The sequence below is a fragment of the Nyctibius grandis genome, chromosome 3 (genome assembly GCF_013368605.1).
Source record: "Nyctibius grandis isolate bNycGra1 chromosome 3, bNycGra1.pri, whole genome shotgun sequence".
Classification (NCBI taxonomy): domain Eukaryota; kingdom Metazoa; phylum Chordata; class Aves; order Nyctibiiformes; family Nyctibiidae; genus Nyctibius; species Nyctibius grandis.
Genome location: NC_090660.1, coordinates 43,976,044 through 44,249,165, shown reverse-complemented (window position 1 = coordinate 44,249,165; position 273,122 = coordinate 43,976,044). Strand labels below are relative to the sequence as shown.

The 273,122-nt window shown below is 43.2% G+C and overlaps 6 protein-coding genes across 11 annotated transcripts; 4 read left to right on the top strand and 2 right to left on the bottom strand.

Annotated features, from left to right (window-relative positions):
* The first annotated feature begins 53,298 nt into the window (after nucleotides 1–53,298).
* Nucleotides 53,299–121,274, top strand: PARD6G (par-6 family cell polarity regulator gamma). The gene is made up of 3 exons (XM_068396692.1): nucleotides 53,299–53,374; nucleotides 67,806–68,028; nucleotides 118,452–121,274. The coding sequence occupies exons 1-3, from the start codon at nucleotides 53,303–53,305 to the stop codon at nucleotides 119,309–119,311; spliced, it is 1,155 nt and encodes a 384-aa protein (XP_068252793.1). The 5' UTR covers nucleotides 53,299–53,302; the 3' UTR covers nucleotides 119,312–121,274.
* A 2,585-nt stretch (nucleotides 121,275–123,859) lies between these two features.
* Nucleotides 123,860–134,783, top strand: BLOC1S4 (biogenesis of lysosomal organelles complex 1 subunit 4). Of its 2 annotated transcripts, XR_011047867.1 has the most exons (6): nucleotides 123,860–124,121; nucleotides 124,554–124,625; nucleotides 125,637–125,738; nucleotides 126,449–126,583; nucleotides 130,400–130,650; nucleotides 131,295–134,783. XR_011047867.1 is itself a non-coding variant. In XM_068397039.1 (5 exons), exons 1-5 carry the CDS (start codon nucleotides 123,909–123,911, stop codon nucleotides 130,493–130,495), a joined length of 618 nt encoding a protein of 205 aa, XP_068253140.1. In that variant the 5' UTR covers nucleotides 123,860–123,908; the 3' UTR covers nucleotides 130,496–134,783. The 2 variants fall into 2 exon arrangements, 1 of the variants encoding a protein (XP_068253140.1); XM_068397039.1 differs by having other exon boundaries at nucleotides 130,400–134,783.
* Nucleotides 134,784–144,355: 9,572 nt separating this feature from the next.
* GLIPR2 (GLI pathogenesis related 2) lies at nucleotides 144,356–174,000 on the top strand. Of its 5 annotated transcripts, none has more exons than XR_011047842.1 (6): nucleotides 144,356–144,503; nucleotides 158,908–159,016; nucleotides 162,817–162,920; nucleotides 170,793–170,870; nucleotides 171,921–172,583; nucleotides 173,559–174,000. XR_011047842.1 is itself a non-coding variant. In XM_068396707.1 (6 exons), the coding sequence occupies exons 1-5, from the start codon at nucleotides 144,491–144,493 to the stop codon at nucleotides 172,079–172,081; spliced, it is 465 nt and encodes a 154-aa protein (XP_068252808.1). In that variant the 5' UTR covers nucleotides 144,356–144,490; the 3' UTR covers nucleotides 172,082–172,098; nucleotides 173,559–174,000. The 5 variants fall into 5 exon arrangements, 3 of the variants coding, with proteins under 3 accessions (XP_068252808.1, XP_068252807.1, XP_068252806.1); XR_011047841.1 differs by having other exon boundaries at nucleotides 171,921–173,240; XM_068396707.1 differs by having other exon boundaries at nucleotides 171,921–172,098.
* A 27,119-nt stretch (nucleotides 174,001–201,119) lies between these two features.
* Nucleotides 201,120–205,290, bottom strand: LOC137661438 (interferon alpha-inducible protein 27-like protein 2). The gene is made up of 3 exons (XM_068396979.1): nucleotides 205,058–205,290; nucleotides 202,158–202,304; nucleotides 201,120–201,306 (listed from the first exon to the last, which is right to left on the bottom strand). The coding sequence occupies exons 1-3, from the start codon at nucleotides 205,203–205,205 to the stop codon at nucleotides 201,278–201,280; spliced, it is 324 nt and encodes a 107-aa protein (XP_068253080.1). The 5' UTR covers nucleotides 205,206–205,290; the 3' UTR covers nucleotides 201,120–201,277.
* A 27,103-nt stretch (nucleotides 205,291–232,393) lies between these two features.
* On the bottom strand, nucleotides 232,394–235,252 carry ALG2 (ALG2 alpha-1,3/1,6-mannosyltransferase). Its single transcript, XM_068396845.1, has 2 exons — nucleotides 234,892–235,252; nucleotides 232,394–234,123 (listed from the first exon to the last, which is right to left on the bottom strand). Exons 1-2 carry the CDS (start codon nucleotides 235,216–235,218, stop codon nucleotides 233,221–233,223), a joined length of 1,230 nt encoding a protein of 409 aa, XP_068252946.1. The 5' UTR covers nucleotides 235,219–235,252; the 3' UTR covers nucleotides 232,394–233,220.
* Nucleotides 235,253–235,589: 337 nt separating this feature from the next.
* Nucleotides 235,590–240,499, top strand: SEC61B (SEC61 translocon subunit beta). The gene is made up of 4 exons (XM_068396789.1): nucleotides 235,590–235,674; nucleotides 235,769–235,866; nucleotides 236,204–236,305; nucleotides 240,166–240,499. Exons 1-4 carry the CDS (start codon nucleotides 235,672–235,674, stop codon nucleotides 240,251–240,253), a joined length of 291 nt encoding a protein of 96 aa, XP_068252890.1. The 5' UTR covers nucleotides 235,590–235,671; the 3' UTR covers nucleotides 240,254–240,499.
* Nucleotides 240,500–273,122: the final 32,623 nt, after the last annotated feature.

The window sequence follows — 273,122 nt, the reverse complement described above, 5'->3', positions numbered from 1 at the left end:
ACTTGGTAGCGTTAGGCTAATGGTTGGACTCGATGATCTTAAAGATCCTTTCCAACCAAAACGATTCTATGATTCTATGAAATAATACATAAGGTTTCCATAAACTGAAAAACTGGAAGGACAGAAACCTAATGACAGCAAAGCTCTTAAGCACATGCTTATTTTTTTAAATCCATAAGAGTTGGTAAATACTTGTAACCTTTATTGAACTTAAAGCTTCCCATCACTCCTGGGCCATGAGTGTAATCCTGGAGCCTAATGGCAGCAGCAGCATCTGTGCCATGTATTTCCCTATGCCAAAGGCTTTGACTGCATATTCAGGAAGTGCTACACCTACACTATCATGCCCAAATAATTCTTAATTTCCGAGGAGAAAACTGCGGAGGAAGGGTTGTTGGCAAAACTCCTGCACTTTTCAGCATTTCTGTCTCCTACAGATGAGAGACCCAGATTTGACACTACAAGTGTCTTTCTGGTTATGTTCTTTGCACGAGGCAGCACAATGAAACACTCCCTTTATACTCGGTTTTAGAAAAATTAATCAGAAATTACCTTCAGTCAACACAAATAGATATGGAGGAGCTGATTCAATAAAGCACTTAAGCACACACACAGCTTTAGAGATATTCTCATTTTCTATTTTCACTGATGATAAGCTCACAGACCAAACACGTGCTAAGTTCATGTTTCACCCCAGCACAGAACTAGGGCTTTAAACTCCAAATCTGCTTTTTATCACCCTGGCAGCAACACAAATCATAACTGCAATAACAGAGCTTTGCAATGGTTCAGAAAAACTATAAACAAGGAATCAGGCCTTAGCGGCAGCTCCCCAAGCTGTCAGGGATGAACTTTTACTAACGGACGCTCGCTTCCACCTGAGGGAAGAGCTGTGGCCAGGAGTGCATGACAACAGATAGGAAGCCAGCAGAGAAATCCCACACACTGATGTTTATCAGACATGCTTTATCTCCAGCCTGAACAATTTGCAACAAATATAGTGGGGCACATCACCAACCACCTTTTCATTGTACCTTCAATAGGATGTGACTTAAGAGCCTAAATAATTATGCCTTTAAGTATATTCTTCTGTTTCTCTCTCTTCTTTCACCCTTTGTATTGTTCTCATTGTTATTATCACTTTCTTAAACTACAGTTTCCATTACTTTGGACATGGGAGCAATTTCTGTACCATCCCCCACAATGTATTTCCACCTGTAGCTATATGTTCTTTATACTATTTGTATTTTTCAATTGTAACAGATCCATTCTGTTTCACCCCTGTTTAAGCCTATTGATATCAGTAGAACTTTTTCTCATTTATTGAAGTATAAATTCAAGAATACCCTGACTTGCCTCACCAAAAATACAGCAATGTTAAACTTAAAATCAAAATAATCTTTTAATGACCGTACACAATCACAGCTCTTATTTCAAGAATTATACACCACTTCATCCATCTTTATTGAAACCCTATGTTTTTCACATCCTCTACAGCCAATAGTTTTTTCCAACAGACACTAAGCAATAATGAATTTGATATTTTTGTGTCACAATATATTTTACTTCTTTTGTACAAATTTGTGATTTTTTTTTTCAATACTGAGTTTGCTGAAGCCTTCCTCTCTGCAAGTTCATGCAATTAGTTTTATTAGCTTGAAATAAGTGAGTGCATAGCCTTCAGTAAGTGAGTTTACAAGAGCATTTTTACAAAACATTAGCAAAAACTTATTGGGGATAGCAGACAAAAAGTTTACATACAGAACTCAGAAGATGGGTTTTTATGTTTTGTTTAAATCTAGTTCTGTATTCCCATGAGGATATTTTTTGTGTCCGGAGCACTGACTAGAGAGCAGGAAAACAAGCATGCACACTGCCTTGTTTGCAAGGACCATAGAGGAGAGCCATATTCCAGTGGGACACCAGCCCAAGTGAGATGCAGGTCCCCCTATAAGCAAAACAAAATGTCAGGAGATGCAGTGGGTTTTGAGCCCACGTTACAAAGGTCAGCAAGGCAATTATTAACGAGCCATGGCCTTATAACCCCCGAGCCTCTAAAAGTCAATGTTATTACAGGCTGCAGGCATTTTGAGACTTCCCGTAGAGAAGACATGTTCCTTGCTTGAAGAGGGTTTTTTAAAATTATTATTATTATTATTTTCACTTCAATAATGAATGACCTGTAACGCCCTTTGGTCTCAGGCTCTGGTGATTTCATCCCTTTAAGCTGCTATAGGTATATAGATAGGCAATACATTTTGATGAAACATAGCTATTGGCCATTTGGCAAATTCAAGGCATACTTTAATGTGCAGTGTGGAGTCTCTTATGTACCAAAACATGAGATGGTATTTCACACTTGAATGGTTACATGAAAATGCCTGTTTTGCGTTAATTATATGAAAACATCTTGCCTACAAAACCAAACACATTTATACACCATGATGCCTTCTGTGCTGTAAATATATTGAAGATCTGCACGGAAGGTTTGGGGCTGTTCAATCAATGCATCTTCTGCCAACAAAATTCTGTGGATATAACATTATTTAGGAGTCTGCATCTTGGTAACCAGAATTTGAATGCAGAAAGTGAATGAAAATGTTTGCCAAGATATTTTCCCTTGGTATTTTCATGGTTTTCTCTAGAAAACTGGGATTAAGTGATTCACGGTTTGCTATTTCTTCATAGTATGCAAATTTACTGAAATCAATTTTAACTGACTTCTATCACCATATTTAACAGGTATATTTCCAAAAGACATGTAGCTACCACAAGCATAGTGGTCAGGATGCACAGTGCTCCTAAAGTGTCATTATAAGGTGTTTTTTTTTCCTTTGTTTGCGTAACTGGCAAACTGCTGGATCTGCAAATCAGTGTGTGAATTTCCTCAAAACAAAGTTGTTCCTTTTTCTCACTTTTCACTGTGAGTTATATGGGATTATGCCTTGCATTCCCATCACGCTCCCTGTTCATCTTGGTCCTTCTCATTTTTGGCACTTGACATATATTTTTTTTCTGGATGACTTGCCATGACAACTTCATTCAGGAGAAGCTGCCTCTGACAGCTTCAGTTGACTGTGTAGAATTGGTACCCATGAAAAATGAACATTCATAGGGCTTTTTAACTCAAATCCATCCCTTGTTTAACTTCATTGGTTTCACTGGAAATGATGGTATAGAGACACAGTCTTTTCTCCCATCATTTTGAACCTCAACAAGCTGCTTGCTCATCCCAAGCCATCACCACCACGATCTGCCACTGGAGACCCCCAATTTCCTGAGCCAGCCTCACAATCCCAAATTGCTCACGTGCCAGCTTGTCCCTTGGTCTGCACAATTTTTTCTCTAGAATAATGAACCCAAATACACACGCTCACCTCATTCCTCAGTCTGAACACACTCCATCAGTCTCGCATCACTGACACCCAAACTAGAACCAGATGAGATGTTTACAAAGCATAACATTTAAGTTTCATTGGTGCTTTCAGATTTTCAGTAAAAGACTTCTATCCGTTTACTCTCCCGAAACTGCTTTAAACAACACTGGTGAACCTGCCTGCACGTCTTACAAAAACTGCTTTTTATTCCTACTGAAACCTGAGAATTGAGCATCAGCCCCAAAGAAGGGCTCAGAGCATAGGAAACCAGCACAATATTTTGATTAATCTGCTTTTCTGTTTGTGTGGCAAGAGAATAATGTCAATATTAATGAAAACTATTGTGACTAATGCAGCTAACAAGACTAACAGGGAATCATCTGCCACATTATAATAGGAACCCATCATGAGAAACACCTTAATTACAGCTATTATCTCTTAAAATGGCTGGGTAACTCTTACATTAATCTGATTTGAAACAGAAAGTTGCTGTTATGTAGTGAGATGTTAAACGGGGCTTTGCTGTGTAATTACATGGGTTAAAGCAACTATGAAAGTCATTTTTGTATGAGGGCTACACTGACTGCTAATGAAAAGCTCTCATTTTCTGGCACCTGCATTTTCAGCAATTCCATGGAGAATAGTGTCTCATTTTAAGGAACATTTGCACATGGGAAAAGGGGGAGAAAAGAGTGCCAGTTACGACCATTATGAGAGAAAATAAGGGAACAATTTGCCTAATGCCAAGAGACACCTACAGGGAGCTCCCACTGAGTCCCAGAGGTAAAACCATTTCCCTGCCCAATCTTGCTTAGCTGGGAACCACCAATTTTCACAAGCTCGTCCCACGGCGACATGTCCTGCTGCCTGCCTGCTGTACACTCAGCCTCTACGCCAGCTTCAGGTGTTGCCCTTCCTCTTGGGTTTGCTCCTTCACATTTGCTGTCATCCATAAAAAATGGAAAAATGGTTGGCGCAACGGCACTCACAGTGCAGACAAATGCTCAGGCTGCACCTCTGGCATCATCTGGCATCTCTTTAGATGAGCTGTTTCATTAAAAAATGAATTCACTTGGACTTGATGGAGACACCACAGCCCACGAGAGATGTTATTATTAGGCAACGTGTCTGGAGAATGGGCATCTGCCCCAGGCTTGGACAGACGTGGTTTGGGGTCTCTGCTCTCCCCGGCATCGTGGCTGTGAAGCTCAAATGATTTCAACCTGCTCAGTCTTACGGGGGGAAGGTGTCTGTTGTGGGTGATAAGAGCACAAAACTGCATGTTGAAAATTAGCCATCTCAGTTTGGAAGTGTACTTTATGTTAACAATAATGGCCATCATGTTGCCAAATAAAGGAGAGCTAAAGGTGCTGGTGCCCACATGCAGTGTGAGGGACTGCATGGGCTGCATATATGGTGAACCTGGTCACCCCTTTGAGGTCCTCCTGCACCAGACCCTGGTAACACAGCCCAGGGAAAGATCTTGAGGAGTTATGGGTGAATACAGGGAATTTAAGCCCTAAATTAATTTTAAATCTAGCTGTGGCTCACATCCCTGTACAATAATGTTTGTACCAACTCTTCATGGTTCTGATTTGTACAGTAATTAACACCAGCGCGTAAAGAGAGAAATGGGCCACCACTGAAGAAATCACCCTCCCTGCGTTTCTCTGTGAGGTGGGAGATGGGTTTTAATGCTGCTGCACAGACAGAAGCTGCACGAGGCAGCCACAAGGCTGAGTCCTCTGCCCCTAAGCTGCTGCCAGCCAGCAGAGCTCACTTGGGTCTGATGGAGCTGGGCCAGCTCAGGACAGCAGGAGATGTGGCTGTGGCTCCATTACCAGACATATTTTAAAGCTTTTAAAGGTGGGGGTTTTTAAATTAAGTAGTGCCAGTGCTAGAAAGTGGCAGGCAGCATCAAGGCTTGCTCAAGTCGACACCACAGTTGAATACCTCTAGCTCTGAGGGAGGCTGTTATTAGAACTGTCTCCTTTATATGAATAAAGGGGTGTAACGCAGTTGTCAAGGGGTTTCTTTCAGCTAGTAGAGCTAAGGAGAACATGTTCTCATTTTTTGACTCCCTGCAAATTCTCGTGTAAGATATCACTCCCAGTGCCTCGTGGTGAGGAAGATGGAGAAGAGATGCACTCAGAAATCCCGTTTGGGTGGCTCTTTGAACAGATGGCTATCATCTGTCACTTTGGCAAACATGTCTCTAACTTTGATGGTGAAGCCAAACACAGTTTTTATTTACTGTTGTTAATCCTTAGGAAAAGGGTTCATTTCTCCAGCGCATAAGAACTAGGAGCCAGCAGACTGCCAGGGTTTTCTGTGCCAGCAGGGGTGAGGATGTGCCTGGAGAAGTCTCGGTTTTAGGTGAGGATCCAGGTGGGAGCTGGGCAGCAGAGCCTGGAGGAATGTAGCACCTGTGGTTTAGGTGAGCCCTGCTACAGCTGGCAGCCGGAGCGAAGGCAGCCGGCTGCTGCGGCTTAGGGGAAGGGCAGCGACTTCTTCAGACACGCTAACCAGATCGTTGGGAAACCCATAAACACACATGAAGTTCAGGCCAACCCATTTTTTTATGTCTTCCTGCAAGTGGAGAGCATGCATGCGATGGCTCAAACAACACGGGGTGCTTACCAAGGCACAACAATAACTTGATTGTTTGCTTAAGACCTAATTAATGAGATCGTTAAAGGCAACTGTTTCCTCCTTCCTGATGAGTAAATGTGCACAGGAGCATGTGCATGAGTCTGGGATGTTTCCTGATCATTACTCTGAGCGTGATCTGCTTGGATTTGGGCTATGTAGAGGATCATAAACAGATCAATTGATACTTCCATTTTTATCATAAGGCATAAAATGCTAATAAGCATGGCATATTACAAGGACCTGAAGTGATACAATGACAGGATGGCATTTAGAGACTCATTCTAGAATTTCTATAACCATCTCTGTATAATGCAGAAATGGTACATTTTCAGCGAGGATTTCTTTTTTACATCTAAAGAATGGAAGATCCCATGGGCTTACCATTAATGACATTCACATTAAACACAGCTGTGTTTTAATTTTTAAGAGCTAGAAATTGCTTCATTTTAAAAGTGTCTTGAAAGTGTTATTTTTAGGTTCGAATAAATTATAGCGCATTTATGCCTCCTCCCTGTTTGCTGACTATGAAATTTAGCATGTGCTTTCCCTGGCTACCTTTTCCACCCTCCTCCTGGTGGGATCCAGAAGTGCTACTGCCAACACCTGGTATGCAGCAGTTATGAATCAGGCCACAAAAGATCAAGCAGCTGGCTTTAAAATCTATGAAAGCTCTATTTTTCCCCTCTCCTCTCCCTGCCTCCCACCATCTTGTCCTTGCTTTTCCTTTTTAAAGAAACCTGTGTGATTCTTTCTTTCATGCCTTCTGGGTCTAAAGCCTCTAGGCTGCCACATCTCCAAGTTTTGGTCTGCAATGCAAACCACTACATCTGCTTATTACTGTTATTATTTTTCCGGAAAGCTGAGACTCTCCTTCAGTGTTTCTGTTTCAGGCTCTGGGGTGATCCCCTGCATCATAAGCCTGATGAGAAAGTGGGAAGAAGTAACAACAGAGGCTGTACTTGCCAGCCTGCTGCCAGACGGCAACGGTACATGCCATACCATCACCAAACACACACACCTTCAGGCACCTCTGTCGACTCTGCCGGAGGTGCAGCTCTCCTTCCCTTGCACTTGGGAGATGCCTCTGGGGTGCTGGTTAAAATCTCACTAGGCTCCCATCAGAGCTTGAGCTCAGTGAAGCATGGAGGTGTATGGCTTTTCAGGTCCACGCGGAGAGGGCTGTGAGGGATGGTGAAGGGCACGGCCCTGAGGGATGCCTGAGGCTTTCCCCTCAGCTTCTTCTTTCCACTGCCTCTTAGGTTTCTGGTGCTGAGGGTATCCTCTGCTGCAACCTTAAATATAGATTTTGTTGGCCACATGCCTAGTTTTTAAGAGTCCTCATGATCCTGCTGGGTTTTTGGAGGCAGGGGCAGCCACCGCTTGGGCTCGAGCAGGGGAAACCGCATTGCCGACCACGTGAAACCCCCAAAAGCTGTGTGCAAGGGGCTGCAGCAGAGGAGCTGAGGAAATTCCTTGTACCTCTGACATTTCAAAGTAACCCAGGGAAAGTACCCCAAGAGCAGCGAGGACATTGCCTCTCTGCGGGAGGGCATTTGAAAAGGAAGCTGCAAAATGCCTCTTCCCCGAGCACGGAGCCTCTCAGTGCTGCCTGGAGAGATGCTGTGGCCACAGCAGGAGCAGTAGCTGAGGAGCCAAAAGTCCCTGGCATCTGCCACACAGCTTTTCTCTTATACATTTTCTGTCAAGTACCTTACAGAGGAGCACCAGCAGTGCATGACTGATGGCTCAGCACCACACGCCTCCCAAGGGAGGGGGCAGCTCACACCAGTGGGGTGATTTTTATGCTCTCTTGAACTTCAAGATTTTCCTGTAGTTCATTTTTTTCTTTAAAAAATGCAACAAAAATTCATTCACAATGGATCTTTTTGCTGATGCTGGTTTTTGCCACTTCATTAGCTTTTAAAAAAACCCAACCATTAAAATTCAGCTCTAATGCCATAATAAACACACAGAAATGTGTACCACTTCAGCATTGGACAATTATCAAATAGATAACAGCAATCTTCCTAAAGTGATAAATTTGGGAAGGAAGCAGCAACTGAGACAAAGTCCCATAACCTTGTAGAGTAGCTTTAGTGACCACAGGCAGCAGCAACGCAGTTCCTCTCCCCCGATCATCCCACTGTGTCAGGGGCACCTGACAGGGCTCACACCTTTGTGTCCAAGCGATCACAAGCCCCAAAGCGTTTGCAGGTTCAGAGCTCCTCTGTTCTTGGGACTCATTATCACCTTACCAGTCCTGTGCCTGTGTCTGGTAATGCCTCCAGTTGCCTCTCAGCTGTTGCTCTTCCCGCCCCAACTATAGGATGCCTTTCTTTAGCTTTGCAAATAGACTTTCCTCTGCTTTTCTGATCTCTTGCTGCTCTGCTTAAGGAGTCTTAAATCACTCCGTGGCAGCTACCATTTCTGGGGGATTTGGGGTTCAGCTGTTAATTTGAGTTTTCAGTAGGGAAGGATCCACACAATAGCCATCAGCTCCAAACTTCGGCAAGCTCCTCTATCTCTGTATTTGAACCATCACCACAGCTAACTTAGTGTCCACAGAAAAATAATAGGAAACTCAGCTTATTTTAACAGACATAGATAGGCCTCTCAATCTCCTGGACATAAAAGACTTCTTGCAAATAATTGGTGGTGAATAATTGATACAATTTAAAATATCCACTTTTCCTACCCATGGGAGCAAATCATCCATTCTGATTGCCTCAGCACTTTCTGAGGGATCTTTGATCACCTTTGTAAAGCACACTGGACATTTCCATTTTCTGCTTCAGATAAGGTTTATCATTGGGCAAAGGGCTTAAGGAAGTAACTTAGCCCATGAGTCTGTCAGGCTTAGATTTCAATCTTAGAAGAAATGGAAATTTTTTTAAATGTCAAAGCCTTCCCTTTAAGGTGCACATAAGCCTGCCATAGGAATGCTCCTTCGAAAAATGAGTGCCCTATAAAATGCAGTGCTTGGGTGCAGGGCCGACGAAGCCCATCATGGGTGCAACGGCACCGTTCATCTGTTCTTGGTCCTGTTTAATGGTCGTGTTTGAGACTTTTAGGTCCAGACACTAAACGAAGAGGCATGTGGACATGCATTTTTATGAAGTATTATTACAGTAAAGGGACTTCTTTGAAAGAGAGGGAAATTAGTGATTGGTTAGCTTAAATTGCTGCACATTTCATTTGAGAGTTGTGTTAAGGGTACTTAGAGCATCCAAATCTCGATTCTGCTAACATTCCCATAAACTGCAACACTACATCCATACAAAATCATCACAATGCATAACATCAGCTTTGAAAAATCTAATCTGGCTTTGAAAAATCATCTTTGTCTGGCTTATTTGAGTCCTCAGTGCAATTTTCCAGTGTGGACTATTTCACAGTCTTAAAATTCACTTACCGCGAGCAAATGTGAAAAGCAGACTTCAGCCAGTCATAAGTGTACAAGAAAAGAAAGAACTGAGACCAGTGGCCAAAGCTCTTTTAAATTTCAGCCAGTCCTCATGGAAGTATTTTCACGTCTTCATGTCTACAGAAAATTGTGCGTGGGTCAATATTAAGATGAATTAATAGCTCTGGGCAGGCTCTGTCTCATGTATATCAGTGCTGTTTCCTTCTTGTCATCATAGAATCTATATGTCTTGTAGTTGTACATTAAGAAACGCAACCAGTACCTGTCCTGCATAGCCCATCCTCTCCCTGCTCCTTTCCCAGGGGAGCAATTAGATGTGTAGCATTACAATGTGGTGGGATTTTGTAATTGATATAAAGGATTGTCGAGAAAAACAGCCAAAGTTCACAGGTTAAAATGGTCCTGTGGATCTCTGCAACAGATGTGAGCTAATTAAAATTAACATGAAATGAAAATAACTTTAAATGAACTACATTATATTTGAGAATCAACTCAAATTAAATGACTCTCCATTTCCTTCCCTTTATGTTTTCTGTTGGCAATGCTGCCACTTAAAGGTCATGCTATTTTTTGAAGCCTTTTCATGAGGTTTGTTATTTTGCTGGTGTTCTTTAAATCCCGCAGTCCAGATGCGGTCTCTGCTTGCATGGTTGAGCCCCCTTGCCCATAGACATGACTCCTCGTGCAAATAAGCATTTAAAACTACAAATTAGAAAATTAGATGTGATTGCCTCATGGCACTCAAGGAAATGGCCATTTCATGCACAAATTAGAGGTTTTGCAAAGGTGAACACATGGAGCAACACGGAGGGATGTGTGCTGAAAATGCCACCTGTAGAACATATGCCTGCAGCACTGCAGTGGGGACAGATTTGGGACATTTGCTCCTGGCTGGAATATATTTCTGTGCCTGCAGTGGGCTGCACAGCCGCCCCTTTACGATCTGCAATTGCAATGAAACCTGGTATATTTAAATCACTGTGTGCCATAGTCAGGCTTCTACACTGGCCTGTGGGGCTGATAGAGCTTTTCATAACTTTGCAAGGACTTTTTCTGTGTTTCTCTTCGAATACAGAAAAGCAGCATCATTGCGCTGCATTTGGCCAGCTAGAGCTACATCGATCAGAGTACAGCTTTTTCCAAGGAGGATATGGCTGATAACACTTTTAAAATATCAGCTTAAGTTTGTCCTAGCCTTTATTTCACAAGCTATGCACTTGTTTGCTAGTAGCAGCCTAGGAAGATTTCTATCCAACACGGCAGAGCCAGGGGTGATGCTTGTATGATTTTGACTACAGTGCAAGATGCCTCTTGCTCCTCCACCCCATGGCACGTGGCTGAGCATCTCCTGGCTGGACGTGGTGGTAGCGCAAGGCTGGCATCTCGCAGGGCCTAGCCTGTGCCAAGCTGGGCTCTTCCCTCATGTCAGTCCAACATGCCAGTCTCCCACTGGTGTGGGAATCCTCCCACCCCATCCTCAGTTTCATTTTCCAGGAGATGACTGGTCCCTTTGCATCCCTCTCCTTTTTATTCTGTGTTTCTCTTCTTTAAGAATAGGCAATTTGGTTCCTCTGTTTCCTACTTATAAATGATGCTGAAGGATAATAAAGCTGCATTTATGGCATCTATGCTGAGCAGCCATAATGAGGGGCTACTTTTTTCATAACTGGAGATGAAAGAGCAGTGAAAGCCAGCAGACTAGTTCAGGTAATTACGATGGGCGAGGAACTGGTTCTTAATCATGACGCTTTCATTGTTCTTGTCCCACCTTGTATGAACACTGACAGTTGGTATTAAAACCAACAGAAGAGCTCGCAAAGAATCAGCAAGGTTTGCTATTTTCACCTGCTTTCCCCCCTCTCCACAAAGCTCTTCTCCAGGGCACTCCCAAATGACTCTTGCCTGGCAGGAAAGGGAGATGCACAGGGGCTTGCAGGCAGTGGGGAAGCAAGCAGGCACGGTGGCAGCATTTGTGCTGCATCCACAGCTCGGAGGCTGCTCAGCCACTGTTTGGCACAGCACAAGTAAAAAACCTTTTTATCTTGCTGGCCAGAGATCACAGCTCAGTGGCGCAAGCTTTAAGCTTTTTTCTGGACTGGGGCTAGACTGTTCAGTTAATGCTACAAATGCCATGTTAATACTTTCCAGTTACTCATGACTGATTGAACTTGGAGTAAATATTTTACAGGAGACACTTGAGCATCACTATAAGTGAGCTCCGAATTTGTAGTCCAGCAGTGTACGTGGAAAAGTCAGGACAGAGGTTCTGAAAGGCTGATGGTTAGCAGTAATGAGAAATGCTTTACTCTTACCCTGACGTCAAAATAAATCATGCATTCCAGAATTTTTCATGGTTTCTTATCTATCTTATTTAGCCTGTTTTTGCTAAAGCAGATTAATACTTCTGCTTACGTCTGTACAAGGACAGAGCCACAGCCTGCACATTTGCCAGACTCTACTGGCTCAGGAACACTTTCCAGCTGGTACAGTTTGCGCTGAGAGCACCTGTCTCTGACTTTTGAGGCCACGTGTATCAAGGAGGCATTAGTGCCGGTAACACCTGGGGTGTGCAACAGGGCTTGACGGGCAGGAATCCAAAATTCAGTTGTAACTTGAATTAGACAACCCCAAATTTCTGGGGGAAACTTACATCAGTCACACATTGCTACACAGAGTGGCTGTGTATATGCAAATATATTAACACACATGCACAGATTAAATGCCAGAATTTCTGTAGAGTATCTAAGCACAAGCATATTTATTTTATTTTGAGGTTGCATGCACTCTTCAATCAAACAAAAACCACAGGGATGTCTTATTGGGACAACCACGATGGAAGCATGCACAGGATGCCAGAGACACAGTAAAATTACCCTCTAAGCAATTCAAGTCTTCTGGAGGTTGCTTTCATTGTAATTTAGCATTACTGATGTAAGCAACTCAGTCAGACCGACATTTAATTTCGATGGTTTGGAACTATGGAGCCACTGCGGAGCTGGGAATAGCTGGCTGCCACCGAGTCTGGTCCAGCCCGCTCCAACAGCCAATTTCTGCTGTTGGCAGGGGGTGAAGGCTCTGACATCCCTTCTCCCCAGCTGCACGACTAAGCAGCATGCATCCACCGGCCACGTGGCCGGGGAGCTCCGCAGCGCTGCCAGGTAGAGTTCCTGAGTAAACAAGGTGCCTGGCATTAACAGCACCTTTCGGGCTAAGCGATTGTTAAAGCTATCCTACATAACTATTAGTGCACAGGTGGTAATTATTAGTAGCAAGTAATTATTAAATTAGGCCTGAAAACCCTGTTGTGCCAGCTCCTGGATCAATACACCCAAGGCAAGATGTCCCTGCCCCGAGTTCTCACAGCTTTGTTCAGTGATTGCTCCCAGGGTGTGGCCAGAAAAATACAAAATATGTTTTCAGCTTTACAATTCAGGGAAATTCTGTAATAAGCACTTGCAAATCCCATGTGTCCCTCAGCCACTGGGTACCATGACTCAAAAAGGTGAGCTGGTGGAGGGGGAGTTTGCAAAAAGCCTTGCAAACAAATTTTGGGAGAGCATCCCACCTTAAACAGACATATAACAACAAAGGGGTTCCAAAAACAACCTGACATGAACAATTTCATCTCAGCTCTAGGCTCCTCCTTGGTCTCTGTAACCAGCAGATTGCTGAGCCAGCCTCCATTACTCTCCCTGGAGAGGGATATGCACGTCCAACATTTTGAAAGAACATGTGTAAAGCATCAAATAACTGCAAAATATAGCAAGGCTAGGTGATGACATATAAATGAAAAGCATCCTTTCACTGTGTTTGGCCTGATTGGAATTGTTTCTGTGAGGTGGCAGGGTGGACTAAGGACAGGGTTTGGATTACATAGCTTCATGGTCCCAGGGGACTACTTGTCCAAAGTTATCTTCGTATAATCATTGCAGTGTACAGCGTAAAACAAGAGAAGGATTTCAGTCCATTTCTGTCTGGTTACGATTTCTCATCACAGAAATCACCACTAAAATTTTTAAGTAAAAAAAGTATCCTACCACCATGGGGACAGACAGCAGCTTTTTCTCAGGCTATAATTAAAGTCTATTGACAGGCTAAGAGGGGCTAAACCATCTTGCATGATGGCTTAGCGTGGCACATATAAAGGCTCAGAAAGTCAGCCTGAGGAGGGTAACCCCAGTTAAGATTCATTTTGGGGGGCTGGAGTGGTCCGCACTCTGCTTAGGCTCCTGCACTGCTGGCCCTTTGCAGAGAGGTTGGCCCTTTCCTTTTGGGGTCAGGAACTCCTTCTCTTCTGAGTCCTGCATTTCAAATGAAGATCATAAAAAGGCAAATCCTCTTGAGGTGTGTTTGTTGGCCAGTTGTGAAAACCCGCCTGAGCAGAAGCAAACCAGACGCATGGCGTCCCAGTATAAATCCTGGAAAGACGTCGCTGTGAGGTCATTTTGCAGGTCTGCTCGGTCAGAAAAACGGTTTATCCTCTGCTCTGAAGAAACACTCGTGTCCAGCTTGTTCCCTTAAAGCTTTGCCTTAGTTTATGAAATTGACTATATTATTTTGCCTGGGATCATTTGTCCATTAAGCATCAACATCATTATTGCTGAAGTAATAGCATATAAAAGGTATTGCCCCAGGGATGCCAAATTAGATTAGGGTCACTGCCGTGCCAGACACTGTACGTGTGCAGAGATAGCTGCCTGGCTGGGAGCATTTCAGACTCTTTTTCTCTTAACCTCTTCCTACCAGACCTTCAGATGCTTGTTGAAGACTGATGATGACTGTGGAGGTACTATCAGCACCTGGCTGATCACAGAGTGGGTTGGAAATTGCGTGCAGCCATGAGGAGGTAGAAACTCCCTTGCAGCCACTTACAGCTCATTGCATGTTGCTTTAAAAATTCAACCTCGGCCCGATCAGAGCTACAGGCAGGAAGGTCAAGTAAACGTGTTTCAAGGCCACGACTAAAGCACCATGGAGAGCCCTGTCTGATGGGGTGAGAAGACAGACCCCAGAGTGAAGCGCTGAAGCTGTGACAGTGCTGTGCGACAGCTTCAGCCACAGCGCCTGGAATTCAATGTTACAATGCAACTGTTCTTCATAAAATATGAAGGGGAAATTCGCTTGGCCTGTGGAAGCATCCTCTGTCCCACTAACCACAGAACACCTTTCTCCTCTGAGCAAATGCTTTTTTTTACTCTTTTCTTATGCTGCTCTCCTTCATGCTAGCAAACATATTAATGCACCGAGGTCCTTTTTCACAGTATTATGGAAGACTGTTATTCCTGAATTGGCAAGAGGAGGCACCAAGGACATAGGCAGGCATAATTTCTACAGCATCCACAGACTGATCTGTTATCTGTTACTGGTGATAAGGCTGGTGGAAACAAGTTGACCTGCTTCCTTCACCTCACACTGAGATGACTTTTCTCTGATAGAAGGGCATACCCACTGCAGCATACAAAAGCCAAAATATGAAATCTCTTCCACTTCATCTGAACCCTCTCTGTGCTAAGAGATTTCCCAAAGGCCACAGATTGACCACTGACTTTGAATACCTTCTGACTTCTATTAATCCTTATAGGGTAATGGTGGGGGGAGCTCCTCAATAATCACATGCAGCTGTGAAGTTAAATCCCTGCAGAGGGGAGCCTGGAGAAGCAGTCACAATATTCCACCTCCTGCAAAGACCATAATAGGGGAAGGAGAGAGCTAGGCAGACAAAATTGTTATACTTCAAAATGGTTCCCAAAGGATGCCCTGAGTCAAGGCACTCTGTGGCAGGTAAGTAAGTGGCCCTGAAGGGCCAAAGTCTAGTTGACAAAATTTGTTTCCTCTCTTCAACAAAGCTGCACTGAGCAGAAAGCTCAGAGGAGGAACATATGTCAGATGTTAACAGCAATTACCATTTTTCCCATTAACAGTGCTCACTGGTCCTAAGCCAGACTTTTAGACGGTGTGAGCTAGTCTTTTGTAATATTTTATAATATTAGTACCCTACCTTAAATCCCAGTTTGTGGTAATGCTGTAAGATAATTTATTACTAATTTACATCCTGTTACTTTTATTTAATTTTGGGATTCATGAATGTACCTTTTCTACATTCTTAGAGGAGCTGAGGTGCTCTTGCTGCTGTGTGTTGTTAGCTGAAAAGCCAGGATCATCTCAGGTTTCAGTTACTCACATCTCTGAGTTAGTCTACACTGTAAAACTGCCCTGCCATCAGTAACGTATTTAGATGTACAAAAGTAAGAGTGAAGGCATATGGGGAAATTCAGACTCCTTCAAAGTCCTTAACCATTGCCTTTCACAGGAAGGGCTGTATCCAGGCCTCCTGTGAGAAATGCCTCACCCTGATGTCCCAGATCCGGCAACTAAAGCCAAGGCAGCAATAAGCTGTTCAGATCATCTGCTCTCAAACTTCCAGTCCAAAGCTACGTACAGTGTTCATAGCAAAAAGTTGGTATCCCGATAAGATGAAAACCTGTAATAGAAAGTCTCCATATTTGTCCATAGCTTTGCTCACAAAGTGCATAGTTGCATGTGGACTTCTGTAGGGCCCAATTCCCTGGGCCCCATATATTTGCTTAGCTATGAACTCACAGAAAAGGCTAACGAAGCCAGCACTGCTTTTCTAACTATAAACTCCAGCTATTCAGCGCAAACATCCCGTAGCTGCAATATCACAGACTTAATGTGCTAGTTCAGTTAGCTGAGTCCTCTCAAGGCAGAGCAACGAGAATGGTGTTTAAAGAACAAAATTTGCCTTCAGAGCTATTTAAATGCTTCTCTGCCGTGTAGCCTTCAAGAACAGCACACACATGGCAAAACTCACTAAGCAAACCAGGAAAGCTCATTGCAGCAACTGAGGCAGATGTCTGTGAGGCCTTTGCTTTCCTGGGGCCATTTGCCCTGGCACCTGAGCAGAAGCACATGCGTCCTTGTGTCTATCGCTGCCTACAACTACCTGAAAGGAGGTTGTAGCAAGGCGGGTTTTAGTCTCTTCTCCCAAGTAACAAGTGATAGGATGAGAGGAAATGGCCTCAAGTTGCACCAGGGGAGGTTTAGATTGGATATCAGGAAAAATTTCTTCACCGAAAGGGTTGTCAAACATTGGAACAGGCTGCCCAGGGAAGTGGTGGAGTCTTTGTCCCTGGAGGTATTTAAAAGACGTGGTGCTTAGGGACATGGTTTAGTGGTGGACTTGGCAGTGCTAGGTTAATGGTTGTACTCGATGGTCTTAAGGGTCCTTTCCAACCAAAATGGTTCTATGATTCTATGATAAGCATAGGCTTGCTGTGTAACCTAGTTACTCTACTCAGGCTCAGTGTGGCTTCTAGGCAACTCCTGTCTCTGGTGCATATGAGCTCTCCCTGGCAGCATTAATACACCTTGTATGTAAATGACTGCAATACACTCTTGGAAATAATTATTTGCTTACTTTAATGAGGCATACCAATAAATAAGCAGATGCTAGTGTTGTTAACATAATGATGATGTGAATGTTTAACTAACTCACTTAAGTGTAATTAACTGGTGTCAGCTGGGTGAAGAAACTTTCAGTATCCCTTTTAAACACAAAGATTTTAAACCAGATATGAGCAGTAAAGGTAGCGATAATCTAGGCTTGCTCAACTGACTACACACACTCATGGCCAGGACAGCCGCTCGGAAAGGCAGCGTGGTCTTGAGGCGCTCCTGGGAAGGAGGGCAGCCTGGAGCGTGCCACTTCCCAAGGAACCCCTCGCAAGGCTGCAAACACCCTGTGGGGATATCGGTTGAACATTGCTGGCCTAGAAGTCACTAAACCTCTTCACTTGATTTCTTGCCTGTAACCTAGAAATAAGGTTCTTGCTGTTACAAATGCATAGGAGATGCATAATCAGGCCTCCAATGGCACACGGACGATGCTGTTTTGGTTAGTATATAAGATTGAGGTTGACTGAACTCAGCCTTTGCCAACCAGTATCTCAGCCTAGGGGCACCCCTTAATCATGCCTTGGATGCCGTAGTCTAACTGCTGATGTTATATTTGTACTATTTGATTCTCACATTGTGTACACAGAAAACAAGGCATTTCAAACCAGAAAGCACACCTGATGTAAATAAGGTAATATATTTGCTACCAGCAAACAGCTGAACAATATGCAGTGCAACAGGAGCACATGGAGAGCAGAATAAACCCAGACTATAATAATGGGCTAGCAGGAGCCATGCACAGGGTCCTTTTTTATGGAAAAAGATCCATTAAAGGAAAGGTTATAGATAAGAGCTTTTTCTACAAAATGTCCTGGTTTGGACCTTTCAGTTATATTTCTTCTAAGTGACTGTGCTTTCTGAAGGCGACTACATGTGCTTGTTCCTGTGGAAACCAAGGTCCCTGCTGGTCTCTTCATTCCACAAGTGAAAGGGCATAAAAGTGTCACACCTGTGGGGAGAAGCAGACAGGACAAGTGACCCAAAACTGACCAACGAAGTATTCCATACCATACATGTGATTCTCAGTTTAAAGCTGAGGGATCATGAGGGTCGCCCTCTCTTCCTCTATGGCCAGTGTCTGGGGAGGACTCTGCCCGTCCTTCTGCCTTTGATCCTGAATCTGGTTCCTGTCTGGTGCTGAGTCCAGTTTGGGACTTGCCGGTGCCTGCCCTGCAGCGTCAGTGGTGACATGATCATCATCAGTGGAAAGCTCAATATTGGGTTTGTATATAGTTCATTACTTATTGTTTACTAAAACTGTTTTAACTTTCCAACCCATGAGCCCTTTTCTCTTTTCCTTTTCCCCTCTGGGCAAGGAAAGGGTTAATAGAGAGCATCTGTCATCCAATTAACAGTCAGCCCAGCCTTAAACGGTGACAAAAAGCAAGGCTTCTACTGGCCTACAATGGATGAAGTTCAAAATGGGTTAACTGGACAACATGGACCTCTCAAGTAGTTTGGAGATTAGCCATCAGAACAGACCCAGATGCAGCTGCTGATGATTAAAGGCTGATGACCTCAAAGTAGCAGGAGGCCATCAGGTGTCCTCAGCTATATCACATGAAAAATTTGGGCAGTGATAGTGGCCGTCTTTGCTTGAAGGTTTGATTAGATGGCAAAGCTTGCAGGAATGCCCCTTCTGATTATCCTTTTCTGCTCTTGATTTACTGTCATCGGGAGAGCAACAATTGTCCTAGGTTAAAGCAAAAGTGACCCTGTTATTCTGTCTTGTGAAAAAACTTTTCCATCTTTACAACTTTTAACATCTGGTGAAGACACTGAAAAGCTGGAAGTCATGTTGTCTGTCTCCCTGGGTTTTTTTGGCAGAGTTACTCTTTACTATCTCATATCCTTAGTGTTACATGTGGTCATTGCAGGGCTGAGAAAAAGAATTTTGTTGCAGACCTTTTCCCTTTCCTTGGCTATATATCTCCTTTGCTAACTCATCTCTCTTCCAGAAAACTAACTGGGACCATCTAATTGAGTAAATAGTAGGTATTTGAAAGAAAGGAGGTTTATATCACTCATTATATGCTTCTGTCATCTTTCGTACTGTGTAATGAGGTATTTTATAGAAGCATTAGGCCACTGTTCTAGAACAGGAAAGATCCTCGAAAAATTCAATTCGCAAATGGCTGTGGTAGCTTACACAGACTGCGTTGGCACCAGAGTCTGTGCCAAGCTTCAAACTCCAAACAGGGGAAGTATCCCTATGGGAAATGAATCTATCATTTCTGGGTTGGTTTTTTTTGTATATATAAGTTCCCGCATGGTCCTTCTTTTATGTTATTTATATTGGAAAAGCATTTTGATCAACCTGTGCTGGTGGGAATTCTTTTTACCCTTATATACTGTACCCCTTGCAGAGACTGAGAGAAGCCAGCAGTGGAAGAGGAGAATCTGGAGGGTAAAATAAACCTAGATTACAATAAAAGGACTAACAGGACCCATGCACACGGGCCTCTGCATCTGAGAGAGAGGAAAATTATCCAAAAGGGAAAGAATGAATTCCACCTCTTGGATGGAAAATGTCTTCATTTTATCAATATTCTCTTGTTTGTGCAGACATCTTCACGCTAATTAACCTGTCAAAAGGTTTGCTGTGCAGGATGAGCAGAAATTTAGTCAATCCTGAGTCTAGAAAATCACTGTGATCTTTATCATTTTCTCAGTTAATTCTGTGCTGTTAATGGCTTGTGTCTCACTGCACAAAAACTTTATCTTGTATTGAACCATTGCTCAATTCTGCCTGCCTTCCCTGCAAGACTAATGCAAATATTTCCTTCTAGGTGGAACAACCCATTGCTTGCTTAAGGTCTAAGCCCTGCAAACATGTAAGCTTGTATTTAACTGTGATCTGGTTTCCCATCCCATTGACGTCAGGAGAGCTGTTCAGACAGGGAAAATGAAGTATTTGTGTGTACTGTAGCAATACGAAGTTTTGCCCTTGCTTTTGCTATCAGTCCTGGCTCTCCAGAGAGCCTGTGAAGGCAGGAGACGGTCCAAGCACAGATGAGCCATGAAATAAGCTCTGAACAATTAAGGGAAAGTCCAACTGTGCGTTCATGGCGTCTGCTTTCAAATGCTGCTTTAAACAGTGTAGATAGAGCTGTTTAAAAAAGCAAAAGTTTTCTTTGCAAGAGGAAGGATTTGTGTCAGAAAGATTAAATCACTCCTCAAAGAGGCAGGAGCAAGCTTGGTTATGGGGGGTTTTCATTCCTCCTTTCCTCCTGGTGCACAACTGCTGCAGAGAGACAAACACTTTAATGCTGGCTGCTGACAGGAGAAGGTCAAAGCCTTTGGCTCTGGAGGGAAGGCTCCCATCTGCACTGCCTGCAGCATAACAGGGAGGCAAAGGCCACTGAAGTTGGTTGTTTCTGGCATGATTTATTTCATATAACAGAAACTTAGCTGGAAAACACATGACACGGTCACAGGCCATGTTAATACAAGTGGGGGGAAATAGAAAGATGTGAAGGCTGTCGACCATCGGGGTATCCCTGTGCATGTCTGCAAGTGGATCATGGTGGAGCTGACTTTGCTTTGGTTAGTCTCAGGCATATCAACAGACTGCCAGAGGGTGGGGTCTAGGGATAAACTTGGAATCAGCCTTAATTCCTATAGAGAGGCTGGTGTCCCTTAATCTTTGGGGACCTCTTGTTTTCGTCTTATGTCAGCTGTTTTGCCAAATCAGGTAACGCAGTGGGCTTCTCTCACTTGGAGGTTTTACTTATTCATTCAGCATAAGACTCCCTGGAGCAGAAGTCTTCCTCCTCCGGACAAAGGAGCTGCTACTAAGCTCCAAGGTGGGCGACTGCATGGTCCATCCTCAGAAACAACTACTCCGGCAGTTCAGCTTTAATCTCTTTAATCCTTTCCTCAGCTGCCTGTTGGAATCACAGAGAACAAAGAACCTTTTATTTTTGCTAGGGGATGATGAAGAATGGTGTCTTAATTACAAACATCTACCCTAGAGGGAGACAGATTACCTTTTCAGCCACACTTTGGCACCGAAGAACTAGCTGTGCTCCAACCACATTGATCCCTGTATAAGAACCACATTCAGCTGTATTGCCTTCTGTTTTCTGCTTGCCTTTTAAACTTAAGAATACATAGATACAGATGTTCATTTAAAAAAAAACAAACCACAACATAACAAAACTGATTGTGTAAATGTTATTGAAAATCTGTATTTGATATTTTTCCTGTGGCCATACCTTTTCTCTCATTTCCTTCAATACTCCATTCAATTATTTACATACTGCGTGTAAGTCTGTCAATCAGTATGGTACCTGCTGATATGGATATGGATTATGTTTCAAACTGCTCATTCATAGTGGATGCAGCTTGCTTGAAAAACAGTCCCATTAAATTGCTTTTGGACAGTGGATGATAAGAGAGTATTCAGTTCAGGCTCAAGTATGCCGTGAGCAGGGGCACTGTCTCTCAAAAATCACATTTAGGAAGTTGAAGGCCTTCTAGGGCTTTTTTTATACAAGCTGTTGGGCAATTCAGTTCTTTACACTGACTGTGTGACTCAAGACACAGTGGAGCAATGTGGTACCTGAGCCTGGGATCTGCTCCGAAGGGCAGGAGGTGGAGGAGGGCTTGCAGGCATTGGACCCAGGTCTCTGCAGTGACCTGTCTGTAACAGCTTAAAGTGCAATTCAGACATCTTTTTTTAGAGTTCAAAAAAAGGAAATATGCAGACTGGCCTAATAAGATAATCCTGATTTTGAAATAAAGTTAAATGAGCCCAGATATTCCATGTACTAAATCAGTTGAAAGGGAAATAAGGCTCTAAGTTTACCTTTCTGTTTATTATAAGACCACATGCAAAGATGAGTGACAGGCAGTGGCCCCATGCTGTCAGTTCAATAAACCAAGGATTTGTGTGTCTTATCACGTTTAATTAAGGCCTGAAAAACTTGTGGCCAACACCACTTGTCATGGCTGTGTTCATTTGTAATTAGCATGTCAATCCTTTCTGCTTAACTGGCTGCCAGTCTGAAAGTCTATAGCAAAACACAGACTTTTGGATGCTGTTGGCTGTTAAGTCTTTTATGCCCCTGCTGAAAGAAGAGGTGCCCTCCCCGGCGTTCTTCATAAATATCCTGACACTTCTTGCCTCTGCTATTGTGTCTTGCTCATGCAGGATTTGATTATTCATTTCTGAAGGCAATTTTAAAACATCTGGAAGCAATTACATCACTTTCAGGGTTTTTTTATACCTTACTTTTTTTTGGACTTCAATCAATTTCATTCAGGCACTGGGGACTCCGAAGAACCCCTTGCTGCGTATACCCCAGCACATGTGAAATAAAACATCAGACTTTGCTTGCTGCCATAGGACAGGGTTTATTTCAGCTTAAACCTTAACTGACTTTCTCAGGCCTAATCCTGCCTCCCCTTTGGGCTCCTGTTCGGGGAGTACTGGCCAGGGCAGGTTGTGAAAGCCTGGTGGGCCTCCGTGCACTCGTCCAACAAGACCCATGGGTCCTGAACCAAAAAGGATTGTATTAATTCACTGTTTTCTTCAGACCTCCTGCCGAGTAGGTGGCTTTGGGGCTTCTGTGGGGACCTCTCCCACAGGACTGATGGGGACATCTCCATTACAGCCCCCTGTCCCAGCATGACATCTCCCATTTTATCAATAAGGGGGTCTTTTCAGCTGCATCTGTGCAGATTCACACATAGTTTCTCTCCTGGTTTCCAGGAGCTGGTGCTAATAATAGCCAAGGTAAAAAATGCCACCAGCCGCTCATACCCTCAAACAACCAGTTACCCCGAGATGGTTGTCTGCGGCTCCTGGGTACCACAACAGTGCAGCCAGTTCAAGGCCCCATGCTTCTTTTCCTGGCTGTAACCACCATCAGAAGTTGCAGATGAAAGTGGAGGACATGCCACCGCTCCCCATGAGAGGAAGTTTCTGAAGGTGCTGAGCATTTTGGGTTGTACCCTAATACAGGAGCGCTTGTAGCCCTTCTCACACAACTCCTCATCCTTGGCTGCTTGGTTCATCAAATGTCCTCTTCTGTGAGCCCAGCCTGGCCAATAGATCCTGCTTGCAAAACCTCTGGTCCTGAGTGACTCCTTGTGCACCATGGAAATGTAACAGCACATTGTGCTGGAGCCCCAAATGCTGTAGGGAGCATTTCTGACACCTGTATGTGTCCTCAGTAACTATTCTCATTCTTATTGTTCTCTTATGTTTTGATTTTTATTTTAACTACTAGTTAACACGTCCAACAGAAATTATGATTTAATGCAGGAAATTTACATAAAATTGATGTATTGCTGGAACACATAGTTTCTTCCTATTGAACAGACTAGGCTAAAGAAAGGGAAGAGTATTTTCATTTTAAAGATTGCAAACACTTCTAACTTTTAACCATATAAATGGCAGAAAAAGAATAATGTACGACACACAACTCATTCTCTGAAAAAGCCACTTCTCTTTGAAAAATATCTGATGTTGCATAGTTTGGGATTCTTACTTAGTTTTTCTATTAATCTAATTCAATGGGGCTTTCTTCCCCTTATCAAAAATTTTTGAAAGTTTTAAAATATACTTATTCTGACTCATGGAAAAAAAGGCATCTCAGAGCACTGTATCTTTACATATACATGTATATGTACACATACTCATATACCAATAAGTGAATATGTTATAACACACATGTATATGTATACATTTCAATGTACTTCTAGATGCAAAACCACAAGGAAAATCCTCTCATCTCCTTATCACCTCTTTGTGTCTTTGACAGATGTTTCTAATAAAGCAGAACCATGCAAAAGGTTAAACAACAGTTCTGTGGGAGTCAGTGCCATTAATTTCTTCTAAGGCCAGAACTGCCCTCCAATCTCTGCCCAGACTGAATTAACAGAAATGTTACAGGCTTTCCATGTGGGTTTGGATTCAGTGCTGATACCAAATAATCTGTGGACACCCGCCTCCCCATCCCTTTCTGAATACTGTTAACATCTTGAAAGGATCATCACTAATGTTATTAGAAAAAGAAAATATATTTGAACGAATAATGTAATTTGCCATTGGTTATGTCTTTGTCTTGTATTTTATGCTATTGCAATATATATAAAAAAAGATACATTTACTTATTTGCATATTATGTCAATTTAACACTTTTATACAACATATTAAATATGACTCCCTAGCTTTATCTCTAGGAGACAGAGAAAATATCCCCAGATTGAGGGTGACATAGGGCACTTTGCGAAGTGTCCGAATCCAGAAGCAATTTGGAAAAGTGCTGCTGTCTACCCAAGAGCATAATTCTTTCTCTGCCTGCTTTTTGCTCCTCTCCTTCAATGGGGAACGTTTGGAGGTTTTATTAGAAACGTTTCTGCTACTCATCCTAGTTTCTGAAACGGTTCTGTGTTAAACCTGAAGGGAGACAGGAGAAGTTTCCCTCCTCGTTTTCAGCACAGCTTTGGCATCAGTTTTGCCTGTGGAATGCAGGGGTACATCTGCTCCACATCAAAGCTCATTCCACATTTCCCTGCCCTCTGTCATCCTGTGTTTGCAATACATCCCCCTCTCTTTCCTAAATTTTCCTTTCCTTTTCCCCATTCTTGGCAGGCTTCAAGGACACTGGAAAATTCACCATCACGTCTGTTACAAAAACAAAGAAGAATAAGGCTTTGTTATTTGAGGATCATCAGAACAATTTCTGATGAATTCTCAGCACCCTTGCATGTGGCCTGCTTTGCTAATGCTGTTATTGATATAATTTCCAATATAAACTCTCTCCATCCACTGTTTATTTTATTAGGTTTTGGTGAGCTTTGCAGCAGATCTCCAGATGGATTGCAGTTTAGATTACAAAGGTATCTTTAGCCCTGCAACAGCAAACTTTGCTCTGTAAAACACAAGTTTTTCTTTTGTTTACAGTGCAGAAGGTGCCAAAATCCACAAAAAAAAGTGTGACAAACCTCAATAAAGGTTGACTCATCAGCATAGCACACGTTTACTAAAATGACATGCTGCTGAGCTCTCTGCTAGCATAGTATGTTCCTCATAGAAGAAGCATATGGGCAGATCTCTGCAGTATTTTCTTCACAAGGATGGAGCCAAAGGGTTATTTGACTCTGGCCTAACTAACCTATCAACCAGCAAGTGGTCAGAGTACATTTAAAATGCCAGATAAATTTTTTGGCTGGTCTGCTGCTGGGCTGTAGTCCTTCAGCCATCCACATGCATAGGGGATACTGAGCTCCAAGGGTTGCCTTTGGAACAAACTCTCTGATTTCCCCTAGGACAATGTCTCATCTCCTAAAGGACTAAAGGATTCATGTTCTAGAGAACAACACTGGGACTGCTCTAGGTTTCAGTCCCACTCACCACCACAGCATTTTGTACTCTTAGGCTGCTCCTCACGCCACGTGTTAGAGCATGCAATGCATTAACTTCAGCATCCTGCTGTTAAAACCCCATCTCTGGCTGTAATACACACATTTCAGAAGTGCTGAAATGAAAAATAAAGTTATTTTTGGGGTGCCACATTGGGTGCAATAGAGCCAGGCCACGTACTTTGCAGGGCAGGTGTCACCAGCCTGCACTGGGGATGGCTACCATGAGTGGCATGGATGAGCCCTTCTCTGTGCCAGTTGGCCTGGGCACCGGGGATTGTGTCCTGCCATAGATGCTGTTGTGGCTGCAGAGATGTATCTGAAGACATTGAAAACTGCCCCACAAGTGATGACAGCTAGCATTATTCCTTCCTGTTGCACAGTGAAATATGTAACAGCGCTGAGCATCAATTTTGCTGAGCTAGGAGTGAACCTGGCTTCTGTGGTGGGCACACAGGTAATTAGAAAATCTCTGAGCATCCTCCCTAACAGGTTACCCCTGCTGAAGGCTGCGCTGTGCTGGGTTCATTTGTTCCCTGTGTTTCCATGTGAGACTATCTGTACCAGAACGCAGCACTGATGGTCACAGCAGGCCAATAATTAGGTCTGCTTGTAAAATGCTCTGAGAACATAAGATCTTTTTCTTCTTTTCACACAAACCAGCTTGCTCATCCATAACTAATTCCTAAATGACTTTGCTATTTGTCCTCAGCTCCCTTACCCTTTATACAGATTCTGCATGCATAATTTGAGTGAATTTGAGATGGGAGAAGAAGATACAATTTTAGTTTTGTGCAAACTCTTGGATTAGACTTTGGCACAGGAAGCCCAAGACCAAAGGCCCAGAAGGGTCAGCTGGGTCTTACTTCATCTTGCCCATCTTTTATCCACTTCAGGCTTTTTAATAGCTAGCTCTCTCAGAGAACAGACTTGAACCCTGGTCCATTTTCTTTCCCTTCTGTTGCTTTTCTTGTCCAGGAAGGCCACTCCCCGGTGTAACACTTGATCAGCCTTCAACAGCTTAGCCAGTGTGACAAGGACTGTTGCAGCGCTGAGGCTGCTGTAAAGCTAGCAGGGAAGGGAGTCTGTGGTTCTTCCAGGATTCATCGGTGGTGTGCTTTTTTGTAATTCCCACCTGCATTACATTTTGTGCCTCATTTTCCAATCAGCTTTTGTTTTCAGGAAAACATATCCACTTTGTGCCATCACATTGCTTTTCTTGTCTATTGTTAGATGAGAGGTAACTGGTGAGAATCCACTGTGCACGTTCACTGAGTCTCCTCTGAGCTCCTCACTTCTCTGCCTTTGAATTTCAGGGAATAAAACCCTCCCATTCCCTTGTGCCTGTGAAGAAACACTTCAGTTTTAACCTTGCCTTTTAGGTTGTTCTGCTCTCCATCCCGCTGCTGGTTTCACAGAACACAAATAGTTGGAATATGCCATCTATGGGCCTTAGGAAGGCTTGCAAGCTTGAATAATTGGTTATACAGGGCCATTCTGCTATTTAAAGAGGGAGGCAAGCTGTATATTCAATTAAAGAAGTACTGGCAACGTTTGGAGGCAACTCCCAGAACACATCTTAAACCACTCCCATCCTAAATATAAACCTGCCTGGTCACACAAGTGCTTCCTGTTAAGAGGGAAATATTGATTGTGTCCTATTCGACAGCACTTCATAGCGGGGAAAGAAAGGAGGAATGGAGGAAACAAAACTCTCCTGATGGTTTGGTGTTTTGTTTTTTTTTTTTGCTAAAGTATCAATGTGTTATTCACATGGATTAACAGCTGATTGCACACAGCTCCTACCTGACTCCTGAGCCAGTCTAAGCTCGCTTAAGACCAGAGTTGGACTTTCTGTTACTCCTCTCAAAGTCATATTTGGGGTTAAATAAGGCTCATTTGGCTGGCTGCACCTTTTTAAGTGAAACAGCATTTTGTCTGATAAAAGGCTGCAAGGTGAAAACCTCAGATACAGCTAACAGGGGTCTGCACAAAGAAAGCTTTTCCTGAAAGCACACAGCACAAAGAATAGTGAGAAATCTCAGTAACTGTGTGTAACCATGTGAGAGGTATTTAGGTGGGGACAGACTAATATTCTTGTGCATGAGGCTGGATTTATTGCCTTTCACACTCGAGTTTCCCAAGGATCAGCAGAGCCAGAATCCAGCTTGACCCATGGTGTGCACTTCAGGGACAGACCAGAGGAGAAGAGAGGATTTTAGGCACACGAAATAGTCAGTGCTCCATGTGATTTGTGGTAATTACCCATGTGCATGCTTTTAGCCCAAAATAATTTGAGTTAACCCTCAATGAGAGACGGTTAGCTGATCACCTCAAATCACTTGAAATTTGTCTTGAGCTTAGAGCATGTACAGGGACACTCATTATGTACAAGCATGACCCGTGGTCAGCTCTTAACATCTTTGGGCCTGCACTTCCCCACACCACCCAGGGGCCCAAATTCTGCTCTCAGTTACATGTGTCCATAAAAACAGACACGTCATGGACTGAGATCAGCAGAAAGTGGTTCATCTCCCAGTTTATGTCATGGCCACCAGGAACTGACCCAGCGGGACAGCAAGAATATCAGCCAGCACTTTCAGATTTGGAGTCATCGGTGCAGGCCCTGAGGTCTATATTTAGCACATTTTGACAAATGAAGGGACATTGTCTGTCCAGCACCTCTCAAGAGAAAGCAACTTACTTAGGTTTTTAAATATTCTAGGCATTCAAGTCAAAGAGGACAGCTGTTACTGTCTCCTCAGAGGTTGCCTATCAACAGTATGTCAGGCAAAGTCTTTCCTGGAATGAGCCTGTTGCTTTGCGTTAGAGTTTGCCTTAAGCCTCTGCGGTTTGTTCAACAATGCTGAAAAGGTTGTTCCCAGAATGAAAACAAACATAAAAGCCCCCAAATCCTCACGGGGAACAATAATGCTCAGAATCTATTTCTTAAAAAATACCACAAAGGCACACAGTAGAAAATGCAACATAGTTAAGAGCTGATAGCCACTAGCAGACACTTTACAGTGGACACGACACACCAAGAATAAGCAAAGGAAGAGGCCCTGGGCCAGAGACACTCAACCTGCTCACGCCACGGGCATAAGCAACCTCTGAATTAAATCTGCTGCCACCTCCTCGACTAAGGCGCACTTTCACTGACATGCTGGTGTGGCTCACTGGATGCTCCCTCAGAGCAGAGGTGAGGCAAAGCCCAGACATCCTCCTCAGCCAGCCTCCAGGTGGTTCTCGGTTATCCCTCCCAGTGATGCTATCTTGAGGTTAGTAGCCTTGAGAAATACTGACCAAGTCAATTATACTCACTAAAGAGAAGGACAAGGCTGAAAGGAGAAGGTTTTAATGGTTTTTGAGACGTTTTTATAAATAGTGAGCTAATCTACAGGGGGCAGCCGCTCTGCACTCTCATTTCATTGTTTCTGAATAAACATGTTTCTCAGCAAAGTGTGATATTGATTCTCCCGAAGTCGCCCTTTGTACCTGCTCACTTGCTTGCCACAGACACCACCGCCATTAGGCTCCTCTCATACACCGACAGCTTATCCATGATTTTTGATATTGATTCTCCCGAAGTCGCCCTTTGTACCTGCTCACTTGCTTGCCACAGACACCACCACCATTAGGCTCCTCTCATACACCGACAGCTTATCCATGATTTTTGACCTACTACTCTCCCCCTTCACATCCTCAGACACTGTCAGTGTCTAAATCATGCCGACTTTTTGCTCAGCTCATACGCATATCCCAATATTCAGTTTTCTCTAATCTTCCAGACAGCTGAAAGCTCTCCTCCAGGCTCATATTACTTTCTTTGCATCCCTAACATGGCTCCCACTTTGCAACAGCATCCAATATATGCATTTTCAAAGCCCTTTCATAAATGAATTAAGGATCTGGTCTCCCTTTCTGGATACAGATAGGACTCTCAAAGATCTTTAGTGATGGGCAGTGATGCCCACTGAGAGGACTGTGAGTGTCCACTGTTTGTAAATTAAAAACCTAAAAGACTATAATGGTAGTTACTAGCTGTACTAAAATGAGTGCCAGCGCTCTTCCTCATCACATAGCTCCACAAGGAGCTCCAGCAATAACCACGAGGAGACTCCTCTGAACAGCACAAGCTGCACGTCTTCCCTCCCTCTTGCCTTTCCCCAATGACCGTAACTCATAAAAGAAGGGAAGCGAGAACAAGGAGGATGTCAGGATCTCTCACAGCAGTTGCTAGTGCTCGTTTGGTGGGTCTCAGACCCGTGTCTTGACGGCTGTGCATTTGGCTTGAAACAACATGGACACACCACCACCGGCACAGCCGTAAGGGACAAATGCTGTGCCGTCGCACCACTACAAGATTTGTGCTCCAGTGAAGCACCAGCCTGTTCTCCTGCAGAGGTCCAAAGTTAAGTGGGGAAAAAGGTTCCCCATGAATCAGTTCCAGCTTCCCTTTTGTTATTCACAATTTGTTAGACGGTGCAGGTAGTTTACTGTGGAGCTCTGCTTTTCAAATCTGTGTAGTTGCTGGAAGTGATGGTTACATTATTATACCAGGTGCAGTGGGGTAAATAGGAGTACTTGGCTTTTTATCCACAAATAAACAGTTTTGTGGCACATGTGTTTCAAGTAGCGATCTCAGCACTTATGTTTCCTTATGCTTAATTCCAGTATTTTTCCTGTAGGTTAGTTTAGGAACACTGAGGAGAGAAGGTTCGTAATTTAGCAATTACTGTAACTTTTCCAGGGACAGAAATGAGGTATGATCCTACATGTGTGCTTTTGCGTGGGATACAGGAAGGCAAAAAAATAGAACAGAATAGAATAGAATAGAATAGAATAGAATAGAATAGAATAGAATAGAGCTCAGGTTTGAGACATTGAAGATTTTTCCACAACAGCCCACATTTATCCACTATAAATGCATTCTTCCAGACGCATACCCTAAGTCTGATATGTGTAAAACATAAATCTAAACCATATGCTGTGAACTGCTGGGCCTGACAGCCTAAAATATCCAAGAGACCACAGGACAGAAATCTCATTACGGCCTGATGGCTGTTGTGCAAACACTTTAAGTTCATATTTTATTCTTACTCTAATGATAGCGGACGTCGGATGGAGAGTAGAATGCTCATGTTTCATTCACTTGGCATGAGACGGCCATATATCCCAGCCCGTTCAGTGCTTACATGTTTTGCTGCTCGATTTGTGGCTGGCTCTCTTCTCCTCTTGCACTGGCACAAACACCAGCGAAACCCAACATCTCCAGCCAGCTGGGCATACAGTGGATGAAGCTGCAGCTTATTAAAAGAACAGCCTTTGGAAGCACGAAGCAATTAACACCTTCGTGCAGGTTATTCATAAAAGGAACAATGCCGGTGGGGACACGGAGGCTTTCCGAGGTCACAGCAGGGCCAGGGTGATGCCAGCAGTGAAGCCCACAGCTCTGTCTTCCAGGGGCTTGGCTCTGGGCACCTCTGTCCCAGCCCAGCACTGCACCCACTGGCTGGAGCATGGGGCCGGCGCTGCTCTTGGGTGACACAGCTCACCCTGGTTCAGAAACAAGCGCTTTAGGGTTTAATCCTGCTTTCTGTGACTGGTTCAGATTCACGCAGACGCACCAACCCAGCAATCCTGTAAATGAAAAGGAGATGTGAAATTGTAGGGGCTTTAGGGTGCTACCACAAATGATTATTTATTTTCCTTTATTTTGTGGTCTCACTGGCATGCTGCCTGTCTCATTTTACAATTGAGAAATATGGACCTCCATCACATGGTGCTAGTCACCTAACTCCGGACAAGCTCTGATGTCTCCTTTTGTTATTTCTAGATGAATAAAACAGCAGAAACACTGGTGAATATGGAGGAATTACACCCATCTTGTGATTTCAAAAGAACTACATCTTCATCTGGTCTTTATGGAGGAGAAGTTTTACTGCTTCAGGAGCCCTTGGACATCTTCTGCTTGAGGCTTGGAGGATCCAGGTGATACCCAGTGCCTCCCTGCACCTCTGTGCTGGGCTCTCCATCTGTTCTGTAAGTTCTACCAGTGCCAGAATCTCAGAAACTAATTTATGCTTACTCATGAAAACTGGCAGCGCCTGCAACAAGAGTACCTCCTTCAGAGTAAGAAACTTTTCACTTTGCAAGGTCGTCAGTCCTGCCCACCCTTCCCTCCTGCACTGTGGTGCCTGATTTGGAGTTGCCCCAGAGAGCTCGGTTTAAAAGCTTGCACTGCACGTGGTGATGGACCACCCCGAGCCCTTCAACGCATTGGTACAAGCCCAGCCGCAGGGCAAAGGATTAAGGCTTGTGCTTCAGGTGTGCAATAATGCTCGACTCAGCAGAGGCTGTAAGTCCCAACAAAGTCAAGGAGAGATGTGCTGAAAGTTAGTTAGGTGCTTCCATACGTTATGGAGTGAAATACCAGTCTTCACCGTCACGTAACAAAGTGCAGCAAGTGCTTCATGGACATAACTTGGGGATCGGTGAGAATGTGGATAGAAAGCACTGGAGCAGGCAAAACAGAGTAATATCAGTCTCAGAGAAAAAATCATAAGGAAGAGGAAGTAGAATAACAGTAGGTTATTTTTTAAGTTATTATTTACCAGATGATAGGCTAAGTGCCTACTTGAAATGAACAGCAAAATCGATCAAAATATCTCCTTAAATCCACTGGAGTTAACAGAAAAGAGGGTCTGGCATTGAAATGTCTGCATATCAGATTTCATGTCTGAATAGGAAGGTTGATTTGGGATTTAAAAGGATAGTCCATACCAAAACAGGGTAGCCCAAATGCCATGTCAAAATAGAGAATTATTTTTTTGTCCCTGTTTCCACTCTTACAAAAAATTGGTAGGTGGGGTAAATGATGTATGGCTCTTTCCTCCCTTGGATGCCTCCACTGCTGGCTGGAGACAGCACAGCGTTCCTCGGAGCTGGCAAAGGCAGAAGGAATTCCTTTCGTAACATCTGCCTACGGGAGGGTCCTGGAATTTGCATCTTCCCCAGCCTGCTTTAGCTCACCTCACTGCCTTCTTGGCATTCCCCTCTTGTTCAGGAGATAAGAGCACATTTCCAGAACCAGTTTTGCAATTACCCATCTTCTAAGTTTTCTTTCCTGACCTTTAAAGGGGATGCACCGAATAAATGCCTTTGTACGAAAGCCAGACTTTCTGCTGGGTGGCTATTTCAAAGGAGCAAATATGATCTTTTCATAAATACCATGTCAGGCCCATGTAACTCGAAACTTATTTATAACAGTCCTAATGCACACCGTGGAAGCCAGGGCTAGTGTTGCGCAAGAACGTTCACCTAAAGCATTTCAGAACTGTGAAGCAAGGTAGACAGTTAAATTTTTGAGCAAGCTGCTTAGTAGTTGTTGCATTTAGCTTTTACTTGAGTTTCATGAAGCATTTAAAACTATTCAGAGTTCAGAAGAAAAATATAAAAATATTGCAGCCTGTGAATTGTTTGTTAAGCATTTGGTCTTGGCATTCAAAAACCAAACCAGTCACCTAGGTACGAGGACAGAAAACTCTTCTGTGACATTGAGTGTATCAGTTTATCGCCATTGACCAAATATTTCAAGCCTCCTTCAAAGCCTTTACGGGGTTCACACATCCCCACAGGGCTGACCTGAACTGGACAGAAAACAGCTTTAATGAAAGGCTCACACAGATTTCCCATGCTTTGCCGGCTGTCATGATATCCTCAGGAGGAAAAAATGGCCCCTTTCCTTTCTTTGGTGAGTATCAGCTCCACGCTTGTGTCACCAAACCTAGGCAGTGGGAGGCCAAAAGCAGCCCCTTGTTTTACTGAGCAGCTCAGCATGGACCTGGGGTGCTCTTACCTACATAGTGGTCAAAAAGCAGTATTTGTTGGGAAGCACAGCAGGGTCACAAGCATCATTGCTTAAGTTAACCCCTTCCTTTCCCAAATACGGCAGTGTATGGGAGGATATTGGCCAGGGTGGAAGAGCCATGACTTCAGAGCATCATGTCCCATAGCTGGCTTCTCTGCTATAGATGAATCTTGAGGTGGTGGTGGGTCCCTATGCTTCAATGTGGTCGTGTTCAATGCTTTTGCTCACAGTTTCTTCAATGGGAGCTTAGCGTGTAGCTCTAACAAATTAGGGCTGAATATTTTATACTTAGTAGAAGCAAAGAAACCAGCTCAGCTTTTTTTTAAGCCCCCTTGGGTGTCTCTTGGCATTTTTGCAGGGCTGGATGCTTCTCATAAATGTGGCGCGAAGACCTTTGGTGGAAGCGATAGAGATTCCTGCTATATGTGCTTAAAATGTGAAAATGATCAAGGTCCTTTCTGTCTGCTGTCGTCCCACACAAAATCGATAGCATTTGCTACATCCTGAGACAAAGGCTGGCATACCAATACCAAATGCATGAGGAAAATATAGTTAATGAGCAAACTGTGTAGTACTTGCTTCACTCTGTGCTTTAGGGATAAGCGAACATAGACAGATCATAGTCTAAAAAGCTCTGATGTAACATACATCGCCGCTGAGGCTGGAAACACCTGTGTACTCTTCATCTCACGTGGCCTGATTTTGTTTACAGGGACACAGTAGGTGCTGGCTCTTGATGCATAGATTTCACCTGTAAATCTTCTGACTTCCATAACTAGTGGCCAGACAATCTCCATTACTTCGGCTAGATTTAAACATCAATTCTTTGTGGTGGTGGAAGTGTTTTAAAAGAAGGAACTCTTCCAAGAGATTTTGGGGGGCTAGAGAGCCAGCTTGCTTGAGAGCAAGTATAATAAAATTGTGAATAACTGCTTTTCTTCTGCAATTTTCAGAAGGGCAGAATAAATCAGAGCCACAAAAGGGATGTTACAGAGTCAGCAGAGCCAAAATCATTTAGAGTTTAGCCTTCATTGAGCCATTCCTTTTCTCTGGCAAGATAAACTCTTTTGTGGCTCTATACCGACCCTCCCACAAATAATCCAGCAAGCTGTACTATCTGTTGAGCCCGGGGGTAACTTCATTAGTACTCACCACATCTTATTTGAATTACACATACAGTTGAGTGTTTAAATTACAGGAAGACTTTGTGTTTAAGAGTTTCCGCCTCATGCTGAGGCTAGGGAAAAAAAAAGTCAGGTTTGACACATAATAGGGATTGATGTGCTACTTCAAATGCTGGTGTTACTGGAAAGGAAGGAACTTCCACAGGAAGAGCAAGGGAAATTATACAGGAATCAATAAAGGATGCTAAAAATAGTGTTTGACTTATCTTCCATGTGAGTCAAAATACCCTACTCAAGGGAGGCACATACTATGTCTTGGCTGGTATATTCAGACTGCTCTTACTGGTGTGCAGGTTGTCAGGATTTCCTCATAAGTCAGTGGATAGAAGCAAGCGTCTCTAGAGAACAGTTCATCCCACCTACCTAAGGAATTGCCAGGAAAAAAAGAGTTCTGTAGAGCCTGCCCTTTTCCTAATTGCCATCAGCTTCACATACTTAAAGTCAAGCATGTGCTTAATTACTTTCCTGGAGAAAGCTTGGAGGGCCGAGTGCCTGGCAGGACTGAACAGCTAGCTTGGAGGAAAATAAAGAAATTAGCAAACATTCTGGATGAACCTGATGAACAAAACTGGGAAATGAGGAGCGCTTGCCTGCAAGGATGACTAAGTTGCAGGCTCGGAAGCGTAATAGGTCCCAAGAGAGAGAATATGATTAGTCAGGTAATTTACAGGTAATATGCTTTCATCATTTTCTACTTAGCATTAATTTTCTAAAATGTCGGGCAGGAGCTTGCTCAGAGGGGAGGAGGGAAGCAGCAGCAGGGGACGAAGCTGGGGTGGTGTGGCCCTGGGAGCTGCCATGCTTTGTGCGGCAGGGAACAGAGTCCCACCACCCCCAGGCTCACACTGGCTGTGCTTTTGCCTAGAGAGATGCTCTCCGAGTTGCTCCCCCTCCGTCCACCCATGAGGCCCTTCTGTCTGTACCAGCACAGGGTGGTCGCACTCATGACATCTGTGATTAGGGAAAGGGGAGCCACCATGGCTGCAGTCATTTGCCCACACGTTGGAAAAGACTCGATCCTTTGGGATTCCAAGTGGGAGCTTCAGCTCAGAAGTTTGCTGGGATTTTGGCTGAGCAAGCAGAAGTAAAACTGGGCAAGGCAAGTTCAGAGATGCTGCTGCTGTTAACAAAGACACTGAAAAACAGTGGAGCATGTGGCAGGGTAAATGATGGGTGTACGGCTAATTTTGGGGGGAAGGAAGGGTGTCACTCCACTTTCTTCATATGTGGGATGTTCTTAATATTTCTACACTGCAGTTGCTGTTATATCTGACTAGTCAACTGATCAGATCTATTAATTACATCTGCTTTAAGCCTATATTTACATGAATACTCTTAAAGAACAACAGATTATATGATTGCAAAATACATTAGTACCCAAGGTCCTTCTGCAAAATGTGAGAAAAGACTGTTTGGGCACAATTAAGAAAGAGATTTTTATTTCTTAGACACTATTAAAACCTATTACACAAACTCCTCAGGGTTTTCTACACTCCTTAATGGGGATTGTGTGACTAGATTGAGAGCGGTACAAGGCTCTAAATTTGAAGATTATAGCCTGTAACAAGTCACAGAAAGTTTTTAATATTGCCCCTGTTAATCAGCACCAGGCAAACATGTGCAAGAAATAATACTCTCCCCGAATGCCCCCCACCTTCAACCTTCCCGTCTTGCAAACAAAAAAACTGCAAGAGCCAACAGATGTGTTCTGGCTTGTTTTATTTCACTTTGTGTTTATTAAAATGCTGTGTTTGCAGTTTATATTTCTTGGCACACTGTTATTTCAACGACATTTAAACAAGAACAGCACAAGCAGCAGGCAGACTGAGAGAGTAGCTCATTTCATTCTGTGTTTTGGAAGGATTCCGTGTAGTCTTATAATCATCAGTTACGTTATCTGTGCTATTTATTTGCTTTTGATTTACTTACTTCAGAGGGCGAACACAAGCTCAGCTGTTTCCCTTTGTTTTCTACTCATTTCCGCTTTCAGTTTCTCAAGTACCAGCACGACAAATAAGGCAACAACCAGGTTAATCTACCAGAAGCGAATGTTTACAACCCAGAAGAATTGTCTGCCTGGATGTTTTAACTCAAGAGCAAAAAAATCTTTACTAAAAACAGGGTTTGTAATGTGTGATTTCACTTCCTTCTCCTCCACAAAGCCAGCACTTGGTATCCAAACTCCCTGTCACAGAGTGAGTACCGCTTCGGTGGCTGGCCATCCCCAAACTGATAGCTGCTCTCTTATTTCTATGAGTTTTTGACAGGGCAGGAGTGAAGAGTGCCTGCAGCCCTTTGTGGGTTAGTATCATCCAGAGCATCGCTGCTGTCATTTGTCTTGGCTTGGTAAAACCTCTTTTTAAAAATCATCACTGCTTTCCAAATAGGTTGTTCAGGAGCACTCAAATCAAGCTCCTTACCTTCTCCTCTGTACAAGTTGTAGCTATGCCTGTATGAGTAAATTCATTGTACCCAGCCCCACTCCTTGGCACTAAGTGTCCCATGACCATATATTTAACCTCTCCTACCCACCAAAGAGTGTGCCTATACCGAATCTGCCTTCTGGGAATGGTCCCTAGGCCAGGAGTTCTTTGGAAGATGCTCTGTGGCAGGAGCTATGCTAACAATTTAACAATTCTTGCAATTGTTCAACAATTTGAACAAATTTATTTAACAACAGAACAAGCAAGTTCTGTCTCCTGGGAACGGTCCCTGGCATCGTTAGTGGTTGTGTGCCTGGACTAGTAAACTGACGTTCGCTTGTGACTGCTCTTTCTGCTGCTTGCTGAAGCTCGGCTTGCGAGTCCCACCCTGAGTCCCAGCTTCATGCTCTTTGCTCCCAGAGCTGGGTGTTCATAGCCAGGCAGCACAAACTTGGTGTCATCCACAAACTGTATAAACTTCATCCCCTTGTTCTGCCTTTCAATCAGTCAGCCTATCACAGGACTCTACTTTGAATGTCCTTAATAAATGAGTCCTTTTTATGAAGTGCTGAGCATACACAATTCATGGACAATACATAAAACTTTTTCCTGAACTCAGGAACCAAAGTTCAATGGACTTCAATGGTACACAGCTAGCATCACAGCTCTGTGGATGCTCTGCTTCCCTGGATACACGGGTGCCTTCATATGCTCAGGATCAGGCTCCAGTTGGAAAACATCAGTTTTAAGATAAGCAAACTCATCTTCTGTGAGCTGTGCAAGGCAGCTTTAGCTCTGCCTATCTGCCGAAACCCAGCTGAGATGAGAAGGCAAAATGCTTCCTTTCCCATGGCCCAGCAATGATAACATTTTTCATATCAGGTTCTTTTTGGGGAAAAATAGCAATGATAACATTTTTCATATCAGGTTCTTTTTGGGGGAAAATATACTATGCCTGTGTATTTTATTTCGATGGGAAACAAGTTTTTCTGACTACTTCATCTCCATAATTTCTCCCCTCCCTTGTCAGCTTCCTTTTTTCCATAAGCTCTGAGAAATGAGGAGTTCTTCCCTCTTTGTCACTGGAAATAAACAGCTATTCCACGTGAGCTTGCGCTTCAGGAAGCAAAGCTGAATCTAGTACTCCCCTACACACTGAATAGTGAATGTTGGGTCTCTTGGGTCTAAGGGTGCTTTCTCTGCCCTGTCAAGGGTGGAATCAATGGTGAAATGTCTGACAAAGGTTAGTGAAGATTTTAATCCTGTTATATATAAAACCTGGCATAATTCCAGGGCAGGCTTCACTGTCTACCAAGAGCTCCCTCATCCTCACTGGGAGCCCTGGATGTCTTTCCTGTTCTCCACTGGGAAATACAGGCTAGCCATCTTCTAATGGTCAGGGCAGCTGGACTGACAGCTAATCACTCCACAGTGGGTCTAATGTAGGTTAGCGTAAAAGTCCTAAAACAAGGCAACATGTTAACCGCAGGAGAGCTTTGCCTTCCTCTTAAAAGCAGAATTGGGAATGCTTTATACCAGATTGCCCAAATAGGTAGGGAAACGGGAAAGACAGCCAGAAATTATTAGGACTTGGTGAAATGAACGCAAGGCATTTGGACAGTAAGCTGTCTATGGCCTGAAGGAAAAAAAAATCTTGTGTCAGGCAATGACAAGATGATGTGTAAATGCAGATGGAGAAGGGATGATGAAGTTTGGGGTACTATATTCTTAAAGGCCAGAGGAAAATTTTTATCATGGCATGGGGCCTGGTATCAAAGGCTCAGTCTGAAATCTGAGGAGGTGAATACAGTCCAGTCTAATGTTCTACCACTGATCCTGAGTAGGAATTGGAAAAGCTGAACAACAGGTTGCAGTCAGTCATGAACAAAATACCAACACAGACACGCTACTAATAGCGCTACAAAAAGCTCAGTCCTAAACTGGCAGTCTGATGCCATTAATCCAGAAGCTGTGAACACACATTGTCAGTGAAAAGGGGAAGAAAAAAAATTCCCTGTGGCTTTCTTTTCTAGGAGGAAGCATATTCATACGCCAAGAAAAGGCTCATACTCATATGCTAAGAGAAGGCTCCGGGGAGACCTCATAGCAACCTTCCAGTCCCTGAAGGGGGCCTACAGAAAAGCGGGAGAGGGGCTTTTTACAAGGCGAAGTAGTGACAGGACAAGAGGTAATGTTTTTAAATTGAAAGAGGGTAGATTTAGATTAGGTATTAGGAAGAAATTCTTTCCTGTGAGGGTGGTGAGACACTGGAACAGGTTGCCCAGAGAAGGTATGGCTGCCCCCTCCCTGGCAGTGTTTATGGCCAGATTGGATGGGGCTTTGAGCAACCTGGTCTAGTGGAAAGGTGTCCCTGCCCATGGCAGGGGGGTTGGAATTAGATGATCTTTAAGGTACCTTCCAACCCAAACAATTCTATGATTCTATGATATCACAAAGTCATGGGGTTATCCCAGCTGGGGAAACAAGGAGGTGAATCGAAATTGCCTAGGCTGCCATGCAGAGAATGACAGTGGGGGATGCCGAGGTAAAAGCGGGGAGCTGCGCCGTGCTGTGTCAGAAGGTGCCCAGACATGGTGGTCACTTCAGCGCCATCAGCAACCTCACAACGAAGTGAGAGTGGACGGCAGAGGAGGCAGAATGTGGGGGATCTGAAAGGTGCAGTTGTCTAAAGCTGCCCATTTCCATCAGCAGCAGATCTGAGATCCTTTATTCAAAGGTGGGATGATACTGGATGAAACCTGAAGGCGTCAGACAGCAGTGTACTAAGAAGCTTCAGACAAATTCCTATAGGAAGAAATAAACAAATGAGGAGGACTCCTGCCCTGGATTTGATGTTCTTTCATTCATACAGGTTCATTAGCAGCCAAAATTGTCCTGCAGGCAGCACAGGCTCTTCTTCCTCACACTGCTTTTCCAGCTTCTCTGACAGGAGATAATGACTTGCCAATTGTCTCAGGCTCATTAGCAGCATAATTTCACATGTTTTAACTTTCCTACTGCTATGTCTGAGGCCCAAATGCTGGCTTTCTATTCCCTGTGAACTAACCCTTCCTGTTGTAAGAAAACCCTTGGCAGTGTATTAAAGGGAAAAGATACCTATGGAGATTTTTTTTTCTTTTTTTTTTTTTCCCAGGAACATTCTTCACTCATCCACCTTGAAGCAGATTTAAGATGGGAGGCCTGCTCCTGTAATTTGGTGGCTGGCTTAAAAACTAACAGGTTGTAAGGTACTGCTCATCTTCTCAGGAGTATTCAAATCACACATGACAAGCTCAGTGACACAGGGTTCACTGAACTTGTTTTATATGCATGCCTGTCACCTACTCCTTCACTTAATCTATTTCCAAAACACATACAACTGGTAACACATTTTCCAAAAATAATTGAAAATAGCAAAACTAGACGTTTCCCATTAGAACACACAGGAAGAAAAATGTAGGTTTTATCAGTTTTAATTCTTAGCTGGCACTTCTTCCCAAGAATTATTGTTCCCCTAAGAAGTGGTTTTGAGGAAACTTTACAACATAACTTAAAACATGCTGCACATTACTCCAATCTCATACTTTTTATAAAAAGAGAAGACTAGCATCCAGCCAAAGCATAGTTTCTCCTTGTCTTGCTTATGGCTATTTTATAGACTGTAACCTTTCTACAGAAGCACAATCCACCAAACCTAGCTGGAAAGGACTAGTGTTCCAAGTAGTTATTTGTAGTTGAAAATGAGCAGTAAAAATTAATCCCTGATGTAGCTCTGCTGGTGCCACGTTAATGAACTTCCAGCCCAGAGAACCTCGTCTCAACCATGTTGCTTTCCCGGTTGCCTCAAATGATGGTTGGTGCATTTCCACTGTTGTTGCACTGTAAGTAGAAGAACAACCATACGTGTAACACCACTCAACCTGTAGTCTCTGAAAAAGGTTAGGAATAAAAACAAAAGGAAAAGAAAAATCAAGGACTAGGACCAGCATGCAGTGCTGCTCCTCCTGGTATGCTCTTCTGGCTTCTAGCAACTGGCAACACAGAAGTTTTGAGTCAAAGGACGTATCCGCAGCTCTGTGTTTATTAGCCTTGATAGCCTTTCTTCCATGAGTCTAAGTGCTTTTGAACTAATTTAATCTTTTAACCTTCACAGCATCCTACGGCATCCCACTGTTTAATCGCATGCTGTGGGAGAAAAATATTTTCTCTTCTTTGCTTTAAACCTGCTATCTAATAACGCCATCTGAAGCTTCCTAATTCTTATGTTATGATAAAGTGTTAATAATTACTCCTTGTTCACCTTCTTCATTCACTTATTGATTTTATAACCTCTTCAGTTTCTCCTCTTTTTTGCCAGCCTGTGGAGCTCCAGTTCATCTGTAGTAGAGAAGCTGTATAACACCTCCAGCCAGCTTGGTTGTCCCTTTTTGCACCTTTTCTAATTCTGCTATGCCACCTTTGAGAGATGGGACTAGAACCACACACCAGAAATTCAAGATAGATACTCACAGTGTGTTTATAAGGGCATTGGTGAAGCTTTGCCCATCCCAAGAGTCTATTTGTCTTTTCAATTACTACTGAGTGCCCAGGAGACCATTGACAGTACTAAGTCTCTGTGCCCAAACTGCCTCACATAGTCCTTACTGCCTCATATATTTTGTACTGCTTTGCATTAAAATAAAAAAGTCGCTGGAGCTGCTTTTCAGGTGCAAGCTTGCCAGCAGGAATACCTAATAGAGACTACCTGCCATACGCAACCAACGCACCCAAAATGAGGTGCTGAGTGTCCAGGCCAGCTGTGGTAGGCAAGACGGGCAGTCTGCCTCAGGTTCAGGTTGCCTGGCATTTGCTGGCACGATATCCTGCCTCCGCTTTCTTACGGCATTGCCAAAAGTGTGCGAGCTGAAATCTTCCCCGGGTGCCTACCTCAGGCTAGTTTAGTCTTGTTGGGAGTTGATTTTGGTTTGGAATTTTTGTGGTTTGCAGGGGGTTGTTTGGGATTATTTTGTATTGTTTGTCTCAGGCAAAACAGCTCCACCATTGCCAAGGAAGAGACTAGGGAATGTACCTCTTAACCGTATTTAAAAGAAATAAATTGTGTGATCTTTCATTTGGAAATTACTAATGTTAGCAGGATTTGAGGAAAAAGATTGTACTCACGCAGATGGTATTTGCACAGCTTTTTGTTGAGTAGGAGACTTCCAGCATCACCACAGACATGCATCTAATTTTTCCAAAGCCGTAGCCTGTGAGGAGTCCTAGTTTGTATGACCTTCTTAGATTTGAATAGTTAAATTTGCAGAAAACCCTCCCTGGGTTAGTCATGCTTAGCTCCTGCAGGTCATGCTGGGCCTGGACACACAAATGGGGTAGGAGGGCTGTCACTCCTGTGAACAGCAGGAACCCCAGGCTTGGTGGGAAACAGCTCCAGGTTGCACCAGAAGAAATGAGCGTCAGGCTGAGGAGGAGAAACAAAGTGAAGGAAAGGAACCTGAGGAAATTAAGGGAAGCAGCAGGGCAAGAGCAGGAGAACCAAGATTCACTCTGATGCAAAGGACTGACCTGCTTTGCAGAGGAAAGAGAGCAATGAGGGAAGTTGTTATTTATAGGATCCTGTTTTATTTCTGTCTTTCAGTATGTCATGAGCTCATCACTGCCTGACTCCAGTCCAGTGAGCTTCCAGCCCTTACCTAGAGTACTTGACTATGTGTGTCACTACCTCCAGCACCTCAAATACCAACAAGCTGGATCCCTGTTCTGCAGGCAAGCATTTTCCTAACAAGTTACAAGTTTGAAATATGGAGCAGGCCAAAACCAAATACCATGACTCCCCCCAACAGACAAAAAACCAACCAGGACCCGTCAGCGTTTTGCTGACTCCTCCCAATCACCCACTCTCCAGAGACTGCTTTCTCCTGGCACCCAGCATCACAAATAATGTCAGATCCCAGCCAGTTGTGTGGCGCCAGTGCAAAGTGAACAAGAGCCAAGGCAGTTGTGGGAAAAAGGCCATTGTTCCAAAACATTTAAATGATGTCACTCTACTCCTTAACAGCATCACTAAAACATCCTTTCCAATGGCAAGTGCCTCTCCCCACAGTTGCCTGCAGTGACGGTAGAAGGCATGGAATGGATTAGTCTGCTTTTTAGAGGCTAGATGTTTATCATAAAACACCATGTTTCAGCATAGACTCCCTTCTCCCCTGGACACTGAGCCAAGTGGCAATGTGGTGTAGGGCCGGGTCCCTCAAAGGGACCTCACCCGATGTGAGGGTGTGTGGACAGCAGTGACGAATTGAGTGTGCCTGTTCTCAGAGGAAGGAGGGCTGCTCGTGCTCCTCGTTACTGTACTCCCACTTACTAGTCGTCATCATTTGTATTGTGACATCTGCTAGAAATCTTAGTCATAGGTTGTGGCCCCAATGGAGTAGGCATGAACAGATGTAAGAGTTACATTTCTAATTATCCTAACACCTTTCTGGCAGGGTGTCATAAACACAAGTTAATTAAGCCTCGTGCTAACCCTGTGATGCAGAAATACAGCTATTTTTTTCATTCTGATTTACAAATGTAGAAGCTGAGGGACCAGCTTACACCTGCTACTCAGTCCTGAAGCCCAAGCCCTCCCCTGGCTTCTCCTCCTTAGCCACTAGCTGCCTTCCCACCTGCCAGAAGATCAACACATTTTGACCTGTTGCTGATAAAATTAACAGATGATGTCCTGTGCCCCTGCAAAATCCTAAGAAAGTTATCTTACAAAGATGAAAATCATGAGGAGCTTCAATGTTCAGTACTTCTCCCTACCTCGGTGCCCTGGAAGCACCTCCAGCCCAGACTGCCCCCTTTCAAAATCCCAAGGGCCAGCCATGGCCTTACCATGGATGCACTCCCGAAGGCATCCATACCCATATGAGTCACTAGTCAAGCAAGTGATGACTCTTAATTGCCTCTCAGTTGTATCTCTCTGTCATTGCCCATCACTTGGCCCTCATGATGGCGGCAGCTATGGATGAACCCAAGGAGTGAAAGGCAGACCTGTCTCCCTTGTGCCTCACAGGCCACCCATGCTGAACAGTCTGCACCGTGGTAGATCCCAGCCAGCACGGAAATCTAGGCAATGGATGACAGCTGTAATACCTACCCCTTGTGAGAAACACCCTGGGAGATCAGGGAAGCTTCTGACACCCTCCAGTGATGCATCCCAGAGCTATGTATATAGGATGACTACAGGAAAGAGCTGGCAGAGCTGCAGAGCCATGCTGGTGCACAAGACGTGCTCAGGTGGACTTTGGGCAGGAAAAGGTAGAATAAGGCTTGCTAGATATCCTGCCATCCCTCCAAACCTTCACAGGAAAGGAGAAAACAACTTCAGCCCCTGTCTTGGAAGACATCTCCCTTCCAGCCCTCTTGCCACTACCCATGAGCTGGGTTCTTTGAGAGCCAGACAAAATGCTGTGGGGAAGGGGCTGGAAACAGGGAGGCTGAGGCAAACCAGGCTTGGTGGGCAGCACTCCGGGTCCGCAGGCAAAGCATGCATACTGGCAAGGCTGACTTCCCAGCTGAACAACCATCTCTTTCCATGGGCAAGCATCCTCTGAAATTGCATTTTATTTTTCAGATCGGTTTCTGAAAGAAAAAGCACAAGCATGAAACTTTAGGTTTTCCAGAGCTGTGAGAGGAATCTCGAGCAGTCAGATGGAGAGATCATTAAAAAGACTTTAAGGTGACTCAAAGCAGACACTTAGAAATTGAGATATGCAGAATTAAGCAATTATAAAACCCTTACCTAGAGTTTCCAGAAGTCCTTCATTGTACTTGCTAAGCAAAACTTGCTGATATTCGTGGTGATTATAAAAATCCCAGGCACCAGCCTTCAGTTAGAGCAATCTCATAAATGAAATTCTCTTTCTTTTATTTCATAATCTTTTTTTTTGCAGGATCACTCTGGTAAACTGGCCTAACCCTAGAGTGCGGTATTCAAGCACCCTTTGTTCAAAACTCTTCAAGCTGTCAGGGGAAAAGGAAAAAAGGAAGTCTATTTCAGCCCAATTTTAATCCATCAGTTTTGAGGTTAATGTTTTTATTATTTATTCATTTATTGCGAATTTAGAGGAATTGGTAAAACTGCTCGCAGAGAAGGCTTAATTTAGGAGCAACTGCTGTAGCACTATACTATGCAGTGGCCTTACCAGTCAAAACAGTATTTAAGAAAATACACCTTGAAAAATGTACAAATTATTATGAAGGCCTTTTTACTGGTGTCTTGTATTTTGAAGAAAACCTTATCACTGAAAACTGAGGCTCCTTTGTTGAACTGCTGACGGTGGTGAGCTACAGGCAGAACCGTACTTAGCAGGAATGCTGTTGAACAGATGGGATCCCTGTTTTGCACATGATTCTGGAATGCAATAAAATTTTTTGGTTCTGGGAAACAGTTTTTCCTCCCATGACACTATCAAAATGGCCAAAAAGGCCCAATTCTGAAATCCATACTCCCACGAGTAATCCTCATTCATGCTTCAGGAAGATGCAAGTTATGAAGGAAAATAAAAAGTACAGGAACATCACCTTTGCATAGAAATATTCTCACTTCCTGATCTTAAGAAGGTGCAAAAGGGAACATGCTTTGGGAGGAAACAGATATAAAGAACCTGTGCACGTTGCTAGAAGCAGAGACACAGGTAATATGTAAATACACCACAACCGAAAACCTGTGATGACTTCAGCAAACTGACTTGGAGAAGCGATGTCAGGAATTTTCTGAGAGATTTCTCTCTTCAGCACCTTGAGCCAGCAATCCTGAACACTGCCTATCCCTTCTCACCTCACAGAGGATGTCGGTGCAGGATGGAGGTTAGACCACAGATTACAAAACCAGGCCCTTCAGCAGAAGTCGGGCAAGTCACTTGGCTGAAACACTTACAGCCAGATTCTTGGCTGATATAAATCACTGTGGCCCCAAAAAAAAAGTCACACTGAGGCTCTGCCGCTTTACACCCACTGAACATCTGGCCCTCAGCCTGTGGGAAGAGGATATAATGTGCCTCATGCTTCACGCATTTCTAAACAGCTGCTTTGAAGGCCTCCTTCAAGCCTCACATGGGACTGCTTGCCCTCGCTGAAAGCTCTGGAAAGGATTAATTACGCACAAACGATCTAAAACTTCAGTGTTTGCAGGGCACAAAGACATGCTGAAGGACGTCTCTAATGTAGTAAGCCACTTCTTGGCAAATCTCTTTGCAAATCAGGTGAGTGAGGAAGAGATTATGTCCAGTCCCAGGCAATTAGAGCTTCACAGTGCCTTTCCATACAGGAGTTTGCTTCAGTAGTTCTGACAGGATCAGGTGATTTCAGCCTGCTACAGCTATGTGCAATGGTTTGGCAAACATCGGATGGATTTTGCTATGTGAATATACGTGACCTTTCCCTCTAACCTTTTTTAATTATTATTATTAACCAGGAACTACATCTTTGAATCTGTCTTTATCTTAACACTGCCACTGGTCTAGCAGATCTGCCAAAAAAATCTTGCAAAGAGCAGACTTAAAAAGTCATCTGACAATTTTTTTTTTTTTTTACTAAGAAGCTTTCAGCTGCTGTGTGTTACATTTTTTTAGGGATTCAAGTTAGTAAGTGAACAGTCAAGATTTGTATGTTGTATGACTCACACGGCTAGGACAGTTTCTTATTATTTTCCCTTATTAGCAGGTGAGACCACAAACCACCACTTCTGAGAGGGTTTGACTTAATAGCTAGACATAGTACCTTACAAATTGCTTAAAGCTGAAATTCAGGAATATTGGGGTCATTTATTTAAAGTGACATTTAGTCACTTCCCAAATGGAAGCTCTCAATAAATTATATTCTCATGAAGCTTCTGGTTGCTCCTTCCAGTTAATTGCATCCTATGCCAAGCTAAAAATCTCTCTGTGCTTTTCATGAGGGACTGAGTTAGGCTGGGCAAAAGTACTCTCCTACCTTGTTACCAAACCCCACGCTTCAGCTGCCAGGTCTAACAAAGATGGTAGATGGCATTCATGAGTTAGATGTTTACCCAAAAGAGATTAAACCCAGTTTTTGATTGAGAAGAACTGCAGAGGGGTGCCACAGGCAGGTTTCTCTGTTCAGTAAGCAAGTTGGATGAGCACTTGGACCAGAAGCAGAAGGAAGACATGATTGTATCTTCATGATAGCAGCTTGCTTGTATAGACACTAACTTTGAAAATTTGCAGTACTACTTTTCTTTCCATTTTACTAATTTAAGGAAGATCTGGTCAGCTTAACTCCATTAGAAAATTTGGTAACTACTGCAGAAAAATTACTCCAGTGTCATAGTGTGTGTTTCAATAGCCCATTCACAGTTCCACACAGAAAAGGTGCTTGGGAAGATAAAGATGATGCCAACTGCATAAATTATTTGATAGCACTGGACTAATTAGAAGATGTATCCTGCACTTGCCAACTTACAATTATGCTTCAATTTTCTGTAGAAATAGGACCAACAATAAAGGGACAAAGTGAAGCACAGCTTTCTCCCAGTGGAAGAGACCCAGGCAGATGCTCCCACACACCAGGCCTGTGATCAGCAGTGCTGCCTTTAAATCAATTACATTTTAAAAGTAATCGCAATTGTCATTCTAACATCATAAGTAGCTGCTATCTGCACAGCAGCTTTCATCTAGAGACTTAAAGAACTTTCTAAAAATTAACTCAGTGCTTCTTGAACAGCCATCGAATGTCCCAAATCCATACTACCAACCAGTAAAACCATCTTCTTTGCCAGGACCTCTGCTTTCTCCCTTTTTTATTCTCCCTACTTTTTTTTTTTTTTTAATTCATCTCTGTTACACTTACTATCAAGCCATAACAGCATGCAGCAGACACGGAAACCTTGCTGCGCTATGTGAGGTCTATGAGCTACCGCAGGTAAAGTTTGTGTTGATTACAGTGCTCCATGGCAAGAAATCACACTGTAAACAACATTTTTACCCCATGTGGAAATAGAAGGACCTACTTCTGGACAACTGGTGGAGGATGAGATCTATTTTTCTGCTAAGTGAATGACATCTGGGAAACATTATTGCTTTCTCATGTTTTTCTCCTTAGTTAAGAACAGAAAACAAAGAATCAAAGCAATTGAAAGGAAGAAAAAAATAATGAAATTCAGCAAATACATGTGCAGAACAAATATAGTTTGAATATTTCTATATTTTGTGGGCAATGTTCTTATCCTGGCGATTCATATAGCCAGTGCATACTTTGGGGGCAGAATAAAGAGCACGATCTTCTTTCCTCCTTCCTCCCACCCCCAAACTCACCTCTGTAAATCGAACTCACCTTTGCCATCCTTGTAAAGCACTGTTGCTTTTAACCCCAATTTAGGTGTAATTTGGAAAGAGGACAATCGGCCTGATAACCCACCCTACTCCCTATCTGGTGATGTTCAAGAGTTTGTCTGCTGGGATTGTGGCATCCCAGAGCTTTGGTTCCTGAATTATTTGCACGCTGATACATGTCAATATGTAACCGGTTACATAATATTCACCAGTTAAGCCAAAGGGGCAAATTTTCAGCTGACACGAGAGCATGTTGATCTGATCCGCTGAAGCCAGGGTACCTGTGTGCAGTCAGCGTGAGGACCTCCGCCCACTCCCCCCAGCACATCGGCAGCACTCACGCTGCTCCCTTCACGGTGTTGTTTCAAAACAGAAGAAAATTGAGCTCTAAAGTACAGCGCTCCTGGCATCCTTTCATGGCCAAGTTCTCGCCTCCAGTGCTTCGTCAGGCCTTTTTGAGCATGCACGCCTGTTCCGAGGGGGAAGGTAAACATGGCTTTCCCCTCTGATTCTGGGAAGAGCTGCCACGCACGCCATCCTGAGACCTCTTGAGACATGGCCAGCCATCAAGGGGTGATGGCAAAGCCAAGCGGTGGGGTGGGGAGCAGTATTCTGGAGAAACAAAAAAGAGAAAGGGCTTCATAGCGTGGAGCGGTTCTCTGGAGAAATCTTGGGAGCTGCAAGGGCAAACGCCCGTCTCTGTGCTCGCTTGTGAGCTCTGCAGTGCAGCTCAGCAGCTGCCGTTCCCTCAGCTACGGCTCTGGCCTCTCTTCTAGGAGTGTTTTGTAGTAAAGTCATGCAAGAGGTTTCCTTGATGCTTCATCATGCTGGTAGAAAAGAAGCGCGAGGTTTCCCCACGCCTTGAAAACAAACAACCGTCTCTCCTTGCTCTTTTTCCTATGAAATGCACATACATCTCTTGAAGGCCTGAAGGCGAAAGCTCTTAAAAGGAAAGGAAAAGAAGACATTTCACCACCATCAGGGATGGGACAATGGAAAAGCACTGAAGCATCTGGTCTCCTGTCCTGGAGCATCCATTATTGCTGTGGCTGGTGGCATTATCCTTCCTGCTCCCCTCTAGGTAGGCTCCTGCACTGGGGCAACTGATGTTCCCTGGCATTGTCCTCTGCTCTTGATGAAGTAGAAACAATCCTCACTGTGGCAGGAACACCGCTCGCTACAAGCAAAACAATAGCTGTCATCCCCGCTCTCCCCTGCTTTGTGCTATGCTTCATTTTGGTTTATATTTAAAGAAACCAAAACCAAACTGTCATTGCAGCAGCTCCCCCAAGCCCTTAGGACTTGCTATTTGTTAACCCTTGCAAATTCAGCACGGGGAGGGGTGGAGAAAAAGAAATCCTTGGATGTGAGTCTGGGGTATTTTTTCACCTCTCAGAGCATGCAGACGACTTGTTAATACTAATGAGGCGTGCAGCTAGTTGGAGGGAAGCCCCTTGCATGCTGAAAAAGAGCATTGCAGGAGTGCGCATCAGGCACATGTTGCAGCACCTTTCATTGATCTGGTAAACAAAAAGCTTTGAAAACAGGAATCGATATTTTTTAAATGGCCTGTTAGGATCCCTGGGCTGTGGCTTCCCTGACACATTTAGGGTAAGAGTATTTAGCGGCAGTGCTGTACACAGGAAGGGGCTATGGGGCTGGGCAAGAGCAAATGTGCCCCCAATGCTCCGGAAGCATCTGGGGACAAGGCTGCAAGGAAGGGCTGAGAGACAGGCACATGGGAAGAAACAGTGATCTAAAAGCTCTACAGGTCAGAAACAGGGTAAACTAGCTACAGATTACCAAGACAGATGAAGATTTATAGAAATTGTCAAAGGAATGTGGTGCCCTTGGCAAGCGATGAGAAAAAAAAACCTTGAAAGGTGCCTGAGCAAAGGCAGTTAAATTAAAACCATCTTCGTGACTGAGTTTGAGGAGGAAAACAGCTGGTAGGGGCTGCGGCGCCTGGTGCAACCTGGGGCCAGGGCAGCCTGGGAGCACACACAGTGTTTTGGTTCCTGCTGGTACATGGAGCTGAAGTCACTGCTCATTACAGCACAGCACGGGTATGGGAAGGGGAGGCAAGAGAAGAAGGAGTTTTGTCAAGCTGTCAGTCATGCCTCAGCTCTGCTCTGGAGGAAAGGGATTAAACCTGGAAGTAATTTGGAAATGGAAAACAAAAAATGTATGTTAGCAAATTTACAAAAATGGACTGAACTGGATTTCAGTGAAGCTTCATTGAGAAGCATTCACTTTTAATAAATTCTTATATATTATTAATAAATAATATATCAGTTCTATAATATTATTGTATTTTTCTATTAATTATACAGCCAGTTTTTCATACTGTGACCCTCTACCATGCTTGCACCTATTTTAGCCTAATCAATGAGCTACCCAGAATCTGATCATTGCCTAGATCAGAGTGGGTAAAAATAATTATTATTAATTTACAAAAGAAGGATATGCTGCAGAAAAGCAGCTCCTCTTATAGGTGAATGAAAAAAAAAAGGAGAAGCAGTGATCTACCACTTCTAAATTCCTGTAGGATGGAAGAAACAGAAACAACATTAGCTCCACTCCCCAAATACAGTAATTTGTGTCCTTAATACACCTGTTAGCTTCAAAGACAGGGCAGATGAGAAGATTGTGTATTCATGTGGTGGTGGAAATACGAACAGGATGTTCAATGGCTGCTGCCGCTGACAGGGATTGGACAGCGGAAGTCCCATTAGCCCTGCTGGTAAATCAACCCGTCTTACACTTTGAAAAATGTATCTTTATTCTTTATGAATCCAGCATGGCTTACCAGCTTTTATCTCACCCAAAAATATGTAATTTCGGTTCATTTTCATTTAATTCCCATTCTGGTTACACACAGCTCGGTAGGCATTATTACTTTGAAGAGCCTTTATTAATACAAAAGAGATGGTAATGAAGCATATGCACTCCCTGAAGGAAGTATAAAATAAAAAAAAAAGACAAATGAGTTTAATCTGTACTTCTCAAATGAACATCACAAATACAAGAAGTACCAAATTTAAAATTAAGACTAAAATTAAATTGCTTATTGATTGCCAACTGTTGAGAACTTTTTCTTAGAAAAAATAAACAAGCTAAAAATTTGAAACAAAAATTAATACAGATCTTTCCTTCTCTGTGGTTGTGATTTTGAATTCAACCACATCACCACGTGCCTGAAATGTGTAAGAGCACTCCTGGGGCTCTTTCCTGACCCAGGAGGTAATGCAAACAGCAGGGTCCCTTTCTCAGGGTCAGCTGGAGGCCAGGTGGGCTGGAATAACATCCCACCTGAAGTCCCTGTTAATGCTCCCAGCGATGCAAGTAATACCAGTATTTCCCCCGCTGGAGGTTACATGGCTAGACAGGTCCTTCAGCTACTGATTAACTTCACTCCCGTGAACTGGCCTTGTTGCTCCAGATGTTGAACTACTAAACCATGTGGATCCAGCTGTTGGATTTCAAGGTCCATCTTTAAATGGAAACATCCCAAAAGGGATGTTCAGCCCCTGAGCACCCCAGGAATGCTGTATCTCCACAGCTCGGCCTTCGTCATCACGGCAGGAAAGCGAAACCGCTGCATTGCTCATGCTAAGATAAAAAAGGGAAAGATCGAGTTCATACAAACATTTCCTTTCTCAGCTCTCTAGACTTTGTTTTTCCAGTTTAACTTACAGCAAGCCTTCCAAACACACTGCAAGGACAGAACATGCGGCAAATGTTCATTTCAGATCCATTTTCCAATAAGCTGGAGCTGGTTTGTAGCTGGGGCACATGCTTTGATCCTCCCACTTGGAGTCACATGAAAAGTCAACTTAGTTCTTCTTTTTTCCCCTAAATTCATGGGTATTCCCCATCACTGCCATTGACACCTGCCCAGTGGGTCTGGAGAAGGGGAGATGGGTGACCTGCCACGTCTGCTAAGACTTTATGCTCCTTCTTTATACAGCAGACGATCCTAGGAGATGTTGAGCAGTAGAAAACTGGTTGCACACGTCTGTGCCTTGTCCTCAGCTTCTTTACATCACGACTGGTGTTTTGGGCAGGACTGTGTAGGAAAAAATACCACTGTCAAAGACTCTCAGTGACTAAAAGAAATTGAAGGGAAAAAAGTCTGTTAGAACTATAAAGGTCCTTGGCAGAAGATGGAAAGAAATAAGTTCCTTGGAGATTCTCAAATTAATAACCTACCTAGTTAATAAAGGCTGCTAGCAGAGGGAGGCAGTCCACTGGTTTATTTCAAGGAAGGAGTGGTGCAAACTCTCCTCCCAAACCTGATGATCCGTGGTCTCAAATCAACGACTTGCAGCACTGTCCAGATCCCAACACTCTTTATGAATAACCAGCGCTGTCTGGGAAGGTCGCGCGGGTCTCCGTGGTGCACAGTGCTCCTCGCACCCTGCGCTCGCGGGGAACGCGGCGCATCGCTGTCCGGCGCGGGCTGTGCGTGTACTTTCTGCATCGCACGTGATTTCGGGAGCAGGACCGCTCACCGCCCGTGAGACCGGGCAGGCGCACAAGCCTGCCATGCACCGGGGCCTAACACCGCCCCAGAATAAAACCATTTTATTTTGCGCCTGCACCGCCGCCAGCCTTTGGGGCCGCGGTTTAAAGCGGTGCCCCAGCGGCGCCGCCAGCCCCAGCTACCGCCCGTCCTCGGGGGGGCGCGCACGGCAGCCCGACCCCGCACCCACCTGACCGCCCGCACGCCCTTTAACCACCCCGGGGGCAATGCCCGCAGCAGTCCCTGCGGCACGGCGGCCGCCCTGCTCCCCGCCGCCCCCCGCACACGCGCGGGGCCGCGGCGCGCCGGAGCCCCGCGGCGGCCGAGGGCGTGGCGCCGCCGGGCGGGGCGTGGCCAGGCAGTGAGGATAGGCGTGGCCGTGGGCGTGGCCTGCCGGCCTAGGCGCCCGTCCGCCGCCGAGCCGCGGGCGCGCGGCTGTCGGGAGCCGGAGCGCGAGCCCAGCGGAGGGGCCGATCTCATTGGCGCGCCGGGAGAAAGTGGCCGGAGCGGTAGCGGGGCGCCGCGTGCCGCCTGCCGTGCGCGGGGAGATCGGCTCGCGGGGGCGTCCCGGGGGCACGCGGCCCGCGGCGGGCGGGCGGGCGGGCGGGAGGCGGCGGCGGCGGCGGCGGCGGGGGAAGGAAGGCAGCGGGGCCGGGAAGATGAACCGGAGTTTCAACAAATCTCAGAGTCTGCGGTATCTGGAGTGCAGCGCGGTGGAAGTGAAGAGTAAGGTGAGGAGAGCGCGGCGCGGCCTCGACCGGCGGCGGCGGGGTGAGCCCCTGTCCGGCCCGCTCCCGGCGGCTCTCCCGAAAATGAATGGAGCCCCCCTCCGGCATCCCTCACCGCCCCCGCCTTCCCGCCCGCTGCTGCCGGAGCCGTGCCCTAGCCGCAGCCTGGAGAGCGGTGAGCGGCTGACGGCAGTCTGCGGAGAGGCGGGATCCCCGCTCTGGGCGCAGCTCCCGGCCTCGCCCCCGGCGAGCCGCCCCTGCCCAGCGTGAGGCGGCGGCGGCGCCGCGACCCTTCCCCGCCCGCCCCTGGGGGCGGTGGCGGGGCGCGGGGGGCCCTGCGCCCGCCGCTCCCGCTCGATCTTTTGTTTCGCCGCGGGGACTTCGGCGCAAACTTTGTGGGGCAGCTCGGAAATCGCCGGTCGCCTGGTCTGGCGGGAGGGCTGGGGCTCGGGCCGGGGGCGCCGGTGGGAGGCCGGAAGCGGTGCCTGCCACCCCCGTGGTGCGCCTGCCGCCCGCAGCCGCGAGAGCACGCCGCCCGGGTGCTTCGGCCGTCTCCCGGGTGGTGGGTCGAGTCCCCCAGCGCGGTTCGGCAAGAGGAGCGGCGGACTGGGAGGGAGGAGGCCGCGTCCCTCCAGCTGGTGCTGGCAGCCCCGAAACCCTGCTGTAGATCCGAGCCGGAGGAGCCAGAGCGAGGCCTGCGGGAAGAAGCTTCACCCTCCTGCGGCGGCTTCACCAGGTGCTACCTGGGGGTGCCGGCACCCGCCATAAGCCAGCCAGCTCCAGCCTTTGCATGCTCATGTTGTTGGGAAGGGGTGGGGGTCTGCAGGGCTGTCATGTACAGAAACAGATGTCTACCAGAGCTTGGCTTCTTAAAATGATGATATCAGTTGGCTGTGTCTATGGTTGGTCTTGCTGAGCTCTCCCCAAGAGGCTCTGGTTGCTCTTGGTTGAACCAGCACATCAAAATCTTGCCTGCCACCTCTGTGTGCAAAAATAAGTAGCACTTAAGCAAAACTGGGAAATCCCCCTGGAAACCTGTGTTTTATATGCATATAATAGAAAAGGCGTAGGCAGTGCACAAGTTGAAAAGAGTGCGGAGTAACATGAGCGTGCCCTGGAATTGTGCACAGCCCTGATCACCTGCTGAGATGGTATTGGAGGTGATGTCTTTGGGACTTTGTGCTCAGTGCTCCCTGTTTTGTCCCTTGCTGTTGTTAATATTTGCTTTCAGATCAAACAGCCTTGTGCAACATGTAGAACTGAGGAGGGTCGGATGGCTTCAGTGGGAGAACTGCTTTACGTCCAAGGGACTAATTTCTAAATGTGGCACCTGAAATGTAGGTTGAGTCCCATATTTCCTAACCCCCTGTTGCCACTTGAAGGGGCACAGCTGGCCTGGAAAGTTCCATCCTGCTTCCATTGCTGGAAAGTTGTGGTTCGGTTTGTACTGGTTCTAAGATGTAACCCACCCACAACATTCGTTGTGGCCCCCAAATGCTCCAGATACTGTTTTCTAGTTACTGAGTTATACCCCATGCACTGTATGAGCTTCAAACTAAAACCTTGACCAGAGATAAGATTTTTTTTTTTTTTTTCATCCTCTCTCTTCTACTTTAATATTGCCATAGCTTGAGTTTGTTCTATTAACAATTAAAAAGCAACCTTACAATGAACACCTCATAGCTTCCTTTACAATTGCAGGAATCCTGTAAGTGAATCCTATGTAGTTGTATTGACACACGGTGATTTAGGGAGGTTATAAGTGTATGAATGACTGTGGACTTCTGGAGAGAAGGAAAATAAACTTCTGTGGGTGAGAGGGGTTTGTTTACTGGAGGTCTTCGGTAGATCAGGGTTGTAGCTGCTCATGGCCCAGAGGTTACTTCAGAGAACTGTACTGCATTGGAAGGAAACTTAAAATAGCAGCTAAATTCAAAATGCCCTGCTGAGGGTCTATACCCAGTGATAATCCATTAATGTGCAGCATGGGTCAGTGGAGGCTACGTTGTTGAATTTCCTAGTGCTGGTGGGGTTGTGCTGTTAGTGTGACTTGTGCGCAGTAACATCTAGACTGTTTATGTAGCAGGCTGTTACAGGTTGTTGGCAAACAGAGGTTGGTCCTGACATTGCAAGACGGTTTTCTTTTGTCTGTAAAGCTCATAGGTTCCCTCTCATGGAGTTACTCTTCAATGGTTAGAAGTCGATCCAGTGAAAAGCTCTGGCCAATGGTACCTGGCAAGGTACTGTATAAAGACCTTATACCTCTTATTAAAATATGGTAATCTTGTAGGGTCGGTTATGGCGCTGTCTGTCTTGTCCCTGTGGATCACTGGGTTGTCCTGCTGTGTTAATCTAGAAATATGGATTGTTTTTTCTTTTGGATTGGGTGGACTATCTAAGGCTGGGAAAACAAAAAGATTCAATGCTGCTGCTTTTGGTAGCCGTATGTAGTCAGCCTTTTAAACATTTAGTTGCCTGTGTTTTGTAAGTACGAGGCCTGTCCGGACCTGCCTGAGAACTCGAAAGTTGAGTCTGAGAACTCATGATTTTGCAGCTATCGCCTGAGAGCGCAGGCTGCCAGGTGAGCAGAGGTGGGTGCAGCTCAGCCTCTGCGCCGGGGCATGCTGCTGGCCGGGGATCAAGGGATTCTCAGGTGGCTTTTCAAAGGCTGGGGAAGTGGCGGGCCATGGGCAGGTGGAATCCCTTTTAGCAGAGGAGCTGGGTGTGAGAGAGCACTGCTTTTACACAACGCTGTGAAATAGCTTTTCTCCTTCCCTGAAGATGGAGTTGGACGTGAAGGAGCTCTGGAAAAAATAGCTGTGGGGAGTCGGATGGGCGATAGTCTGCAAACATTGGGTTTTTGATATCCCTGCCTCTGTTATGATAACCAGGTGCTTCCTTCCTTAAGGATAAACCACCATCCAGCTGGTGTGTTGCATTAGTCATGATTCAGAAATGGCTCCTGTGAGAACTGACCGAGATTTTCCTGGATTTCTTGACTTTCTTTCCTTTTCTCCAAAAGAAAGTTCTTGACAGTTGGTTTGTGCCCTTGATTATTGGAAGGGGAGAGTTTGTCAGATCCTTAGTGCCATATCGGGTAAAACACTTCTCTGGCAATCCCCAAGTGTCCTTAAATTTTAAGGTTCCTGATGTGTGTCAGAGGATTATTGAACAAAGGAAAAAAGTGGAGGGCAGAAGGAGGGAGGGAGAGAGCATCTTAGTGGCTGAACTCCCTCCAGTTTTTCAACATCCTTCTTGTGCTGAAGGGCCAAAAACTGCAGGTGGTATTCCTCTTTTCTTGTCCAGTAGACGCATCAGCTTTGTCGATGATTGGATTTCAGCTGGTCTAAACCAGCCTGTACCTTCCCTGGACCTAGCCTGACCCATCACCCCCGCTGGGAATGTGGCCCAGAAGCATGCTTCAGCTCCTGATGCTTGCGTCCGTGGATATTTTAACGCCTTGTGGCTACCTGGTGGGAACATTGGCAGTGATGTGTTCTCTGGCTACATGTCTTTGTAGGAGGATGAGCTTTGTGGTGCTGTGTAATGCCTCTTGGTGTACATCAGGTCAGTTTTTCTCTGGGCGACTGCAAGGTGCTGCAGAAGCCTCTTGGATCACTATGTGGCAGAAAATACTGAAGGGGAAGACAGAGATCATCCATCTGTGCGCACCTCTGTTTTCATACATGGCAGTGATGGGAATTGCTGTAGCCTTCTGCTTTAAGAAGTCCTCTTCCTTCGGGCCCAGTGCTTCCTCCCTTCCTCTGTCTCCTCCCCTGAGAGCTGGCCTTATAATCAAAACACTTAAAAGCTTATTGCTAGATAGGAAAGTGGAAGGATAAAGAGAAACCTGCTTAGAAATTGGCACGTCATAGGAAAATATTAATTGAATTGTAATTACACCTTATCCCTCTTCCCCCATCTTTCATGTCAGAATACATTAGAAGCTCAATTCTTATCTAGGTGTTGTCTGTGTAGCTCAGGATTAATGTTTCAGCCCTTTTAGACAGGATCTGAAAACACGTTATCTTGCTGGCTTAAAACAACTGTGTATTCTCATGTGTCTAGTACTCACTGGCTTCTTTCCCCCATTGGGTGACAAGTGAAGTATCTGTCCCCTCTGAAGAAATCGCCTCTAATCTCCGAAAAAGGTTTCCAGATGACCCTCCTCTCTCTCTCTCTCTCTCTCTCTCTTCTCCATTTTACCAAGAGCTCCAGTGCATGCGATGTGTGGGGCTTTTTTTTGTTTGTTTTGTTAAGAATCCTGCCTGTGGCCACGAGATCTCAAACCTATTTTTCATTTTCTCTCCTTAGCTTTACTGAGAGGTTGCAGGCCTCTTTCCCCATGAGTGTAAGTCTACAGAAGAACAAATCCTTTTAAAATAGGAATTCCTGCATTAATGGTGAGACTTATCTTTAATTATAGCTCCATGTAGCCTATCTTCTCGTCCTGCTCTGAGTGAAAACAGGTTGTTTTTTTTTTTCCTCTTGATTTGTATATACAGCTTTTCAAATAGGAGGGTAGCTGTCAGCCCAAGTGTATATTTCTTTTCCAGTCACTTGGATATTCTGGACTAGTAGAAGTATAAGGTTGCCGCAGGCCTTTAAGTTGTAGCCCTTTGAATTGTTTGTGAAAGTATGTTTTTTTTGCAGTTTGAAACTGACAGTTTTATGTTTTTGGCTTAAAAGCAGCAGAAAAGTATTTCTCTACTACTACTATATTATTTCCCACAAGCTGTATATACAAGTAAGAATTAATTTCCATGTTTCAAAAGTGGGTAAATGCACTCGTGGTTCCGTGAAAAATATTCCTTTGGAAAAGAGCCCTTTTTGTTGCTGAACGACAGGAACTTTTGATGATGGCTGAAGATTATGACAACGCAGCTACCTGACTCAAGTGCTGACTGTGACATTTCTGCCTTATTAATAGTGTCATGTTTTCTTGCATTACAAACTGATTTACAAATTAACAATAACGTGACTAACATCCTACTACTATAAACAAGCCCATTAAGTATATCCAGTTAACTATAACCATATTTTTTTCCCTCTTCTCCCATCCTGTTTTGACGTTGTTCCAGTAAATGTTGGTGTTCAGATGGATGCTGCAAATGGATTTTTAATAAATTTCCAGTCATGTTTTGATGTATCCAGAGTATAGACGTGCTACTGTTCTGGACCTTGAAGACAGAGAGCATGTTTGGGATCAGCTATGCTCTGTGCTCTTATGAAGTCACTAGCAGATAAAATGATGTGTTTTGGTCTTGGGCAAGTGTAGAAGTCAGTGCTTTGGCAAGCCTGCCCGACCGCTTGATTGATGTAATACCCAAACAGCTTGTGGGTGGTTTGTCCTGCTCATGTGCCATCTCCTTCTGTTCTTAGGAGGAGTGTACCTGTGCTTCTTACATTAGGATAGCTGTTTTAAACCTTTCACATCGCCTTTTTTTTAACCCCTCCAAACGTTGCTGATACTGCTCAGACACCTTAGCAGTATTGCGTGTCCACATGACTGTTCAGCTATTACAGTATATGTACACACATTGTGTATTTGAAAGGTATAAAGTATAACATCAAGCAGTGTTACAACTGTAGCAGTAGCAGTAAGAGCAATCTTGCTTTTACCAGTCCCCCCGTAAAGAGATTTTAAAGGTCTGGTTCTTCTCTGTCTGCTGTTAACTAAGTGAGAGAGGTCTAAAAATTGTGTTTTCCAGCTTTTTGTACTTTGATTTCGCTCTAACCCTGAAGCCTTACAGGCCTTCTGAAGTTTTAAGAAATGTTTTCCATGTGTAGCACACTTCAAAATTGATCAAAAAGCATCACTCTCTTTAAACCTACAGGATGTTAAAACAGACTTTGTCTGCTTTAAGTTTTTAAGCAGTACTTTAGATTCTTCCAAGTGAAGGTCATACCTAGAATAAAACTAAAATAAGTGCAGCGAAAAGCCCTGTAACCAGCTGATTTAACTTCTGGTTTTGAGCTTCAAAACATATTTGATTATATGCAAACCAAATGTGGCACAGACTCTGAAGAACGCAGTGCTTCCCTCTCTTAAACGAAGACAGTGTGCTACAGCAATAGCAACTTGAGATGGTCTGGATTGTTGCAAAATATGTCAAGAGAAGGAGACTGTAAACGTTAATCTCTTAAGAAATCTTGCCTCTGTTCCTTTCCCTCCCAGTTTGCTGAGGTCCTGACAGCAGGTATTGTATTTATTCTGATGTGCTAAATAGCATCTCCTAAACTCCTGGTTCCTTTGTTATTGCAAATCTTTGGGTTTTTTTGTAGTAGGATGACTTTCTGAAGTTGTCACACCTAGTAAACTGAAGTTTGTCTTTAAATGGTTAGGTGACTTGAGAGAAAGTGACCACAGCTTAACGAGTTACCCTGCAGCAGCTGCCCCACAACAGTTGGTCCTGTGCATGCTTCCTTCCCTTCACAGATGAGAGGCCAAACTTTTCAGCTGAAAAGGTGTTGCACAGGCAAGTCATTTTGCGATAGTTCTGTTCTGGCGGCAGCTGCAATAAGCACCAGCACAGTGTAATTATCTTCTCTGACCCATACTCTGGCACTACTAGAGCAGTAGTGCTTGTAGGAGGTACAGGGAAGACTGGGACATGTGCTTGGAGCTACCTGGCTTTGCAGAGCATGGGATGGAGGAGGATATGCTCTGGTGCTAGAGTTATAGTCTCAGGTCCTGCATAACAAAAAAAAAAAGTCAAAATCTAGTTACTGAAAGATGGTGGTTCCTCTGACAATGGTCCCAAAGTTAGTGTACTGTTACAGGCTTGGGTGCTAGCTGTGCTAACCGGATGGTTATCAACATCCTTACCATGCATCCACCAGAAGGCTAGGGCTGCTACCTTGTGTTTCAGCACCTCCCATACTTTTCTGTTCTTGATCCTGCCTCCAGGTTCTCACCTTTGCTTTCATAATCATTTTTAGCCTATAACTTGGGAATTTCTGATCTGCTTAAAACTTTGTCCAGCCAGTCTGTCTTACATGAGTAGTCTTCTGAATTTTAGTCTCGCCACACTGAAACAGTCCAAAAGGACACTGAACAATGGACCTTTAATTTGCGGAGGTGCTCTTTAAAGTTGAAAAGTTGTTTACAGCCAAGTCAGAAAGGAATGTCTCCCATGTGAGGTTAAAATACCTGTGGAGGCTCCCTCTGGCAGGCTGCAGGACTAGCCAACTCCAAGGAGTTCTTCAGGGGTGCAGTTAATAGTGCTTTCCTCAGTAGTTCCTTATCATTCCCTTTGTAAGAGACTTTGTGCATGCTTAATCTGAGCTTTCAGTAACCAAGAAACGCTCTTCCAAGGATTGATTGCTTGCCACTAATCACCTTTACAATGCAGGGCAGAAGTTAAACATGAAATGTACCTTTAGATACATTCCCTCCCTCTAAGCAAAGGTAAAATCTCCCAGTACAGAGGGAGTCTGGTTCCCATTGGAAATTCCTGAAGTTAATTGAGGCAGAAGTGTCTGGGGCAGGGTGTGTGGCACCAGCCCCAGGGCCACCCGGCATGGGGCCATCCCTCCTGCTTCTGCCCTGCACAGCTGCTCCCAGTGCCCTGTCAGGTCTGGCCAGGGGTCTGTGTGTGCATCAAATTACTTCTCTGCAGCTGTTGTTGGCCCTGAGCTCATGGGGAAACCTCTGGCGGAAACTAAAAGGGTTTTAAATAAGTCTGCAATCAGCCAGAGCCCTTACTGGTTACAGGTGTCTTGTAACCTCTCTTAGTAAATGCTCAGAATGGCTTGCTATTGCTAGAGACCCGTACTAGTGCAGAGCTGCCTTCCTGCAGGAAGCTAGGCTTGCGGGTTTGTCTGCTATTGGTGGTGTTGACCAGACCTCCTGATTCAGTGGTCCTTTGTCCCTCTGGGTGGCAAGGTGGCAAACGCTCCTTTCCCCCTCATGCTGATGGTGACATGCATCCCGTGCTGTATTTGTGCTAAAGCTGTGTGGTGTGATAGTGTGTGTGGTGCTCAGTGTTCTCTTGAAAATACAGGATGAGTTTGGTCTACATCCTTTGCAAACAGACTTTGGTTTGTTCCCAGATATGTAGGGGACTGGAAGAAAAAAGGCAGAGATTTGCTTTTGGAAAGGTAGATCAACCACTTAAGGCAAAGATTTATTTTAAAGGCTTTCTGTGAATGACTGCTTCTCGAAGGAGAACAGCATTGTGGGTTTAAATATCAAGAGCTGAGGCAGTGAGGAAGGCTGGCACTGTGTGCTGCTTGGAGGCAGTGCTGACAGAGAGAGGGTATGGAGAAAGCAGCTACATGGGTGACCTGGTAGAAGAGGAGCTACTGGAGAAGGGGTGGCAAAGAAAGGGATGATGAGTTCAGAAGAACGGGCTGGGAAAATAGCTTTTGTGAATAGCTATTTTCACAGCTACCACCAACTAAGAAATAGTTGGGTGATGGTAAAGCAAAATAGTGTTTAGGAAAGCTAGGGAAAAGTACAGAGCAGCAATAAAGGCAAAGTCCAGCTGTGCAGATGAGTAGCTGAATGGTGTCCATGGATTTAAGATATAGGAAAGAAAAGATCTGGGTAATTAGCACACAGATATATGCAGCTGCCTGGATGAAGGGTGGTACTGGAGTTACAGGTGCTGGGCAAGGCAGTGTAATGGTCTTGTGCCCAATAATCATGAAAGAAGGAGGAAAAAGGATAAGTGAAGGAGGGAAAAGGGTAAGCTTAGCTTTAAGTTGACCTTGAGCTGGCAGCTGAGCATCTGTGAGGAGATCAGTAAGAGATTGCATGGGAGGCATATCTCATGAACAGAAGTTGATCTGAGAGTGATGGGGACAGAGAAGAAGTTGAATTTGTCTTCTGAGTAGATGCAGAAGAGAGAAAAGTGTTGTCATGGACTGAGCATCACGGACCGATGGAAAGGGTTGGAGGGGTTGCAAAGGCTGTTCTTCAAATGAAAAGCAGAGACATGAAGCATTGTGTCCAAGAAGGATGAAAAGGAAGGGGAACCACTGGGTTTCTTTGGGGGGAGAAACTATTCTAAGAATTGAAGATGTTAAAGCATGGCTGTATTTTTATGGGGGCATGAAAAGGGAGAATACAAGGGAGAAGCGTAGGAGTATGGCACGATGCCAATCAGGAAAGAAGTTTGGGGGAAAAGGTAGTTAAATTGTCTGTGACGGGGTTCCTATGCAGGGCAAATAGAAGAGAGGCTGTCTTGCTCTTGTGACTGTCTCTTGGAAGAAATAGCAAGAGGTAGCAGGGGACTGAGCAGAACATGAAATCCCACAGTTCCCATCAGCTTGATCATTGGGATGAAGCAGAGCTGCTATGGGGCAGGCAGTTGAAGGGGAGAAGAGAGAATTTGTCGCAGAGAACATCTGCTTGGTTGGTGGTGTCTTGCCACTAGTGACAACCGCTATGAGACTGGGAGCAGAGCAAGAGAGTGCTGGGTGAGCTGGGAAAAACATGGCTGGGGGAGAAAGAGGGTACAGAGAAAGAGACATGAATGGGACAGCAGAGCTCTGAAGTCCCAGACGAAGTCAGCCACCACAAAACCATTTACATTCAGTCTTCCCTCCTCCTTCAGCTTGGCCTTTGCTCCTCTTCATTGATAAAGCAGCCCTGATCAGGTCTTCCCCATTTTGAAAATCTTGTGGGTAAGCAGAAATTACAGTCTATGCAAGGATGAAAGAGTTTGGTTTTCTTTCTGTTCCTGATACTTACTTCATGGGAGAAGTAGGTGGCTAACGTAATTCATGTTTATTGCTAAATGTTGCTCTTTGATGTTTTCTTATTACAATAGCCTGAACTCAAAGCCAGCAATAAACTCGAGGGATGGCACCTCATAAACATAGGGCTTCATTTTTGACCCTGTAAACTTTTTGAAACTTAAAATTTAAAGAAAAAAAAAGTTGGTCTCTTTTGCTTGCAAATAACTCTTCCATTTCATTTCACAAAATAGCAGCCCTCCCAAGTAAACAAACCTCAAAATCCTGCTCCCCCCTCTCCTTTGACCTCTGGTCCACCCTAGCCAGAAAACAAAAAAAAAAAAGGCAAGCAGTTGATTGCTCTTGATCAGCTTGTGTAAGTTTTGGTCAGCTAGCTGTGACTTCTTCTTTAACACAACTTCTATCAGAATACTTTGCTTTTTCTTTTTTGCTTATTTTTCTTGGCATCTGTTTTTGCTCAGGGTTCCTGCTTGATGTATAGCATTTTGTTGGGTGCTTTTTTTTGTTCTCTAACTGCAGACAGCAAGTATAGTGACTGGCTGATACTTCAGAGGATCTTGGGTAGAGCTTATTCTTTGTGGAACAAAATGTACAACTCTTTCTCGTTTTTTTTCCAGTCATAATTAGGCTCTATCAGACTAAATTCTTTTAAGTTCCCTTGGACCCTTCTGTCTTCTGACTTCTGCAATAGTAGATGCTGTATTTGCATTAGATAAATAGGTCAGAATCATTTACTTCATTATGGAAAACTAATCTGCTTGTTAAAACTGTTAGTTTAGCACACAGTGTAATACAGTATTGTTCTGGCTGAGACTCTGCTGTCAGACACCAGTCCTTGTGTCTCTTTCTGTGGAGGGATATACTAAAAAAGAACTTTGTTTGTAGCTTAGAAAAGCAGATAGTCATCTTGGCTATCTGTGCAAAGCCCTCAGAATTTGTAGTTTCTGGAAGATACGTGGTGGACGTTATCTCAAAATCCTGGCTGAATACAATGCAGAGCACCCAGTCTCCAAGCTGTGTGGTACTGCAAAACCTATTATTACTGTGATACTCTCTATCAGCCTCATTAGGGATGATGAATGAACGTCGCTGCTGAAGCATTTTTTTCCCCCTCTTCTGAAAAGACTCAGTGACAATGGTTGCTGCCTGTGTATGTGCACAGGGTGAATTAATCAGCTGAACTACTACTACTACAGTAGTACAAACCTTTAAACAACAAAACGTATCTGCATTATCTGCTTAAATCTCTTCTGAAGGGAGTTTTCCCTCCTCACAACTCTCTCTGCAGAATTGCCTTCCAGCTCCCTTGTCGTAAAGGGCTGTGTCATGCAAAAAGCACAAGTGAAATTGCTTGCACTTGTTTATTGTTGTCCCATTGCTAGGTGAAGGAAATTGTCTCTTGGGCTTTCCTGAAGCTCTGAGTCCAGAGGAGGGCCACAAAGATGATCAGAGGGCTGGAGCACCTCTCCTATGAAGACAGGCTGAGAGAGTTGGGCTTGTTCAGCCTGGAGAAGAGAAGGCTCTGGGGAGACCTTCTAGCAGTCTTCCAGTACCTGAAGGGGGCCTACAGGAAAGCGGGAGAGGGACTTTTTACAAGGGCAAGTAGTGACAGGGTGAGGGGTAACAGTTTTAAACTGAAAGAGGGTAGATTTAGATTAGATATTAGGAAGAAACTCTTTCCTGTGAGGGTGGTGAGACACTGGAACAGGTTGCCCAGAGAGGTTGTGGCTGCCCCCTCCCTGGCAGTGTTCAAGGCCAGGTTGGATGGGGCTTTGAGCAACCTGGTCTAGTGGAAGGTGTCCCTGCCCATGGCAGAGGGGTTGGAACTAGATGATCTTTAAGGTGCCTTCCAACCCAAACCATTCTGTGAGTCTCTGATTCTATGAACGTGTGAACAAGTTCATTTGACTATACAGCGTTCGCACCAGACCTCAGCGCCCCAAGTCTGCAGTTGCACCCCTGCGGGTGGACTGTTACCCGCATGTCACGCTCCGCTGATGCAGTCGTGTCGAGCATACCCGCGGGGGTTAGGCTGGGAGGCCTGGCCCTTTTACCAGCTGTCCTCCGTTCATGTGGCAGCTTAAGCTGAACTTTGGGTCATACCAAGGTGTAAATATCCATCCTTGCTTCTTTCCTCTCTCCTTTCCCATGTTGCTTTCCCACCGAGTGCGATGCCCCAGCACGGGAACTGGCCTGTGCCTTGGTGCCTGTGTTGGGCAGAGCAGGACTGATGGGCTCCCCTGGCAGACCATGCAGGGCAGGTGGCTGTGAGGGAGGGGTGTTGTACTGGTAGGGGTGAGACTGCAAAGCATCCTCTTCCTTGCAAGGACCGTGCATGGTAATGGTCCTGAACAAGTTGTCTGTCCAGTAAACACGTGGTTACTGGGATTGGCATCTGAATACCCTGGCCTGGCGCTTTTTCAGCTGAAGGAATCACAGAATGGTTAAGGGTTGGAAGGGACCTCTGGAGATCATCTAGTCCAACCCCCTGCCAAAGCAGGTTCCCCTAGAGCACGTTGCTCAGGGTCGCATCCAGGCGGGTTTTGAATATCTCCACAGAAGGAGACTCCACAACTTCCCTGGGCAGCCTGTTCCAGTGCTTTGTCACCATCAAAGTAAAGAAGTGGTTCCCCATATTCAGATGGAACTTCCCATGTTTCAGCTTGTGCCCATTGCCCCTCGTCCTGTCACTGGGCACCACTGAGAAGAGTCTGGCCCCATCCTCTTGACACCCGCCCCTAAGGTATTTGTAAGCATTGCTAAGATCCCCCCTCAGTCTTCTCTCCTCCAGGCTAAACAGACTCACCTCCCTCGGCCTCTCCTCATAGGAGAGATGCTCCAGTCCTCTGATCGTCAGTCCTGTGTTCCTGTTCAGGTGTGCAGAGCAGGAGATGCAGCTCTAAACAAAGCCTACAAAGATCTTGTTCTTGCCCCTTTAGTTTACCATGTAGATGTTAAACTTGTCACTTGAAGATGGTTCCTTCTTGTTTGAATCTCGGAAAAAGAAAACTTTAAGATACTTTGCAAATAAAAACACTTGAGCTTTTTTTCAGTTTGAAATGTGTCAACAGAAGCAAGTTGCCACTTGGATTTTTCTGGAGAGGAGCGCAGACTGGAGGACAAAGGAGGACCATTTTTCTTCCATTGGAACCAGCTGTGGTTTGTTCGGCTTTTGTGCATTTGGATGGGCACTCTGAATTGAAATCCAAACTGGAACTAGCAGTTAATAGTACAAACAAGCAGCATAATTTGACTAAACAAGCTTTCAGATGATCACAACTAGGCTTTGATGCTGAAGAGTGGGATTTTCTTAACTGCAGAAGTAATTTGAGAACATGCTTGCACCCAGAGCCGGTAGGGTTGGTGTGTTTTGTTTTTGGGTTTTTTGTTTTGGTTTGGTTTGTGTTTTTGTTTTGTTTTGTTTTTTGTTGTTGTTGTTTTTCTTCTTGAAGATGATTATGGTGATGATGCATACTTTTGTTAGTCTCAGCAAGAGTGGCTTGCATGTATAAGTTGATTTAACATCTGAGAACCTCTAAGCAAGTCATTCTTCATTTTGGGAAGAATTTATCTACAGAAAATTCTTGTTGTGTTGGGTTTTTTTTTCCCCTTTGTTTGCTAGTTAGTTTTTTGTCTTTGGTTTCTTGCCCTGGAATTGACTGACTTTGCAAATGAGAACATCCACGAGATCCTAGTCACAGCCTTCCTTGTTCTTGGATTTGTGGATGTGGTTCCATGCTTTCAGGAATAAGTTAGCATGGTTTAGAGGTTCAGTCGATGAACAGTAGTTTACTAGTACTGTACAGTCTGAGTTATGAAATCAAATGTACCAGAAAGATGATTGAAGCTACTTAGTTTAACTAGATGCCTGTTTTTTTCACTCTCTATTTCCTTGATTAGAGAATCTAATTTTTCTCCTCCTGTTCCTAATAGCATATTTGGTTTCTAATATCATAAGTAAGGTCCATTGAAATCTTGTCCTCAATCACTTCCTGACTTATTTTAAATAACTTCATGGATTTATAACACTTCTAATTGTCTTGTGCCAAATCACCCCTCCCCCTTTTTTTAACAGCCATTTACTGGTCTGTAAAGCTTCAAAAAAAAAAACCGGTGGAGTGACAGAAAAATTAAACCCATGAAAACTAACTTAAAATAAGAACTTTCCTCCCCCTGTATGGATACCAGGAAATTCAAGGGGGCATGTAGAGTGAGTGTGTTTCCTAATAACAAGCTGTACGCTCGCATACCACGCTTCTTTAAAGGTCTTGTTGGGATCCCAGTGGTATTGATGGGAAACGTGCAAAGAATTTTTATAAGGTTGTTTGAATAGCTGAGTAACTTCTTTTGAAAGCAGTAGAGTGAACACTTTGCTTTGAGAAGAATGGTTCTGTGGATGCGCAAGGTGATGATAATGAATGATGGAGCTTCAAAGTTAAATCTTACAAATGTAATTGCCATCTAGAGGATTTAATGAAAATTTAATATTTAAAAAATATACTTTCTTTTAAGGTGGCACACTTGAGCATATCTGTTTTCAAGCAGGGTTGTGACTTGGTAGCCATGGTTATGTTCTAATGTGAGGACCTAGAAGGCCATTTGTACACTTGAAAAAACTGATACGTGACTATAAAGAGAGAGGTGATGTACACCATGTTCAAATGCCAAGCTAGAGCATTGGGCTGTGGTGACATTTGACAGCAGACGCTCTGTTATTTTTCTCTTGCAGTTTGGGGCAGAGTTCAGAAGGTTCTCCCTGGATCGCTACAAGCCAGGAAAGTTTGAAGACTTCTACAAACTAATTCTTCACATTCATCACATAGCCAACCTAGAAGTGATGATCGGATATGCTGACGTGCATGGAGACCTTCTCCCTATTAATAACGATGACAACTTCTTCAAGGCTGTTTCAAGTGCTCATCCACTGCTCAGGGTTTTTATACAAAGACAAGGTAAGATGCAATTTCATTTTGGTGCCTCGAAGTGTGCTGGAGCAAGGTGAAGAGTGGATTTGCAGCCCTCATTTAAAGGCTGAAATGATGTAAGAGGGACCTAGGAGCCCTCTCACTCCTCCTCTCAGGCACTTCAATAGAACTTGCAGGAATGGCGTGACTTCAGGGCAAGTAGAGGGACTGCATTGCTGCCTGTAAGGTGTTTGAAGGATAACATGCTGAGAATCACCACAAGCCCCTTCTTTTCCAAGGGGAGCGTACCTTGTGCTGCTGGTACTGTGTCATCACTTGAGCAGTCAACTGCACCACTCCAGTTGTTTGAGGGAGCTGTGAGGATGGAGGGGATCCTAGTGTTGTACTACTACTTCACATTTAGAAATCTTATCTATCCATCTTGATAGTGTCATACCCAAATGATTCATGCCTGTATAGTGTGTGAATGCACACAGGTATATATTAAAAAAAAAAAAAAAAGTTCTGTCACAAATGAGGTCTTGTTTGACTATGTTGACCTGGCAGACAGACAAATGATGATTCTCCCCTCTGTCCTTACACTAAGGAGTGTTGAATCTTCCCATTTTGAATTGTCAAGCAAAACTTGGGCAGAATTGCCCAAATGTCAAGATGACATCAGGTTTATGTGTCTGTGTGTTGTTCTTGTCAAGCTTTTATTGCAGATATCTGAAACCTTCTCCTTAAAGATCATGTTTGACAGTTGCTTCAGATGAGGACTGGTTTTTATAACAAGGTGTCTTGCCCACAGAACTTAAATCCTGGGGGAACCTAACACTGCATTAACACTACCTCCGCATTTTTTTTCAGTCATGTAGCTATTTTTAGCAGAGGGGTTTTGGAATTAAAATCTTGTCAGTAGCAGAGTCAGGAATGAGACTTGATGTGAGACTTTGAGCAGTCATTTAGCTTTTTTGGCCTGAACTCTCTGCTGTGTGGGCGTTTTTACTGATAAGGATTTAGCAGGAGGTTCCAGCCTGCTCATTGGTATGAGCTGGTATAGTGTGTGGTTTGATTCGGTGTTGTCAGATACATCCAGGGCTGTGTGGCCCACCCCATTCACAGCATGTTGTCTGCCACCTTCTTTTAGATGGGAATAAGTGCTCAAGAAGGCAATGGAGAAGAGGATCTACAGCAGTTTTTGTTTGTGTGTCTGTCAGATGAGTGGAAATGTCTGTGGGAGAGGACTTGGGTTGCTAGTGCTCTCTTTTTGTGTAAAAAATGCAAAGGTGGATGACAAGTGCTATTAAGTCTCCTTCCTGCAATGTCTGTTAGGGTTTGTGAATGTTCATGGTGGGTCAGGTCATGAGAAATCGCTTGCATGACTTTGTCATGCCTGCATCAGTTCGAGTTTATTCATGTCTCTGGATAAATCCTGTTCAAAATGCATCTGTCCTTGCTCTGGTTGGACAGATTGCTGAAGCCACTGAGTATCCCTAACTCAGCGTTGGGAGGGGGGTTGCCACCGAAACGCTGATTGCAGAACTAGGCAAATGAGAAAAAACTGTTCACTACATGTGGAAACAATGCTCCCTCCTCTTCAGTAGAAGTATGCTAGTTGTGGAGGTTTATAGCTTGTAACCATAATGGAAAAGTGCAGTATTTCCTTTTTAAGAAGTTTTTCTTTTACCTGTTGCCTTCCTCAGTGGGAAGAACCATGCTGCCACGTAAGGAAGCCCATACGAGGGGGAAGACAAGCCCATGCCTCTTCATGTGTGGCAAAGCCTAAAAACTTTCCCAACACACATTCTCCTGTGCTCCTTCTATAAAACTGAAGGGAACAGTAAATTCTGGCCCATCCCTTTGACTAATGGCACCTTTAATAAGGGACTCCTGGGGTTAACATTTGGGATTCATACTTGTGTATGCTCCCAAACAATCACGTCCATTTCCTTTTCTGCAAAGAAACCTTTAGAAATTGTTCCCTTCAACAATAATAGGAGTTACTGAAAACTTGTTTGTTTCTTCTTCCTTTGCTCCATCATACCCCCACTGTTTTCCCTGTCTTCAGAGTGAGATGACGGAGCAATGCTGGTCCTTCTGATGGAGACTTGCACAAGAACAAGGGGACTAGCACCAGGAAATCATTGTGCCATCCAGGGGAGCGTGGTGTGCCTGCAGTGCTTCAGCTCACACCCTAAACTCTGACTTCAGAGGCAGGAAATTAAGCTGACAGGGATGCTAGTAAAACATGAAGCCAGTCCTCTTCTGTGACTTTGAAGGAGACCGCAGAGCATGGGCTCTCTAGCCTGTTGGGTCAGGGATCACTGCCCTTCGGTGGGAGAAGTCCTGGGAGGCGGCTGCCAAAGGTTGTTCTTGCAGTATTGTAGAGTAGGGAGGGTTTGAGAGAACTGGGCAGAAATATGGAAGGAATGGAACAGTTGAAGTTCAAGTCTTTTTCTAGCAGAGCAAACTGTTTATTAACTGCATGATTAGTCATCCTATCTGCTCTCCCAGTTTATAGCTGGGTTATCCCTTCTCATGTCAAGTGAATTATGCAATCATGTTAAAACAGCTTAACTATTTGTTCCCAGAGTGGCAAAATAGGTAACTTACTCTTTGAACAATAATCAAATAACAAGTTGCTAGTTTGATATTTTTTTTTTTTTTTTTTTTTTTTTTTATTTCATAGTTTTTTATCTGAGCTTAGTCTTGCACTATTTCAATTCAAATGCGCTTCCCTCACTTGTTCCCAGAGGCAAGCCATCTGTTTATGCTGCTTGGACTCTTAAATGCTAGGTTGGTGTCCAAGTGTGGGATGGCTGTTTTATTCCACTTCCTCCTTTTTGTTCAAGTGTCCTGAGCCCCAGATTTTTCAGGATGACAGTAGCTGTTCCGTCCCCAGGAGGGGATTGTCAGTGCTTCTTAGCCAGCGTTTTTACTAAGGACCTGAATGGCCATTCCCAGTGTGTTTGCAACAATTACTGTTCATAGTTTTTGGGGTCTTGAAGGCTCTGGGACGTTTGCAGGTTATGTTTGAGTAAACTCAGCTAGGACAAGGTTTTTATAGCTCATAGTGATCCATCTGTTGAAAGTATGTGATGCTCTTTCCTTCTTTTTTTTTCTCCAATACCAAATTACAGTGCAGACAGAAATTGTAATTAGAGAACCAGGCTATGAAAAGAAAAGGCAGTTTTCCTTTGACTTGCTTTCCCAGGCTGCAAGTATGGGTCATGTCCTGTGTTGTAAACTGATGTGGCTCTTTTGACTTCATTAGCACAGTAGTGATTTATATCAGCTGATGCTTTGAGCCCAAGAATTTATTCACTTGGCTGTAATCACTATCAGGCATATCCAGAACTCTCTATGGAAGGTGCCTGCTGCTGGGGAAGGGACGGATGTCCCAAAGACCTTAGAACAATGCAAGGAATTATGGATGTGTTTGACTTGCTCCATAATAACTGAAATCCTGTACTCTAGCCAAGACCTGCATGAAGGAAAAGCTTGTCTGATGATGCAGTTGGTCATCGTTTTTTCAAGACTTTTTGTTCTGTGTCTGATTTAAACTACAGCACTTGAGACAGTCTCTTGAATACTGCAAAAATATTTAAGTGCAAGCTATGAATTCAAGGAGAAACAAAGAACAGAAAAACTGAAAGGAGTTAGTATTACATACTGTGAATGCATTACATTTTTCCTTGTACGATTAAATGGAATGATGTTATTATCAAATCTTGCTTTAATGTCTGTCTCCCAGAGGCGGAGTATGTGTTCAAACCAGGGTGTATTGGAGGCTGTTAAATAGAATGGAATAAATAGCAGAATTATAGTGACTTCATTGTAAACCTGCCTGAAACGATTCCTTGAACTTTGCAAGTGGGGCATAAGGATGGAAGTGGAGGTCTACCAGGTAACAAGAGATTTCAAGGTTTCTCCTGTTTTGTTTGGGTTACCTACTATGGTGTGTTTAACCTAGGAAGTTCAGAAACTCAGGGAAGTGTTGCAAAATGAACATGCTGATCACCCTGTAAGTACTCAGTGCAGCAGTTTTTTCCAAGGAAGAGAGGTAGATCCAGGACCAAGATGCTGAAGTACAACAAGCATCATAAATGGAGCGATATTTGGCTCTAATTCTAACTGAGCACACCACTGTAAATGCAGACTAATGATTCTGATTCTGGGAGAAGTGATGGAGGCTGCTGATGAACAGACCTTCACTTTGTACCACTCTTCAGGGTTTATAGAGTTTGCATGGCCAGTAACAAAAAATCTGCTGTAGCTCAAGTAGCAAAGGAGATGAGAGAGGTGGTGAGCAGCTTGTCCAGCCTCATCTTGATCCCAGACTGAAGTCAAATGAACTCTTCTTCTGGGATGCCTTCTTGTTTTGTCCCAATCACAACTGGAGGCGTGTCCTGATGGTGGTTTGAGGTTCTGGACCTCTGCTCGCTTGGCCTGAGTTTCAGCAAGTGGCCTTGTTCCTATGAATCTGTAGTGCTGATGAAAACGTATCCCTCAGCAGAACAATTCTCAAGGAAAACTTGAAGAAATTGGGGTGTGGAGAAATAACGAACTTAAATATTCAGGCAGTCTTGACAAGATATGTAGAGTGTCAGTGGGGACTGTGACTGTCCATGTGGCTGTTGCTTGAGTACAGCTGCTGTTCCTGTGAATCAGCAGGTGTATTACTATTGCTCTTAAGCAACTTCCATAAAAATAACAGTAAATTAATGAATGTGGGGGGCACTTTGTCAACCCTAAAGCAGATTCTAGATCAAATTCACAATCTTTCCATCAATAAAATTAATTTTAAAGCTTTCTAAAGGTTTAAGTGGTTTCATGGTAAGTGTCCTCACAAGTAGGAGACAGGTGAAGTGCTGGAGTGTCAAACACTGGACCTGTATTTCAGTGTGTCTTTGTCAAATATCACACTCCTTGCAGGAGCGTAAAAGGCAAAAAAACTGAAGAAGCTGAAGAGCATTCTAACAGCAAATAACCCTAAAACACTCTCTACAGCTAAGTAGGGGTAGCTGGGTCTTACATAATAACTTAGTAAATGCCACAAACGGACTGCAGCTGTTAATTGAGGTGGCCTGAAGGTGGAGAAGGCTGATGTTTTCTGATACCTGTGTTGTCCTGCATTTTGTGATCTGGAAAATTGATAGTCTGTAAAAAGCCATTTAAGTGTCATCTTCAGAAACTTGCTATAAGCGTCTTTTCTTTTGTAGTTATATTTTAATAGTCCGTTACTGTAACAGTACACCAGTGCTGAACACCAGTTGTTGCTTTTCTGCTTGAGTGGTTAGAGCTGCTGTCTACCATCAGTTCTCACTTAAAGCTTGATCCAAAATCAACAGGGGGAAAAAATGTGCATTTACCTGGTTGGGTTTTGGATTTGGCTTGCTTTAATTTACATTAAATTAAAGATTGGAAGATGCTGTTTTTCTTCAACTGCATGTAGTGCATAATGTATTTAAACTGCTGTGTCATGCAACGTATTTCTGTATGTTCAGAAGCAGTTCATAACTCTGTGATCTGTTATTTACCTGGCAAAGTTTGTTCTGCTCGAAGTACCAACATCTGTGCTTAGCTTTCTTGTGTTATAAAATCCGAGAAATCACAGTCAGTTTTAAAATAAAAATGTGCTGATGGGAATCATGCCCAGTTCTGACTGAAAAACCAATGGTGGGTTGTTTTATTGTCTTTTATACTCTAAGCAGATAATCCCCAGGAATGGTGGTTGGCTGTCTAACCACGTGTGTTAAACACAAAAACTGGCTTTGAGGCAGCAACTAAAATGAAACCTGTTTCCAGCTACCTAAAACCTTTAACTCTGTGCTCAGCCTTCTAGAGTGGGTACAGTTGGAAAAGTTTGAGTTGAAATCTTTCACATCTTCTTTTTGTTTCTTCAGTAATCTTCCTGTTTATTTTACAGTATAGGCATTGACTTCACCTTCTCAAAATGTTGTATTTCCGAACAACAGTGTGATTTTACTGCTCTTGTTAAAGGCATCTGACATATTAAATAATAAGGCAGGATGCAGCACATGTTGAGGGAAAATACTGAACTGCTCTGGTCTTGCACTTGTGAAAATCTATGCAGCTCAACCAATGGTCTTATATGAGTCTGAGGCCGTAAGATAAGAGTGCAGAGAAGGTAACTTGAGGTCTTCAGTTTATTTGCTCCTGTATGAGAGGAGGGGGAAGGAGCTGAAACTCTTCTGACACTTGGTGTAGCTCATAGGCGCACTGGAGGATGCAGCTTTGCTGTTGGTCAGACTGTCCCAGGGCTGCTACCCTGTCTCCTCTGCCCTGGCACTGGTGTAGGCCGGGGCTGAGCTCTCTGAGCCAGCTCTTCAGCAGAAAACTAGTTGTTTGAGTGAGGAGCTAGCATGGGATGGGCAGGACCACAGCAGATTTAAAGCAACTTAACACTGCCGTGAAGTCTCTGCTTCCTGCGAGGAAGAACTCGTCTGCTTGTAGCCTTTGGAAATGTGCCGCGCCACTGTATTTGGAAAGGAGGCAAAGCGTCTTGTGCTAGCTTTGACGAGATTAGGGGATGGTGGTAGATTTCATGCTAGTATAATAGGAATTGCTGCTAGGCTTAAATTAAATCCTTTCATGATTTTCCTCAGAAACATCTCTGTTTTTGAGCTGGAGGGGTCTTTGAATGCTTGTCAAGCCAAGTAATCTTTGTCCCACTCAAGCCCTTTGATATCTGAAGATAAGTAAAATGCAGCTGTTTGTTCCAGTGAAGTCTGGCAACAAATTACTGTAACTTCTCTGTACCATCTTTCATGTGCAAATGATAAGACTGGGTAATCATTATCTTTCAACTACTTTATTAAGCATCTTTAAAAACATTGTTTTATCTGGCTTGTCAGACATAAACACAAACAGCCTTGGATTTTGTTGCTGGCAGGTTTAGAGATACCTGGTGGCTGAGCAGAGCCAGCACGAGGCTGCTTCTCTCCTTCTCCTTGAAAACTCCATTTTTAAGAATATGAGGATATTTTATTTGCATCACTGGTTACTTTAATTGCAGCCAGAACACCTGGTAAGCAAGAATTTTCAGTGAAAGGAGGGGAAAGCGTGTGGAAATAGCATAGCCTACAGATAGGCTTTGTAGAGTCAGTTGATAACTGCTCTTGGGAACTGTTGCAGAAATATGTACTGTGTAAATATTGGTAGTTGCAGTGTACAGTAAGCATGGAACAGAAGCCTGGCAAAAAGGCCACTGCTGCGGCTGTTCTGTCATTGGCAGCAAATGTTTGTTGCACTTCTGTGTTAAAGCTACATGGGATTTGGTTTCAGTTTCAAAGTTTAATAACTTCATAATAAAAACACATTATCAAATACATTAATGATAAAAATAGACTTCAACAGTTGATGCTTCTTAAAAATTGCATCAAGCTGGTACCAGCACCACATGTTCTGATGAATTTAGACTAAAGGAACTTGTTTACAGTGGGAACTTATGCAGCCTTTAATAGAAACCTCTATTCAACTCCATGCTTTGCTTTAGCTGGTAACCCACATAAGAACAAGCAAATAACTACTCTTTTCTGTCCCTCCAAACTCTTGTTTGTTGTTTTACAGTTGCAAACTGCTGCTCTGACAGTACTTAAAAAAGCAAAATAGAAGAACCCCCCAATTATGTCTACTTAAAGGTAGTCTCAAGTAAAACTGTTTCTTGTTTTCTTCCTTGGTCTGACTCTTTTTATCTCAGATAGTGAAGCTGCTCTAACAGGTGGCTTGACTGGATAAAAAACAGTGGTGAGGAAGACTTGTCAAATGATCCACCTCTGTTAAGGTCCCCGTGAGGGAATTTTCCACTATTTATCTTTCCTTACCTTAGTAGTCAAAACAAGAGATTCTGTTTCCTGCTCATGGCTCAGGTTTTTTCCTGTTGTGCCTAGCTGTCATTTCCCTTCTGTTAGTGATGGAAACAAGTACAATGTGCAGATAATAATGAAATGCACTTGACAGTCTCTTCTTTGACACCAGATGTTACCTGAAGAGACCTCACAAGCTCAAAGTAGCTTTTATGTAGTGAGGGAGGGTAGATAGCACAATGCAAATACAAACATTAACTCAAGATTCAGGCCTTCAGGAATAGGCTTTCTGCTAAATTTCTGAAGTACTCTATACTTCCTAAGTACACTAAAGGGCTTACTACAACTTAATAAGTGGACTCCTACACTGAAAGCAAGCATACAGTGAAGGATGTTTCTGCTAGGTGTTTGTAGTAGGCATTGAAAAATTAACTAGAAATATAACTCAACAAATATATTTCAACTCAAACCTTTTTTTTAAGTGACTGAAAGCTCCTCTTTTGTCTTTAGACTGCCTGTATTGCTGGGATTGCATGCTCCAAATTTAAATGTGAGAGTTAGAATTAATCCTGCATAAGAACTCTGGATATTTTTCAACTCCAAGAGAGAAAGCGGTTTGGGGAAGGCTGAAAGAAGTCTTTCTTGAACCTGACCCTGGTGATGATCTACTCAAATCTTATTTTTTCCTCTATGCTATGTTTAGAGTAGCAAAGAATCCTGTGGGAATATTAAGGAAAGTATTAACCTAGAAAACTTCACTGTTGTTCTTGCTCTTCAGTCCCCTGCCATATGCTGACATTAAGTAACCTCTAAAAACTTCATATGAACAACTTCTACACCACTCATCTCCACCTGCCCCCCCCCGCCCCCCAATTTTCTTGTATATTTTCTGTTCTGCTGCTTTCTCCCATTTATGGCTTTTTCTTCCTCTCAGCTCTCAGCTTTCTACTCCTTGCCTTAGCTTTTTAATTGCTCTGCAAGGCTGTCGCTCACTGGGCAGGAGAGCATGTGTTGGGTGAAAGCACACAGGTGCTGGTGCCTGTTTTACTCGAAGCACTAGAAGAAGGCTTGGAGAACACTGACATCAGTGGGGTGGAGCAGCAGTGACAGAGCAGGTATGGAAATAGCAATTAGTGAGAGAAAAACTGTCTGTTATCCTGGGTCTTAGACCAATTTGTTCTCTGATTACCCCTTTGCATTAGAAATAATAGAGGAGTTGAGAATTAAAAAAAAATAAACATTGTGAAATTTTGCAGGAGAACATTTATTTAATTTGAATTTATGTACGAATAAGAAATCATGCACTGCCTGGTGTCTGTGGAAGTTGGAGAGCTGGAATCCAGTGGAGTTGGTGGAAGGCTCCGGCTTAGCATGGCGAGGGCATTGCGAGGCTACCCAGCTGCTGGCAGCAGCGAGCTCCAAGACAGGGTTTCTGCCTCTTCAGCCACTGTAGGTGAACACGACTGTATCCTTTAAAGCTGAGGTACCAGCTGAGGATGTAAAAAGGCCGAAAGCTGTTTTTCTCATCTGCGAATGCCACTGAGGTGTGGTAAGAGGTGGTCTGTCGGTTGTGACCTCAGGTTGGACACTTGATAGCAACCGGTTTGTTCACCTTATTAGCCTGCTTTACTGCTGCTTCGTTTTCATTCTGCCAATCAATTTGGTAGTTTTAGTAAAATAATGTAATCTTTACAGTTTTGCTTTCGTGTACTTACTAAGGTCTAGTTTTAAATGCAGCTGGCATGAGTAAAGGGGAGGAAAAAACATATTGTGTTAACCAGAAAACTATAAAGTTTCAGAAAGAATTCCCCCCAAACTGTAAGATTCTGAATGAATGAATGAGTGCTTTATAATAGAGCGCATAAATAAGTCCAGGGGTAGTGTCTGTGTGGCTAGCAACAAGAAAAAATGGAGTTCCCTAAGCTTGCATTCCTTGAAGCTGCATAATTCTAACATGCCTTATCCTTTGTAGAGGGGAAAAAATAAAAGCATAGCACATTTGGAGTACAGTATGCAACAAGACATTTTAAAAATTTTGTTTCAGAGCAATTCTTAGCTGAGACAAAGAGTATCAATAGCAGGAGGAGCGACAATGTCTGCTGTACCTGCATTACTCCTCAGTCACTTAACAGTGCACTGGACGCTTGTGCAATGTACTCATTGCTTTTAAAACTTCTGCCTGAGTATTAGAGAGAGGAGAGGGTAGTGTACAGGGAGCCAACTTAACATTTATGCATCAAGCCCTGGTATAGAATCTCTCCTCAAGCCTGAATTGTCTTTAAAGCTAGAAGCGACCTCTTCATGGTGGGTTTTACCTGTACCTCTCACAAAATGTGAGATTCTTGTTTCCAGTGTTGAACTGAGCTTGGATCCTGCAGTGCTACAGTTGAAAAATTGCTTCTTCATCCATTAAGTTGCTTCATGAGGGAGTTACTTTTCCATGTGGGTAACCACATGATGTCTCTTTATATCAGCTTATTGTACCTGAAAGGTTGTATCTTAAGGGTTTCCTCTGGACAGACAATAATTGAGGTGAAGGCAGTGCTGCTGATGATTTACTAGTGAGCTTTACATTTGCAAGGGGGACTGAAAATGCTAATTCTGGTCATGATTTTCACTAGATGCGGCTAACACCTCTTCTTGTGTAAATAGGCCAAGCCCAGAGGCACATCAGATTCTTTTTTTGGTTTAGTTATTTCAGTAATTGTGTGGCTGGTGCCTTTCTGACCTCTTCAAGGCTTGCACTGGGCCGTGACTATGAAAAACAGGAAACTTTTTGTTTAACTTCAGTCTTCTGTTCAGGTCTCTTGCGTTTTGCTTGTGGATGCAAAGGTGCTGGTGAGAGTATTGCAGAATTTCACCTTCCCTGTTTTTTTGGCCGACTTCAAAGGCTGTGTGACAGTATTACCTGTCGGCTCTTGTCACAATGTAGAGTTTCGTGTGTTAACATTTCTTGCACTGAAAGAGAGGAATTTAATAGCTGTCTTCAGGCTGCCCTGAGGGTCCCAGCCTACCCCCTACAAGAGCACTGGCCTGTGCTGTATTTTGCTTTAAGCAGGATTTAATTTCTCCTTCCTTGATCTATTTGGCTACCATACCATAGCACACCTCCTGCCACACACACAGTTTCCGAGTCACCTTACAGGGGATGTAAGGTGTAACGAAGAAGTATGTACCTGTGGGTTGTAATAGAGGTTCTGTGTTAGAGGCCGTTCATTGCTGTATGCCGGTCTCTGTTGAACAAGCACTGCAGGGCACTCTGGGGTAGGGGGAGGTATTTAGGCTCATCTTGGGCATGCCATGTCATTCAGAAGGGATGGAGAGGAGAGAGCGAGCGCTGGGAGAACCTGCAGACTGGGCATCCATTGTGATTTGACATGTGCTGCTGCAGGCAAAGTGGCTTGGCAGAACTTCAAAACCCACCTCCCCTCCCTGAAACATTCACAGAAGTAGCTGGCCACAGGAGCCAGCTCATGGGTTGCAGATCACAGGAAACAGCTTGCCGCAACAAACTTGGCTTCCTCTGCTCGGATGACCCTCAGCAAAGGTACGTGTCATCTACATCAGCTCTGGGAAGCATAGTGGTGGCGAGCAAGAGGAAGGGTGTTGTTGGAGGTACACACAAAACCCTGTCTTACAGTGGGCTTCACTAGTGTTGAACCCCAGACCATGTGGAGAGCATCCCTGCAACTAACTTGTCCTACCTCTGGATGCCTGGAGTAAGGCTGCACTGCAGTATTTCCCTGAGTGGTTTTTTTTCAGTGCTGTACCTCAGTTGGTCCCAGTTCAGTTGGTAAGTGGTGGCTACACCCTTCCTCTCAACAGCTGCATCCTGAGTTCCCAGAGCCATATTGCATCATGAGGAAGTACTGGAGCTGCAGAGTGTGGTGCGGGTACCTTTCCACCCTGATGGGTGTCATATAGTGTGTGGGTAGCATGCTCCTGAGTCTTGTTGGTCTGGTTTATGGGTGTATCTTGGAAAATTGGAGTCACTAGCTCCATCTGTCTTCAGAAATGTTACTGCCTCTGTCTCAGACCACTTCAATTCCATGTGGATGTCCCAGAAGAGCTGAAGGAGAAAAGTAGGAAGAAGGTACTTCTGTATGTGCATCAGCAGCAATGGTCAGAGAAAATGGTTTCCCTGCTAGTGTAAACCTGGTTAGCTAGGTTGCTTGCTAGCACTTGCTGAATGGTACCCTTCCGTGGTGGCTCTCTTGCAACTGGTGTGGACTGAGCAATTGCAGCAGACCAGGTATCCCTGCCTTAAAGACCTCCTGGAACTACAAGTCATGTCAGTGTCGGCGGCATGTATTGCTGGATAGCTGCTTGCACATAGAAATAACAAGGAGGGAATGCTGCAAGAGGTATTTCTGGGGTTGTGTAGAGGTCTGAAGGTTCGTAAAGGCAGCTTGCTATAGTCTTGTGTCTGCAAGGTGCACAAAGGCTCTGGCATGGCCTCACATCCCTCTTGCATGATGGGGCTATGTCAGCTCATGTGGACTGGCGTGGCTTACAGAGCAGGGCATGTTCACGCTCTGATGTGCATTTGTGGAGTCTGTTACTCAGAATTGGTTCCTGCTGTCTTGCTGAGACATGGTTCCTGACTCTTAGTGTTGTGCTGTTTCAAGGAAAACGTAAGATTTGCTTATGTTACTAGCTTTCGTGCAGCCTAAAATAAATCTGGAATGCTTGTTACTCAGTGCAGTGAATGAACCCCTCTCCTCTTGAATGTGGCGCTTGGCCACAGTGCATGCGGATGGGCTTTGCGAGCTGATCCAATGGATGAATACCAGAAGTGGTGTGCTTTGGTGCAGAGCACTAGGGCAGAATTCGGGATCGAAGGGGAAGTCTTGTCCCTGTGCAGATGCAGTCTGGGTCTGCTTGGGCTCACATTGCACGTAACTTTTTACTGTGCACTTGGCTGCTTCATTAGCTTGCAGGAGGAGGTCTTATGGTTCTGAGATTGCAGGCTTCATATCGCTGAGGCTTCTTCCAGAACCTACCTACCCACAAACAGAAAGATTTAGTACAATTCAAAAAGCAGAGGAAGAGAGAATGCACAGGGAATTATAAACATCTATGGGAAAGATGGGTAAAGAACTGAAAAAAGTGAAATCCCACTGGTTTTAAAAAAGAACCCAGGAAGGACTTGGGTTCCAAATTCGCATACTCTGTCTGCAAAACCTCAGTTCCTAGATCTTTTGCCTCAGGACTTTTTTTTTTTTTAATGTAGTTAAAACATGAATCATTTTAAAACAAATAATCAGCTTAACTATTTCTTATAGCACTTGGCGTTTGCAACCAGCTGTCTTGAAAATGCATGTGCAGAAACACTAGCTGTTCACAGTAATTTGAGAGGCCTAAGGAGCTCATACCTTACTATCAGGCTAGAATGGCTTTTGGAGACACCCCACCTGGGAGGACATCACAAGGAGGCGGGATGTTGAATTTGTGTACTAAAGTACAAAATATGGTTCAAGCTTTTTTTCTGCGTCAATGGCACCGAGAATATTGGCACTTGGAAGAAACAGAGTGGTTGCATGTAATTTTTATCTATACTTGATATGTTTATCTAAATCTCAACATCAGTTCTTGGCAGCTTGGATGTCAGTAAATTAAGTCAAGTTCTCCTGTAAGGTGTGGAAGAGCAGAGCAACTGAAATACAGCCCCTGAATTTGCTTGCATTGTAGTGCTTCTATGGGGAGCTTTTCTTCTCACTGTTCAGAGTGGTGTTTCTTTTGGAGATAGAGGGTGGGAGGCTGATGATTACCAAGCTACTTGTTCACACAAGTGGTGTGTCTACCAGTGTGGTGGCACAGTCACTGCCACTAGCCACTCCTGAATAATGTAATCATTTCCGTGATAAAGCATGTGAGCTTTTGCAACTTGCAGAATTCTGCTTTCCTAATAGCCGAAGGTGGGTAAGCTTTCATTTTTTTAAAATTTTTTTTTCTTTTGTGATGGGCGAGTTATATGCCTAACTCTTTGTCATCCTCTAAGAGCTGGATGAACAGCTTTTGTACTGGCCTGATAAGCTTTTCTTGATGGAAAAAAAAAATCATCAAGTGTTTTTAAGACACTTAGATCCAATGACACTTAGTTCTTTTTAATGATAAAATGAGGAAAAAAAGAACTAAAGAGTTTGGGTGTGTTGTCTAGAGCATCTTCAACTGGGAATCTACATCAGCTGGGAAATAGTTGCCAGCTAATGGCTTTAAAATAGTTATGATGAGTAATCTGCTCAGAACACATGTATACATTTCTGAATGGTTTGCTTCGATTAAAAAAACTGTCAAATGCACAGTTCCACTGTTTGTTTTTTTTTTTTTTTCAAAGTTGTTTCCTGTCTATTGTTTTCTCTCTCTGTCTCTCCATGCACCAGCACGATACAGCTGCTATGCTCTGTTGCTTATTATTTGTACCCCGATTCCTAGCCCTCCCAAGAGGTCAATGACGAGTAACAACCTGAATAGGCAGCAGCCCAGGACCTTTGGAGGACAATGAGATTCAAAGCTGAGGTGCCTTGTTCAATTCAAACCCTATAAAGGCTCCAAGGAGCAGAATTGTTCCTCCAAATTGGTTTAGAAGATTCTGAGTCGTCCTACATGAAGGTGGTTGTGTCTGACACCTCAGAGGATCTGACATGACCAGTGCAAGACAAAAACCCTCACGTCTGTGGGGGCTCACTTGCCCAATGGATGTATAAATTGGGAGCTGGTAAACATCATCTTTTCAGACATAGTGTGCTTGTCTGTCTTCAAATCAAAAGATGTTTAAAGGGAAGTCTGCAACCACAGCCATCTTCCTTGTGGTCATCTCTGTGTGCATCCCTCTGGAAATGCTAAATATGGTACCTTGTGCCTGAAGTTTAAGCACGGGTTTATAGGAAGGAAGGGAGTTCTATTTTGACTGCTCTGAAACTGTGGCTTACAACCTTTTTTATTGATATATATTTACAAGAAGTCTAGGGTGTACATTACTCCCTGCTGCTCTCTGTGTGGCAAAATTTGGAGAGTAATGTCGCCTCATATAGCTGTTCAATAACTTTTTCAGCCATGCTCTGAGATGAAGGATTTTCATTTTGAATTATCTTAATTCATTTAAAAAAAAAAAAACAACCAAAACCAACAGCTTTTTTGTACCTTCACTATCTTCTGCAACTGCTGGGAGGTGTTACATGTCCAGCTTTATTATCTCAGCAGAAATTGGGTAAACAACCGCTTTGCTAGCGTGACACATTTAAAACAGTCAAAGAAAAGCTGCTTCAGAGCACATCACTTCTGTAGGTAAAGAGATTAGCCATGGTCTGGGTGTGTTGTCTCATGTACCTGTATTATCTCTGTGTGGCAGGTGAGATACTGGCTCCTTAAATAACAACTCTGGTCTTAAGCAAGTGTTTCATAACGAAGTTATTTGACTCATCAGCTGCTGCAAATAGCAGCCCAGGTCCGTTTTGCTTGTGGGGGAAAAGGCTACCTGGGAGAGGCTTTGTGAAGGCTTGGCACAATTCTCTCTCTGCAACTGCAGTAGTCTGTATTTTCTCTTGTGGTTGGGATGCAGCGTGGTGGTAAATTGGTTAAGCTTAGGGCATGAGGTCCTCTCCTTGGCTGCTTTGTGCAGCTCCGTGGTCCTTTTGCAGAAAAAGGAGAAAGAGACCTTATTTTGGAGCGTTGCCACCGTGTCTGCTGAATCATGACCATGAAAACTGCTGAAGGGGGTCTGTGCTAAATCACAAGTGTCATATGCCAATGGTTATTTTTGGTGGTTTCAATTACAATCCTCCTTTCTCAGAGAACCGCACTGGTGTTTGTGTAAATGGATGCTGAATCGCAACAGCAAAGCCACTGAGTACCTAAGCCAAATCCAAAGCAGAGTGGACACATTTGCAGCAATGTGCCTGCTCTTCTCAGCTGTTCCAGCCCATGACCCTCAGCCTCTTCCTTGTGTAAACATGGATGGAAGCAGTCAGGGACTTTTTTGTTTGGGAGCAATATCAGGAGGCTTAACTGGGAAGAGGCAGCCCAGAGGATGGAGCAGTGGTTTGGTTTTTCAGGCTTTGTCTCAGTGGGAAAGTATGAATGCATTTAATACTGTATTTGCACTCTTGGCTGGCTGGGACACGGCCCTGACCACAGTGTCTGCTGATGCTGCAGGGATTGCTTTGGCTTTTAGCACACAGATGAAGGAAAAGCACTTTTGGGAGCTTATTAGTAGGTTGAGAAGAGCAACCTCCTTTGCCTCCTTTCACTTTCCTCTTCCCCCCACCCCTCCTCCTCTTTCCAGCGAGACTCACTGTTTAGACATCTTGTGAATGAATGGCGGAAAGTCTTTGACTTCTGTTTTGAGGGGAAGCCAGGAGTGACTAACATTCCTTAATCTGATTTTATTGCACATTCTTGTCTTGGATATGTTTTCTCTTTTTCCCCCAACCAGAAGAAGAAAACAATCCCTGATGCAAGTGGCTTCTAAGCTCTGTCTTCCTGTAGCTCCACATGTAGCTCTCTGTATCCATTTGGGAACTGACTTTGTGTATTGTTTTGTTTTCATGCAAAAGATCTTTCTGCAAACTGTGACTTAAATAAAAGCAGGAGGGAGTTCAGATGCTGGGAGGTCCCCAGTGTCAGCTGAGGCAGGCGGCAGATAATCCCTGCTCTGTTCTGTACATTCATTAGCATTCTAGAAATACCTGACGTGTCTGTTTCCTGATTAGGAGGTCTCTAGTCAAATGCTCATGTTCTCACAGGAAACAAAGTATTCAGAATTTCTCTGGAAAAATTTAGGAATGCCTTTCTGTGTACATAATTGTGGCTTTTTTTCATTTGCACATGTTGCTGGCCCCTGTTTGTTAGGGACTTCTCTGCATCCTGGTAAAGCTTTTGGCACAGAAACAAAGCGCACTAGCTCCCTCCCTGTATCCCCATTAATTCCAATTTCTGCCTCTTCCTTTAATCGGCAGATGTGGGAGATGAGCTTGACGGGAGTTGAGAGAGTTGAAAATGGTTTGAAGGGGAGGATAGTCTAAAGAAACATGATCAAAGCCAGCTATTATCACTGAAATACGAGTGTTGCTATTGATGCTTGTTTATAGCTTGTCAAGTCTTACGTGCATGTACAGTTTCATTTTATAGGCAGATGGCTCTTAAGTAAAATAACGACTTCTCAGCGTGCTCTCCTAAAGTGGAGCACCGCTTCCTTCCTTCCCCACTGCCTGCCCAAAGTAAAGTTTAAAGTCTACAGCTACCAGGAGTGCTCGATTCTAACAAAGGCAAAATGTATCCTGTTTGTTTAATAAATAATCAGCTGGCTTTGATTTTTGGCTTAATTTAGTCCAAGTGCTTGGGGGTGGGTAGATGGGAATGCAGTGTTGGGGGTGAAGACTTTCAAGGAAAAACTCAAGAAGTAGAAAATTAAAGTAGCAGAGGATACATCCTCCATCCAGGCTGGGGAGACAGCCTTGTGGTGCATGCTGTAGCTCGTAGCTTCAAAGAACGAAACAGTGATTTCCGAGAAAGTATGTTATAGTTAACATACTCCTAGTTAGGTGAACTTCAGCTGCTTGCTTTAGCTCTGGCAGTGCTGGGTGGTTTTATTTGCAAAGGCCTTACTTCTAGAGCCTGTGGTCGACTTCTGAGGCTCTTCTGCAAGTTGTCTAGTTTTCATAGTTACCAAGGAAAAAAACTTTGACCTGAAAACACAAGCAGAACAAGTATCTAAGGGCCTAGTTGCACAGACAGTGGTACAGGCAGTTGCATTTTGGCTGCTTCTGTGCTCTCTTGGCTGGACATGAACTGGTTTGGCTCCAGAAGCCACATAGTTGGGTTAGCGTGGTGCCAAGCTCAGATTCCTGTGCCTGGTGTCCGTCCATACAGCTGTCCGCTGTGGATGGGAGAGCAGCGCCCTTGGCCTTGGTGCTTCTAACAGAAATACGTGTATTTATTTTCCTTTCCCCTGTGCTATGCCCTCTTCTTGGGGGAGGAAGTGGACGAAGGGAATTACAATGTGTGACTAGCACCAGATACTCACTATACTGCAAACAGATATTTGCTCTACTACAACTGGATTTTTCTAGCATATGTACTGTGAACAGTTCTCTAGCAGCGTTAATACTGGCGTCTGCACCAAAATGTGTTGCCAGACAACAGCCAGCAAATGCATGCCCTCTGGGGTCAGATTTTTCTTTAAAACTTCATATGGGCTCTATTGCGAAGTATTACAAGAAGGAAGAAAATCGGTGGTTTCCAGAGGCTAACCTCAGTCCTTTGATGATGACTCACAACCATGGGGACTAAAAGGAAAGGTGGCCTCATTGAAAACTGAGTGCTTCTATGTGAGGAGTGGTGGTGTTTGAGGGCAGAGAAGCAAACCCCTCCTGAAAGCACGGGGGTCTGGCTGTGTTACTCACACCGTTTTCCTAGCTTGATTTCAATTCCCCTTTGCATGCACTGAGCTCCCCTGGTCATTGCCTTCTGAACCAGCTGGGGAGAATGATGCAGGTGATTGCCATCAGCCCTGAGAGCATCAGTGACTGGGGTGCTGGAGGGAGGAAATGAAATGCCAGTGTTTTGAGGTAAAACTCCTTCTGAAGAGGAGGAAAACGTATTTGCTGAAGTTTTCCCACTTATACCTAGTTTTCTGCAGCACAGCAGTTCTTTGCTTGTCAACATCTTTCATATTGCTATTGCACTGAGGCTTGTAAGACTTTGAATTATAGTATGCATGCTAATAAGAATTTATTGGGTTTTGCCCTTGAAATGAACAAAACCACTCCCACTCAGTATCTTCAATGTGTAGAAAAATACACTGTTCCCCTTGTGCCGTCCTCTCCCCTTTCCCAAGCACTCTTCTGTGCAGTGAGGAGATGCCGCAGATCCACTGTGTGGTTTGTGCAGCCTGTTCCCTCTGCTGCCAGAAGTGTAACCTGTGCCTGTCTTCATGCTGGCAAAGGTAGATCTTTGGAAAACTGGGGAGGGAGGATATGCATGTGGGAGAGGAAAAAGTATACAGTCCTGTATTAAGCTGAGACAGCAACTGGAAGTCTTGGGAGTGTTTTGACTATTGCTTGAAGCTCTTAGAGGCATATAAAAGGGCAGGGGGGGGAGGAATTTACATTCTCTGCCAAAGCTTCCCACAAGTTACGATCTCTTTTTAAAAAAGAGTTCATAATAAAGGGCTAAATTGTGCTTTCAGACCCTGTAGTCTAGCAAAGCATCCAACTTTTCTTGTCCCATGGCCCTGCACAGCAACGTCACAAAAGCCTGGTGGAAGCTGCTGATAGGGCCCATTTTTGGGAGGAGGTTCCTCAACTGGGGAGCTCTGAGTTAGCAGATCGGCTGGGCAGCTGCCGCCTTTGCCACTCCACCAGTAAGTGGCCTTGCTGGACCCTCTGTGCCAGTGTCCTTGCCCTGGCTGCTGCTTCCCAGCCACCAATTCCCTCCCTGCTCCAGCAGCAGCCCAGCACCTAGCTGGTGTGATGGACGTCTCTGTGCAGCGTCGTCCTTCTCCCTCACCACTCCCAGGCTTGAGCCACTTTGTAAGCAACACTGCAAGTGGGAGAGGCCGCTTCAAATATAGCGGTAAAAGCTGCTCTTAATAGTTTCATCCAGCATGGTCTATGGTAAACTAGAGAACACCTCAGAAAAACATGCCGCAACAACAAACATAGCAGGGATGTATTAATAAAATTAGCACAATGGTATCTGAGAAGCAATTTGGCCCAGGGGGAGCCTCTAGTTAATGTGCTCTGCCCTTTTTTGGCTGTTAACCCATCATCTCAGGAAAGAACAGTTCAGAGGTGAGCAGTGAGAAGGTGAAGAGGCTTAGGAAACTTTTCCTTCTGTTTTTCCTCAAATTAAACAGATTAATTGAGGGAGGAGAAAATAGGTCTGACACTGGTAAAGGCATTGGAAGATAGCTATGTCTGCTTTTCACGTTTTGATTTGGATCAGGAGGGCACTTCTGAAGTAAACCTTCTGATCCCCCCACTCCGTGCCTTGTGTGCTGGCTGGCATTGCAGAGCAGTGTCAGGGTGTGCAAGCTGGGTTCCTTCTACCTAAAACAAAACCAGAGGCTGCATTCCCAAAGCCTGTCTGGCTCACCTGATGTGCTGGGTGTTTGGTCTGTGGCAGGAGACCTGGTCTCCTCACACTTTCACAGAATCACAGAATGTTAGGGATTGGAAGGGACCTCGAAAGATCATCTAGTCCAATCCCCCTGCCGGAGCAGGATTACCTAGACCATATCACACAGGAACGCGTCCAGGCGGGTTTTGAATGTCTCCAGAGAAGGAGACTCCACAACCTCTCTGGGCAGCCTGTTCCAGTGTTCAGTCACCCTCACTGTAAAGAAGTTTTTCCTCATATTTATGTGTCTGTATGACTTTGTTTTCAAATATGCTTGATCTAAAGAGATGTCTTATTCTGACCCTCTGAAGTCGAAGTCTACTGGAAAATGCAAGTAAACTTGTCCAATGCTGTTTTTCTTGGATGGTGATCTCGCCACTGCAATTCCCAACACCATCCGTATAACTACTTGCTTACTGTTAAAACTGAAACCCCAAAGCTGCAAGCCATTTTTTTTAAGAGAATGGAAGAAAGAAGAGCATATTGCTTCCTCTTCCCTCTCCCCCCAACATTTGAAATTCCCTAAGATGGGAGAGGAGGGAGCATTATTGACTGATGTGAATAGTCAATAAAACAAACCTAATCTGAATTAAGGATGCTGTGTCCTAAACGGCACGTGCCTCACATAAGCTCATCATGCTGTACGTTTGGCTTTGGCCAGCTTGGGAAGCAATTCTGGCCATTAACCAGCCATTAATTGCTCTGTGTCTGTGTGGTTGGAATGTACTCCTGACACAGGAGAGAGCGATGCATTGAAGACTTGCTAGTCGTCTTGTTTTGAAGCTCCTAGGGGGATGTGTGTCAGTGTTCCTTAAACCCTTGGGGGTGTTGATGCCGTGATGCAGTTGCACAGCTCAGCAACTTGGTCTTTCACAGGGTTCTCTGTTACTGAGTTTGTAGCTTGTACTCTTTATCTTGCCTCTTCTTGGGGAGCCTGCTGCCTTGCGGTGGTGGTTGGCCATGCTCTGCTCTGTTCAGGTACATCAGATATTTGCTGTGAAGCAGCTGAGTGGGAGAAAAGCCTCTGTCTTTGGTGGCTAGACTGGTTTTTGCACTGATGATGACTTCATCTTTTGACTATGCAATGTGTCTGAGACTAGGTCTGCTGGAGACACACCTGAGTAACTTCAGTTGTGGAGATTATTAAAGAAAAATGCTCCCCCTCTAGTTATAATAAAACTTCTGCCATCCATTTCCTGAGTCTTAGTGTAAAGGTAGTCTCCGAGTGAACTATTATGTTACTTTTTTTTTTTTTAATTTCTCCCTTGTTGTTTGACCAGCACTCAATGCCAGCATTGCTGGATCAAGTTAAGTTCAGAAGACCTAGTTTTGCTGCCTTTATTTGAGGGAAGGAAATAGTATGCTACTCTGTCCTAGAAAAGGAAATCCTCCCTGGATCGAGGCATAAAAACTTGATTCCATTTAGACATGGCATGTTATAGCAGGAAAGGGCTGGAGTGCCTTGAACCTGCTTGGGTTTAGACTTTTTGTTGTCCAGCCCAGTTTCTGTTAACTTCTTAAAATGCTCTCTGCTGGAGTTCACTGATGCTGGAAACTGCCTTTCACCTCCTTGATCTTTGTATCTAAGTCGGTGGTTGTAAGGCATAAGGAATTCACAGTAGACTCTTGACTGCTTAATCTCTTCTATTTAGTAAGCAGAAGAGACCTCAACAAAATACTATGAATCTCTGGGTTTAGGATTAATTCTATCTGAAATTAAGGTTGCTTTGCATTACAACCTTGTGGCCACCTGCACTGGGCTGTACCTAATTTATAGCGTATGCTTCTACCCCCACTTTTAAAGAAGCATTTCCTGGCTGTCGCCTCTGTCTCGGGGCCTGTGGGATCTGGCATCAGACGTTGTTTGTGTTCATTTACGGGGATAGAAAGGAAAGGTGTGGAGCTCATCCTGCTTAACAGCATCTCTTTTTCTGCTCCTGAGCCAGATGCTTTTGCATGTGGCCTTGGGTGCAAAATCGTGTTTCAGCAGGTTGAATGGAAGGATTAGTAAGAGCCAGCTGTTGGCAGGAAGGCGTCTTACTGTCAGTGTCATGGCATGAAATCGATTGGATAAGAACAGCTCTTGCATCTTACCAGGGAACTTCTTTAAACTGTGTTAATCACTGTGGGAAATCTGGAATCAAATACTTATACTTTTTTTTTTTTCCCCTGAACTGCAGCTAAAGTCCTGGGATTCTTGGTTTTGTTGCTAATGACTGCTGTATGGGATAAATAAGGATCCTGCCTTTAAAAATGTGGTGGGCTTTGTCCTGGTATGTCTTGACTGGGGCTGCCCAAAATTTCTTTGTTCAAACTCGGAAAGTTGTGATCTTGCTGCAGAAAAATCAAGCACCTCATGGACAGCAAGATGTTCAGGAATCTGAGATGTCCCCAGGGAACTGCTTACGGTTAGAAAATTCATCTTCCTTGTTCACTTGGTGTACGCCAGTTTTCACTGCAAGTGTTGTGGGGTGGCTGCTGGCACATGTGAGGAGTTCTGCATTTCTCATGCCCGATAAAATTGTACAGCAACGCATTGCAGAACTCTTGACCTTGGCTAGTAGGCAACATGACTGCGATTCATTCAGTACTGGCAAGTTTTTTCAAGTTAAGAGATTAAAGGACTTTTAAGATGGCTCTTCAGATGCCATTTCAGTAGAGTAGGTAACAGTCATTTGTCCTGGTGCTTTTAGACTATAAATCTGGCAGCGTGCTTTCCAGGATAACTTGTTCTTAGTCTATGTATGCTCTGTAAGCCAAATATTTTTATATCCTCCATAGGAGTAAAATGAGCTCAAATAGGCTGATACCAAGATATGACTACGGTAGAGGCAGTGACTAAGGTGGAAAAGCAATGGGCTGTTAATATGTGGGCTCTCTTTAAAAGAGCATATTGTTTTTTAGAGTTCTTCCATTGTGCATGTTGGGGTGTTTATCTTGGTTTGCAGTCATCAGTGATTTTCTCGTTAGGTAAGTGACCAGTAGCTGAGCTGTTGGACAAATGATTTCATGCCTGCACAGCCTGGGCTGGACACCTAAAAGAGAACCAAAACCACAAACCTAGGGCTGCATATTGTGCAGCTGCTGAATTTCATAACTGCCGTAAAACAATCACAGTGGGGCTCTTCCTTTCCAAAATGTCAAGACAATAGCAACATTTCTTCTAAAGAAAGAACAAATGGAGGAGGAAGGCTCTAATTGCTCTTTAAAAAACAAAATCCCTATCTTGCTGTGCTGCTTCTGGTCTAAAATTAAAATATTAGATTAATCTTTGAAGCAATGCAAGAATCTCCAAGTGGTTTTCCTCTCTCCACCCAGCATGTGCCTGGGTTTCCCACTCTTGTTAGGAGCAGACCTCTCCTAGGGATGAGCTGAATTTTGTTTGTTGTTGCCAGGAGCAATGAGATGTATTCAAAATTGGGGAGGTGAGGGGAGCAGCACACTGATCACCCTTCTCCTCCTCCAAAACAAATGAGTTGGATTTTTATTAAAACCATGACTAAGTTTGTTTCTTAAATGAAAACACACGCTTTATTGACTTTTTAAATCAGGTCTAGCCCTTCCAGTCATGTTCTATTATTAAGTGTGCCCTTCTCCCAGTCTCTCTGAAATCACTTGCAAGTGGAGTTTAATAGAGAGTATGTTTTTATAGTAAGGAGGAAGGCTCTAGTTGCTCTGCTAATGAGACTCTTTGAGGAAGTCTATCCCCAGTGTTCATCTATCAGTTACTTTTATGACGACTCACCTACCCCTGTGCCTTGGCAGAAGGGGAGCTGCTGTGCCAGCAGGCAGGGGATGAGATGCTGAAGCTATTCTGACATTTTGTGTTGCTGATTTTGGCAATACCTCTCCTTCTGCCCCAGACGGCCCTCTGCCTTCCTTCGGCAGCTGCCTCTGCTGAACTAGGAAAGCAACTTTCCCCTGTCCTGCTATGTATGAAGAGGGGAGAATTCATTTGTTTGTTTTTATCTTATTTCTGGCTTCACTGAAAATGCTTTTGCTGTCTGATGGCGGAGTAGAAATGAACAGGTTTTCATGCTTGAAACATCCAAAATGAATGGTTTCCTATTCTTGCTGTAGGACTTGGTTAAATCCTGTATGTGCCTTTGACAAGCTGTTCACTGGAACCTTGCTGGCTTGCAAGTCTGACTTAGAGCAGCAGGTGTTAACCCCTGTTTTCCCTCTGATGCTAGTGCCAGTTTGGTTTGCTGGTTTTGGCCACTGTTTCTGCTTGCCAGCGTAACGTAGGTCTCGGCACATTGAGCCAAGCTGTGACTTCCACAGATGCGTAGGTGGCCATGCAGTGGGTTTCTCAAGCTGCTTTAATTTCCTCATAAAAATGTCTGTGCTGGCAAGATGCAAGCTGACCATTGCAGTGGTCTCATGGGACCATGACTGTATGGGACAGCTGACTCCTTAGCCCCTCGCCCCTGTGAAGTAAGGGGCTTTCCACTGCCTAGAAAGGCTGCAATTGTTGGAGGCCAGTGGCAGATCACATGAAATGTCTTCTCCATGCTGCCAGCTGCAGAAGAAACATTGGGTTCTGCTGATGTGTAGCGGGGACTTGGGTTTTTTTTGTTTTTTTCTCTCATGCCTGGAGTTTCAGCAGACCATCCTTGCTGAGGATCCACAGGAAAGTGAGTGGCTGGAGGTGTCTCACTGACTTATGAAAACATGTCTGTTGTGTGATCTCTGCTCTTTCAGCAGGTGGTGCTTATACAATGAATAGCTTTAGCTGGGGTGTGGGAGGGCAGACTGGGTGAGGGGTGGTAATGCTGATTTGACATACTTGAAAATGCTCAAGCAATTTGTTGGGGTCTTTCACGGTCAGGTCTGGTGTGCCAAGGAATATCAGGGGAGCTGAGGGGGGAGAAACAGATGCCAAAGCCTGGATTTTTCTCTTCCCCCCCCCCCACCCCCAAGAAAAGGGCAACATAAGCAAATGCAATAAACAAAGGACTTAATTATATTCTGTTAACTCCTGTGAAAGTGAAGGGTGAAGTTTTAAATATAGCCAGAAAACATGAATGTTTTCTCAAAAAGTTGCTGGTAAAAATCAGAAAACTGTACATTTCTTTTACTTGCCATTGCCCTCCACTCACATTTTCAAGCCCCAACTTGTCAAAACAAAGATGCCCGTTCTTATTCTGTTCCTGTAAACTCTTGACTTCATCGTAGGTGAAATAATGGAACAGCAGCTCTGAAAGTCATCTCCTTGCAGCGAGGTGCCTTGAAATCATCCAGAGACTGAAAGATAGAAACTGGGAGCTTGTTAAATGGCAAGGACCTGGCTGTACCAGTCCAACCTTGTGAGACAATCATGTAAAGAGGAGTTGTACAGATGTCAATCTATGAGGCACTGATGGGTGAGACTGTGGAAGGGGAAGGAGGTGAAGAAGCTGAAGGCTTGTTTTGGCATGAGAATAAATGCCTATGAACTGACCAGAAATACACCTGTGCTGCAGCTCAAATGGTCTCTAATCAATGGAGCATCGATGCTTTCGGTGAGCCTCCCAGGATGCAAAGTGGAAAAAGGCATCTAACTGGCTTCAGGAGACCATCCTATGATATTGGGTGTGGTAGTGGGGTTTTGGACACATGTACTCAGTGAAATTCCTTCCAAACCTGAAAGCTTACAAATACCTTACTCTACCCTTCTAGTGCTGCTGCTTCTGAGTTCAGGAGGAGCTGTATGAGAGAGGCTTGTACTGCTGCTGGGTGTGCTGTGCTTGTCTGGAGAGTTGTTAGAGAATTATATGTGCAAACAGGAATGAACTATAACAAGCACTAAATGTGTTTAGTATCTTGTCTACTTTATTCACTTCCTGCAGCACTGAATACTCACGTACAGCTACAGCTACGTCTTTACAGACATGTTCCTCTATGCCATAGTGTTGGGGTTATAACACGTGGGAAATCCTGCTCTGGTGAGGATAGAGCAGTTTTGCCAGCAATAAGAGTTGGAGCGTGTACTTGTGGAGTAATGTGGCTGGGCTTGGGCAGACACCCACTGCAGGAGGTGGGTCAGTCTGGTGGTGCTGACTCAGGAAAGGCTTGTTGGGAATCTTAAGGCATGACCATATTTATCGTGCGACAAAGCTTTATAAATTTAGTGACTTTTATAGTGAATGCTTTCAGCCCTTGGCTACAAAGATAGTGGGAGAGGAGTGAAATGGCTGATTAATCCTAATCAACCAGCTGTTAATGAAGTGTATATGCTCAGTTTTTCAAATTATGCAGAAGAATTTTTAAGTGGGTTGAATCCAGTATCCAAACTTGAATGGGCATGTTTTGAGGCTAAGTGTTGGGTACAGTTGTACTGGAATACATTATAGCAAAGGTAGGGTGGAAGATCTTTTGTCTTAATTACCTAAACAAGCTCAGGCTGGAAAATGTTTTCACAAGGCGGTGTCATTTTTTGCAGGATTAAGTCTGTAACCTAGTGTTAGCTGGCTTGCTTCTTTCCCTAGGAAGTGAGTTCACCACGTCTTCTGGATTGCTAGAGTTGTGGACAAAGCGGATCCCAATGTGCATAGTAAACTAATGGTGATAGTTGAGCATCTAATTCTTGTTCTCCTGTTCCACATAATGGCTCTGTGAATTATTCTCTTTTGACTGAGTTACATGACTTGTAAGTCAACTGATGACAGTGCATCCTTCCTTCAGCAGCTGCTTGTTTCATAGGTTGCAGCTTAGCAGTCACCACTCCTGAAGAAGAAAGGATGTTTTGGGAGAGTCTGATCTAAGTGGGAATGTGAAAGGAGTCAGCAATGTGGCGTTGGTTATTCAGAGGAAAGGGAGATAAGAATCATTCCAGGCAGCAGTATGGCATATGGGCATTTTGTACGTCGTGGCTTTTTCCAAACACAGTGTTCTCGACACTTTCTATGCTGTCCCCTCTGCCCATATCTGTTCTCCTTCTATCTATTGAGAGCCTGTTAGAGTCATCCTTCGATTCCTGTCTTTTAAATCACTTTCTTCAGGAGTTCAGTAAAGTGCACACACACACGTGATTGATAAGCCTTTAGTTGCAGAACTGCTTTTACTTCCACTGCTCCCAAGAGACTGCAGTGTGGTTTTGGGCCAGCCCTGTTCCTGTTCAGACATCTCTTAACGTGTCTGTCAGGTGTGCTTTCTTTCCTCTCCCTCCCTTCTGTTTTTCTTGATAGCTGCGTGAGATCATCTATTACCACCACCCCCATGACCCTTTATCCCTCCTCCCAACGCCTAACATTACTGTGCAGACTTAGAGATTTTTCTCTGTGGTCTCGTTGCATAGAGCAAGAATTCTCTACTGGGTGCAGTGCAGCTGCTGGCCCAACCTCCTGTCTCCTCTGCCTTTAGTACTGTTTTTATGCTCTATTGTAGAAGGGGAGCAGTACAACTCAGTGACTTACGTGGCTGAGAGGAGAAGCATGGGGAATTGGCATGAATGGCTTTAGGGTAGGATCAAAGTTTATTTTGCATACTGTGTTGCTGGGTTGGAGATGCCATGTCTTTTCCTGGTTTTAAGCAATGCTCCTGTCTTTCAGCAGCACTGAGGTGGGACGGTGTACCTCCTGCCCACTTGTAAGTTACGTTTAGTCTTCATAGAGAAGCCGCCCAGACATGATGTGATAGATCTACCCCTGTAGACTAAAGAGCTTACAAAGTGCTGTTCCTTGAACACCTATACAGACTTTGGGCCATGTGATCCACCTGTCTGCATGTTGCCAGGAGTAAATCTTCATTGTAGGGACTACTGCCTAGCTGATGGTGGGGATTGTTCAGAGAGGACATCTCAACACTTGCTTCTGCAAAGGGTAAAAAGAGTAAAAACCTGTAAGGTTGCAAGGGGGGTGGTTGGTGCCAAATTGTGAACAGTGGAGATGGGTGCCACCTTTGAAGGCTTCCAGATGGGCCAGAAGCAAGCAGCATTGTGGTGCCCTGAGGTACTTTGTTGAAAGATGAGAAGAAAGGTGTCTCGAGCAGAAAGCATTTTGGGCCATCCTTGTTACCTCAAGCAACCCATCTTCATGGAGTGGGGAAGCTTGAAATAACTGCTGCATGGAAGTAATTGTCTCTGCTGTTTAGGAAGCTGATTCCTGAGAGGCAGAAGGGATTGTGAAGTCCAGTGAGCTTCATGATGTTGTGGAGTTCCACCAAGTAATGTGAGTTAATGGGCCCAAACTGGCCCTAACAAGTAGAATTCCATGATAAATCCAAGTGCTGTATTTCAAACCTGGCTTAGTGAAAGGGCTGCAACTCCATTGAGGCATGCTGAGAGACAAAGCAGGAAGAGGATCACAAAAGACTAGGCCCAGACCTTGAAAACTTGACCAAAACCAAAAGCCAGGATTCACTGTCTTGGTAGAAAAATAGATAAATCTCTGAAAGATAAATAATATTTTTTTTCTGCAATTTAACAGCACATCAGACTGTGATGTTTAAACAGTGAAGCTCATGAAGCAGATACAGCTGCAGCTACAATGACTTCAGTGAAGTGATGATGATATATGACAGCTGATGATGTGGCCCAGTAAATCTAGTCACAGTAGATGAATGCCTTTACAAATTAGAATTCTTAATGTATCGTTTAAAGATAAAAGCTAAAGCTTTCTTTTTCTAGGGGAGAAAATAAAAGGTTTTGGTGTCAGGTTGGAATAGGGTTTTCTGCCTGAACACTGTCTTCAGTGGAAAGAGAGGAAGATACAAATAAATTAGCAATTTGTGTCTACATGGTGTGAATTATGAACTTTTTCTTCATATACTTCCTGGAACCTACATTAAGGAAAGCATATCTTAGACTGAAGTGAGATGACTGAGGAAACTTAGTTCGGTCTGTTTACAGAGGTCTTCTCAGTCTTTAGCAATGGTTTCAGTTTCTTCTTCTCCCAAATAAAGAATTTCAGCTTTCCTCAGTGCTGGCCACAGTGCTCTTTCTACTGCACGATCTGAAGCCTGATCTGCTTGTTTTCTTATCTTCTTCCCCTGTGGCCAGCCTTCTAGGACTATACAGACTTTGACTCTTTTAAATACTCTTAGTGCTTCTTTTTGGTAGTCAGTGCTCCTTGTAATGTAGTCAGCAGCTCAACACTAACCCTTCCTTTTTTTTTTCCCCTCCCTCCTCTTTTCTTGCTCATTTTGATTCTTTCTCTTTTTCCCCTTTGTACTGCTTTAAATATCTCTGTGACTGAGTGTCCATGACAGCCTTTGGCTTACCATGTGTACACTGGACTACTGCCTTGCATGCCTCTGCTGTGAAATCCAGATTCTTTGAGTGAATATCTGTAAGCTTGACAGTCTGAAGAACAAGCTGTTCTTGCTTCTGTTTTTCTGGAAGACTTTTCTTTTACTTAAGTAGCCACTGTTTTAGTGAGGTCAGCAGATGCTCAGATGCTTTCTGCTCCCTACACGGTAGCACTTAACACTGCTTTCATCTGCTGGCACATCACCATGGCTCTGCTGGCCTCCGTCAGTGACGCTGGCCAGAGCATAAGCATTGCTTTAAGCTCCTGTCAGAACCTCCTAGGACAAACAACCCTGTCTTTTATCTGCTTTTACTCCAGATCTCACTTGATGTCAGATGCAAACCTTTCCTTTCTTTACAAGGTGCAACTTCAAAATTTGACCAGATTGACAAAGCGAGCTGTGGCACTGTCCCCTCTGCAGGTCCCTCTGCTCGTACTGAAGTAACTTGCAGTCAGTTCTCTGTGGATTGGACTGGGAGGGTTATAGCCCTGTATTTGGGTACTTGAGAATTACATGCATGAGTATCCACAGGCTGGCTTCCCTTTCATGCTAGAAGGCTACAAGCAGCCATACACACAGCAGTCATCTTTTGGAGCAAGTTGCTGGCCAGTAACAGTAGGAGCAGTGCATGTCATGCAGTCAGCAATCTTTAAAGCCCTTTTTCTGTGCGGATATATTCACACAGAGTTTACTGCTCCTCTGATGTTAGCCACATGGCCTAGCTTCAGGGAGTACTCTGCAGAGCTTTTCATTATCTGTGCCCCAGCGTGTGCATGTACACGTACATTTCTTTTCCCAGGAGGAGTTGATGAGAGTAGAGATTCTTCACTGCCCTTTGGATTTGGGGCTTCTCAAGGATCGGTAGAGAAGTTTCAAAGATTTATTCTGAAGCCAGGACAGATGGACAGCCAATTACTAGCTCACTATCATTGAGATTTTTGTTAATGATCCTTCAAGTGTTTCTCCTTAAGTCCCTTATCTCCGAAGCAAAAGTCATTACTTTATTTCCTGCCTCCTTTCCTCAGTAGCTTCTTTAGAGTTGGTGTCTGTATAGTCAGGTGATAACATCCATAAGATTACTGATTACTGTAAAGGCATACAGTAATAGTTGATATAGAGCTATCATACATATTTGACTTTATTTAACAGGCCTCGCTTGACTTGAAAAGAATCCTTTCCAAAACAAAGTCTGCAAAATCAGACTTGGAGCAGGCTAGGCGCAGGCTTTTGAGCTAAGACAACACAGGAAGTATTTATCTCTAAGGACCAGTGTTTTCAACCTGCACTATAACTTGTTGGTCCTGAATTGGTAGCCTTCTGCTAAAAACTTGCACATAAACTGCTTGACATAATCCTCTACTCCTGGAATATTTATGGGATTTTTTTTTTTTTTTTGTCATCCCAGGAACTTCTTTGGAAGGGAGTGGGAGGACAGTGAAGTGGGGACTTTATGGTAGTAATTTTGAGAGAGGGCTGGCTGAATTGACTTGGCCTGGAAACTGCTCCTTGGTTAGCCAGAAGAACTGAAATTTGATGTCCCACAGTCAAGAAAACGTTAAGGTGAAAATAATTTTGTTAGTATTTGTCTGTGGAACTGCTGGCAGCGTTACTGCTATTTCATTAATCTGATGAAACCCAACCTCTCCAACAGAGAGAGGCTCAAAGCCATAGTCAGTGACCTGCAGGAACTAGCGGTGACTTCCTCCTGATTGCTCAGAGGCTGTCAAGGAGGAAGTGCTTCTACCTGGCCACAAAAACCACTCTCTGAACTGGAGAAAGATACAGCAGTGGGTCTGGCTTGCTGTAGCAATCCTGAGATCAAGCTAGGGTCATGCCATGGCACATCCACTGCAGCCTGAGAAGATAGTCAGGGACTGATTGAATTAGCCACAAGAGCTAGATGAAAGAATGGACAAGAAGTCTGCCCAAATTCAAGCTTGGGTACAGCAGGTGTGTAAAGTTTTCAATCTGAGACCTGAACTTGTAGCACGACGCATGGAGATGCGTGCTGGAATCGCTCATGTATAGGATCTGTCCTTCCAGCAAAACTACCAACAGGCTGGACATGGTCCTCGTAACTCACATGTCTGGTTCTAGCCTTTCTTCAGAACTTAACGATATCGATATTTCTTTCCTACTGCCTCTCAAGTGTGTTTTCCGTACTGCTTTTCTGCTCTTGGTGGTGGAAACGGAGCAAAGCTTTCACACTGGAAGTCTCTCTGCAGCCGAAGTGGAACATAAAGCTGGGGTGGGCCTTCCCTTCTCTTAGGTTGCCTCTTCACAAGCAGAATCACCAGTAAAGTTCAGTTGAGGCAAAGTTGCTTTTTGAATTAAATCTAGATTGTCTTTAGGCCTGTTCTGCCTGTATTTGGAAACTATGAAATGTTGATATAGTGTGGCAGTCTTCCAGACAGCAGTGGGCCAAAGCAAATGAAAATATGTGATTGAAAATTGTGAAATGCATGTTCATATGTATGTATGAACATGTAGATATATATATTTCATTCATATATATATATATATAAAAAAAATATTGCACTCTTTTTACAGGAAAATTTTGAAGATTATTTACAAACCAGTGCTTTCTTTGCAAGCATCCTCTCTTCCACAGGCTTGAACGATCTCTATGTTGTGTTTAGAATTTGAAGATTCAATGTACCAAAAATGTGGATGCAGTCCCTGCCCTGAAGATGTCTGTAGGGAGAGAGTTAGACAGAAAGGGTTGCTGCATGAGCAGAGTGAATCAGCCCAATAGCTGGCAAATTATTTGCTTCTCCAGGTTGGTCACATATCAATGGCACTGTTTTTTATTGGTGTGTTTTTGTTTTGGTCCCCCCCCAACCTTTCTGTGTTGTGTGGAGCCAGCTGCTGAAGTGCTGCTTGTATTAATACAATCAGCAGTAATCAAAAGGAGTTTCCTTAACAGCCTGGAGCATCCTGGACAATCTAGTCACTTGTCAGGATGAAAGAGCGAAGGGTGGAGTTTAGTTAGCAAAGATCAGGTATGTCCATGGGAAGCTGGCAGCGTTGGAGGGTTCAAACGGAGCCTGTTGGGTGGGTTTAGCAAAGGTGTGCTATCAGTGAAAATCAGCCGTCCGTGTATAACCAGAATTCAAATCTACTGTACAGCTGTGTTACAGCTCTGTAATGAGCCAGTTAACTGTTCTGAGGGTCTTGCTGCCCTTGCTTGTGAGGGGTGTGATGACAGTCTGAGCAGGTATGCTCATCTCTCCCAACACTGGGTAGGAAACTGGCTTTTATTTGGGGATGGGAGTGCTCATGAGAAGACCCACAGTGTGTCTACTTCCCCTTCTGCAGTGATGAATTGGCTGAGAGTAGGACAGAGCTGTACTCAACCCTGGCTGAGCCCTGACAGTGACATTTGGGAGTGCAATAGCATGACATAGCATACACCTTTCTGCATGAGTGTCCTCTGAGATGACAGGACCACATCTCTCCTCTGGTATCACTTCCTACCCTAAACAAGCATTGATCAATATTATCCTGCATGTCCCATTCCTCTCACGTTAGTCTCTGCTCACCTTCTGCAACGATTCTTCATCAACAAACTTTAGGTTGGTCTTCTAGATAAACATATGTGTTAGTGACGCACAAATTGGTGTGGTATTTCAGGTGTTAGCTTTTAATTGGAAGTTTTCAAGTTTACTGACAGGAATTCCTCCATTTTCTCCACCCCACTGACAGCATGACTTCCTCTGATGGCAATTACTTGAAGGGTACGATCTAGCATATTTACATCAGAGGTGGTGACAGGTTATAACACAGGTGGTAAATTTTAGAGCTAGAATCTCTTGGCTGTGTTGCTGGCACAGAAAGTGACAGCGGATAAGACAGAGCAACAGCTTTCATGCTCCATTAGAGATGTGAGTAGGGCAAATTAAAATGTTTGAGGAGGGAAGAAGCCTGATACAGTCTTCTTTCTTCCTTTTTTTTTTTTTTTTCCTAAAGTGGCCTTCCCTACTACAGCAATTGAGAGAAATTATCAGTATTGATCTTGTGTAAATTCATAGAAATGAAAGAACTTCTCCTCCTTTCTGCATCATTGTGCTCCACAGTGCAAGAAGTCTGAACTTTCTTGCTGTGCTTGGCTGCCTTACCTTGCCCCTAAACTGCGAGGCTCGATACAGATGTTGAATTTGGAAGCGGTTTGTCAGGTGGTGGTGGCCACTGCTGAGCTGGTGAAAACTGGCAGTAGGCAGCAGAGCTGGCAAAACCCCCCATGAGAGGCATTGTGGTTCACAGTTTCAGCCCGTTTGAGCGGCAGCTTAGTCATCTAAAGAGAACTTGCTGTGCAAACGTTTTGCCTACACCAAGTTCTCAAACTTTATAAGCTACTTTTAGTGTAAATGCTTTAGCAAGATGGTCATTTAAATCCATTTATCTCCACTGTAATGCGAGTGATTTCTTGAAATGGGAATAGTGAGAACACTGTTGTACAAGGGCAGGCTTTTTTTTGAAGAGTCTGCAAATAATTGTGGTTGGTGATATGTGTGTGCTGACAGCTGTAATATCTGCATGAGCAACTCTGCAATAACTACAGATGCCGATTAGAGACATTTTCTGTGTGCTGCCCCATGCACTGATACCTCTAAAATGCGAATTTTAAAGCAAATTTCAAAAAGCTGTTTCCTCACGAGAACAAATGAACACAAGTCTTGTACTGATGCCTTGTGTTTGCAAAGACACGGTTTCTGTCTGGTTAGAAAATAAGGATGTTTAAAGTGCCCTACTAAGTGGGCAGCAGAGACCTAGTATTTTATTAAAAGAAAATGAGGCTCTTGCAAGGCTTTCATTTTGTAGTTTTGGGGTCATAGTGTTAAAAACACACTTTGCTTCTGCCTCTTAACCACTGGCAGCTGATAGGGCACAGACTGTACACTGTGCAGGAGATAGATAAAACCTGAGGATTGAAGCATCTTAGTCAAACTGTTCTACCTTATTTTATTGCTTGTTTAAGGCATCTATAAATTCTGGAGGAGACAAAGGAAGAGTATGTGCTCACAGTTACTTTCTTCCATTTGAGGCCTTAATGAAAGCATCCTAAATTGCAATGATATGCGCAAATAAAAAGGCTAGAAAAGATATCTCCTGCTTTCTGAATCAATGTAGTAGGAGGGATTTGTGTCCTCAGTTTTTGCAAGCCACTTGTTTGAAAACATGAAGTTGTTGTATGTGATCCTTGCTTATACAAATGTCCAGCTTTTACTGTTTATAAAGCATTTCTAGTAATGAAGGCAGTTGGCATGCTCTGGAAAGAATAAATCCTCTGAGGATAATAGAGCAGTTAGTAGGCAGAGGAAAACCAGCTTAAGGACCCTGCTTAATTAATATACTTTTTCTCAAGTGACTGCTTAGTGGTATTCTCACAGCTTCTTAGCCAGCCCTTGGTCTGACATTTGTCTTAACTCTAACATGCCATGAGTCTGGCTCTGTGCTGGTCCCCTTACTGTCTGTTTCAAAGGTGAAGCTGGTGCATCTCCATTAGCCCTTCTCAAAAGTAAACTTTTAGCTCAAAATGTGAGTAAGCCACATTAAGAGTTTCTTTGCAGTGAAGTGAGGAAGACTTCCTTAACCACACTGCCATGCTCCTTTAGTGCTGTGCATCAGACAGGTAACAAATATGTAAATTGCTAGAGGTTATATAGTAAACAGATGTGTTGAGAGCCCTTAATTCCTCAGTTTATTCTTAGATTTAGCTAGTGAATAGTTATCGTCTTGTACAGTATTAAGCATCTCATTTGGCACATAAGCAGTCCTCTTAATTATTCAGTGTCTCATTTATTGGTGTCTCACTCAAAACTTAATTTGACCAGTACAGAATGGGTTGGGGTGGGTTTTTTATTTGCTTTTTATTTCTAACTAGCTTGTTCACACCTTGCAGTTTCTTGATGATGGTCAGCTTCAGATTCAGAAAGCTAAATCTTCCTCAGGCTGTCAAAGTCTCTCAGGCTGGCGGCTCCCCGCCCTGTTCCTGTCTCTGCTCAGCAGCTCTGGTTAGTGTCCCCATGGGTGCCCTGTGCCACCACTCCTGGCTCCCATTTGTGACGGCTTCCTTCGGCCAGCTCTTCCCCACATTCCTTCCGCTGCCCAGAGAGAGTGCAGGGTGGCAGCTGCTCTGGTTTCCCACCAAATGCATCTCCAGTGTCCAAACCGCTCACTCTGCTAAAGCCCTTGCAGAGATCAGGCAAGGGCAATACCAGTATTCAAAAGAACTCAGCACTTTGTGTGATCCTAATATCTAGTATTTTTCTTCAGCAATGGGGATAAGTTTTAAAGATCTCTAATTTTCAAGCATATTAAGTTGTAAATAACTTCTGAATTGAAAGTTTTACAGCTTGTGAATTGGAGATTCGCTGTTGGCCATACTTAACGAGAGGTACTGAGACACAAACTTGTTTAAGCTGGTAAACATAGCTGCTGCCTCACCAATTGGTGACATTATTTCCTTCTGGATATTCCCTGTTGGCGTGCAAATCACTGCCAAGGTATATAGAGTGACTCACTTCTTGTAGTGCTTCCAAGATGGAAATTCTTAAGTCTAAGCTTGGAGGTGACAATAGTAATATTTTTTACTTACTTGCTAGGTTAGGGGTTGGGTGAGCCCAAAGATGACACATCCATATCCAGTAACTCGCCAGCTAGCAACTGCATTTTGTTTATCATCAAGTGAATTTTTGCGGCGCTGGCTCTCTGGGAAATTTGCTCAGATGGTCCTGTAGTTTTAGGGAGGTTTTTATGTTGCGCTGCTGCAGAAAGCTCCCATTGTGAAGGAGCTCAGGCTGACTCTGCATAACGTGACGAGTCTCCTACGCAGCATCCTCCCACAGCCTGTCAAACCGACAGCGCAACGCTGGCTCTGTATAGCAGTGGTGAGAGCGCTGGGAGCTATTGACTAACGTGATTATAAACCTAGGCATCTCCTCCTCACTTCCTGTGGGCTGTGTAACACGAGAGCGAGACTTTTTAATTAACGCAACAATCCGAAGCCAGCGAAAGAGCAGAGCTCAGCTAAAACACGTTTTCCGAGTTGTTTGGGCAAGCAGTTGATGTGCAACCTGGCATGTTAACTTTACATTGGCCTTTCACTGATCTGACAGGAGAGGCATAAAACCAAACAGGATGGTGGTGTTTTCCCAGGAGATGTGTATTACAAATGAGACTCTCCCTTCCATTGACTGACTTTGATATCCATACAGCCTAGCTGGTCTTGAATGCCTCACCACTCTTTCAGTATACTTCAGGTACTCTTAGGATCAGGATTTTCCAGATTTCTTTTCTTGCCCAGACAAGCAGGTGATTCATAGCCACAGCCTTTTTCCTCATTTTCTTTCTTAAACTTTCAGCACTGTATCTGTGTATTAAAAGGTGGAGACTAAGGGTTTGAGGTGATTCCTTTCAACTAACCTATGATTTGACTTGCTGTGGCCACAGGCCTGACTTGTGTGAAATGAACGGATACAGACAAAGCCAAGATGAGCTGTGTTGTGTAGAGTTTTAGCGTGGTGATCTGGATGTTAAATTGCATCCACCCAGAAGGGAAAAGTGGAGCTGAGCAGGTAAATACGATCTGGATGGGTAAAGGGAAAAGCAGCCCGGAAAAAATGTTTGTACCTCTCTATTTCCTGACTGCAGCTCCCAGGATTAATGTGGTGTTAGCTGCTAAACCAAGGGCAGGTGTTGTTAACTTTGAAACCTGTTTAACCCATCTCCTTGATGCTCAATCTGTCCCTCAGCATGGGAGGAAGCACTTGGATCTTTTCAGTTTCTGCAGGAGGTGCCCGGTGTTCATGCTGTGCCTCTGAATGCTGTATCAAACACAAAGGTTCTGCTCTTCCATTCCTGTCCACCTTTAAACCTGTCCATCAGGCTTAATATAAGCACAACACAAACCTCCTCCCCGCTCCCTGACAGTGATTTTTAATGTTGATCTCTACGCTGCAGCCACAGAACTTGGAGTTGGTAGACTTCGAATAAGCTGATTTTTCAGCTAGTGTGTTAATAAGTGCATGTTAAAATACAGCACACCTTAGCGCTGAGTGTTAGTATTCCCCCCTGCCAAGAGCATCTTAGCAAGACATATTGATCACATCAACCTGTGAGACAGTGGTTTTGTTTTATGTAACTATTTGTCTTTGCTTTTCATGTCCTGGAACTGTTTTTTTCTGAAGATAGGATGCATCATTAAATAAAAATTCTTGTCTTGGTCACCATTTGGCTCCGGTTGTGGGAATTCAGTATGGATTTAGTAATACTGCCTGATCTTGTTATTAAAAGTCTTGCCAATTCCTGATGCTGTCTAGCAATTTAAGAGAATGAGGTGAGGAAAGACATGGAAAAGGAACACTGGGCTTTTGTCTAAAGAAAGCAGAGAGGTCTTACTCATTATTGTATCATATGGTGGAGGGGATGAAGACATGGGCTGGCTGCTCATAGTAGTAGCCCAGGAGGGACTGAAGGTGGAGGAAGGTCTCACAACTAGAGGTGAGAAGTAAGTGGTGAGACGAGGTTCATGGTAGCAGTTCAGTCTCTGGGCTGGGACGCAGCTTATATCGAAGCTTGTCCGAGTCAGCTTAGCTAGCACTTGCCTTTTGTATTGGGAGGATGCTTCTGTTGAAAGCATTCTTGGAAGCAAGCTATGCAGTATAATGAAAATAAGTCCTAACGTACTGCATCTGTTCTTTCCTGCCTTTGAACCGTGCAAATCCCTCCTCCTTCCTTTGAAGCTGCTGGACTTTGCATAACCTCTGATGTATTCTCCAGGTTTTTAGCTGAACCATTCTAATGGGAGCTTAGTCTCTTGTGAACAGTAAATTTTTATTTTTAGCACTTTGGGATCCACAGATGAAAAGTGCTTTATGTATTTAACCGTCTTGTGCGGGATGCTCTTCTTTAAGGTGACTTTTCTGGAACTTACAATGGTAGTAAATCATTCAGTGCACACTAAGGAGTTGCACATCTGTGGTCTGGCCACAACTTAATTTTTTCAGGCACAGGAAAAGCCATGTCCCAGCATAGTTCGTGTGCTTCACTCAGAGCAGGAATCAGGCTGTGAATACTGTCTGCCCCTAGCCCCCAACAGTGTCACTTGACAAGCAAATGTGGCAATGACTCAGTGTTATCTCCTGTGTAACAGGAAAACTGAGATCATGAAGGGAATTCCCAGTGGCAGGAATACTGGGCGTACCCAAGCATGGCACTGGGAACCTCCGCTCTGTTCTTAGTGGCAGGAGATTGCCATTAGCGGAGATGAGGGCTGAACTTGAGCAGTGTCTGCGTTTAGCACCTCTGGAGCACCCGTGCCAGTCAAACCACGAGCAGCAGTGCCATCAGAGACTTGCTGCTACTACTGGCAGAGCTATAAAAAAAAACTGGAGGGCTCTACTGCAGCATTTGGTATAACTTTCCTGGTGAAATACATGGAGTTACTTGTGCTCCTCAGGACGCATATCGATGCTTGCAGCTGCCTACACTGATGTTCATTAAGGAGACGAAATGCCTGTGTGAGTCCTGAATTAGGTTTAGTGAAGAAAGAGTTTTCTTACATTTGAGCCAGTAAATGTCAGCTTCACTTGCCATGTGTCATGTTTTGTTCAGATATCATGAAACCTGATCTAATTCTTTAATTTCTGAATAATCACTTCCTGTCTGCCACTCCCTTGTTTGTATCATGTGCTCACAGGAAGAAACACTTTTTTAAAGAAAAAGTACACCAGCCACTAGTTTACCACACTTAAATAATGATGGGGTGTCTCAAAAATTGTTTCAAGGAAGAAGCCAGGGTTTTTAAGTGGTGTAAACATTGGTGGTGTATTTTGGGGTGGTTTTTTTTGATTGTTTTTTCAGTCTTGCAGATCAGTGCTTGATACTCTAGGAAAAGAGAAGCTTCACAATACAGTTAGTAGTCATCTGGGGGCTGGACCCCTCAAGTACACAGGTGCTGCTAATGTCTGCAGCTCTTGGAGAATCCCCTCAGGTGCAAAGTTTGCCCAGGCTGCAGCCTTTAATTAGTTTGTCTGCACAGTAGTTGGGCATGGAGCTAGTGATGGAGAAAGGAATATAGCATTATAAAAATAAAGTTGGGGAAATGACTTAGCCAATAACTCTACACAGCTGATCCTTCTGCCAGAATCGCCATGATCCTTTAAGCTGCTTTTAAGTAAATCATGCAGTTTTTACTGACAGAGGAGGGATGAGAGTTAAGTGCTTCTTGCTTTCTGGTGCTGGCCAGGAAAGGATATTGCTAGTCTAACATTAAAAGTAACAACTTTATTTTGTTCTCAGCTGGAGAAGGCATGGTAGTTGTATATTAGGCAAGGCTTTTTTTCTGTTTTGAGGAAGAGGGGTGAGGACATGGCTCTGCCCCTCTTGCTTCATGCTTTTATGGCTGCTAAGGAAACAAGATGGTAACAAGGTGCTGTAGCCCAGGTAAGTGCCACCATCGCAGAGAAGGTTATGGGTACCATGTGGTAATGTGCCATACAAGAGGGGGAAGACCACAGGGATGATGATAAACTTCACATTGAGAATTTGGGCAGTATGGTTTTAATCTTTAAATATCCACTGTTTTGCTGCAAAAAAAGGTTTATTGTGGAGCTTCTCCCTCCACCGAGATGACGAGCATGTGCTTGGCTCTGTAGGGAGGACGTGCATGGGGCAAAACCCAGACAGGCAGCCATCCTCGGACTGACTTTTTTGAGCCCTTCCTTACCCTGTGGGCAGGGGCTGGGGGTACACCAGTAGCAGGGTTCAGCTGGGGGCACCCGTGTGCTAGGGATGGGGTCAGTGTTTTGTTCCCCAAGCGGAGGAGTTCTTCCCAGCCCTTCTCCATAGGGTAGGGCCGCAATGCGCTACTGGGCACAGGGCTGGGCCTCCGCAGGGGCAGCTGAGCTCTCAAGAAAAGCAGCATTTGCTTGTGCCCTTGTGTTTGATCAGGAAAAATCTTATTTTGCACTCTGCAGGCAGCTTTTACTACTTTGTGACCTGTCCTCAGGAAAGAGGGCTGCCTGGCTTGCTTTGTTTGTATCTAGAAGCAGCAATGATTTCCATTTGTGTGGTGAGCAGCCTTGTCCTCCGAAGGGGGAAGGGTGCCGGAGGGGCACCTTGGGGAAGTCAAGCGTTACCGACGCAATCTGAATTGTAATCAGTAGATTGGGATCTTGACCTTGCTTCTCCTCCACATTAGAAAACAGACCATTAAATAGATTTATCTAAAAAGCATTTGTAACTCTTCTGCTTTGTACTAGCAGCACTTTGAGGTTACTCCTCCCTTGTCCCCCGCAACCTGAGGGGCCCTCATTTTTCCTTCGCTTCTTGGTGCTCCTTTTCCATCCCGTCATTCCCACGTTTGAAGAAGGGGGTTGCATGGGCTGTACTCCCTTGGTGCGGAGGACGACTGGCTCCCACTCCCTTCTGCCACGGCTTGGTCCTGCTCCTTCTCCTCCCGCCTGCGGGCTTGCTCCTGCCCGCCCTGGCCTGCTCCAGCCTGGGAAGCAGGGGACTGGAAAGCATGTCTACGCTGGGGCAGTGCTGCCTTGTTCCTGTCCCACCAGGATGCAGGACATAAACCAGGTGGGATTCCTGCAGCTCCCCTGCCCCAGGGCAGCGGCTTCGTGGGGCTGGTGAGAGGGTGCAGCTGTGCGGAGGCCTGTGCAGGGCTGGCCCAGGAGGGGTGTTCATCTTGTGACTCATCTGACTTCAGCCAGCAAAGTTTGGGAGAACTCCCAGAGGTCGCAACTTGAAAGACAAGTGTTGTAATTAATTTCTTATGCCACGCTTGTTTTGAAACCCTTTTTAATTCTGTGATAAGAGGCAGAATCTGGACTTTGTTTACAATCTGCTGGCTTGGAGGCAGGAACCAGAAAAGTGCTTTGTAAAGCACTGTAAATGTTTTTCTCTCCCCCCTCCCTCATTGCAGGATGTATGTGGTATTATCACACCACAACAGTGAAGCTATAAAAACATTATTGCGTCCTTTTTTTTGAAGAGAGAAAATGCATCCTAGAAGAATTTTAACTGTGTAAAAACACATCTTTCTCTGAGAAGCTGTGGTAGCAACTTTTTAGAACAATCCAGGGTAAAGAGCGTGGAAGAGACGGCCATTTATTTCTTTGAGACATAAATCTTCATTAAATATCAACTTCTCCACAGCGTAGGGATTTTTTTTTTTAGTTATTTTTACAGGGAATTTAGAAGTATAAGCAAAAAGGCGCTTCCTAGCTTGCCTGTCTGAACGAGTTTGGGATGAATAAGGTGTTACTCAGCAAAAGAATGCATGAGAGAATTACTTCAGAACAGAAAACAGTCTTTATAGTACCCTTGTATCTCACAGATTTAATGTTTGCAACAATCACATGTCCCCACTGCTATGGTTGTGAAATATCTCAGTCTTTTAATGTGCATGTCCTGGAAACACTGCCTTTTTCTTGAAAGTGGGAAAGAATCATAAGGAGGTGCAGGGCATAAAGTCTACTGAATTTAGTAGCTCAGACACAGTCACCAAGGAGGTCTGCAGGTATACCTCATCCAAAGCTACTGGTTCTCCCAGCTCTGGGATATTTTTTCCATGCAAATAGAAAAACCACTTGCATGCTACAGAAATGTGATTAGAAGGTATCTGAACACAGGGTAACAGACAATTCTTGATAACTATCAGTTTTGCTTTTAGCTGGGGAGGGAGGATCACTCTGGGTTAGAGAAGAGGAAAGCACCTGACAGAGAAGGCGAGGGTACGTGGCAGAAAGCAGCAGGAGGGAGTGTGAAATACCAGGTGAGATTCAGTTTCCCTTGGGTGAGCTACAGGCTGTGTTAGCTGGGTAATACAGGTTATGCCTTCCTGATGTGGCTCACCTCTCCTGCCTGTTGAGCAGAGCCCTGAAATGGCCTTTGATGCTGAGGAAGTTTCTTCTGAAAGGAGGAAGAGGCTCCGTTTTAATATCAGGATCTATAGGATGATGGTTCTGATCAGGTTCAGTACTGCAGTTCTTCAAAACCTTCTCCTTTGACCCATGGCTGTGTGAATAGTCTAGTACAAATACGTTACCTGTATTTTGTGCTGCCTTTCCAAGCTTCATTTGCAGCTTCGTCTGAGACTACTATGAGACAAAACTTTTTGTTTCTTGTCAGTGGTATAAAATTCGTATTCTGAATGAATATGATCCTGAGGTGAATTTGGGGTTTTTTTACTTGTGGTGTTTTTTCCAGATATTGCAGCTGTGGAAAACAAAATGGTATTTTCCCAGATTTGCTCTTTGGTTCAGTCTACTCTGTTTGCCTTTCTTATCTTCCAAACTTTTAGTCTTGTGCAAAAAGTAACTATTTTTCTACTACCAGCTGGGAAACAGTTACATTTAGACTCACAGAATACTTGATAAAATCCACCACTTTTTTGTGTCATTAATAAGATTTTTACTGTATCTGCAGTGTGTAGTAAGAGTTATAGTTTGGTCTCTCATTTTGCTTCATTTTGTTTTGCTTTGTGTAACACATACACATTTTCTTTTGGAAAGAAGAGATTCCCTTTGTGCCTGTATGGGGAGCAGATGGTGCTCCCCTCAATTGCCTGATCTCCTGAGTGAACAGAAGAGGCACCGTATGTTTGTTGCAGGTCAAAAACGGAGTGGGTGAAATAAAATAATTAAAGTGTTGCTTTTTAATAACTAAACTGTAAGTTTATAATGATGACTTGCTGAAGAGATTGCAGGTAATTATAGGTTAGAGAGTGGTGGTTGTTGGGATTTTGGAGGGGGGAGGGTGTTCTTCCCAGGCATCTTTGATAGCTGTCCTGTTTTGATACCATCAGCTGAGTGAATACAGTTTTGGATGGCTGCTGGGAGTTGTTTGGTGCATGGTGCTAGGCTTCATTTGTCAGGCTCTAGCAAGCAGGAGAGGTGCTTACAGGTGGTGCTGTGACTCTGTATGCATCAGCCACCCATTACTGCTGCTGGGTGTCCCCTCAGCACTGACTGGCTGGGGAAACCATCTCCCCAATAAAGCCTCCATAGCAGCACCTGCGACCTTGGGATGAACACAGTAATGACTGATGGCTGAGATGTGCAAGAGAAACATGACTTCCCCCAACTTCCCACCCGTTCCCTGCAGGAGTAGGGAAATATTAACTAATACTTTTAAAAAAAAACAAAAAAAAAAACAAAAAAAAAAAACCAACCCCCAAAAAAACCAACAACGAAGCCAAAGCTCAAAACCCACAATTTTCTAATGCTGCAATAACATAACCTTGGCATAATGTGGTTTGTGGAAGGAAACAAGGGGAGAAGGGCTGTTTCTGTCATGTTTTAGAGTAGAAGTCACGTATGAAACTTAGGGGAAGAAGATCCTGACAATCCTAGTAAACACCATCCACAACTTCACCTGTAAAATTTGGAGTTTGGTAGCTAGCTTTTGGGCTAGTTTGGGGAGCTGGATTTGGATGTTTCTGAGGGCAAGGATAGCTTTGGGAGGTACAGGCCTGGGTGCTTGCTTACATTTGGTAGCACCCTTCTCCTCCAAAGGCCTCACTTGTTTCATGGGGCAAACTTGCAGGTTGAGCAACAGCCTCTGCTCCTTTGGAGCAGTGCAGCGAGTCAAAAATCAAGGGCCTTCTGCTGAGAAGGGACGAGGTTCAGCGAGGGAACAGTGGCCTCTGATGACAAGCAGTGAGAAGTGCAGGAGGCCACACCAGCAGTGCAGGCTAAATTCCTCAGGGGTTGTCCCCATCCTCAAGGCAAGTGGCCTAAAAAGGTTTCTTTTGCGTGTCTGACACCGTAAAGAGAGCCTGAGCCTAATGCAATTATAGTTTTGCTTGCTGTAACGTGTGCTAAACCAAGGAACAAAATAACATTCACTTTCTTGAAAGAGGGTGGGATATTTTAAGTTTATAAACGTGTGTTGGGAGTAGAGATGCACATTTGTGTTCCTCAGATTTTAATCCTAACCTACTAATGAACACTTCCTAAGCAGAAAGGCAAATTTGTCTTTTTCATACTGAATCACTATAGAAGGAAGGTTGCCTTTTGCAAAACTGCAGTTTACTAGATTTAGTAGACTAGACTAGAGTAGGATGGTGTTCTCAAATTTTCTTTCTAGTGCAGTTATTTGGTGAAATTTCTTTTCAGAAATATGTCATTGAATTTACAGTTGACAAGTGTTTGGAAAGCTTTGTTTTAGAAACTAAAGGACTGAGATTGAAGATATCAAGGATAATGTGCTCTCTTGTTAACTTGAACTTGTCCCTTTTGATCTTGTTCGTGCTTTAAAAGCCCTTTTGAATGCCATAGATAAACTATAACATTTAGGTAGTCTTCTAAATATTGATGAGATTGTGTCCAGTTTCTTGTGATACGGTGATAAGAAGAGTGAGTGTCTGTGTGTGTGAGGGATACATTACTTGACTTTCAATGGAATAGCAGCTACAACTACTTTACCTACTGTGTGTTTTTCAGATTGGTTCACCCAGAGGTTGCTGGCAGCAGCAATAGCTGGATGTTTTAATATTCCTGTAACACACAGAATGCAATGTTAGCATTCAGATAACCTTATTTTTTCCCTATTAAATATTCCTTGATGAGTGATATTGGCACTGGACCTCCCCCCAAGCCATAGTTCACTTTGTATCTGTTTCCTCTTAAATCCCTTTGCATGTGGTCAGCCTTATAGGTGACAAATGAGAGACTGCCAGCTCATCTGTTGTCTGATTGCTTTCACAAATGCTTCTGGTTTTGATCTTTCTCAGAAAACAGACACTGAATGCAACTTGTGTCAAACATGGGCCGTGTTTTGTAGCTGGGACACAGAAAGGTAACGTTCCCTTGAAACAGTTTTATGACTGCTGCTAATCTGAATGCTCAGTAATAGAGATCTGTTGGATGGAGGGGTTACCCTTCGCTATTAATGACTCATTGGCTTCCTTCCCAAGCTGCCTGAAGTGCTGCTCTCCCTAGTGGAAGTAACTTTGTCTTTGAAGTACTTTCCAGAGCTGTCAACTAATGTTCCACAGTTCCCAGAGGAAATAATAAGCCATGAGTGCATGTACACTGAAAAAGTAGAGTCTGAAACGAACTGTTCCTATAGGAGCCTGGCAGTCTGCTTCTCTGTGGAATTCAGCTTGTTTATACAATCTTATCTGGCTAAGCTTTGGTATTTCATCTGGCAGGCAGTTCCATGAAAAGCAGCTGTCCAAGCAGTGGGAGTGGTGCTCCTGGTGTTTTTTTCAGAAGGTCTATAATTTCTTGTTTCATGTAAATTAAAGAAATACAATACTTTTGGCTACAACCAGATGCTCTAAGCACTTTTCTTTCCCTTATAAATAGCCCTTTAAGTATGCTCTGCTGTTATGTACTGTATGACTTAACGATAGGATTCATGATGCCCACCAGTAAGGTATAATGTATTCTGTAAAGTCACAGGCTGACTACAGAATTGTTAGAAATACCTCAAAGGTGTTACCATCTATACCTTTCCAGATATGTTTTTAAGAAATTAGTATTCTGATAGTAAAATATCCATGCTTAGAAGTGAAAACCTCCTTTAATGGGTTTTTATGGTTGCTGGACAAGTAGAGGTAGTTCCACCAGTTAAAAAAAAACAAAATAAAACAAAACAAAAAAACACAAACAAAAAACCCCCCCAAAAAAACAAAAAAAAAACACATCACCACCATTGTTGTCAAGAAAGTGTGCACAGGTATATCTCTGTATGAAGAGATCTGTAGCATCTGTCTTCTCTAACAGAAAGGTCCTCATGGGTAAGTAGGTAGTGAGAACTCTATTAATTAAAAAAGCACATATTAACAGAAAGGATGCAGCCAGAATACATAAGGTTTTATGTAACTCATTGCCAGATAACAAAATGTTTCTTAAAATGTACCAAAAACTGAGGCTTTTGGGGAAAAGAGTTGCAATAATATTCAGTGCCTACAGAAGATTTTGAGGTATTTTTTGTGTAGCTTTGGGTTGTGGTTTCAAGTAGGAGAGGACTGGAAAGCTGAGGAGTCCTTTTCCAGCTGTGGTAAATGTTCTTCTTCACCTCCTTTTACAGGAACAGTATTTTCAGTAGGAAGCAAATTATGGGCACAAGTAAAATTCAGGTCCAAGTCTTCCAAAGTTTTGTGGTTATGCAGGATTAACCATCCAGTTCATAGTGCATCTTTGTCTGAAAGCACCACATCTTATACATGAAAACGCTCCATGTAATCAGCCCCATTCTAGGAAATGGGGGTCATATTCAGCACCTAAAAGACTAATTGTCCCTCTGTCACCTGCATGTAACATTTCACTCCAGCCTCATTCAAGACATAGGAAAACTTGACACCCTGTAAAATACAAGGCTTTAAGCACTGTTCAGATGTGCTATTCGATGGCACTTCTCCTGCCAGTATGCATGCAGATTTCTATAGACTTTTTGCTCTGCAAAAGGAGAATTTGATATTGCAACAAATGAAACATGACAAATGAGCTCTGTCTCCTTCCATATGGTATGTACTGGTCTTCCCTGAGACCTGGCATCAAGCATAGTCCGTTTCATTAGTTGAAGTGGCATTCCTGCTTGAAATCCTATATGGTGAGAAACTCAAAACTTAACAAGAAGTTGCTGACCTTCATTAAAAGTCTGTCATTGTAAATTATGCAATGGTACAGTTTTTATTTCAGTCTGACATATGCCACCTGAGCAGTTTATTACTGGCAATAGGGTGGTCACACAGTGGTGTATTACCTGTAGTGATAAAAATGAGTGATGTTGGCTGACTTCTCCCAGTTCCCTCATGAGGAAGGAAATTTTTTTTCATTGTGATAAGGATTGATGACTTTGTGCTGCCACTGCAACAGCTGATGTTAAACTTCAGACATACTTTGTTTTATTCCTGTGGCAAGAGTAGTGGCTCTAAATAGCATCAGGGGGTAGCTGTTTTGTTCTGTTGGTTTTTTTTTTTCATTTATTTTAATTTTTTTTTTATTTTAAGGTGATGTCCCAAGCAAGTATTATTGCTACTGATGCAGGTCATCTTGAATACAAGTAATGTAATAATCCCTGTATTGTCAAGGAACATGTATTCTGTACTTGAACTTTTTCTAGAAAACAGTTAATTAGTATTTTTTCTTAAAAGCTCTCCAAATTAGCTCTCATTTCTCAAACCTGTAATAGGTTTTAACAGTTCTACCTGTTAAAATTGGAACCTGTCTTCCTTGTATGTGATCCTGTTTAGGGTCAGAGTTGGAAACTAATGCCTGGCACTGTTTTAAAAACAAAAAATCCAGTCATCAACAGTCATCAACAGGACATGGACTTCATTTTTTAACATGCTCCAGCCCTGAAATACTAAATCCAAGAATGGTCAGTGGTCCAACACTGAAAGTAGCCTATATCACTTGTAATGTAATCCCTGCTTCTGCCTGTTCATGTTTGGAGGAAAAAGACAGCATTTTTGTGGTAAGCTGGGCTTTTTGTTATTAAAGGAGGTGGTGGTTTTGAAGCTGCTCAGAGGTTAGGAATGCTGGCAGTTGTCTGGGGAGACAGATCAGTGGGCTGAGCGCAGGTGAGGAGGTCACAGGCGCAAAACAACCACTACTTTTGTGCCATTGCCCTGGTAGTTGTTCAGCCAAAGCAAGCTGCTTCAGAAATGACCTATGCACGTCAGGAGAACCATCGTACTCCTCCTGTGACATTACTACTTGATTATCACAAAGTTGCATGTTGTGAGAATTAACTGTCTGGGTTGTTGTTAATTTAAGGAGAAGAAAACAGTGTTGTTAACAAATCACCCCAGGTGAATTATTTGGTAAAGCTTTTGCGAGTCTGCCTTAAAATAATTCAGTATTAATGTACTAACATACAGGGAGAAGAAGAGAACAGTTACCAAGGTGCTTTCAGGGAACAGATGGATAACAAGGGCATGTGTTTCATTTTACCTGCAGTGCGATAAACTGCCCTCGACAACTTAACTTTCTGAGTCTTTAAGGGATGCAGCTTTTGGTTTGAGTTTGGTTTGCCAGTACTGCAAGAGACAGTCTTAAACACATAAACCCACATGTAATTTTAATTGCCATCTTAAACTGAAATTTTGGGATAAAGGTTGTCTCGGGCTTTAAGGTACAGCACTACTATTCTACAGCGCTATGTTTCAAGTGAGGAAGAATTTTGATTCTAAATCTGAATCTCCAAGTTGTTTTCACAGGACTGTCAACAGAAATTTATCACTGAATTGTGAGGATGAGCAGAGCGCAGTGTTTGAGACTCTGGTGATGAAAGACATCTCTTGTGGACCCGTGCTTTACAAGGAAAAAATATTTGTTGCCAGCCTTCAAAACCATCCATCAAAACTTAAAGTCTAGGTGAATGTAGATGGTGATCCTATTGATGAAAGAAAAGGAATAATCCCTGGCTTTAGCTGCCGCAGGTGTCTTGTGCATTCAGAAGTGTAGACACTGCACTGACTCTGCTCACCAGGTGGACTTGAGAAGGTGGCTGTGAATATGCTTCCAGGAACCAGCTGGGAGCTTCTCGTGTTTGGGTGATTATAAGAACTTCCAGTCCTGTGCCTCACCAGTCGAAGTAACACAGTAGGGCCTGTGCAGTTGGTATGGCTCTGAACAGCCTGGGAGGAGAGAGAAGCAGCAAGCGTGAAGTTAAACACGACAAACTTGTCCGAGGAGTATCTTTATTTCACAGAAGCGTTTCTGTCAGGATGACCTTCTAGATGCCTTGTGATGTCCTCAGTGTTAGTATAGCCAATGTAAATAAGTTATAGGAGAACACAGAAATAGTCTTTCTGAAGTCTTCAAATGATTTTTATTTTCCAGCTATGTAGGACTGTGTAGGATCACAGAATAATTTAGGCTGGAAGGGACCTCTGGAGGCCAGCTAATCCAACACCCTGCTCCAAGCAAGCTCAGTTAGATCAGGTTGCTGCTTAGCACTTTTTTTAGTGCCCTTGAGGTTGTGTAACGTAATGTCACTTAATTGAAGTCTGTCAGTGATATGCCTTCAAAGCTGACTTTAAAATGAGACCTTGAAAGAAAGAAAAATGTAATTATAAGCTTGTTTTTACTAACTTTTTTTTCCCAACCTTTATCAGGTAGAGGTATTGTCTTACTTTCTCAAACATTACTATGCAAGGTTAATTTATTGGAGAGAAAATTTTCTTAGTGGCAGTTCTTAAATTGTATTTTCTTATTTTACTGCTCATCCTCAACAGTAGAATAAACTGAAAGTCTGTTAGTTTATCTGAAAAATGTTAGCATGCTTAAACTCCCAGTGATATAATTTTCCAGCTAGTGCATGCTTCATGTTTAAAATATGCACAGTATTTTTAATGTGAAATGCAGTGACGCATTTTGTGCAGTAACAACTTCATGACTAAGTATTTTTTATGCAAAGCGCATGAGCTTCTTATATCGAATAACTTGTCATATTACTTGGCTGATTTAAAGTTGATCACCTTGAGCATGCCCTTGAGATACCACTACAGAGAATGAAATATTTAAACAATTCCATAAACAGTAGACCCTAAAAAAAACTGCTTTTCTGTGAATCTTCCTCTCAAGGGCAGGAGTGCATCTGTGAGTCCGTGTCTGTTCTGTGATCCTTAGCATATGGACTAGGCAGCAGAGCAGTTTCTTTCTCCCTGTTTCTCTTTCTACCTTGCTTGCTTACAGCGAACTTTTTTGGTACTTGTAACTTCTGGCACTTTTTATTGATGTCAAATTCAGCTGAAATGAAGTAAAATATTCCAAAGAGAAAAGTGCTGTAGTGAGAGATGCATATTAACATAAATCCCTTACTAGAAAAGGCTAGGCTAAAAACACATATCCAACTGCTCTCTCACACCCTGCTTTCTTGTTTGTACCTAAGGTCTGCTAGCAGTTAAGGCTGTGTATTGGATATTAAAATACTCCCCAATTCAGACTTTTAGGTTAGGAATGTGTATGCACTCCTTGCCCACTTGAGATGTATGTGTAAAATTACAATCCAACTCTGAAAATATGGTCTCACAGGCCTGCAGCTGCAAGTAATTGCATTCTGCACAGCTGACAACAGGAGTTGAAAATCAGAAGTATTTTTCCCTTAAAATATGGAAGAAATATGGATACTCATTGAAAACAACTCATTCTGAATGATGTGCTGATGGACATAAAATGAAACAAAGTGGAAGAATTCATTTGATTTTTTCCATATTATTAGGAGTGTGGCTTCACTGAACTAGATTTAAGAGGAAAATGCCCTGTAGATTGAATTATTCTCTGTTTGATTGATACATTGGTACTGTTTCTTTTTCAGATGAAGTGGACTACAGTAATTTTGGGACCAACACACTGTCGAGGAAGAAGAAGGCTCTGGTGACACTACGCAATGACAACCTCCGCCGGCGTCCTCACATTAACATTAGCATGCCTCACGATTTTAGACCAGTGTCTTCCATAATCGATGTGGACATTCTTCCTGAAACACACAGGAGAGTGAGGCTGTATCGACACGGGTGTGAGAAACCCTTAGGATTTTACATTCGCGATGGCACCAGCGTAAGGGTTACTCCTCATGGACTAGAAAAAGTACCCGGTATCTTCATCTCTCGTATGGTTCCTGGAGGCTTAGCGGAGAGCACGGGATTGCTGGCTGTAAATGATGAAGTCCTGGAAGTTAATGGCATTGAAGTAGCAGGAAAGACTCTTGACCAAGTCACAGACATGATGATTGCCAACAGCCATAATCTTATTATCACGGTCAAGCCAGCAAACCAGAGGAACAATATTATTCGAAGCAGTAGGATGTCTGGTAGCTCTGGCCAGTCTACAGACAGCACTGCTAGCCACCACAGCTTGCCCACATCCCACGTGCTGCAGAACTTCCACCCTGATGAAATGGAGAGTGACGAAGAGGCTGACATTGTCATCGAGGGTGGTCTGGAGCCACAGCACATTCCCAAACTGCACAGCCTTACTTCCAGTAGCCTCTCTCGAATCAATGGCAGCAGCCTTAGCCACAGACTTCAAAGGGACCTGGTGCTCAACAACAACTCTGGCCGAGAAAGCAACGGCAACATCCACAAATTACTCAGTTCTTTAAAAACTGATCCCCGACACAGTCTGGTTATCCCCAGAGGGGGTATCGAGGAGGATGGGACAGTCATTACACTTTAGTAGCAATTCCCACAACTCTCCTTTCAGTCTTAAGTGCCAATTGAGACAATTGACTCTTGCAACATGTTATGCGCAAAACAGAGAGCTGATATTCTCATAGACCTCACAAGTGCAGAAAATTGTTGCTTTCTAGGAAACGTGGCATCTGGAGTTAGACATAAAACTGTCATGCACTGCAAAATTTGTCAGGAGAAAGCCAGAGTGTAAAACCTGGTTTATGTCCCAGCCCTAAAGTGAGAACACAAATTTGGTTTAGTTGGTATAAATCTAAGCAGTCTTACAGGCTTCCAAAGGCAGTGCTACATACTTGGGTTTGAATGCATGGGTGGATGTATTTATACATGCATGTATATGAATTAGATTTTAATAGTAACAGACATGTCTATTTGAAGTGGAATCTGGTTTTCTTCTAATACCAGTTTAAAGAGAGTGCTTCTTAATAGCCATCCAATCTTCTACCATTACATACAGACCTTCCACTAATTTGTTTACACCGTATTTGCAACCTTATGTCTAATCCAGCCAAGCCCTATAAAAGTAGCGGTTTCCTACTCTGCTGGTAACAACGTTAGGGAGATGCTGCAAATACATTTTTCCAAATGAAAAAATATATATATTTTTTTAAGAGCCTGAGGAGGCTACGTAGGAGGATGTTGCTGTTACCGCTGTGAGATCAGCACCACCTGCTGGCCAGAGGCAGGCCTGCCTGCAGCACAGATGTGTGCTGCGCAGGGAAAGAAAAACGTGACTATAAGGGCTTAAAACTAGGTTCAGCACCATTCTGTGTAAATGTATTCTTTTCCAATATTTATTAGATAATACCTCTCATTCAATTTTTTTTCCCCGTCACCTCTGGTTTTTTGATATCATGGTTCGTGTGAATTGTAGGGATGCAAGCGAGAAGGCAGCAAAAGGGGAAGACTGTGCTAGGGCTGTCCCTTCACCTTAGAGCTGACACAGGTCCTTGCTGTACATTCAGGGCAACCTAAATCTGCAAGGTGTTTCCTTACAAAAGATTGGCTGATTGCTGTGCAGAGGAGGGATGCTGACTGACTGACAAACCTAACTTAGAATAGTTCTGTTATTTTTGGACTCTTCTAGTAATCAGAAAGCTTAATGTCTACACGGGATTTCTAGAAACTTAAAATATACTGGATGTTTGCGATGGTCAGACATCTTTACTGGATGTTGGCTAGTGGGTAAACAGTGACTGTTGAGTCGATAACTGTCTGCTTCTGAAAATGCCATGAACTTATGAAAGTGGTCTAATCTAAAATATTTTGTTATATCTTGATCAGTGTAAGGAACAAAATATAAATGTTTTACAATGTATTTTTCTACTTTTAGCTTGTCATTTTCCTTTTGTTTTTAACTTTGTAGTACATTAAAGCTTTTTTATATGGTGGAATAGACATTTCTTAAATATTGTACGGATATGAAAATTCAGAAGTCTTGGTTTGAAAAAGTTACATTCCATTTTGGAATCTGTAATGGCTGGACAAAGGATGTGTGCACTAATTCATTGTCACTAATTTAGAATACCTGTGGAACAACCAGTCTTCTGCTCATCGTTAAATATGTTTGGGACATTGAACTTAGTTAATTTCTTTTAGATTTGCTTTAAAAGTTTATTTTTAAATTCTTTCACTTACTCTGATTAAACCTCTTCTAGGTATCACAGCAGTTACAGAGCTGTACTTATTTTTCCCAGCACAGTAAGAATAGAACATTGATCCTGTTCATCTTAAAACTGTGTTTGTCCTTTACCAAAGGTTTTGATTTTTTTTTTTTTTTTAAAATCTGATTATTGGTGCAGTAAAAAAAGAATGAATAGCTGGATGTGCTTCAGTCAATCAGACCATCTTATCCGGAAGATGTTGTTACAGCTTAAATAAGACAACTTATTCATAAAAGTGGATTTCTCTGGCTGAAGTTACTCATTTTACCTTATTTAATTGATGAAAATGTGACCTGTCTGCAATAAAATGCGCACTGTCTTACTTCTACGCTATATCCTTTCCCCTATGTTCAAGCACATGTTTCTGTAGAAGCAGCTCCCTTCCCTGTGGAAACAAGATACCTCATTTTGATGACCCTTCAAATATGTAACCATTTTAGTAATGCTTTTCTCTCTACCACTGCAGACTTCGATTCCTCCCATTGTTGTTACCAAGGTTCTTTTCATAATGTTTTTTCCCAGTACTGCTTTTACCAAAGGGTACTGTCATACAGATTCCCGCAGGAACCATTTAATTTGCTACCCTCCTCATAGCACAGCTTGCTTCAAACCTCGTGGCTTTGAGGACTTGGTGTAGTTCTGGCTCCTCACAAAAAAGCCCACGACGCCTCTGCCTTAGTGATATGCTCCCACGCTGCGCACCTTTCCCTGGAGACCACTTGGTGGCTGTCCAAATAAAGCATGCTAGTACAGAATATCCAAACTCTTCCACCTAATTCATCCCAGGATGTAGGAAACAAGCTGAATTTAACACATCAGCATGAAAGTGTTATACCTGAGACTTCAATTAGAAGCTGAGAATAGCAAAGCACTGATCACAGAATCACAGAATCAATCAGGTTCGAAGAGACCTCTGGGATCATCGAGTCCAACCATTGCCCTGACACCACCCTGTCAACTAGACCAGGGCACTAAGTGCCATGTCCAGTCTTTTCTTAAACACATCCAGAGATGGTGACTCCACCACCTCCCTGGGCAGCCCATTCCAATGTCTAATAACCCTTTCTGAAAAGAAATTCTTCCTAATGTCCAACCTGAACCTCCCCTGGCGAAGCTTGAGGCTATGTCCTCTTGTCCTATCGCTAGTTGCCCAGGAGAAGAGGCCAACTCCCACTTCACTACAACCTCCCTTCAGGTAGTTGTAGACTGCAATAAGGTCACCTCTGAGCCTCCTCTTCTCCAGGCTAAACAGCCTCAGCTCCCTCAGCTGTTCCTCATAGGTCATACCCTCCAGACCCTTCACCAGCTTGGTCGCCCTCCTCTGGACTCGCTCCAACACCTCAACATCTTTCTTGAAGTGCGGGGCCCAGAACTGGACACAGTATTCAAGGTGCGGCCTCACCAGGGCCGAGTACAGAGGGACGATCACTTCCCTAGACCAACTGGCTACACTATTCCTAGTAGAGGCCAGGATGCCATTGGTCTTTTTGGCCACCTGGGCACACTGCTGGCTCATGTTTAGCCGTCTGTCGATCAGCACCCCCAGGTCTCTTTCCACCGGGCCGCTTTCTAACCACTCTTCCCCCAGCCTGTAGAGCTGCATGGGGTGGTTGTGGCCGAAGTGTAAGACCCAGCACTTGTTCTTGTTGAACCTCATGCCGTTGGTCTCCGCCCATCTATCTAACCTGTCCAGATCCCTCTGTAGGGCCTTCCTACCCTCCAGCAGATGGACACTCCCACCCAGCTTGGTGTCATCTGCAAATTTACTGAGGGTGCACTCAATCCCTACGTCTAGATCATCTATAAAGATATTGAACAGCACCAGCCCCAGAACTGAGCCCTGGGGAACACCGCTAGTGACCGGCCGCCAGTTGGACTTTGCCCCATTCACCACCACTCTCTGGGCTCGGCCATCCAGCCAGTTTTTAACCCATCGAAGAGTCCACCCATCCAAGCCCCGGGCAGCCAGTTTGTCTAGGAGGATGCTGTGGGAGACAGTGTCAAATGCCTTACTGAAGTCTAGATAGACTACATCCACAGCCCTGCCCTCATCTGCTAAGCGGGTCACTTGGTCCTAGAAGATCAGGTTGGTCAAGCAGGACCTGCCTTTCATGAATCCATGTTGGCTGGCCCCAATGCCCCGATTGTCCTGCACGTGCCATGTAATGGCACTCAGGATGATCTGTTCCATCACCTTGCCATACATTGATGTATCAGCTTTAGAGCTAACACTTTGTGAAATAACTTTAAAGGCTTGCAAGCATTTTGTGCTCATGCGCATCTACTAGGAAAAAAAAAAGCTTATATTTTTGCATGCACCATACTTATAACTAAAGTTGTCTTATACTAGTTGTCTTTTTAAGATGAACCCCTTTTCCAGTTCAGACTGGGTGGGAACAGGACTGAGCTGTGTGGTTTCGCGCATCGAGGCCCCGTTGGGTACGAGATTTAAACCCTTGAAGGGGGCTTTAAAAGCGAGTGGCTGAGGGAAGGCAGGCACACCAGCCCTCTTCAGAGGACCGCTCCTCCATAACCGCGCCCGCAGAAGGAGCCGCGTTCCCGTCTTTCTCTCTCTGCGCGCAGGGTAGGAACTGGCCGAGAGGCGGCAGGGGCAGCTCGGAGGCGACAGCCCGGGCTCCCGCCCCGGGGCCGGTGAGAGGCAGCGGCCCGTGCCCACCCTGCGGAGCCTGACGCTCGAACACCTCCGTGCCCACACACCGGCGCTGGTGCGCCCGATGCCGCAGCTGCCGCTTTCCCCACTGCCAGGGCGCGGGGCCGGGCCAAGCCGCGGGGCCGGGCCGCTCCCAGCCCCGCCTGTCGGGAGTGCGCCTGCGCCGGCCCCGCCCCGCTCACGTGAGCGGCGGCGGTGGCACCGCCTGACGCGCGGAGGGAGAGGCGGGGCGGGCGGCTGGCGGGAGCATGGCGGCCGCCGCGGGGCCGGGTGAGGGGGCTGGGGACGACCCGCCGGGCGCCTGCCCCGGCGTGGACAGCGGGAACGTCTCCCAGAGCCACAGCAGTGCCTCAGGCCTCGGGGAGCCGGAGGACGAGGACGCCTCGGAGGCGTCGCTCAGCGCCACCGCCGCCGCCTATTCCGCGTACCTGCTCGCCGATCGCAGCCTCTTCAGCGAGCAGGTGAGGGGATGGGGCGCCTCGGGGGTCTCCGCACCGCCTCGGCTGCCGGACCTGCCGGGCTCCCCGGCGAGAGGGGAGCAACGGCGGGCCCTTACCCGCGAGCGGCCCGGCCCCACCGCCGGGTGTGGGGCGCACGGGGCGAGGCTGCCCCGGCCGTGCCGGGGAAAGGGGTGTCACGGGAGGGCAGCGCTGTGGGGCGAGCGGCTCAGCACGGCGCGCCGGTCCCACGGCCCCGGTGGAGCTTTGTGCGAGACGGGACACACCGGTGTGTCTGCTCACCTGCGCCTCGTGCAGCCAAGGGACGGCAGCGCTGCGGGGTTTGTGTTCAGCTGGTCTCAGCCTGGCTGATGTCTGTACTCGGAGGGTTTGTTCGGGAGAGTCTGGGGATTTTTTTGTGTTTTCAAGTACCTTTAAAGGATTTCTGTTTTGCAGATAGAAAGCTTAGACAAGAGTCTAGAAGATTTGCTGACCCGAGTGGATGAGTTTGTGGGAATGTTGGACATGGTATGTATAACTTTCATGTAGTTGTGCCTTTGAAGTCAGAATGCAGTTTAATATGTACTCTGTCTCATTTAAAAACACGGGATGGGAAGCAGCCTTTGGTCTAAGCAGACAAGTTCAAGTATGAAAACACACTTGATAAGATAGCTCATGGATGGAAACTACTGAACTTTAATGTCAGAGCAAAATATGCCCGTATAGCTATATAACTGCGTATTTACATAATTATGTGTATTTGTCCAGGTACATACGTGGAATCCAATTTTGAATGGCACAATGATAGATGCTTGAAAGGACAATACAATATTCTGCTTCTCTTTTAAAATACAAAGACGTCATCTCTGGGTTTCGTAATCAAAGTATCTAATCAGAGTTGCCAAACCTCCAAAAGCTACATTTGTCTTTAGGAGATGCTTTCTTACCCTTTCATCAGAAAGGCAGCTTTGTTTTCACTTTTGCATGGGAGGAGACGGGGAACTGACTGGAAAGTTTCTGTAAGCTGACACTGGTATACAGGCTGTCTTTTAAACATAGCACATGTGGTTCTCCTGCACTACTCTAAGGTGAACTTTACTGTATTTTTTTTTTTAATCAATAGAAAAGAAAGATTCTGTGGTCTGGCTTTTTTTTCAGTAAAGTTGAAGTGTACAGAAGTGTACAGGTAGTAAAATTTAAGTAAAAATTTTAGTTTAATAGATTTGATTCTTTAGTATGTCTTGGGAAGTGTTCCATCTCGTAGTTCTGACAAGGCTGAGGCAGCCTATTTTTAATATAACTATAAAGGTAAATATTTCCCTATGCAAAATAAATTTTGTTCAAAGGCGCACTTACTAAACTGTAGAAAGAAGCTAGTTTATTAGTTTTAATCTAGTATTTTTATACTAATCTAGTATTTTTAAACTATGAGTTTTAATCTGTTAATTGGAGCGCGGTTCTAGTTTCCAGAATAAAATCTACGACTTAACATTTTGTTTTGTTCATTGACTTTTGTATTGGTTTTTTGAATCATTTTAGATTCGAAGTGATTCCTCTCAAATTTTCAATGAAAGTATACCTCAAATTTACACAAAAGCTACAGAAATGAGACAGATATACAGGAAGATTGACAAACTAGAGGTATGTATTTTGATATCTTCAAGATGTATTACATTTCTCAATAAGGAGAGGAATCAATGATACGCTGTAGCTGCGTGTCTGCTGCACATGCGTGCCTGTGGAGTGGGTTGAGATTTGTTTTGCTCTCCTTGTCCAATCTGGGTTCAATACTTCAAGGTTAATGAAGAGAACACAATTTATTAAGCATTTCTGGAGGCTGGGCATTCTAAAACAAAATGCCCTTTTTAAAGGAAATGATTATTATTTACTGCTTGAAGCAAGGCAGCCATCTTTCTTTTATCAGAAAGTAATAGTACTACTTTTTTTTTTTGGATAGTATCTTTCAGAGTTACTGTCTTGGGAGCTATTCAGAGACTAGTAGAATGAGAGGTCTGTTGATCCCTGGTAAAGGTTCAAAACTGTGATGCAGATCCTTGGTCCCACTTTTAGTAGAAAGGCAGATAGATAGAAGTCTAAATTAGTTGTTTGAAAGGCAGGTAGGAAAAGGAAGACTGATTGTTTTATTAGATTTAACCAGGTTTTGCAGCCTTTTAAGTATCTCAAGTAATTTTTAGCAGTAAAGTGGATTTGTTGTATTTGGAAGGGAAATAGAGCATGGAGTTTTTGACTTCTCATTTAGGTAATGGGACTTTTGCCACTGTTGTGAAATACATTATCCTGTTTTAATTTGTTAGTGAAAAAGTTGGATTTCTTTGTTTTTTTCACACTAGGCTTTTGTGAAGATGGTTGGAAACAGCGTAGCTGGACTGGAAGAACGGGTCATAAAGGCAGAAACAGACCTTGGAGCTTTTCCGAGCACATTCAAGAAAATCTTGCACACAATCAGCATACCATCCTTCCTTAATGTAAGTAAGCTTTCATTACTGTGTGACCAGCTTAGTTACTCTGCTTACCAGAGTGGATGATTAAAATAATAATGTTTGTTACACATATATCTGAACTTAACTGTAAAACTTTTATATATCATATTAGGATTTTTGCAAAGTTCTCAGACTTAATAAAAAAAAAAAAACAAAACCCTAAACTTTAAAAATCACAAATTCTTGCAAGGATTTGTGTAACTTTCCCGAATAAGGCTGAGTACACAAAGAAGGGAACATGAAGGGTGCAAACAAGCACATAATGCACAGGCCTATGTATTAAAGCATCCCTGATCTCTGATGGTATGCAAAGCAAGTAGGAATCATAGAATGGTTGGGGTTGGAAGGGACCTTAAAGATCATCTAGTTCCAACCCCCCTGCTACGGTCAGGGACATGTTTCCACTAGACCAGGTTGCTCAAAGCCTCATCCAGTCTGGCCTTAAACACTGCCAGGGAGGGGACATCCACAACTTCTCTGGGCAACCTGTTCCAGTGTCTCACCACCCTCACAGGAAAGAATTTCTTCCTAATATCTAACCTAAATCTACCCTCTTTCAGTTTAAAACCATTCCTCCTCGTCCTGTCACTACTTGCCCTTGTAAAAAGCCCCTCTCCAGCTTTCCTGTAGGCCCCCTTCAGGGACTGGAAGGCTGCTATAAGGAAGAGACTGTACAGACAACATCGTTAAAGGATTATACTGCATTCATAATATCACTGCAGAAATGTTACCAAAAAAAAGGAAATGAAAGCTACAGTGCACAATATTTTTAAATTAAAGGTTCTGTTTATACTCAATCCACACAGTTCAGTAATCACGTAAGCACCTTGTTAAACTTTCTAAGGATGCAGTTTTCTCTGTCTTTCCGTGTTACTACATGTGGACTGTTTTTCTGCAAAAGAGTTGAAATGCTCTCTTCTAGTATGTTTCAGAGAGATGCCTTACCTAGCCTTAAACTGGCACTATGCCTCGTTTTAAAATAACCTTCTGGTTTTAAAAAAAAATCTGAACACCTGATGCTTCTCGGCATCACCTGCCAATACACTATTTTATAAGTACTCTTCCTTGCATCTTGTCAGCTCCCAGATTCTTTTCTTTATCTTTTCCTATATTCATCCCGTACTAGCTCAGGTTTTTGTATCATAATACTGGTAATGCTGAAATTAAGTAGGTTTGCAGAGAGGGAGAGGAAGATGGTTGTGACTGTTTGAGATATGTGTTCTTACATACTGCAAGCATGTGTAGCAGCAGGGAAAAATAAATGTAAAAAGAATACGTATTGTCTTGGTAAGACTCAGTTCAGGAAACCTGTTGTTCACTGCTATTTTCTGTGCAGTCTTTAAGTTAGTTAACTTCTCATTCCTTCATTTTCTTTCATGTTTAAGTTTAGAGTGATGTCATTTTTTCTTTTTAAAAAACAACACAAAGCTGCTATTTATGGACCAATTACAAAAACAAACAACTGCAGCAGTTGCTGTGAAGAATATTCAACAGTATTTTCCATTTTGTTGCTAAAAACAATTGTTAACCACAGAATTCTGATCTTTAATTGAAAAGTTTGAAAATTCTAAGAAAGTGCTTTTTTTGGTGTTGTGTGGGAACGCTTTTTCACCTTAGCAGTTTTTTCACAATTAATAAGGTGGAAGGTCTTTGAACGTGTCAGCAAACTGGACCTGACATGTCCAATGGTTTCTTGGTTTGAGTATGGATGGCCATAAAATCAACCCTCAGAACTTACTGGTATTGATTAACTAGAAGGCAGGTCACTGTTCCAGAGTGGTACTGAGTACTGCATAGTAAAATACCTATTTTCACTAGTAAATGCAAGCATGTCTGAATGGAAATGCCTATAGAGCTTTTTCCTTATGTCTAGCATTTAAGTAGCTCACTCAATGTATCAATCCTTTGGAAAAGGTGGCTATACTGATGTCATGATTTTCACTGTAGCTGTAGTTCAAGTTTTCCTGCTACAATTTTAATTTAGTCAGGTCCCCTCACTCTCTTCCCATTTAAATGTATCTGTTTCTTTACACAAAGGATATAATTTTTATTTCTGAAGCTGTGTATGTGTAATCTCCCTTTCAGATTTTGCCCCAAGTTCTTCCCTTGTGAATACCAGGCAGTGTAAAGTACAGTACTAAGGATGTAGACTCTCTCAAAAGTTAAGTGTCTGCTAAGCAGCTGCAAAAATAACTATTCATAAATGTGTACTTAGGCAACTGTGGGTACTGTGTCTGCCTGTGAATTTCCTCACTGGATTGAAATTAATCCCCTTCTTGCAGATATGCAAATATGGTGCCTTATAAATCAGTGTCATGAGTTGCAGAATATCTGTGACCTTAGTTTCCCTTGCTTGCAAGGTGTTTTCTCATAGGGCAGTACAGGATAGGAAATAATGTTTAAAAACAGAACTTCGATTTCCAAGATTGTTTTTACATTTGGCAAAATTTCTGATATAGAGAACATTGAAAATATCCACTATTTATAGATCCAATCTTTATATTTGTTTATTTCATTACAGCTTGAATAACAAAACAAATTTAGTTCAGATAACTTAATGGTATCGTAAAGTTAAAGACAAATATAAATTAAATGTCATAAATCAGCAATTTTGCATATAACGGGAGATTCCATATGGAGTACAAGTATACAGCTCGACTGAATACTGGAAAAATTGCACTTAGCTGTTTTGTAGGTATGCTTAATTATATCCTCATTTTGGTACTCTAAAAGCATCCCAAACTCAAAGTATACTAATGATGTTTGGTATGCTTTTAACTTTACTATTGGTGAAGACTCTTAATTTCCTCATCCCAGACAGGTAAGAAAGTACCTGAAGAGCTCTGCAGACAAACTGACTGAGAGCTCTGCAAAATAGATCATCAAAACAGTTTCATGAGTTGAAAAGAATTTTCAATTAATGAAGTCTTGATTTCAAGCCTTCTATTTAAGACCATGTATTGAAAACATACACTGTCTGCAAAACATGCAGTTAGTTTCAGAAAAGTGCAGTTTCTTAGAAGAGATTTAGCTGAAAGGAAAAATCATTGAAAGGAAAATTAGTTGTGTTTTAGTCCAAACCAGGACAGTTGCAGTGCTGCATTATTTATATGCAGGAAGGCTGACAGGATAGTCAGTAGTGGTCCTTGCTGTTGTCTCTTGAAATGAGCCATTTGGTATCACAAAACAATGTACTGTTAATATTTAAAAGAAACGTTTACACTTTTCCTGAAAAACAGCGTAACAGGTCTTTTCCAGTCCACTGCCATATTATTTTTAACAGTATGTCATAGTACATATGTTCTAACGTATACTTGATGAAGAAGCTCATCAGGGGCAGCAACCTTCTCGAAAGAAGCATTTGCTAGGTGTGTTTCCATATGAAGACTTTTTTAACTAAGTAAATGAGAACACAAGCCAGGGTTAACTCAAAGGAAGCGGCTGAGGAGGACTCAAAGGCCGGAGCAGGAAAGGTAAGGGTATATGGCTTTGGAAGGATGAAGGTTACAATGACTACACCATCAGCTGGAAAAGATTACCCACTTGGCTCCTGCAAAGCTGGCGTATCTTATACTTTCCAGGACTGAGTCTGTTCAGGTGATAGAATGGCAAAAGTCAAAGGCTGCTTTTTCTTCACTAATGTTAAGAGTATGCCAAACCCGTCTGAGCTATAATTAAAACTTCACCTGACTAACGAGATAGGCCTTTAAAACTTTTGTTGTTTTGCATTTTACCCTGTGTAGGCTTTGTTTTAAAACTTGCTTTTTTAAGAATGCGAAAATAAACTTATCTAATTTGCAGAAATCGTCTTCCTCACGACAACAGACCCTCTATGAGCCTCCAGTCCTCTTCAAGACTGAAGACTATTTTCCATGTCTTAATGAAGCACCTTATTGATGATTTTTGCTTTCGGATTGATATGAATCTGCCAGTATAGAGACAGCCAAATGAACAAAAGAAATGGTAACCTCAAACTAGCTGCATTTCTGAGCATTATTGATGGCATATTGCCGTTCTGATTCTCAGTGTCTTCCTTCAGGCAGTATTTTCAGGTAAACTTTGTGTATATTATTTCAAAAGTCTTCCTAAAACACAGTATAAATTTTCAGATCATATTGGGAAAGGAACTTAAGAACACTTCTGCATTAGATTTTTTTTTTTTTTAAGTAGGGAAATAATAGGAAACATACTTTTATATATACATCTTTTAACAGATAAATATCTGTGCTGCTGCAAGTGTAAATAGCTGTACCACAAGGATGTCTCTTGGTTTTGTTTGTATTTTTTTTTTTTCTAATACTGATTGAGGTGAAAGAAAAATTATGCATAAAAACATCTACTCCAAGTTTTGGAACCTGGCCCCTGCAGTTTGTACAGAGAAATGTACCACATTGGGACGTGCATGTTGCACGGGGAGGACTTGGAAGATTGGCGAGGAGTCAAGGACGTAGCTTGATGCGTGTGATCTAGTCCCAGTTCACAAAGCAAACATCCTGCCCCCACTGATGATGATCAGGTCACAGTGACCTGAGCTTCTAATTATTGCACCATTGTATTGTTTGATGTGTAACCAGGTGGGCAGGATATATATATAACCTGCTGTCAAAATAAAGAAGTATCTTAAGTTGAGGCAGGAATGTCCCTGGACTGAGCCTCGATCGGACGCCTGACCAGACTGTCCGCTTTTCCCTCGCAGCCCTCCGTGAGGTTACTGGGGCTCCCCGCGCTGATTACAGTGTGAGTATATTACCAATAAACTAATAGCTGCCTAACCCCTGTTGTGGTCTTGCATTTCACCTGACAGTGTGGAACTGGAGCATTGTTTCTGAGAACCTTTTTGTGTACAGCCTTGTATATCTAGCAGGTGTTAATCCTAAATTGTTGTATTCCTCTGAACAGCAATTTTACCACTGCTGTTTTACTGCCAATATCACTCACTACAAATATCCAAAATTCAAATTTCAGAGGAATAAGGAATGCATTAAGGAAACAGCAACGTCTGCTGATTTTATTTTTTTTTTTTTGTTTTGTTGCAAGCACAGAAAAAGGTAGGTGGTTGTAGAGCAAGGATTATATATTAATAGACAAAGCTTTGAAAACCATATGGTCTTGTCTCCCAACAACAGCAGGCACCAGGACCTAAACAGTGTCTGAAGCAACATTTAGTAAAAATTAAAACAAAGATTGTGAAGTCAGAATAAGTAGGCTCCAAAAGCAGTTCTAATGTAAAACTTACCTGAATTTTAACATAAAGAGTCTAGAAAAATAATTACATGCAAACATGCAGAAAGGAACAGACATGTAACTTTGAAGAAGGGCTCCCCCTTGCCCCTCACACTCCCTGCTTTAATCAATATCTAAATATTTCACTATTTAGGTGTTCCACTGCAGCAACAGTTGCATTTCCAAAAGGTGTGGTACCTTCTAGTTTATGCATAAATAATCCTTGAAGGCTTATCACTCCCCAGTGAAATCTAATGAAATAACATACCTATAACTTTGTGTAACAACATAAGGCTACAGCCAAATACTCTTAAACACACTAATACTGACATTACAAAAAAATTTTAAAGTAACTTTAGAACAGCTTTGCCCTCTGCTGAATGGAAGTAAAATGCAGTTATTTTTAAACAGATGATATAATTTAAAATATTAAAATAACAAAGATCTTGGCAAACTTACGCAGCTGACTATCGTTCATATTAGTAAGAGGAAAAAAATCACATATTCTGAAGTGGGCATTTATATTAAAACAATTGTATGGAAAATGTAAGATATCCTCAAAGCACACCACAAACAAAAATCATGCAATTCCTATAACTAGTATAGTTCTACATTGTAAATGCTCCAAAATATTGTTATTGCTGAAAATAATAAACAGTACATGGAAGATTTATTAAGGAAATGCTATAAAAGTACAGACAATAAATAAACTGTGGCTTTTTCTAATAAATGATAGAGAATAACAAGGTCACAGTTCATCTGTGAACTATAGTCTAGAAAAGTTACAAAATTAAGGCATTATCATAATACTGACAAGATCCACACAAGCACTCTGCTGTTGAATTTGTACTACCTTGGCTGTCTCCTTGTTCATGGTCAGTTTCACCAAGCAGGGATAGCATTAAAAAAATCACAAGTGTTCACACTCAGTAAAGAAAGACTCATAGAATATTCCTTATGCTCTCTGCTGTTGTTACCTGGTATTAGTGTAAAACCACTAATAACTGTATTATGAATTAGGCTCAATATTTGCTATTTTTGCCAGATGCAAATAAAATCTGAATCTCAAAATCCACTGATAATGATATTCACATATCCAGAAAGCTGTACTTGTATCTTTGTACAATGTTTATCTTTCTCCTATTGCTTGAGTTCCAAGATAAGAAACCAGTAACAATGGCATTACATTACCTGTTCTTCACCTGAAGAGGTCTTCAGATAGAACTGATGTAAAGCCAGACATTATGTTGAATGGAGCTGAGCTGCTAAAGGTTGGTTATCGAGTGTATAAAACAAGCTAAGGTTTAATATCAACAAAAGAATCTACACACAAATCTGACTTTTCTTCTATGACATGAAGCAAAAATTTTGAAGTTATCCTACCAGAGATAATGCTAAAATTTTTTATATTCTTATAGTTAGGTACATTTTAGGCAACTGTCTAATTCAGACTAATTCTGCAGCTTGCTGAAAGATACGTGTTTACTGTAAGATGGATGTATATATATAACAAAAGCTCCATTCACAAGATACACAGGATGGACTGAATGTTAGAGGTCCACATTTTTCATAGCTCCGGGACAAAAATCAATATGGTCTGTGTTACCTAAATATTTAGTTATATAATAAGCTATGCCTGAAGTAGACATATAAAGATCAATATTTGTGTTTAATTATTTTTGGACCTGCATATTTTGTTCCACTCTTGAGCGATTCTACTGCAGGTGCTACAAAGCATAAAAAAATTATAGAAGGATGCACATTACTGACATGAAAAGAAACATTAAATTATTTATCTGGCCAAATAAAATAAATTGTGTTTGAAGATTTAAAGATGCACTGTATTAACTGATGTTTTCAAAATCCATAGCAGTTCATGACTTATACTGACAATAACCTTCAAGGTTAAGTAGTTTTATCTGCAGTACTAAGAAATTAGTAGCAAGCTTAATTTGGATTCTGTCCTGCACAGGAACTGTTTCCAAATAAGTTCCTGAGCTGTAGAGACTGATCCTGAGTGAAACACCTTCCAGAATTAGGAAGAAGAGCAAGATAACTTGCATCTACATCTATGAAGAGAACTTTACATTTGAAAATGGTAAATATTTTCGAGTTCCCTTACAAGAAAAAAGAAATATATACACTTTAAACTTCCTTAGATTTTGTAGAAAAAAAAATCTAGCCTTGGACCAAGGAAATCCCATACACCCAGACAGAAGCCCTGCCTTGAAAAGCCAAATTCCCTGTTAGATTTAGCTATGGTCAAAGAGGATACTTTTTTCATAAGGGGAGTTGGTAATGTTTCTAGTCACTGCAGCTAAATCCATCAGGAATGTCGAGTCTTCGACTATTGGGATTCACAGCCTTGTAGGAGCTAGGTTACTGTGGTGGGCTGTGCTGCAACAGTGGAGCAGAGGCTTTGTCCACTCCGCTGCCTTTGTCGATTCTACTTTAAACCGATGGGTGGTAGTACAGCCTAAAGGTCGTAGTACAGGCTCAAGCTCCAGCTGATCTTGGAGAATTAGAGAACTTTCTTTGCCTTCTAGCTTGAGGTTATCTACTTACAAACTTTTAATGCTGGTCATTTTTATGATTTTGCAAAACAGTATAAGTATTCAAATTATGCATGATGATCAATGTCTTAGAAGTGCTAAGTAACACGCAAAGAAGAAAAAAAGGGAAACAGAGGTGCTGGTCATGAGCAGTACTGAACACCACTGGTGAGACTGAATGCAGTCAGCTGTAGATACACAGTTTGAAAAAGAAAAATTGAAATTATGGCTTTAGAATTATATCAGACAAAATGATAAGATAGGAAAACCAAACTATCCTGTCTAAAATGCACATGAAAGACTCAAAACGTAATTTAATTTTTGTCAACTTTAGTATTGGCTGTACATTATTTGATGGACTATTATTTTAATAGAAAAATGACATTAAAATTACATAAATAATCATAAAATATGATGTTTTCTGTCAAATGTGCTATCTGTAGAGGATCTTCAACAGTCTTAAAAAAACCCATATGTTGAAAATACAGGTATATAAATAAGCTGACAGAACTAAGAAAATGAACTGAATGTTAGCGAGGATTCTGTTACGGAGTTCTGAGTCAAAAGACAAAGGGACAGAATTCATGGAGAAAAAAAAGCACTTGCTGAGCATCAATGAAGAAAGAAAAGAAAGATAAGTTTCCACTTGGAGTTATCATCTCCCGCTGTTTAGAAACTGTAGGTTTCTTGAGAATAGCTTTATGCCTACATTATTTAAAAATAAATTAATTGCCATCTGTTTCTTACAAGTGATGCTGTCAGGATTTTCTTTACGAGCAAGTGAGCTAGAAAGCAGCCTTTAAAAACAGAAAAAGCAATAGCTGAAATTCCCGCAATCCTAGGACTTTAAAGCTGAGAGCTGGCACTAAGCATGACGAGCATCTGAAATGTTTATCTGAACGTGAGTCAATCTAAAAGTTTTGCAGAGAACTGCAAGTTGGCAGAAAAGTTGGTTCAGATTGATTCATACAAAAAAAAAGAAAAAAATAAGGAGTGATAAGAGCCTCGTGCAGGAATGGAAGAGGCAGAAAATAGCATAACCAGGAGATAAGCCAGGGCAAATGCTGTGGCGTAAACTTGTGGTGACAGAGCTTTGAGCAACATGAACAGATGAGGACAAGATCCCTGAACTGGGAGGTATGAATGAAGAGCGACAACAGACCTGACATACACATGGAATTTTGTTATTTGTTCACAGTTTTCTTTTGCCTCAGGGTGCACTACTTCCAAGGACACAGTTTTAGGAGGGGCTTTAGCCATAGTAGAAGAACTGTGAAAGCACATGCTGGACCAGGTCACCATTACTGCTTCTTTCACAAAAGCAGCAGGATTTGTAGGTGGAGTTAGACCATTAGACTGCTCTGGCTATAAATCAGTCCTGCCAAGCCAAACAGTCCAGCCCCAGCATTGATGTCCAGACACAAAGGTGAGGGGTGACACCTTGAGAAGGCAAGCAAAGCTGCATGTCGATGGGACCCGTTTCTCCTGGTGGTGTCACTGGGGAGATGTGCAGCCAGGGAAATGCCATAGGCCTTCACCTCACTGAGCTGAGTAGTGGACTCCTTTTTGCATGAGTTGTCCGATGGAATTAGCATCTGTTTTCCTCACGCTTCTTTGATTAGCCCTTTCCTCCACAGAGAGGGCTTTGCAATTTCTTCGGAAGTGTAGAGGGAAAGAAGAACAAAAAATTAGGTATTGGGAATAGCTTTCTCATTGTCATTGCAGAGCGTCTGTGGGCTGTGCATCCTGCTCAGATGCCTACTTCCAGCAACGTTTTATCAACTGTCCTGGTTTGGCCCAAACCAGGCCAATTAGTCTTAGAGAAACCAAGGTCACTGCTAAATTCCTCACTGCTTATGAGTGAAGAGCCGAAGGGGGCTCGCACCTGCAGGGAGGAGCGGACAGGGCAGGTGACCCAGGATTGACCAGCAAGGTATTCCATCCCATACACGTCATTCTCACTTTCCTATTTATCACTAACCCACTGCCTCCTGGAGGTGGGGCCCAGGAGGGAGGGGCCCTCCTGTCTCCCACTGATTGGTACCAGCTTTGCCAATTTTCCAGTTAAAAGCCTGCAGGTGTGATGGCAGGGGAGCTATTGCATTTTGCCCTCTGCCTGTGCTGGGGGAAGCTACTGCCTTTTCCCCTCTGCCTGTGCTGGGGGGAGGTACTGCCTTTTCCCCTCTGCTTGTGCTGGGGGGAGCAACTCTGCCTGAGGAGGATTTCCAAGCTCTTGATCTTGGTTTTGTACATATTTGTATATATTTGATTATTTCTATTATTATTGTTATTATACTCTTTTTCATTATTATAGTTTATTAAAACTGTTTTAACTTTTCAACCCATAAGTCTCTCTCCCTTTTCCCTTTCCCTTTCCCTTAGCGGGGGGGGGGAGAGGGTTAACAGAGAGCATCTGCCACCTGGTTAATAGCTAGCCCAGCTTTAAACCGTGACATCAACTCTGATAACAATGGTTCAGCTGCTGGTGATAAGCAGTGTCCTTGTTCTTGGTGTTAGTGGTTGCTGGGAATTTTTTTGGAAGCGTGCCTGTTACATCTAAAATCCAGTTTATTGGAAGACTGTTAAGGGAAAAAATATTTATTGAGGGGAAAAAATACTAAACAATATAATTGGACAAACATCGTGTTTTCTTTCTGGATTTATTAGCTTGACTTTTCCTGGATTTAATTGTGTTTCCGTAGTCAAAGGAAGGAAAACACAAAGCAGTAATGCCAGAGAAATCTTGCCTAAGGAAAATCAACTATGATGTTGTTAGCTAGCAAGGTAGATGAGCAGTGCCATTGCAAGCTCAGTGCATGTACCGGTGAGATAGATAAGTCAAGACTCTGCCAAGTGAGTTGGAGGAAATTATGAGAAGGACACAGAACCAACAATAGATCAGCAAAAGCAGGGCTAGATGATATTCCAGTACCCATCTCAGTTAGCATTTTGGCACTCATTAGTTTACACCATGGAACTGTCTCCGGGTGTGAAAAGGATTCTTCTTGGATCGAATATAGCCAGAGACTTCCTCCAGGAGTCTATTTGACATGCTACAGCTGCTGTTGGGTATTCATTCCATGCTGCTTGCCTTGAGCTAGTCTTAGGTCAAGATGAAACTCGATGAAACATTCAGCTTGAACATCAGGTTTCTCCTTACAGATCTGTCTCTGCTGTGCTGAACTACTTGCTAAGACAGGCATAGTCCCAGGGTGATAAACAGCACTCTTCAGGAGTACAAAGACTGAACCAAAGCTGTGTGATGAACGCAGATGTGATGGTGCTGGAGTTTGTGTTTGAGGAATTGAATGGGTCACTAATATGGAAATGGAATTCATGCAGGGAAATTGTGAAGAGAAGAGCCTGATGGTCTGGTAGGAAAGCTGCTGGAGAGGAGATGATGGAGGAGTGACATGGAGGTACAGACATAGATCTTCTAACTGAACTTAGACATCATAAGGAAGTGTACAGGAGGTGGAAGCAGAGGCAGGTGACCCAGCAGGATGATAGAGCTGCTGTTTGATCTTGCAGGGATAGGGTTAGGAAAGCCAAGGCCGACTTGGACTTGAATCTGGTGAGGGATGTGAAGGGCAACAAGAAAGGCCTCTACAAGTACATAAATAGCACAAGGAAGACCAGGGAAAATGTGTCCTACTGCTGAATGCAGCAGGGGCCTGGTGATGCAGGACACAGAAGAGGCTGAGGTACTCGATGCCTTCTGTGCCTCAGTCTTTACTGGTAAGTCTTTACTGGGCTTGCCAGTACAAGATAAGACCACACTGGAGTGAGTCCAGTGCAGGGCCACAAAGACAGTTACAGGACTGGAGAATCTTTCCTATGAGGAGAGGTTGAGAGAGCTGGGACTGTTCAGCCTGGAGGAGAGAAGGCTCAGCGGGGCTCTCATCAGCGTGTATAAATACTTGAAGGGCGGGAATGGAGGAGAGGGAGACAGACACTTCTCAGCAGTGCCTGCTGGTAGGACAAGAGGCAATGTGCACAAAAATAAAAACTCCTTGCCAAAGCACCTTCTCTGCTGCATCCCACATCTATTTTTTTAACCTTGTTCCCACAAGCTTCTTTTAATATCCCCTAATTCTTGTATTGGAGGAAACTATCAACAGTCATTAGCTATCTGTGTTGCTCATCATCTTGTAATAATGTCTGTAATTTTCCTTTCCATGATCTCTTGCATTGGCTGAAGAATCTTAGAATCATAGAATGGTTTGGGTTGGAAGGGACCTTAAAGATCATCTAGTTCCAGCCCCCCTGCCGTGGGCAGGGACACCTTTCCACTAGACCAGGTTGCTCAAAGCCCTGTTGTTTTGTGTATGAAGCTTCCATGCCCTTTTTGGTTTTCTCTGACCTTTTTCCACTTCTGCTGTACCCTTTTTGAGATCTGGAAGCCAGGACTGCCTGTGTAATTCAAGGCGCAAGCAAATCGGAGGTACCACAAGTACATTGTCTGCCTTTTTTGTTTCTTCTCTAGTTATTCCCAATATCAGATGTGCTTTCTTGTCTTCTGAACATTTAAATTGATGTTTTCAGGACATATAATAATTGTGTGATCTCATTCATGAGTAACTGCTCAAATTTACTTTCTGACTCATAAAGTTGTTCATACACAAGGATATTTTAATGTAATGGCTAAATATGTGGCTGTTAAGCAGGAGGTGCTTCCAGTCAGTAGGATGATGGTTTTGCTAAAACAAAGGTTACTGCGTGTGTGGATCCGATATAAAAAGTAGCGGATTGTAGGGCTATACACAAGAAGGCAAAACCACAGATGCTGTGGAGTCAGCATGTTTATGTATGGATATACCACTACTGGAGGTCAGCAGCTGGCCTAGTCATCTGACTCCTGTGTGTATTTGTGCTCCTCTGGGCTGTCGTTGGACTTTTCTTATCATTGCCGCACAGCAGTGGTCCTGGAAGAATGGTGTTTGACATCAGCCCGAGGTACTGTGCTGAAGCAGAGAGTGCATAAAGTGTCCTAACGCCATGCACCTGTTCAGCCCACTGCAGCCTTGGAGGAGAGAGGTAACGCTTTGTAGCACTGACAGAAGCCCTCTTCCTTTTGAAAGTCCTCAAATCCTTTTTTGTGCAAGAAGTCCTTCCAGGGTACCTTCTCTTCCCTTTCCTTACCTTAACTCCTCTGTACCCTGAGGCTGAGCTCGCCCCTGCCTCTTACAGAATAATAGGGGCTACATGTCTTTCTTCATGGCAGGGTACAGGGAAAGCACCCTGAGAATTTGCAGAGGTGAAAAGTGACACTTCTTATTGAGGTTGTGCTATATCGTTTTTTCTCCTGCTTGGAGGTAGTTGAGAACAACCATGCTGAGGGTTTTCCTCAGGTTTTTTTTCTGAAGATAGAACCCGAATAGTTTGGCCTGTGTTGAGGAACATCCTGAGGCTGAAGTGGGCATTTCACTGCCCTGCTCTGGTGAGATTTGTGTACTTGTGCTCTCAGATATTTAGATGGTCAAGGACTGAGCCTGAAGAATGTCAGCTGGGGAGGGTGCTGGGCCTCTCTAGAGAAGGTCAGTGCCTGTGCCACGCTCTCCTTTGGGCAGCAGTATTCCTACATTTTGTCCCCAAAATCTTTGCTTTGAATCCAGCCCCTAAGACTGTTGTTGGTGATAAATCATGTGCTGCTTTTATCTTGCAATGCGTAGGAAGAAGTTAAAGTCAATGACTGCTCTGCCGTGACTATCTTCAGTTTTCTGTGAGGGTTTTGTGGATGTGGCCACCTCATAACAGCACAGTGCTGAGAAAAGCGGAATAGTCTTGCTTTTGTACTGTCGCTCTTTTCAGCTCAGTTCCTTTCAGTCTCTTCAGAATCTGAGAGTTACGGTCAAACTAGAAAGCAGAGGTTAATATCTCCTCTTGCAATAAAAGTTAACATCTCCAACTGTGTTGAAGTTGAATTTTTGTGACCTGCTACACAGCCTGAATTACTTCACAGGTGAAATGGCAATACCAATTTGGGTCCTACAAGCAAAGCCTGGCAAAACTGGAACAGGAGGAATATTCTCAAATATTCTACCATCATTTTTGCCCTGTTTTCCTTTTACCTCAATATGTGGTTTTCTTGTTGATTGACAGTCTGGTGCATAATTTTATTGTTCAGTCATGGTTCTTGTCACCGTATATGATGTTATTCATATGTGATGTATTTATATTCATATGAATACTGTTGGTCCTTAGGGTCACTTGTTAAGAGTCTCTGGGGAGAACAGATTTGTTACATTTAGTATTGCTCACAAACTTTTCCTGTGCATAGTTTGACTTGTGGAGAAACTGCTCAGTGTTGTGTTTAAAAGAAGGCAGGGAGGCATACACACCTCTGTGGCAGGGTTTACGTATGACGGTCTTGTCATATGTCTGTCCCAGTCCGTGCGGGCACCTAATTGTACCTGATTCATACCAATTGATGTTATGAATTAATGATTCAAAACACTAATGGTGACAGGCATTTGCATCAACTGGACCCATCAGAGCATGCACATGTGAAAAGGTTCATCTCAGGCCTCCTTAAATGTGTCTGAACCTGCCTGCAAGCAGTTGGGGATCTGCATAGGCAGCAGCTGGCCAGCTGTTACTTCATCACTTGCACTGCTGCTGGATCAGAAGCTGCAGGCTGAAATCCGTGATGGTACTGGGGCTGTCACAACAGACACATAGCTGACACGGAGTCCTGCTTAGGTGGGTTCCTTGCTGGATGGAGATGGGTACTCAGCTGTGTGGAGGCAGACCTCTGGGAAGACAATGGGTAACCTGGGGTCTGCCTGGGGTTTCCTGTTCTGTCAAAAAGACATGTTTAGTCCTGAGTTTCTACAGATTTAGCCATGTATGGCTGGCTGTTGGAAGCTGCTGGATGTATATAGGAGGCTGTCAGCATGTGGCTGTGAAGACTAAGGTTTGTGAGACAACAGCCAGCAGCACAGTCCCAGCTGGGCCTGGAAATTCACACTGTCAGTTCTACCACACTGGCCTTGCTGAGTCCACATGCCCTCAGGCAGTCTGTGGGGTACCCTAAGAGTGCCTGTGGCTACCCAGGGCTGGTCACAATGCAAACAGCAGGTCGCACAGGGCAGGTTGGGGGACAGTGAAGAGAAACCGCTGGTGGGAAGGGGTGCAGGAAGCTTCCAGAGGAGACAGGAAAGAAAAGCAAGGGAAGGAGGTGGGTTTAGGCATGGTAGCGCCGGAGGAAGTTATGCGACTGTGAGCATTAGGGTCAGTCACATCAAGGTAAAGAGAAGGGGTTGATGCAGATGGGGGAAATGGATTTGCTTTGGTGGGAGAAAAGGGAAGATAGGGTAGAAGGAGGAATCCATTTTGTCATCTGAATGTCACATATTCAGTTTGATGCCAAAATTTTAGCCACAGATTTTCAGGATGCAGATGAAATAGCTCTACTGCAGATGAATTATCTCTAACTCCCTGATTGTTATGATTCAAGCACTTCCTTTCAAATTTCATTTTTCCTTCTTATGTGCTCTATAACCTATTTCCAGAAAGAATATTTATTACACCAGTCTTTAGTAGTTAAGTGTTACTTTTTCTAGCCAGCTGTTTTTGTTCTGTTTTCCTTTTAGCATAAAGATGGAACAATGAAAAATGAGTCAATCCACATTGTACTTTTTTTTGCATCTTTTCCAGAAATGTTTAGTAGGTGTTGCTATAGGAGGCAAAATGCTGGGCTCACATCTGGTTGTGTCAGGGCATTTCTGTTTCTGTAAGATAGTTTCCAATGCCCACTATTGGGTGATACCAATGTCATCTTACTATTTTCTTTATGTAAGGGAATCATGCAGTAATTAAACAAGCACGCATTTGGAGATGCTCTGATCCATCATCGAGCAACTGGGAAATCCCATTTGTTTCCACTCGGATACCAGTATGTTTGATACTACCTGAAACTGGTAAAAGGGTATTAATGATTTACGGTTTGCAAATTTCCCTAGCAGTGGCTCTTATTTAATCACTTCCATTATTTTCAAAGACTTCATTACATTCTTAATTATTAGTGTACGTACTTCCTCCAAATTTCCATCTGATGAGATCAGCAATATTCATTAGTGTGGAAATTTCATCAGGTAATATTCAAATGCTAAAAAATCCCAGCTCCCCGCTTCCTCTTTGTTTTTGTGTAGCTCGGCTTACATTGCTTTCCAGTCTCTGATGAGTCATTGCATTTACTTTGTACTGATACTTTTCACTTTTCATGCCTCAGCAGTGGTTTTGATTTCCTTGTTTTCTGATTAGAAAAAGCACCTTTTTTTCCCTGTAGGTAACACTGGATTTTTGCCAGATCAGAGAAACCCTCTTTTCCGAGTTACTTGCACAAGCTGTTGTGAAAATCACGTGCAGGTGTTGCTGATCACTTTTGAAGATCTTGATGCTGTTTTCTTAGTAACAGTCCAGGTCCCGAGGGGATGTCGCTTTATAATGCAGCTGAATATTATAAAGATCTAAAACATAAACAGTGTAAAATATAACAGTCACCTATGAGGACATAAATGAACATTTCAAATACAAGAGACTCCCAACTATGCAAATTTGAATTCCCTTCTACTCGTTGTCATGGCCAGAGGGTGGCACAGGGTATTGCTGAGCGTTGATGTATGTCCTAGTAGTAGTACAACCCAGTATTTCAAGTTTAGCAGAGCATTTTTAGAGGCTGGGGTTCACAGACAGGCCCATGGTTTGTTCACTCCTTCAAGCAAGTGAAACAGCAGCTTTCGCCTCCAGATGAAGGGCTCTGATAGTATCAGCTCCAGCTCTCCACCCTGCTTCTGAGCCAGCAGCCACCACTTTCACAGCAAGGGAGTGCAAAGAGATTTCCTTCTGCACCTTCACTGACCTCTTCCTCCTGCTCTGCTGCCTGCCTTGCTACCAGAGTAGGGAAGATGAGTGTGATCTCACGCCCTGCGGTTTCCTCCTCTGGGTGATGATCAGTTACCCCCATACTTCTTCTCAGTGATCCCATCAGCGATTAGATAGCGACACCCCCTTGCCAGTGAAGCAACCTCAGGAGGAGCAGTGTGTTAGTGAAGGGATGTTGTCTTCCCCACCTGCTGCTGCTACTTGTTTGAAAAAGAAAAAAAAAATCATCTTTTTATTTCTGAGTTCTCATTGTGGAGCTCAGTCTCCAGAGGTAGATAAAGGATAATTAAAACCTGCTAAGCCAGCAGACTTGGCGCAAAACCAAGTAGAATCTCAAAATTTTGAAAGGCATTGCAAAAATTTGGGAAGCGTTAACCTCAGGTGATTTTTTGTGATGATGAAAAGATGAAAGTTGGAAACACGTAACTGAATTATTGTTTGGAGAGATGCAGCACTTCTGAAGTTAAACCAAGGTATCGTGTTCACCATAGTTGAAGTAGTTAATATTTGCCAGATTAGCTCGAGGTATTTTGATGTAGTGTGAAGATAACAGTGGCACAGCCTGCAGTGTGCTTGCACTGGCAAAATGAGGTGTACATACATCCAAGTCTTTTTACAAAAATACACCATCAGCACAGTTCCTGTTTAACCTGCAAAATCTTATGCTGCATTTTACCTTCTACAGATGATGTTGTAACAGTGCAGAAACATAGTTATACTTTGAACTTCTTTATCACTTGCCTGTTTCAACTTTACGTGCGGTAACTGGGTAAAACTTTAAGAAGTATTTAGCTGCATGAATTAACCTCATGGATTATGCCCTCTGTGGCAGCAGAATTATTTGTCAGCAGAATTTCTTTTCGCAGCCTCCTCTTATCAGAAGACAGCCACGATTACTAAGCTAAATTGGTATGTGAAACCATATGGTGTTTTGGAGCTGCTTGGTTACTGTGGAGGATAAATAGCTCCTGACCCTAAACAGGATCTTTTCAAGTAAAAAAAAAGCGGTGTCCCTATGCCTTATAAGGCATGGGCAGGCTCACTCCAGTGCTGAAGAAGGGGCGGTAACGGGTTCATGCTGCTGAGTTCTCTCCAGCAGCGGTCGCAGGCGACTGAAGAAGTTGTGCTGAAATTGCGAACGCTTTGTTCCCCGACATTTAGAGGCAAAACTCAGTGAAGAGAGGAGGCATCAGGTGAAATTAAAAAAAAAACCATACACCACCACTTGATCATGGGAAAATCAGGTGAGCAAATGCCTTCATGCAGTTGGCTGTCTATTCTTACAATGTCCGTGCCTGGTTTTGTGCTCGGAAAGCATTGCTGAAGCGTTAGTAGCTTTCCTCCGAGAAAGCTGCTTTCATTTGTGCATGGTACAGCCTGGGAGGAGCTTTCTGTCTGACACAGGGTTAGATTGAAAAAGCAAGAAAAACGACCCTCACTCCCCAACCTGCACAATGCAGAGGCAGTTGTATTTTATACACAGCTTACATTTTGTAACTTACAGTAGCTTTGCTTTGCAGTGTGAAATACTTATGAGCCCTATAGCTTTAAAATTATCTTGTGACTAGCTGTCTGGCAAAACTTACCTGCCTTGCAGATAGGCAGCAGGATGCTTTGACTGGGGGAAGCTTTTTATCAGCCTTCCTGTTGGGAGGATTTAGATGTCAGATTGGTTTACCATTTAAGCAAGTATAGCGTTACTCAGCTCCTAAGTCTCTCCCCAGCTGTGCAGATATTTGTGAAGCCTCTCCCTGCTGCTGGCTGTGTTGTTGGTCCTTTCTCCACCGCCACCAGCTCTCTGCGTGCCCTGCTCTGGCAATCTCGGCTGGGGGAGACTCCTCCGAAGCTGCCAAGGAGCCAGAGACTTTAAGAAGAGAGAGCTCATGCCTGGGGCTTTCTCCATCTTTGTCCTGTTAGAGTCATGAGCGAAAATCTGTGCCAATCGTCTGAAACGGCTGTGAAACTGGATGGTTTATTTTTGTTCTTGTGGTTAGGATGTTATTTCTGTGACAAATCAGAGCCTGGCGGTATATTGTCTGTATGTCCTGTGCGTGAACAGCACGTATGGGACACTCTCAGCAAACGTAGTACTCGGTTCACTCAAAACCGTAGGCCTCTTCCAGAGAAATTGAGGAAAATCTTTGTGCGGGTAACACTTTAATGGGCCTCAGCATGGGTGTGTTGAGTTTTTTTCCTTTTTAAAGGTCATCATCCTAGATGAGATCAGAGCTGTCTGTAAATGTGACTGTAAAAGGCTTACTGGTGTGACACCCAGTCCAGTGAAGCACGATATAGCTGCTAGTGGGTGGTATTGGCCCCGTGTCCTGGAAGCTGCATGGGTTTTCAAGTAGATTGGGATTTAGTAAATAACCTCACAACAATTTAAATAACTGTAGTCCCTCAGAAGTGTGATGTTCAGCACTTCCTTGCTAATAGCATGTAAGTACAAATACCAGATAAGTCTAGCAGCTGTACGTTACATTAGCAAAGCTAATTGGGCAAAAGCAGTAGAGATACTCCACTGTGCACCTCCCAATCCCAAAATTATTAAAATCTCCTCTTGGTTTAATATATACACAGTCTCTGTTTGCAGATTGCTAATACAGTCATAAAGCAATTACTGTCTTTGCTATTTCCTGCACATTTATTACTTCACATTAGTTGGTTGTTCCAAGCTTAGAGGCAACGACAGGCCAGAAACTGCTTTTGCCAAGACTTGGGTATTGTTTGCATCCCTAAGTAGTTACACAAATAGAGCTTGAGATCTAAGTACTTGTTAAAAATGTTTTGTCACTTTTGTCATGCTTTTCAAATCAATGCTAAACTGGGTCCAGGTTACTGTCTTTGAGCTGCGTGTGGTATTTTTAGATGAATCATGAAATTGAGATCCTGTCCTGACAATGGGTTTATTGACTAAATCCCATCTGCCCTTTCCAGTGCATTGGAGTCTTTAAAAAAATTTGCCTCTGAGATCATTCAGTGTGGTTTGCCTTTGAATGGGTGAGAGCAGCTGTTTTACAGAGCACCACTTCCTCTGCGTTTTGTGTAAAATACCTCATGTTCCTGCTGTAGTACTCCTGAGAACACAACGCGGGCAGGTTTCTCTATATTAGGGTGTATGGAAACGTAACAGGTTGGGATCTGCCTGACTTCCAAACAGAGCGCTCGCTTCTCTGCTGGGTCAGAAAGACTACGGTGGAGTTTACCTGCAGGTGTAAATTTAAGGGTGCTCTAATTCATGTAAAGTGAGGCCACTCTTTTAGAATAAATATCTTCTGTTTCATTAATTTTTTGTCTTTCGTAAATCTATCTTGAGGCCTAAATATCCCCAGGCAAAGAAATCCTGCTGCTGAAAATCTCAGTTCTTTGATAAAAGCTCCCTAATAGTGTGTAGTTACTAGCTGTTGGATTATATTTGAAGCAGTGTTCTTTGCAAGTATCAGAGCTAGAGACTTAGCATTGGTTTTGCTTCATTGAATAGAGCTGAGTGTTGGAAGACATCGGTACCTCTGACTCAGCTTTCTTCCTTGGAAGCTGCAGGCTGCTCAAACCACATTCATACTGAAACTCCCTCATCTGGTTTAGAAAAACACCTCCCATGGCCATAACTCCTGCAAATACTTAAGCCAAACACGGGGGGCCCTCTCTGCCCTCCCTCTGGTCTTCTCTTTTTGGACAGCATTTGGATTAGTGGATGGTGCAGGTTCCGCTTCCCACAGATCCCAAAGATCTTGAACCGAAAAGACAGGGGTATTTTTTTTTTCAGGAAATGAGACGAGGGTGAGCTGGCTGCTCTTTGTTGCCCCGTTGCTAAGAGGGCCGTGTCGGCAGGGCTCTGAGCCCCCCGCAGCTGGGGTCCTGTGGGCAGCCCTGGCCCCAGAGGGGATACCCATGCGAGCAGCTGCGGGCGATGCTCGGGGAAGCAGCTGGCTGCCAGCTCCACTCCTCCGCTCTGGACCGCGGGGGTTTCTGCTGCGCAGTGGGAGTCTCCGAAAAGACTGGGGTGGTGGCAGAAAAAGGCTGCTAAAAGTCTCATTTCTTCCGCTTCCCCCTCCAGCCCTGCCTGGTGGGGGAAGGGAGCTCACCCCGCTTGCTCCCTAAAAACCAGGCGGAGGTGACAGCAGGGGAGTCGCCCTGTGACTTCTGGCTGGTGGGTTCAGATGCTATCAGACAAAGACAAGGACGGCCTCCGTAAATATTGGCTATCTTTTTACAGTGTTTGATTTTCCTTTTGTTTTCTTTTCTTTTTTTTTTTTCCTCTTCTGCGAATGTGGGTGGGACTCCAGAGAAAGGGCTGGGAGTTACCCACTGCACTGCTTGTTGAGTCAGTACAAAAATAAGGGCCGAGAAAGAGTTTTGACAAAAAGAAAAAAGACAGGAACCAAACTCGGTGCAGTTTTCCATGCTGGTTTTAATCTTCCTTAGAAGCATGTGCTGGTTTTTAACTCTTCAGATGCACCTTCGGAGCACAGTACAAAGGACTGCCGTGTTTTCTGTGGAGCGAGCTACAACAGCTGATCTGAAGTGCAAACTTGTACTTTAGCATCTCGGTAGGAGACAGCTGTAGCAGGTCGTGACAAAAGTACGAGCGTACTAGAGAAGTGACCTGTTTGCTTTCTGAGAAATGTGATACTCGCAAGCTGCCAAAATGACAAGGCGTTTCACACTGGCTGGTTTTACAGGACCGGTGGGGATAGAGGAAATGAATTAGTCTAAACTGCTTGCAACCGAGCATTCGCGTTTGGTAACAGCGGGGCATTTGTAGAGCTTGTCGTCAATACGAGTTACCAGCTGTTTCTCTTTACGCCAGAACTGAACTGGAGGTGTGGTGGGAAAAGGGCCTTTCAAAAATCAAGTTAATTCAATCAAAAACCCCACTCGTCTCCAGTTTTTGTGTGTAGAAGACACTGATTACTTGGTTCAAGTTTAATAAATTGCAAATAGAGAAAAATCTGCCAGGAAGGCATCAGGCTTTGGCAAACAATATTCTGGGCCCAATTTTTGCCTTTCTATGGAATCATCAGGGTTTCAGTGGGGGAGAGGAGGAGAATGCATCAGCCATCCATGCAACAGGGGTTTCTTCTGTTGACTGTTTGATTAACAGCCTTAGCTCCTCATGCTCAAGGCAGATAAATACCAAAAGTATCAAGGGCTCACAAAGAACAAGACAGAATGTGATGGTCTGTAGTAACTGAGATACGTACCAAGGTTTCCCATGCCATAGAGTTGCACATCAAAAACCATCAGCTCTCCTTTCTGAATCCTCCAAGAAATCTTTCTCAAAAAAAAAAAAAAAGTATGAAGAAAGCTTTTATTACTGGAAACATGCAGACTCTTACTTTTCTATCAGTACAGTTGGTAGTGTCCATCTTGCCTGGATTTGAATTTGCCTCAGTTGCTGCACTATGTGCAGGAACAAAAAGTGTGAGAAAATGGGTCTCTTGATTTTAACTTCCTTGTTGTTTACTACATATCTCAACAGGCCAGAAGGCTATTTCAGAGCACTGTTTTGGTAGAGGCCGTGCTGTTCTCTGAAAGATTAGCTGGAGCATATCTATGTTATGTTTTTACAGGCAGATGTAAGCAAGTTCTGCCCAGTCTGTGAAGGTCTGAACAGCAGCTCTGCCAGACCTGGGCTGGGTGGCCCTGCAGAGGGGCGAGGTGAGGCCAGATGGGTGGCCAACTGCTCTGGTTCAGAACTGGCTCCTGTGCAAGCAGGTATGAGGAGACAGTAGTAGTCTGGGGTGTTGTGGAGGAAGACAATATGGGACTGTTTAAGGCCACTACAAACATTATTTAATATCATTTAAAGTGGACTGAACTGAGTTCCCAGAGTGAATCTTGGCTTTGAACAGAAATCACGTGGGCTTTGCTTGATCTCAGCTTTAAGCATGATCGTTGCAGAGCTGCCTGAAATGGTAACTGTCCTTATGAAGCTTTGCAATGCCACTGTTGTAGTGGCAGGATTTGGGAGCCATCTTCTAATTTAGATTGAGAGCTGTCCCTGCATGTATACCTGTGCATCATAAAGCTGAAATGGGGTGGCACGTGTTGCTGAAGTCTTCATACCCTGTTGTAAATGCAGATATGGGGGTGGGGGGGACAGGGGGACTTTTTTCCATGAGACAGCTCTGATGATAGTTGGTGATAGGCAGATGTTAAGAAGTTATTGAATGCATGCTTAATTATACCCTATGTGTTTGTTTGTCACACTTGTAAATTCTGTGGGCCTTTGGCACATGTTGGGCACTTAGTAAGTGATCCTCAAAACATGATTCGGGGTGAACTGTGGTAGGGTATAACCTGTTCTTGAATTTTCCCTTATGAAGACCTATTACTAAAACAGACCTCTCAGCTTGGAATCACAGAATGCTTGAGGTAGGAAGGGACCTCTGGAGGTCATCTCGTCCAACTCTCCTGCTCAAGCAGGGCCACCTAGAGCTGGTTGCCCAGGACCATGTCCAGATGGCTTTTGAATATCTCCAAGAATGGAGACTCCACAACCTCTCTGGTCAACCTGTGCCAGTGCTCTGTCACCCTAACAATGAAAAAGTGTTCCCTGATGTTCAGACTCTGATAGTTCTTCTATAGCTTCTACAGCTCCACTGTATGAGGACTCATGACCATGAGGAGTATATTCCGCTGAACTGCCCCCATGGCAGGTCACAGGAGGGGATGTCCATGACACAGTATTGTAGGTGTGGCACTGGCTTTCTGGAGAGATGCAAAGGGCTTCCTTTTGGACCTGCAGTCCCTGGATGTAGGCATGCATGCACATTCCTTGCATATACTGCGGTCTCTTTTTTCTTTGTCTACCAAGCGCGAGGCCAGTGCGTAAGCAACAGGAGCTGCAGAAGGAACATTGAAATAAAGAGGTTTAAAGATTTTGGGGTTTAGATGGAATTTTGCCTTCCAGTGGGTGATGTGAGGGCAATATGCCTGTTTGACCCTTTAAATATATTATATTCAGACGAGATATAAGGAGGGAACTTTTTATGATTAGGGTGGTGAAACACTGGAACAGGTTGCCCAGAGAGGTGGTAGATGCCCCATCCCTGGTAATAGTCAAGGTCAAGTTGGACGGGGCTCTGAGCAACCCGATCTAGTTGAAGATGTCCCTGCTCATTGCAGAGGGGTTGGACTGGATGACCTTTAAAGGTCCCTTCCAACCCAAACCGTTCTATGATTCTATGAAATAAAGATTATGTTTTTCAAGCTTTTGAGTTATGAAAACTGGGGTTTAGCCTGTTGAGCAGGGGGATGAGAATGAGATGATGTAATTGATAGTAAATATGGGTAAAGAAAGCTTCCTGTGTCTCCCTGCCTGGACTGGGCTACTGGATAGGTGAGTTTACACATCAGTGATCAGAAGAAATGTGCATGTCCGTAATTCCATGCCTCAGGAAGATGCATAAATAAGCATACTTTGAGCATTGCCCCAGCTAGCTTGGATGTCCTTGGCAGAAAAGCAAGGTGGGAGGGTATTTGAGCTAATGAGATGAAAGCTAGTTCAGGTGTGGCTACCTCAAGCAATGGTAGAACATAAATGGTAGAGGTATAAAATGGCGGAGCATATCCCAGGAGAAGTGGGATAGTTCTTCTACCTTTCTTCAGTTCTTCTTCTTTGCAAAATCCTTCACTTTGCAAAGACTTGGGTTGGCACCAGACAGGTAGCAGTGCTATGTAAAATGAACTTGGCATTGGGTACCAACAAGGTTCTTTCTGTTGCTGCCCTTAGAAGCATCACATCCACAGAGCACAAGAATATGCAGCATCCAAAATATGAATGTGACCAGCAAAAATTACTCAAGTTAGATATACAAATGACTTACAGAGGGCTTAGAAGCGTTGTTATTTTCTGAATAGTGTCATGCTGCTGTCATGCAAACATTGTTATAAGGTGGAATCACAACCTAATGGCTGAAGCTCAGATTTGGTAGTAGGGAAGTTCTGATTTCTGGTGTTACTCATTAGTGAATACAGTTGCACCTCATTTTCTTCATAAATAATTGTAATTAGAAACTCTTAAGCAGATATGATGCTGGGAAGGGAGGAAGAGAAGAAATAGAGAAGATATTGGTTCACTTTCTTCTCCTGCATAGTGTGGTCAGCTCTAACACATGGAGGCTGCTTGGGGCTTTGTATTGTGAAGTGTATGTACCCTAGGAACTGTGTGGCCATTAGATTTAAGAATACAAGGCCTTACTAATGAGAGAGTATCCTTAGCCTTTTTAAAAGGGTTAGCAGCTTACTCATTAACTGTCTGCCAGAGTTGTCTGTGTGGGTGTGTGGCATGATTACAATTTTTAGGTGTCCTCCATGGCAGAATAGTAATAAAAATAATACTTTTGATTGTCTCTCATGCAAAGCCAACACTGGCTTCTCTAGATATGACGAGCAGTCATTTCCAACCGTATGCAAGATGACCAACTCCAGGGTAGTGACTACTTCTTGACAGGCATGTTGGTCTGATTGATTGTTTGGAGGAGAGACGGGCTGCAGGCAGAGGACTTCTCCCCTCACCCTTGCCTCCAATAAAAGTGAGAAGTTGGTTCTATCAGTGCTCAAGACTGCTGATTAGTGTTGCTTTTTTTTTAAACTCTTGTATCACAGAAGGCTCTGCTGCCTCTCAGAGCTGTGCAGTTTCCAGTTTACCAGGTGTTCCTTTTTAATCAGGGCAGTCAATTGCTTAACAGTTTATAAAAGGTCTTAAGTGAGGAAGTAATCAACACTGTCTATTATAGCAAGAATAGGATTTGCAATCAGATAGTGACATGACTAATGTCACTGAAACATTATTACACCGGCGGCTTCATATTCTCAGGCAATATGCTTCAAATTGGGTGTGGGTGAAAAGAGAGTGTTACGTCATATGGCACAGGTAATGCAAGGCTATTAAGTTGCCAGTTTGCTGTAGAGGAAACACAGGTAATAAAATGAGTAGGGACTTCGTCCATCAGATTCAATTAACTCAGATGTCTTATTGTTGTCCTGAAACTCACCCCAGTGGTAAGCAGGTGTGTAAGAAAAGTTCAGACAAAAATGAATGCTGAAAGACATCAGAGAATCTCCTCCCTAAGACAGATCTCCAGAGCTAAAGGGAAAGCTATTTTGAGCAGCGTGATGAACACAAGAACATTCCAGGAACGTGCAAACTGCATGAAGTTCAACAAGGCCAAGTACAAGGTCCTGCTTGTGGGTCCGGGCAATCCCAAGCACAAATACAGGCTGGGTGGAGAATGGATTGAGAGCAGCCCTGAGGAGAAAGACTTGGGGGTGATGGTTGACGAGAAGCTCAACATGAGCCGGCAATGTGCGCTTGCAGCCCAGAAGGCCAACTGCATCCTGGGCTGCATCAAAAGAAGCGTGGCCAGCAGGTCAAGGGAGGTGATACTGCCCCTTTACTCTGCTCTCGTGAGACCCCACCTGGAGTACTGCGTTCAGCTTTGGGGCCCCCGATATAAAAGGATATGGAGCTGTTGGATTGAGTCTAGAGGAGGACCACGAAGATGATCAGAGGGCTGGAGCACCTCTCCTATGAAGACAGGCTGAGAGAGTTGGGGCTGTTCAGCCTGGAGAAGAGAAGGCTCTGGGGAGACCTTCTAGCAGCCTTCCAGTCCCTGAAAGGGGCCTACAGGAAAGCGGGAGAGGGGCTTTTTACAAGGGCATGTAGTGACAGGACGAGGGGGAATGGTTTTAAACTGAAAGAGGGTAGATTTAGATTAGATCTTAGGAAGAAATTCTTGACTGTGAGGGTGGTGAGACACTGGAACAGGTTGCCCAGAGAAGCTGTGGATGCCCCCTCCCTGGCAGTGTTCCAGGCCAGATTGGATGGGGCTTTGAGCAACTTGGTCTAGAGGAAAGGTGTCCCTGCCTGTGGCAGGGGGTTTGGAACCAGATGATCTTTAAGGTCCCTTCCAACCCCAACCATTCTGTGATTCTATGATTCTATGATTCTATGATTCTAGTTATAACCCCCAATTCCTTTCATTCCCATAAGCAATACTTTCTCTTCTAACTACTAGTAGGATCATAGAATAATTCAGGTCGGAAGGGAAATTGTGTACCAACAATTATGGTATCTCCCATAAATGCCTATTGTGTAGGGAGGAGATATTGTCCCTTTATTGAATTCTTGGTTCAAAGGTGTAAAAGAAGACAAGGAAACCCCACCCAGGATATAATGCTTTCTGAATATAGTATCATTTTGTCTTCCCTTACCTCCACGATGTATATATGATTTCATTTCTTCTGTATGTTTCCAAGCAATCAGCCAGTTTTGTTAGAATACAGGGGAGTTTAGCACTGAAGGAAGTCAGTTTTTACGGCTGGAAGTGATTCATGAATTGGAGCATCAGATCCATGCTCCCAAATGACATATTTAGGAATAGCATTAAGGGTTAGTCTTTGAAGACATTACTGTCCCAAATGGGGAGCAGGAAGGTGCAGTCAAATACATGGAGAAAGACACATGGAATATTCACTCCTTGTGGCACTGCAGAGGCCAGCCAGTATAAGACCATCCTGGAGTGTTTGTGACTTAAAACCAAAGTGCTGAGTCAAAATGCAGTAGAGGCATAACTGTCCTCTTAACATTTCTCATATCGGTTAAATATCTCTCACTTCTCCGTTGCAGCAACATTGTTCTCAGAGTGTGAAAGATTCAGCTGGGATTAGTTTCCAGGGAATTACATATCAAGTGAGGATAAAGATTATTAATAAAGATTATTAATAATAAATATGTCAGGTCTCTTAGAAAGGTCTAGATGAAAATGTGGCCATTAGAAGCTGGGATGCCTTTTCCTCAAGAATTTTGTTTATTTCCAATCGGTTAATAAACTTTGAGAAGTTTGTCAAAATAGAGGCATCTTCAGTTATCTGGAACAGTAATAAAGGACTTCTTGATGTAATTACTTTGCAATTCCCTGAAGCCTTTAATTAATTTTTTCACAAAGCTGTTGGGCATATTAAAAGTTGTATTTGCTGCATTCTCATTCCAGGCCCCATTGCTGCTATCAGAGTAGGGTAGAGCAATTCTGCAGAGTCAAGGGAGACTGAGGGAATTTCAGTATTAAAGCACAGCTATACTGAGTGTTTAAAGAGTTACCTGGTTACCTTTTTATGTGTTTTCTGTCCACTCTGCACTTGTGTCCTCTCCATGTATTCTGGCGCTTGGCTTCTTTCTGCCTGGGTAACTAATGTTCCTCCCTGTGTTCTGGGCAGGAAAGAGTGTGGAAGTAGCATGCAGTATCCTGGGTAATGTGAGTCACATTGCCAAGGTTGTTGATATCAGGCTTTTGCATTTACCTCATTCCAAAAGGGTGGGTCCTTTGAAGTGTATTTTGTAGCTTTCTTCAGATATGTTGCTCTAGCCATTATATGAGCACATTTTTAATGATTTATTTTGGGGCAGAATTGAAAGGTGAGGTCATTATCTCCATTTACCTGTAATGCACACATTGGGTGAAGAGTTGAAGCCTGTGTCATGGTTCAAAGAGGGATTGAGACAAACATAATGATACACTTCTGCATAGGATTCTAAATCAGGTCCATTTCTTGTTAACTGCATTATATGTTAACTATCTGAAGGCTGAACAGAAAAGAATAGTATGTATGGAAAGTACAAAATTGGCAGTGAAGATTAATCCATAAACAATAGGACAGAGAACACTGAGAAGACAATGATACTTCTAGAAATAGATACTATGCTCTTTCATGAGTCACTGGAGTGGATGCTTAGTCATAAAAAAGTATGCCTTTTTTGCTAGTCGAGTATATGCCTGGTATAATGTTGTGCATCCTGAGTGCCGACATAAGGGCTGCCCACAGCATTTCTGTTGTGTAGGTATTGGGTGGAGAGGTTTCCTGTTCACTTTTTGTGGAATATTTTACTGTTACTCTTTCCACACATCATCTTGCAGCTCTGCAAGACCAGTGGAGTAGGTCCAGTTGATGGCTGCAAAGATAATGCAGAGCAGCTAGTATTGTGGAAAAATCTTCAGATAACTTGCTTCTGTTTTGATGTCCAAACTAAGGAAAGAACAGAGAAGGAGAAGACAGGGTTCACAGAAGAGGCAGGAAGGATTCAGGCATGAAGTGCTCTTCACTTGAGAAAGACTGAATAGATTGGCACTGTTTAGAGAGAGTAAGAGAATGGAGAAATAGAATACTCATAAAAATAAATCTGATGGGAAAAGGCAACCTAGATGCCTCTGCTTACTTTTCCGTGGTCACACAAAGTTGATCAATGAAACTGAAAGTCCAAAAACATAACAAATGTAAGGTGTGGTCTGTACCACATCATAGCCTGGAAATTCGTTGTCACGTGCTGTCATTATCTTAGCCAATGTTCCAGAAGAATCATAGAATCATTTTAGTTGGAAAGGACCTTTAAGATCATCGAGTCCAACCATTAACCTAACGCTACCAAGTCCACCACTAAACCATGTCCCTAAGCACCACATCTACTCGTCTTTCAAATACCTCCAGGGTTGGTGACTCCACCACTTCCCTGGGCAGCCTGTTCCAATGCTTGACAACCCTTTCAGTGAAGAAATTTTTCCTGATATCCAATCTAAACCCCCCCTGGCGCAACTTGAGGCCTTTTCCTCTCATCCTATAACTTGTTACCTGGGAGAAGAGACCAACAACCTCCTCGCTACAACCTCCTTTCAGGTAGTTGAATCCAAAATAGAGTTAAATAATTGAATAATGAGAAGCAAGCAACTGTATCTAATACCTTCAGTTGTTTTACTTATTAAGCTGTGTAATGATTCATGACCAAACCTAACTTCCTGGCAGTAGGAAATAATTTTTTCTAACAGCTTAAGCAGCTTACATGAACGGAAAAAAGTATGTCTCCAAAGCTGTTTGGGAAGCTGTTCCCATTTGGGTGGGAGCCTGAAAACTCCAGTTAACTCTCACTTTTAATGTCGCACTTCTCAGTGTATGCATTTGGGTGGGAGCCTGAAAACTCCAGTTAACTCTCACTTTTAATGTCGCACTTCTCAGCGTATGGAACATTGGTAAAATGGAAAAACTTAACATGTCTTCCAAAACAAATCTGAAATACATTTGGCAGTTAGGCGTCCCTCTCCACACATCAGCATGCACGGGAGAAGCCGTGCAGAGGGAGGCGGTTAGCGCATGAGCTTGACTCATGGTAGATAAGTGTTTCTATAGCAGCCACCTTTGAGGGAAGGGGAGGATGGAGGTTCTCTAGGGACAGCATAGTGGTGCCTGCCGCAGCTAGAAGAAACTCAGTTTTGTCCATATCTTGTTGGTCTTTGTAAGTCAAAATGTTAGTACAGAGCTGGATTATGCAATTCTTCTGTTAATAGGTGGACTGACAATTGATAAGGACCGTATTTCAGTTGACTTAATTTTTTTTAGAATTTCAATTTGTTATTGTCATTGAGAGCAAATAATTTGAATAGAAACTTTCACACTTGGAGGTCAGGTGATTGTTTATCTACTATTTAATGCTGAGTGGATGAGATATTAAGTCTAGGTGATAACAGCCACAAGCTTTCAGATGGTCTTATGCAGAAGAATACAGCCTGGAGTAGGTGATGCAACTTCCAAAGCTGTGTATTGCAACTTCCAAAGCTGTGTATTTCAACTTCTTTGATTTGCAGGCTCTCTTAACATTTCCCTGCTGGAAGCATGGACCCCTGCATCAGTGAAGTTAAGTGAACTGGCCGTACTCTTGCTTTCTTCAGTAACCTGTGACAGATGCCTTAGAAATAGGCTGTGACCCCACATGATGCAGCAGATGAGATGTTTAGGACTCTGGCCTGATAGAATCAGTGGGCTGTGAGCAATGGTAATAAGAGTGATGGGACAAATGGTAATAAGAGTGATGGGACAGATTTGTTAGCAAAAGGGTGTGTGGGTGCTTAAACACCAGCCTGGAGATGCCTGTTTTGTTTGATGATATGCAACTTGTGACACATAAAATTGAAGGAAAAACTAAGAGGAGGAAGGTGGTGGGCAGATCTCATCTCACTCAACAGGGTTCCTGTTGCTGTCTTGTGCCAACAATATTATACCAAAAAAATGGAGCCTGAAAGCATGTTGATGGAGAATATATTAGATATATGTCCACAGTGACACTTTGGTCCGGAAAAGGTCAACCCAATTTCAGACTGTGTTCAGAACGTTTAAGGTACTGCATGAAATAGTAATGGCTTTCTATGTGCATTGGATATTGAGATTATCTTAGGCTGCCGTACTGTCCTAAAGCTGTTGGGGAAACTGAGAGAGAACTCTTGAGAACATCTTCAAGCATGAGTGTGAGTTGGGAAATCACCTTAGGAAAAAGTTACAAGAGCAGTATGTGCAAACTGACAGCTCTACTGTGGGAAAATGCGTATGAACAGCAGAATAGTGTACACGCTACTAAAGGAGAGAATGATTGATTATAGTTGTTAGGATCAAGCAGTGAGAGGACATTGAAAAAGCTAAGCTTAATAACAGGAAACACTTTCTAGTCATGAGGTCTATTTGGGCTTCAAAAGTGTCTTACAAGGAAAATTATGGTAGTCATGCTAATTAGGATATTCAGAAATAAAGCTGATGAATCATTAATAAATGTAGAAACCTGTGTCATGGTAAAAGTGGAATAAATACTCAAAGATATCTTGGCCTGTTCAGAAGCTTCAGCAATATAGAGAAAGTGAAAACTCTCTCTCTGTTTTGAAGATGCTGTCTATACCTCTCTAACTGCCCCAGTACCCTATTTCAGATTCCAAATTTCTCTTAAAGAAGCAGATTCCACAGGGTGACCAGTGCCAGGGAAGATTTTTTTTCTCTGAATCTTGGGGAAAAAAAATCATCAAAGTTGTAAAAGGAGGTAACATGAAATTGCCATCAAGGTGAATTGCACTGTGACTTGTCACTTGTCCTCTGCCTTGTGCTGCTGAAAGTCCCAAGTTTATCAGGGTACAAACAGGAGCTTTTCCAAAGCTTTGCAGTAGCTTTGGAATTCAGATATTTACCAAATGCACTCTAGCACAGGGGAAAAAAATCATCCCCAGCAGTCGTTTCTTTCCTTGCCACTTGCTGTTTGTGAACAATTATTTGTCTTGAGCCAAATAAAGGTGCATTTTGAGATTTCTATGAATTTGTACTATATAGTGAATAAAAAGAATGATGCGTGTTTCAAAGTATTTGCATAGTTCTACACATTTTAGTACCTCCATTTTCTTTAGGTGGTGTCTTGAGTAGTACAGAAAATTCTTGCATGCAGTGACAATAATTTGCATTTTTAGTCCATCTCCTCAAGGGACCTATTTGTCGCTTACTCTGAGACTTCTTTGCAATGATGATGCAGTGCACTGAAATCTTAAAATGAAAGTCAGTCAAACTAACCTTAAATCACTTTGCTATTCAGGAAAGGAAAAAGGTTCACATTTTTTTTTCAACCTTTAGTGAGTCTGTACCATCCCAATGGGAGAGTCTCTTAGAATCAGTTCCTGGATGGAAGGCATTAACAGTTCATTTCATCCTACTCCCAGGTAATGAGGGTGGTATTCTTCTGTTCTTCAGTCCAACCTGCACCGGTGTCTTAGCTACAGGGTATACTTTTCTGTCTTCACTAATGTCTGTATTTGACAGACCTTTCCAATTTTTTTGATGTGATTTCAGCTTCCAAACAATTTGCTGAAGAAGTCTTGAAAGCACACAATGACTACAGGAAGAAACACGGAGTCCCCCCATTAAAACTCTGCAAGAAGTTAAACAGAGGAGCCCAACAGTGAGTTCAGTCCTTTCTTTTCTCTAATGAGATTTCTGACACTTTTATCATTATGTTTGACTGTGAATACTGCAAAAAAAATATTTGCCTTTTGACGTGCTGATATTCAATGAAGACTTACTGGGTGGAAAGTGAGGGACTCTACTCTTTCTGTCTCCCTACCCATCCCTTTTCATCCCTTCTTTCTCCCTCACATAGCACCAGCTGGTCACATGGACACTTCTGTGGTCACAACTGTATAAATCTTTCTTGCACCCTTTCCCAGTTGTGGGCTACATCTGTCTACACTGGTATGTCTCCTCTGCAGAGGGTAGTTGCCTAAAACATGTTTCACCACCACCTCTGTTAGATGATGGATTGTCATCTGCAGGAGAATACCCACTGATGCTGAAATAGTGAGAAAAGAACTTTTTCATGGAAGGAAGTGATGACTGGTCTAAGATCAATGGAATCTAAAGGAAGTAATTTCAGATCAAATTGTCTATCTCCCTGCTCCAAAAGCAAAATCAGTGTATGTTATTCTCTCATCTGTCAGGAGAGACACATCTTACCTCTTCTCTAGTGCTGAAGACGGCACAACTTCATGTCAGTCTAACATACACTGTATCCATCTTCCTGCTGTCTGACTTAAGTCTTCTGTACAGAAATTTGAGTCCAATACTGCTTGTCCTCTTTGCTGTAGACACAGCAACCAGATTATTTCCTTTCCCTTTACAGCAACCTTTTTCAAAGTAGATTTGAAAATCTTCAATTTTTTCAGGCTCATCCTCACAGTGCAAAGGAGATACCTGAAGGAGTAAATGCTGATTAAACTATTCAGAATATAAATGTTTTTCCATAATAGCTAAATAGTGGCCAGTTTGATCTTTCAAATGTGACATGAGATCTTTCTACCATAACCATGCAGATTTCTCCGTGCCGGCTGGCTGGGAGCCAGAGAGGCTGTAGCCTTTTGAGAACCTGATTTACTGTCCCAGCGTGGTGCTGCACTGTCACAGAGATGCACCAGCTCCCACACTCCTAGACCAGAGATCTCTGCCAGGTGTTGTGCTGTACAACACACCATGTACGTGGCATGTGGACATGCCCTCTGGCAGCAAGCAAAATCTGATTCTGTCTTTATTTTTTCACATTGTTTTTTTTCTCAAGACACCATGATAACTGGATACAGCATTTCTAAGAGATGGAAAGCCAGTGACTCATTCACATGCCTTTGTAATCTGCTGGGGTTTTCCTTCTGTTCTTCAAAGGGCGTTTTTTTTTCTGTTTTACATGATGGCTCACAATGAGGAAGAAATTTCATTGACTTGTCAATAACACTTGTTGTGTCTCCAAAGTGCTACAGTTGGTTTGAACAAGTCAACTTGCATGAATAGTTCAGATTATTCTGTCAAATATGCATTGCTCCACATTTATCTCTAAGTGTGCTGTTGACATTGCTGGGTATTTTTAGGTCCTTCTGGAATTCCTCACAGTCCTCTCTGATCTCAGCTGACTTTCCCCACTGTGATGAATAACAATAGGAAACCTTTGGTTGCGGTCTGTAACTTAACTTGTAAGAAGGGAGGTTGTAGTGAAGTGGGAGTCGGCCTCTTCTCCTGGGCAACTAGCGATAGGACAAGAGGACACAGCCTCAAGCTTTGCCAGGGGAGGTTCAGGTTGGACATTAGGAAGAATTTCTTTACAGAAAGGGTTATTAGACATTGGAATGGGCTGCCCAGGGAGGTGGTGGAGTCACCATCTCTGGATGTATTTAAGAAAAGACTGGACATGGCACTTAGTGCCATGGTCTAGTTGACAGGGTGTGTCAGGGCAATGGTTGGACTCGATGATCCCTGAGGTCTCTTCCAACCTGATTGATTCTGTGGTTCTGTGAATTAAAAAACACATGTTCAGAGACTCGTGAAACTGGTTGCTAGCAAGAACGAGAAATGGTTTGATCTGAATGGAAGACATGAAATATAAGAAATCTCTTACTTGTCAAGACAGATGTTGCATAATCTTAAATTCAAAGAAGAACTTCACCTTTTCTTTAGGTATATCTGATATTTTTGTTGGTATATTTCTGGTGTATCACAGTATCTCTGGGTACTTCTTCATGCTTCTCTGTCTGTGTTGAAAATGGTCTGTTTCCTACTATTTTCAGTTCCAATAATTGCAACAGGTTAGATGAACTGACTATTGGATCCCTGCTTGAGCATGAGATGAGTCACCCTCAGCAGGTGTCTGTTTATCTCTGACCGTAAGGAAGCATAGGGTGATGATCTCAGTTGCAAATCTCATGCTTTCAACTGCCTGAGCTAGAGCGAATTAAACACCCTTTGTCTCAAATCCTTGGCAACTTTATCCATGTGCAATGTGTACTTTGTTCCAGTCTTGTCTCTTGCTTGGGATGGGGTAATCCTTGAAGAGAAAAATTACAGGATTGTAGTGATATTGGCATGAAGGAGCATCTACAGATCCTCTAGTTCAGGATCTAGCAGACTGACAACTGTCAAGTTTTGGGGATTTCTAAATTAATGGAGGTAATTAAATGCCTTCTTTTTTTTTTTTTTTTGAGAGGAGTAGGACAGAAGGAAATGAAAACCTCATGACTGAAGTACTAGCTTGGGCCAAAATGTTCAGCTGGACAAATTTCCTGTCTGGCAGATGCCAGTAATTCATGATTAGGGAAGGAGTAGCAGGACAAAACAAATGTGGTGATCCTTCCCCCATTATCTTCTCCTGGAAATTACAGCTTTTTCCTGGACATTATGTTTTTCCTAAGCAGTAGGTTGTATCTTCCTTTTTTTGTTGCTGTTGTTTAATAACTCCTGAAGATTCCCCACACACACTGTAAATTTGTCTATCTCTTTGTCTATCTCAAACCCACATGCACTTTGGTGTCTCCATCGTCCTGTGGTGATGACTTCTGCTGCTACACTGCTGCACAGTGTGGAAAAAGTGCTTTGTCTTACTTGACTTTTAAATCTATGACCTGATGATTTTGTGTGTTGCCTCGTATTTCTTGTGCCATGAGAAATAACAACTAGTCTTTCCAATTTCACTGTCTCTGTACTGAAGCCTCTCCAATGGTGAATAATGAGAATAATTGTTTTACACATGATGTTCTTCTTAACCGTATTGTTGTAAGACAATAAAATACATCCCATGCTCTCACACATGTCAACTTCTATAGAAACAGTGCTGCTTATCCCTTTGTTGTTATACACAGTTGTTACCTCAGATTCTCTATGTAGTCCCCTTCTCCTGTGTACCGTTGCCTGGCACATTGCTCTTGTTTTGCATTTGGCTTTTTTCATGTTTGTAAATGTAGGTTTTTTACATTTGCTTTAACTGAATCCCCACTTCAGTCTTTTTTCCATCTCATTGAGAACATTTAAGTTAGTTACTCCCATGAGGGGCCTAGAAGTGTCAGGTGACACCTGTAGCAATTGCTGCAGGCACTTCCCTTTCCACCAGCAGCTGCAGCTAAGGATGCCCAGTGGATTTCCAGGTGCTGGGCAGAACATAGTGGGGGGAGATCTGCCCTTTGATTTCTTCTAGGTCCTTCAGTGACACAGATGCTCATGAAACACATGGAAAATCGCCTCTAGCCCTTCCCTTTGCCTAACTCCTAGATCTATGTAAGCTTAAAACATCCCTGTCTTCAGGGCTTTCCAGCTGAGTAACTCGGCTTAAACCATCATCTTCCAGCAAAATTCCTTACTTGCATCTCCTCCTCTTCCTCCTGCTCCTCCTCCTCCTCTCTGCTCACCGTGGCTATGGTCTGTGACTCTATGTGTGGATTCCTTTGCTAGGTATGCAGAAGAACTGGCTACCACAAGGGTCCTCAAACACAGCTCCGAGTCTGCTAATGGAAGATGTGGAGAAAACCTAGCATGGGCATCCTATGACCAACCAGGTAAGCTTTCTTCTCTTGTCATTTATCCAGACACTGGATAAATGACTTGTCTTGTGTACTTTGGGCTCAGAGCGTCTGGTTGCAAGAGTACTGGCATTTCCTCTGCTTCGAAAATGCGTCCACCACGGTCCAGCCAAGCCCAGCCCAGCCCAGCCCAGGCTCCACGGGGACAGGATGGTGGTTTGCAGTCACCTACGTGTACTGAGAGCAGGAAGCACATGCAGGCACAGAGGGGATAAGGGACTGTAGTAGTGTGCTACGTCCCTTTGGAGGTAGGACTTGGCAGCTAGGCTGCTCCATATGTGCCAGCTGTAGAGCTGTCTTGAGTGCTACTTGTGTGTCCATAGGAGAGAAGGAAGCCATCAATGCCCTGTACTTCACCTTTATCCTTAGCTTGCCTGAGCCCAAGAAAGGGCTGACCACAGGCCAGCTGTGGTGAGGAAGGTGGAAAAATGGCCGTTGCATGCTACACAGCAGTTCCTGTTTGTGGGGGCAAAAACAGGGGGAGCAGACACCAAAGTGCCAGAGGCTAATGTGTTAGACGTCTACTCTCTTCTGCTCTGTCAGCAAACAGGGCTTTGAGCCCTTTTCCATGCCTTCACTTTTTAAGACAAAAATACCCCATATATTTTCTGATCGTAAATGTAACACGTAACTGGCAGCCTTTGGTTTGGATGCCCGAGGAGCTGAATTTTGGCCAGGCTGACAGCCTGCGGTGAGCCCTCAGTCGGAGCAATGTTCAGCAGCTCTCCCTCCTGCCTCCTCCAGCAGGCAGGGCTCATGCCTTAGCCTGAGGAGAGAGCAGGTGGGATGTATTAAAAGTGACCACTTGGATGCTTTATTCCCATCTACCCCTGGAATTTCCAGCACAGTCTCGGGGAGATAGAAGCTCATTTCTGCAGGCTGGAGGTCCTGTTTGAAGGACCTGGAAATTTTAGTAAGTGACTTTTAGACTCAGGGACACTGCTCGATTCTTCTGCAAGTGCCAACTCTACTCCCTAATGGGTACTTCTTTATGTTGAAAAAGAAACCCAGGGTGGAAAAATACAATTTGATCTACTCATATTTGGCATTCTGTCCATTGCAAGAGTCTGAGGCAAGGGTTCAGAGCAGCATGGGAAAACACAGATGTACGGCAAAGTTTGCGTAGGGGCTATGACTCACTGACTGAGCTTACTTCTTCCTTCTCTTTTATGTTAATGGCCTGTGCTCCTTCTCCAGAGGTTGAAGTCACAGAATTCCCATTTAGAGAGCTGGAAACAAAACACGAATGCCTGTCTTTTTCTGGATCCCATTTGTTGTCTTCAATGCACTGTTTCCATACATAGCTTGCCAGATTTGAGCAACTTTGTTGCTATTTTTTTATCCACAGGATTGAACCTCTTGCTGAGAAAATTAAGCTACACCCTCTTTTGTTCTGGAAAACACTTCTACATTTCCTATGTAGCAGGATCATTCAAAGTGCCAGAATGAGAAAACTAGTTCTTCAAAGAAAGTTGTTCTCTCATCTGGGCTTAGTCTTCATCTCTGTGGAACTGGTTCATTCTTCCTTTTTCTCATATAGTTCCCTTTGGATAGTTAATTTGTATCCTGCTCAATGAGGCTGAAATTTGTATTAGGGCATCCATTTAAGGGCTTAAGAAAGGCAGGCAGTGTCTTCCGGTTTCTTTCCCAGATAAAGCAGAACTCAATAAACCTCCAGCATACACTGTATTATGTCTGAAAAAAAGTGGTGCTGCTGTTTATTTTTCTCTTACTGAGTTCTGTAATAATGCCAGAAGATATATTTCTTGCTTCAGAGATTTAAGCTTTCAAGTATAGGAGCCTTCTAGTTTGACCCCTCTCCTGGTTCAAGAATACCTTGAATTGTATTCAGGATTTGAGAGTTATATAGCCTAATGCTGTCACTGGAAATATGTTTATCCCTGTAATCCAAGAAATAGTTGTCAGCTGTTTCCTCCCTCCAGTCCTGCAAGAACTGCTCTGTGGCAGACTTCTCTTTGTCTGTGTTCAAATAAGTGAGCTGTCATCTGCCACTAATGCGAGAGACCGCAGCTTGCCTTGGCAGCTGTAGTATGTCAGGCTTCTCAGGATGCCTCATCTCATTTCTCATGTGTCAGGAGGCTGACAGCGAGCACTGGATGACTAAATTCTGGTTGGGACGGCTGGTGTGGTCATGAAGAACGTGCCATGGTGCCTGTGAAAACCCTGCAGCTTATGAACTCTAGAGAGATCATACTAGAAGTTCGCTGTATGTTATCACCCAAATCTGTTATGGGAGGAACCTGGGTCTGCCTGCAGATCAGGACTGATGGGCAGAGTGGCACAGACACCCTCTGCCCTGGAGAAGTGTGCTCTGACTGAGAGCCTGCCTCGATGCATCTCTTGGTGTCCAACACCAGGCTTATACAGTACTGTTAAATAAAATAAAGTAAAATAAAATAAGGACCTGCATGAGGAACGCTGGAAGTAGAGGATTACTTCCTAAAACCATTAGTATGACTTCAGTCTAGGTACATCTTTTATTTCTGAGGCAAATTTAAATCTGCCTCTACATTCTTTCCCCTTAGGCTGGTGGAAGGAAGGTTGTGATACTAAAAGCTAGAAAAACATTTGAGGAAAATTCTGAGGTTTGGGGTACCTAGTTTTTAAGTAGATCGTTATGGTGCTGCCCATCCTTGCACAGAAATATGTCCTGTGTGATTTTATTAGAATGTTTTTAGCAACTTACTCAGTGGGATTGCTTGAAGATTTAAGGATTCTCTAGTATGAGGAGAAACAGTAAAGCCGGGCCCAGAGAAATTAAATGTTAGGGGGAGCCGAATACAGTAGTAGGACTGCCACAGCTTTGTGCCCCCTGTAGTGAGGCTGAGAGTGTATTACCAGGCTTGCACACACAAGCACACATACACAGCATGTACATGTGTATATGTGCAGGTGACCACGCAGATCAGCACAGACAGATGCAGTTAGCATTCACATAAACAGTACCAGTGGCCTCATCCTGTTCCCCTTTCTGGCTGATCATCATGAAGTCTGTTATTGCAATGTATATAAATAAAATAATATAATATATACATATAAAATATTTTTTCCAGTAATGTATTCATATATAAAAATGTATATTTTTATAACATAGTATATCTAATACAGGTATTTCAGTAATGGAAGTAAAATTCCAGTGTGGATCCCTGCAGCAGCTGGGCTCAGACATTCACTCTGCCCAGTAGCTGCCCCTGCATCCCAGTCTCCCCAGCTGCTGGCACCTGGACATACAAACCCCTGAGGCTGCATTTCCACTCCAGTTGCTGGTACAGCGCGTCTCACACACACGCACGTGCAGCTCCCTGGCCATTGGCCAGGACGCCCCTTGTCCCTGCGGTGGCCATACACTTCTGTAGCGACTCCTCCCAGACCACTTCACCTGCTCGCCAGCTAGTCCAGCTTGTGCTTTGCTAGTGCTCACACACTCGCACCCACACCCGTGCTCCAGGTGCTGGCACCACAGACACACAGGTCCCTGCAACCCTTAGTCTGATATCAGTCGTTGACACTCAGACCCGTACCCCCTCTGCCCCCCATCCACACAGAACAGAGCTCCTCACCCAGGAGAATAGTTAGAAATGAAATTTAATGAGATAATAGGATAACTGATGAGATGCAGGGCATGGCCAGGTGAGAGTACTGGCACCTGTTTGATGCAGTGGCCCCTTTTTATCTCTGTACCCTTCAGAGAGTGTTATCAGCAGAAGAACTTTACACCAGGATTGTTAGTCCTGTGTACGGACTGACATCGTATGGTCAATCCTCTGACCACATGAGGCAGCTTGAGGCACAGTCAGTGTGGCCATGTTACTAGCTCATAGCTTGGGTAAATAAAATCAAATCAAATCACTATGCTGATTCTGGACCTAGTCTTGTGCAGAACTCTACTTGGATACTACTTCAAGAATTGTTTTAACAAGTTTTTATACGATGTAGATGTGTCCAGAGAGTCATGGTACTGATGAAACCGATTAGAGCAAGATTCAGCCTGTTCCGAAATGAATATCTAGTAAGTCCAACCAAGCAGGTCATCAGTTAGCTATCCCTAGGAGAAGGGTGGAGTCAAACTATGTTTCCATAGAGAAAATGTTGAAACTGTGAATGTGGTTTACAGCAGTGCGAACAGGAAGGATATTTTAAAAAAGCAGCAATCTACTAATTGGTTCTGCAAGGGGAGCAACAGAAGAGAAGCTGCAGCGCTGACTGTAGGACAGATCGGCATGCTTTTTGATAAAAGTAAACTTCAATCATTTCTGCTGTAATTGGAAATGAGGGGTGGGAGTGAGATTTCTTTTTTCTCCTTCTGATTGAACTGCATTTTGAACAATAACCAACTCCAGTTTTGGGGGGACTTTGGGGGGGAGTGGGAACTGTTTTCAATGAAAACATTCAAATGCAAGGGAAATGGACACTAAACATAACTGCATCACTTATTCTGTAATAATTTGAAATGGAAATACTGTGGTCAGTTCTCTGAACCAGCAAGTCTGAGCATGCAAGTTGCTGCTAAAGCAGGCAGGCTCAGTGCTCTGCTGACCCCTCTGCTGTTCTGTCTTGGGTCATTTTCTGTGGGTCTTGGGAAGCCCAGGGCTCACTGGGCTCAAAACAGAATTTTCCCTTAGCCCCCTGTGTATCAGCTGTCACTTTCAACACTGGTTTGGCTTGTGTCCGACCACTGCATTGTTTACTGCTCCCCAAGGGGCAAAGAATTAGAAGAAAAGTATTTCAGAGGAAAGAGAGCATGTTTAATCACTGGGTGCCTACCTGTCTCCTCGAATAAGTTCCACATAGGAACCCCCTCATCTCCTGCAGCATGTGACAGATGCAATTAATTCCCTTCACTTCCAGGACACTTTAACATGATTTCAAGAGAGAGTCTGAAGTTGCCTAGTCCTTTGGTCACCTTCTCTTTTGCCAGGAACAAGCCAGTCTTTCATTTCTCACAGCCTATGATGCAATGACTCTTAATTCAATGAGGATAACAGCAGTGCCATATAATGATAACCTGATCCTGCACATGAATAAATGGAGTGTAGCTATCATCTTCTAGGCTTTCACTGCCTGGATGCAATAAGTTGCAAGCTTTCATTCCTGAAGGATGGGAATTAACACATCATAGGTTGTGCTACCCAACTATGCCCGTTGTCTTTCATGTACAGGGTTGAGGTATTCTTACTTGATGCCATTGCCATCTCCCTTGAATTAAAATGTTACGAAATTTTCACATGATGGTCATCTTTAAGTTAAAAAAAATTATGAAGAGATACTGTGTTTGTCAAAACTTCCATGTGTCTTGCAACATTTCCATTATGGAGGTTTTAAGTTCTTGTCACGTGGAGCCTAAGTACACTTCTTAGAGCTACAGAGAGCAGAGTGGGGATGACTTTCTCTCGAACTGCTCTTTATGCTATGTCACACTGATATGTTAATGGAGGGAATGAAGTGCTGGTAGCAGTGGGAATGCAGTCCTACATCTGTAAAAGTACTACTTACATAGTATAGTCACTTAAGCACACAAAATACATGTGCTTCATAAGATCTGACATGTCTGCAGTCGCATTCTGTACTTCTGTTTCACCCAGCTTGCCACAAACACATCTAAATCCTTCATAGCTTTGAAGTCTAGGGTGGGACAGGATGATATGTTGGGTTGTGGTTTTTTTTTTTTTACTATGTGCTTTTTCTTTTCCCCTTGAATTGCATAAAGATTGCTCTTTGCATGTTTTTCAGTCTTCATTTTAGCTTTAGTGTGAGTAACAAATGAACAGATATTTTATTTGCATTACAGACTTCAGCCATAAAACAGGTCTACAGGGTTTGTTGTTTGGTGCAGGGAGAGCAGGGAAAGAAGGAACCTTTTGTTATTCCTGAAACTTTTACTTTGGGAAGCAAGAGAGGTTTTGCTACCTTTTTACCTAGAAAATGTAAATTGACTCTACTAAGAGAGCACCATTCCTAACAAGCAATGTGGCATAGATAAGTTCATAGTACTTTCAGTTCACAAACCTCTCAAGAGATGACATTTCATTCAATATTTTCTTTTCAGTGACAGCTCTGACAGCCAGTTTGCCAGGCTAACACCAGCATCCTTTTAGCAGGCTGCACTCATAAAGCAACTGAAGTTTCAAGGAGTTAACAGCTCAGTGTCTGACTTCTAGAACAGTGCAAGTTTAAGACTTTTTGCTGCAAAATAGCAAAACATGAGTCATTGCTGTTCTGCAGCCAACAGTCCATCAGGGACCAGTGTTCTTCATGATGGTAGGCTTAACAGCGTTGGCAGCTTGCTGTGAAATCAACGGACCTTGCGTTATACTTCCTGGAATGCTAAGCAGAAATTTCATTATTGATGTAGCTTGGGCAAAAACCTGCCCCCTTTTCCCCCACAATATTTGACACAAGAATTTCCTAACAACCAGTAATGGAAAAGAAGTAACATTTGACTTTTGAGTACGTAGCATGTGCAAGTTCTGGTCTGAACTCCTGCCCTCTGTGCTGACTGTTCCACCAGATCCATTGCAGATTATCAGAATCTCCTCCTTTCTATCAGGTTCCTTCACTGTTCAACAGAAAACAAGGAAGGATTATTTCTTTGGCAACCTTAGAGACCCACAGGCATGTAATGCTACATCACTGGCCATAGTCCTAACCCTTATACAGCTGTGGTCAGTGAGAGACTTTGATGAATGTGCTGGACATGAGGACTTCCACATAGCAGCAGCTCCTTGGCATGTTTATTTGAGATGTCTGACTGTAGTACCCTGAGTTAGAATGCCTCAAAGTGGGCATCCACAATGGCTCAAGTGCAAAGTAAGAACCACTAAAAATAAATGCACTCAGAAATTTGAAGTATTAAATGCTGATGAGAACATGGAAAACTAGAGGATGTCAGAAGTGTCATTTTTCTTTGATTTGCTTGGATCTGTAAGGGGATATCTTCATACACCTGCATCCACAGCTGGGAGGCTTCCCTGTAGAAAAAGTCCCTGTGGCCTTTTGCTCAGAAAATCTGGCAAGGCTCACTTAAGTCTTTCCAAATGTGTTCCAAGAGGGAGGAGCTGCTGAAAGCTGTATGTAGAAGCCTAATGACAGGAGCACTCATCCAAGGTGAGGGAGGTGTGTCTTCACTACCTTCCAGGCTGAAAGTTATGCAGAAAAAAATGTAAACTCCATGTGTTAAATTGCTAGATGATTTCTTGTAAGACTAAAGGGACTTCTGCCCCAACTCGATCCAAATGCTGTGCCACACAGACCTCCCCTGTCCAAAGTTTTTTCTGACTTCAATGTTATAAAGTTTTAACCACAGGTGAGAATTGGTGGGTAGTCCTGTTTCCTGATCTATTGGTGATAGTATAGTGCTTTTCATCGGCTCTGTCCTACTAGACGAGCACCTTGCTGCAGAGATCTTCACTGAACGGGATGAGCTCTACCTGGTTCTACAACTGTTTTGTGGGTTACCTGCCCAGGCTTTGAGCCAGGCCGTACTGGCCACGCAGTGCCTGGCACTCCAGTGGAGGAACTGATGGACTGTGTTTGTGTTGAGCAGAACTCAAGTCATTGATGGCATTGATGGCATGAGAGGCTTAACAAAAAGCATGGGACTGATTAGTAACTGAGTAGCAACAGCTATTGCAAAACAATAAATATTTGGTAAGTTACATGTACTAACATGTTACCTACATTTCAAAAACTCTTCTCAGTAAAAAGACTGTTTCTCCATGTTTCTAGAAGTTCTTCTTAGCTATTAACAGGAGATCTTAATGGCCAGGCTATAAGCTACGCTTCTGTGTTTATGTCATGATTCCACAGCAGATTTCTTTTGTCTTTCAGGAAAGGATGTGGCTGACAGATGGTACAGTGAAATAAAAAATTACAGCTTTCAAAACCCAGGGTTTTCTTCTGGGACAGGTAAGTTCAGACGGGGCACTGTTTCTTCAGCAACACAGCTTTTATTTTAAGAAATTGTCTAGCCGGGTTGTTTCGTTATTTTTCAAAAAACTACCTTTATTTCTTAGGAAAAAAATTAGAGGGAAAAAACCCCTTGAATTTCGTCAGGTTTATGTTAGAATCTCGCAAAAGGGTAAGAGGAAACTGAGAAATGAGGAACTTAGCAAAATTTGTGGGTTTTTTTAATATCATATTTTTCTTCTGACTCCAAAGTTTTTAAAAGGCAACTTATTTTTAAGGGAAATTATTTGTAGAAAGTACTAAATCGGAATCATAAATGTACTGTGCTGTTTTTTACATTGACATGTCTTCTACCAAGTTTTATCAGTCCAATCACAGAGATAACTTCAGATATAATTTGGAGATCAGCCACAGGCCGTTGACTGCATATTGACAATCCATTGTTGAGTGAACATAAGAACATTGTTCTTTGAATAATGCTCAAACAAGAGATATACCCAAGCTTGTTTCAGATGAAGAAAATCATGTTTTTCTCCCATGGGGTCTGTCTGTGCATAGAGGGTACAAATGACAGAGCAGCACAATGCAGGGGTGACTGTTAGAGCTTAGGCAGAAGAAGCCCCCAAAACAGTGTTATGTTGAATACTTGCACATTCAGACACATGGGGGAGTATGAGATGGTCAAAGCAAATGAATAATCGTCAGTATCAGAACTGCTATTCACATTGCAGGGAGTGAAGACCATGATTTCTTTGTGGAATTTTTTTATCAGATACTCATCAAACTACTTCTTTCATTATTCTCTTACTGGGTATTCTTATCTGGATATAGGACATGGAAATGGGAATAGTGGTGTGGAACCAGATCAGATCAGGCTTTTTCAAGGCAAAATGATAGATGTACTTTTCTTTTTGTGTTGCTTAGCTTGTTCTCCTGTTAGAGAAAGAAACAGTTTTGTATTCTTTCTTCCCCTCACCCCTCACGTGTTAAAAGGAATGTTATAGATTTAGTACCTATAATGAATGCATATGTTTGTCTCTCTTTCTTCAGGTCACTTCACAGCAATGGTGTGGAAGAGCACAAAAAAGATGGGAGTCGGAAAAGCATCTGCTAGTGATGGCTCAACATTTGTGGTGGCTAGATATGATCCAGCGGGAAATGTAGTAAATCCAGGCTATTATGAAGAAAATGTCCTTCCTCCAAGAAAATAACTTTTTTTTTTTTAAAGGTAGTTTTATTGCTTAATGACAAGTGAACCTGGATTTGGACTTAACAGTGTTTGAAATGAAGTATGATTCAAGTAAATTTCCTGTTTGATACTGCTGTTCACTTCTCATTACAGAGGAAGCAATTACATGTTGCTTAAGTCGATCTGCACATTAGGTCCCTCTTATTTCTGAGGGGGCTTCAGTTTATTTGAGGATGAAGTATATGCAGCATTTCTGAATGGTAAAATTTATAAGTTTTTTTTTTTTAATAGTTTGCATGAACTCTGTGTCAGCATGTGATTAAGCACATGTTGGATGTCTCTTTTTAAACAAGCAAACTTATAGCTTCCTGTGAACTGAAGATACCAGCTTGTAATTATATCATGTATTCCCAGTTTTCCAGTATTTTTTAATAACTGTAACTTCTTTGCTCTACCTATACCTCCTGCTACTGTGGGGCCTACTCTCTGCAGATGGAACATATGCAAAACTTCCCGTATAAAAGGTACATGTGTAAAATGTAGTGGCATTCAGACCTGTATGTTTTTATTAAGAGGATCTCACGGAACACTAAAATGTTGCTGGCAAAATTGTATCTGTCAAGCAAGCTATAACTAATGCATGACCTGGAAGCTACTAAAAATTTTTAAATCCTAGCGTTACGTTTTAGGTGCTAATATTTAAAATCTATTTGTGATGAGTATATTTCAAGTTGAACCCCCATTTTACAGTTTACAGTAGGTACATTGTCTTATAATCAAATTGTCTACGTCTGTTACAGGAAAGCAAGATACTGCCTTTTCTCTTAGATACTTATGCACAAAGAAAGTTTCTCTGATGGAGCACATTGGATTTTATTTCTCAATAACTTATTTTTATTTCCTAGGGAATCTCTTCCGTAGGTGTCATGTTATACAGACAATAACATTCCCAAATCATCTCTTGTCTCCTTTAATAATGTCACAGTGGAAGGTATTCACATGGTCATGATTAAGAGATGTTTACTCTTTGTTCATATCATTCAATAATAGTAAAAACATTTCATGTACTGGGTTGATGCCTTGAAAAAATTCAGATTGACTTTCCTTAAAAGCAAGCAAGCAAAAATTCTGAGGACACCTTTTTTTCTCTTATGAAACGTGGATTGGTCCATTTTGGTCAGGTTCGTATACTGTGCTTCAATTTGGGGTTTTCTTTTCTTTGTAAATGTTTTTTTTGACTTCTGGTGAGATTCTGTATGCCAGAATTTGGTTCATGAAGAGTGCCATTACAGAAATACTTATTTTTGTTTACACAGTTGTAATAAACTGCACTGTTACGGCGTGATTATATGTCACTGTGATGCTGTATGTTACAATATTTTTGCTGTAACCAAGAATTTAACACATAATGAACTTATGAAAATTAAATATTTTTGAATATGAATTACTCAAGCTTTTGCTGTTACCTTTATTGAATGATCTTCAAATTTTATTTCCAGGACATTAACATACGACATGATTACTTTTGCAACATGGAGCAAAAAAAGCAGCAAGTATTCTAGTCCAGGAAAGAGAGACCTTCTAAGAAACAATAAATCGTGCCCTTTGTACAAAGACTGAGCTAACACTTGAATCCGAAGCTGAAGAGGCGTACCTCTTTCTCCATTGAACTCCTGCTTTGTATCTCGTTTCATTTCTGCTGCTCCCTCTCTCAGTTGACATGCTCTCAGTAAAGAATACCCACTCCGCTCCCACTCAGACGTGTGTGTTTCAGGAACTGCAGTCTTGGGGCCTTCCCCTCTTCAACCCTCAGCTGACAAATGTTGCACCTCCAAATAGGCTTTATGTGCAGCACATTATCATCCCTGAGAATGAAAACAGGACTTTCTGAAACAAATAGGCTTGCTGCAACTGACATGAAGGTAAAAACTGATGTTAAATAAATTAATGGTATTAAAATACTCTGGTTTTCCTAATGACATTGCTGCTGTTGGCCCTATAATTCTTTGAATGGTTGGTGTAAAACTGTATGTATTCTAGTGGAGGGAGTCAAATCAGAATTTTCCTCTGCTGCCACCTAGGTTTTATTTTAATGTCAGAGAACTGCAAAGGTAGGTAAAGAGAGAACAAAACAAAACAAAAAAACGTGTTGTTACCTTCATTTAACATGATAGTGGCAAGTGAGTTTCCAGAGCTTTTCAGATAGAGCATTTTGAGGGGGCGTGAGAGATAATCAGACATGGAAGAAGCACAAAGCGGCTCAAAAAGACCCAATGCATGTTTCATGCACTCCACAGAGCATCTGTGCGGGTAAGTATGATTGTAACAATTAAAACACCCCCTGTCAATTTAGTTCTTTGTGACCCAAGATCACGATGTTGATGCCTTCTGCAAATGAACTCTGGCTGCACAATAAACGGTGGCATACATAGCAGTCCAAATGCAAAGGGAAGGGTAACATTGCTGATGTGACTCACCCAGAAGCCATATGATTTTTGGGAAGTGTACACTGAAACTTGACTTACCAGCCATCTATATTAAAAGACTCAGTGTAGGCGTATTGCTCCACTCCCCACCGCATCTTGGAGAGTTGTAGAGATGGGGAGGTGGCAAAGAAAGGTTATCTCATGTCATGTTAGAGCAGAACAAGGTGTTTAAGAGCTTCCTCGGGCAGGGTGGTACGCGTAGAAGTCACGTTTGCCCTGCGAATAAAGAAAAGGCTGATCTGACAGCTCTGATACCAGAGAAAAATACCTATCTTTAGAGGCCTACCGGTGGTTTCTAAGGTCATTTCACAGCAGCAACAGGAGGAATTCTAGCTGGTCTGAGGCTTCCTTTGCAGTCTTCTGGGTTAAATAATAACAAAACACTTAGGGAAGAACTGGAACTGGTCTTAAAAAAGTGCTAAAAAGGGAAGCCTGCATTAATGCATTTTAATTTGCCAACTTCCCTCCTTTATCTTCCCAAAAGGACAAAACCCAGGCAATTCCTCCTCCAAAAAGTGGAAGATGACATTGAGCAGTGGTAGGAGTGCTGTTAGAAGGCCACAGATCAGACAGAAAGCCACATCACATGAACAATAATAAGCCCATGGGCAACAAAGATGTGAGCACTTGGCTGAAGTCTTGCAAATTGTACTTGGAAATGCTTCGCTTCTTGGGAGCTTAGCCACTCTACTTGTCTCTAGCTTTAATTTTTCAGGTGGATTTGCATCCAGCAAAGTGGTTGACTTGATTGGGTGGACTGCAGAGGAGTCATGTTAGACTGGTGGACTGCTGACCTGCAAGCTTTTCCAGTCACACATGCCCTAAGAATGTTTTTAGCTTTTGTGGGTATCTCTGACTTTGACAGCCTTTTTTTATTCTCTGATTCAGTATTTAAAGGCACTTTTCCATGTGACTGGTTTTAATGCTAATTTGAGCTGTCTTTTCAGCATCTGCTTTCTTACCTTCCTATGATGTCCAAGCAGCTGACTGTAAAAATGCCAGGTATGACTTCAATGACGTATTGGTCATCTTAAGCTTAAGAAAACAAAGCTTTTAAGAAGGCAAAGTGCTCACTGGCATTTCGTTTGCCCCAGCATATGATAGTTGTTTTGATCTGTATTAGAAAGCCCAGAACATGGTAATGTGAACAAAGCCACAGACCATCCCTGTCTTTTGATTACAAACACCAATGCCACTGGCCTTGTGGTCGCAGTACATGCCAGCGCCACGTATTCTTTCTCCCAGAAGCTTTGTGAGGGAAGGGTTATGTGTAAGATGGCAGCTGGAGGCTGTTTGACCCCAAGCAGTGTGGAAAAGGGGCTTGAGATGGCACAAAGCAAGCCAGTGAGCCAAAGCCACCTCCCTCCCTTGTTGAACCTGGAACTAGACATCTCAGAAAACTGCATTTCTAGGGAGAACGCAGGAAAAAGTCAGAGATTAGTCTGCTCTGGTTATTACATGGTACGAAAGTTACATTTGAAAATTACATCATTATTTCTGTCTCCTTCACTCAACCTAAAGACCAAAAATCTATCTGCATGTCCAGCTCCATACTGAGCTGTTGCATCCTTGTATCACCTTTCCCAAACCATAGCAAAAGGAGATGGTGGGACTGATTTTTAGTGCTTTTCAGCTCTCTCTTTGCCTCTCTGGGTGACATCATGGGTAATTTCTGCTCCCTGAAGGTCTGCACAGCAGACTGTCGGTGAAGATTTCTCTTCTTGTGGCACGAAAACAGAACAGGAGTTGCACTAGGCCTGGGCTTTCCTATATGCTCAGCCCAAAGCACGTCACAAGCCAGAAAATAATCTGCTTCTTGAAGCTGCTAAGGAAGCCCTGTGTGAAATGTATTAAATGCTGAAAGCCAAGGAGGGCTTGAGAGTCTCCAGCAGTGCCTGGGTTTAGCCTCCCCCTTCCCCCTCACTGGAGGCATGCTTGGATGGTGGGTGCCCCTGCCACCCTCCCGTGAGGAGTGCCATTCCTGCACGCCCACATGCCCCAAACAGCAGTCTGGGGGCCCATCGACCCTCTCTCTGCTGCACCCCTCCCCATACACTTCACAGTCCTCTGCTCCTTCACAGAGAGTAGGGTCTTCTAGCTGAGTTTACCCTTGCATGAGCTAGCAGCCACTGTAAATCTACCTGACAAGGTTCCTCTTCTGAGCTGGTTTACTTTCTTGAGCAGTGCTGTCAGGGTCCTCCACATCCTCTGGTAAGAAGTTTTAAGTTCTTTTCTTTTGTTCAAAAATGAATTCCTCTGTCTCTCCTGTCTAGGAGGATGCTGAGCAAGACACAGGACTGAAAGAATCTTGCCATCGATGCAATGAAATGCAGTTGGCATTCAGATATACCAGGTGAACTGTAAAGAAATAGCACAGAAAAAGCAGACATGGATTGCGTGGACAACATGCAGACTAGAATCTGAGACATTATTTAACAGCAACCTAGGAAAAGCGGTAAAGAGGTCTATGGAAGGCAAGAGTACATTAAAGCACGGCCAGGATGCAGAGCCTGCTAATCTGCAATGGTTGGGGGCAGCCCGCCTGGGCAAAGCTGTGCTGAGAGGTCATCAAAATCCAGGCTAGTGTTCATATCCCGAAAGGCTGTGACCTTTCAGCACAGCTTCTGCCCTATCCATCAGCTCTGGGGTGCTTGCTGATGTGTCAGGAGGGAAGTCCAGGAGAAGATATCCCCTTTGCCTTCAGCGCTTTCTCTAGGCTTCAGTTTCCCCTTTCTTCCTCACTCTCTGGTGTCGGGTCAGCAGGGGTGGCTGCAGGGAGTGACGGAGCACGTGGGAAACCCAGTCGCTGCTCCCACGCCTGATAGTCCTGTCGCAAGGCCCAGCGAGGCCTGTAAAGTCCAGGGGCAGGATATCACAGGCTTACAACAATAAATGCCAAGGCATTAAATATCCCCTCTCTCCATTAAGGCAGGCACAGCTGTACAATATGGTTAATGAATCATAGAATCGTAGAATAGAATCATAGAATTGTTTTGGTTGGAAAGGACCTTTAAGATCATCAAGTCCAACCGTTAACCTGGCACTACCAAGTCCACCACTAAACCATGTCCCTAAGCACCACATCTACACATCTTTTAAATACCTCCAGGGATGGTGACTCCACCACTGCCCTGGGCAGCCTGTTCCACTGCTTGACAACCCTTTTGTAAAATGGTTTGGGTTGGAATGGACCTTAAAGATCACCTAGTTCCAACCCTCTGCCACGGGCAGGGACACCTTCCACTAGAACGCAGTGTGTGCTGGAAAAGAAGAAGAAATAGCACGTTTCTGCTCCATCATCTTGGAGTGTGGAGAGATGCCGGTAGAGACGAGCGCAGGGGGCATCGCTCTGCTGCCGTGTGGGGGGTGGTCTCTGACAGATTTCCACCAGGGTCTTTCCTCCACTTCTGCTTCACCCCCGACGTTTCGTCAGAGACGTGATTTGTCTTTTTTGATGACTGCCTGCCAAAACCTTTTGAAGGAACGGCCGCTTACAATTCCCTCCCCCGCCCTTTGCCTTGAAGCCCGGCCGTGGGCAGGCTGCCCGGCGCCGCCGGGGCGGAGAGCGGCAGGGGGCGGCCGGCAGGGGGCAGCGTCGCTCCGCGGTTCCCGCCGGCTGCGGCCAGCGGCACCCGCCGTCGCCTCGGACCCGCCGCCGCCGTGAGGGACAGCCCCGCGCTGCTGCCGTGAGGGAGAACCCCCTGCTGCTGCCGAGCCCCGCCGGCTCTGCCACCTCGGCCTTAGCTCTACGCGTAGTTTTTAATGTTTTTAATCCCACGGCTCGATTATTGAATATATTAAAACGAATCACAGCGTCGAGTGGAATAAAGAGAGGCTGGGCTGGGGTTTTTTTTAGCTGCAAGAATTAGACTGAAAATCTCATCCTATCATTTGTTACTTGGGAGAAGAGACCAACATCCACCTCGCTACAGCCCCCTTTCAGGTAGTTGTAGAGAGCGATAAGGTCTCCCCTCAGCCTCCTTTTCTCCAGGCTAAACAACCCCAGTTCCCTCAGCCGCTCCTCATAAGACTTGTGCTCTAGACCCTTCACCACCTTCGCTGCCCTTTGGCCTCGCTCCAGCACCTCAGTGTCTTTCTTGTAGTGAGGGGCCCAAACAGTATTTGAGGTGTGGCCTCACCAGTGCCGAGTACAGCGGGACAATCACTTCCTTAGTTCTGCTGATCATGACAGACTGTTTGCCAAGGAAGTCTGGATGCTACTGCGACCAACTTGCTGGGTTTAAGAGCAGCCTTGTTTCTTTGCTGTAGAAGGAAAGTGACTTGCCCGTTTGCAAAATATTCTTTCTTTACAGTGAAGTCAAAAGGATCATATAACGTCTATGAGGAACTTGCCATACAATGGAAATAGATTAGAAAGGTTTATACCTTAATCCCAAACAACAGGAGAAAAAAATACCAGTATGGTCAACTGCAAAATCAAGAAAGGACTCCAGGGCAGGCACAGAGCAGGAGTGAACACTATTTCGCAGCCAAGGGACAGGAACTGTCTAACACAGATGGACCTCAACCACTGCAAAGCCTGACACTTCCTAGAAAACTTCCCTGTCATGAAAAGCCTTGGATAGACCCAGAAAACTTAAGCAACAAAATCACGGAATCATAAATCACAGGGGGACGAGCTGGCCACACTATTTCTGATACAAGCCAAATGCTGTTGGCCACCTTGGCCACCTGGGCACACTGCTGGTTTGTATTAAGAGGGTCGGTGTGCCTCATGACTGTGGCAAATCACTGCATACAGCTATGTATTCCATATGTTTCTTCCAAGAAACAAAGAGTTTGCAGTGCCTTGCATTCTTTGTGCACAGGCTGTCTCCTCTTAGAAGTGACAATGCGAAAGCTATAGCAGTTTAGGAAATATAGGAGGGGGTTTTCCCCCTGTCCTTCCATCACAGGTACGTTACCAAATGCCTCACTCCAGACGGAGTTACACTGTGGAAAATACGCTTTTACTGAATGCTGCCAGTGTTACAGCATCTACACTAGAAAGTATAGAGAAAGCTTTACATGAATTTTTGCTGAAGCAAGCAGGCTATTTCTCTCCTGTATTTGATAATTAGTGATATATCGTGTCCCTTTTGGCTGCTTGCCCACTTCCCTTGGCAAGTGCAGAGCTTGCATATAAAGCTCAAGGAGTCTTATTCGATTATTTTGTCTTGTCTTCTCTCTCCCTTTCTTGGTTGGGAATTGCTAGTGAACACAGTGCCTTCAGGCTGTAATTTCCTGTTGCATATTTTCTGAAACCATGTGAGGGATTGTTCTTGATGAGGTTTCCAGGAGCCTGCTACAATTGAACTTGTCTTATTACCAGCCAGATATAGCCTTCAGCTTCTTGCCATCCTTTTTACCTTGCACTTCAGGATTGTTTTATTTTCCCTTCCTGGGATCTGAATGCTAATATGAGTCATGGAGTCTCTGAAGGTAGGTTGCACGAGTTCATCTGGGCTAGCATAGAGGAGAGGGCAGGAAGAGAGGGCTCTGAGTACTACGGATACTTCATAAAGGCTTTATAGGGTGCTTATATCCTAGACCAGGGCCTACCGAGCAATGGCCTAGGAGGCAGTGATGAGTACTTATGAGTGTGTACCACCCTTACACTACTCTCAGTAAAGAGATGATTTGGTAGACAGAAGTTATTGCGAAATTCCTAGGGTTGAAGGTGGATGGTGGCCCAAAGCATATGGGAGGATTGAAAAAAATGTCAGCAAACCTGCAAAGGATCATTCTGTGCATGTCTTGCTCATGCAGTGGAGCAGACTGAGAAGATTGTCAAGCTGTACCTGAACTGAGTCAAGGACTCTAACTTAGGGCCAGAAAGAGCATTCAGCAATGCAGAGCTTATTTTGGCGACCTGTGTACCAATACATGGTGTTGTATGTACCAATACACCCTGCTTACCTCACAGACAGCTGAAAGGTACTTCGTTTCAGGGAACATGGTCATACTTTCTGGAGTCTGCTTTATACCTGAACGAAGCAGTGTTCACTACAGAGTATGCAGGTGTGTTTCTATGAGCTTCTCTCCTAGAGAGCTCAGCTGCTTATTCTCTCACCCTCCTGGGTGCAGATGATTGTGGGGCCATGCTCTAGCCTGTAGAAGCCTCACTAGGAAGGGTCAGGCTGAAGGTGATGCCTTCCTTCTTTTCTGAGGACTATGTTAGAAAAAGGCAATTTATGACCGTGTTTGTGGAGTTGGGTGGCTATCCGAAGGCTGACGGTGAGATCCTTGCCCTGGTTTCATGAAGTGTAAATGGCCTGGAGCAGTCCGTAAGAGCTTTGAAATCTCCTCTTCTGACTGCTGAGAGATCCTCTCCCTGGAACTGCAATAGGCACTGTAGCACCATCAGGGTCTGCAGTCAGTCTGGGTAAGAAGAGGTATTGTGATGAATTCCCACAAGCACTGTGGTCTCCTGGGTGCTCTGAGGGAGTCTATGGTATTCAGCACTTTGAAAGATCACAGGCAGCTTGAAAGCCCATCATTCTTTTCTTCAGCCCCTGGACTTCCAAGCTTTGTGCTGTCACAAGGCACAGCTAAATATCGCTCTGCCTCTACGAGCTGAAAGAGGGTCTGTTCGCCAGCATGCTACCTTTCACGCAGCATCTCTCTGTCCTTCTCTTCTTTCAAATAATAGGATTAATGATTGCATTTATCAAAGATGTGTCCAAAAGCTTTACAAAAAGAAGACAGAAAAAGATTATTTCTTGCCTCTCTGTCTTGTAAACTTCTATATAATTGAACACAAGAAAAACTCAGTGATTGTTTCTCCCTCATTGTAACTTGCGTTTCAGTATGCCACTGTACTCAGCGAAATGTATTACAAACATTAGTAATTGTTTCTCTATGCCCACCACAATAGCTGAAGAGTGAATATTGCTAATGATCTTTCCAACAGCCTAGCTATTTTTCAGCTGCTCACTGAGGCCATTAATCAACACATCCAAGACGGCTTGAGCAACATTTACTAGCAATTAACCTATGGTGATGGGAATATTTTTTCCCTATTACGTTTCTATTCTAGTCTGCACATCAAATAAAAGATGTATCCTAACACTGCTTTTGCTAATTGAAAAGGCTAGAAAACAAAAGTTCTCAGACCTGCGTGGGCCATCTTGATAAGAGAAAAGAGGGCATCCAATATGCTGGAAATATGTTACACTAAATCCTTTCCCAGACTGCTGAACATTAACTGAGCTCTCCCTTTCCACTTGCTCTTCCTAACATTTAGATGATACAAGAGACATTTGAGGTGTGTTGCAGTTGGTTAATGTTTATTTTTAAAGACTTATTGAAGGACTCCCTTGGGAAGAAAAGGAAATGTGTATGTGTTCCCCTGACCTTTACACTACCCCACTTATTCTCTGCTCTCATTCCTCAAACACTGAATAGTTGTATGAATCACCTCGATTTTCACTAGCAAGATGCAGGACTGAAATATTTCTAATGTTATTTCAGTGGTGTCAGCGAAGTTACATCCAGGGTAATCTTCACCTCTAATATTTTCTACTGTTTACAAAGTTTATCTGACTGGTAAATATTACTGTGTGGTTTAATAGAGCTTCTTTACAGTACAGAAGAAAGGAAACAGGGAAGTTATTGAGAAATTGAAGAAACAGTTTGCCTCCAAAATTATTGCAGGGGACTTTTCTGGTTTGCAGGACTTGGCAAGATGGCAAATTAAAAATGTCAAAAGGAATGAACATTCACCATAAGCAGCGTTGGTGCAGTATCCTAGGTGTGTCGGTATGACTGCGTAGAACTGGTGTCTCCATCCTAGCATCCACTGGCAGTTCTGTATGGAGATGGTCTAGAAGCCTTAATGTTGCCTAAAGCTAAAGGAGTGCCAAGCCCTGTAACTGTGATCAGAAGCAGCTTAGACAAAGTAGGACGAGCACCAGTGGCCAGCTTGCACGAGCACGCCCACTGCTATCAGCCTGAGTGAAAAGACTGAGGCTGGAGCAATGAAGGAAGACTTGTCTATGAGGAAAGGAGCTGTTTTCATGTGTACACCCTTCTGCTGGCTGTATTTCAGGAGTGCAAGAGGAAATAGTGCAGTCCTCTAGTACTGCTAGTAGTAGCTTTGTATCCTAGAAGCAGAGGAAGGGCTTTCCCAGCATAGGGGAAAGGGACCTGGGGGTCCTAGTGGACAGCAGGATGACCATGAGCCAGCAATGTGCCCTTGTGGCCAAGAAGGCCAATGGCATCCTGGGGTGTATTAGAAGGAGTGTGGTTAGCAGGTCAAGAGAGGTTCTCCTCCCCCTCTACTCTGCCCTGGTGAGGCCGCATCTGGAATATTGTGTCCAGTTCTGGGCCCCTCAGTTCAAGAAGGACAGGGAACTGCTAGAGAGAGTCCAGCGCAGAGCCAGGAAGATGATTAAGGGGGTGGAACATCTCCCTTATGAGGAGAGGCTGAGGGAGCTGGGTCTCTTTAGCTTAGAGAAGAGGAGACTGAGGGGTGACCTCATTAATGTTTATAAATATGGAAAGGGCAAGTGTCATGAGGATGGAGCCAGGCTCTTCTCAGTGACATCCCTTGACAGGACAAGGGGCAATGGGTGCAAGCTGGAACACAGGAGGTTCCACATAAATATGAGGAAAAACTTCTTTACTGTAAGGGTGACCGAACACTGGAAGAGGCTGCCCAGAGAGGTTGTGGAGTCTCCTTCTCTGGAGACATTCAAAACCCGCCTGGACGCGTTCCTGTGTGATATGGTCTAGGTAATCCTGCTCCGGCAGAGGGATTGGACTAGATGATCTTTCGAGGTCCCTTCCAATCCCTAACATTCTGTGATTCTGTGATTCTGTGATTCTGTAAAAGAAATGGATTGCCTGCCATGCTTTGCAGCCTGTTTGCATCACTAATATCATTTTTTAATATATTGAAGATAGGAAGATAGACACTAATAAACTTATTACTGAAGTATCAACAGCAGAATTATTTTCTTTTCTTGTGAATCCAAAGTTTCATGTTTGCTGCCCATTTTTCTTCACCCCAGACCCTAGAGGGAATGTCTTCATGCTCTGTCTCAGGTTAGACCGAAATTCGGCATTGCCAATTTTTGCAGCATTTATCATTCAGCCATGCAATTCTAATAGGTAGGACTGTAAGAGAAGCCTAAATAGAGCGATCACCTTGGCCCTCATTTATGTCGGAGACAATGCCAGTTTCTAGCCCACGTAGCTGTGGGGGAAGGAGACTTCAACATGTGACACATAAGCAAACAAAAAAAAAAGGTGTCTCCAAACACACTTAACAGAACTCTCTTGCTTTCTTTTGGAGTATGACTCATGATTTTTAAGTGATTAGTAGAGCCTCGGCTTCATTAAACCCCCACTCAAAATAGTCCTGTTACCTCTGATAAGAGAGGAGGATGTCACTTTCTTGAGCGTGGCGGCCTTTGTCTCTAGAATGGAGTGAAAAAGCAAGCAAAAAGCAGGCAGGCCCCATGCACTGAGGAGGGGTGGTTTAGTTCCCCTGTTACATTTGCTGAGCTCATTTAATATCTCTCATTCTGGTGAGTGTGATCTTCAAAAGCATTTGTAACGCGGTTGGAGATTTCGGGCTGAGGGGCAGACCTTTCCGAGAGAGCAGTACAAGCTGAGTTACAGAAACAGAAGCTGACACCAGGTCTGAGTGTAATACAACCTAATTAAAATTAAGAATGGTTGGAAACGTGCTCGGTTATGTTCTGCAGGCAATGAAAGGCTATTTTCCTAAAAATGCTGTCTTGATGATTTGCCCCATTTATATTCTTGTCTTTTCATTTATTAGTTACCTAAACCTTATAAAGCAGAGCTTTCTCCATCCTCATGAGGCAGGTATGTATACAAATGGCAGGTACTGATGAAATGTTTACTGAAAAGATTAGCTTGTCAATGAGGCAAAGGATAGATATTGATCCCCCTTCTATGTTTGTCAACCTGTAACCTGTTTAAGAAATGGCCTACAGCAATGAAATCCAATCAAGCACTCTCTGCAGCTCCAGTTTTCTTGTAATATAGGGAGGAGATTCAATCACAATAAAGGAAATGAACCACTTATCATATAAATGAGAGTAAGGCAATTAAGAGGTTACAGGTTCCAAGTGAGGAGAGTTCTGACTGCAATACAGGATTAAAAGATGGATATTCTGTACACCTGAGCTTTTCTGTGGTCATTCTACGATGGGGAGTGGTGGTTATGTGGCAAAATATGTTTCAACACTGAGTTAACAGGGTTAACAGAACCGAGCACAGTATGTGCCTCCCCTAACTAAACCCCTGCTTGATAACTTTGTAATGGACATGTTTTCAAAGAGGTGGCCAAAATAGTTTTCTACGTAATTAATAGTATATGTCAGTCCCTAGGACCACCTGAAAAACATTTTTTTTTGTTTTATGAGAGTCATCAGAGATTGTAGAATCTTTATTTGATTCAACATCAGAAGAAAATTGAGCTTTTTCTAATACGATCCTCTTATCTTCGCCACGCCCCAGTAACATAAGTCTCAGGTCCAAGTTGTGTTTAAGACAAGTGCTGCAGTTGCCAGCCTGTAGATAAGGTCTTCAATTGCTTGTCTTGAAACAGTTTTTATTTGCATGAACGAGTAAGAGGGCAGATGGACTTACAGATAGGCTGATGTAGACCCTTTCTTCTCTCAAGCAGAGTGGATACCCATGTGCAACATCCAGTTTGTAGGTTTAGATCCCTGCCCTAAAACAGGGGAAACAGCAGCTGATACTGAAGCACTTACTGCCTGAGTGATCTATCTACTTGCTTTTTTAGGTATGGGTTTTCTTCTCCAGAAATACAATCCTGGACTCTGTTGGGATAATATGAAATCAAGTAATTTTTCTGTTAAGGGTTTAGGTCTTGGTACTTGTGGTGGGTTGACCTCGGCTGGCTGCCAGATGCCCACCAAGCAGCTCTATCACTCACCCTCCTTGGCAGGACAAGGGGAGAAAATAAGATTAAAAGCTCATGGGTCAAGGTAAGGACAGGGAGAACACTCACCAATTACTGTCTCAGGCAAAACAGACTTGAGTTGAGGAAATTAATTTAATTTATTGCCAATTAATAACAGAGAAGGAGAGTGAGAAGTAAAAACAAAACTAAAACCACCTTCTCCTCACCCCCCACCCTTCTTCCCAGGCTCAACTTCACTCCCAACCCCTCTACTTCCCCTCCCCAAGTGGTGCAGGGGGATGGGGAATGGGGGCTCTGGTCAGTCCATAACACTTTATGTTTGCTGCTCCTTCCTCCTCACACTGTTCCCCTGCTCCAATGTGGGTCCTTCCCATGGGCTGCAGTTTTTCATGAACAGCTCCAGTGTGGGTCCTTCCCACTGGTTACAGTCCCACAGGCACAGACTGCTCCACTGTAAGTCCCGTATGGGGCCACAGGTCCTACCAGCAAACCTGCTCCAGCATAGGCTCCTCTCCATGGGTCCACAGGTCCTGCCAGGAGCCTGCTCCAGTGTGGGCTTCCCACGGGGTCACAGCCTCCTTCGGGCATCCACCTGCTCTGGTGTAGGGTCCTCCATGGGCTGCAGGTGGATATCTGCTCCACCGTGGACCTCCATGGGCTGCAGGGGGACAGCCTGCCTCACTATGGTCTTCACCATGGGCTGCAGGGGAATGTCTGGTCTGGCACCTGAAGCACCTCCTCCCCCTCCTTCTTCACTGACTTTGGTGTCTGCAGAGTTGTTTCTCTCACATATTCTCACCCCTCTCTCACAGCTGCTGCCTAGCATTTTTTCCCCTTTCTTAAATATATTATTACAGAGGTACCACCAGCGTGGTGGTGATGGGCTGACAGGCTCAGCTTTGGCCAGCATTGGGTCCATCTTGCAGCCGGCTGAAACTGGCTCTGTCCAACATGGGGGCAGCTCCTGGTGTCTTCTCACAGAAGCCACCCTGCAGCCCCCCTGCTACCAGAACCTTGCCACGTAAACCCAATACAGTACTTCAGTGTTTTCCAGCTAAAAAAGTGTCTCACTGCAAGCATCTGATCAGTGCTTAACCTAGAGAAGGGAGTTTTCTTTTTAATCTTGCATCTCAGGTGCATTTTTTTTCCTTTTCTAAATATTATTCTTCCTAATGGATGCCTTTATTGCTTCAAATGTGCATCGAAATAGACTTCATTAGATAAGCAGCCTTCAGAGCAGATATCATTGAAAGATTATGCATGACAGTCAGTAAAAAGTGAGAATTCAGTGAACTCATCGACTTGGGGTAGGCGAGGAGTTACACAGCCCTCAATCCCCACTCAGTGTGAGCTAGACCACCAGTGAACGCAACAGCCTGTCCGGTCTGATGCCTGGCTCAGGTACCCGAAACGGGTCTCTAAGTTCAACCCAACAGTCTGTACCCATGTTGGCCCAAACTCCCCTTTTGAGATGGTTATTTCTGTGCTCAGCTGATCAACCAAGAACCAAACGAGCAGGGAGGCTCCCCTCTCCCCTCAGCTGAAGGTGCAGAGAGATCATGGCTGATCTAAAAGTCTTTCTGAAAATGTGGCGTGCATTGACCTTCTCGGGCAACCCCTAGCCAGGGAGCAGAACTTGCTCTTGGGGAGGGTTAGTGATTTACCTTGCTCCGGTAAATTGTGTTGTAAATGTTAGAAGCTGTTGTAGGTGTACTGGTACTGTGCCTCTTTGCTGCATCCACTCTTCCAGTGACGGCTACTGCCGTGTTTACCGTCTTCCAGGTCCAACCTCATCCACCTCTTTCCAGTGGAGTTGAGTCCTTGAACTTTGCCTCTTTTTTCAACACAATTAAAAGCAAAATAATAATTTAATTATTAAAATGAGTAAAATAAATGACTGGAGCTATTTCTCATGAGCTTGAAACCTTAGTTTTGTGACTCGGACTGGCTTGGACAACAGGAATGGGATCTGAATTAAAAGTAAATTTGAGAAGTTTGAAATAAAGGAAGGAGCTACATCTTTCATATGCAATAATGCTAAATCTTTCATAAGTAATACAATTAATGTGAAATAAAATGCTGAAATAAAGCTGTGACTTGGTGGTTCATCTTCCAGAAACCCTAAGTACAATAACTATGCACAAAAATTAGTATAGCCATTGAAATACTCAGGACAGAGTCGAACATTTGAAGGGTGTTATGGCATCATCTTGCCGTGTAGATACCTTGCTGGTACCAGTACCATCTGGTCCATTGTTCCCAGTTGGAGGTGCCTGCCACTCATTTGTAGGAGAGAGGAGAATCCTACGGCTGGTTCCTTCTCTTCTCCAGATAACATGTCCCCCAGAGACTTACTGTCTGCTTTGTTAATGATTAAGAACTAACTACAGAAGGGCACGTATCAAGTATGGACATATTATATAGTGTCAGAATTGAGGAGGAAGCCTCAGGCTTGTGTCCCCTGTGCCTCTCTCCAGTATTAATCTTCTCAGTACATGAAACATTTTTCACCAATACATAACCTCACTTATTACTTCCTGCCATTAAGTGCAGCAAATACTCAGACACTCTTCTGGAACATTTCCAAATGAAATCTCAGAGTCATTACATTAACCTTTCCCATTATAGAGCAGAAGGAAATTAGCTATTGGCACACACAGAAATACATAGAAAGTGGTAGGATATTTTGCATAATTGTACTTCTATGCTTTTCGACAATGCAAAGAGTTAAACAAAAATGTTAAAAATCCTGCATGCTTCATTAAAAACTCTCTATTTCTCTATTTTCAGCAAAATAAGCCATCAGTGTTAGATTCTATAATTGACACCATTGCTTAGGGAACAAACCTATGAATCTTATTAGAGACAAATTCATTACTTTAAGTCCACCCTTAGGATGCAGAGCTCATAAAAGAAACCTCTGGAGGGTTCAGCTTAGGGGATGAGATGATTTCAGGCTGCAAATCTACAGATTTGCTGTAATTAACCTGAACTAATTATTGTCAGGCGATGGGTCAGGCATCCTGGATAAAAGCCCCTGACTGGTTTTGTGGTCTACTGGGTTTTCAGTAAAAGAGCTTGTTAAACAAAGGAAAAGTACTGAAAGCACAGCCCTATATATTCTTAAAGTAAAATAAATCTTTTCACTGGGAGAGTATAGCAGAGTCTATTTAAAATGCATAGTTAATAGGCACAACTGAAATATATTAATGTTTAATACTTTTGCTAGCTAGCTCACTACAGGTAACGATGAGTAGCAATGGTCTAAAACAACTCCTGGGTGGGCTAAGCTGGACACCGTACGTAGTGAACGACTGCTTGCCTGCTTTTGCAAATATCACGAGAAGGGATCCACGTCTTTATGCACTGCAGTGGCACTGTTACAGCCCTGCAATGGATGCTGTCCCGTCACTAGTCTTCTACTGTTTACAAGGGATAAGACAGTTGCACAGGTGCACCTACAGAAGTTTCTATGGCTCACACAGGCAAGAAGGAGTAAGCTAGGCTGTACAAGATATGCTGACACTCCTATAACACAGCTTACATAAATTTAATTATCACAGGTTCAAAAAGCAGTGACTTTTTTACCACTAGTGGAAGAACTGTTTAGCTTTATGGTTTTACACACAGATTTTCATACGTGTTTAAATTTCCAAATTCTGTTGACATCAGTGGCAATGACACACATGAAAACATTTCAAGATACCTCCATTCTTTAAGGTTTTCAGGACTCAGCTGGACAAAGTTGACATGCTCTCGTGCAGGCACCAGTCCTACTTTGAGTGGGAGATGACCTCCAGAGGTCCCTTCTGGCCACCATTTCTATGATCCATTGTTGTTAATAAGTGGTTACAAGGAGAACTGTGTGCTAAGGTGTTGTCCTTACCCTCTCAGCTAGAGATGGTTATGGCTTCTCCTTACTTAGTTTTTTTTCCCTTCAGTCCAGAGGTTCACTGCCATTGCTTTTACCCTCGTAAACATGCGTCCTACCTTCCCTTTCATCTCTTCTCCTCTTTATTCTACTGGTGTTTGTCTGCAGGTGTTCACATATTTTTACTGTATGTTTTACTGATATTAGGCAATTTGTTATCCATTTCCTCTGTGTGCCTCTGATGCTGTGGGACCGAGTTTCTAACAGAGGCCTCCGAACAAGGGAAGCTCGTGTATGGGTGGAAGGAAACGGCAGCAAAGCTAGAGCTGCTTTTGGCAGGGATAACATATGGACCCTGGAATACACCAGTGGGGGAGCAGAGGGTCAAGAAATGGGGATGTTCCGTGGCTCTTGTAATGCAAGTAACTTAAAAGGTGTATTTTGAGCCTCTGTGACTCCCTAGGAGGGGCGGGAAAAGTCTGTACCAGTGTCATCTAGGAAGTCCCGGGTTCCTTCCTCTGCTGCGTGGCTGTGGACAGCTTCTCCCGGTTCCTCCTGCCCTCAGTTGCTCCCAAATAACATTTTCTGCCTCAGGGTACTGCCACAGGGCTACTGTGAGTGCAAACTAGGCTCACATCTGCTAACCTAAGAGGGTTCATCGAACTGCAGAGGTCTTGAAATGACGGGAAATTATGACTAGACCCCAGTCCTTTTTTCTCTCTTCTATGTATTACATTGATGGGTTTGTTATTGGTTTTCACTCTTTGAGTCATTATGGCTTTTACATCATTAACTGTTTCCTACTGGTATAAAGACATCCCCTAGCAAGCAAAGGAGTCAAAATTACTGTGTAAAAATAGCTGGAAATCTGAACAGTTGAGCTGAATGAAGGTAAGGAGGGGATCAATACTGAGTGTAACACTACTTTTAAGTGGATGCAGTACACGAGGACCTCTGTGAATCTGAACTTTCTCGGTGAAATGCAGAAGTTGTTGGTTCAAAACTCCACATTACCTGAAAGGTAGAGTTTAAAATGCACGAATAACAGCATTTAAATCCCATTGACATTCTGTGGGAAGCAGTTCTTGAAGTACATCAAATTCTCAAGCTTTGTGTTTTGTGAGGACATCCCCATCCTTGTGAGACCCCACCTGGAGTACTGCATCCAGCTCTGGGGCCCCCAACATAAGAAGGACATGGAGCTGTTGGAACGAGACCAGAGGAGGGCCACGAAGATGATCAGAGGGCTGGAGCACCTCTCCCATGAAGCCAGGCTGAGAGAGTTGGAGCTGTTCAGCCTGGAGAAGAGAAGGCTCTGGGGAGACCTTCTAGCAGCCTTCCAGTACCTGAAGGGGGCCTACAGGAAAGCAGGAGAGGGGCTTTTTACAAGGGCAAGTAATGACAGGACGAGGGGGAATGGTTTTAAACTGAAAGAGGGTAGATTTAGACTAGATATTAGGAAGAAATTCTTTCCTGTGAGGGTGGTGAGACACTGGAACAGGTCGCCCAGAGAAGTTGTGGATGCCCTCTCCCTGGCAGTGTTTATGGCCAGATTGGATGAGGCTTTGAGCAACCTGTTCTAGTGGAAACGTATCCCTGACCGTGGCAGGGGGGTTGGAACTAGATGATCTTTAAGGTCCCTTCCAACTGAAAGCATTCTATGATTCTATGATTCTATCCTGCAAACTGGGATTATTAAAATGTCCCCCCTCAAATGATTATGAAGACGTATAGGGTTTTGGGTTTTTTTTTTTGCTAGCCTACTTTTCTAACTTAAATGCTTTCATTTTGCTCACCAAATTCACAGTGCTCTCCTAGCTTTCACTCACTCAAGCCTGCATACAAGCAGCGAGATGCATGTGTCCACAAGGTGTGGCTAGAAGTCCCTCTGTGTGACCTGGAGGAGCAATGTCAGGTACTAAGTGCCTTTTTGCCATCCTCCCACCTAGGTCCTCTGCTGACCTAGCTGTACTTTGGCCTTGTTGAAGCACGGGCCTTTTGATCTTGATGTAAACACCACCACCTTCGATGTTTACAAGCTTGCCTGCTGTTGACTGTGCCCTTGTTTACAAATAAAAGCTGGTCCTGTAGCCTTTGCTCTGCTATGTCCTTGGGTCCTTTCCCACTCACACTTCATCCATGCTATCTTAATGCTTCTGTTACAAACTTCTACAACAGGGGGAAAGTCTCTACAACACTCACTTCACTGCCCGGATTAGCTGTGGCTGCTGTTTCAGGTGTGGCTCGGTCAGGCAATCATATGTGACAGCAGAGATGAATTACCCTGTGATTCCAGACAGCATGGCAACATGGGATGGAGGCCAACTCCTTTCACACGGATACATTTAATTAGCAAAACGAGGAGGAAGAGAATTAAGAGATTTAGATGAAAGTACAGCAGGAGCTGCCACTCCCTTTGTCCTTCTGTCCTGCAGCCAGCACAACACCCATCGCCTCTGGCTACCCTGGGCTACAACAGGCTCCACTAAAGAAACTGTCCAATATCACCAGTCCTGGAGCGTAGCAGAAGTGAGAGCAGACCTTTTTTTTGCAATTCTGCTATCTGGAAGAAAAGCAAACAAACCTTTCCTTGTGCATTTGGATCAGCATGGGACTCTGAGAACTGGTCTCCCCCTGATCAGCATCAGCTTAGGGCAAGAGCATTGCAAGCTTGCTCCGTGCCTGTTTATGACAGGTATTACAAATAAAAACTAGTTACCAGTGAACGGAAAACCCTAACTGCAGCAGGCAAAAGCTGCAGTTATCATGCATCACCACTGTATGCCACTATAGACTAATTACTCCAGTGTATCCTAGAGATGAGGCACTGCTACAGCAGACCCCCAAGAAACACTTAGTTAATATTAAATTGTAATCCTATTACCTTCAGACCTTTACATGTTCTCAGTGCTATTAATCTCACAGTTTCCAAGTCAGCAGTTTAAAAACAGATTATCTGAAAATCATAATGCCATTAACCTCTCTGTGTGTATACCGTTTTTAAGCACAGGAGCCAACAGGAGTCAAAATGATAATAAATTTATATTTTCAGTATCTCTCTTCTTGAGAATATTCCACACGTAATTTAAAATTAATCAGAAAAGCACCAGCCATGGAACAGAGTATTTTCATAATCTATTTATGCTAAAGATAAAATAAATATGAATAATCAGAAATTAATTATCTCATCCACTGTCTTTTGTAAGTCCTCTATTGGACTAGTACAAACTTACTGTCAGATTTATATCCTTGCATCAAAAGGAAAAAATAAAATGCATTATAGAAGAATTATTAGTTTTATATCTTGAAATAAATTTCTAGAGTTAATTTATATCCTAATAATTTTTTTGTTGCAATTTCACTAGTGATATTGCAAAAAATCTTTGCAAAACAAAATGTGAATTTGTGGCTGGGTGATTCTGCCCCTTTACTCCACTCTCGTGAGACCCCACCTGGAGTATTGCATCCAGCTCTGGGGCCCCCAACATAAGAAGGACATGGAGCTGTTGGAGCGAGTCCAGAGGAGGGCCACGAAGATGATCAGAGGGCTGGAGCACCTCTCCTATGAAGACAGGCTGAGAGAGTTGGGGCTGTTCAGCCTGGAGAAGAGAAGGCTCTGGGGAGACCTTCTAGCAGCCTTCCAGTGCCTGAAGGGGGCCTACAGGAAAGCGGGAGAGGGGCTTTTTACAAGGGCAAGTAATGACAGGACGAGGGGGAATTGTTTTAAACTGAAAGATGGCAGATTTAGATTAGATCTTAGGAAGAAATTCTTTACTGTGAGGGTGGTGAGACACTGGAACAGGTTGCCGAAAGAAGCTGTGGCTGCCCCCTCCCTGGCAGCGTTCAAGGCCAGGTTGGATGGGGCTTTGAGCAACCTGGTCTAGTGGAAGGTGCCCCTGCCCGTGGCAGAGAGTTGGAACTAGATGATCTTTAAGGTCCCTTCCAACCCAAACCATTCTATGAGTCTATGAAAATACCAGGCCCAAGTAAAAACTAACTTCATGATGGCAGAACATGAAGAACTTCCTAAGCATTTGTGTATAAATGCTGAAGTAAGCTTGTGTTTAAGTAAGCATTTACACGCTTTTTGAACCATAACCTGAATTAGGTCTCCACTTCTATTGCTTTCTCCTACACGGATGAAATCTGCAAGAATATTTTCCTTTTTGGTCTCTTCAATTTTCTGATAATTCTCATTCATTGTTTCTGTAGCTGGTTATTAACAGATTTAAGCAACTGCTCATTTCTGTTTCTTTACACTTCCATTTTTCTACTTTCTTCAGTTTTTATTCTGTCTGCAGTTTAAACTATTACTTGCTCTAGAAAAATCCTTCTAAGATGGGTGGGAGAGGGAGGATGGCCAGGGCAAGGACTCCTAATGAGTAATTGTAGAAATTATTACTTTGACAAAATAATTTGTTCCTAGAATTTTTAGCATCTCTTATAGAAATGGTAGGGAATGTCTCCTCCCTCACCAGGGCAAAAGCCAAGTAACCTGGAATTGTAGTCTCACCTTGAGCAGGTACTGGGGTGTTTAAAATTCAAAACTTCACAACAAATGACTCTTGTACAGGCTGCATCACTACCTACCCCAGGGAAATTACAGACCCTCTTGGATCGCATCCTTTGCATTCCCCAGCCAGTGAGGAAGATGGGTCATGGTATACATGGAGCGTGTTTCCTTTTATTGCTGGGATGCCTGCTCATCTTTGAGAAGTGGTAACAATAAGATAGAAAGAGAGCAACCCAGAGCTGTCTTTCCTTTTCCTTGGAGCTGTGTGACATTAAATTACCTATTTACAAAATAGATTAATATAGAAAGCTGTATTAAAGAGCTGAAATGGCTGGAAAAAACATAATAAAAAGAAAGCTTCTCCCTTGAAAGCATATCCTTAAAAGGCTGAGACCTGTACTTTGTCACTAAAGTAACATCTATGAATTGTTTCAGTGCTGGAGATCTCTTCAACTGATTTTAAAAGAGCTACTGGTGGAGTTTGATGGTGCCACTTCTGCAGTAATGCAACAGCAGTTGTATGGAGATGGTACAACTTGATGTATTTTTTCTAAGAACCCTTCCTTGTCCTCTGGGGTTTCTCTAGGCAATGTGACCCATGATTGCTACCAGCAAACTGGATCCAATCCAAATATTTAGATCTAGATGAGACTTCGATCACCTACCAAGTTATGTCTGCCTAATAATTAGTAACTACGTGTACTATTGACACTGTATTTTACACTTCTGTAACAATTCCCATTTCTGACTGCAGTGTGATAGTTGATCTCTGTAATGGGTTATTCCAATTCCATAAGTGAATGAATCCCTTCCACAAGAGCTACCCTCTTAAAACAATTATTGGGAAGAATGAAAGTGTAATCATTAGTCCAATAATGGCTCTAGTGGAAGGAAACCTAAATTAAGTAATATTGGATCTCTGAAACATTATATTAGGCAAATTAGGCATTTTGGTTTTTTTTAAAAACCTAAGTCTATAGTAGGACTAAAACAGTGTCGTGCTGGGTGTGAAAGGGAAATAACTATCAGTTGTGAAATATCTTTGGATTGTTTAGTAACATTACCATTCACAGCCACGGAATACATTATATTTTATTGTAAACTTTGTTCCTTAGAGAAGTATAAATCTTGAAAGTGTGTCAATACTTGGCAAAGAAAATAGTCTCTGGAGGCAAAAAATGTTTAAGACCATCTATCAAGTATAAGAAGTTGATAGCAATTAAAATCAGAGCTGTTTATGTATAAACATAAATTGCAGAGGTAGCTTAAAACTGGCCAGTAAAAATCTTGGCTGGGTGGAAATTCCAATTGCAAAAGACTGCAAAAAAGCAACATCTGAATTTTAAGAACTGGTTTTGTAGCATACACTTTTTTTCCTTAGGGACAATATTTTCTATGAAATTTTATGACATTAAGGGAAATCTATTTATTTATTTATTTCTACATTTAGGCATTCTTTAAAAAAAAACCAACAAACCAAACAATGAGTAAAAACAAGATAGCTTAGATAAAATATTGCTTGTATTAGATGAGCACTAAACCAGATTATATTTCAATGCTCACTTTTCCCCCAAAGTGATACAGAGAAGGATGGAGAACTATTTTAAGTTAATTACTGTAATCATTAATGATGAATATTTTTATAAGGGAATGTACTTACAACCTTTTGTATTACTGTGTATTTGAATGGAACTATTAATTGTGTCTCTTTAATATGTGAGGCGCTAAGGAAATGGACTGTTGTGTGCAGCCTGCACAATTTAATTGTTTTTCAGTATGGCTACAACACTCAGAACTTCAGCAGAATGAAAGCCCAAAGAAAGAGCATTGGGGTCTCCTTCTCTCCAGAAGAGGAAATGGGCTAACCTGCTTAACCCAGCTACTGGGTACCTAGTTGCTGGTTTGAAAGGAATGTGGTGGTCTTGCTCCAGGTAGACAGTCAGATCTTCTAAGATGTGGAGATCTGCCTTGACTTATCCTTACATTGTGTACAGCAGAATAGGTCCACCACTGGCTGTCCTGCATAGTGTTATGTGCAACTACAAATATTTTTGGTCTAGTGGACACTCTCGGGTTGTTGTGATTTTGTCAGTCCTTGGGGAGACGCAGAGTGCAGCTAGAGCGATGGTTAGTGTGGTGGTGGAGAGGATGTTGTGCTGGGTTGTTGTTGGATCCTGCCTCTTCTACCAAGGCTTTCATGACTTTATGGATCTGTTGATAGCCACCCTGCAGCACCCCATCATATGCTAAATGGAGTCAGGGAGGCTACCTCCTTCGTTAAATATGGGGAGGTGTGAAGAGGACACCAACTTCAAACATGACGGTCCTGAAGAAACTTGAGGCGTAAGGGTGCTCTGCCCACAGTGAGTTTTGCTGCAGCAAGCAATGAGGAGTGACCCTTCCAGCCAGTGCCACAGACACGGGGAACCTTGCTCACAGCAGGAACAGTGCCAAGCTTCTGGGTGGAAGGGAGAGGCTGTGGCTGGGAATCTTTGAAAGGAATGATTCAAAAGCCGTGCTTGAAAGTGGAATAAAGCTACAAAAAGTGAGACTGGATGCTGTTAAACAGAGCATAATGTACAATGTTTATTTGAAATTAATGATGCTTGCATGCTTTCAAACTGCATTTTAATATTTAAATTGCTGCAATGTAAATTATTAAAATAAAGTGTCCATGAATTATCACCCCAAATCTTCCAAGTTACAGTGCTAGAAAATGAGAGGGAAAGAGTGCCTAGGTCAGCTAAGTAAAGGAGACTCCCTTTCTCATGTTGAGTTTCTTCCACTGTAGAAGACCTCTTTTCTCTCCTTTTCATCTGTGGGAAAGATATCTCAGGGAAGGAGATCTTAGAATGGGATTCAGATGAGGAGCTGGTATGTAACTGAGAGATTTTGGTGTTCTAGACACGAATACCCACCACTGAGGGGACTGAGTGAATCCACTCATGAGTGGGTTAATTCTGGCATTAGGCAGAAAAGAAACACCCATCAGGAGTTTCCTCTCGTCTTCCTTAGTTTCAGAGGAAGATCTGTCCAGCAACTATTTCTACATCTCCTTCAGAACGGTGGAAGAGAAGAGGGCTTTGTTAAGTGCTCCCAGCTTTCTAGAGGAAAAGAGAGACTGGGCTTCCTCCCTGAGTCACAGCACTCCTGCTGTGTTCACGTGCTGTGGTGAAACCATAACACAAGTGAGATGCTGAGACACCATTTCACTGCAGATAGCTGCTATACCTTGTGTCTCTCCTCTGCTTTGTTGGAGGAGTCCTTGGGCAAGGGAGTAGTCTTCATTCTTTGGCTGCCAAGGGCAGGGCTTCTGATAGGTCCCTTATTAACAAAAGAGGTAAAGCGGAGCCGCAGGAGATAAATGTATTCTGGTGTTTTTAAACTCAGACTTTGTCTTACATTCTCTCCACCAAGAATTTGTGAGAATTTCACAAAATAAGACATGAACGAATCAATAGAGGAAACAGCATCTGAACCACAATGCAGGCATTTATTGTCTCCTTGTGCATTAAATTACCCAATTAATGTTTCCTGTTGCCTTAGCCTGTTCTAATAAGGCTTGACTGTCGCTTATCAGCCACTAATCTTCTAAATGATGAGCAAGAACTGCAGCTGGATTTACAAGAGCCTTTGGGGCACAATACTAAACTCCCAGCGTGCCAAAGATCCATCCTTGGAATTATGCTTATGAGGGATTCTCATTCATTACCATTTACTTCACACAGATATCCACTAATAAGATCAGCTCAGCTTTATTATTTATTACTTATTAAGTACTATTAAAATAGATACACTGGATAACCAATCTCTGTGTATAACACATTCCTCAAAAAACAAGCTTTTTCTTGCATAAAAATGTCATTTCAGATACCAATACCTTCAAGCCAACTGAGTTTCCCTGCTTTGTGGGTTTATTCTTCCTGAAAGGGTGACCTTTGTTTAGGTTTGGGGGGTAAGAAAAATCTTTCTGGAGTAACTGAAAGTGATTTTTATGGGCTGCGTGCATGAGTTAACTGATTAGAATAGCAATGTTGGGAAAGAGTTGCAGGTAATGAGCAACTAACAGGGATAAACAATTTTTAAGAGACAATGGTAATGTCTTCTGAATGATGAATACTTTCCTGTTGTATGATAAAAAATAAATAAATCTATTTTACTAAGAGAGCCTTCTTATGAACTGTGAGGCTGGGGAGGGTGAGGAATAGATTCATTTAGATAAAATGCTATTAAATTGCCTGTATATTGTCCTGTCAGACAACTATCGACCCCATCCCATGGGAGAAATTGATTTCTGTGCAGAAAGCTCTGTGCTTTCTGCAGTGTATCGCTTCGGTGCTATTGCTCTGGTAATCACACACGGCTGCCTCTTTTCCTTCCTCGCTCTCTCTATTTGTAGTAGAAAGATTGATTGAGAGACATGGGGGATTTAGATTGCCATATTTGTTGTTATTTGACCTTTTCAATTACATTCTGTTAAAAATGTAAATACTTCATTTGTAATAATGTAGATATGAATTTGCTTAAGTGGGCTGCGAGTAAAGTTTTCAGGAGGAAGCATTTACCTTTGTTCTCCTGTAGACCTATTACGCTGACTCAGTGAAGTGAATTCAAATGCAGCTGAGGATACTCCCTGCCTCAGTAAAGCTATCATCTAGGATACTTTTCAACACAAGATCTAAAGATGGGAAAAATAATCCAAACTAGTAATGCCAGAATCGCATAAGTGAAAAGTGAAATGATACGTGATTCATGATCCTTGCTTTGGTTTGGATTGGTTTTCCTTCTTTTAGGCATAAATACCTTTTGTCAGCTCTCACTAATGATAGTCATTTTTTTAACAAGACAAAAGCACTTGAGGTCAAGAAATGCCAACATTAAAGCTGAAACTCAGTTTTAAATCTTCCCCCTCTGCAGAAAAATAAGAAGCAAGGTCTTTAATTGTCATGAAATGGTCATGTGTTGTTTCTCAGATAATACAGCTTCAGTTTACAAAACTGTCTGATGAGTTATGTATGTGCATGACTTTTTCTACTATTTCTTGTCATTCTTACATTAGTCTCATTGTTATGACTCACTTTAGCATCATTATAGCTAAAGCAGGTGTTTGAACGTCTGCTGGTGGGAATCTACGTCCTTGCTGCTCTCTGGCAGTGTACCTTGGCGTTTGCACATGGGGGAATCTCTGAATGGGAAACAGCCAGGATAGACCTTCTTGCTGTACCTCATGACAGTGCTAAGGGCATAGAAGGGAATAAAGGTCTGCTGGTAGATCACAGCTACATTTTAGTAGTCACAGGCTGCTGTGTTAGGCCTTGGGAGGAAAGTGTAGGATGGCTTAATTAGAGCCATGTACTAGCCCAGACTTGAAGAGCAGCAAACTGCTGAGTCCATCTTTGCACACATGCACTGAGGCTATGCCAAATATCCAGAGTTTCAATGCTTTTGTTTTTATTATGCTGGATGGACAAGGCTGCAAAAGCAGAATCACTGATGATCTGCAAAAATCAATAAAGACAGGACGCAGCTTCTCCTTTGCCTTTTACTCACCCACGTCCTTTATTCTGTAGTAAATAGATATAAAATGCTGTTCAGTCAAAATCACATTGCCTTACACTGACCTTGTGCTCCCTCCCTCCTGTGTGAAGAGATGGCAGAATGGTGACGATGCAGCCACGAGCAGAGAACATTAAGTGCCTTAGAAAAATTTAGTAGTGCTCTTGACCATGTAGCCAGCTTTGTCTACCTGTACCCCAGCAGCTGTCTGACACCATTTTTAGAGGTGACACAAGGTCAGGGGACAGTGCCCGAGCCAGCGAAGTGCTCCGACACAGCTCTCACAGAGGGTGAGTCAAGGCAGGAGAGGAAACTAACAGGACCCCGCTGATGTCCTGCAGCAGTTGTGAGGCTGCTGCTGTAAAATGGACTGAGGATGACTATGGAACAGGTTTGAAAGTGAGAGGGAAAGGGGATTGCTTCATTGGAGGCTGTTTTGGTGAGGACAGTGGGAAAGCCAGGCCTGTTATAAGCAGGGAGAAGCAGAACAGAAGAACCAGACACAAACTTCGTCAGAGTAAACCCAGCAGCCTCCTCCTCCCTTCCCTCTTCAGGGGTTGGTGACACCAGTTTCCAGATCCTATTGTTTATATACGGCCAGACTTTTTGCCTTGTGCTTAATGGCGACTGGGGCATGTGTGAAAATCATTGTTGCAGAGAGGTGCCTGAGATCTGGAGAGATGCTAGAGGAGAATAGAGACAGGCTGGGAGAAAGGATGAAAATTAAGCCTAAAATACAATTTCAGAGAGCATGCCCCACATTTCTCACTCAGATTTGCAGGCTGGTTGCTGTCTGTGAGTCCTGAATACTTCATTTATTTTTCTCTGTAACAGCTTAAATTTTTTTTAATTTTCATTTCACCTGGTCATGGCGTTCTTAATTCCTTGTCTTTATTTATTAGAGAGTACAACAGAATACAATAAGATATGTATGGCAGTGGTAACAATTTAGCAGTAGATAGCCAGCATGCAGGCAATGAGCAGGGAAGATTTCACATGCATGTCAGCATGTAAACTACCCCTCAAGTCAAGTTAAAAAGTGTCAGATGGTAAAAAAAAAAACCCACGTGTGATTATGTTGCTGCATTTCCTTTGCAGTGAACAAAACAGTTCGGGATACTCAAATATGAAAGCTAACACCTAGGCCTACACCAGAGAAGATGGGCTCCCTTCCTTACCTGTTCTCAGGTATCACATGATTTTACAGGAGTAGTTTTCGTTACAATGTGACAAAGCTGACAACTCTCAGTAAACAAACAGGTACTTGAAATATTAAGGTGAAAGGGACCTTAGAAATAGTAGAGGGTTACAAATATCAGGTGCATCTCTGAAGTATGAAATTTCTTGGGATCTCTTCTCATTTGCTTATGTGGATTTTTAGTGAAGTAGAATTTAATTTGATATCCCACTAGAAGTACATCCAAAGGGAACTGCTGGATGCCCCTTATCAAGTGTTTCTATGCTTCTCTCTCACAACAGGGTGACTTTTGCACTGTGGTCACTTTTTGTAAAATAAACAAAGCAAGCTACCTGTAATTGGAGAGTCTAGTGTTGCTAAACTCAGGATTTTTGTAAGACACCCTTGCAGTCCAAAGCACCTTAGCTTCCATTGATCGGCTTGTGTTTGTATGTGCCTGCACTTCAGAGAATGTTTAACCAAGGAAGAAACTGCCTCTCCTTCCCATCCCCACTAATTTCATGCAATAATCCATCATTTTAATAAAACTTTATTTGTGCATGTGAAAAAGGCTTTGCTTTTCATGTCCGTGACAGGAAGAGTAAAGAAGGGGAGAAGCTGTTGAATGACTGTGTTGGTAAAGGATGAACTGCTTGCAGAGCTTACTTCTAGATTGCTGTTTTTCTTCTCTTCAGTGTCTTCCTCCTTTGCCACCCATTGCTAAGGACAAATACAAAGAAATGTGTGAGAACAACTCAAAGCAAAGTTGCTAACAAATGTTTCCAGGTCAGAGACCAAAGGTCTGTGTTACACTTTGAAAGACACTTTTTGAAATTAAGAACGTCAATGCTGTCTCCAATTCTCTTCCAAACCTCTCAGGATCCCACTACCATAATTAGCACCCTTACTGATGCATTCAGGTATAGACTAGGCTTCCTCATACCTTGGTTTGATTTATCTAGGTGTGGGCTGCATTAACTTGGCAAGGGGATGAGGAAAACTTGTGCTGTTCTCTGCTTTAGCTGGTAAGTGCAGGTAGATCTCTCTGCTTCTGACCCAGTGAATTTCCTTTAAAGGAAAGGAAGCTAAACTGTTCTAAAAGGCCACAAGAAGTGGACTAATGATTTCTGTCTGTCAGCCTGATAACTCAATTCTCATGTTTCACTGTTTCCTCCCACTTAATCTGTTTCGTATGTTCAAATGTGAAGCTCTTGGTTTGGTCCTGAATTCATGTTCGAAACAAAAATTAATGAACTTCCACTGTGGTGCTGATGAAAGCAAAACCTAAACCTCCACTGGCCTTTGTCTGTCACTATGTGTTTCAGATTTCTGTCTCTGCTATCCACCCATATCTTTGTAACTTTATGGTGTAGTTATTTCCACTAATTCCCTAGTTTCGGCTTCCCACCAAGTATAAAGCAACAAACAGGAGAAATGTCGCTTCAAGTACAATGCAGCCACTTCTCTTATTTACATCCCTTCATCTAGTAAATGCACAATTGAGCTGAAATATTACTGACTTCTCAGAAGTCATTTGTTATTTCATCTTTATTAGGAGGACCCTCACTTACAGACGGACTGGACAGTGGAAGTTGTACCACCCCTGGGAGTTCCACCTCCGTGGGATCTGGCCTCCTGGGACATCATGCGGGAGGCTTGAGATCCACTGGAGATCCCGCTGCTCGTAAAACCTGATGAATGGGTTGAGCCTTTAGCACCTAGAACAGTTACAAAGGAGATGTTAGTGACTGGAAGGAACCTTACAGGATAATTATAAACTACTATGGTTTAAAAAAATTCAAGGCTAGCAAATGTATGAAAAGACGAAGAGACTGCTGATTACTTGACTTGTTCCATCAGTATACTTGCTTTTTAGCTGCTGCCTTGGGGAAAGGACATTTGCAGTGTTTTGTGAATGTTCCCAGAACACAAAGAAAATCTACGACTCTTGCACAGACTGTTTTTGATAAATTTGGATCTCCAAAACAGTTTCAGCAAAGTTCATCTCTGCTGAAATGGCAATTTTCTGAGGAGCTGCCTGAGGACTGTGGATCAAACCCCTACAGGAACTAAGGATTGTTGCAGACCTCACCACCTACTGTTCCAGGTGATGAATATGTTCCTTTCACTTCACTTTCCATAGCATAAACCTATGCATAATAGATATCTGTGGAATCCAAACACAGCAAGCTGTGGTATCCGGTGGCCAACTTATATGTACGTCTCCATCTCATTACAAATAAGCCCCAAGCAAAGTATTCCATTGCAAACTCTTCCTCTCCTGGGAGAGTAGTAAAGCATCAGCAATGACAAATGTTAGCAATGATGCTTAAAGCATTCCTGGAGGATGCTCAAATATTTTGGTGATGAGCTTGTTATAACATCTTCTGTAAAGTGATACTGAACAATACTCATGCCCTGCTGCAGAATCAGCCGCTCCTTCGAGTGTGTTTGTTCTGGGGGGAGGAGGGGTTACAGTCTGAATAAAAAGGTTAAGAAGATGTGTTTGAAGAGTGAGAGATTTCAGTGAGCACCTGCGGAAATGAAATCAGGCCCTCTTAGCTCTCAATCAGGCGAAGAATGTGTGGCAAGCTCTCCTGCTGCAGGGAGCCAAAGCTCACACCTGCCTTGGCAATGTTACAGAGCGAGCATTTTTCACATGGATAAAAGCTCTTTTGGAGTATCTCCTGTAGGCATGGCTAAGGTTTCCTTGAGTCACACATATTTCTCTTCACCAAAATAGGGGTTTCCATAAAAGTCCGTAGCTGATACCGACATTGCAAGAATAAAACTGGGCATTGTTAAATGTTTACTTTGCTTCTCCCTCTTCTAAACATTCTCAGCACATGGAGGGATACAAGTCTTCAGTCTTTTAGTTTAGAAACCGCAACTTCATGCTCTCTATAGGGCATCGCCACTGAAGAGTTTGCCACTGGTTATGGGTGTGCTGAGTGCTGCTGTACCACCCTTATCTGTAACAGAAGGCAAGATTGTGCAGCTGACTCTGCCCTAGTGTACAATTAGACTAAGTAACTGGCATCTCCTGTGTGCCAGGATCTTTGCTGCTAATGCAGCGTGGTGCCTGAGAGCGGCTCTTCCTGCTCTTCACTCTCTTGGTCCTTCTCTCCTGACTGTCTCATATTCTGTCCCTCTGCTGCTACCATCCCTTAAGCTCTTTGCTATTGAATATTCACTGAACACTGTATTCAGTAACCTAAACTCACTGATCAAATCATACAGAGCAAAAATTAGAAAATGCTTCACAGGAGTCACATGCAGTATCTCTCTAAATGACCCTTATGTCACTTATTCTCTCACTGTCTAGAGAGCCTCACAATATGAATAATATTGGCAGCAATGTAAATCATATCTTTAAAAAAAAAAATCACTTCCTCCCAGCCAAGCTGATCACATTTTTTACTATTAAAAGATGCCCCAAATCTGGACCCTGGCCAGCTCACCCGTCCAACCACCCATTTTATGGCTGGAAGAGTCAGGTTCAGCTCCATCCTTCAGTAGACTTCTAGCTGCTTACTACAAAAGGAGTAGACCAGCGGTTGACCAGTTTGGCAGAGATCCCCACCTATAACCAGCCTGCTGGTTAGCACACTCCTGCCACGTCGGAGATAAAGGATTTTTAAGCCTTTATCCAAGGTCAGTGAGCTAACTACTGCGCTGCTGGGTAAAGCAGGATTACATGGGGCACTCTCTTCCATGGAGTTATGCCTGCTTAGAGGATGCCTGCTGAATCAGGTCACACAGGCAGGAGTGGCAGGGAGAATACCTTGTGCATGAATCCCACGGGATCTGGGGTTAAACAAGTGCCACGCTGCTGGGAGTCGTCAGGTCAGGGATTGCTCTGTGCATGCAACCGTAAAGCAAGCACCTGCAGGGTTAGCTCATGTGAAAGCCAGCTATGCCTAATTTTAGTACTTAGATATGTGCTGTCAAGGATGTGTATATATTCCCTTTGTGAATTCAGCTCTTGGACTGCAGCTAATTTCCCTCTGCTATAGCGTTTGCGTAAGGTTTTATGGGTTCTCCCTGTATGGATGTGTGTGAGTAAAGAGCAAGGGAAATCTGATAATTTATATGAAATGTAGGTACACAGATCATGTTCTTGCATAAGTGTATCATTGCTTATTGCTACCATGACTTTCCATATTATTGATGATTCCTAGCAGAATAAAGAAACAGCACAAACTTCAAATACACACTGTCCTGAATCTCATGAATACCACATATGCATGTGTACGTTCATGCATATGTACATACACAGAAAACACCCTTAATAGCATCCCACTCATAACATGCAGTTAAATACAGGAATCTTTTGTCTTCAGTGCAATAGAGGAATGTAGGAGAAAAGAGATTATTTTCAAGGAAAAAAAGCTTATTTTCAAGGAAAAAAATTGTTTGGTCCTATGCACTAAACCACAAAACCACACACACACAACATCATTGCTCATACCCATTACTTGGAGAGTAGCAGTAGGGCCTCTAGAATGTACGCCTCCCCCAGACACTCTTGCTTCTCGGGACATCAGCGATGAAGCAAGCGATCCTCCTTTGATCCCAGAGGAAGTGAAACCAGCGTTACGGACATTTCGGTCAGACATTTCGCTTTCTGATGGTGTGGAATCCACTGAAGCATTGCAAGGCTCAGCCAGGCTATTTATACACTGTCTGGCTAACAGCAGAGAAATGAAACTGCTACCATGATCAGAAGGAAAAGAAACTGAAACTTATTCTCATCTAGGAAATGAAACTGAATTTCATGAACATGCCTTTTTATTGCTGTTGTCAGGGCAAATTTTTGGGAAACTAACTTAACTCCTCTTAAGATACTAAAACAAATTAGTAGCGTATGAATCATTGATGTGGCTGAGAACTTTGCTTCTTCATTCTTTTGCATTGCACTTTATTGTACTGAATTGCACCTGTAGAGGATGGCCCCTCATTTTAAGAACGAATACAACTCTGAGTAAAGACAATAGACAAAAAGGCAGCAAAGTGGCAGTCATGTGGAAACTGCAACTTGAGTTGGTTACAGCACCCAGAGTTCATCTGTGGTACAGCTACCCCTGAAAAAAAAGGTTTACACAGAGCTGGAAATCAGAACTCAATTAACAACGGATGGTTGAAATTAATTTCTCTGTGGAAGGAACTGTTAGGGGACCTTGCGTCATATGAGCAGATTGACACAGATGTTTTGTTCTTCCTCATGCAAATCCTGCTAAAGCAAAGCCTCCATCTTTAATCAACAGGCCTTTGCGAATGACACACACTCCTTTATTGAAGGTTTTCTTAGCCAGGAGTTTAAATAAGGCTGCTTAAAAATCCATGGGCCTCCTCCCTTAGGTAAAGAGGAATATCTGATTAGGTCACACTACCACAGGGATGGCTCTCAAAGTGGAAGTATACAGAATAAAAATATAGCATTTTCATGGTTGTGTAATATCTATGTCTTGTACATGGTGGGTTATAGAACAAAGGATACAAAGTCTGTTCCTCTCTTCTTATATGTGCTGTTTATCTGAGCAGTGGGATACCTGGCCCATGTACCCCTGAGCAGCACTGCTCTTTTAACTCTTTCCTTTCATTCAACTTTTCTTTAATTCATGTATATTAGTTTTCTTTAATTCTAATGTTTGTTATTTTTATTTTCTACTCTGCTTGCATTAGGGCTACTGTAATTACGATGCATCTTTATCCCCATAATTTCTCAAGTCTCTCATTTATCATTTTGAATTACTTAATGTTATAAAATATCTAAAGTTGCAGCTTAAATGCAAGAAAAATTCCATGTAAGAATGCTATAGGCCCTCTTCAAAGTGACAATAAAACCAAAAATGTCACTTTCTTTGTACATATTGCTACAGATCCTTCCTTCAAAACTGCTATAGTCTTTTGATGCTTTGTTAATATCATTTATTTAATATTCCAAATGGCCCATCAGGAAATGATGATAAAGTCTGGCAAAGCCACAGGGAATGAAGGCTTCACAAAACTGCAGAGACTCTGTATGTGATGACCTTTTACTCAACCCTAAAACACAATTCAGAATGGATACACACAAAGTTGTTTAAGTAAAAATAGTTAAAATTAGATAAAAGTTTTATTGCAAGCAAAGTGCCTCAAGACAATCATGATTGGCAGAGACATCAGTGAATAAGCAGGGAAAGGAGAAATTAGTGGTAGTATCATAAAAACAGGGTGAAGAAACTCAATGTAATAAGGAGAGGGAAGCCACCAAAGCGATTCAAGGGAAGCCTCTGTTTACAAGTGTGCCATGGAGGTGGCAAGTCAGCAAGGACGTGGTTCTAAAATCTGCTGTGTGGTTGTAGTGAGCTGGATGAGGAACTTGTGAGTAGGCACAGATGGCACAGTGCTAAAAACAGCTGAGCTCTGCCTACCTTCATGCTCTTGTTACTGTAGCAGCATGGCAAATGTAAGTTATGGAGAAGTTCTGACCTGGAAGGGGTTTGCTTTTACTTGTTTTCAGCTTACTATGAACACTTGGGAACAATCTCTTGTATGAAAATGAATGAAAACAAGGTCAATCTCTTGTACCTGTGTCAGGGCTGAGTCTGCTATTAGGTCTTAGCGCCGGCCAGCCTCCCTTGGGCTTTCAGTCCCTGCCTGAGCAATGCTGTAGGTGCATCTGTCTGCAGCTTCATCACAGACATACCTCATTGATCCAGACTGAGCTGCAGCCTGTCTTCATGGCTTGACCTTGGACCTGCTGGTTTAGCAAGGATAGACTTGCCCAGCAATCACTGGATTGTGATTTACCCTGGTTACCATCACCAGACCTGAACCTGATTTGTTGACTCAGGTTTCTGGCTTGACCTTGGACTTAGAACAGAATCACAGAATCATAGAATCGTTTTGGTTGGAAAGGACCTTTAAGATCATCGAGTCCAACTGTTAACCTAACACTGCCGAGGCCACCACTAAACCATGTCCCTAAGCACCACTTCTACACATCTTTTAAATACCTCCAGGGATGGTGACTCCACCACTTCCCTGGGCAGCCTGTTCCCATGTTTGATAACCCTTTCGGTGAAGAAATTTTTCCTGATATCCAATCTAAACCTTCCCTGGCGCAGCTTGAGGCCGTTTCCACTCGTCCTACCACTTGTTACCTGGGAGAAGAGACTAGCACCCTTGCCTCATCACTACCAACCTGCCTGATGATTTGCACTCTTGGTTCGACCTGCCTATCATCTCTGGGTCTGCTGTGCTCACCTTGCTTGGGGTGGTGGCAGAGGGCTTTGCTGTGCCCTGGAAACAATGTGACATGACTAACATCACAGCCTCCAGTTTAAAAAGATCCAGTGTCACTGCTGAAGTGGAATTTGGAACAAGAATTCAGCCCCTGAGCCCACAGCTTCCAGAGGTCCTCTCCCTCCACCAATTCATCCAGAAAGACGTGTTTCTCCTCTCACCTAGCAGCTTTGTGTGAGAGGTTTTCCTAAATAGTCCCCTACATTTTTTTTGCTTCTTCTACTGGTATTTCTGGTTAGAAAGTGTAACTTCCAAGATGTTAGGCAAGTGTAGTTGATGTCCAGCTAAGTTTGCAGGGAGCCTGGCACAGAAGCACTAAGGCACTTGTAAGTCTTTGTAGACCGTTTGCCAAAAATCCAAGCAGTGATAATTTAAGAGCCAAACTGATGCAACTTCTAGTTAAAGTATGGAAGGAAAGAGAAAACAACTCATTTGTATCACCAAACCTGACATTATAACAGTAAATTGGATGTGGGAGAGAATCTGAGTAGTTTCCCTGCTCCAAAAGCTAAAAATCTGAGGAGAGGAGATGGATGGTGTGAGACGACCTGAAAAAGCATCCAGTGGCACTTCTAAGCCTCGGAGAACAGAGTGTCAAAGCCATGAATACCAAGAGTACAACTGCCTTTGTTTTCAGTGTCAGTACTATTTCAGTAGCCTTAGATGCTGAAGCATTTATACACGTAGCTAACATAGTTTGATGTTTAACTCTCTGAGTTTCAGGTTCAAATGAAATCCTTAAGCATCAAAAATCATGCATTGTCTAGACTGTGTGCACTTTGAAAGGAACTGGAAAACCAGAGGCTTGATCGGAAGTACTCTGAAAATTTGAGCCGTGGACATCCTTCCCTCCTTCAGTTTTTTTTTTTAAAAAAAGAGAAAAAAAGCATGCTAAGCTGAAAACACCAAGCAAACCAACGCAACCAGATGTGCATTCAACTCTTCTGTATTTGGGTTGGGAATGACCTTACTAGTTGTGTCTGTGGATAGAAACTGCTGTGTCTCTTCAGTACGTTTTCCTTGAAGTCCTCACTAGTGTGCCACTTAGAGATATTTTGCTCATAGTGAAGCTGGGCAGCTGATCACAGACATTAATCTCTGCGTAGCCTGCTTTTGGTAGTCACCATTTTCATTCCAATAACATGTTCATTGAAGTCACTTTTTCATAAACATTTTCCCATAAACCTCTGTTTCAAAAGAGATTATTCAAACAGCTTTTAAACAATTACTCTTTTGAAGGGTCTAATTGAAGGAAATAAACCTGTAGAGAACCTGACTGAACCGAAGATCTTCAGCGTCCAAGATTATCTATCTGTCACCCTGTGACTTATTTCCTTCACACTACTTTTTAATTTTTGTAGCAATTATAGTGTATATGGATAATACCTATTAGCATATTTATGGTCATTGCTTCATATTTATTGTCTGCACAACTCATTAATCTTCATCTAGTGTGTGAGGCTGACAGCTCAATCTATTTTGCAATCTCTGGGCAGCAGCCATATCCAAAAAGCTTTTGTTTCGCTGTAAATAAACTGTGTTCAGGACCAGAGGACAATGGTACATCATGCAGTGATTGACACAAGCCATGGCTGCTAATCAAAAGTAGATTTTATTACCAGCTGAGTCAAGTGCATTATGGGGCCATTGTTCTAGTGCTGTCAGGGCAAGAGCATACGTAGTCAGTCACCTCCTCAAGATGGGTTGATTGTTCTCCAAGATTAGACAGAGTTGCCTTATTATCCATCCCAGACAACAAGGCATCTCACCCAAACAGACGCCTTTACAGAAACTGCCTGTACATTGAATTGATTTGAATTGCTAATGCGTAATCTGTCCAGCACAGATGTGCAATGAATATTTGGATGTTGTTTTGCATGTCAGTTGAGAAGGCTGAATGATGAGGTGATGATCATTCAGTGATGGGTACTGGACATTTGCCAACAATTGAGTTTGAGCACTTTCCCTGACAGTAATCAGATCAGCTTCCAAAATGTCTTTTCTTCAACTCACTGACAATTTATGTTAGAAGATAATGCAACTCTCTCACAGTTAACACAGTTGGCAGCAATTTGCATTTTTTTCATATAATTAAATTTTTCATTTCACCCGAGAAGAAATACATACAAGCCATGTATAACTGATACACATATTCCAAGACACTTCCAAAGTAACTCCACTTGAATAAGAGGCCATCTACATAAGTCAAAAACGTTGAAACTCTCCACAATACAGGCGGCACTAGTTTTATTAGTTATAAAGCTACATTTGCTGTAAAAAATTAGGAACATTGTTATCAAGCTGTATTAGGTAAGCTCTCCAAAAAAAAAGCAATTAATGTAATAAGCATTTAACATATGACCATGGTCATGCTTAGAGTAGGTCAGCAAACACATTGTTCTGATTTTAAAATTTTCAGTCTCTGTCAGGATTGACATAATATAAAATAGGAACAGAAATGAACCGCACAAGACTGATATTATGACATCAAGGGACTGATATTATGACATCAAGGGACTGATATGAGCTCACACAGTGACATCACATGGTTCATGTGAATGTGAAAGAGATCTTTACATAGTCATAATCATAGAATCATACAAACGTTTAGGTTGGAAGGAAGCTCTGGAGACCATCCAGTCCAGCCAGGGACTTACCCTGTTACTTGCTCAGAGAGACGCTTGGTTGAGTTCTAAGTATCTCCAAGAACAGAGATTCCACATCCTCTCTCGGCAACTTACTCCAGCATTTGACTACCCTTATAGTGATTTTTTTTTTCCCTGTATATCTAGTCAGAATTCTGCAACTTATGTCTGTTGTCCTTTCTCTGTGCATCTCTGAGGAGATCCTCCATCTTCTTTATATCTCTCATTATTTCAGATCTAAAAAGCACAGTTAAAACCCTACCTTTAGGATGTAAGTAGCTAAAGAGCTACTGATAGCTTAGAAAATCAGGGGCTCGTTGGGACACTTCTGATGATACCTAAAAAATTTTACTTTCTAACTTTATTTAGGTATGTGTCTAGTGTATCTCTAACCATATAGAGAAACACTTTCCCTCAGAAATAAATAATAATGCTTCTCAAGAACTTCTAGAGCTCTTTTTAGAATATACATTAACTAATATAAGTTTGTTATCTGTCTTTCTAAGGTAAAGATGAGTACTCATGAGTGTGTGGTAGAGGGAAGGATCACTTCCTTTAACCTTCCTACTAGTGAAAGTTACTAGAGCTAGGAAAAGAGTGGGAAGTGATTGAGCCAGAAATTTTACAAACAAGGTCAGAAAGGAGTTTACAGGTAAGTCTGATTTTTCCATATGTCAGCCTTGTTCAGGTTTAGGCTAAGTGGGTCTCATTTGGATTTTTACTATCATTTTCATCTGTCAAAAGCAAGACATCATTATCCCTGCATCACAAATGAAACAAATCACAAAGTTGCACTGGTGGCTTTTTGGGAGAAGAAAATTCCAATTTTGGATGCTTTAATTTTGTGTGCTATTAAAAAGAGAACTATAGACGTGTGTAACATCTGTATACACTGCATACTCATAATATCAGCTGAAATTTCATGGATTTTCCAGCTAGAAATCCAGAAACAAAGCCTTTGAAAGAGTGGCCTGAGAAGACTAAGTTTAGACCTCGAATGGAGTTAGATGGCAAAATCTTACCAGATGTCCACATAACATGTCTGAATTCCAGCCTGTACTCCTCAGGGCTCCTGCTCCACTGGATCCTACCCCACACTGGCACCTCTACTTTCATCTTGATATAATGTTGGTAAGTGTAGTCCGTCTTGATGTTGTAGTTTATGCCAAGACTTTGGTCCATAACCCAAACATATCAGATGAGGCCCTGCTCAAAACAGACTCTGCAAAAGAGGGAGCAGTCCTGCCTTGAATGCTCAAGCTCAGAGGATTCACCCAGATCAGGACTCAGCCCTTTGAGAGTGGCATCATAGGAACCAGGAGCAGAAGCATCACTCAGACATGGAGTCATGTTCCCACTTGTGCTCTGTCTCCAAGGATGTAGTAATTTCATTGGGCTTCCCTCTGATCTTTCATTTCCCATCCTGAGCTGTCACATGCTTTTGAGACACTGAAATTAAAGCCTGGGCATCATTCTCAAGGCTGTTAGATTCTGCTGCAAGGAGGGTGGTATGGTGTCATGGAATAGCCAGTGCTTAATGTTCTTAGTGAAGTAATTTTTTATCCCAAAGACACTTAACACAAGCCATTATTCCTGCAGTGAAGGATCCTTTCCTTAGGGCTAAAAGTCTTATTTTCCAAAGCATGGAAAGTTACTTCAGCTGATAAATAAATGTCAGCAGTGTCGTCTTTTATTTTTTGAGCCTGAAAATGGAGGTAAATATAAAGACAAATTGTTCCCTTATATATTATTGCGTTCAAGAAACACATGGATAAGTGGTAAAACTGTCGTCTGCTAAGTAAAAGTTTCATTTGATCTTGAGGTTGCAGTCTTCCCATGTAAGGTTATATTAACAAAACCTCAGAATGCAGGAATACAGACTATTCTAGACTGTAGGAAGGAAAAGAGTATTAATCCGTTCATGCAGTCTTCAAGGTGTATAGATCTGAGGGAAAATTGTAAGTCTTTCTGGAACCAAGGAAGCAGATTCATGAAGGCAACAGACCAAGTATATAAGCCACTAACTGGTTGTACCTCTCCCTTAAGAGAATATAAAGTGCTTTTTTTCTGAAAGAAATGTGGTGAAAACAAAAGTAAAAGGTGAAGAAACTGAATTAATGGTCAAAGTGCTATTTTTAACAACACTGAGCTCCCACTGCTATTCAGATATAATCATAATTGCTGGCTTAATAAAGCCATTTCAAAATACACAATCTACAAACACTAAGTAAGCATACATAAGCATAGGAACCTTTTCTAGTTCACGGGTGACACATGGATAAGCCCATGGCACAGTATGTGCTCCAGGGTAAGTGCTGGGCAGTTCAGAATGACTCAGGTCCCTCAGGGCAGCTGCTCCCTCAGCCAGGGAACCTGATCGAGCAGATACTCCTAGGGCATGCCTGGTGGGTCCAGTTCCACACAGTAGAAGCTGGCCGAAAAGGAGGCTGTGATGCCTCCCATCTACAGCCCGAGTTAGAGGACATGAGTTCACTTGTGGTCTCTGCTACGTGGGTTGTCAGCTCCATTCCTCATCTCCCATACTGCAGCTTCTGCGTCCAAGGAGTGCACTCTAATCACGTGTGTCTGTGATCAGCATTGCAGGGTCCAAGGGACCGAAACGAAGTCCTGTTTTCAGAAATGAAAGGGCAAGTCTTGTCAGAAGACGAAAGCTGAGCACAGACAGCTTAAAACATATGGACCTCTCCTTGCCTGTAAGTTGAAGGTAATATTATTTTCCTATTCCCAGGAGATTTCTGAGGCCACATATATTGTAATACACAGGTATTGTGGTAATAAGCATAGTATAAACATTTAATGTAGATAAAGAGGTTTCAAATGCTAATACAAGTGAGTATCTATGAAAGCCTATGTGGTGGAAGTGCCTTTATGAGTGCTTTAAAAAGCTATTAATGACGAAGTGGCTAATCTGCTACATGGGCAAGGCGTCTGAAGACCAGATGGCCTGATTTACTTCTCAGCTCCTGCTGCAAGATGTGTGGATAAGTTTCAAGCCATGCTTACAAAGGAACTGAGAGGTTTCCTTGGAAGAGCAGTAAGAGTGGATGGTTCTTTTAGACACTTCTAGGCCCTAACAGCCTGTTTCAATGAGGAGAAACCTCTTATTTTATGTTTCCTGTTAAGCTTTTGCATCTGAAGGATGTTTGGATTTGGTATTAGTTTTCTCTGTTTTGAGAATGCAGACTACCTGTTTATGTGACTTACACTGTTATGCTGGAGATTATTGAGTGCCCTCTGATTGAAGGTGGTGAGTCTGCTTACTGCTGTTGTTACAAATAAATGTAATACAGCATCTGAGATATTGTAAAGGGTAGACAATTACAGCAGCATGAGTAAAGATGAAGTACACTGAGAAAAGCACACAGTGAAAGCCCTCCCTGGAAAGATCATGGAGCATGTCCTCTTGGCATCCACACCTGAGCACGTGAAGGACAAGAAAGCCATCAGCAATACTCAACATGGATTTGACAAGGGCACATAGCGCGTGGCCAACCTAACTGCCCTCTGTGTCAAAATGCCTGGTATCCCAAGTGCTGTGGAAGCCTTCATAACAGAAAGAAAGAAAATTTCTCAGAAAAAGTTGTTTGTAAAGAAGTTTGCAACTGTAAACAAAAGAAATAACTTCCTCATCTCTACAGTATTTAGGGAAACATGTCTGCCCATGAAGGCTGGACATTGATAGATGCTTTGAAGCAACAGTGCCTGCAGTAAGTAGGTCATTTTCCTCAAAACAGAGGTGCCTGTAAACTTCTGAACATTGGCCATTTATGACAACAGAATGCAAGCCTTACAAAAAGGCTCATCAAGCAGATCTGAATCCTTGTGGCTAATTCTTAAATGGGAAAGAAAGTGATTCTCTATTTATAATGCTAAAGCTGCTGGGCAAGACACAGTGGAAGACTTAAATTAAATGTCAACTCATGAGGTACTAACAATAAATAATGGAGAGATGTCTGTTGCCTTTGGTGGCTGCAGATAAGTCACTGGATAAACTATTTACTGCAGGTAGGTTGTGAAGTCCTAGATGGATCATTCTGTCCTAGATGGATCATCTAAGTGTTTTGTTACTTGGATTAGAGAGCAGACTTGTGTGAGCCTGTGCTGTCCACATCTCAGGACCTTTATGGTCCCAGGCCCTGTCTCTACTGTAAAGTGTTTGGGAACGTACCAAAGTTTCAAGAGCAATCCCCTCTCATTTCTTCTGCTCATGCAACATAGACATGTCTAGTGTACTGGCCTTCCCTCTTTGCCTGCATCATGTGCAAGCTGTGGTGGTGGCAGCATGCTCTGCAGATGGATGTGCTTTTTGCAGGATGTCTAGTAGGAAGGGATGCTGATCCATGATCCAGCAGGGGATTAGCGGACAGAGAGGGGATATGAAATAACTTAGAGACAGTGATGTGATCCATTCACAGTGCCCATAATGTTCCTGCAGGAACTAACTGCTATTCTGTCCCTTGGGGGACACTGACACTTTCAGTATTTGGCTACTCTTCTGCATCATGGCACTGAGGCTGCCTGACTCCCTGGGATGTGTAGCCACAGTCAGAGGGTGTTCAGGAGTCTCAGTGAGGCCCTGAACTTCTGCCTGGCAGAACCTAAGACTTATTTTCAGCTTGTTTATTGCAAGGACAAGCTAAATGCCAACAAGCCTTACAACATCCTTACATGTTCAAACTGTTGTGCCCTCTGTAGTTTCTGCAAAGCCTTGGAGAAACTCTTTCACCAGATATGGAGATAACATAACTACCATTTTTCAGGGTGCCGCACATGTGCAGATGGCACCAGTGTGTGAAAATACATTAATCAGGGGTTTACAGAGCTGCAGATTCCTTTATCAGGTCTCTCAAATGCTTTCCGTCCTTTGCCACCACACCTTATTGAATCAGAACTCATTTACTTCCGTCTTATGATATTCCCTCTTTCCTCCACCATTTCTCCTCCTCTCCAAAAGTCCCCGGACTCATGTGAAGCAGTCATAGGCTGGAGAACTTTTTTTCTCCTGTCAGACCTGCTCTGTAGAACACTTCATCATTCCTACAAGCAAATTTTTCACCTCAGGAATATGTTTGCTGTGTGTTGCAGGGCCCTCCCTTGCCAGGGAGGCTTCCTTTGTACTGTCCCTGCTCACTGCATATTGCACATCTTTCTGCACTGTGGACCTTGGCTTGACTCCTCAAGGGAGTGCTTGCTCTATCGAGTAGCTGGAGGGTGAAGAGGAATTACCAGGAAAAATGGAAGCAGAAGGGGACAATCATACTTCTGCTGTGTAAGGGACCTAGCACTAATGGCCCCTTGATCTTAGTTTATAATCTACTTTGAGGAGAAACCTGAAATGCATTAGCATCCACTCTAAAGGTGCATGTGAATTTTGAGACCAGCATTTAACTGTCCACTCTGTCTGTTGAGCAGATGATGTAGTACAGATCCAGAAGAGGAAGTGTATGTTATTCTACCATGGTGAGTGTGGGTTATGTCCCCTACCCTCAAGCCTGGAACTAGCAGCAGAGGCTGCTGTGGGTACAGCTCACCTATATGTACTGAAAGAGGGTAGATTTAGATTAGATATTGGGAAGAAATTCTTGACTGTGAGGGTGGTGAGGCACTGGAACAGGTTGCCCAGAGAAGGTGTGGATGCCCCCTCCCTGGCAGTGTTTATGGCCAGGTTGGATGGGGCTTTGAGCAACCTGGTCTAGTGGAAGGTGTCCCTGCCCATGGCAGGGGGTTGGAACTAGATGATCTTTAAGGTCCCTTCCAACCCAAACCATTCTATGATTCTATGTACAGTCCCAAGGGGTCATACAGCTGGAAGGAAGCAAGTGAGAGAGTTCCAGGAGGAAATCCATGCAGGAGCAAAGGGAGGTTCATTAGCAAAAGAGTTCCTGAACTTTCTGTCCAGTTTGCCATTTGTGCACATCTCCTGAGCCTGCGCTGACAGAGCAAATGGACAGTCTCACCCCATCTCATTCTATTGTCCTGAGATGCTCCACTCCTTGGTAAGTCTGATAATCCATGCTGGAGCCCATCCTGAGGAAGGCTGTGCCTGGTTTGGGGTAGCTATCAGAGAAGGATTAGACATGCGGAGAAACCTTTCTTGGAAAAGGGTGACTGAGCAGAAGGCAACTTTTACCTTCACACGAGGAGCAGGGCCTGGAGAAAGGAAAAGGCACAACATGGACGCTTGTGTAACACTTGTTACTTCCTGAGAAATAATAACTGCAGTCCTTCCAGGTCATGGTGGTTCTGCTTTCTGAGACTGTCTCCCCCACTCCCCCAGCCACACTAAGTTTACAGACTTAGTGCCTGTCATAGCACTGTGGGCTGAGTGGTGGGGATGAGAGCTGTCAGGAGACACCACCCATGGCCGCAGTTGCAGGCACAGTGAGTGGCTATGAGGAAGCCACTCTATGGTATGGTTTGTCTCTATGCAGCAGCATCAGGTAGACACTATTCTGGAAAAAAATAGGCTGTAGGACCTGATTAGTTGCAAGAGGTCACAATATCCCCTGGTGTATGCTTATTACGTGACTGTAAGGGGGAAGAAGCTGCTGGAAATTCCCCCCTGTTGGCACCTGGACACCATGATTTAGTGATACCTAAATCTGTTTCTTACCAGCATCTGTCCTTTGTGCCCAGGTCCACAGGTCCACACTTGTTGGTCTGTTCCATTAAGACACTGGTGTGCGACGAGAGCATTGGAAAAAGGGAATATGAGATGTTCTGGCCTGCGAAGAAAATAATTCCTTGGTCTCCTGGTCAACACAAGGGTTGCTTCTTGGGCTCAAGCATCTACACAGAAACCCCAGTCCTGATGGCAGAACATCCAGTAACTCTTTACTCCCCACAGCAGAGTGATATTAAGAAAGGTGTGCCACCCTGATGGGAAAGCCATGAAAAGTTCAGTTGAAATATCAGCAGCTATTCTAAGTGAAAGCATGAATTGGACATGCTCATAGAGTGCCAATGAGCTGCTGAGAGGAGTAAGTGTCATGGGAAAAAGCAGCATAAATGTGTAATATTTGCTGGCTCTTCTTTGGTACAGAGGGATAGGACTTGAAATTTTATTTGTTCAGCAAGATTTTGACACTTGTCTGTTTCTGCCATGGTTATGTCACAACTCATGTGAAAGTGAGTTTCATCAGCTTAAATGAGATGTCATCTGAAAGTCTATGGATCACTTTCTGGCTGTAGGCCCACCTCCATCCATTTCTCCTGCTCCTTCCCTCTGTAGGAGGAATATTTTTTGCAATTAGCAAAGGGATTGTATAACTGCGAGAATGCAAACAGCATTGCAAAGGGGAAGAACTATTTTTATCCTTCCTGTCCCTGTCCACCAAGACCAGCACCAAGCACGGTCTAATGGGCAATTTGAATATTTTGTGGAGGTGAGAGTTTCAAATCTGAACTTAGTTACTTTGCTCAGCTTGTAAAGGCCTGGAGTGAGCGTGGCATAGCCTGTCATTTTGCAAGCACCTTAGGAATCAATTGCTTGGCCTTTTGTGGGTTAATTCTTAACAGCACAGTTCTACAGTGAACTTTGAGCCTAGAACCACTATGGTGGAGGAACCACATAGAGTCCTATGAAACACTTGTCTTGAAACCCACTGTGGGAGTCCATTGACATAAGCAGATCCTGCTTGAGTTTCATCTGTTTAATGCTCTTTAAGTTTTTTTAACTCACCTGAAACTACAGCCTTTGTTATTTGTTCTAATCAACTTTCTGTTGCCATTGTAAATGACCTTGCTCTTTGGGTGAGAGAATCTGATATAAAAGGCTTCTAAAGAAGGAAGCTGAAAACTAGAAGTCCTGCAGGCAAGAGAAAGGAGATTTTAATTAAGTTGTAAAAGGAGTTGATCTTCTTGCCTGTTTATCATCTGCTTGTTATACAGAGGAGTTTCCATCCAAGCAGCTGCAATATTGCAGTGGCAGTGTACTGCAATCTGAACAGCAGGGATCTTTTTTTCCACATTCATACCATGGTCATTGGAAGAAGTCTCACAGATCCCAGTGTGTCATAGATCTAATCTTTCTTTCACTCTTCTATATGGCTTCCACATGCTCCTAAGAGAATAGCATTTCTGTGCCACGTACAATTACATGAAGCATTAATCACAACAGGCAGCAACTTCTGCTCCTTTCTTCTCGCACATGGTGACCATGCAGGCCATTCTAGGACGAAACTGTCTGAGATGAGGAGAACAGCTTCCTGAGTGTTCTGTAGTAAGAAGGTGCCTCTTGTATCATAATAATCACAGAATCACAGAATCAACCAGGTTGGAAGAGACCTCTGGGATCATCAAGTCCAACCGTTGCCCTGACACCACCATGTCAACTAGACCATGGCATTGTGTCATGTCCAGTCTTTTCTTAAACACATCCAGAGATGGTGACTCCACCACCTCCCTGGGCAGCCCATTCCAATGTCTAATAACCCTTTCTGAAAAGAAATTCTTCCTAATGACCAACCTGAACCTCCCCTGGCGAAGCTTGAGGCTGTGTCCTCTTGTCCTATCGCTAGTTGCCCAGGAGAAGAGGCCGACTCCCACTTCACTACAACCTCCCTGCAGGTAGTTGTAGACTGCAATAAGGTCACCTCTGAGCCTCCTCTTCTCCAGGCTAAACAGCCTCAGCTCCCTCAGCCGTTCCTCATAGGTCATACCCTCCAGACCCTTCACCAGCTTGGTCGCCCTCCTCTGGACTCGCTCCAACACCTCAACATCTTTCTTGAAGTGCAGGGCCCAGAACTGGACACAGGATTCAAGGTGCGGCCTCACCAGTGCTGAGTACAGAGGGACGATCACTTCCCTAGACCGGCTGGCTACACTATTCCTAATAGAGGCCAGGGTGCCATTGGCCTTCTTGGCCACCTGGGCACACTGCTGGCTCATGTTTAGCTGGCTGTCGATCAGCACCCCCAGGTCTCTTTCCGCCGGGCCGCTTTCTAACCACTCTTCCCCCAGCCTGTAGCGCTGCATGGGGTTGTTGTGGCCAAAGTGTAAGACCTGGCACTTGTTCTTGTTGAACCTCATGCCGTTGGTCTCGGCCCATCTATCTAAACTGTCCAGATCCCTCTGTAGGGCCTTCCTACCCTCCAGCAGATGGACACTCCCACCCAGCTTGGTGTCATCTGCAAATTTGCTGAGGGTGCACTCAATCCCTACGTCTAGATCATCTATAAAGACATTGAACAGCACCGGCCCCAGAACTGAGCCCTGGGGAACACCGCTAGTGACCGGCTGCCAGCTGGACTTTGCCCCATTCACCACCACTCTCTGGGCTCGGCCATCCAGCCAGTTCTTAACCCATCGAAGAGTCCACCCATCCAAGCCCCGGGCAGACAGTTTGTCTAGGAGGATGCTGTGGGAGACAGTGTCGAATGCCTTACTGAAGTCTAGATAGACTACATCCACAGCCCTGCCCTCATCTGCTAAGCGGGTCACTTTGTCATAGAAGGAGACCAGGTTGGTCGAGCAGGACCTGCCTTTCATGAATCCATGTTGGCTGGCCCCGATGCCCTGATTGTCCTGCATGTGCCGTGTAATGGCACTCAGGATGATCTGTTCCATCACCTTGCCTGGCATCGAGGTCAGGCTGACAGGCCTATAGTTCCCTGGATCGTCCTTCCGACCCGTCTTGTAGATGGGCGTTACATTTGCTAATTTCCAGTCAGCTGGAACTTCTCCAGTTAGCCAGGACTGCCGGTAGATAATAGAGAGTGGTTTGGCAAGTTCATTTGCCAGTTCCTTCATTACTCTGGGGTGAATCCCATCCGGGCCCATAGCCTTGTGGGTGTCCAACTGGCACAGCAGGTCACTAACTGTCTCCTCCTGGATTACGGGGGGTTCACACAGCCCCCCGACCCTAATTTCAGGCTCTGGGGGCTGAGTCTCCTGAGGACAACCGGTCCTAACATTAAAGACCAAGGCAAAGAAGGCATTGAGCACCTCTGCCTTTTCCTCATCCCCTGACACTACACTACCCTCCTCATTCAGCAAGTGGTGGAGGCTCTCCTTGACCTTCCTTTTGCTGTTGATGTATTTGTAAAAGCTTTTTTTGTTATCTTTGACTGTAGCAGCCAAATCAAGCTCTAACTGAGCTTTGGCCCTTCTAATCTTCTCCCTACACGACCTGGCCACGTCCCTATAGACCTTCCAAGTTGCCCGACCCTTCTTCCAGAGCAAGTAGGCTCTCTTTTTTTCCTTAAGTTCTAGTCTAAGTTCCCTGTTTAACCAGGCCGGTCTTTTTCCCCGACAGCTTGTCTTCTTACACACCGGGACAGCCTGCTCCTGAATATTTAGCAATTCCCTTTTGAAGCATGTCCAGCCTTCCTGGACTCCTTTGCCCTTCAGGACCAACTCCCAAGGGACTCGGTCCACCAGCCTCTTAAACAGGCTAAAGTCAGCCCGCCGGAAATCTAAGGCAGGAGTTCTACTCTTGCCCCTCCTTACTTCCCCCACTATCAAAAACTCTAACATTTCATGGTCGCTATTCCCAAGACGGCCACCGACCCTCTCATCTCCCACTAGTCCTTCTAGATAAAGAGATAAAGAGATGAAGGAAATGAAACTTGATAAAAGCAAACAGCAAGTGTATTGTAGGGGAGGGGAGAGAGCAAGAGAGAGGCAACACAGGGTATCGATGCCAGCATAACCACTGCTTATCACAGTGTGACTCTGGACTTGAGGTGTGGCTGCTCACAGCACCATACAGCTTGTTTTCAGTGAGTTTCTTCCTCTCTGCTGGATCATTCTTCAACAGGCACAAAACACTTACAATGTTGCTCCCACATAAAAATGATTTCATGGTTGGCAACTGAAGTGATGTTATATCAGGTTCTAGACGAAGATATGAAGAATATTACTGTATCCATCTGAGTTCATCTTAGATTAAATATTTTCTTAAATTAGAACATACTTATCCACTTGGAATTTAGGTGAAGAGGCTGTGCCTTCCCCCAGTCCATTAAAATAAATCAAATGTATGGGCACACATGTAGATAAATTCTGATTCCTATTACTGCGACAAAACTTGTATCTAATTTCTTATGTATGTAAACTCACTGCTGGTACTCCAAGTTTGTTCTTTAAAAAATGAATGTAATTAGGGCCTATTTTATATCTGATTGAGAAAAATGCCCTTTAGGAGACTGGTTCAAGGGCAAAGCTACCTACTCTGGAGAAAAGCACATCTCTTACTGAAAACCTGGCCATTGTTAGATTGCCTGTGGAAGTCTTGGGTTTCTCCTGAGTCTCAGTTTGAAGAAGATCCTGGCACAGAGTGTTTTATCTCAAGCCATTCCGTATCTTTCCAATCCTTTTTATTAATCATTTGTTTTAACACTTTTTGTGATCGCTTTGTGCTCAGATCTGCTTCTTCAAAATGGATCTTTCTTCTTTGAAATTTGCTGCTCTTCTGTGTATAGAGGTCTCAGGATTCACTTTCTCTTGTCCTTTTATAAGGATTAGCAGAACAATGAATCACTTCTTGGTAACTGCGAGATCTGGAGCATACGAAACTGTCTCCTTTGCTCAACTACAGAATTTTGCTTTAAGTTACTTTTGGGGACAATATTCATGCTTGGAACCAAATAAAAATCAAGGAATCTTCTACAAATGTAGGTACTAGCTTCTTTGCACCTTAAAGGAAGGAAAGTTAATGCTTCATCATTCCTATCAGATTGATGCATGTTCTCTAATCCTTCTGGACTGTTGTCTATTATTCTTTTAAAAGCCTGCCTCTGCAGTCCTTGTTAAGGTGCCTTGTTTGAGATGACCACGGTTGATATTTTTCCATATTATATTTTAGGGAACCTGTTCACCTGCATGAGTCAGAGTTTGTTTTGCCTAATTTTAAGTAAACGGGTACATAATCAAAATCTCTTTCCCTTGTCAAATACACAAGTTTGTTAGAGCTGTAGGGTTAGACTACCATGTTAGGTTAATGGCAAGTGCCCTTACTCACTGCAGAGAATATTTTAAATTTAATTCTAATTAATATCTGCTTCAGCCTCCAGAAATGTAGTCTCACCAATAACCACATAACCCTCAAGTTCTAGGAACTGACTTCCCTTTAAGAATATATAGGCAGAAAGAAAACTTACATGAGCATTTTTATCGCTATGGGGAACAGTCTGGACTGGGCCTCCTCTCACTCAAAAGTGAGAGATCTCCACAGTGGGTTTGTATATATACAAAGTATTTTGAGACTTGAGCATCCCAGATTACTTATGAAATAGAGCAGGAATGCAAGCTGGGGGATTTTGCCCTGCCACCTATTGTGAACTTTCATGTAGATTTAGTGATCAAAAATTCATAGCTTAGGTTTTGCAATACTATTCACTTTATTCACAGTAAGTCCAGATTGGTAGCTTAACTTAAAAGAGCTGATTTCTTGTCTTGAATTCATGCTGAAGTGTTCCAAGAATACTTCTATGCAAAAAATTAGACGCTGCTGGAATAGGTGACAAAGCATTCTCTCCTTTAAGTATTATTAAAGCAGACACTAGCACTGGATGAATTAAACGTCCCCTCTCAGCAGAATTCTCTCGGTGTATTGCTGTTTATGACGATGCATAGCTTTTTCCTGGGACAGGAACACTTTCAGGAAGGGAGTTGTCTATTTTCATGTCCTTTAAGCACTGCATCTGCTCTTTGGGTGCCGCCTTGATCCATTTTTCCATGGTTTGGGATACTTTGGGAAAGAAAGGTTCTGCCTAAGAACAGAAGAGGTCTGAATACGGATCAAAGATCAGACTGGATTTATATTCTGTTTTCAGCAGCGCATGAAAGCAGATGCTTATGTCTAGTATTATTTCTGTGTTATCTGATACAGTTTCCAGCTCCTAATCACCAGTTATTGATGGACTTTCTAAGCAATGACTGTATTTGGACCATCACTTTTTAACTCGATCTATTTGCCTAACCCTTTTTTGAATCTGTTTTTGGCTTTTAGTATTATTTCAGCACTAAGGAAAAGAGTTCCCACAATGTAACTGTGCTGTGAGGAAAAAGACTTTATGTTTTTGGTTTTACCCTGCAGTAAGCCTGTAGAACCTGCAGTCCAATGCTAATGTTAAACAAGTGTCATCATGCAGAGGAGAAAGCAGCATAATCAACAGAACCAGAAAAAAATAGGTTGTATTTTCCTATTTAGTGTTTCTTTTTTTGCTGCTAAGTATCTGCACGAGTACAAGTTTAACACAGAAGCGTGACACTGGATTTGCTACACCTAAATCTAAGGAACATATTGAATTAATAGTCTTGTTAGTGTCACACTCAAATCACAATTTCAGACCACTAGGGCTTCTCACAGTGTCAGAATATAGCCCTCATAGATAAATGGAATTAACTGATTGCTCAATAGCTGTGGATAGTGCACATGGAAGAGGCTGTATAAGCTTTTTTTTTTTTAATTCACTAGACAGCTCCTCCCAAGCCAGTCAGACCCCAGTTTGGGATTATTCTGTCCCAAGTGTGGGGCTTTACGTTTATCTTTGCTGTCTTCAGTTCTTGTTGGCTCAGTCTTCCAGACTGTCCAGACTTCTGTGCATGATGGCTCTACTTTCCAGCATGTGTAACTTTCCTCCCAGCCTGGTGTCATGTGCAAACTTGGTGATGACATTTTCAGTACCATCATCCAGATCATCGACAAAGATGTTGAACACTATTGGACCCAATGGTGACTTCTGAGGTACTCCACTCTTACTCTCTGACCAGAGTCCAACCTCCTTCTCAAAGCAGGGTCAGCTATGAGATCAGACCAGGCTGCTCAAGAATTTATTGATCAGGTCACGAAAACCTCCAAAGATGGAGACTGTGCTACCTGTCTGGGCAGCCGGTTTCATGGCTTGTCTGTTCTCATGGCGACCAGTTTTTCCTTATATCCGATTGGAACCTTCCTTGATTTGATATATGCCCCTTGTCTCTTGTCATCCCACCAGGCACCAGGGTGAAGAGCCTTGCTCCTTCTTTCCAGTAACCCCTTACAAGAACTGGAAGGCTGCTATTAACAAGCCCACTTCCCTCAGTCTCTCCTCACAGGGCACATGCTACTCTCTGACCAGGTTCTTTTACATATTCCATGCGTGAAGGATTTAATGTTTAACACCAAGCCTACTGTTTTTTTAAGTTATCTTATGTTACATGGGGTTTTGATCTATCAGAGTGATATAGCAATGTACTTAAATCACAATTCAGGTACAAATCATACTTAGGAGAGTTTCGCAACTGTAATACGCACTTGAGTCATAATAAAAATGCGATTTCCATTACCAATCTCTGTAATATAATCACCATCATGATGCCGGGTGTTTGCAGCCTCCGGGAAGCAATATGTGGGTTGAAACCCACTCAAGCCCATAGCTCTCTTCAGAGTTCTTCCTGTTTGTTGTTTGTATTTTATACTCTACATCACGCTGTGCTGGTATATTTGCATTCATTTGATTAATTCGGGGACCAACAGCTACACAGCCAGTTCATTCACCCAGATGATACAGCCATTTGCCTAGAGCAAAGGCTACCTTCTGGTTCCCTTTGTGCTGAGGTAAGTTCTGTGCTCGGTAATTCACACGTCATGCCACCCCCAGGCCTGCCCTGCTCACCCTGCCTGCACACTATGGGATGCCCACCTCATTATTACACACTGCTCCCGGCTCCCTGTCCCTTAGTGACCAAATGGCCCTTGCTGCTCCCTGGCAGTCTAACTCTGTCCTGACTGGATGCGGACAGGTGGTGAGAGGTAAGAGAAAGGATTCACTGGAGGGAAACTGAGATAGCTGGGGATTGAGGTGGTCCTGGATTTCCTCCTGGCCTATTTGAGTGCTGTTTCCTTCATTAGCACCAAAGATGGCTTCATTCTTCCTGACCACTGATGAGCCCCCACTAGAACATCAGCCACCTTCATTCAGCTGCTGTATAACTTGTGCTGCTCCTGTAGGAGCTCTGCTTGGACCTCTCTCACCTTGGTGGAGGGTCAAATGCCCTGCTAGGCTCCAGTCACTAGGTCCTTCTGAGCAGTCCTTTGCCATGTTGATGTTCTTGGGTTTCACTCTGTTAAGAAAAGGTTTTTCAAAAGCGAGATGCAGGAGGCGAATGGTCTATCTCAGGTGCTAGAAGAGGGATGCCGATGAGAGATACCTTCCTACTAGGTTTTCTGCTTCCATAGTTCTCTGTCCTCTTGTCCTGTGTTCGCAGAGGAGGTGATGGTCAGGATCTCTTCCTGCAATCAATCATTACAAGATTTAATGTTTGTTACTACACATAGCACCTTGTTCAGCTGTAGGTTTGTTTATAGAGCTGATCCTAGGCCAGGATCAAGATTAAAAAAGAGGAAATCAGACAAGGTGTGATGCTCCTGTGGTTTATTTTACACACATGTAAATAAAGACACAGACAAGAATTATGCTTTGTTTTTTTTCACTTTTGCCTGGGAATAACTGAAGACGGCTTCTCAATTTTTTGTCTTTTACAAATCTTGCTATACAGTGCAGGAGTTCTGTGCATAATTGTGAGGGGAAAAGTTCATTAAATTAAAATATGGTATGTGCCTGTAGTTGTAGTCTAGGTTGTTTGAAGGCTAATTTCCCAGTGACAGATTATCTTATGCAAGGGTTTTAAAACTTAGCAACTCTTGTTCTCTTTCTCCATGTAAAACAACTCCAAATGGTTTCTATTTTCATTTTCTCAATCATTATATTTTTCTTCTCTTTCAGTGAACAGGAATTGGAGTCATAAAGATACCACAATGTTAATAGATTTGTCTCAGAGTTCATGAGGTCAAACTTGTTGGTCTTCCCATATGACTAACAGTGCAAAAATCTGGAATCAACTCAATCAACTCAATCAATCTTGGGCATAAAATAACCAGCACTGAAGAACTGCACATCCATAAATCAATAGAGACCAACCTCTGATTTATTTCTTTTTGGGTCACGTGTTCTATTTTCACCATAAAAGCAGATAAAGGTAACTATAATTAAAATGTCTATTTCCTTCTCTACTATTTGTGTTAGCATTCATGCTATTGAATACACCTCGTTCATAATACTATATTTTTTCAGCATTCTACAGTTATTGGTTCATTAAAAATACCCGTGATGTTAACTGTATAATAAATTACAATTCAAAATAAAATAGCAGCCATTTCATCCATGAGAAAGAATAATAAAGCCATAATAAAAAGGAATAAAGTTTAGCAATATGATAATGTAGCATGAGGTTTTTATAGACTCCATGTAAATGTTAAAATCTATAAATTTTTTATATTGTGTAAAATTGTAAAAAATAGTAATGAAGGGGGTGGGGAGAGGGAAAAAAAAGCAACATTACCAGGCTGGTTTAATCCTGAAATTGCTGTTATTCTGTTTTCTTTTTATAATCTGAAAAAGAGTGTATAAAAATTACGCGTATGAAATTGTGGCTTTTCTTATTTACTGTAGTTATTAAAGGTAAATTGAAGAAGGAAAACTGTGGGTTTCCACTTTCCAGCCCACAGTACTGGTAAGTGAAGAAACTCTGAAGCCTAATCACCTCTCTTCTTGCCTTCCTTTGTTCACACCTAGTATCCCTGTACATACTCTGCCCTTATTTTTCCAACTATGCTTTAAAAAACTTCTGTATTTGGCTTCTTTTTATATATTTGGCTTCTAACTGAAGGTAGAATCACAGAATCACAGAACGATTGGTGTTGGAAGGGACCTCTGGAGATCATCTAGTCAACACCCTGCCAAAGCAGGTTCTCCTAGAGCACGTTGCACAGGGTTGCGTCCAGGCGGGTTTTGAATGTCTCCAGAGAAGGAGACTCCACAATGTCGCTGGACAGCCAGTTCCAGCGCTCTGCCACCCTTTAAGTAAAGAAGTTTTTCCTCATTTTCAAATGAACTTCCTGTGTCTCAGTTTGTGCCCGTTGCCCCTTGTCCTGTTGCTGGGCACCACTGAGAAGAGCCTGGCCCCATCCTCTTGACACCCTTCCCTAGGGTATTTGTAAGCATTGATAAGATCCCCCCTCAGTCTTCTCTTCTCCAGGCTAAACAGACCCAGCTCCCTCAGCCTCTCCTCATAAGAGAGACGCTCCAGTCCTCTGATAATCTTTGTAGCCCTCCGCTGGACTCTCTCAAGTAGTTCCTTATCTTTCTTGAACTGGGGGGCCCAGAACTGGACACAGTATGGTCTCATTAGGGCAGTGTAGAGGGGTAGGATAACTTCCCTTGACCTGCTGGCTGCACTCTTCCTAATGCACCCCAGGACAACCATTGGCCTTCTTGGCCATGAGGGCACATTGCTGGCTCATGGTGAACTTGTCCAACAGAACTCTTAGGTCCTTCTCCGCAGAGCTGCTTTCCGGCAGGTCAACCCCCAACCTGTACTGGTGCATGGGATTATTCCTCCCTGCGTGCATGACCCTACACTTGCCTTTGTTGAATTCCATTAAGTTCCTCTCCGCCCAGCTCTCCAGCCTGTCCAGGTCTCACTGAACGGCAGCACAGCCTTCTGGTGTATCGGCCACTCCTCCCAGTTTTGTGTCATCAGCGAACTTGCTGAGGGTACACTCTGTCCCTTCATCCAGATCACTGATGAATAAGTTAAACAAGACTTGACCCAGTACGGACCCCTGGGGAACACCACTAGCTACAGGCCTCCAACTAGACTCAGCACCGCTGATCACAACCCTCTGAGCTCTGCCATTCAGCCACTTCTCAATCCACCTCACTGGCCACTCATCTAACCCACACTCCCTGCGCTTTCCTGTGAGAACGTTGTGACAGACAGTGTCAAAAGCCTTGCTGAAGTCAAGGTAGACAACATCCACTGCTCTCCCCTCATCTACCCAGCTGGTCATGTCCTCATAGGCGGCCATCAGATTGGTCAAGCATGATTTCCCCTTGGTGAATCCATGTTGACTCCTCCTGATAACCTTCTTTTCCTCCATATGCTTAGAGATGACATCCAGAATGAGCTGTTCCATCACCTTTCCAGGGATGGAGGTAAGGCTGACCAGCCTGTCGTTGCCTGGGTCCTCCTTCTTGCCCTTTTTGAAGACTGGAGTGACACTGGCCTTCCTCCAGTCCTCAGGCACCTCTCCTGTTCTCCATGACCTTTCAAAGATGATGGAGAGCGGCTTGGTAATAACATCTGCCAGCTCCCTCAGCACTCGTGGGTGCATCCCATCAGGGCCCATGGATTTGTGGGCATCCAGTCTGTCTAAACGATCTCTAACTTGATCCTCCTCAACCAAGTGAAAATCTTCCTCTCTCCAGACTTTCTCTAATATTTCCAGGGTCTGGGATTCCCGAGGGCTGGCCTTAGCAGTAAAGACTGAGGCAAAGATGGCATTCAGTAACTCCGCCTTCTCTGTATCCTCCACCACCAGGGCACCCACCTCATTAAGCAGTGAGCCCACATTTTCCCTAGTCTTCCTTTTGCTGCTGATGTACTTGGAAGAAGCCTTTTTTGTTGTCCTCGATGTCCCTTGCCAGATTTAATTCCAAGTGGGCCTTAGCCTTCAGACTAAGCCACGGCTTCCCCCATAGCCTCCCTGCACCAAGGTGTCATAAGACTTGACCCCATGGCCACCTGCAGTTTCTGTTTCGACCCCAAGCCCTGCACAAAACTGTGATCAGTATGCAAAGGCAGATCACAGCCGTATAGGCTTCTCTAACCTCCCCTGCACCCAGAGTGACACCCCCTGCCCACCAACTCCTTTAGTGCCTTTTGGGAGCATCTAGGCTTTGTCATGCTCCAAATCAGCAGCCCTCAAGGAGCATCTCAAGGACAATCTGGTACGTGGGCTGACCTGCCCCTCTACCTCCACTGCCAGTGCCCTGTATTTTTTGTGAAAAAGAAGTATGGGGGTTTCTGACCCTTCATAGAAGGAGACTGCCAACTTAAGGTGACTTCAGCCTACCTGGGATCCACATGCCAGCAGTTGGGGTTCACCAGGTACCCCAGGAACTCCACTCTGTGCTGTTGAAAAGAGCAAATCTCTGGGGTCTGACATGGAGCCACGTGCAAGTGACTCAGGACTTCCCTGGCATAGTCTGTGTGCCTGTTGAGCATCAGAGAACATGAAGATGTCAAGAATACCGCTACATAGTTATCAAGCAGGCTGTGCAGGACACTCACAAAACAATGGAAGGTGGTCAGAGCATAGAGGAGACCAAATGGTATCGCAAGATCCTCATAGTGTCTGTGTCTGGTTTAGAAAGCAGTTTTCCACTCCTTCCCTTCTAGCGTGCAGGGACTGTAGAGTTTCTTAGAATTTGCCAACTTCTTTTGATCACTTGTAACAGGGTTTTCCAGTATCATGGCTCCTATAACAGCACCTACTTGGAAGGGTCCTCACTTTCTATGGGCATAAGAAGCACATGTAGCTTCTGAGGAACTGAAAAGTCATTCACCACAGCCTGCCTCACAGTCCTGCCCACGCCCTGGCTGGCATTTCATTGTGGAAGCAGATGTTTCTGTGTCATAGGGGCCATACTCTCCCAGAAGCTGTCCCAAAGCAGGACCCAGGACCTTATGTCTATTTCTCTAGGCTGCTCACCCCCACTGAGAGTAATTATGACATCTGGGACAAGCACCTGAAAATCAAAGCTGCCTCTGAGGAGTGGTAGCACATTCTTCAGATAGCAGAAGAACCAACAGTGGTGCTGACCTACCACCAGAACGTGGAATACAATTGAGGGATGAGTTGCTTCTCTCCCCACCTTGTCTGCCAGGCTTCTCTCTCTGCACACTTTGTTAACTGTCCATTCATCACTAACTTTGGTTTCCAACCCAAAAGCCTACCAGCCACACCAGCTGCCTCACATGTACCTGCACCAAGTGACTGTCAGAGCAGGGGGTTTGTTGGTGCAACTGACAACACAGTTGCCATTTCTACCACAGTGAAAGCAATCCCCTTTTCTCCAACTGTATTCTCATTCTTGAGGGGTGAGGTAGGTGGTATCTATGTCCAGGGCCTCTTCCTCTGGGGCCAGTAAGGAAGGTGGAGCAAAACATGGTGCAGGTCTGCATATGCTCCTCCTGGCAGAGCCAGGTGCTTCTCCAGTGATAGGCCTGTCTGACAGGCTGCCCCAAGCTCTGGAGTAGGCCAGTCCTAACCATCTCATTTTTGAGGGCCTCAGACAGCCCTGGACTTTAGAGGGCCATAACGGCTTGCTCTTCACACTCAAGTTTCCACAGTAAACTCCAGGAATTGAATTGTTTAGTTAGTGGCCAGCTGCTTCCCCTGCCGGAGCACCAGCAAGAAAGACGGCCTTGACCACTGCACAGTTGCAGTCCCCCAAAAACTGCTCCAAATCAATGAATAAGTCATCAGGTTTTGGAGCATAGGGCCATTGCATTCCACACAGTCTAGATCTACTCTTGGGTTGCCCTGAGAGCTGGTAGATTACTACTCCTGAGCATCTGATGTTCCTTGGGATATACAGCCCCTGGATAGGCTGTAAAGATTAGCCACATCCGACTAATAAATCGTGATACCATTGTCCAAGTCCCCACTGAATGGTTGTAGAAGTTGGGGTGCAAGAGATGCTGAAGCAGCCTGAGAGGCTGCGCCACACCTCTCCATGCTGATCATAGCTCTCTGCAGGATTCTGAGGTTAACCTGCAGCTGATGGGCAGCCTGAAGGCCAGGTCCCAAACAGTCAGCTCAGAGCTTGAGATGGCCCGAGCTACCTGTCAGGAAGCAGCAAGACTGCTCTGCAAGGGATGACAGTCAAAAGCTGAGGGAGACCATATCAACAAAGGGACAGTGATCACAGCAACCAGGGCACAGCATCCAAGCAGGGCAGCCTGGTGGCAGTAACAGATTCAGTTGACAGCCCAGTGATCACCAGGTAAACATGAGATGGCAGGTCAAGTCCAGGTGCAGTTCATGAAATCCAGTCAACAGGAGCTGCAGGGCACAGAGCTGGGCACACACCTGCCATCAGCACCGCTCAGGAAAGGGCTGGAAGCCAAGGTTTGAGCATAAATGGAGCTACCCCCACAGCTCTGCTGGCAAGTGTGCACTGGCGCGTACCTTAGGCTCCAGGTTAACTCTGGTGCAATCTGGAGAGGAGAATGTAACATAAACTAAGCAGACACAGGAATCGGCTCCAACCGTCTTACACCTTCTAACTGGAGCTTAAAACCCAGGCCAAATACGGTCTTGAAGGTGTTAATGTCAATGACCATACATGATTTTCACACTCTCTCTCCAGGCCCTTCAGTCAGTCATTGCTACACCCATCCTGAAAAAGCTGCACAAAGATTTAGGAAAACCTTTTAAGTGGTGGGAAGGAGCACACGTGCAGGAATAGCCGAGAGAGAGACAGATTCAGGCTTGCCAGTTCTTCTGACACGAACGGAAATGTTGGAAACAGGGCCTGTGAGACCACCCGCTCCCACTCCACAATGAAGAACCATTATAGCATCCCAACTTCCTGATTAAAGACAAGGACAGACTTTGTGGATTTTTGCTTGGTTTACTTTAAATAAAACCTTATACTGAGACCGCGGTTGCAGTCCTAAGCAACAGAAAGACTGGTCTCTCTGTTGTCAAGTACTAAATGTGAAAATGCCTTAAACGTTATCTTAAATGAAAATTGCAGTATTTTATAGATTAGTCACTCAATCCATTTTCAGACTTAAAATTCAACTGTACGGATTGTGTGTTATTGGCAAGCAAACAGAACAACCAGCTAATAAAGATGCGCTAAAAAGAGATAGATAAAAAAATCAGATATTCCCTGCCCAAAACCAGGTATTACACTTGAAAAAAAAAAGTCAACCTATTGTCACACAGGCAGTCACCACACTAGGAGAAAAGCGCCCCCCAGCTAAACCATTCAGAAAAATTACACCAAAAGTTACCACTAAACCAGGCAAAATAAAATGTCTTTATTGCCTGCTCCAGATTACCACCCTTTTAAAAAGTGTGCTGTCATTTAGAATGAAAAGTTAAATAAAGGGGATATAATTTAAATCTCTACAAACCAGAAACTGATCTCAAAGTAAAACTACACCCTGAAGCACTGCAGGCAACTGCATAGACATAGAATTTCAGCACTAACATTTTTGCCTGAGGTAGGCCGATGTCCTTGGTTTTATTCTAGTCTTGGCTTCCTCCTGCCCACACACCTGTACACTTGTTGATGACACCCAGTGTGACCACACAATGCAATTTAAGAACAGAAGTACAGTAAAAGGTGAATCATTTTAAAACCATACCATTCATATCCCTAACGGTGTTTTTTTTTTTAAACATGCAGTCAGTTGGACTGTGCAATCTCTCCATACTTCAGCTAAGACAGCTCTTTTACTCAAAAATGAACATTTTAAATTCCTAAAGCTGCGCTTGTCTGTACAAACTCACGTTTTGTAAATTGAATCAGCCACACCGTAAAATGTGCAGTAATTTCCTAGTAAGTTACTGCCATTAACTATGCATTTTTCCAAGGCACAGTACAGAAAAGCACTCCTACAAGGGCAGATGAGCCTACCACATGAAAATGTTAACCTTCTAATGAGACAGTGGGACGTTCTGCTCGTTCTTTGTATCGAGCGACATAAAGCAGCACAAGAAGCACAACAAGGAAATTCAGACGTCCCGGATTCTTTGTCAGTCACAATGAATACCGGTCCCCTACACAAATGAGAGATGCAAAGCTGTAAAATATAATATGGGAATATAATTTTATTGTGTTAATCTGCATATGTATTGGTACAGCTGTTCTGTGAATGCTTCTGAGGAAAATTTTTCCATAACTCTGGCTCTCCCAGCTGCTCCCATTGTGTCCTTTAAGAGAGGATCTCTCACAATTTTTTCCATGGCCTCAGAGAATTGCATTGGCAGAGGATCACACAAAAATCCTGTAACATTATGCAAGACTGATTCTAAAGGGCCACCTGAATTAACCGCTACAACTGGACATCTCATATACATTGCCTCCAGAGGAACAATGCCAAAATGTTCATTGCTAGGTGTATAAAGCACACATACAGAGTTACTAAAAAGAGAGATTTTCTGTTCATCTGAGAACGATCTCAAAAAAGTGACATGGTCATTAACACTAAGCTTGGCTGCAAGGCTCCTCAGCTCTTGGTAGTGCTCCACATTTTCCAGAACTCGTTTATCATAGCCACCTGCCATAACCAGGTGAACTTCATTCCACTCCTGAGAATCAAGTCTTCCTTGAAGCTCATGCAAAGCTTCAAGGGCCAGTGCTAAATTCTTTTTTCTCTCATACCTATTAATGGAAAGAAACAAGAACTTTTTCTTTTTGGGTATCAGGTCAGCTATGTCCGCAGGAACTACTGCTTCAAAGCTACTGATATTGAGTGATGGGTAGAGGACATCTGGGTTTATGTGAGATAAGGACTTAAACGTGTCCTTGAATACACTAGCGGTGAATCTGCTGTTCACAACAATACAGTCTGCCATGCCAGTCGTGTACTCTTCCAGCCAGTCGAGTGGTAATCTGTAGATGCGCTTCAGGAGAGATTCTCTCTTGGTCAGAAGCTGATCAGGAAAGTGACAGTAAAACAAAACCTTCTTACGGGTTCTGGCCAGTCTAAGTACAGGAATGCAAGCAGACACCTAGTACAACCAGGAGAGACAAGAGAAGAAGAAACAGCAGTTGTTTGTGTTAGTGCCACTGGTGCATGTATGTGATTTCAAAGCCATGACCTAAGAGCCAATCATGGAATTGTCTTCATTGGAAAGGACCTTTAAGATCATCAAGTCCAACCGTTAACCTGGCACTGCCAAGTCCACCACTAAACCATGTCCCTAAGCACCACAGCTACACGTCTTTTAAATACCTCCAGGGATGGTGACCCCACCACCTCCCTGGGCAGCCTGTTCCACTGCTTAACAACCCTTTCAGAGAAGAATTTTTTTCTGTTATCCAATCTAAACCTCACGCACAACTCCAGACCGTTTCCTCTCGCTCTATCGCTTGTTACCTGGGAAAAGAGACTAACATCTGCCTCGCTACAACCTCCTTTCAGGATCTTTGTGAGCCAAGTGCCTTCTCTCTCTGCCCTCCAAAAGGGCATAGAGCAGCCTCCCTCGTCCAGCACCTCCTGCTGTGGCTCTGGGTTTCCTCCCTTACCTCGGCCTGTGAGGCCACCAAGACCCCTTCTCTGCCAAGACCCCTTCCCCACCCAGGCCCCGTCAAACCGCAGGACCTCCCCACGCACCTCCTCCCACCAAGACTCACCACCCAAAGAGAGAGCCCAAGCCGCAGTGGCTTCTTCTCCCTCCAGTCACCCCGCAGCCCGCCGCCAGCCCCACCTCCCCTCACCGCAGCAGCGGGGCCGCAAATGGCGGCGGTGGCGCCCCCCACCCGCCCCGGCCCCGCACCTGGTCGCAGACGAAGGCGTCAGCCCTCTCGCCGCTGAGCAGCAGGACGTACAGCGCCACGAAGGCCATGCGCAGGGCGGCGCACAGCGCCTGCCCGCGGCCCCACAGGCTGCGCGGCAGCCACCCGCCGGCCTGCCGCACCGACAGCCCCCGCGTCTCCGCGAAGCAGCGCCCCGCGTCGTAGTGCGCCGTCCAGATCTGCACCCGGCAGCCCCGCGCCTGCAGCGCCAGCGCCGCGTCCACCACCAGCCGCTCCGCCCCGCCCAGCCCCAGGTCCGGGTGCAAGAACACCACGGACGGGCCCTCCCCGCCCGCCGCCACCGCCATGGCCGCTCCGAGGGGAACCGGGGCTCCCCCGCCCGCCGGCCACGCAACGGGCAGCAGCGCGCATGAGCAGCCCCACGGCCCCCGCAGGCCACGTCAACCTTCCTCCTGGGCCTTCCCTGTCGCCCCACCCGCCGGGCGCCCTGGCGCTGCCTGGCCCCTAGTCCCGCGCGTCCCCTGCTTGGCCGTCCCGACCCGGCTACTGGTGAGGGAGCGGTGGCAACCGAGGCGACACACGGAGTCAGCTCGCTCAGCAAGCTGCTGCTGAGGGTGGGGGGGGGGGGGTGGGGGGGGAGGGAAAAGAGGCCGGCTCTGCTCAGGCACCATCCCGGGCAGCCGCGAGGCCCCGGGAGGCGCGGCGCGGGGGCGGGGCCTGCTGCGGGCAGGGACGTGGCCGGAGCGGCCCCAGAGGAGCGTGTGAGAGGTCGTGCCCAGTTCCGAGTCAGCGCTGCTGCCATGGTGAGGCCCTACCCGGGGCAGGGGGTGGCTGAGGCGCTCCCCCGGCCGTGCCCGCCTCCTCTCATCCCCTCCCGGTTCTCTCCTCTCTCCGCAGCCCGGGCCCAACCCCAGCGCTACGAGTGTCGGCTCCTCCGGCCGCTCCCCTAGCAAGGCCGTGGCTCCCCGCGCGGCGGGCTCCACCGTCCGGCAGAGGTAGGTGCCCGCGGCGCCTTCCTAGTGGGGAGGGCAACCCTGTCCCTTGTGGCTGGGCAGCCCCAGCCGGGGGCAGACGGAGGGCGCAAACGGGCTGAGCTGTGCGCTTCCGTGGGGGGTGCGGGCAGGGTTCCTGCGGGTCTGACTCGTGGGGCCTCGGTGCAGCTGGCCGTAGCCCCAGGCGGTGCTGTGCCAGCCATCGTGCCCGTCGCTTGCTTGGCTGCACGGGCTGATCCAAGTGATTTGCTTCTGCAGAGTCTCTTGGGGTGCTTAGCGGTAGAGGCTGGCAGAGTGCTCGTGTAATTTGGTCTTTCTTTCGTTCTGTTCTCCCCTGAAGGAAGAATGCCAGCTGTGGGACGAGAAGTGGAGGCCGTGCCACTTCCACGGGTACTGGTGGGATGTGGCGATTCTACACTGAGGACTCTCCAGGGCTCAAAGTGTAAGCTGGATATGTGGGTGATGACAGGCATGGGAGCTATATATTTCACCTGATTGTATAATCTTTCAGTGTGTGAATTGAGAGATCAATGTTCTGGTCTGCACGGGAAAACATGCTGAATTGATCACTGCTTAGATAAATTTGGGATGAAATATTTTATTTAAAATCCAAACCTGGAGAGGTAGGTTTTAAAGTTATACTGGCTTTAAAAAGGTAGGTACAAGTTATATTTTGTAGTTGCCTAGACTTACCTTAAGTGGTCTCTGAAGACTGCAAGCAGTCCCTTTGAAGGTGGGAAAGCGTACTTGTCACTAGGCATCTACGTGCATGTTTTTGTTCTCTTTAATTAAACTTTTGTTTTTTCTTTATGAATAGATACGTTGTCATCCTGCACCCCTCCTTGAAAACATAATATAACTGATGTACCACACGCTGGTGGAATTTCAGATGTTTTTATTAAAAAGCTGAAGATAAATTGTTCTAGCTAAGCTTGCAAAATGAATAGCATTCCGATACCTTGTATGTCTGTGTTTTTACAAGGTGAATCTTCCAAGATTATGGTCAAAGTATCTGGTGGTAGTGTCCCTTAAGCTGTAAAGAGAGCCCAGGTTTTTACTTCTTGGCCAGTTTGAGTCATTCACATAAGTTTCCCAATCAAGCTTTGCAGCCTAATACTTGGGTAACAAAGGTGGAAGGTGTATTTCAGCTGATAGGCGCGTGCTAAGTCGTACTGTGAGTGGGTGGTTTGTGCTTCTTGTAGAGTTACACTTTATGGCCTCTTCTTCTTGCTGGGTTGAAGAGACACAAGACACTTAGGGATTTCCCTATTGCTTCTTTTTTTGTAGAATCTATTAGTATTTATTTTGGAACCCTTTAAGAAGGCTGCTGGTGTCTGCACGAACAGAACGTTTGGGGAAGACAGCGGTGTTCTAGAGCAAATCTATGCAGATAGACAAGGAGACTATTTTCTGTGTTGTTTGGTCTACTAAATTTCAATTTTAAAAATGAGTAAAACTGAGGGGAAAAAAAAGAAGTGTTCTACCATTAGGTAGATTTTCTTTTTTCAGTAGACCTGTGATACAAGCTGTTAAAACAGCTTTACCAATTTCAGTAAGTTTCCTTGTGAATTCTTTGTTTTCACTTGTGATGTTGAATGGCCACTCAATTGTTCTAATCTTCAATACAAGCAGGTCAGTAGATAAGATTTTTCCCTTCTACTTATGTTACAACACAGTGGCTCCCAGTTTTAAGGTTTTGGAATACTGGGAGTGGGTTGGTTTTTTTTTGCAAGCTACCATGGGTAGCTGTATGGTCAGTCTTTTAGTGGAAGTAACAAATTTGAAAAATGAGTTGGTTGTACACATCACCTGCATGCAAGATGGCACATTTTCTGAACCATGGCTTGGGAGCAACTTTCTTGCTTACAGCTTTCCATGTATTTTTCTACGTATGTTTTTTCCATAGCAACCAATTGTTATGATCTCTGTCCTGTTCAGGAGGCTTAAAAATGAAGATGGGTTATAGAGGGGTTGTGGTTGGCTCAGTCAAGCGCTTCAACCGAAGTTGTTTTTAAAAATGGTTGTGATCACTACTGCATAAAGTAGTGTAAAAGCTTAGCCTGGTGGTGGGTTTTTTTTGTTTCCTTTCCTCATGTTGTTTAAAATATGAGCTCTTAAAAGTACTATGAAAAAATACATAAAACACCTGAGAACAGGTTATTTCATGCTAGCTATGATCAGAAGAATTCTGCTCTAGATCAAAAGTTTTATGTTGTGCATAATTATACCTCTGATGCTTCAGGTATTTAGTATCTGTACTCAACATCAGAAATAATAAATATGTTGAATAAGCCAGTTTGGTTCACCTCAGGAAAGTACATTTATCTGTAGTACAGTATGCTACAAAATATATATGTCTTCAAAAACAGTATTAGCAAAAGGGAGCTGTGGGGGATCTGGTTGAGAATGGGATATGATATTTTTCTCCTTAAAACTGAGATCAAGTATTGTGTACTTTGAAAGAAGACTTGACCCAAACTTGCTGCTCTTTCTGTGGCACTTGGTACCTGTGATTCCTCTGTCTTGAGCTTTCTTGCTTAAAGAGCTATAGGCAGTGTTGCCTGTGGAGCCCTGATAGAGAATCAAATTGGGCTTGTGGTATAGTGTGCAGCCTTACAAAAGACATTCTGAGAATGCATAGTACCAAGTCCTTAGAGGTGCCTGAATCGGGTTTATTTATTTATTTTCGTACTTATTTAAACTGTATGGTGGGCTGAGAAGATTCAGGTGTATGGAGGAGAATTGCAGGGTTTCAGCAGGTTGTTGTTGGGACTGGAGGAAACAAGATACGCATGTTGGTATTAGAAAGCTGGTTATTCTGTAGGGGGATCAGTGTAATCTGCATGTTTAGAAAAACCCACCAAACACACAGACAATCCCCCTATTTATTTCCATGTTGCTGCGTTCCAGTTAGTGGTGCTCCTCTATTCCTGTGTGCCTTCAGCAAAGAGTAGCTTGCGTATTACTGCTACTAAAGGCTCAAATGAATTAATTAGTAATTCAGATTCAGTGTAAGGACTTTGTGCACTTGATATCATTACGATTTATATTATGTAGGACATAAACTTCAAATACGCATAAAACACTGGGGACTGAGAAGTACATTGTGTTGCTTAGTGAAAGGTATCCCTTGATAGGGGTTGCTTATGTAGTCACTGTCTGTGCAGACTTTTTTATTTTGCGCATTTTGTCATTGGTTTATTTGCTAAATGCTTTATGTCTGTGTTCAGGGTTCTGCATACCCAAATAAGACTAAGTATGAGAGATAATAATTGAGTTTTGAAACTCAATGGAAGATTACAATGACGAACATTTGAAGTACATGGACCATGATCTCATAGAAAAATATGTTAGTAAATTGTTTCAGTCCATTTTCAGTTTCTTTTTTACTTTGTATTCAAGTAACATTTACCTGTTTATAAACAGTAACCTGGAGGGTAAATCCAGGCTGGATAAGAGAATTCATGGTGTTTCTTCCAACAGCGGGTTGAAAATCAGAAATGAAATTGTATGAAGTGAGTGGTATGAAGCAGTGTTGAGTGAATGTAATTGTGTAACAGTGCGCATAATAATCGTTGTGTCTCAGAACAGCGTGAAACAGCTGATGTAGTCTCTCAACATGCACCCTAAGATTAAACTCTTTTTAAAAACGTGACTATACAATTTCTAAACAATGTATAAAAGTGGGAAGGAAAAAAGTTAAGAAATATGTTAATTTATACATTTTAGGTAATTGATGGAGATAACTTTGATGTTCTGTGTAACTTTTTCAAAAAAACAGAAGTCCCCATCTCTCACCCGCTGCTGCCGTTGTTTTCAAATGAAATAAAGCCTCTGAAAAAAATAGCTAATGTGAATTTTATGCCAAAATTTTACTATCCGCTAGAGGACTCTCTTGGTTTTTGTATCTGACTCAATCTCTGCTCAGGTGGCTTTCCGAGTAGTAGATACAGATGATAATTTTCTGGAGATTGTTTTCACAACGGTGAGTAATAATGAACCATTAATTACTTTTTAAGTAAGTGGGGTTTTTTGTTATTATACTATGCTTTATAGTTACATAACATTTAGGGTGTGTAAAACTACCTTTAAAAACATAGGGGCAGCAGTAGTTTCTGATAGAGATGGCTCTCTCATTTCTGTGTACTTTAAGGTATTTCTGTGGAAATGGAGTAAAAGTTTTATCATACAATTGCTTACAAACTGGTGAGTTCACTTGGCTGATAATGACTGGCCTTTGGACAAAGCAGACTTTTTTTTTTTTTTTACGTTAATGCTTTTTTTTTTTTTCTTTATTTTTAGTGGGCCTGTTCCAGTTTTGGTCATGAGTCTTCTTTTTATTGCTTCTGTGTTTATGCTGCACATCTGGGGTAAATACACTCGTTCGTAGACTCAGCTGCCAACTTAAAGCATACATCTTGGACCAAAAATATGGTGGATCCTGGTGGTTCTTGGAGAGAGACTGGGGAAGCTTTCTATCACCTGTTGAAGTCCTATCAGCTCTGGCTCTAATACCGAATGAATTTCTCAGTTTGCTATTTGGGCAAGTTTAAAGTCTGTCATGGGTCATTTTATATTTGTATCTGTACACTTAGAATACAGGTATTGCAATAAAAGTTGTATATGGAAGTGAAAAGTCTTAACTGTATTTTTTTCCTCCTATTCCAACATACCACAACTAAAACATTATACTTGTGGTTTTCATAATAACCATGTTTCTGAGTAAATGCCGTTTGCCAGTTCAAACTGGATTCTTCTGTAGTGTACATTGCTATGTAATTTTATGGCAGAGAGTCTTTTTTTTTTTTTTGTGAATGGGAGAGGCAAAATCAGGTGCACAAACATGTGCAGGTAACAAATGTGTTTTGTTGAAATAAAACTGAGGTACACTAGCTGAGCTGGTCATGTTCTGTTAGCTTCAGAAAAATAGCTGGATTTATTTCATTTATTTTCTAAATGCAAGTTAAACGTTACTCAGTGCTCATTATACACAGAAATATATAAGTATGCTTGTTTTCCAAACTGCACTAGAGGAACAAGATCAGCCGGTACTTAACTGATTTTAAAAAGAATTAATTGCATAGCTGTCAAAGACGCAGGTCCAGACTCTTTTGAGAAGACTGAGGGAGGGAAATGGAATGGGAGGGCTGGAAAAGCAACGGTGGCATTTTAAATAACAGGACATGCAAAAGAGCCGAGATACAGCTAAGTGGCTCTTCAGATAACCACTCCAGTTTCCTTCTGGGTGGTGTTCTTTATTTTCCTTTTGAACAGTCAGACAGCTCTTCCTTCTCTTTTTAAAGGTACATACGTATTGGTGCATTAGAATTTCAGTTGTTTCTCACTGCTGATGTGGTCTTGAGATTCAGATAACCAAATCAGGCCTTTTCATAGTGGTGGATAGAATTATTTTAGCCTGTTGATCATGTTATGATTACTGTTTGAAAATCAGCTTGTAATAGGAAAGAGTATTCTTGGTTATGCAGCCATGATACAAGTGTTGACTGCTGACATGTTGTAGAAGCAGCCTCTCTTACGCACCACCGTCCTATAAAGCAATCCTTAAAGCAGCATTACTTCTGAAAAGAAGCAGCTATTCAGAACAAAAACAAGAATAAGGAATGTGGTCTCTAAGGATAATTGCTTTGAGCTGTGCTTATGCCATAATACCTACTGTAAATGTAGAGGGAAAGATAGAAGACTTGAAGCAGAAACTGAAAATTGTCTTACAAAATGTAATGGTAGGAGAGTTATGTTTTTGGAGGAGTCAAAGTTGAGGAACAGGGAATTCTGGTGACTCAAAGGCAGTGGGGTAGCCGAATACACTAAAGCGGTGGAAACTGAGCCAAATAAATCATGTATCAAAGGGGAAAGGATCCACAAATCACTCACTGCTGTGCATATGGAAAGGAATTAAAAACACAAGGGAAAATAAAACAAATAGGGGGATTAGGTCACCACTTCAAAAGGCAGAGGTAAGGATCTCTTGTTTCTTGCTTTGCCTAGCAAGAAAATAAAATCTGTACAGTCAATGATTTCATTTTAAGGCAAGAAAGAAAATGCTAAGAGAAGACCAGATGCAAGTCAGTTGTTCTACTGACCATGTGGACAGGCTGTGCTGCTGACTTAATTTGTGGTACTCAAAGGGAAAGGAGTAATGTACTCTAAAATAGTGTAAGGGAAAGGAATAATGGATAACAGTAATATTAAGTAGGTAACCTCTTTACTCGTGATGATACAGTTTTCTAACACAGCAGGAAAGAGTTTTCTTCGAAACACTTCCAGTCCCTAAAGGCTGTTTTGCCACATCAAGTAATTCCATTTAAAGCCTTCCATATTTTTGCTTGTCTGGTATCCTGTTGCTTCTAAAGACCAAAATCAGCTATGAACTGAGAAAAAGTAAAGGGGCGGGGGGAAGGCTTACTGCTGTACAGCCTACATTTAATTCAACTGAGTATAAAAATGTTGATTATTTTGACAGTGCTGTCCTTGTTTAAATATTTTGTTTTCTAGAATGACCTGTATCATAGATTTTTGCATATACTGTCAAAGAGTTTAACATCTCTCATTTTGCACAAATTACTTCCCTCCCCTTCTTGGCTTTGTATTTTGGAAGTGTGAGCTTTCCTACGGTTTAAAAAACGTTGCTGCTTTAATTCATGAAAGGAGTGATACTTTAGTTGGATGCAGTTAGCTGAAACATCCATAGCTTGCTTTGATGTTCCTTGTACATGATAAAAAAGCAGATTTCTCTATCATATCTTTTCAATTTGTGATCATTTTAATGACTAGCATGTAAGTGTTAGATACTCATGCTCGTATTTTTAGCATTCCATGTACATGAGCTGTAGTGGGTTCTTGCAGTCGGTGTTTTGTATAAAGACTTCAGCTTCACAGAAGTACAGATAAAGAAACCCAGGTTGCGAAGACTTAGCAGGAGTTTGGCCAAAAATGAATGTGAAATTCTGTTTGGCCTGGGTGAATAAATTATGGCCACGCTGATAAACAGTCGCTAATCTGTAATACAGAAAACCAGCGTCTTTCAGTAATAGGTGGAAAAGAAGGGATGGTCATTTGCAAAGCTTCATATCAGACAACTAGGAGTTAGTAAGTCTTTGGATTTTTATGCCTACTTGTAAGTGATTGAAATACAAGCTTGGCTGAGCTGACTGTTAGAAATTGTAAATATCTTTATAGTCTACTTAAGTGCTACACAAGGCTCTAGGTCCACAAGGATCTTTATGTTGTCTCCTTAACAGCAGAGGTTCAGGAAATCAGGAAGAACTTATATTTCCATAGAAGATATAATAAAGTACTAGAATCTTTTATTCCTGACTTCAAAGAAGATATTTGCAACCTCAAGCTTCCATTATTCTTCAAGTGAAGAAGGGGTTTTATAAGGAAATGGTCCTGTCGTACATGAGCACATCTGTGTCACTTAAGCTTTCCCTCCCTCCCCCAGCAACAGATCTGAGTATGTGAGCCAACTTCGGTCCGATATAACAGAGAGGCAGAAGCTGGAAGACACTTTTCTTGAGGGATGGATGGAATAGGTAGCTGGTGGAAGAGGGAGACTGTAGAAATTCCCTCTGAACAAGACTCTCACTTTTAACTTGTTACCTAGCGAGAATAGGGGGAGAGCTAGACTTCTTAAGTACCTTTGATGGGAAAAGCTTTAATCTTCACCCTTGCACCTTTTTGCACACTGAAGTCAATCACTCACAAGCTATGGATCTGTAGGGAAGAGGCTTCTGATATTGCAGAGCTGCCTTTATACTTGTGGTGTCTGTGCAGAAGCCAGCTCTACTACACAAAAGCATTTTTTTTTTTTCTCTAGGCTTCACTATTTACTGGTATCAAGTTGGTTACATCCAGGCCAATCTGTCTTGTAGTTTGCACATGGAGTGTGAACTCCTCCCATCTTTTGCCATCATGTCATGATAAATACTGTGCCTCTGATAATTACTCCTGTGTTTCTCATTCTTGAAGGGACCAAGGGGAAGGGCAGTTGTTCAAGTACATAATTCCTGACTGTCCCATGCATAAACAGCTCTTTTGCAGTAAAAGGATTTTTTTTCTTTTATCACATCAGACTCTGAATTTACCCTCCAAGAAGAAACTGTCAGCTCTTTCCAATGTCTCATCTGTCTCCAGCTGTTTCTTAAGCTCTGTGAGCTTATCAGACATAACATAAACTAGTGTAAGCTCTCTTCAGTACTGTTCACAGTAAGTTATAGTTCCTTGACTACAGGCATATACATATATATCTGTTATAGATAGATGCATCCACATATATATGGTTGCTTTATCAGTTTAGAAATGCAAAAGGATGTGTGTATGAAAATGTAAGGTGGTACACCCTTATTAGACTGCACTGTGACAGCAGTGCAAAGAAGCAAACAGAACAGCTTGTGTTCTCTTCCTCGGCTGTGCTGGCTAGAGATGAGTGGATGCTATACTGAGATCATGTGGTGAGGGCTAAATGATTTTATAAATGTATTAATGGCTTCTGTGAGGGACTTGGTAGAAAAATTCATCCTTTTTTTTTCTGTCTGGAAAAAGGGGTGCCTCTTGTTTCTTCAAAGGCTAACTTCTTATATACTTCCAGCTTTGATAATAAGGCTGCATTTTATATTATCATATTAGCTGCTCATATAAATGTGTTTCATAGAAGGCTATGTTTTGTAGACTTGGCATTGTTAGTAACATATTAAGAGTATTAATGATTCTTAACTTGGGATGTGAGCTATAAGAGGGGACTGTCTGCCTTTTTTTTTTTTATTGACGGGAAGATTGTATAGCATTTGTGATTGTGATTTCTGCTGTGATTTCAGAAGCTGGTGAAAAGAAAGGCAGGCAAAGCAAGAGCAGGTGTGAAGTTACTGAGTACACCTCATCCCTGGCATGTATTGTGACCACCTTCTCTTCTTCTATATTCTAGTTGTCTCTTTCTCTCTGGAGACTGCCAATTATACTGAATTGTGCCATGAAGTAGGATAAGGCTTTGATGCAGAGATGTGGCAGGTAGTAACAATAGTGAACAGAACAGGCCCATTTTATTTATGACGAAATCGAAGTTCAGATGTGGATTACGAGAGATTTGACACCTTTATCTCATATTCTGCTGCAGGTTGCAAATGATTATTCTTTTTTCTTATTTTGAAGGATTTTTCACACAGCTGCCCTCCTGAATAGCATGTACGATTTGTTGACTAACTGGAAATGGAGGAATTTTTTGAAGTTACATTATCATTTCATAAAACAGAACTAAGCAAAACTTTTCATGCACTGCCTCCTCAAAAGAGCTCTTTGTCTTAAAGTGAAATTCTAGCTAGTTTAGTGTGATATTTTATTTTTTTTTTTTTTTAGTTCAAGCATGTATCATTGAGTGAACATACTGACCTGTTTTCCTCCTCTGATACTACAGAGATATCAAATGTATTTACAAATGCTGCAGAGGTAAGACATGATCTTAGTGAAATGCTTCCAAAATAAAATCAGAACTAAATTTACAGTCAATATGCTCCAGTTCCAGAGGGGCTGCATCCCTAACGTCTGTTAATTATCAAACACCATTCTGTGAGGTCTTCCAAGTTTATTAGCTGCTGGTCTGATTTTCTGGTGAGGTAATATGAAAAGAACCTAAAGCAATGCTGCCTTACATTCCTGAGATTGGCTGGTAAGTAATGTTACTCCTTTCTTACATAAAAGTACCATGCAGTCAGAGTATGATATATGTTGTAATCAGTGGAGGAGAGCATATGTGTTCCTCACCTCAGGCAGACATCTGTGAGGGGGAAAAAAACAGCATGATACAAACTGCTGAGAAGTTTGCGAAGGACCAAACTATTGTAATTGAGTGTGAATCTGAACCTGATGCAGTTGTGGGGCTTTGTAGGCCTAGCTTTCTCATTTTGTTCCATTGTTGTTTCCATGCTTCTTGCTGAAAACCTTTTTTTTAATTGCCTTTTATGGTGTTTGGGCATGATTTAAAAAAAAAACAAACAAAAACTTTACAGAAGGTTGAAAACTCATGCATGGAGGAGCTCACAGTGGTGGATAGTAGAATTAGAACCTTTCTGTCCTCTGTTCCAGGTGGAATTAAATAATACGAATCTGCTTGCTGTCTACATGCAAAATTACCTAACGATAGAATTGCCTTCACTGAATGAGAGAGTTTGTGGAGTGAGATTAGCTCCCTGTTTCCAAACAGAGAAAGAACCTCACAACACCTGTGGGAAGAAGAAAAATGTTTTTGCTAGTTCTGCTTCCAAGAATATTTTCCACCTCCAAGCTGAGATTATTGCTAACCACTTCCTGCCCCATGGCAAACTCAAGAACAGGAGAACATCAGATAGAGCCTCTTGTCTTGGACCACTGCGTGAAGATTCACCACTTTGAGGACAAAATTTTTCAGTAAAATGACTTCTTGCAGCAAACCTTGTATCTCAGTTGTTCAGGCTGTTGTGGCTATGGCAGCGTAGCTTCTCTGAAAAAGCATGTGTGTTCTGCAGAAAGCACAGTTATTTATTTGTCCTGGTGTCCAAGCAAGGTTGTTCACCTGCAGCTGTCCTTCCTGACATTTAAGGAATGCCACTACTTCATCCAGTGATAGCCCTTTCTCCTCACTTTTTCCTGGCTTTTCTTGAAGATGGGTAACTTGATGAACTCCTTTTCTCTGTGTGAACGACACAGATATCTCGCCTCTCTAAGGTAAGACTTAACTTTAGATTAGTTAACTTTAGATCTCCACAATGTAGCTGGTAATAGTGCGCCTTTTGTAGTCACTGGTGAGAAGCCTGTATTTCTACGGTTTAGTTCTGCTAACCTGTTTTAGTGTCAGGTGAAAAGGTGCTGTGTAGGTGCCTGTTGCTCCAGGCAATTGAAGAACTGTGCGCAGCACATCAGCGTAGTTGGAGCATTTGTCACCATTGTAGGTGCCAGGTTGTTTGAGGTGAAATCCAACCCTGCATCCCAGCTGCTGCTGACAGAGCTACTGATCTTTAACCTCATTTTGGCGATGAAATAATCTGAGAGTGAACAGTGGTTATGAAACCCAGAAACCTCATGAAGTCATACTTGGCAGGTGACCAACAAAGACTTTGCAAAGAGCAAAAATTTTAGCAGCACCATGATCTTTGAAGAAAAAATAATTGGTAATTCAGGAAAGCACTTAAAAAAGAAAGTAAGTCAGTAAATGCTACTGGACCATGTTTTTTCCATGTGGGTATCAGTGAACCATTTCATTTTAACTTGCTTCATGTTGGTTGTGCCAACACAGTGTTAGAGACTATCTGCTAGTGCCTTGTCATCACTAGGCAGCGTTTTGTGCTACATACGGCAACTGAGACACCCCTATGCAATGGGAAAAAACCAAATTGAATGGATATAAATATTTACTAGTTTTAGTCTTGTATCAAAATAATTGTGTAACCAAAGTGGAATAAAAAGAAAACCTCTTAGAGAAATGTTAGCAAACTTTTTATGTGTGTGTGATAGGCTTGACTGTCTCATCGTGGAGCTAATAGGAAAGCTGCTAAGCATATGTGTGAGGAGGATGAGGCAGTTGTAGGTTTGTGTCAAAAAGGAAATATAATGCTTTTATTGCTCACTTTCTAAGCTTGCTCTTTACTGTAAACCTGAAATGAATACCTAGGAGCTATACTGGTGATTAAATTCAGTTGGACTAGAAAAATAGACCCTCCTTGTACTTAAGGTAAGGAATGAGCTGTAAAACAATGTGCTTCCTCCAAAAGATTGCCTTTTTTTAGAGATATATATATGTGTGTGTATATATATATATATATATATATATTTGGAGCATTACACAGACCAGGAACAAGAATATATTTGATTGAAGTTCAGGCTCTAGTTGGATTGTGAGAGAGTTTATGGTCTGTGTGGTCTTAATGCTATAATGCTGTCAAAGCCAGGTCCGTGATAAAATTGTGATTCTATGCTTTTGAAATACACCACAAGTGACTGATAGAAAGGTTGGCTTCCGAAGTTAGATGATACTTGAACCTGATGACATCAGAAAGTTTTTAGAAATGTGAGTGTGTTGGGAGCTTGAGATGCAACCTTGACATTCAGAAATATTAGAGTATTTCTGAACCGCTCACAGCCTTTCTTAGCATGTCATGTGATGTTTTCACTCTTTTTCCTCACTGACCAGTACAACAAGTACCATGCCATAATGTTGGGGAATAAATCTGTAGCTTGCCTGTGGGGTGGACTTCTGCCCAAATACCAGAGGTAGGTGAGTAGGTCACCAGGGGTGGCCATGCATGGAAAGGGTGGGCGGTACAGCTTTGGGGTGGGTGTGCTGGCAACCCTGTGGGGTGGAAGGAGAAGGAAGTCAAATGACGGAAGCAGAAATCACTGTTCTACCTCCTCCATACCCCATTGATAGCAGAGATGTTCTTTGTATGCTTTTGTTGTCAGCAGACTTCGGCAAACGTATCCAGCACATCCCGAGGACAAATCCAAGTAGTTCTGTTCTAGAAGCTCAGCACTGGTTTCTTCTGACCAAATGTACCGGCATTTTGACTTTTTAGTTGGCTGGGTTAAAATATATATATATGTGTATATCTGGAATCTGCTTGTCTTCTGCATTAGAAATTAAGGCCTGTTTAGCTAGGCCTTTTCCCTGGAGAAGTAGAGAAATTATGAAATCACGAAGTGTTAAGGGAAAATGGAGCAGTTCTGTCCGAAAGGATGACTAGAAGATGTTTTGTTCCTTAAAAAAAGCTATGTAGATCAACAGCTAATTAACATCTTGATGAAGGATGTTATCATGTACAATAGCCTCAGCTTTTCATGTCTCTACTACATTCTCAATAAATAGCTATGAAAAGATAGAAGGTAGTTTGCCACAACTTATGGTATATGGTAGATTGAAATAAAATAAGCCATATCTTCCCCCAGAGCATGTTCACATACAAAAAAATAAAAGGCTTCCTCCTAAACAACAAAGTTAGCATTTATGAGGCTGTCATGGTTTACAGCTGGGCTGGCTATTAAACCGGTGGCAGACACTCTCTATTAACCCTTCTCCCCCCAGAAGGAGAAGGAAAAGAGAAAAGGAGAGAGACTTCCGGGTTGGAAAGTTAAAACAGTTTTAATAAACTATAATAATAATAATGGAAACAATTAAATATGTACAAATATATACAACACCAAGATCGAGCCACGTCCCCACCGGCACTGCAGGGCAGGCACTGGGAAGGCCCAGGCTGGGCGCAGCGATGGATGGGAACTGGATTCAGGGATGCACGGATCGGGATTGGGGGCAGCAGGAAAATGGACAGAGTCCTCTTGGGACACCGGCCATAGCAGAAGGGGTAGGGACCCTCGTGATCCCCCCGCTTTACACTGAGAATGATGTGTATGGGATGGAATACCTTCGTTGGTCAATTTTGGGTCACCTGCCCTGTCTGCTCCTCCCTGCAGGTGCGACCCCCCTTCGGCTCTTCACTTGTAAGCAGTGAGGAATTTAGCAGTGACCTTGGTTTCTCTAAGAATAAGTACAGCAAAAGCCTTTCTGCATAACATCCCTACCGGTGCCTCAGCGATAACTACAAACTTTGAGCGTTATCAGCCCTAGAAGCAGACACTGTCTGCAAAACATGCAGTTAGTTTCAGAAAGTGCAGTTACTTAGAAGAGACTTAGCTGAAAGTAAAAATCACTGAAAGGAAAATTGGTTCTGTTTTAGGCCAAACCAGGACAGAGGCTCTGATGCCATTATAAATTAATGATATTTTCAAAAAGTAATCTATAAATAAAAATCATTAAATTAATATTAAGAATATATTTTTAAATCAATATGCTTAGCTTTCTATAATCTCAAAACAATTATTTTTTAAAATTTTAAATTTTTAAAAAAAATATTTTTGTTTTGTCAAAATTAAAATGACGTAATTGCCAAATGTCAACATTTTCCATGAACTGGAAATTCAAATTGGCACCAGCACTTAACACTTGGTAGCTATGACAATGTGAAATAATATTGGAAATATGGATATAGGTCATAACGAAATGTACTTTGGAAGGGACTCACAGATGTCTTTATGTCTTTGGTCCAGCCTGCTGCTCACAGCAGGGAAGGCATCAAAGCTCAAGCAGGTTGCTGAGGGCCTCATCCAATTGCATTTTGAAAGTCTCCAAGGAGGGAGATTTTGGAGTTTCTCTGGGTACCTGTGCTTAGCTACTCTCTGGTGAAGATTTTTTTCTTATATCCAATTAGAAGTTCCCTTGTTTGACCTTGCAGTGATTGCCTCTCATCCTTTTGCTGTGCATTGCTGAGAAGCCTCTGTCTCCCTCTGCTTTCTAACCTTAGACAGGTGAGGATACCAGCTAGTGTTTCCCCCTGAGTCCTCTTGAGCTAAACGAACCTGGTTGCCTATGTCCCTGTATGTCATGTGCTCCAGCCCCCAACCATTGAAGTGGCCCTCTCCTAGGTTCTCCAGTTCGTTGTTTCTTTTGTACTAGGGGCACAAAACTAGATACAGTATTCCAAATGAGTGTCAAATAAAGGAATATCTTTAGGATTACTTCCCTTGACATGCTCTTTGTGCATCTTGCTATATGGTTAGCCTTCACCGCTGCAAGGGCATGCTACTGGTTCATGTTCCACTTGTCTGCCAGGACACCCTTTCTGCAGATTTGCTCTCTGGTGGTCAGGCCGTGTCTTGTTGCATGTGTTAACATTTGTCCTTCCTGAACTTCGAGAGGTTTTTGTTGGCTTATTTTTCCGTACTGCTAAGGTCCCTCAGATTGCAGTGCTATTCTAACTAGTGGTAGCCTAGCTACCACCTTCTGAAATTTGGTGTCGTCACAAACTTGCTGAAGAAGCAGATAATGAGACCAATTGCCTTCCAGCCAGGAGCATGAGAATGAGTTTGCATCACTGCAGGTTTACTCTAAGCTTCTGTCCCTGTTTTTGACCATCCTCACAAAAACTGATATGTCTGGGCTTGTATGCAAGGCTGACATTGAGATACTGGATTTCACATAAGAGAGGCTCTAGCCCCATGCTTTACTTTGCATGGAGGATGTAAGTGAAAACTCAGATGTGCTTGAGAGTGCCTTCCCAAAGTTCACTAGGCACTGTTCCCAGGCCTTCTGCTTGTTCATTTCTCACTTACCACCTGTGCATTCAGATCTATCTGCTGGCTTATAAACCGATTTATATAAAAGTTCTTACCTCTCAATAGCCTACACCATTTCTGTTATGTGTAGGTCTCACACAGACCACCCTAGAAGATGCCTATAACATGCACTAGGTGGCCAGAGCAACATATAAAAGTTAATTTCTGGTATGATTTCAGTAAAAAAGTATGCTTTTCTGAATTTCCTCTCAGCATTCTTAGTGATCCCAGTAGAAGGAATAAAACTTCTGAATATATACTCACCTCTGAAAGGAAAAGGGGTTCTAGGAATTCAACTGTAACCATTCTACCAGGCACTTCTTTGCCAATAAAAAAAGAGTTAAGTCCCTAGGATATCTCCCTAAAATGAATTAAAGCCACTACCAGCTGATATCTGTGTGTCCAAGTGCTCCATTTGGTGGACAGGTCCTCTTCTCTTTGTCTCCATGGTCATAGATTTTTCGATAACTTTACCAGTGGCCCTGTCCCCCATCCCTCTTGCCTGCTCTCTGGCTTAAAAGCCTCTGTCAGGCTCATTGTTTGTTGGGATGAAAATCCTGGTTCTTTCTCTTGGGAGCATTTGTCCATCCAGAGTCTCAAGGCTGGGTGGTCTTCTCCCCGTTCTCAAGTAGACAAGATGCTAAAAGCTTTGAGGAAGAACCCTATTCATGTAATCCCAGGTAACTGCCAGGGCTGACCAGCCAGGTCCCATGTAGTGGCTGACGTATTGATGTTTTCCAGAGAGCCTGGATACAGATGTCTGCATGTTTACAGCTGGCTCATCTTTGCCATATAGGCATCAAAGCGTAGAGGGAGAAAATAACACTGATGCCACAAAGTTCACTTTCCCTGCTGTTGCAGGCAGTGCAACATAAAAGCATCTTATAAACTGATCAAACTCCTCAATTTAAGATATATGAATTTTTCGTGTCTTCTTTGAGAAGTTACACTGGGATAAGTGCAGCAGTTAGCAGTCTCCCTATGTAAAAAACATCTTTTAGCAGTGAGGTTGTAGGCGTAGTCATGCCAGGCTCAGTAAAATCTGTAGCTGATTCACAGGCTGTGTAAATATGCCTGTACTTTAGGAAGATGGTATTGATGTAAGGAAACGTATTGCCTTGCCCCTACAATGATGAGCATTAGGTAATGAAAAGCTGCTGTCTTAAAAAAACAACTAATCACCATGTTCAGTAGAAAAGTGCTGTGAGACAATTGTAGTAATGCTCCAGAACCTGTTCCCCCACCATCTACTTATAAGAGAGTAGATTTCAGATAATGATGAAGTTGGGAACAATACTACTATTGATAATTCGTGGATCAGATGACAAGGAACCTTGTCATAAAAACTGGCAGACATTCCCAACACAGCATCCTATCTTACCGTAAGTGTGATGTACACGGCTGTGAAAAAGCTGCAAAGCCTGATTAAAGTGGTAGAGTGATGGCACTGCAGGTTCTGGCATTCCAGGGACAGCTCAATTGTTTTATTGTAAACTGGCAAATGCATGGAGTCAAAGCAATACTTTCACATACAAAGTCTCATTTTTTCCCTGTGCATTTAACACCATCAGATCCCAGGCTTGAAAGCATTACTTTCATGCCTAATTAGCATGCCTGTGCTAAATATTTCCAGCACCTGCCATGACAGAAGAGCTTTCATGCAGTGCTTCCTTTCTTACTTTTCACTTCTCACCCTCACTTGATGCTGCCAGGTAAAACCCTGGTAGCACAGTCTCCCTGGAAGACCGTTAAGGTGCATCAGAAGACAACAGTCTCTCATTCAGAACTGAAAATAAAAGCAGACCTACATTTTGTCTTGAAATAAGATAGTAAAGAAAACCGAATACTCTGAGATATTATTAATTCCTAAGAACCGCTAATGCTTGCTAGCTATTAGTAACAAGCAATACCACCATCATTTCTTTATTCTCACGGTTTGCTGCCTTTGAGTTTGGCCAGACTAATCCCTCAACTTCTTTTCTGCTTTAAACAATCATACGGCTTCTATTTACCCTCCTGATATCCTGACTAGTTGCAGTTGCTACTTTGTAGGAGGAACATCATTCATATGTACCTCAAGTTCATGTATGGGATATAGTTCATTGAAGAACTGACTTGGTCTTGGTCTTGGTTGTGGTTGGTCTTGCACAGACACTGTCTCCTTTTCCTTGCTGAGAAGGACGGTAGTCGCAGGTCCTGTTCTTTGCTGCTGTGTGTGGGATAAAGCCATTTACATCTGACCAAAGCCAGTGCTTTGCCCCTGCTTTCGTTTCTGCACTGCATCAATGCCACTCCCAATTCCTTTCTGTATGTGCTCACCTTCGTTTGTTGCCAGAAAGCACTGGGGTGCACTGGGTTTCTGCTGAGGGGATCTGGTGTCATCCTGCCTTTTCCAGGAAAAATACAGCTTGAGATGAAAGCGTTGGGTAGGTCTCACCCTACCACACCTGCTTCTGAAACTGATCCCAGGGCATTAGGAGGTATGTCCTTTTGTCATATTAATGAAGAAAGAATAGTGTTTGTCCCAAGTCAGATTTGCTGAGTGGGGATGAACTCTATATGTTTCCTGTGAGGTGTATGCTGTCCTTGCATGGAAGCGGTATGGAAATTGAAGAATTTAGTCCTCTCCTCACAGCAATTCAGTGACAGTCTGGGCTAGGACTCAGGATTCCCTGGGTCCTTAAGTTACAAATATTCCTCTACGTAATGCTGTGCACTTGCAATAAAAGTATAAAGTCCATCTAATATGAGTTAGCCCGTGCATGAGCTGTCAATACTAGCAAATACAGGAGAGTGGTGGCACAATGTGTCAGTTTACAGCAGAAATCGTCTGTGTCCAGTTTTGAGCCCCTCAATACGGGAAAGACAGTGATAAACTGGAGCAAATCCAGCAGAGGTGGTCAGGGGCTGGAGCACCTGCTCTGTAAGGGGAGTCTGAGGGAACTGGAGCTGTGTAGCCTGGAGAAGGGAAGGCTTAATAGCAGCCTTCCTATACCTGCACAGAGGTCATGAAGAGACTGAAGGCAGGCTTTTCACAGCGGGACATGGCAGGAGGATGAGAAACAATGGGCATAAGTTGAAATGAGAGAGGCTGGATATAAGGATAAACCTTTCACCATGAGGACAGTCAAGCAGTGGAGCAGGTTGCCCAGAGAGATTGTGCAGTCCCCTCCCTTGGATGTTTTCAAGATCCGATGGATAAAGCCCTGCGAAGCCTGGTTACATAGGTGACCCACCTGAGCTGTAGGTAATAGGGGGCTGTACTAGATGACTTTCAAGGTCTCTTCCAACCTGAATTATCAGATGATTCTTGCAGAGCCTTTCTCACACTGACTTGAATGTCTGCATTCTCTGAAACTTGGGATATTTCTGTTGGACAGCAGTTGAGGTAAAGAGCTGAGGGAGAGCAGAACTTCAATAAAAGCCTACTTCAGATTATCAAAGGTTCTGGAGAGTTGTGGAGAGAAAGCAGATTCTCAGTTTTATCTGTGATTTTATTCAGTCCTTGGAGGTTCAATTTTTTATTTACTGAACTGAGTAGATCCATGATATTAGCAAGAATACAGTATGCACTCCAAATAAACAAATCACGTCTGCAGGAATCATCAAAACTGTACAGGCTACTCCATCTGGTGGGGAAATCAATAACAACTTCCAGTGTTTAAAGGTGCAGACATTCTCCAATCACAAAGGCAGAGTTTTTTCAATCTATTTTGTATCTGTAAGCAAGTGTCCTTGTTTTTGCAATACTCACACTATACAGGACACAGGAAATCTTAACTTCTTTGGGGGATTTTGGGTTTTGAAAAATTCTGCAGGTATAATAACTAATTTTTGTCCCATTCCATTTTTTTCAAAATGAATAGCCCAAATCAATGTGGTTGATGGGTTGCAAACAAAAGACACAGTCCTGAAAAAATTGAACCTCCTCTTTTCTACATATTGTAGACTCAGAACATGAGAATGTTTTGCTCCCAGATTTGTTAAATATCCAGAACAGATCTTGGAAGTCAGTCTTTGTGGTCCAGGATTGCGTTCTGTCTGTTTGTAGAGGGCTTAGCTCAGTGGTCCCTGAATAACGCCCATCTACACAATGTCATCAGCTGGAAGTTTCTTCACCAAATTCCCAGATTAATCTGCACTGAGGAACATGAGAATGATGAAGTTGAGGGTGCCTGGAAATAACATGAGGAATGTTAGGATGGAATTAAAATCTCGTATATTTTTGGAAGATAATAGGAATAAAGGACACATTGCTTCTTCCATGAGCTATGAGATTCCATGTCTGATAGTAATTTCTTTCTTGAAATAAGAGAACCTCACAAGAAAAACACATGAAAGAGTAAAGGCTAAGCTAAGAGTTGTATGGATTTCATAGATGTCTTTTTATTAGCATTACCTAACCAGGAACACCCATCTTTCCGAAGTAACACACATGTTGAAATGCAGAGAGAAGTCAGAGACAGTCTAAATCTGCATTTGTGTTTGGATATGTAGGCAGAGACTGAGGATTATGTTGACTTTTCTGAAGACTCGTATTTGCTGCTTATTCCTATATTTTGAGCTAGAGAGGGAGCAGTGAGCACCTTTCAGGAGTACGAGCACCTCATTTTGATGAGAAATAAGCTTTCATTCGGACCAAAGAGGGTGTTACAGTGTTCTTCACAGCCATGAAATCTTCAGTTTTGCTCTTCTTTTGCTATGAATAAAAATGCCTGTTTGTTTCCTGTATGATGGCAAGATTGTAATTCAGACATTTGTCGTAGAGACTGACTGATGTGTAGTGAAATCTAATCCCTTCAAATCTAGTCTGAATTGAATATCTGATCAGAAAGGGTTTGTATCACAGTCTCCACCACTTGCTGGAGGTCCATTTCTTATCATAGAGTCATAGAATGGTTTGGGTTGGAAGGGACCTTAAAGATAATCTAGTTCCAACCCCCCTGCCATGGACAGGGACACCTTTCCACTAGACCAGGTTGCTCAAAGCCCCATAATTTGAAGACATACAAGTTCTTGAGAGGTGTCCTGAGTTTGGCTGGGATAGAGTTAATTTTCACAAAAAGCTGGGAGGTGAGACAGCCAGGATAGCTGACCCAAACTAGCCAAGGGGATATTCAATACCATATGATGTCACGCTCTGTATATAAACTGGGGGAGTTGGGCGGGGGAAGGAGGGATCGCAGCTCAGAAACCTGGAACAGGCTGGGCATCGGGTTCTGTGGGGTGAGCAATTGCATTGTGCATCACTCACTTCATATATTCTTTTATTAGTGTTATTATTTCTTCTCTCCTTGTGTTGTCCTGTTAAACTGTTCTTACCTCAACCTACAAGTTTTACCTTTTCCTTCCGATTCCCATCCCACTGGGCAGGGAGGAGTGAGTGAGTGGCCCATGGTACTTAGTTGCCGGCTGGACCTAAACCAGACAAGAGGGTTTTTTCAAACTCAGAATTTGACTAGAGACTTTTCTGCTGTAGGCTTTCAGATCTCTATCATAAGGGCAGTGTTCAAGGAAAAGACGTGGCCTTGTAGCCCAGTAGATATGGTGTCACCATTTATTGTAAGAGGCCAGAGGCTTTGTCTGAAGTTAACAGAGGCCTCTGGATCTGTCGGGCTCCATATGGACTTGTCTTGGCCTGTCTGCAGATTTCTTTTAGCTTGTTTACCTGTAATACCAATTGTCTAATGACCAGGTAACTATTGCTTACTTTATTTTATCTTTTGATCTGCTTTGTACAACTGTGTGGTGTAACACCTATTCTTATATATTTTTTGTAACTAGAAGATTAATAACAAGTACTTATTCTCTGTAGAATGAGCTATGTATGACTGATCCTAGAATAAAACACCTTGAGAGTACAGAGACAGGCTGATACCAGAGGCCCCAGGGCTATGAACAGCTCACAGAGGTCACTTACTAGTAATCGAAGGAAAGCTACCTTTAGAGCTGGGTAAAATTGGTTAAGGATAACAAAGAGAACAAATATTAAGTATCTAACAAATGTAATACACACCATATGTAGTAAGTACATGTGTAACATAGAGTTGGAGAGAGTGAAGAAAGACCAAGGTGTAGAGCTTGTTAGACTTCAAGCAGATCCTAAGTTGAGGAGGAGGAAACTGTCAACATCATACTGGCGAAAGACTTGCATGGGCTTACTGTTCCCTTCCCCTTGCACTGAAGCTATCATCATTAAGACCCAGAGGGGCAGTGGAAAGGAAAGCATACCACCAAAATAATGGGTAGATACTAAAATGTTTGTATATCTACAATTTTAACTGAATATAATTTCAGCTGTGAAGTGTTAGTGTCATTGTAACTGGATGGATAATTCTTTAATTAGACAGTTAACACTTCAGCTAGACTCACAATAAGTTCATGGCTTTGCATATATGGTGTGTTCCTTTTGCCCTTTTCATTTTAAGTGTATCAGACTGATGAGAATTCAGGCAGTCTGTAAGGTAACCTGTATGCAATGATTTGGTAGCAAAGATTAGGAAACAGTCATGAACGGTTGTATATCCCTGACTGATATAGCAAAAGTATCTTGGGATGAGTTGTCATGAAGGGATACATACCCACCTTTTGTCATGCTTGGCTGGAGCAAATGGATCATTTTCCAGAGATTTTTGCAGAAGAGAGTAAAGGGGAAAGCTCTGTTCAGTGAAGGTGTGTGATTATGTCACGAGTTGCTCTCATCCTAGAGGGGCAAGATGTATGACTTTTTTGAGTCTTCAGGAAAAGATAGCTTGCACTCTACTGAAGATGACACTACTGGATTTGGCCTTCATGCACTTGACCCAAATATAGTGAATATGTGGTTTACTTTTTAAGGTATTATTTGGGGATGATTCAAGCCATCATACTCTGATACCAGGACCTGCCATCTTTCAAGAAAACTTTTAAATGCTTCTAGAGTTAATTGAGTTAGACCTTGTGAGTGCTGTTGAGACTTCTCAGGAAGCAGGAGGAAAACCACCACGTTTAGAGATTATTTACTTTGTCTAGCAGCGGGTACGGTGTTTTGTGTAGAATAGTCATTACATTTTAGAAGTTGTTCCGAGAGAGCTTAGCTTGGGAGCAGGTCTGTGAAGGAGAAGGGTTTGTGATGGTGTTTAATGGAGGGCATCAAAGACAGAGGAAATGAAGCTGCTACTGGGTCGTTTTAAAAGACTGGAAAACAAACCACACCGATATTAAAAGGAAATATTGTGAGCCATAGGCTGTTTTCTTTGAGGCCAAAATGAAGTCCCTACAATTCAAATTGCTCTTCATATGTGTAAAGGACAGATTTAGACCCACTAGGGAAAGAAAAGCTGTGAAGAAGAGGAGGAGGGCTAACAGCTTACTTCTTGGCTGTTAACATTGAATAATTAAACACTAACAGCCAAAAGGAAAGCTGCTGTTTTTCTAGTCCAAATACCCAGCCAGGAATAAAACATTAAGCAGCTATACAAATGATGTCTTTCATTTTCGTTTCATAAAACAAACCACTAAGTTAAACAACATATACTTTGGACACATGGAATATAAGTGCATTTCATATAGCCAGAGTGTAATTTCTGGCATGTGTGTTTTGTGTGTCGCAGGTAAACTGAATGTTACTTAGTATGCTGAGTTTTTTCCCTTAAAATTCATTTTGCATCTGTGGAAATTAAGGCTCTTACCTAGAATACTAAAGATTTAAACCATTAATACCTTATGGTAAAGGGCTGTGTGCTCAAAATCTTACCTATTTTTTTCCCCAGCTATGTTATTTGGTCTAAAAATTTTATTATTTACTAACCTTGTGCTGCTTCTGGAAAGTGAAACATTAGTCTGTGCTTTTACTGATGGAGGCTCTTAAGATGTGGTGGCATTAGACTCTGTCCCCTGCTCCTTTTGTAGTCTTTTCACAAAGGCTGAACTTTCAAGAAGTTCTCAACCTGCAGCTTAAGTTTACCAGAGAGAAGAATAAAACAAATTGGTTTACTGGTAGTTTTTATTGTGTGTAAAGCAGGGATTGTAAAAATTACAGTGAAACAGAGACACCACATTCATGATTTCAGACTACAACGCATACCCATTCACATGTTTTATACTGTAAGAAAACTCAGAGAAGAAAAAAAAACTAAGGAAAAAGACATATGAAATGAAGGAGAGATGGCACTCAAAATCCAGTATGTCTGACAGAAGAAATACCCCTCAGAGCCAGAAAATTGTCATCAGGTAGCAATGATATCAGTCTAGTGCTCCTTCCAGCTTTGGAGGCCCATCAGCAGAGCTTCCCGTACACAGCAACCCTTCACAGTCACTCGTCAATCAAACAACTCTGAAAATAAAGACCACATGTCATCAGATTTGTGGAATTCTTCCCTTCCTGTTTATGCAAGACCTGCCAGATCACTTATGTTGCTGCACCAGCTTTCTGTCCTCGGAGAGGCGGGTGATTTTCTTTTCCTAGTGACAGAGTAGAAAAGTCCTTTCACTGCTGATGTGAAACTTAAATGTTGTTGTTAAAAGACAATTTCACACTGCACAGGACACCTGGGACCTTTGTGGGAATGCGAAGGTAATAGTTTTGAAAGTTTATTTATTCACCTCTATAAAGCTCTTCTGTCACCTTGGATGGGGAGGGTCAGAAGGATGGATCCAAAATACCGTGTTTGCCAATGCAAAAGCCTTCATGCTTGTTTGTATTAGTTGGATTCAAGTGCTGGAACTGGCAGGTTGCTCCGAAGAGGGCAGTGTTTCATTATGTGAAGGCCACAGGGGCAAAGTATACAGGCACATACAAATAGATGGAGTCAGGACTCAAAGGCTGTATCTGCATTGCTAAATAAAGTGGGCTAGGGACTGCTTTCTGATCCTGGGTCCAACAGGCATGGCTGAGGTCATGTTCATAAAGCTAGACTCTCTTAACCCATCCTCCCCATCAGAGAGGCTGGGTGCATCTGGCATGGCTGTTGGCCTGCATTAGCTCTTGAAGCTTTACTAGAGATCAGCAATGACATTTGGCCTGGGCCAAAGCTGTGCTAGAAACCGTGCTGGTGCTTTTGTGGTAGGGCTGATGATTGCTTGTCAGTGCTCAGGCCCATGCCCACACCCTGTTCAGTTTACTTGGATAGGTGCAGTCAGAGGTTCCCATGCCCATGTCATGCTGGAATACCAGATACAGGACAAAACAGTTCTATTTCAGTGATTTGTCACCTGTATGTAGCTCACTCCTACTCAACCTACATCTTCAGAGGAGCCACAAGAAGTAGAGATCACTCCTTGTAGTAACTGGCACTGTTTTTTTTCTAGTAGAGCTGCATAGATAAGGAAAAGGTTGAAATTTATATTAAAAACATCCAAAAAATAGCAGTACTTCTGCTGGCAGTTTTCCCAGCACACCATATGTTGACCTTTTCTGGTCAATGTAAAAACCATGATCAACTGTTATGGGATTAGTGTTTCACCTCAGATATATCACCCCACGCTTTGCTTTCTCACGGATGCCACCCTCTCCAAGTGACTTCAGGCTCCCTTCGTGTGACCTTTTGCTCGAGGCTGTTTTGAGTGTGTGTTCTCAGAGAAGCCATTGCAGGCTCACGAAGCATAGCCTGCACGTTCCCCAAAACCAGGATATCATTCCTTCCTCTGCATGCCTGGGCCTGGGCCCTGTTTCTTCAGTGTTGCTTGTCCAACCGTAAAATGTTCTTTGCAAAGCTTTTTTTGTTGACTTCCAGGTTTCTTTCTTTGACTGTAAGGGGAATGTCCCCTTCCTCTTCCACCCCGTCTGTGTTTTCATTCTCTTTTACCCACAAGACGAATTTCTGAGGGTTCTCCACCCTCCTGGCCCATAAGGACAACCTTATGCCTGTTCTTTGCTGGTCTTTACTCCATATGCTGAAGATGAAGGCTTTGTGTATTTTTAACGTTGCCCCATAGCATTAATTCTTTATATCCAATATGAATTATTGGCAGATTAACAGCAATCTGGAAAAGCAGATGGTGCTTTGCAGACCTCCCTCCTCCTTCCCTGTCATGGTTGAAAAGAAACTAACATTAATGCAGCCCCAACCTTCAGTGAGAGCACAGGCCTACTCAGTGTGTCAGGCTGCCAGATCTCTACGTACAGCTTTATCTCATGTACATATTTCCTATTCCTTCTGGATATAGAAAGAAACCTCCAATATGTATCAGTATTTTTATACTGTGCCAAAATTTTATCTATAGTTACAGATGCAAACATAAAACCACCATATAATTACATCCATATATAATCACATAAATATAGATCAGTGGCTCTGCGTTTGTGCTCCTGAATATATGGATGTGTGTTCACGAAATACATATGTATATATGTGCATGCATGATACATTAGGTATTTATGGGTACTTCCTAAATCCATTTGGTATCAATATTGACATGTTTCTCTGTGGAAACTCTGAAATTTAGGTCTGATTGAAAGTTGTTAGCAAACGTCCACCAACTACTAATTAATCACAGACATCTCCCCCAGCTAGAAACAGACCCTTGTATCACTTTCTCTACACAGTTGCACTGTGTCCTACCTTTATGCTTGCCTCATGTTTGGCACCTTTTCAGTCTTTCTCTGCTGGACAACTTTCTTCAAAGATTTCTTGTCAAGAAAATTAATCATGCTAGTTATAAGTGTGCATTTTCCTGTAAAGGCACTATTATTTGGCACCATTTATACTCTTAACAATGGGTAAGAACTAGTTTGGATGTGCACCAATACACCTCAAGCTCTTTCCTCAAGCTTCTTCCAGGAAAACGTTCATATTTTATCAATTCTTTTGTTCCTTGGGAGGTAAAGTTAGTATGAAATTCACTGAAAACAGCAAAAACTGGTAGCAAATAATATATATGCACTGACACACAGATGTTTCAGTCTGAACATGCAACCGCTTTTTGGCAGATGCTTTCCCTTGGTCTTCAGTAGTCTATTTTTGACTATCTTTCCTCCCAGCCTACAATTAATAAAGTCAGTCGCCAGAGACAGTGAAATTGTTTCATCTTTATTCTTTATCCTTTTGTGTACTAACAGCCTGTATTGTTCCTTATTGTGTTACCTGTAAGAATGGCTTTGCTGGAAACCTTTTCAAGACAGAAAGGATCCCACGGCACCGGGCGTTAATGAAGCCTGTGGTGCCTTCTTAAATTCTGCACTTCTGCAGCACTTATGATATTTATTTTTTCAGGTTTTGAAGAATAGTGTTTTAGTCGCTCGGTCACAGCTTCCCTACATCAAATGGCAAGAGGCCACCTTGCCAATGAATATAGCGTCAATGAGTACGTCTTTGGTGGCAAGCACTGCAGAGAGAGAACATCAACTGGGATGTTATGGAATTTTGTGAGGTTTTGTTGCGTTTTGCTTTGGTTTCATTTCTCTGTTTGTTTCATTTGTGACATTTTGCATGTTTGTGAAGGAACAAGTATACTTCAGACAAATCTTGAAAAATAACTGTGTTTTCCCCTATCCATGCCCAAGTGCCATCTCATTTAAGATCAAGCATATTAATGTATAAGTTTGCCAAGAGAATTTGGAGCCCCATGATTGAAAGCAAAATTTATTTATTACTACTAGCTTGTGGTGTCATTTCAGACTGTTTCATGCTCATCATATAAACATCCCCTTGCATTTACTCAGCTCTAGACTTATTCTCCAAAAGGAGTAGCATATGGTGTGAAAACCAGATGCCCCTGCCCACATAAAAGCTCTATACATTTGTTTGAATGTAGTCAGGAAACAGTCACGATCTTCTTCCCACTCTCAGAGGAGTCAGCTGAATGCAGCCAAGCCCCTGTTTAGCTCTCAGTGACTGCTGGTGTTGTCTAGGCTCTCTTGGGGGGGGCAATGGGACAGACTGTCTTGTCTCATGGGAATGTTTCACCGTGCTCCTCTGAACTTCCCGTGCTTTGTGTGTTAATTCTCTCTACTGACAGTGTCTTCCTCTTGCCTTCAAAGGCTGTCTGGGTTCCTCCACAGAAAATTTTGACTTCATTGCTCTCCAGCATCTGGCTCTGTATCTCATTCTTTGCATCTATGGAGCAGTTAACATCATCAGGGATGCCCTTCCCAATTGCACTCTATACTCAGTTTTCACCTCTGCTTCCAGAGGCCAAGTTTGCATCCTGTCAAAAAACTGCCTTTAAGAACCCATCACGAAGTCTATAATAAATCACAACTTTCACTTCTGTTGCATCTTCACTTCTGACCATTCTTTGTCTGGAGGTTGGTATTTATGTCAGCCATTAATTTTTTATAGACTCCCTTCAGCTGCCTTGGTCCTGCAATTTTCTGTCCTGTGCAACTGTAACAGAATATGATGTGCTGAACACCAACACGGGTCCCTTCCATGTGGCATAAAATCTTTGGCATAGTTTGCGATGTGGTGGGTTTGTCTGTGTGAAGCAGAGGTCTGGTTCCATGCTCTGCTAGTGACCTGCCATGTGGGGGCAGAACAGCTCCACCTAGGAAGATGAAAAGAGTTACTTCTCCCAAAGAGCCAGTGGCTCTGCAGCTCATTTCTCCGCAGGAGCAGATATTCCACTGAGGAAACCTGCAGGATAAACTGAGCTCCCTAGAAGCCCCTTGGGTTCAGGAGAGCCTCATCAGGCTTGTGTTGCCTTTCTGCACATTTGCAATAGCTGATTCGGCTGCTTTTGCTGTAGCCCCAAGACACAGGAAGCCCACCATCATGAGAAATTTCATAACTTCTGTTGCACCTGAGTTGTCAAACAAGCCAAATTTGTCTCTGAATATTTAGCAAAGATCCGAGTGAGCCGACAGTACACATGACTACTATGTGCTGGAAGCATCATTGTGTAGCCTGGATCAGGTGTGACACCAGTGGGAATTGCATATGCAGAGGAACTGCACAGCATGCAAAGTGCATGGACCTGTGCATCTCCCATGTACACTCCAGTTGTAAGATGTGTAGAGGCATGGCTTTCTGGTAGGACCTATATTATCTTAATATTCTACTTTTTTCAAGAATTCTGGGCATGGACAGTAAGTCTTTAAAGGCATTGGCGTATTTTTAGTGGTGCTATTCTGAAAGTCTTCCCTGCAGAAATTGCAAATACTATTTTAAAAATTCTCTACAGCTCTAAGTCATATGAGTCACTAAAAAGAGCTTATATTTTCCTTTTTAGATTTAAAAAGAGTTTTTTTCTCCAGTAGATTCTTACTTTACTCTCCCAGAAAAACTGATGGGTTTGTTCTTTCAGTCAGTCTAAAAGGTGCTGTTGAAGGCCCTTTGATATGTTTTTCTCATGTACATCAGATGATGCAGGTAATGAATGGACAGCACTGTGACTGATGTTTGCCTCAAAATACCATTTAACACTGGGCTTGGACTGTCATTTCTGTCCTGTTGGCAAAGCCACACTTATTTCATGCCACTTGATTCTTCTTCGTTGCATGGGACATGCCATTAAAGGCCAGAATTCAAGCAAAGATCTATAAAAAATGAACATATAAGCAAAAAGGCTTATATGGGGGTGGAGGCACGAACCCCTGCTTTCTCCTCAACTTCCACCTATAAAGGAGCTTTCCTTCTGAACTGAGTAGGAGTATATTTCTGGTAACACCTGAATTTCAGTCCTCTCTATCCTATTCTAGAAAAAACTCCCACTGAAACCAGTGAAAACTGCTAAAAATTATTTTTTTCCAAAACCTGCAAGAAATAGTGCAAAGCCTTTAAAAAAATCAAAGTTAAATCCAATTCCTTAAATCCCTGATGGAAGAAATCTTATTACATTCAACATCATTATATACAGGACAAAGCCTGTAAGGCTTTGCCGGGTGATTGAAAAAGGCAAATTAATGACAGCACTTGAAATTACCTGTAATTATCAGTGACACCGGGTCAGCATCATTGCAATGACAGTCTCACAGAGTGGTGAGTCTCACTGGTTCAGAATTTATACAAAACTGCAAAACAAAACGTGACCTCCACATTCAGTATGAAGATATCTCTGGAGCATTTAAGCATCTGAATTCACAATCGACTGTGTAGCTGCTTTCATCTTTTGAAGAGCAGTTAAATTCTGAAGCAAAGGGTCCCAAGCGTTTTTCTGGTCAAAATCACCTCTCCTTTCCCATTCATATTTACTCAGGCCTCTCCCTTCACTGTCACCATCACACAATGTCTCTGCAGCAGCTGAAACAACTGCTTATATGGAAAAGTAATAATAGGAAGGCGTTTAATGAATTTTAAGTTGACTTTAATGTAATTTAGCAGCTGGAAACAAGGAGAAGAGCCAGCACTGTGTGACCTGCCAGGTCTCTACGGATTATCAGTGGTCAATGTAGCAGAGATTTCAGAACTGCTCTCTAGGGTATGCTGGCGATGTTTCTTTTCTCCAGCTACATTCCTGATTTCAATTAAATCAGAGTCTGAAGTACTCTTTCTGATATAGTTAATACCTTCCAATAAATGGCTTCTTGGCTTTGTTTCTCCCCAGACACTGTCCTTCCTCACACTTCTTTGCTCAGTGAGTGAAGCAGACATAACCTGAAAAGCAAAGATGTTCTTTTTAGAGAGACTAGAACCAAAGTTTTGTCTTGAGAAAGCAGGGAAGAAAAAACAGTCCTTTGATTACATAGCAATAATTCCTTTATTCCTGGGGAAACTCTCTTTCTTTTGTTCCTTCACTGTTACTATTTCAATATCAGGTCTGCAATGTTGTTGTTTTTTTTACTCTTTCTATAACTATAAAGGAATTTCCAACATAAACCCACTCATCAAACTATACAGCTGAAGTTTTTAGTTTGCAGGGAACAAGCATACCTTGAAGTTCTTTTCTCTTTATTTTCCACTAAGTATATGAACCAAATTGTTAACACATTGACCCAGTGCCTTTGAGGCATTATAAAGCTTTTTATGACAGCCTACCATTAGTATTATATAGTTTCTTTTGAAGGAGGCTTGCAACAGGTGTCTTAGCTTTCTGCTCCTTGCTTCCGTCCCCTCCAGTTCAATGAAAAATATGCAGTTTAACACCATTTATTAAGATCACCCCTGTTTCCAGTTCAGATGTGTCTGTGCTAGGACATGGGAGGAAACTACAGTTATATACTAAGCTGGGCAAAGGACTGCATTTGCCTTCCTTTTTGCAAAACTTCGTTTTGATGCAAATTAATTTTTGCAGTTTTCAGCTGTTTTGACCTTAAAAAAACCCACAAAAACAACCAACCACCAAACCCCTCTGTCACACTATTGTGATGAGCTCCACAAGGAGCTCTTTGTCGTGGCCCCACTACTGAGATCCAGAACTGCACAGAGAGTTGTGCTGGTGGTATCTGAAGACGTTCAACTGCTCTGAGCTTTGCAGAAACCATCCCAAAAAAAGATGGTGGCCTTGTGACAGTTTGCTTGCTATGGAAGCATTGCATAGATCAGTTCAGGTTCATTTGGCCAGATTCCAGTATAATCCTTCATTGCTCTTTGACATTCTCATTTTACCTGTTTGGGTTGATGACCAACCATGATAACATTGTGGCTGCTGAACCACAATAACCAATATGTCCATGGCCGTGTGCAGCAGATAGCCGTAGTTCCAGGGACCCAACTGCTGATGACTACCATATCTCCAAAGGCGTTCAAACAATTGCGGATTGTACTAGCTGAACATTTAAGGTAGGATGAGGATGCCTGTACCTCCTGGCCTCTGCATATCTGTGCATTGTATGAATCACAAGTACTGGCAGCTGTTGTGATCACAGCTATGTAGTTGGTCTACTCACAGCCATATGGCTAAGGTTGCTCAGGGCTTCTTAGCACTGTAAACCAAACTCTGTGCTGCTACCTCCAAAGTGAGATGCTGGGGTAGGACCCACGCTGTGGGAGAGGAGAAGGGAGGGAAAGGAACTAGCTCAGAGGGAGAGGGGAGAGCCTGGAGAATGCAACTTATTGCTGCTGTTAAATGGAATGAGTGAGAGGGAAGACCCCAGTTGAAACCTCTGTCTCCATCCCCTCATTGGTGTCAGCAGCTGCATTCACCTGGCTCACTGCAGCTCCAGCCTATTCCGAGCAGACATCAGGGCTGTGGTCATTTATCAACCTGCTGCCCAAGGCAGCTGCATCCTCTGTGCTTAGGATTGGCGCTGCTGTGCATGAAGGTGGAAAGCAAGCGGGCAGAGGTGCCCCAGTCCCCAAAGACGAGATATGTAAAGGCCATTGAGCACTGACCTCTCTCTTCTATCCCTTAACTGCACTTTCCTGGATAATTTCACAATCTGTAAAGTCTCAGGCTTCAGATAAACAACATGTAAGCTGGGTCCACTGCTGAATATCCCTCCCCAGTTACACATTTCACCACACTTCTCTTGTGGTGTCTCTGGCAGCCCTACACAGTGAGCAAATCAGAGAACTGAACACGTACAGAAGTGAATCGTTTTGGATCACCAGTAAAGCAGAGGAATGTGAAAGCTTATGCCAGGGAGGAAGCTGGGATGTACAGCTGGGATGAGACCAGGTGGGACTGTGGTGTAGAACAGCAGGCTCAGATCAGCAAGAGTATTTGGTTTACTAACCTCTGCTCAGGCAGCTCTTTTTGGGGACTGGACCTAGCTTTGCTTTGGAGATTTTGGACACAACGTGGATTATTTCTGGTAGAGAATTTCTTGTTTCCAAATCAGATCACTGCCATCATAGAACAAATGCATTTGTAGTTATTGTCACTGAAACAAAATGGGTTATTAGTGATGAAGAGCAATGGTATGACACTTGTCTGGAAAAAAAAAACCCACCAAAACACCAAAACCCCAAAGTATAATATTTCCATTTCCTTTACCCTTTTCAAATTGACCCTGTCTCCCCTGACGTTTCCCTTAAGCATCAGCTTTAAAGATCATTCCAGTTTTCAAAAAAACACCCAGGCATGTTGAGAAATTCAGTGATCAGTATAATTAGTACCTATAGCTGGAAAAGAGCTTGATGCATACAAAAATCCTTGTGTTTCTGATAAATACACATGCATATACAAGTTCTCTGAGACATTGAAAACCCCAAATGCAAATTTTGAGAACAATTGATTTCAAAGTCTGTAAACACACATGTACTTACACTGTCTTGTACTATTACCACAGTTTTGAAATATTCAGTTCATAGATGGGTTCTTTTCTTAACTATATACTAAATTGTGAATATCGTGTTTTAAAAGTAGTTCTTATTAATAAGAAATATGAAAAAAAGCGAATGTTTGACTAAGCCTGAGGGTTCCTGAGGAATGGTGTCTGTAATTATCAGGGCTAGAAGAGCTTAAAAACATCGCTCCGAGCCCCGAGCTGAGGTGTGAAACACATCACTAAGTGCTGGGGGATTCATAGTTACTTGCAGACCGCAATGTGAGTGGGCAGGCTTGTGAGTCTTTCTGAAGGAAGGCATGATGCTTTGATGTGCCCAGTAATTACATTATGAGTTCGAATTGATGTAAGCAGTAAAGAGAGAGTGCCTCATGGCATGGAAAAAAAGACTGGCAGATACCTCTAGTAGTTTGCTGTGCTTTGGTAAGAGATTGTCCAAGTGAACATCTCTCCATTCAATCACATTTTCCACTGGAAATTCCTCTTTCCTTCATATATCTTTCAACATATGAAACTCTCTGTGGGCTCATTTGAATAGGTTGCCACACAGGTACATCAGATGAAACCACAGGCTGTAGCCTCAAAAGGAGCGGAAATACTACTTTGAAGATCTTGTCTCTCTCTGAGAGTCAGGCTGGCACTGTCTGTTGCTTTCCTGCTTTTACATGTACTTGCCAAAAAGAAGCTCTACTCTTTAAGGATTTAAAAGAAACCAACTAACTAAATAAAAATTGCTCTCAAGGCCTGAAAATGCTTCAAACCAAAATGTGCCGCGGTTGTGCTGCACCTTCAAGGTCATTTCATGAAATTCTGCATGTAAGGAGGCTGGAGCAATATTTAAACACTGAGGTGTGTCATAGGTCTAATTACTGTATCTGCCTCTGCATAACGGTGCCAACTCTGTGTGAGTAATTGGGACAGGAGCTGGTGTCTAAAATCCCCTTTCAGACCCCTGTTTAGCAGCATCACACAGGTGAGGAATCAGTGACAGCGTGGGAAACATGACTCACATCGGTAGTGATCATTGAGATTAGACTAGAGAACAAACCTTCTTCTAGCTGGAGTGCTGGATGGTGACAGCAGGATCTGTATGGTGTTTGGCTCTGTCATTTGCCAGCTCAATAAATCACCTTTTGGGCCTCTGGTTCCCCACCTGTAAAATGCTGGGCAGGAAGGAGTGGGACAGCACTGTTCATCTTGGCAAGAGCAAAGAAGAAGAGCTCTACACAGAAGCCACCCACTACCAGAATTGTGTCCTTTATTATTCCTCACAATGAAGACCAAGGAGAAAAACTGAGGTGAAATATACTCCTTTTAGGCAACATAGAGAGCTTCAGAGACAGAGATGAGAGTCGACCATGGGTGTGACAGTGAATTGAATCACCAGGTTTGCTTTAATGTTGCTCCTTGAAGAACTGTGTTTTAATAGACATTTTACATTGGGGATAGCAGTTGCAACTTGACATAAAACCTGAACTGTGCCAAACTTACAGTGGAAGCTTGTAAGAAGTGAATTAAAATCTCAGTATTGTTTTACTGCTTATTGTGTATGAGAAATGCCCTTTATAAAGATAATGACCTTTATCATTAGGTAGTTTATCATGTGGTAGTTCAGCTAGGTGGGGGCAATTCCTTCCACACCACCTGAATCCAGCGCAGCAGCCAGCTCGACAAGTAGATGTGGCTGCTGGCGTAAGCAGGCACTGGTATACGTGAGGAGAGCAGCTGAAGAACACATGTTCAGTCAGGAGTCGCATATACCATCCTGTAATTCAGGCACTTTGTCGTGACAGGCTATTTCTGGGAATGGCGGGTCATTACTTGCTTAATAAGAGCTACCTCCAAAGCTGGCAAATGCCCTCTCCTGTCCCTGACTCGATCACTATTGGCAGGGAGAAAGACATGGAGTAGAAGGTGAAGGTGAGCATGGGAGGAGGGTTCAAGAAGAGCCGTCACGTCGTGCACCCTGCAGACGTTCTGGAGGGCACACTTACGGTCTATGGCCTCCTAAATCTTGAAAAGCAGGCCTTGCAATTGGCACAGGATAAGGAGATACTCGTAGGGTATGCACCATCTGCTTTCACCCTCTGGAGACCACAAAGCTGTTGATTCCTTTGAATATTCTTTAGAGGGCATTAATTACTATTCATCAATAACTACTAGGGTATTCTGTTGGAAGATTAACACAGAAACTTCTGTGTCTTTGTCCGGTTTTGTCCTCTTAGGTCTCATAGAAAGGATTGTAGAATGTAATCAGTGTAAGTAAAGGATATTTTTAAATCCATTTTTGGCTTCAGTACAACAGTGGCATAATTATTGAGCATAATTTTGCAATGAATTTTCAAGTAAAAGTAGTATAATTACAGTCTATTCACTCTTCTTGATCACCTACAGGTCTATCTCCCATTCATTTGAATGGATTCAAAATTAACTGGTTTTCCTGTTCCTAATAATGATAAATGACCATAACTCATAGAGTTTTGCTTACATTTGTGAATGATGCTAAATTGTTTTGAGTGTTTTAAGGTGCGTTCATCTTTTTTGAGTTTGATGAATTGCTAATTATGAGTACTGGGAACCTGTTACTGCTCTTTTCCTGCCCCCCAGCCCCAACACTCAGCCCAGTTATATTATGTTACACTTCTAAAAATATGATTGTTACACTAATGCCAGTGAGAATAGGAACTCAAGTGTATAAAATAAAATGTAGAAGGAAAGCTTAGCCCTAAAGAGCTGAAATACTACTTAATAGGATTATAGGAAGAGATAATGTAGAAAACGTGGAGAAAAAAGTGAAAACAGAGTAGTAATATTTTGTGTAACACTGCCTTACATAAAATGCATGACATGAAGACTTCTGGTGGGAGGTCTTCTGAAACATATATAAACTATGATGTGTTAGATCCTGAGGGGAGTGCTGTCATGGCTGAGCACAGGTTGTTTAGGGAAGATCAGCAGGGTTGCTGTGCTGTCTGTAAAGGTGCTCCTTGACTTTGCAGAGCTCTAGTAGAAATTCAAGGATGTGTCTGTCAAGAGTCAAGGTCTAAGGGCAGAGTGACACTGAAGATGCTATGGTGGGGTCTGACCCAGCCCCCCTGAATAAAATGTAGAGGGTGAGACTTTCTACAGTTACAGAAGTCTCCTGATTGCAAGCCTTTGTCTTCATGGGAGATTTCAGCTATCCAGACAGGTATTGCTAGGCTTGCACCATGTAAGCAATCCAAGAAGTCCCTAGACTATGTTGCTGACAATTTTATAATGCAAATGGTAGAGGAGCTGTACTTGACCTGCTGCTCACAAACGGGGAAGAACTGGCAGAAAGTATGGCAGAAATGGCAACTTGGGCTGCAGTGATCATGAGATGATTGAGTTCAAGGTACAGAGAAAGTCTGGGAAGAGAAGCAGCAGAATTAGGACTCTGGACATTATAGAGCAGACTTTGGCTTAGTTAGGGAATTTGTATGCAAAATTCCTGGGGAAGCTGACAAAGGGGAAAGAGGCACAGGAGGGCTGGCTGATTTAAAAAAAAAAACAAACAGGCTAAAACAAGCCAAAAAAACCTTACTGAGAGGTTAGGAGCAATGCGCCTCATTGTGCAGGAAGGGCTTTCGGCAGAAGGCTGACATGACTAAGCAGGGAGCTGCATGGTGAGCCAGTAATGCAACCAAATAGCATGCAGGAATTGAAAAGATGAGTGTAAAACAAAGGAAGAGTACAAAACCAGCGTTTGAGCACTTTTTGACAAAAATGAGTAAGATCAAAGCCCAGCTGGAGCTAAGATGAGGAGAAGTCATTAAAGGCAACAAGAAGGGATTCTACAGGATCACTACAAAGGAAGTTCAAAGAGCATGTGGGCGCATCAATGAATAGGGGAGAACAACATAGTGGCAAACATTACAAAACAGGGTCCCCAATGTCATTTTTGCATCAGCTTTTACAGGCAAAGCACATTCCCAGCTTTATATGTACCAGCACTATTTGTTACGGAGGATAGCCTACAGGGAAGGAGCAATGAGTTAGAGACAACTACAACTGGATGTATTCAGATCCATAGGGCTTGATAAGATGCATCTGATGGTACTGAAAGAGGTACCTGCTGCCTATCATCTGTGAAAAATCAGGGTGACATGCGAAGGTCCATGAAGACTGGGAAAAGGCTAAAGGCCTATCTTTCCTAAAGGCAAAAAGAAGGGAACAATATGCCAGTTATTGTCACCTCAGTCACTGAAAAAGAACATCTTCTTGAAATTCATTTTCAAACATAGCAAAGACAAGAAGGCAGTGGCCTGTATGAGGAGGCAGATGGCACCGTTAGCAAATTTGCAGACTGTGCTAAGCAGGGGGGAGTGATTGACACACAGAATGGCAGAGCTTTAGTCCAGAGGAATCTTCAGAAAGTTGAAGACGGGGACAACAGAAATTTCATGAGATTAAGCAAGAAGAAATGCAAGGTTCTGCATTGAGGGCAGGATAACTCCAGCATTGGTACAAAGAGGTAACTGGCTAAGCAGCAGCCTCACTGGAAAGGACCTCAGGGTTATGGTGGACTGTTTGAACCACCTATGGTTGAGTCAAAGGTCATTGTAAAGTAAACTACACACTGGGCTAGAAGAAGCAGCTTACCCAGCAGATCAAGCAAAGTTGCTGTTCTCATCTACCTTTACTTGGTACTGATGAGGCTATGCCTGGAATAATGCATCCTGTACTGAGACTCCTTCCTCCTCCCAGTTCAAAGGAGGCTGTAAAAAAGCTGAAGGGAGTCCAGCAGAGGATAGTGAAGGACCAAGAGCGCAAGCAGAGGTTGAGGGATTAGCCTGGTGAAGAGGAGGCTATAGGGTGATCTTAGCAACAGCCTACAGCAACTGGAAGGGGAATAGTAAAGGCAACGGAGCCAAACTCTATGACAAAGAGCAACAGCCAAGAACTGCAGTTGGGAGGTTTGGGTAGGATGGTTGGGAAAACCCATGAGAGGGGTAGTGTAGCCCTGGAACATGTTACTGAGAGAGATTGTGCAGTCTCCACC

Excerpts from the sequence above, each read along its gene's own strand:
- PARD6G (XM_068396692.1), top strand. The coding sequence starts at position 53,303 with ATGAACCGGAGTTTCAACAAATCTCAGAGTCTGCGGTATCTGGAGTGC. Across the intron at positions 53,375-67,805 it reads CGGTGGAAGTGAAGAGTAAG|TTTGGGGCAGAGTTCAGAAG; the intron begins GTGAGGAGAGCG and ends TTTCTCTTGCAG. Across the intron at positions 68,029-118,451 it reads GGTTTTTATACAAAGACAAG|ATGAAGTGGACTACAGTAAT; the intron begins GTAAGATGCAAT and ends TTTCTTTTTCAG.
- BLOC1S4 (XM_068397039.1), top strand. The coding sequence starts at position 123,909 with ATGGCGGCCGCCGCGGGGCCGGGTGAGGGGGCTGGGGACGACCCGCCG. Across the intron at positions 124,122-124,553 it reads GCAGCCTCTTCAGCGAGCAG|ATAGAAAGCTTAGACAAGAG; the intron begins GTGAGGGGATGG and ends TCTGTTTTGCAG. Across the intron at positions 124,626-125,636 it reads TTGTGGGAATGTTGGACATG|ATTCGAAGTGATTCCTCTCA; the intron begins GTATGTATAACT and ends GAATCATTTTAG.
- GLIPR2 (XM_068396707.1), top strand. Across the intron at positions 162,921-170,792 it reads GGCATCCTATGACCAACCAG|GAAAGGATGTGGCTGACAGA; the intron begins GTAAGCTTTCTT and ends TTTGTCTTTCAG. Across the intron at positions 170,871-171,920 it reads AGGGTTTTCTTCTGGGACAG|GTCACTTCACAGCAATGGTG; the intron begins GTAAGTTCAGAC and ends CTCTTTCTTCAG.
- LOC137661438 (XM_068396979.1), bottom strand. The coding sequence starts at position 205,205 with ATGTCTGACCGAAATGTCCGTAACGCTGGTTTCACTTCCTCTGGGATC. Across the intron at positions 202,305-205,057 it reads TGCTACTCTCCAAGTAATGG|GTGCTAAAGGCTCAACCCAT; the intron begins GTATGAGCAATG and ends TAACTGTTCTAG. Across the intron at positions 201,307-202,157 it reads TTCCACTGTCCAGTCCGTCT|CAATGGGTGGCAAAGGAGGA; the intron begins GTAAGTGAGGGT and ends ATTTGTCCTTAG.
- ALG2 (XM_068396845.1), bottom strand. The coding sequence starts at position 235,218 with ATGGCGGTGGCGGCGGGCGGGGAGGGCCCGTCCGTGGTGTTCTTGCAC. Across the intron at positions 234,124-234,891 it reads ACGCCTTCGTCTGCGACCAG|GTGTCTGCTTGCATTCCTGT; the intron begins GTGCGGGGCCGG and ends TGGTTGTACTAG.
- SEC61B (XM_068396789.1), top strand. Across the intron at positions 235,867-236,203 it reads GGCTCCACCGTCCGGCAGAG|GAAGAATGCCAGCTGTGGGA; the intron begins GTAGGTGCCCGC and ends TCTCCCCTGAAG. Across the intron at positions 236,306-240,165 it reads GACTCTCCAGGGCTCAAAGT|TGGGCCTGTTCCAGTTTTGG; the intron begins GTAAGCTGGATA and ends CTTTATTTTTAG.